Source organism: Taudactylus pleione, unplaced genomic scaffold (genome assembly GCF_031769625.1).
Source record: "Taudactylus pleione unplaced genomic scaffold, aTauple2 ptg000516l, whole genome shotgun sequence".
Taxonomy (NCBI): domain Eukaryota; kingdom Metazoa; phylum Chordata; class Amphibia; order Anura; family Myobatrachidae; genus Taudactylus; species Taudactylus pleione.
The window spans coordinates 69,565-357,922 of NW_028284918.1; the positions used below are offsets into that span (position 1 = coordinate 69,565).

At 49.0% G+C, this 288,358-nt stretch overlaps 3 protein-coding genes across 3 annotated transcripts; 1 reads left to right on the forward strand and 2 right to left on the reverse strand.

Annotated features, from left to right (window-relative positions):
* Positions 1-1,806: 1,806 nt before the first annotated feature.
* On the reverse strand, positions 1,807-137,600 carry NVL (nuclear VCP like). Its single transcript, XM_088450344.1, has 23 exons — positions 137,356-137,600; positions 132,511-132,584; positions 129,118-129,170; positions 117,069-117,156; positions 114,306-114,363; positions 113,443-113,712; positions 113,119-113,242; positions 111,507-111,583; positions 109,064-109,198; positions 63,196-63,297; positions 61,982-62,099; positions 59,505-59,649; positions 55,293-55,545; positions 54,371-54,589; positions 51,344-51,448; positions 42,321-42,383; positions 41,524-41,643; positions 32,340-32,439; positions 26,187-26,293; positions 25,796-25,872; positions 7,268-7,356; positions 6,733-6,803; positions 1,807-2,341 (listed from the first exon to the last, which is right to left on the reverse strand). The coding sequence occupies exons 1-23, from the start codon at positions 137,413-137,415 to the stop codon at positions 2,297-2,299; spliced, it is 2,553 nt and encodes an 850-aa protein (XP_088306470.1). The 5' UTR covers positions 137,416-137,600; the 3' UTR covers positions 1,807-2,296.
* Positions 137,601-143,420: 5,820 nt separating this feature from the next.
* CNIH4 (cornichon family member 4) lies at positions 143,421-154,816 on the forward strand. Its single transcript, XM_088450342.1, has 5 exons — positions 143,421-143,641; positions 145,888-145,956; positions 148,637-148,749; positions 149,727-149,867; positions 153,998-154,816. Exons 1-5 carry the CDS (start codon positions 143,573-143,575, stop codon positions 154,023-154,025), a joined length of 420 nt encoding a protein of 139 aa, XP_088306468.1. The 5' UTR covers positions 143,421-143,572; the 3' UTR covers positions 154,026-154,816.
* A 12,038-nt stretch (positions 154,817-166,854) lies between these two features.
* WDR26 (WD repeat domain 26) lies at positions 166,855-260,512 on the reverse strand. Its single transcript, XM_088450345.1, has 15 exons — positions 260,121-260,512; positions 249,824-249,923; positions 249,553-249,609; positions 229,620-229,691; positions 211,158-211,294; positions 205,558-205,655; positions 204,995-205,151; positions 204,256-204,394; positions 192,999-193,139; positions 191,605-191,724; positions 190,994-191,139; positions 189,588-189,666; positions 189,213-189,342; positions 182,061-182,246; positions 166,855-171,517 (listed from the first exon to the last, which is right to left on the reverse strand). Exons 1-15 carry the CDS (start codon positions 260,417-260,419, stop codon positions 171,492-171,494), a joined length of 1,887 nt encoding a protein of 628 aa, XP_088306471.1. The 5' UTR covers positions 260,420-260,512; the 3' UTR covers positions 166,855-171,491.
* Positions 260,513-288,358: the final 27,846 nt, after the last annotated feature.

Here is a 288,358-nt window from a genome sequence, read left to right on the forward strand (position 1 = left end):
CCGGGCGGTATAACAAGTTGCACAAAGACCATCCTGAATTAGGTCCTCTGTGGCTAATCCTGCTGAGCAGGACTTGCAAGACACCGGAGTGGGAGCAGCAGCAGTAGCCTGCTTGTTGATCTTTCCTCTGCCAGACATAGCCACAAGAATAATAAAATACACAATCTGACACAGTGCAGTGAGCAACACAGATGTGTGTGTAATATGGCACAGTGTAGTGCGCAACCGCGCTATATAGTATGTGATAGCCCTCACAAATATATGTGAGGTACAATGAATCTCCTATACCTTAGTATGCCAGGGTTATTATAGTAGAATACGGAAAATTAGTTTTATGGTAAAACTTACCTTTGTTAACTCTCTTTCTTAGAAGTCCATAGGGTCCACAGAGAACCTTGGGGTGAAGGTGGTGGTTGAGGACCCGGGCACCACGCAGTTAAAGCTTTCAGCTCCCAGGATGCATCGGTCCACTCCCCTATACCCCTCCCCCGAGCCACCTCAGTTCGTGACAAGCCAAAGGAAGGAGGAGAAGAGAGAAGGAAGACTGCTACACACTCTCACAGAGAAGGAGACGGGAAACCAGTGACCAGAAACAGATCCCATATGAAGCCAGAGGCGTCAGGGCGGGTTGCCCTGTGGACCCTATGGACTTCGAAGAAAGAGTTAAAAATGAAGATTTACCATAACTCATTTTCTTCTTCAGGGTCCATAGGGGTCCACAGGGACTGTCTCGTGCTGCTGCTCAGTAGTAAATACACTAGAAAATAAATCAAAAAAATAAGCTTGGGCTGCTTAAAGCAGCCCCACTGTTAAAAATGGTGACCCAGCTCCTGCCGGACACCAACGAAACGGAGTTGCCCTCAGACTGTGGGTGGGGTATAGGGGGAAGGACCAGAGCATCCTGGGATTGAAAAGCTTTGCTGTTTGTGTCCGGTCCTCCAGGTCCCACCTACACCCCAATATCTCCCCTGTGGAACCCTATGGACCTTGAAGAAAAGAAAAAAAATATTTATTTTTCTTTGTAAACTTTGTTACAATATGACCTCCAACAACTCCCCCCAGCATTGCTGAATGGCAGACACAAATCTCTCTCAACCTAGCAGAGTGGGATAGGTCGATCCTCGCTACCTATTTATCTAATCAACACTATTACATAAATCTTATCTGCACATTCACTACTGTATACATTCCTGGCATCCAAGAAACAACTTGGCTTCTCTCTGCAGATTGTTAGCTCCTATGACCAGAGTTCTCTGCTTTATATTTATATCTACTTTGTATCAGACATATACAGTTTGTACAGTGCTACAGACTGTTAATATAAAAAGCAAGAGACACAAATAGTACATCTCTAAATTATACTAGTGTATTTGTCCAGTGTAAATAGTAAGGGATTTTCAGTACTTAGGAGATATAGACGGTGTACTACCACTGTCAGAGGCCTCCTGTCAGTCTCACTGAGGGGTGAGAATCCTGTCAGTCTCACTGAGGGGTGAGAATCCTGTCAGTCTCACTGAGGGGTGAGAATCCTGTCAGTCTCACTGAGGTGCGAGAATCCTGTCAGTCTCACTGAGGTGCGAGAATCCTGTCAGTCTCACTGAGGTGCGAGAATCCTGTCAGTCTCACTGAGGTGCGAGAATCCTGTCAGTCTCACTGAGGTGCGAGAATCCTGTCAGTCTCACTGAGGTGCGAGAATCCTGTCAGTCTCACTGAGGTGCGAGAATCCTGTCAGTCTCACTGAGGTGCGAGAATCCTGTCCCACCTCAATATCTTGTTGGTGCCAAAAAGTATAACAGGGGACAGGGAAAGAGGTAGCAAAAACATTTTATTTTATATTTTTACTACAAAACAATGCATTTAGGACAGGGTGTGAGCTATAAGTGTCCCTCCAGCTGTTGTTGAACTCTCACATCCCAGCATGCCTTGCAACAGTTTTAGCATGGTCAAATAGCAAAACTGTGACAGGGCATGCTGGGATTTGTAGTTCTACAACAGCTGGGGGGGGGGGACGGCACTTATTGCCTACCCCTAATTTAGGAGAATGTTTTGCCCCTTCTTCACTTCCAGCTTGGACAATATCTATCAGTCTTATATACAGAATTCCGCACCTAGTGCTTCCACAACAGCCAGAAGCCAAACGATGGCGTTATTTCACAACGTCGCCACTTCACGGCGTCTAGCACCACACTCAACCCGAGTCCACTGGATGCCATTCATAGTAAAAGGATGACGGGTGCTTTGCGCAATCCACAAGCCGAGAATCGCCGGGCTGTTATCTCCCCACCTCCAGTACTGGTCAGCGGCTGAGAGACTGGCGCAGCTGCTCGTACATGATCTGATCCTGCAGAGGGGGAGAGGGGAACGTTATCATGTTATTTGGGCTGTTTCAAGTGCTCCTGAGTATTTCTATGGAGCAGTTACAGGAATGCAGTGTACTTGTACTTACGAAACACAGAGTAGCAAACACACAGTATATACTGATTAATCACTTTACAGAGCACTCAGCACAGAATTTGCACATTCTCTCTGTACATATTGCCAAAAAAATAAATAAAATGTTTGTAGTCCATTTAAATTCTAAGGGAAACTAAAGGTGAATGTAAACTATAAAAGATAAAAGTATAACACAATACTCTTATTTTAGGACTTGTATTAGCATATTAGAAACTAGGCAATCTGCATGCAGAGACCATTTTATATTCCCCAATGGTTTGCAACGCTCGTCACCGGTCGCTCTCTGAGGTGTGATAATCCGCTCTCACTATAATACCCAGTGGGTGTGGCCAAGAGGCAAGGGATGTGTGACATCAACGGATGGACATGTCATTGGCGGGGTGGCCATGATGTCACTAGTGGGAGTGGCCATGCCCAGAAAGTGTTGAAAGCCTGGCAGAGCGCTAACCGGCGGCAGATACGGTGCGATAAGTTTGCTCATAGAGATTCGCGAGTCCTTAGACGCCACCATCACTTGTACCAGACCATTGGCAGGTGCAGTCACGCCGTCTGACCGCAGCCTCCTATGCCTGCGGCTACGAGTCTGTGACCGCAGCCGCTCTGCCCTGACACGTCAGCGACACTCCCATAACACCCACTGAACGGACCATTTTTGTGTGCACTACCAGTCACCGCCCAGGAATGCCCATCACTTTTCCGCCACCCTTGTGATACAGTCTGTGCGCGCACACTGTGTAACGCATGCGGCAGGGGTTGTCAGAAATTTTTGCGCAGTCGCAAATAGTCGCTCAACTACGTGAACATCGAAACTGCGTGCGGCTCGGAATGTGGCGCTGTGGGCGGGGAGCTGTTAAATGTTTTTTTTTTTTTTTATATCAATAGTAAACAAATATTTGGCTGGATTTTTTTTTTTTTTTGTATACTATTGATCACAAACGTTACGTTCCCCCCGCTGCCCCCCACTCCGCTCTCCAAACATTCCTTCTCCTCCTGACTAGATCGGCTCTCCACAACATCACCAATTCATCCCATTACAGTAGGTACAGACAACCTCTATGCAACCATATTACTGCTTCTGTAACTTAGATATCACATCACAGTACTGCACGGAGATCTTGCAGGCAGCAGCCCTAACTAGCTCCCTCCTGACCGCTGGGGGAGAGGAGAACCCAGATTCCGCTCACTTGTTAATGCATATCGGTATAGTCTTATTACATCACAGCTGTTGTAGGAATACATGTCCCAGCATGGCCCTGCCAAGCACAACAAATGGCGAGGCTAGCTATAGGTTAGGCCCAGTGCCCTCAGCTTGCATAATTCTCTGTCAACGTGCAGAGGAGAAAACCACACCTGGGGATTTGGCGGGCGAGAAGACTGAGTAAGCCCTACGGACAAAAGCACAAAACTCTGATCTCCGCATAGGAGAAACACGTTCCGTCCTGTAATATTGACGACGTGCTGCATTATATTTACACGGTTACTTGATGGAAACAGAGGGCCTGATTCAGACTGCAGAGCGCTCGCAAACGGGTCGATGTTGGATCAGTGCGCATGCGCACGGACCCGGCTCCGTCGTGCGCATGCGCGAGACCCGGATAGCGACGGGCACACCGTCGCTATGGGTCTCGCTACAAAGGGGGCGTGCTGTCGATGGTGAGTGACAGCACGCCCCCTTTGGTGGGCGTGTCGGGGCGTGGCTGCCCAGACGGAGGCGTTCCCATGGGAACGACTACCGTCTGGGGCCGGCCCCACTGACATCACAAGTGATGTCAGTGGGAGCGCTTTCGGCTCTGATAGAGCACTCCTGGGCTTGCGGCAGACGAGACCCTGCCGTAAGGGTCTCGTCGCAAGCCCGATGGTCGCGATGGTCTTGACCATCGCGACCATCATCTTGGATGCTCGCTATAGCTGTGGGTGGTAAAAAACGCCCTGATTCAGAGCGGGCGCTCGTTCAGAGCGTCCGGCTCTGAATCAGGCCCAGAAGCCGATGGTCTATTTTGCCGTTCCCTTAACTACGACGCTCAGTTTTCTGTATCCGGAGGAAGTCAATCTGCCGGCTGTAAGACGTGGCGCTCACATGAGAAATACCGGCCCCCAAACAAGGGTCCTTCTGTGCTGCGATATCCGGCACTGACGGCGCAGATGCAGATTGGGGTCGCCTTAAAGAGACACACACCTTCTTCTCACATAGGAGTTATCTAATGGGACGTCCAGACAGAGCTGTGCATTATTTATCTGTGCTTAGCGCCTGCTACAGTGCAAACAGCAGCTGATACTTTGTAACCTGGTATATAAATAAGAGTTTAATGATAATAATAATCTGTATAGGCCGCTTCTTAGAACACAGGAGAGGAGGCACAAGGGTGGAAGCTCCTTATTCCAAGCCTTATGTATTATATTATAATATAACATTCTCCTCTAATAATGAGGATACGTAAAATAAGGGCATCGGAACCAGGAAACAGCGGCACGGGGAAAAGATACAACAGAACAAACCTCTACATTAACCAGTACATGGAAATACAGTTGTGTCCTCATACACCCGTCCTTTCTGCGCCATATGGTGCGAGACATTTGGCGCGGCTTAGATGCGACACTACGGGTAGCGATTCCCGGACTCCGTTATTCAGAGTCTGTGGGGCTGATTCAGAGATGTGCGCTGTTCTGTTTACATAGTTGAGCGATAATTGGAAATCTGCGCATTCGCCTGCGTCGAAAGTGGCTCCGGCGTCTCAGTTCCTGCGGCCATTTTCAGTAGCCATAGGGTTACTCAGAACTGCGATAATTGAATGATATGCGACCGATACTGTGTAATTGCGCACAGTTGCTTGGATTTGCCAAGCCGCGGGTGGGTATCTTCCTCACCATCTGCGGTGGTAATAGCGCACAACTCCGAATCAGGCGCTATGTCGCATTATAGCCACAGCTAACATTGCTTAGTGTCCTGGGCGCCCAGGATTAGTAATTTTGTTGCAATGTAGTTGGTATAAAGTCGCGGATTAAGAACACTTTGTGGCGGAACGCGTGGGGCAGCTCATCCGAATCAGTTCTCGTCCCTTTTGCCTTTTTCCCGGTTAGCGTCAGAAATGCTCACAGCAGCGCCGGCGTACCCGGCAGTATACATTTGTCACATTAGAGATGCGACTAAGGGGCGTATTCAATTAGAGGCGAAAAGTCCTTCTCCTGTTTCAGAGGCGAAAACTTATTGTGCGCGTCCCCGCTTTTCGCCCTATTCAATTCCAAACCACGCGAAAACAGGAAAGCGGCGAATGCGAAACAGGCGTAAAGTACTGTCAGAAGTGGGGAGGTCAGTCTGTACCCCAAAAAAAGAGAATGAATGCAGATGTGTACTAATACCCTAATAATAGAGTTTAGGGTACGTAAGTAGTTTAATTGCCTGCTATTAGCATATATGTAAAAGTGGCGAAGAATGGCATAAAGCTGTATTTTTTGGTGAAAATAAGGAATCCAGGCAAATTTGGGGTACTTGAAAATGGGCGCTAGCATATTTCTATGTCTCTAAGGTGAACTTTTAAAAAATTTCAAAAACGTACCATCTACAAGCACCTGCAATCCCAAAAACACCTGACCCATCCTTGCAGACCCCCAAGTCTATTTCGCTAGTTTTTAGGGCTGTCCCCCCACCTTTTTACTTTTTCACCCCATAAATGAAAATACTTATTTGGGGTGTTTAGTTTGTGGTTTTTTTTAAAGTTTTTTTTCCAAGATTTGGCCTTTGGGGGGCTGTGCTAAGGGTTCTGGGTGGTTTCCCCATGTTTGCACCCCAAAATAAAGATTCCGCACGTCTTTTCACCCGCTATTCATAGGCAAATCTTTTACGCCTATTACATTGCATCGAGTTTCCGCGTAGGCGAATTCCGGCTGGAATTGAATTTGGAGATAAGTTCTGACCAGGCGAAAAGCGGCAATAGGCGAAACTTTTTCGGCGATTACGGCTTTTCGCCTCTAATTGAATACGACCCTAAGACGCATATTCGCTATAAAGCTGTGCATTGGGATGCGTGGCGCGGCTTAGTCTCTAAATCTGCGGCGCACCGAACGGGGCTACTTGGCGCAATTAGAGGATGTATGAATGTATGTGTGTGTGTATGTATGTATGTATGTATGTATGTATGTGAATACATCTATATATGGAAATATGGAAGAGAAAGTAATAATAATACTCATGTCGCCAATGTAGATCATTAGTATCCTAGCGCCCGTTAGCACTGCAATAATGTAACCACTCCCACCCGCCGGCAGAGGGACACCTCTCACCTTTTTGGAGACGGAGGGCTTCACCTTCCTGAACGCCTCTTCAAAGTGTTTCTGGTAAACGAGGATGTTTTCTGAAAGACCGGGGAGACATGCGGCATTATTTAGCGCAGCTAATTGCATCGTCCTGAGTGTAAAACAGGCGGACGGGGTAATGAGGAGAGTCAGAAACCTAACTGCTCGGGAATTGCTGGCCCATAGGCCCGGCACTATGCGCAGGTGATGTCACTGGGTCCTAGGGAATTGATTGGTCAATTAAACATCGGTTCAGCCAACAAAATGGCTGCTGCCACCACTGTGACGCAGGGACACTAGTTTAGGTGATGAACAAGCTTAAGCTGAAGAATAGTTTAATTTAGAATTCCTGGAAACAGAAACTTCTCACCAAACGCGAGGTAGAACTTTCAGTGTAAAACTTTTAGGAAAGTTACTTTATTTTCGGTGGGAAGAGGTTAATCCGGATACTGTGCATCCGATGTGCTCAGCCGGGCAGCCAAGCGGGGACAACCTGCACCACTTCACGGCTATACGAACTCACCTACGCTGCCAGCAGGATCCGGCTGTGACATCCTGCTCCGCAGGAGACTGATGGAGGCCTCTCGTACAAGAGCAGACAGGTCGGCCCCCCTGTACAAGGGAAAAGGCAGTCATGAGACAAAGGTGCAATCAGTGGTATCAGCAGCAAGTCATTTACAGGCGGCCCGGGCACAGAATACACAAGGACACACAATGATTACAGGCAGCCCGGACACACAATGATTACAGACAGCCCGGGCACAGAACACACAAGGACACACAATGATTACAGACAGCCCGGGCACAGAACACACAAGGACACACGCTGATTACAGGCAGCCCGGGCACAGAACACACAAGGACACACGCTGATTACAGGCAGCCCGGGCACAGAACACACAAGGACACACGCTGATTACAGGCAGCCCAGGCACAGAACACACAAGGACACACGCTGATTACAGGCAGCCCGGGCACAGAATACACAAGGACACATGCTGATTACAGGCAGCCCGGGCACAGAACACACAAGGACACACGCTGATTACAGGCAGCCCGGGCACAGAATACACAAGGACACACGCTGATTACAGGCAGCCCGGGCACAGAACACACAAGGACACACGCTGATTACAGACAGCCCGGGCACAGAATACACAAGGACACACGCTGATTACAGACAGCCTGGGCACAGAACACACAAGGACACACGCTGATTACAGACAGCCCGGGCACAGAACACACAAGGACACACGCTGATTACAGGCAGCCCGGGCACAGAATACACAAGGACACACGCTGATTACAGGCAGCCCAGGCACAGAATACACAAGGACACACGCTGATTACAGGCAGCCCGGGCACAGAACACACAAGGACACACGCCGATTACAGACAGCCCGGGCACAGAATACACAAGGACACACGCCGATTACAGGCAGCCCGGGCACAGATAACACAAGGACACACGCCGATTACAGGCAGCCCGGGCACAGAACACACAAGGACACACGCCGATTACAGGCAGCCCGGGCACAGATAACACAAGGACACACGCCGATTACAGGCAGCCCGGGCACAGATAACACAAGGACACACGCCGATTACAGGCAGCCCGGGCACAGATAACACAAGGACACACGCCGATTACAGGCAGCCCGGGCACAGATAACACAAGGACACACGCCGATTACAGGCAGCCCGGGCACAGATAACACAAGGACACACGCCGATTACAGGCAGCCCGGGCACAGATAACACACGCTGATTACAGGCAGCCTCATAAAAATGTAATTTGTAGTAGATGAAAGATAAGCGGTCACATGTTTGTATCCGGAGAACCACAGCGACGCTCCTGTTAGCGTTTTGGTAACTTCACACCACTTTGATCAGGCTTGTAATGTGCAATTCAGTTCTTTCCCCCTAGAACTTTCATACTGGGATTACTGGTGGATTTTTGGCTGACATGACACCTACCGTGCTGAGCGTTCAGGGGCTGAATGTGAGTTAGTGTGTGTAGCGTTTCTTGTATGACTTGGCACTGAGCTCTCATAGTAAACGAGCATATACAAATACAGGGGTGCAGAGATACGCGCATTGTGATCATATCTACATTTACCCCGGGGAGGTGATACAGTACTACAGGGGTGCAGAGATCAGTAAGGGCGCGTCTACATTTACCCCCGGGGAGGTGATACAGTACTACAGGGGTGCAGAGATCAGTAAGGACGCGTCTACATTTACCCCCGGGGAGGTGATACAGTACTACAGGGGTGCAGAGATCAGTAAGGGCGCGTCTACATTTACCCCGGGGAGGTGATACAGTACTACAGGGGTGCAGAGATCAGTAAGGGCGCGTCTACATTTACCCCCGGGGAGGTGATACAGTACTACAGGGGTGCAGAGATCAGTAAGGGCGCGTCTACATTTACCCCCGGGGAGGTGATACAGTACTACAGGGGTGCAGAGATCAGTAAGGGCGCGTCTACATTTACCCCCGGGGAGGTGATACAGTACTATAGGAGTGCAGAGATCAGTAAGGGCGCGTCTACATTTACCCCGGGGAGGTGATACAGTACTACAGGGGTGCAGAGATCAGTAAGGGCGCGTCTACATTTACCCCCGGGGAGGTGATACAGTACTACAGGGGTGCAGAGATCAGTAAGGGCGCGTCTACATTTACCCCCGGGGAGGTGATACAGTACTATAGGGGTGCAGAGATCAGTAAGGGCGCGTCTACATTTACTCCCGGGGAGGTGATACAGTACTACAGGGGTGCAGAGATCAGTAAGGGCGCGTCTACATTTACCCCGGGGAGGTGATACAGTACTACAGGGGTGCAGAGATCAGTAAGGGCGCGTCTACATTTACCCCCGGGGAGGTGATACAGTACTACAGGGGTGCAGAGATCAGTAAGGGCGCGTCTACATTTACCCCCGGGGAGGTGATACAGTACTACAGGGGTGCAGAGATCAGTAAGGACGCGTCTACATTTACCCCCGGGGAGGTGATACAGTACTACAGGGGTGCAGAGATCAGTAAGGACGCGTCTACATTTACCCCCGGGGAGGTGATACAGTACTACAGGGGTGCAGAGATCAGTAAGGACGCGTCTACATTTACCCCCGGGGAGGTGATACAGTACTACAGGGGTGCAGAGATCAGTAAGGGCGCGTCTACATTTACCCCCGGGGAGGTGATACAGTACTACAGGGGTGCAGAGATCAGTAAGGGCGCGTCTACATTTACCCCCGGGGAGGTGATACAGTACTACAGGGGTGCAGAGATCAGTAAGGGCGCGTCTACATTTACCCCCGGGGAGGTGATACAGTACTACAGGGGTGCAGAGATCAGTAAGGGCGCGTCTACATTTACCCCCGGGGAGGTGATACAGTACTACAGGGGTGCAGAGATCAGTAAGGGCGCGTCTACATTTACCCCGGGGAGGTGATACAGTACTACAGGGGTGCAGAGATCAGTAAGGGCGCGTCTACATTTACCCCCGGGGAGGTGATACAGTACTACAGGGGTGCAGAGATCAGTAAGGGCGCGTCTACATTTACCCCGGGGAGGTGATACAGTACTACAGGGGTGCAGAGATCAGTAAGGGCGCGTCTACATTTACCCCCGGGGAGGTGATACAGTACTACAGGGGTGCAGAGATCAGTAAGGGCGCGTCTACATTTACCCCCGGGGAGGTGATACAGTACTACAGGGGTGCAGAGATCAGTAAGGGCGCGTCTACATTTACCCCGGGGAGGTGATACAGTACTACAGGGGTGCAGAGATCAGTAAGGGCGCGTCTACATTTACCCCCGGGGAGGTGATACAGTACTACAGGGGTGCAGAGATCAGTAAGGGCGCGTCTACATTTACCCCCGGGGAGGTGATACAGTACTATAGGGGTGCAGAGATCAGTAAGGGCGCGTCTACATTTACTCCCGGGGAGGTGATACAGTACTACAGGGGTGCAGAGATCAGTAAGGGCGCGTCTACATTTACCCCGGGGAGGTGATACAGTACTACAGGGGTGCAGAGATCAGTAAGGGCGCGTCTACATTTACCCCCGGGGAGGTGATACAGTACTACAGGGGTGCAGAGATCAGTAAGGACGCGTCTACATTTACCCCCGGGGAGGTGATACAGTACTACAGGGGTGCAGAGATCAGTAAGGACGCGTCTACATTTACCCCCGGGGAGGTGATACAGTACTACAGGGGTGCAGAGATCAGTAAGGACGCGTCTACATTTACCCCCGGGGAGGTGATACAGTACTACAGGGGTGCAGAGATCAGTAAGGGCGCGTCTACATTTACCCCCGGGGAGGTGATACAGTACTACAGGGGTGCAGAGATCAGTAAGGGCGCGTCTACATTTACCCCCGGGGAGGTGATACAGTACTACAGGGGTGCAGAGATCAGTAAGGGCGCGTCTACATTTACCCCCGGGGAGGTGATACAGTACTACAGGGGTGCAGAGATCAGTAAGGGCGCGTCTACATTTACCCCCGGGGAGGTGATACAGTACTACAGGGGTGCAGAGATCAGTAAGGGCGCGTCTACATTTACCCCCGGGGAGGTGATACAGTACTACAGGGGTGCAGAGATCAGTAAGGGCGCGTCTACATTTACCCCGGGGAGGTGATACAGTACTACAGGGGTGCAGAGATCAGTAAGGGCGCGTCTACATTTACCCCCGGGGAGGTGATACAGTACTACAGGGGTGCAGAGATCAGTAAGGGCGCGTCTACATTTACCCCCGGGGAGGTGATACAGTACTACAGGGGTGCAGAGATCAGTAAGGGCGCGTCTACATTTACCCCCGGGGAGGTGATACAGTACTACAGGGGTGCAGAGATCAGTAAGGGCGCGTCTACATTTACCCCCGGGGAGGTGATACAGTACTACAGGGGTGCAGAGATCAGTAAGGGCGCGTCTACATTTACCCCCGGGGAGGTGATACAGTACTACAGGGGTGCAGAGATCAGTAAGGGCGCGTCTACATTTACCCCCGGGGAGGTGATACAGTACTACAGGGGTGCAGAGATCAGTAAGGGCGCGTCTACATTTACCCCCGGGGAGGTGATACAGTACTACAGGGGTGCAGAGATCAGTAAGGGCGCGTCTACATTTACCCCCGGGGAGGTGATACAGTACTACAGGGGTGCAGAGATCAGTAAGGGCGCGTCTACATTTACCCCGGGGAGGTGATACAGTACTACAGGGGTGCAGAGATCAGTAAGGACGCGTCTACATTTACCCCCGGGGAGGTGATACAGTACTACAGGGGTGCAGAGATCAGTAAGGGCGCGTCTACATTTACCCCCGGGGAGGTGATACAGTACTACAGGGGTGCAGAGATCAGTAAGGGCGCGTCTACATTTACCCCCGGGGAGGTGATACAGTACTACAGGGGTGCAGAGATCAGTAAGGGCGCGTCTACATTTACCCCCGGGGAGGTGATACAGTACTACAGGGGTGCAGAGATCAGTAAGGGCGCGTCTACATTTACCCCCGGGGAGGTGATACAGTACTACAGGGGTGCAGAGATCAGTAAGGGCGCGTCTACATTTACCCCCGGGGAGGTGATACAGTACTACAGGGGTGCAGAGATCAGTAAGGGCGCGTCTACATTTACCCCCGGGGAGGTGATACAGTACTACAGGGGTGCAGAGATCAGTAAGGGCGCGTCTACATTTACCCCCGGGGAGGTGATACAGTACTACAGGGGTGCAGAGATCAGTAAGGGCGCGTCTACATTTACCCCCGGGGAGGTGATACAGTACTACAGGGGTGCAGAGATCAGTAAGGGCGCGTCTACATTTACCCCCGGGGAGGTGATACAGTACTACAGGGGTGCAGAGATCAGTAAGGGCGCGTCTACATTTACCCCCGGGGAGGTGATACAGTACTACAGGGGTGCAGAGATCAGTAAGGGCGCGTCTACATTTACCCCCGGGGAGGTGATACAGTACTACAGGGGTGCAGAGATCAGTAAGGGCGCGTCTACATTTACCCCCGGGGAGGTGATACAGTACTACAGGGGTGCAGAGATCAGTAAGGGCGCGTCTACATTTACCCCCGGGGAGGTGATACAGTACTACAGGGGTGCAGAGATCAGTAAGGGCGCGTCTACATTTACCCCCGGGGAGGTGATACAGTACTACAGGGGTGCAGAGATCAGTAAGGGCGCGTCTACATTTACCCCCGGGGAGGTGATACAGTACTACAGGGGTGCAGAGATCAGTAAGGGCGCGTCTACATTTACCCCCGGGGAGGTGATACAGTACTACAGGGGTGCAGAGATCAGTAAGGGCGCGTCTACATTTACCCCCGGGGAGGTGATACAGTACTACAGGGGTGCAGAGATCAGTAAGGGCGCGTCTACATTTACCCCCGGGGAGGTGATACAGTACTACAGGGGTGCAGAGATCAGTAAGGGCGCGTCTACATTTACCCCCGGGGAGGTGATACAGTACTACAGGGGTGCAGAGATCAGTAAGGGCGCGTCTACATTTACCCCCGGGGAGGTGATACAGTACTACAGGGGTGCAGAGATCAGTAAGGGCGCGTCTACATTTACCCCCGGGGAGGTGATACAGTACTACAGGGGTGCAGAGATCAGTAAGGGCGCGTCTACATTTACCCCCGGGGAGGTGATACAGTACTACAGGGGTGCAGAGATCAGTAAGGGCGCGTCTACATTTACCCCCGGGGAGGTGATACAGTACTACAGGGGTGCAGAGATCAGTAAGGGCGCGTCTACATTTACCCCCGGGGAGGTGATACAGTACTACAGGGGTGCAGAGATCAGTAAGGGCGCGTCTACATTTACCCCCGGGGAGGTGATACAGTACTACAGGGGTGCAGAGATCAGTAAGGGCGCGTCTACATTTACCCCCGGGGAGGTGATACAGTACTACAGGGGTGCAGAGATCAGTAAGGGCGCGTCTACATTTACCCCCGGGGAGGTGATACAGTACTACAGGGGTGCAGAGATCAGTAAGGGCGCGTCTACATTTACCCCCGGGGAGGTGATACAGTACTACAGGGGTGCAGAGATCAGTAAGGGCGCGTCTACATTTACCCCCGGGGAGGTGATACAGTACTACAGGGGTGCAGAGATCAGTAAGGGCGCGTCTACATTTACCCCCGGGGAGGTGATACAGTACTACAGGGGTGCAGAGATCAGTAAGGGCGCGTCTACATTTACCCCCGGGGAGGTGATACAGTACTACAGGGGTGCAGAGATCAGTAAGGGCGCGTCTACATTTACCCCCGGGGAGGTGATACAGTACTACAGGGGTGCAGAGATCAGTAAGGGCGCGTCTACATTTACCCCCGGGGAGGTGATACAGTACTACAGGGGTGCAGAGATCAGTAAGGGCGCGTCTACATTTACCCCCGGGGAGGTGATACAGTACTACAGGGGTGCAGAGATCAGTAAGGGCGCGTCTACATTTACCCCCGGGGAGGTGATACAGTACTACAGGGGTGCAGAGATCAGTAAGGGCGCGTCTACATTTACCCCCGGGGAGGTGATACAGTACTACAGGGGTGCAGAGATCAGTAAGGGCGCGTCTACATTTACCCCCGGGGAGGTGATACAGTACTACAGGGGTGCAGAGATCAGTAAGGGCGCGTCTACATTTACCCCCGGGGAGGTGATACAGTACTACAGGGGTGCAGAGATCAGTAAGGGCGCGTCTACATTTACCCCCGGGGAGGTGATACAGTACTACAGGGGTGCAGAGATCAGTAAGGGCGCGTCTACATTTACCCCCGGGGAGGTGATACAGTACTACAGGGGTGCAGAGATCAGTAAGGGCGCGTCTACATTTACCCCCGGGGAGGTGATACAGTACTACAGGGGTGCAGAGATCAGTAAGGGCGCGTCTACATTTACCCCCGGGGAGGTGATACAGTACTACAGGGGTGCAGAGATCAGTAAGGGCGCGTCTACATTTACCCCCGGGGAGGTGATACAGTACTACAGGGGTGCAGAGATCAGTAAGGGCGCGTCTACATTTACCCCCGGGGAGGTGATACAGTACTACAGGGGTGCAGAGATCAGTAAGGGCGCGTCTACATTTACCCCCGGGGAGGTGATACAGTACTACAGGGGTGCAGAGATCAGTAAGGGCGCGTCTACATTTACCCCCGGGGAGGTGATACAGTACTACAGGGGTGCAGAGATCAGTAAGGGCGCGTCTACATTTACCCCCGGGGAGGTGATACAGTACTACAGGGGTGCAGAGATCAGTAAGGGCGCGTCTACATTTACCCCCGGGGAGGTGATACAGTACTACAGGGGTGCAGAGATCAGTAAGGGCGCGTCTACATTTACCCCCGGGGAGGTGATACAGTACTACAGGGGTGCAGAGATCAGTAAGGGCGCGTCTACATTTACCCCCGGGGAGGTGATACAGTACTACAGGGGTGCAGAGATCAGTAAGGGCGCGTCTACATTTACCCCCGGGGAGGTGATACAGTACTACAGGGGTGCAGAGATCAGTAAGGGCGCGTCTACATTTACCCCCGGGGAGGTGATACAGTACTACAGGGGTGCAGAGATCAGTAAGGGCGCGTCTACATTTACCCCCGGGGAGGTGATACAGTACTACAGGGGTGCAGAGATCAGTAAGGGCGCGTCTACATTTACCCCCGGGGAGGTGATACAGTACTACAGGGGTGCAGAGATCAGTAAGGGCGCGTCTACATTTACCCCCGGGGAGGTGATACAGTACTACAGGGGTGCAGAGATCAGTAAGGGCGCGTCTACATTTACCCCCGGGGAGGTGATACAGTACTACAGGGGTGCAGAGATCAGTAAGGGCGCGTCTACATTTACCCCGGGGAGGTGATACAGTACTACAGGTGTGCAGAGATCAGTAAGGGCGCGTCTACATTTACCCCCGGGGAGGTGATACAGTACTACAGGGGTGCAGAGATCAGTAAGGGCGCGTCTACATTTACCCCCGGGGAGGTGATACAGTACTACAGGGGTGCAGAGATCAGTAAGGGCGCGTCTACATTTACCCCCGGGGAGGTGATACAGTACTACAGGGGTGCAGAGATCAGTAAGGGCGCGTCTACATTTACCCCCGGGGAGGTGATACAGTACTACAGGGGTGCAGAGATCAGTAAGGGCGCGTCTACATTTACCCCCGGGGAGGTGATACAGTACTACAGGGGTGCAGAGATCAGTAAGGGCGCGTCTACATTTACCCCCGGGGAGGTGATACAGTACTACAGGGGTGCAGAGATCAGTAAGGGCGCGTCTACATTTACCCCCGGGGAGGTGATACAGTACTACAGGGGTGCAGAGATCAGTAAGGGCGCGTCTACATTTACCCCCGGGGAGGTGATACAGTACTACAGGGGTGCAGAGATCAGTAAGGACGCGTCTACATTTACCCCCGGGGAGGTGATACAGTACTACAGGGGTGCAGAGATCAGTAAGGGCGCGTCTACATTTACCCCCGGGGAGGTGATACAGTACTATAGGAGTGCAGAGATCAGTAAGGGCGCGTCTACATTTACCCCCGGGGAGGTGATACAGTACTACAGGGGTGCAGAGATCAGTAAGGGCGCGTCTACATTTACCCCGGGGAGGTGATACAGTACTACAGGGGTGCAGAGATCAGTAAGGGCGCGTCTACATTTACCCCCGGGGAGGTGATACAGTACTACAGGGGTGCAGAGATCAGTAAGGGCGCGTCTACATTTACCCCCGGGGAGGTGATACAGTACTACAGGGGTGCAGAGATCAGTAAGGACGCGTCTACATTTACCCCCGGGGAGGTGATACAGTACTACAGGGGTGCAGAGATCAGTAAGGGCGCGTCTACATTTACCCCCGGGGAGGTGATACAGTACTATAGGAGTGCAGAGATCAGTAAGGGCGCGTCTACATTTACCCCCGGGGAGGTGATACAGTACTACAGGGGTGCAGAGATCAGTAAGGGCGCGTCTACATTTACCCCCGGGGAGGTGATACAGTACTACAGGGGTGCAGAGATCAGTAAGGGCGCGTCTACATTTACCCCCGGGGAGGTGATACAGTACTACAGGGGTGCAGAGATCAGTAAGGGCGCGTCTACATTTACCCCCGGGGAGGTGATACAGTACTACAGGGGTGCAGAGATCAGTAAGGGCGCGTCTACATTTACCCCCGGGGAGGTGATACAGTACTACAGGGGTGCAGAGATCAGTAAGGGCGCGTCTACATTTACCCCCGGGGAGGTGATACAGTACTATAGGGGTGCAGAGATCAGTAAGGGCGCGTCTACATTTACCCCCGGGGAGGTGATACAGTACTACAGGGGTGCAGAGATCAGTAAGGGCGCGTCTACATTTACCCCCGGGGAGGTGATACAGTACTATAGGAGTGCAGAGATCAGTAAGGGCGCGTCTACATTTACCCCCGGAGAGGTGATACAGTACTACAGGGGTGCAGAGATCAGTAAGGACGCATATACACTTACCCCCGGGGAGGCGATACAGTACTACAGGGGTGCAGAGATCAGTAAGGGCGCGTCTACACTTACCCCCGGGGAGGTGATACAGTACTACAGGGGTGCAGAGATCAGTAAGGGCGCGTCTACATTTACCCCCGGGGAGGCGATACAGTACTACAGGGGTGCAGAGATCAGTAAGGGCGCGTCTACATTTACCCCCGGGGAGGTGATACAGTACTATAGGGGTGCAGAGATCAGTAAGGGCGCGTCTACATTTACCCCCGGGGAGGTGATACAGTACTACAGGGGTGCAGAGATCAGTAAGGGCGCGTCTACATTTACCCCCGGGGAGGTGATACAGTACTATAGGAGTGCAGAGATCAGTAAGGGCGCGTCTACATTTACCCCCGGGGAGGTGATACAGTACTATAGGAGTGCAGAGATCAGTAAGGGCGCGTCTACATTTACCCCGGGGAGGTGATACAGTACTACAGGGGTGCAGAGATCAGTAAGGGCGCGTCTACATTTACCCCCGGGGAGGTGATACAGTACTACAGGGGTGCAGAGATCAGTAAGGGCGCGTCTACATTTACCCCCGGGGAGGTGATACAGTACTACAGGGGTGCAGAGATCAGTAAGGGCGCGTCTACATTTACCCCCGGGGAGGTGATACAGTACTATAGGAGTGCAGAGATCAGTAAGGGCGCGTCTACATTTACCCCCGGGGAGGCGATACAGTACTACAGGGGTGCAGAGATCAGTAAGGGCGCGTCTACATTTACCCCCGGGGAGGTGATACAGTACTATAGGGGTGCAGAGATCAGTAAGGGCGCGTCTACATTTACCCCCGGGGAGGTGATACAGTACTATAGGAGTGCAGAGATCAGTAAGGGCGCGTCTACATTTACCCCCGGGGAGGTGATACAGTACTATAGGAGTGCAGAGATCAGTAAGGGCGCGTCTACATTTACCCCGGGGAGGTGATACAGTACTACAGGGGTGCAGAGATCAGTAAGGGCGCGTCTACATTTACCCCCGGGGAGGTGATACAGTACTACAGGGGTGCAGAGATCAGTAAGGGCGCGTCTACATTTACCCCCGGGGAGGTGATACAGTACTATAGGAGTGCAGAGATCAGTAAGGGCGCGTCTACATTTACCCCCGGGGAGGCGATACAGTACTACAGGGGTGCAGAGATCAGTAAGGGCGCGTCTACATTTACCCCCGGGGAGGTGATACAGTACTACAGGGGTGCAGAGATCAGTAAGGGCGCGTCTACATTTACCCCCGGGGAGGTGATACAGTACTACAGGGGTGCAGAGATCAGTAAGGGCGCGTCTACATTTACCCCCGGGGAGGTGATACAGTACTACAGGGGTGCAGAGATCAGTAAGGACGCATATACACTTACCCCCGGGGAGGCGATACAGTACTACAGGGGTGCAGAGATCAGTAAGGGCGCGTCTACATTTACCCCCGGGGAGGTGATACAGTACTACAGGGGTGCAGAGATCAGTAAGGGCGCGTCTACATTTACCCCCGGGGAGGTGATACAGTACTACAGGGGTGCAGAGATCAGTAAGGGCGCGTCTACATTTACCCCCGAGGAGGTGATACAGTACTACAGGGGTGCAGAGATCAGTAAGGGCGCGTCTACACTTACCCCCGGGGAGGTGATACAGTACTACAGGGGTGCAGAGATCAGTAAGGGCGCGTCTACATTTACCCCCGGGGAGGTGATACAGTACTACAGGGGTGCAGAGATCAGTAAGGGCGCGTCTACATTTACCCCCGGGGAGGCGATACAGTACTACAGGGGTGCAGAGATCAGTAAGGGCGCGTCTACACTTACCCCCGGGGAGGTGATACAGTACTACAGGGGTGCAGAGATCAGTAAGGGCGCGTCTACATTTACCCCCGGGGAGGCGATACAGTACTACAGGGGTGCAGAGATCAGTAAGGGCGCGTCTACATTTACCCCCGGGGAGGTGATACAGTACTATAGGGGTGCAGAGATCAGTAAGGGCGCGTCTACATTTACCCCCGGGGAGGTGATACAGTACTACAGGGGTGCAGAGATCAGTAAGGGCGCGTCTACATTTACCCCCGGGGAGGTGATACAGTACTATAGGAGTGCAGAGATCAGTAAGGGCGCGTCTACATTTACCCCCGGGGAGGTGATACAGTACTATAGGAGTGCAGAGATCAGTAAGGGCGCGTCTACATTTACCCCGGGGAGGTGATACAGTACTACAGGGGTGCAGAGATCAGTAAGGGCGCGTCTACATTTACCCCCGGGGAGGTGATACAGTACTACAGGGGTGCAGAGATCAGTAAGGGCGCGTCTACATTTACCCCCGGGGAGGTGATACAGTACTACAGGGGTGCAGAGATCAGTAAGGGCGCGTCTACATTTACCCCCGGGGAGGTGATACAGTACTATAGGAGTGCAGAGATCAGTAAGGGCGCGTCTACATTTACCCCCGGGGAGGCGATACAGTACTACAGGGGTGCAGAGATCAGTAAGGGCGCGTCTACATTTACCCCCGGGGAGGTGATACAGTACTACAGGGGTGCAGAGATCAGTAAGGGCGCGTCTACATTTACCCCCGGGGAGGTGATACAGTACTACAGGGGTGCAGAGATCAGTAAGGGCGCGTCTACATTTACCCCCGGGGAGGTGATACAGTACTACAGGGGTGCAGAGATCAGTAAGGGCGCGTCTACATTTACCCCCGGGGAGGTGATACAGTACTACAGGGGTGCAGAGATCAGTAAGGGCGCGTCTACATTTACCCCCGGGGAGGTGATACAGTACTATAGGGGTGCAGAGATCAGTAAGGGCGCGTCTACATTTACCCCCGGGGAGGTGATACAGTACTACAGGGGTGCAGAGATCAGTAAGGGCGCGTCTACATTTACCCCCGGGGAGGTGATACAGTACTATAGGAGTGCAGAGATCAGTAAGGGCGCGTCTACATTTACCCCCGGAGAGGTGATACAGTACTACAGGGGTGCAGAGATCAGTAAGGACGCATATACACTTACCCCCGGGGAGGCGATACAGTACTACAGGGGTGCAGAGATCAGTAAGGGCGCGTCTACACTTACCCCCGGGGAGGTGATACAGTACTACAGGGGTGCAGAGATCAGTAAGGGCGCGTCTACATTTACCCCCGGGGAGGCGATACAGTACTACAGGGGTGCAGAGATCAGTAAGGGCGCGTCTACATTTACCCCCGGGGAGGTGATACAGTACTATAGGGGTGCAGAGATCAGTAAGGGCGCGTCTACATTTACCCCCGGGGAGGTGATACAGTACTACAGGGGTGCAGAGATCAGTAAGGGCGCGTCTACATTTACCCCCGGGGAGGTGATACAGTACTATAGGAGTGCAGAGATCAGTAAGGGCGCGTCTACATTTACCCCCGGGGAGGTGATACAGTACTATAGGAGTGCAGAGATCAGTAAGGGCGCGTCTACATTTACCCCGGGGAGGTGATACAGTACTACAGGGGTGCAGAGATCAGTAAGGGCGCGTCTACATTTACCCCCGGGGAGGTGATACAGTACTACAGGGGTGCAGAGATCAGTAAGGGCGCGTCTACATTTACCCCCGGGGAGGTGATACAGTACTACAGGGGTGCAGAGATCAGTAAGGGCGCGTCTACATTTACCCCCGGGGAGGTGATACAGTACTATAGGAGTGCAGAGATCAGTAAGGGCGCGTCTACATTTACCCCCGGGGAGGCGATACAGTACTACAGGGGTGCAGAGATCAGTAAGGGCGCGTCTACATTTACCCCCGGGGAGGTGATACAGTACTATAGGGGTGCAGAGATCAGTAAGGGCGCGTCTACATTTACCCCCGGGGAGGTGATACAGTACTATAGGAGTGCAGAGATCAGTAAGGGCGCGTCTACATTTACCCCCGGGGAGGTGATACAGTACTATAGGAGTGCAGAGATCAGTAAGGGCGCGTCTACATTTACCCCGGGGAGGTGATACAGTACTACAGGGGTGCAGAGATCAGTAAGGGCGCGTCTACATTTACCCCCGGGGAGGTGATACAGTACTACAGGGGTGCAGAGATCAGTAAGGGCGCGTCTACATTTACCCCCGGGGAGGTGATACAGTACTATAGGAGTGCAGAGATCAGTAAGGGCGCGTCTACATTTACCCCCGGGGAGGCGATACAGTACTACAGGGGTGCAGAGATCAGTAAGGGCGCGTCTACATTTACCCCCGGGGAGGTGATACAGTACTACAGGGGTGCAGAGATCAGTAAGGGCGCGTCTACATTTACCCCCGGGGAGGTGATACAGTACTACAGGGGTGAAGAGATCAGTAAGGGCGCGTCTACATTTACCCCCGGGGAGGTGATACAGTACTACAGGGGTGCAGAGATCAGTAAGGACGCATATACACTTACCCCCGGGGAGGCGATACAGTACTACAGGGGTGCAGAGATCAGTAAGGGCGCGTCTACATTTACCCCCGGGGAGGTGATACAGTACTACAGGGGTGCAGAGATCAGTAAGGGCGCGTCTACATTTACCCCCGGGGAGGTGATACAGTACTACAGGGGTGCAGAGATCAGTAAGGGCGCGTCTACATTTACCCCCGGGGAGGTGATACAGTACTACAGGGGTGCAGAGATCAGTAAGGGCGCGTCTACACTTACCCCCGGGGAGGTGATACAGTACTACAGGGGTGCAGAGATCAGTAAGGGCGCGTCTACATTTACCCCCGGGGAGGTGATACAGTACTACAGGGGTGCAGAGATCAGTAAGGGCGCGTCTACATTTACCCCCGGGGAGGCGATACAGTACTACAGGGGTGCAGAGATCAGTAAGGGCGCGTCTACACTTACCCCCGGGGAGGTGATACAGTACTACAGGGGTGCAGAGATCAGTAAGGGCGCGTCTACATTTACCCCCGGGGAGGCGATACAGTACTACAGGGGTGCAGAGATCAGTAAGGGCGCGTCTACATTTACCCCCGGGGAGGTGATACAGTACTATAGGGGTGCAGAGATCAGTAAGGGCGCGTCTACATTTACCCCCGGGGAGGTGATACAGTACTACAGGGGTGCAGAGATCAGTAAGGGCGCGTCTACATTTACCCCCGGGGAGGTGATACAGTACTATAGGAGTGCAGAGATCAGTAAGGGCGCGTCTACATTTACCCCCGGGGAGGTGATACAGTACTATAGGAGTGCAGAGATCAGTAAGGGCGCGTCTACATTTACCCCGGGGAGGTGATACAGTACTACAGGGGTGCAGAGATCAGTAAGGGCGCGTCTACATTTACCCCCGGGGAGGTGATACAGTACTACAGGGGTGCAGAGATCAGTAAGGGCGCGTCTACATTTACCCCCGGGGAGGTGATACAGTACTACAGGGGTGCAGAGATCAGTAAGGGCGCGTCTACATTTACCCCCGGGGAGGTGATACAGTACTATAGGAGTGCAGAGATCAGTAAGGGCGCGTCTACATTTACCCCCGGGGAGGCGATACAGTACTACAGGGGTGCAGAGATCAGTAAGGGCGCGTCTACATTTACCCCCGGAGAGGTGATACAGTACTACAGGGGTGCAGAGATCAGTAAGGGCGAGTCTACATTTACCCCCGGAGAGGTGATACAGTACTATAGGGGTGCAGAGATCAGTAAGGGCGCGTCTACATTTACCCCCGGGGAGGTGATACAGTACTATAGGAGTGCAGAGATCAGTAAGGGCGCGTCTACATTTACCCCCGGGGAGGTGATACAGTACTATAGGAGTGCAGAGATCAGTAAGGGCGCGTCTACATTTACCCCGGGGAGGTGATACAGTACTACAGGGGTGCAGAGATCAGTAAGGGCGCGTCTACATTTACCCCCGGGGAGGTGATACAGTACTACAGGGGTGCAGAGATCAGTAAGGGCGCGTCTACATTTACCCCCGGGGAGGTGATACAGTACTATAGGAGTGCAGAGATCAGTAAGGGCGCGTCTACATTTACCCCCGGGGAGGCGATACAGTACTACAGGGGTGCAGAGATCAGTAAGGGCGCGTCTACATTTACCCCCGGGGAGGTGATACAGTACTACAGGGGTGCAGAGATCAGTAAGGGCGCGTCTACATTTACCCCCGGGGAGGTGATACAGTACTACAGGGGTGCAGAGATCAGTAAGGGCGCGTCTACATTTACCCCCGGGGAGGTGATACAGTACTACAGGGGTGCAGAGATCAGTAAGGACGCATATACACTTACCCCCGGGGAGGCGATACAGTACTACAGGGGTGCAGAGATCAGTAAGGGCGCGTCTACATTTACCCCCGGGGAGGTGATACAGTACTACAGGGGTGCAGAGATCAGTAAGGGCGCGTCTACATTTACCCCCGGGGAGGTGATACAGTACTACAGGGGTGCAGAGATCAGTAAGGGCGCGTCTACATTTACCCCCGGGGAGGTGATACAGTACTACAGGGGTGCAGAGATCAGTAAGGACGCATATACACTTACCCCCGGGGAGGTGATACAGTACTACAGGGGTGCAGAGATCAGTAAGGGCGCGTCTACATTTACCCCCGGGGAGGTGATACAGTACTACAGGGGTGCAGAGATCAGTAAGGACGCGTCTACATTTACCCCCGGGGAGGTGATACAGTACTACAGGGGTGCAGAGATCAGTAAGGGCGCGTCTACATTTACCCCCGGAGAGGTGATACAGTACTATAGGGGTGCAGAGATCAGTAAGGGCGCGTCTACATTTACCCCCGGAGAGGTGATACAGTACTACAGGGGTGCAGAGATCAGTAAGGGCGAGTCTACATTTACCCCCGGAGAGGTGATACAGTACTATAGGGGTGCAGAGATCAGTAAGGGCGCGTCTACATTTACCCCCGGGGAGGTGATACAGTACTACAGGGGTGCAGAGATCAGTAAGGGCGCGTCTACATTTACCCCGGGGAGGTGATACAGTACTATAGGGGTGCAGAGATCAGTAAGGGCGCGTCTACATTTACCCCCGGAGAGGTGATACAGTACTATAGGGGTGCAGAGATCAGTAAGGGCGCGTCTACATTTACCCCCGGAGAGGTGATACAGTACTATAGGAGTGCAGAGATCAGTAAGGACGCCTCCACATTTACCCCCGGGGAGGTGATACAGTACTACAGGGGTGCAGAGATCAGTAAGGACGCCTCCACATTTACCCCCGGAGAGGTGATACAGTACTACAGGGGTGCAGAGATCAGTAAGGGCGCGTCTACATTTACCCCCGGAGAAGCGGTACAGTAAGGGAGCGTTCGTGAAAATGTGGCTCATGCAGACCAGCATGTCAGTAAGTATGCCGGCTAGGTAGCAGAGTGTATGTGGAACCAGGTATAGGGCAGGTGCAATTGTACGTGGATGAGGAGAACTTATACTAAATCAGGCTCATATTCTGCCGATGCAGGGGGTGCACTATTTTCCATGCACACATACATACATACTATATATATATATATATATATATATATATATATATATATATATATATATATATATATATAATTACATACACACACACACACACACACACACGTGTATCTGCTAAACTACAGCTGGAACGACAGTGACCTGAGCAAAGTTGGGCCTGCAGTTCCCGTTAATTTGACTGTTCAGGACATTTGTAGAAGGGCCACGAAACACACAAAGTCAGGGAACTAAAGCTGTGACCCTAGATATCGCTATTTGTGGCCGTCTGCATTCCCTACATGAGAGTGTAAGGGGCGGTACAGAAAGAACGGGGAAGGCGCAGGCAGTTTCCTGATAGGACAGCGCAGAAGGGGGTGGTGCCAGTATATAACGCTCCCTATCCATGACAACCAGCTCGTCACCTGAAGATGCGTTTACATGGTACCAGTCACTTAGCGGACGCGGGGGATCCGAGCTGCATGAGAAGGATTCTGAAACAGCAGGAATACCGGGGAGTCCGTGGTCAAGAAATTAGTTTTCCCATTGATATATTTCCAGTAGGAAAGCATGAGACGATGCTGGGATCCATAGTGTCCTCGGGCTACTTCCGCAAGGACCATATAACCGCGAATGGCTGGCATGTAATCATCTAGGTCTACGTGTAGATGACGGTCAGGCTTAGGGTGTCTGGCACAACAGGTAAGATGGCTGCAGGAACACCTCTACAATGCAAGAAGTCTTTATTGCTAAAGAACCATTTGTACGAGCCAAGCGACAGTCTCACAGCGTAGATCATGTGGGCGGGGACGCTGAGGTGGAGGGATAACTACCAGAGTGCATCAGTGGGAGGAGCGCCATGCTCCAAGACCGACCGCTGAACAATAACATTCGCCAGTTAATGTACATCCTGCAACTTCTGCGCAAGGCTTGCTCGGATGATGGGGTAACCAATCTCACATAGTGACGGGTAAGCAAGTTACCGGCACGTCCTGGGTCTTCACTAAAAGCGAATACTAATTGTTGCAGGATCTAGCGCAGGGGCACAGGACGCATTTGTCCGAGTGTGTCGGCTTATCTCACAACACAATATAAAAAAATCTACCACACACTTCAGCATGTACAACACATTCCCCCTCACACAACTCACGTAAAGCAGTCACATCGCTCATCACCAGCGATGGCTTCAAGATCAACATCTGAGCCCAGAGGCGGCCGGGTACCATCCTACGGAGAGGCCAGAATGAGAACAAGAAAATCAGTCTTTACAAATATTATCAGAATCTTCACATCTACGACCCCCAACCCCCATTTAGCAATAATGCAGAGTGCAAAATGCAATCTTCATCTATAGCCCCCCCCCCCGAGAAGCCCTGTACACACACGGCAGGGACCCCCAGCACCAGAGAGGAGGACCTGTCACCAGAGACAAGTGAGGTGCACTAAAGACAATCTATACAGATAAGTCATCTCTCTCACCCTTCACACTAATTATTTCCCTTTAATAAAAGAGTTTGTAAATACTTTTGTGGTGAAATTACTTTGGTGATGGTTTTCAGGATAGCCAGGCGGTCAGCAGGAGGCGGAAGTCCCACGTACAGAGTTTTGTCCAGTCGTCCTGGCCGAAGAATGGCCGGGTCAATGATATCTGCAGTACAGAGTGTGTAAAGGAAGATGGATGAGACAGCGGAGGTATACAGGACCTCATTCAGAGTCGGTCGTTGCGGCCGCACGGTCGTACGCCACCGATGTTCGCTATACTGCGCATGCGTAGAGTTCGCAATGCGCGTGCGCAAAATAGCCGCTACGATCAGAAATTTCCCTCTCCTTGAACACAGCCAGGTTGGTAGTTTGAGTGACAGATGGAGGCGTTTGTGGGTGGTAACAGGGGAAGGTGCTTGAAAACGGGGGAGTGGAGATCCGAACGCAGGCGTGCCTAATTATGCGAACGGCGTTTTATGGGAGTGCATACGGTTTATGGGAGTGCATAATTAACAAAGTAGCGTCATGGCACACGTGACATGGGAGGTTTTTACACTGACATGATCGTATAGCTTAAGAGAGGGTATGGTCAACCTTAAGCTCTACGACCAGTTCCGATGGTTCCCAATGGTCTGATTAATCCTTATATGCCCGGAGATGACGTGTAATGTGTACGAGAAGGGGGCGTATTATTTTGAATTCCGACCGCTTCCTCCCCTTGGTCGGCCAGCTACCGATCCGAACTTAGGGACGCAACTTCCGAGGGAATCATTTCAATATCCGCCCCCTTTTCCTGTACGACCATGCGGCCGCTTCAACCGACTCTGAATGAGGTCCACAGTACCTGCAGCTCACACTGCATCTATACATTTATATGAGGCGTCCGGTAACAATACAGACACAAATATCAGCAACACTCACAACCGCAGACGTAAACCATAAGTTGAAATCGGGCACCAACTGCGATACTTCACGTGTGGAGAACTTCTTGTGTGACAATACTGTACTATAATCTAAAGGTGGGTACACATTAGACGTTATGTTGCCCGATCCGGCCGACATATAGGTGAAATCGGCAAATGTGTACCCACTATGGACGACCATGCGAACTCCCGTAGGTCATCCATCGGGGTCGTTCCGTCGGCCTGTGTGTAGGGCCGACAGAAAGATCCGGCTGCTAACCCCAGTCAGGTGAGTGGACCGCCCGATAAGTCGCGCACTGGATCGTGTAACGTGTACTCCCCCGCCAGATATGTTGGGTATCACATAGCTGGGTACACACATGGGTAAGTGCATACCCAGCTTTAGTTTACAGATTCCACAGAATTGTAAGAGGTCACTATACTATGTAATATTAGTTATATAAATCAATGTTTCTTATGTAAATGTAAGACCATTCTCGCTTGCATGAGAAGCGCCCACATCTGTGTAAAACGCAATAAAATACTTAGGGGGAGATTTATCAAAGCTTGGAGAGAGATGAAGTGGTGGAGAAAGTACCAACCAATCAGTTCCTAACTTAAGGGGCATACACACTAGACGGTATGCTCCGTAAACGATATCGTTCGTGTTTGGCCTTGATCTCCCGGGCTCTCCCAGGCAAACCACTGCATACACACTGAACAATATCGCTAACGACACCCCCTGCACTTCTCCGAACACGCGGGTTCCTGACGATAGCGTCAGACTGACCTGCATGTTCGGATGACAACAGACATCGTGGACGACTTGCGGGAACACACATCGCTTTGAGCATACACACTGAACGATATCGTTATGGTCCACTTTTATAGGTCAGTGGTTCTCAAACTCAGTCCTCAGGACCCCCACACAGTTCATGTTTTCCAGGTCAGCCAGCAGGTGCACAGGTGTATTCATTACTCAATGACACATTTTAAAAGATCCACAGGTGGAGCTAATTATTTCACTGATTCTGTGCGGAGACCTGCAAAACATGCACTGTTTGGGGTCCTGAGGACAGAGTTTGAGAACCTGTGATCTAGTGTGTATGTCCCTTAATTTTTCAAACACAGCCTGTAAAGTGATCGCTAGGAACTGATTGGGTGGTACTTTAACTCCCTCCACTTTTCTCTCTCTCCCAGCTTTGCTAAATCTCTCCCTTAATTTATAGTTCAGGAGGCTCTGAATTTGTGCATTTATCAAACTCTCTCATAATATATATATATATATATATATATATATATATATAATACACATACATATACACACATGCACACACACATACTAGATACACACACACACACACACACACACACACACACATACTATACACAAAAATAATACAGGTAATTTAGATACCCACACGGAGTGTACTCAGAGCATTACAGGTCACTGTGAACAAGCCGATACCCGGAGCTATAAGCTCAGATAACATCGACAATTTCTCTAAGTAAACTACACTGGAAATGAGCAAACAATCAGCTAATGGAATTTGGCACGTAGGAAGTATGTATGAAGTATGTATGTATGTATGTATGTATGTATGCATGCATGCATGCATGCATGAAGTATGTATGTATGTATGTATGTATGTATGCATGCATGCATGAAGTATGTATGTATGTATGCATGCATGCATGTATGAAGTATGTATGTATGTTGATTTTTTTAAAATTTGCCTCTGTTCACTCCAAACATATATGAATGTTTTAAATAAATAAAGTGTTTTATTTATTTTTTTTTATTGCAAGACGAAGATAATATAAAATCGGAACAAGGCCGTAATACACGGAGACATCGTACCATGAAGATATAGCGTGACAAACATAATATAGACATACGTAGGACCTGAATGATAGATGTTTAAAAACAACAAAAATATACTCGAAGAACTAATTCCAGAGACGTTAAACATCAATGAGGAGTGTGGGGGGCGGAGGGGGGGTAACTACACATAAACAACAATAGTTCTGGAGCACGGCTAACAAGAATAAAGGCAGAAAAAGCAAGAAAGCAAAAAGATGAATAAAAGAGTTAACACAGGGAATCGGTATGAAATACCGGCATGGCCGGCGGTTCGATTCCCGGCAGCGCCTGGCCGACCAAAGCAGAGTTCCCCGCAGCAGAGGCCCGACAGCGCTGGAAATCCCGATCGTCGATAGGTAAGTACTGACTAACCTAAGCTAACCCCCTAACACTCCATAGGGGTGCCTAATCCTAATCCCCCCTCTAAGTGCCTAACCCTAACCCCACCCTTCCCCGCTGCCTAAACCAACCCTAGCCCTCCCTCCCCCTAGCCTAAACCTAACCCTCCCGGGGGGGTGCCTAACCCTAAGTCCCCCCCGGGTGCCCTAAACCTAACCCTCCCCCCCCACTGCTGTCCCCTCACGGCGCCCGGCATCCCTTCGGATGGGATGCCGGGCACCAATCTCCCGGCGTCGGGGAAATGCCCGGCATTTCACCCTCGCCGGGATATGACAGTCGGGAAGCCGGCTTCCCGATTGTATACCTAACACAGACCAGGAGGAGGTAGAGAATGAGATCTGAACCAGCCGGGGTTGTGTTTGGTTTGTCATTTCCTAGAATACCTGCAGCATGGGGTGTGCAGGCCTCCTATGCAATCGTATGGTGTAGGACAAACTCGGTCCTCAGGACCCCAAACACTGCATGTTTTCCAGGTCTCCTCACAGAATCACAAGTGAAATAATTTGCTCCACCTGTGGGTCTTTTAAAAATGTATCAGTGAGTAATGAGTACACCTGTGCACCTGCTGGGTGACCAGGAAAACGTGAACTGTTTGGGGTCCTGAGGACTGAGGGCCTGATTCAGAGCCAAAAGCTCTGACCAGAGCGCTCGCTCTGAATCAGGGCCCTCCTCCATGAAAATGGAGTGTCCTCCATTTGATGGTCGCGATGATGATGATGGTCGCGATGGTCAAGACCATCGCGACCATCGGGCTTGCGACAGAGACCCTGCGGTAGGGTCTCACTGCCGCAAGCCCTGGAGTGATTTTGGCTCCATCAGAGCCAAAATCACTCCCACTGACATCACTAGTGGGGCCGGCTTCAGACGGTAGGCGTTCCCATGGGAACGCCTCCGTCTGGCAGCCATGCCCACCAAAGGCATGTTGTCAATCAACATCGACAGCACGTCCCCTTTGGTGCGAGACCCGGAGCGACGGAGATTCCGTCGCTATCCAGGTCTCGCGCATGTGCACGACGGAGCTCCCTCCGTCGTGTGCATGCGCAGTGGGGCAACATCGACCCGCTTATGAGCGTCCTGCGCTCGCGAGCGGGTCTGAATGACACCCTGAGTTTGAGAATCACTGATATAGGACAATAGCCTGGGTAATGAGGTCTCTATTCTCTTTTTTTAGGCTTTATTTAGACGTCATTTACGGTATAGAGGGGGAGGAGCCTGTGCTGTTGTAACTTTAACTATTTAGTGCCCAGACTCCATCAGCGTCACCTAAAACCCAACGTCTCCAGCGTCCCCCATTGAAGAAAGAAATGGATTTGTTTTTAAAGGAGGACATCAGAGACATGAGGGGTTATGTAATAGGTTCAGAGTTCACAGAACCGTCCATTTTTATGCAAGATTGTTTCTTTACATTTAGCTGTAACCGGCTATAAGGCTGGTTCAGAGTGTATGACAGATAAACTCGCTTACAATGCTTAGAAAGGCTGACGAGCTGCGCAATTCTTTAGGATGTCCTACAGAGCGTTTGTGTGATCCTGCGCGATCCAGGCTGGGCTCCAACATTGTGTTGAAGTCTCCACATTATTATCACTGGTCCTTTGGCAAGCCGAGACAATATAACAATGGTTCCCAACTCCAGTCCTCAGGTACCATCAGCAGGTCATGCCTTGTGGATTTCTTTAATCACGCGCAGGTCAGTTAGTACATTTTGCTGGGTTAGCAATTACCCCACAGACTGAAGTACTCAGTACATGACATGTTGGGGATACTCGAGGACTGGAGCTGGGAACCTCTGCAATATCAGATATAACTACATGAATAAAGGCTCTCTGTCCCACAATGGGGGCATATGCAGATGAAACTGGGGCAGAACTGTGCTACAACAAAGCCTATTTCAGAGACTTGGGGGCAAATTTACTAAAGTGAGAGTTTTTAGAAGTGAGTTTTAAAAGTGATGTTGCCCACAGCAACCAAACAGATTCTATTTAACATTTAGCTAGCACGTTCTAGAAGATAATAGCTAGAATCTGATTGGTTGCTATGGGCAACATCACTTTTAAAACTCACTTCTAAAAACTCTCACTTTAGTAAATTTACCCCTTGCAGTCCGAATTCTGTACAGTGCCAATATGTGCTGTATGGGATTATCATTACCGACCTCACAGAATGATCTGCCAAAACCTCCAAAAATCCGCAGCCTTGTGCAAACACGACAGAAGGCAGCATCGGTGCCAAACTCGCAAAACGCGCTGTGTAACATTCATTAAACAGCAACAATACAAACAAAAGAGCAATCAACACCTTCCTATTAGTGTGGACCCAAAAATCATCAAAGCCAATGTTGGGTAACATACTAGATGCCATGTCGGATGTCAGAGATATAGGTGCAGGCCCAATATCTGCTGTGCTCTAAAATACAGAGCCAAAATCGGCTGACTAGTCTGATACACAGCGCCTTTCAACTCCAGACCTCGAGTACTCCGGACAGGTTCACGTTTTCTGGATTTCTTTAATCAGGCACGGGTGAGTTGATTCATTTTGCTGTGTCTGTAATTATCCCATCAGTTTCCACAGACAGAAATCCTGAAAACATGACCTGTTGGTGGTACTTGAGGACTGGAGTTGAGAACTAACGATCTAGAGGTATAGTAATTTCGGCAGTCGCCTACTCACAGAGCTGTAAACCTATTGGTTGATGCTGCAGGTTTCTTCCCCGCAATAAACTCCAGCAGCCAATCAGAGGTCACAGATTGACAGGAACCAGTACAGCAGTCAGTCACAGAGGACCCCATCGTCTCTCTCTCTCTCTCTCTCTCTCACGGTCCCTCTCAGTTAGGAAAGTCCTTATTACAAGATCAATATGGAAAATTTGGCACTTGGGGATCGAATTCACTTTCAATCCCCCCCCCCCCCCCCAGAACTTTAGACATTTTAGGTGACATGTTTGTGTTCCATAGTAAAATAAAATGAAATTACAACCGCGATGGGGAGTGTTATCTTAGGTTTAGCAGAACCTTTGGGTACAGCGGTAGGTTCAGAGAGATCGGTCTCACCTGGGCGGTTCGTCGCTGCCATGATAAAAACTTGACGTCGGCTTTCCAGGCCGTCCATCTCCGTCAGCAGCTGGTTGACAACTCTGATACTGGCTCCAGACTATGGAGAAAAAAAACCCATTTCTAACAGGAGATAGAATAAAACCTGTAACGAACGTATTGGTGGGAGAGCGAGCAATCCTGATCCGAGGACGGCGCGACACACGCAACGCAGCACGCTTCCCTATAACGTCTCATTGCTGCTGCTTAGTAACACGCTGAAAAAAATACAACAAACTATTAAAAAAAAAACCAAATAATAACTATACAGATTTCTTCACGTAAATAAGAGGAAAGACAAAAATCAAACAAAAAAGTTCATTACCCACCCAGACACCTGATTGTTAATCTAAAGCAGAGGTTCCCAAAGTCCGCCATTACAGTCCACGTTTTAGGGATATCCATGCTTGAGCACAGGTGACTTAATTAGTACATCAGTTTATTTGATTTAACCATCTGGACTCAAGCTTGGATAGCCCTAAGACTGTAATGGTAGACTTTGGGAACCTCTGATCTAAAGGTTAGGCTGGGTACGCACCTAAAGATTATCTGTCCAACCATCCAACTAGCTGATTGGTTGGAATGAAAACCTGGTGTAACGTATGAGTAACTGATGATCAGATGAAAATGGCGTCAGACAAGTTTGTTAAATGTTTGATCTAAACAATTTGTTCAAACAACAGTTTTTGTCCATTTTCCGGCGTTTGGGAGCAAATTGCTGATTGTCATTTGCTGTCATACGTTACCAGGTTTTCATTCCAACCAATCAGCTAGTTGGATGGTTGGACATATAATCTTTAGGTGTGTACCCAGCTCCTGCATTCGCCACACAAAGTTTTTAGTCTGTATAAGGTGACGATTAAAGTTCCTTATTTTGAGTCCAGGGTCTACTACTTACACACAGTTTGGAGAATTTTAGCATTAATCAACGTCCGCGTAAAGAAAATAAAAAATAATAATAGTCTGTATATTTTTGTAAAATGCTTAATTATTTTAATGGTTACTACGGGCACGGTTTATGAACCTTTATTAAATCTACCGTGTCCTCACACACCTTTACTAATTACATTTTATTGTATTTGGTTTTGGATAGGTTATAGATTGCTATTACTGCAGGAAAGATTAATAGCGCTCCCCTTGTGTAGTGTACACTTTGGGTTTTCCGGGGATTGCCGGTTCTCTATGTGCAATTCCCAACGTTTCCATCAGTCCAAGTCGCTACTGACGCGTTCCCCAGCGGGAGAGTCTGCCGTGCCTGGGGAGGTCTGGGGGAGGCTCCTGTCCACCGAGCTGCAGAGGAGCGATCACCTGGCCTTTCTCCAGCAATAGGAGCGCAGGCAGACCAGTAGGCGGCCACTACGGATGGGGTAAAAAGGTTTTGTTTTTTTTCCTAATTTTTTTATTTTCCCCTCTATTTCCAGTCCTGAGCGCCAGTACGTGAGCACAGAGCTACAACACCCACGGCTGGTGCAAAGCTCCTCACGAGGGGGGGCAGGCGCAGATTTAGGAGCACAGCAAAAAAAAAAAAAAAAAGAAGAAGCAAGTTTGCACCTAGTCCAAACCACGTTACACTGCAGCTGGGGCATAAATAAAGTGCGCAGAGAGATTTTGAATTGGGGGGGGGGGGGGGAGGGGGCGTATTCCCTGGTGAGGGCTTTATGGCTTGCATCACTCAGGCCATTGCTGGTACAGGAGATCGCCCTTTCCCTGTTATGTCCATGGTGTGTACACACGGGATATTGCCCTCAGACGTCCTTGATAAATACATTACCCAATATGTTGTTAATCTTTGCACTTTGGCAAAGGTGGTCATTGCTGGATCCTGGATGGCGAATCTCGGGCCTGATTTTATAGTTCTATTTACTGGAGTTTACATTTCTCACGGATTTCGCTATATACACGATATTTGCTATACTGTTTTATGTGCGTGTCAGTTGGTTATGTAATAACTCTGCAAACAGTTTATTTCTACAACAGGCTCCATAGGGTTCCACAGGATACCTTGGGGTATAGGTGATGACATCAGGCACGGACACCACAGAGTTAACTTTTCAACCTCCCAGGATGCACTGGGGTCCCTCTCCTATACCCCGCCCCTGAGCCCAGGCAACTCAGTTTCGTGGATGCCCGGCCAGGAGTCGGATCACATGCAATCAGAGGGGGGCTGTAATGGCCCCTGAAGTTTCTTCAAAGAGCAGCTGTGGCTGCACAAGATGAGCTGCACAGCATGGACAGCCAGTACTGACGTCCATGCTGTCGCTCCTACACCCCGCCGGACCAGAACGTCGGTACTGATCCGGGCATCCTGGTAGGTAGCTGGGGTCAGAGCTAGCGGTGACCCCGGATTACCTGGACTGTGGCCGGATTTACGGAGGACAAGGTAAGCGACGGGGTCCCGCGGAGGGTACCCGCTGGTAACACAGTCCTGTAGGTCTCCAGGCAGGGGGCTCCCTGGGTACAGGCTGCGCGTGGAGCCAGGTATTAACCTGCGCTTCCACTAGACCCCCAGGGACAGCGGGCCGCAGCATGTGCGGCACAGCGCACCGTCCCAGGGGTTAATAGCATGCCAGGGGAGTGTGCCTTCCCTGTCTAACAGCCGGCGCCTCCCCCGCTGCACAGTGCCTCTCCACAGCGGTCTGGTGGGCTGTGTCAGCGTTCCTCCCCCGGGCCCGCCTCCTCTCTGCTCCTCGGCAGCCATTTTCTAATGAGGTGTGCAAACGCTGTTGGAAGCTGATTACAGGTGGCATCGCGGTCCAGATCACCCCCACATACCTCTCCTGCAGAGTAAGGTCAGAGTATGCAGCGCTGTTTCCTACCTGGCTCTGGTCTGTGTAGTTGATCTCAGTGCTGATAGTGCAGAGATTTATTTCTGCATTGTATGTGACTATATGCTAGCACTGTTTGCCTGTATTTTCACTTCTGACTGTCAGACATTTTACTATCCCTGTTCTTCCTCTGCTAAAGCCCTTGCGGTGCGGTGTTGCAGGGTGTTCATTACCTCACAGTAAAAATATTGTCTGTGAGGGGAGTCACATACAGCTCTGTTACACTCATCATGTGGGGTTAACACAGCAGTCATTAGGGTCATCACCCATGCTGGGGTTCCCTAGACAGCTGATGGTACCCCAGTGTCTCCCACTTTCGTCCCCCCCAGGTCTCCCAGGAACCTGCGTGGGTAAACTCATTGTCCAATACGGTATAGCACCTGACGGACGTTTTACAGGGGGGAGTCATCATTGCGGCCTGCTAAGCGGCCTTTAGTGTCTCAGACAGCTTATTATGATGAGGATGACATAACATCTGATGATGGGGAGATTTTTGACCTCTCAGATCAGGAGCTCCCTTGTGCTAAGGAGGTGGAGTCCAAGTTTAAAATATATATACCAGGCCTTATACGGGCAGTCCGTGCGGCCTTGGTTATTACAGGTGACGATTCCCCCATGGCCAAATCTAAATATGCCTTCTTTAAGGATATTAAGGGAGATGCCACTGTATTCCCTCTGCCTGGTCAGTTAGTGGATCATTTAGAGGAGGCGTGGAAAAATCCAGGTAGGCGGTACCAGCCTCAAAAATGTTTGGCTTTGCGGATAATTATTTTTCCAAATAAGAAACACCTCCACAGGTGGATTCTCATGTCACACGCCTAGTGAAGGGTGCTACATTGCCCATACCCTCCTTAAAGGATGCTACAGATCGCAAGGCGGAAATATGCCTGAAATCCATTTATTCCCTCGCAGGGGGGGCATCCAGACCGGCAATGGCCGTGTGCTGGGTAGCCAGAGCCATGGAGCATTGGGCTGATAGCTTGGAGATGTCTCTAGATGCTGACTAGTCACCTGAGCAGGTGGAGTTAGTGGGTAACCTCAGAGACTTAGCTACGTGCATTAATGAGGCAGCCTTAGATATAGGGCTCCTCACTTCCAGAATCTCCTCAGCAGCAGTGGCTGCACGCCGCACCCTCTGGTTGTGTTCTTGGAAAGCAGACGCAGTTTCCAAAAAGGGATTGGAATGCTTGCCCTTTAAGGGACAGGTCCTGTTTGGCCCTGATCTGGACAAAATTGTGGCCACTCTGGCAGCAGCGAAGTCTGCGTGTCTGCCATCGGCGACAGTCCCATCAGGGTCTGGTACTTCGTCCTTTCTGCTCTATAGGGCCCAGGGTAAGTTCAAAGTGCAGTCCTTTCCTAGACAGACAGGGGCCCAAAAATCTGCCAAGCCAAAGAAGCAGGCTTGGAGTACAAGACGTCCAACTCCCAAGTCGGATGATAAGCCCTCAGCCTGACGGGAAGGGCCTCCCCTTGGTGGACCCCAAAGTGAGAGGCCGGCTTCTTCAGTTCACCCAGTGCTGGTGTCTCACAACCGTAGACACTTGGGTAAGAGAAGTGGTCTCTAACGGGTACGCCCTTTACCTTCCGGAGGAGGCCTCCCAGCCGGTTTTTCACTGCGGGCCTTCAGTCTGACCAAGACAAGGCCTGTGAATTCTGGAAGGTGATCCACTCTATGTTCCAGGCTGGAGTTATAGTGCCGGTCCCGTTGTCCCAGAGAGGATCGGGGTATTACTCCAATCTTTTTCTTGTACAGAAACCCAATGGGTCTTACCGGCCCATCCTCAACCTCAAATCACTCAACAAATTCTTGAGGCTTCCTCGGTTCAGGAGAGACCCTGCGTTCCATCATTTTGGCGATGGAGCCGGGGAATTTTATGGTATCGCTAGATATTCAGGATGCCTACCTGCATATCCCCATTGTCTCAGCACACCAGCGTTTCCTCAGGTTTGCAGTAGGAGACCAAACACTTCCAATTTCAGGCACTGCCCTTTGGTCTGGCCACAGTGCCTCGAGTGTTTACCAAGGTCATGGCAGTCATGGCAGCCCACCTGCGGATGCAGGGGGTCCGCTTGTTGCCCTATCTGGATGACCTTAGGAGGGTATAGGAGAGGGACTCCAGTGCATCCTGGGAGGATGAAAATTTAACTCTGTGGTGTCCGATGCTTGACGTCATCACCAATACCCCAAGGTATCCTGTGTAACCCTCTGGACTTCGTAGAAATAGAGATAACAAAGGTAAGTTCTTACCCTCTCTCTTATTTTTTCTCTTTTGCACAATGTAAAAATCCAATAAAAAAAGTACTCAATCAAAAAAACAAACAAAAAAGCAAATTGTAGGAGGCGTGTCCTAGCGCAACTTTAAACTGCAGTATAAACAAAAAGTTCTCAGTATGCACGCGCTACATGCAAATAAATGCATTCGGACCCCCTTACATGGATTGTAACATGGTTTGTCCAAGAGCCATGTTAACGTCGGCGGTAACGATGAGGAAATTCAGCCACAGGAAGGGGGAGGGGGGTAGTGTAACGTCTAACATCGCATGCCCCAATTGTCAGCTCACAAGGAGAGGATCCTTCACCCCAACTCTTAGAGCAGGGCACTAATGAACTGGGAGGGATGACGGGAACAGTGGCAGGATACATGAGGAGGAGGAGTGGTGACTTTACACCGTTGTCACTGTGTCCCTTTATGATGGAGAAAAAGATACACTACAGACCCCTGCACCTGTCACACAGTTGTGAAAAGCCCAGCACTTATGATATAGGCTGAGTTAAAGATTAAAACACAAAAACCACTGGTGAGAATCGTCCGCTATAAAATGGCATTGCCGCCTGTCTGTGCCATAAAAACTTCAGGCATTACTTATATCAGATGTTGCTTTGGGTATGTTCCCGTGACACAGAGATCATGTGATTCCTCAGAGCCAATGTGCTGAAAGCTGGCAACTTGATGTCACAGGAGGTTTCTCAGAACATACTCTGCCAGGAGCCTGCCCACTGCACCCATTCCCTCATTAATATGAATAGCTAACCCAGTAGATGGCATGACACCATGCAGAAATGTATAAAGGTATATAAAGAAATATAAATTAAATGATACAGAGGTCCCAGGCAATAATCGCTCAGGTACGTGCTTATAAGTTAGTGTGCGGCTTGCCGGTAGGTGTGAAGAGGAGGCGGGAAACCAATCGGCCAATCAAGACGGCACAAATAGCAATATTCTCCTTAGCAGAAAAAACGTATAGGATTTATAGGATGAACGGGTTTCGGTGTGACCCATAAGGCAGCAAAGGATGAAAGATGCGGCGTAATACGTTTGTAGTCAGGCGAACGCCTTCTGCTCTGTGGGCGCCAAATGCTTCCTCAGGGCAATACAGGGACGCTCTAAATTCACAAGTGATGTTGTGGCAGGGTTTGGGGTGTGAAGGTTCCCCCTGAATCACTGTAAGACGGTACGGTCCTCTGACCGCTGCGTTTTACTAGCATTCCAAAGCACCGCACAGCGAGAATACAGAAAGCTGCTGTATTTACTTTTTATATTAAAACAAGCAAAACTTAGGCTCTATTTGATCTTATACTCACTTCAAGCTACTACATTTACACACACACACAGCGTACACACACACACACACACACAGCGTACACATACAGACACACACACACACATACATACACACAGCGTACACATACAGACACACACACACACATACATACACACAGCGTACACATACAGACACACACACACACATACATACACACACCATACACATACAGACACACACAGCGTACACATACATACGCACAGGGTACACATACATGCGCACAGTGTACACATACACACACAACATACACATACACACACACCATACACATACACACACATACCATACACATACAATACACACACACAGCGTACACACACACACACACACACAGCGTACACATACTTACACATACACACAGCATACACACGCACACACACAGCGTACACACACACACACACAGCGTACACACACACACACAGCGTACACACACACACACAGCGTACACACACACACACACAGCGTACACATACATACACACACACAGCGTACACATACATACACACACACAGCGTACACACACACACACACAGCGTACACATACACACACACACAGCGTACACATACATACGTACAGCGTACACATACATACGTACAGCGTACACATACATACAGACACACACAGCGTACACATACATACACACAGCGTACACATACATACACACAGCGTACACATACATACACACAGCGTACACATACATACACACAGCGTACACATACATACACACACACAGCGTACACATACATACGCACAGAGTACACATACATGCGCACAGTGTACACATACACACACAACATACACATACACACACACCATACACATACACATCATACCCATACAATACACACACACACACACACACACACAGCGTACACATACATACATACACACAGCGTACACATACACACACTGTACCTAAAACGGAAACTATATCACTGTATTTGTGTACAGCTGCTAATCAGAACATTACTTTTTTGACAACCTCTGAGCAAATAGAGCCGTAGCGAGAACAGTAACCGCGCATTTCACGGCTAGGACTATGGTCGCAGAATAATTCCTCCTAAACAAAGAAAATCTGAAAACCATTTACAAAAAAGCCATTTATTGGATTGTGTTTCCATCAGCTCAGGTATACGACATTTATTCACACGTATTTACACAGCGGAAGTTTTACAATTGGGAACACAGGGATAAAAGACGACTGAAGGTAAGAGAGCTCGGCTTGCAAGCTTACACTCTATAGGACCATCAAGGAATATAGGACTTTGTACCCTACATAAAGGAACACAATGGCAACGTGTGCGGTCATGTACAGCTGCCTTGCTATGTATTCAGTCTTCCTATACAGGACAAGTAACGCAGGGTCTGCCAGCCTCATGTCCCAGCTGTATGTAAATCTGGCTGAACACTGACAGCTACAACACCCCTGACAGCTACAACACCACCCCAGACAGCTACAACACCACCCCAGACAGCTACAACACCACCCCAGACAGCTACAGCACCACCCCAGACAGCTACAGCACCACCCCTGACAGCTACAGCACCACCCCTGACAGCTACAGCACCACCCCTGACAGCTACAGCACCACCCCTGACAGCTACAGCACCACCCCTGACAGCTACAGCACCACCCCTGACAGCTACAGCACCACCCCTGACAGCTACAGCACCCCTGACAGCTACAACACCCCTGACAGCTACAACACCCCTGACAGCTACAACACCCCTGACAGCTACAACAATGAGATTTCCACAGAACTGGGAGTAACGTGAAGAAGACAAAGATGCTATATTACATGCTAGCTTCACACGGAGCTCGCCCCCTTCTCCAGCAACCCCCTCTACTCCCACTCCAGTGACCCCTCACCCACTATTAACAGCCACCCCTCTACTCCCACTCCAGGTCACCCCTCACCCACTATTCACAGCCACCCTTCTACTCCCACTCCAGTGACCCCTCACCCACTATTCACAGCCACCCCCTCTACTCCCACTCCAGTGACCCCTCACCCACTATTCACAGCCACCCCTCTACTCCCATTCCAGTGACCCCTCACCCACTATTCACAGCCACCCCTCTGCTCCCATTCCAGTGACCCCTCACCCACTATTCACAGCCACCCCTCTGCTCCCACTCCAGTGACCCCTCACCCACTATACACAGCCACCCCTCTGCTCCCACTCCAGTGACCCCTCACCCACTATTCACGGCCAGCCCGCTTGCCCCCACCTCCGGCCAGCCCGCTTGCCCCCACCTCCGGCCAGCCCGCTTGCCCCCAACTCAGGCCAGCCCGCTTGCCCCTAACTCAGGCCAGCTCTCTAACCCTTACCCCAGGCATTCAGCAGCATGGCAAAGCTCACGATATCCCCAGATTGGGCTGCACGTACAGCTGACTGGGATATCATTACCGACCCGGAGGAGCGCACATCATTGGCCGTTAGGTTCATACACACTAGACGATATGAACAATATATCGTTGAAAGATATCGCTATCGTTCAATTTTATCGTATGTATGCCCCTTAAGCCATCACTGTACAACCCTTTACGTGTCTTCTATAGTTTGGGGTCTGTGTTCCCCTCTCCCCTTTCATCACTTAATCTTTTAAATCTGACAGGAACAGGTCTCATCTGCAGCGAGGGGTAATTCTGACTGAGAAAACGTATATAGCGGTGACCATATCACAGCGAGTTTAGACAGCGCAGCAACTCACCTCATGACCAGACCTTCGTGGGCACAATGCGTCTACCTCATCAAAAAATATGACGCAAGGGGAGGAGTTTGAAGCCCTCTGGAACACCTGGCGAACGGCTCGCTCACTTTCACCAACATACTGAAATAAGAAGACACGTCAATGACTGCACCGCTGGAAATGCACAACGCACGCACTGCTGTACACGCTATCTATAACATTATATATTACATATACATTACATTATCTCTGTGCCCTCCTGCAAAGTTCCCAAAGACACATTTTTTATTTCTAGCTGCTGTCTGCGCTTTTTAGTCCCGAGATCGCGAGCAAGATAGAATTATTATGTGGTCACACTTCCATAGGATAACTCTGATCCCGGGAAACTACTGCACCAAACGCAGAGAGCACAGCAGAGAAATAAATAAATCTGCCTGGTGATGAGAATGCAAGGCTGAAGGGCAGAGAAGGAAAATGAAGTTTTACATTTAGTATTAGCTGCTGTCTGTGCTTTTTAGCCCCGAGATCGCGAGCAAGATAGAATTATTATGTGGTCACACTTCCATAGGACAACTCCGATCCCGGGAAACTACTGCATCAAACGCAGAGAGCACAGCAGAGATATAACAATACATCTGCCTGGTGATGAGAAGGCAAGGCTGAAGGGCAGAGAAGGAAACTGATAAAGAAATGCATAGTGAGCACATTTATAAGTTTTACATTTAATATTAGCTGCTGATCTGATATTGACACATACACTAATCTATGGTCCCCATAACCAAGGTGGTGCCAGGTCACCACCACCGTCCGCCACTCACCATGTTCAGCAGCTCGGGGCCTTTTACCGAGATAAAGTTGAGTCCAGATTCATTGGCAACTGCCTAGAATACACAATACACCAGACTGGTCTGCAGGATCATGGCATTACAAATTATACACGGCAAATTGTTTATTATTATTGTAATAATAATTGATGTTGAAATGTCTTTTTATACCAACAGCGCCAGAGATGCATTTTTTTACATACGCATTACGTAAATGAGTTGCGATCATCTACTTAGGATAACGGGTGTTGGCGAAGGAGACGCAATTTGTGGATGTATATTGTAAACGTGCCGCGACTTTGTTGACAATTAGTTTATGTAATCAAGTAATAATGGATATCGCCTTTCACGGGATGCATTTATGTATTGAATGGTACTCAAAAATGCACATATCTTAAATCTAAATGTAACTTTTTGTAGTGACCTTATTTTAAATGAGCGCACTGTACGCACCTGATGCTTATTGGTCAATTAAACAAATACTGATGTTTAAGTGATATCGGAGGTGCATTAACATATCTATGAGAGCATATATATACGGAGTTGTCATTAGGAGACGCGTTTCGTCCATTAGGGGTGTGGCCTCCCTCGCGTCAGGCCATCAGTGATTTGGTTGATCATGTCCAGAGTCCCAGCGTTCTGAGTGCACCACACTGCCAGGACCGGTGTAACCGGCTGAAGCATCCAGGAGCTGGTGGTAACGCTGTGCGTGAGATCAGCTTGTTCCTATTTTATTCAATGTGAGCGCTATTTCAGCTACTCCAAATAAATGGTTATATATGGTTTATGTTCTATATGGTTTATGTCCTATATGGTTTATGTCCTATATGGTTTAAGTTCTATACGGTTTATGTTTAGGACTGTTCTGCAGCACTGGAAAATCTTCCAGCAAACAGTCTGGAGAAACGATCACTTTGGGATAAGCACCTTATTTTCATATTTAAAGTACGGGTCCAACTGGCTTTTACTTATGTACACAGGATATCTGTAATTGCAGTAGTATACCCTTGTGTCTGCTATAATGACCCTAGCACGCCCGCCCGCCTTGTTATGTGCAGTGCTTAGTAGTAAGTCTAAAGTATAACTATTCATGGGAAATTACATTAAAAAAAAAAAGAAATAAAGTTGCAAAAACCGTGACATAAATCAATTAAAACGTAATGCCGCCTGCATCGGTCACCCGCTATTTAATAAAACGACAAACCAAATGTTTGCCGGACGTGGCCCTGTGCACGTGGGTATTATCGTGCCGACAAAGGAACGGGCCTTTCGAAAACAGGTTACAAAGTTGGACGCTCACAAGGCTCTAGAACGTCATTGTTTGCGGTAGCATTAAAGGTACCAGTTCTCTGTAGCTGAGGGCTCCAGGCCAAACCATGAGAACCGGCTACAGATAATTATTCCTCCTCCACCAAACTTTACAGTTACAACAAATATTAATCTGGGAACAGGACACTGGAGCCGCCTTTGCACAACCTAAACGTTTATTTGCAATATTTGTTCCCTAGATCTAAAGTAGCTTTTATTAAACATCGGTTTCAATAAACCACCCAGGGATTGCCCTCCTCTTCCTCTGATAGGACAGGTGACACACGCGTTACGCTCATTGTGTGCCGTTATATAGCGATAGTTTTAGTTGCAGACTTTATTTTTTTTATGTGAATAAAAAGTATGTTGTAGCGCTCAACCTTCTCGTTCCGTCCAGTAATATATATTTGCCTTTTACCCAGGAAGACAGCGCCACAGAAGTGTGGAAGCCGGAGCCGGCAGGGCTAGGAGCGGTGCCCTTCAGGGTAGAGAGGCGAGTCCCAGGTCGGCAAAAGGAGACACACGGCACATTACTCTGACGAGCGGTGTGACCGTGGTGTCCCGGCCCCCGACCTCAGCGCACGCTGTGGCGTTGTATGTCGGAGGTGGCGTGACATATCGGGCACCCTCCGACTTTGATGCCAAGTAGCTACACGCACTGTAGAGAACTAGCCTCTCCCCATCAAGGCCACACCGTACTCCCTGACCCCAGGAACATCATCCCGGGCACCGTAGTTCATCAACCATCACCATTTTTTCTGTATTAGCGGGACGCCGCAGATTGTTCCGTTTTGATTATACAGTGACATTGGACAGGAACTATTTAACCATTAGATTTCCGATTTACCACTTATCCTACATGATTGAAAGATACAGAGACCATCTTATATTTGTGCACCAGTTTTAACTATCCTTGGTTTAGTGAATAAATATTTTTGTGATACTTTGATACACACGCGTACTGGTTACCATTCTGTTACATTGTACATTCCTACCTAATGGGATTTTCATACTAATGAGATATCATTATCTTATCTTTTTCATTGACTATAACTTGGTACATGGTACTCAATTTACACCATCAGAATCTATTTGTTTCACTTTAATGATAATTAGTCATTCATTTGACAATTAGCCATTCATATATTACTGGACGGAACGAGAAGGTTGAGCGCTACAACATACTTTTTATTCATGTTTAATATATATAGGTGGGGATACCTATAAGTTGTTAGCAGCTTACCTCCTTTAAAGAGCTCAGTGCGCAGGATCATTTTGTTTCTTTATTTTTTTAATGAAGTCATTTGTGCCTCATGGTTAATATTCTGTGTCACTGGTTTAAAATACTGTTCCTGTACTATCCATGGCAGTTGCGTAATGGAATCTGTCCCTGACGGAATAACTAACAATACCCTCTTCATAAATGTCTACGATATAATGATCAATCTTCTATCTCACCTCACAGAGGGGATCTGATTACAGCTCTGAGAGCACGGACCTCTCCCATGTCTGTCTGTCTGTCTGTAATAAGACCAGACTGGGTAATCGCTGTTTTATCGCCAATTGTAAAGCGCAAAGTAATATACTGCCGCTACATAAGTGACTTCAATATATAAATACACAACAGTAAATATGCTTAAAACAATGACGGCACTGTGCTCCTATATTACTAAGCACTCTCCCTTATCCGCTGTGACAACCATACGGCAACCTCCCTCACGTACACTGCTCCTAGCTCATCATAAAGGCATACAAAAAATAAAATATAGCTGGATAGATATACAGGGAGGCCATAATGAAGCTTTCCCTAATCAGAGCCGTCTGTAGCTCGATCTCACAAGTAGAACGTCACCAGTATAGGGAGGGAAACTAATCAAGGCACGGGAAGCAGGATTCCGGGGTGGGGGGGGGTGGATTTAGTGCAAAAATACGCAGATGGGGGTAATTTGTTTCAGTGGAACCCCGATTCCCATGTCCTCATTACTCTCACTACCGTATCTACCGTATATACTCGAGTATAAGCCAAGTTTTTCAGCACATTTTTTGTGCTGAAAAAGTACCCCCTCGGCTTATACTCGAGTGAAGTGTAGCGCTGACCGGACGGTCAGGTATAGTTTCTACAGACTACTGGGGAAACTATACCAGGGGGCGATTACTACAGGGGGCACTACCAGGGGGCGATTACTACAGGGGGCACTAAAAGGGGGGATTACCACTGGGGGAACTACCGGGGGGGGATTACTACAGGGGACAGGGGGCACTAAAAGGGGTGATTACCACTGGGGGTATTACCAAGGGGGAATTACTACAGGGGGCACTAAAAGGGGGGATTACTACTGGGGACACTAAAAGGGGGGGGGATTACCACTGGGGGCACAACCAGCTGCTGCCATTTCCCATCCGAGTCAATAAGTTTTTCCAGTTTTTTGTGGTAAAAGTAGGTACCTCGGCTTATATTCGGGTCGACTTATACTCGGTACCTCTCTCTCTCTGGTAAGTGCCCGAGTGAGGAGTAGATGACAGTATAAGGAGAAGCACAAGAGGGTACAGGGCCCTGCTCGTAAGAGCTTACAGCCTAAAGGGGCAGGACGGACAAACAAGTGTGACACAGATGGGGCAGACAAGGAGGAAGGAGCAAGTAGCGGTAGGTTAGGATGAGAGCTGGAAGGCTGTGATGAAGTAGTGGGGTCTTGAGAGCCCGTTTGAAGATTTGTAGAGAGGTGGAGAGTCTGATAGGGAGAGGGAGAGAGTTCCAGAGGTGGGGAGTAGCACTGACAAAATCTTGGACGCAGGAGTGGGAGGAAGTAATCAGTTGGCATGAAAGGCGACATTTGTTGAGTGAAGAGGACGGGCGAGCAGTGTGACAGGAGATGAGGTCAGAGATGTTAATCGGAGGGGAAAGGGTGAGGGCTTTGTAGGTGGGTGTGAGAAGCTTGAAATGGGCTCTGAAAGGGAAGGGGAGCCAGTGTAGGGCTTGTAGGAGAGGGGAGCCAGTGTAGGGCTTGTAGGAGAGGGGAGCCAGTGTAGGGCTTGTAGGAGAGGGGAGCCAGTGTAGGGCTTGTAGGAGAGGGGAGCCAGTGTAGGGCTTGTAGGAGAGGGGAGCCAGTGTAGGGCTTGTAGGAGAGGGGAGCCAGCGTAGGGCTTGTAGGAGAGGGGAGCCAGCGTAGGGCTTGTAGGAGAGGGGAGCCAGCGTAGGGCTTGTAGGAGAGGGGAGCCAGCGTAGGGCTTGTAGGAGAGGGGAGCCAGCGTAGGGCTTGTAGGAGAGGGGAGCCAGCGTAGGGCTTGTAGGAGAGGGGAGCCAGCGTAGGGCTTGTAGGAGAGGGGAGCCAGCGTAGGGCTTGTAGGAGAGGGGAGCCAGCGTAGGGCTTGTAGGAGAGGGGAGCCAGCGTAGGGCTTGTAGGAGAGGGGAGCCAGTGTAGGGCTTGTAGGAGAGGGGAGCCAGTGTAGGGCTTGTAGGAGAGGGGAGCCAGTGTAGGGCTTGTAGGAGAGGGGAGCCAGTGTAGGGCTTGTAGGAGAGGGGAGCCAGTGTAGGGCTTGTAGGAGAGGGGAGCCAGTGTAGGGCTTGTAGGAGAGGGGAGCCAGTGTAGGGCTTGTAGGAGAGGGGAGCCAGTGTAGGGCTTGTAGGAGAGGGGAGCCAGTGTAGGGCTTGTAGGAGAGGGGAGCCAGTGTAGGGCTTGTAGGAGGGGGAGCCAGTGTAGGGCTTGTAGGAGGGGGAGCCAGTGTAGGGCTTGTAGGAGGGGGAGCCAGTGTAGGGCTTGTAGGAGGGGGAGCCAGTGTAGGGCTTGTAGGAGGGGGAGCCAGTGTAGAGCGTTTGGAGAGGAAGAGCCAGTGTAGAGCGTTTGGAGAGGAAGAGGAGCCGAGCGGCGGCATCGAGGACATATATTTAAATAATCAAGGTATTCGTTATATTTTAATATTTTAGTAATGATTATCAATTTTTTCACGTTCAACACTATATAATGAAATGCTGGCATTTTATGTTAATAAGTAATGGTGACAGGACACAGAAATGACGCAATGTGTGTGGATTAACAGACAGACCGTAAAAAGATCGACAGTGTCTAGATAGACACCAGATGTTAGACAGTCAATAGGTCGACAGGGACAAAAGGTCAACACACTAAAGGTCGACATATAAGAAGGTCGACAGGGTCAAAAGGTCGACATGAAAATGGTCGACACAAAAATGGTTGAAACACGCTTTATTTTTTTAGCCCTATTCTTCACCCTAACCCTCCCCTTGGTGCCTAACCTTGACCGTTGGGGTAGGTGCCTGACCCTTACCGTCCCTTCTAGTGCCTAACCCTAACCCTCCCTCCTGGTGCCTGACCCTGACAGTCCCTCCTGGCGCCTAATCCTAATCCTCCCTCCTGGCGCCTAATCCTAATCCTCCCTCCTGGTGCATAACCCTGACCGTAGGGGTAGGTGCCTGAACCTTACCGTCCCTCCTAGTGCCTGACCCTAACCCTCCCTCCTGGCACCTAACCCTAACCCTCCCCTCCTTGCGCCTAACCCTAATCCTCCCTCCTGCTGCCTAACCCTGACCCTCCCTCCTGGTGCATAACCCTGACCCTCCGGTAAGTGCCTAACCCTAACCCTCCGGTAAGTGCCTAACCATAACCCTCCCTAACCCTCCCTCCTGGTGCCTAACCCTGACCTTCCCTCCTGGTGCCTAACCCTGACCCTCCGGTAAGTGCCTAACCCTCCCTCCTGGTGCCTAACCCTCCCTCCTGGTGCCTAACCCTGACCCTCCCTCCTGGTGCCTAACCCTGACCCTCCCTCCTGGTGCCTAACCCTGACCCTCCCTCCTGGTGCCTAACCCTGACCCTCCCTCCTGGTGCCTAACCCTGACCCTCCGGTAAGTGCATAACCCTCCCTCCTGGTGCCTAACCCTCCCTCCTGGTGCCTAACCCTGACCCTCCCTCCTGGTGCCTAACCATGACCCTCCGGTAAGTGTATAACCCTCCCTCCTGGTGCCTAACCATGACCCTCCCTCCTGGTGCCTAACCCTGACCCTCCCTCCTGGTGCCTAACCCTGACCCTCCCTCCTGGTGCCTAACCCTGACCCTCCCTCCTGGTGCCTAACCCTGACCCTCCCTCCTGGTGCCTAACCCTGACCCTCCGGTAAGTGCCTAACCCTAACCCTTCCTCCTGGTGCCTAACCCTAACCCTCCCTCCTGGTGCCTAACCCTGACCCTCCCTCCTGGTGCCTAACCCTGACCCTCCGGTAAGTGCCTAACCCTAACCCTTCCTCCTGGTGCCTAACCCTGACCCTCCCTCCTGGTGCCTAACCCTGACCCTCCCTCCTGGTGCCTAACCATGACCCTCCGGTAAGTGCATAACCCTCCCTCCTGGTGCCTAACCCTCCCTCCTGGTGCCTAACCATGACCCTCCCTCCTGGTGCCTAACCCTGACCCTCCCTCCTGGTGCCTAACCCTGACCCTCCCTCCTGGTGCCTAACCCTGACCCTCCCTCCTGGTGCCTAACCCTGACCCTCCCTCCTGGTGCCTAACCCTGACCCTCCGGTAAGTGCCTAACCCTAACCCTTCCTCCTGGTGCCTAACCCTAACCCTCCCTCCTGGTGCCTAACCCTGACCCTCCCTCCTGGTGCCTAACCCTGACCCTCCGGTAAGTGCCTAACCCTAACCCTTCCTCCTGGTGCCTAACCCTAACCCTCCCTCCTGGTGCCTAACCCTGACCCTCCCTCCTGGTGCCTAACCATGACCCTCCGGTAAGGGCATAACCCTCCCTCCTGGTGCCTAACCCTCCCTCCTGGTGCCTAACCATGACCCTCCCTCCTGGTGCCTAACCATGACCCTCCCTCCTGGTGCCTAACCCTAACCCTTCCTCCTGGTGCCTAACCCTAACCCTCCCTCCTGGTGCCTAACCCTGACCCTCCCTCCTGGTGCCTAACCATGACCCTCCGGTAAGTGCATAACCCTCCCTCCTGGTGCCTAACCCTCCCTCCTGGTGCCTAACCATGACCCTCCCTCCTGGTGCCTAACCATGACCCTCCCTCCTGGTGCCTAACCCTGACCCTCCCTCCTGGTGCCTAACCCTGACCCTCCCTCCTGGTGCCTAACCCTGACCCTCCCTCCTGGTGCCTAACCCTGACCCTCCCTCCTGGTGCCTAACCCTGACCCTCCGGTAAGTGCCTAACCCTAACCCTTCCTCCTGGTGCCTAACCCTAACCCTCCCTCCTGGTGCCTAACCCTGACCCTCCCTCCTGGTGCCTAACCCTGACCCTCCCTCCTGGTGCCTAACCCTGACCCTCCGGTAAGTGCCTAACCCTAACCCTTCCTCCTGGTGCCTAACCCTAACCCTCCCTCCTGGTGCCTAACCCTGACCCTCCCTCCTGGTGCCTAACCATGACCCTCCGGTAAGTGCATAACCCTCCCTCCTGGTGCCTAACCCTCCCTCCTGGTGCCTAACCATGACCCTCCCTCCTGGTGCCTAACCATGACCCTCCCTCCTGGTGCCTAACCCTAACCCTTCCTCCTGGTGCCTAACCCTAACCCTCCCTCCTGGTGCCTAACCCTGACCCTCCCTCCTGGTGCCTAACCATGACCCTCCGGTAAGTGCATAACCCTCCCTCCTGGTGCCTAACCCTCCCTCCTGGTGCCTAACCATGACCCTCCCTCCTGGTGCCTAACCATGACCCTCCCTCCTGGTGCCTAACCCTGACCCTCCCTCCTGGTGCCTAACCCTGACCCTCCCTCCTGGTGCCTAACCCTGACCCTCCCTCCTGGTGCCTAACCCTGACCCTCCCTCCTGGTGCCTAACCCTGACCCTCCGGTAAGTGCCTAACCCTAACCCTTCCTCCTGGTGCCTAACCCTAACCCTCCCTCCTGGTGCCTAACCCTGACCCTCTGATAAGTGCCTAACCCTAACCAACAAAAAAAATAAAATAATAATCACCTGTTGACCATTTTTGTGTTTACCATTTTCATGTCGTCCGTTTGACCCTGTCAACCTATAGTGTGTCAACCTTTTGCTTGTCTAGCATCTGGTGTCATTCTAGACATTGTCAACTTTTTTTTACTGTCTATCTCCAGAACCCTGACGAAATATTTTATTAAAGACACTTTTTCTACACTGTAGTTTCACATGAATGATTGATTTATACATACTGAGTATTGCCCGTAACAAGTCACATGGTTGTATTAGAGTATGTAATATACAGCGAAGCCATATAATATAACGAACACCTCACAGGGTTCATCAGAGAGAAGGGGGAGGGGGTTATCTACTGGTTTCCATGGAGATATAAGATGGGGAGAAGCACAGAAACGTAATGTGTGTGTAAAGCGGATATAGTGAAATATTGTAGGGGGTCTTATAGTATCTGACATTTCTTTCTCTGCGCACAAAGCTCATCATCGTGCCACACCCAGAGGATTAACGGGAGGATCTCACTGGATGTGATCGCATCTGGGGAAAGTCTCCATGTTGTGAGATGGGGCCGAGCTCTGGACAAGTAACTGCATACTTCCCAAACTGTAACGGGACGAAAATAAGGCCCGCAAAGACGCCTCCCTGTTCCCCGCGAAGCCCGTCACTTCCTCCCAGGCGCCATCCTCATCTGCGCTGCAAATCAGGGCAGGAGGGTGGAATGGAGAGGTGACCTCCCTAAGCACGTTCCCATGGGAACACTTTACTGAAGGCTTTGGGCCTACTCCTAGAAGTACAGCACGGAACCATTCTCTTACCTTTGCAAGTAATGTTTTGCCACAGCCAGGAGGCCCAGCTAGTAACACACCAGCTGGAGCCATCAGACCGAGAGCCTTAAACTGCTGCGGGTTCCTCACTGGCGCCTGCAGGAAAATAAACCGCATTAGTGGCGATTGTAGATGCACGCAGACCACGCGGGGAGAAAATCCTCAATGACATTAATGGGTCTCCCTTATTTATTGCAACCTCTCCCCTGAGACGAGGGGGCGACAGGAGTAAGTTCCTGCTACAGAGGGAAAGCTTTTAGATTGACCGTTTAAACACACTTGTACCTAATGGGCTTAATGAAGGTCAATATTTGAGCTGTTTTCTTTGATATTTCTCTAGTTGAGCTCCGGTCGATTAATCTATATATTCTGCGCTCTCCATCATATCTCTCTTTGAATAATTTTTTCACTTTTTTTGTTTTTCATATTCTTTCGATTTGTTTTATTATTTGGGTATTGTTATATTGATGTGTGTTGTCTATTGTCATATTGATGTGTGTCGTCTATGTGTTGTATTGTGTTTGTTATGACTGTGCACTTGAACCATTAATGGCCACCCAAATACCGTATATACTCGAGTATAACCCGAGTTTTTCAGCACAAAAAATGTGCTGAAAAAGTCCCCCTCGGCTTATACTCAAGTCAAGTGTAGCGCTGACCGGACGGAGTTCGGTCAGCGCTACACACTGCCAAACACACAGCCGCTGGAGCCGGCAGCTGCGTGTTTTCTGTAATCAGCAGCCGCAGATGCCAGAAAACACGCAGCTGCCGGCTCCAGCGGCTGTGTGTTTGGCAGTGTGTAGCGCTGACCGAACTCCGTCCGGTCAGCGCTACACTTGACTTGAGTATAAGCCGAGGGGGACTTTTTCAGCACATTTTTTGTGCTGAAAAACTCGGGTTATACTCGAGTATATACGGTATTTGGGTGGCCATTAATGGTCAGACTCTCAGCGGCTGCTGCTGTTCCCACTGCGGGAGCCATCTTCCGGCTCCCGCAGTGGGTGATGGGAGACACGTCGTCATGACGACGTCTCTCCCATGCAAAGCGGCCGGAGGAGCGGACAGCGGCGGGACCAGGAGCGGGAGTTTAAGGTAAGTGTTTATTTTCTTTTTTCTTTTCGCGTCTCTCTCTACTAGGGGGGGGGGGGGGGATCTTACTACAGGGGGCACTACCAGGGGGCGATGACTACAGGGGGCACTACCAGGGGGCATTATCAGGGGCACTACCAGTGGGCGATTACTACATTGGGCACTACCAAGGGGCATTATCAGGGGGCGATTACTACAGGGGGCATTATCAGGGGGCGATTACTACAGGGGGCACTAAAAGGGGGGATTACCACTGGGGGAACTACAAGGGGGGGATTACTACAGGGGGCACTACCAGGGGGGGATTACCACTGGGGGAACTACCAGGGGAGGATTACTACAGGGGGCACTACCAGTGGGGGATTACTACAGGGGGCACTAAAAGGGGGGGATTACTACTGGAGGCACTGAAAGGAGGGATTACTACTGGAGGCACTGAAAGGAGGGATTACCACTGGGTGCACAACCAGGGGGAATTACTACTGGGGGCACTACCAGCTGCTGCCATTTCCCACACTAGGCTTATACTCGAGTCAGTAAGTTTTCCCAGTTATTTGAGGTAAAAGTAGGTATCTCGGCTTATATTTGGGTCGACTTATACTTGAGTATATACGGTAAGCGGATTAGTATGACTATGTTTATGTCATGATATTTCCCCTAGCATGCATAATTGGCTATATTTAGCTTTACCTGTATCTGGCTTTATTATCAATATGCGGCTTTGTGGTTACTATGGCTACCGTCTTTGTGCTGTCTAGGTTACCGCCACGTCATCTCCGATTACGTGATCGGGTTTGTCACGTGGATGGGCCACACGCCATTCTCCACGTGTGCGACTAGTCACTTCCGGAACGGCGTGTTCAGTGAAGGAGACGCGCGCAACCTGGGGGTGAGTTTGTTAACGTGTGTGGCTATTTATATGGCTCATTGTGCCTTAGTCTTTTCTGCTCTTGATAAAGGCGCATGCAGCGCCGAAACAGCTGTCGAGATTAGATTTACTGTCTTAGGGTCCGGTGAGATGCATACTGACACCCTGGTTTTGTTAAGTATACTACTATGATGTCATGCTTCACCCTTGTTGGACTCTACCAGTGACTGATATGATTCATGCTGCCGCTCTTTGCTGCCATTGTGTATTTTTATTAATACAGACTTTTTTTGCATTTACTAATTGGATGTGCTGGTTCTTTGAATTTACTGTCTACCATTATCTTATGTACTGTGCACTCCTTCGCTGCCACATCTAAGAGTGCTACTGGGACTTCAACTCATATATATATGTGCTGGTTCTTTGAATTTAATAAATATATATATATATATATATATATATATATATATATATATATATATATATATATATATATATACACACACACACACATACATATATACATATATATATATACACACATATATATATACACATACACCCCCTGGGGGTGGCGAACTGAAATGCGCAAAAAGTGATCCGTTTGGGCGCCCAAAAGGCACTTTTTGTGATCGTGCCCAGCACTTTGGTCGGGTTTAGTTTAGCAGTTTTACGCAGCTATACCAGGCCTCTTTGGGCACGATAATCAAAATCAATTGAATATCGGCCCGCAATCTCCTGTCACTTTAGACAGGAGATCGGGAGCGATAATACAATCGATTGCTGCCCTATATATCCAAATTTGACAGATTTGACCGCACACTGCGTTACGTGCTAACATGCGGTCTATTAGTGGGGCCAGTAGGTTAGGACACACAGAGCCTGATTCAGCATGGTGCTGCTTAAACGTGCATTCTTACCCCCCCCCTCCAGTTAACACCCACAAACGACACTTCCTGTCAATCACTCGGCGTAGCCGCTGCGATCGCATGTCTGGTTCACGCACTGCGATGCATACGCATCGACAATCCTATAAATATGTGGCTGACCCAAGTACTCACCAGTATAGCCATGGTAAGCTCCTCCCGAATTTCATCCAGTGCGCCTATGTCCGCCCACGTCACGTCTGGCACGGTAGCGAAGCCTTCTCGCTTGGCGGAGGGCTGCACGGCCGGCAGGGCGCTCAGAAAATCAGCCATCTCGATGCGCATACCACGCAGGTGCTCCTCTGGGAAGGGAGTCTGGTCCTTCAGGAGCCTCAGGAGCTGCTGCAGCTCATCCTAGAAACGGAGGACACATCCTCATTAGCCAATGGGCAGAGACCGGACAGGATAATATATATATATATATATATATATTATATATATATATATTATTTATTACCCGTCGCTGGGGGTAGTTAATTTTTCCAACTACAGCACAAACTGGATGAGCAGAAGGGAAAATATGTAATAAGCCTAAAGCTTTAGATTTGCGTCATCTTACCAACTTCTATCTATGCTTTTCAATAGTGTTTCTATATCATTATGCAGATGGCATTACTACCCTATGGCAACAGGATTAAACCAGGGTCATTTCCCTGGAAAAAAAACTGCTCATACTACAAGGGAGAACCGGACCTTGTATCAAAAATAAAGCAACTCAAACTTATGATATGAATACTTGGCTGAGAGGCATAAAATTAAGATAAAGTTGAAAAAAATATAGTAAAACACAGGAAGGTTTGTACAAGTCAATAAATTAAAGTCCATTTAAAGTTTCAGGGACTTCATATTTTATGGAGGTGGAGCCACATTTTCTTCTCTACGCTGTGAGATTACGTGAAATTTAGAGGCTCTAGTAATTAGTGTATAATTTATTATTTATAAGCTATTCAATCAGAAAATGTTTTGACATCTATCTTAAGTAAAATTCAGTGGCTGCGATCTAACCGTCTACAACGCAAAACAGCAAAATGAGACCTGTGGAAACGCTATTGTGTACCTGACTTGGTCGCAGATCCTGGACTAGTAACTGGGGTGTTACATCTCCTGGAAGAGAGGCCGGATCCTCTATACCAGCCTCCACGGGCCTCTGCTCCCGCAGCAGGATCAGCGCTCTATTGACTGCGCACATTGCTGCCTCCCGGCAAAGCGCCATAAGATCCGCGCCAACATACCCCGGCGTCAGATGAGCCAGATGTTTGAAATCGAAGGATTCTGGGAGTTTTAATTTGCGGCACAAAGTCTGCAGGATCCTGTGAGGGATTACATTGAGAAAGAAAAAAAAAAGCCAATGAATCAATGAGATGTCTTTCCCCGAGGTCTGATGCTTGGCCTTGAAGTACGGAATCACCTTGGTAAATTTCTTATCGGAAAGTCATAGCTATCAGTAACAAGTTTTTCCTCTTACAGCCTGACCTGCAAAGTTTAAGTGGCCAATAGATTTTTTTCCTTATGCAGAACTTAGATTAGCTCTGCTCCACTCAAGTGCTGCCCCCTAGCTGTGGAAAATAATATTGCATGATATATATATATATATATATATATATATATATATATATATATCTCTCTCTCTCTCTCTCTCTATTAGGAGGAGAAAGCAAAACAAATGAAAAATATACATCCATTAAAGAACTCCAAGTAAGGCATCTTCCCCTTCAGCCACCCGGAGACAGACACGTGTTTGTCCAATAGGGTTTATACGCAAAAAAAAGCAGGTTTCAATACAGATTTTACCGCAGTATGCACAATCTGTGCCGCAGGCAACGGACATTAAAGCGACTACAATGTAGACTTTATACTTGTTAAGTTTTATTTTTCTTGTAAGGAGTACCCCTGCATTCTGCGACCTGGGCAAGTCTCCGCTATGTATTTAACTTTAGTTATCACAGATGTCTTCCCCATCTGTATCATGCCTGTCCCTCCCCTTGAGAATGTAAGCTCTTGCGAGCAGGGCCCTCTACCCTCTTGTGCTTCTCCTTACTTTATTTTCATCTACTTCTTAGGGGGCCTATCCACTAGCAGATAAATATGAACAATGAACGATTTATATCGTTATCTGCTAACGGATAGGGCTGAACCGATAAAAACGCGCGGCCGACAAATTGGGTCTTTTGTCTCTCCAACATGTTGGTCAATTATCGTTTATCGCTGACAGATATCAGAAATATCTGTCGCGGTAAACGACTAACGATTTTTTTTAATGAAAATGAATAGAAATATAAAAAAAACTCCACTCCCAGAATGATGTCATGCAATATCGTTCGTCGTTCAAACAAATCTGTCATGTACATGACCGATATCATCTCTCACAGCAGCCCCAGGAATTTTCAAGGGATAAATCTTTTGTCTTTCAGAAAGATCTGCTAATGGATGGGCCCCTTTACTCACCACTAGGGCACCTAACACTTGGTTGCTGTTGTGTATTGTATTGTAAGTCACTTTTTTGGTTATGTACTTTGTAAGGTGCTGTGGAACACTTGTGGCGCCATATAAATAAACAATAATAATAATAATAATTAGAGTATTATACAAGTATGGAGACATAACAGTTACACAGAGCACAAGAAATGTTACAGCAATATGGTAATAATACAATCACAGAAGTGACAGGACAGGCGCCAGGTCATCGCTATAAACAGGTTTTAATCCAAAAAGGATTTTCTGGGTCTACAGCGAAGATCAATGAAGGGAACAAAGGAAATTAATATTATTTACTTTATAGATAATGGGTGTTTAGGAGGGACGGGGAGGAGAGTATAAGTGGGTGAGTTGGGGTTGGGGCACCAAATAGTCATAAAGTCTCAGTTCTGTAAAATGAGGTGCACAGACCCTCCGCTTCCAGACCCTAGTAGGAACACCTGCACACCTCCTACATCCTCCTGGCCATACACGGCCTGAGCAAGCCTGGACGCCACGGCGGAAATCTTGGCGTATTTGTGCAAACAGAGGCGCACACCGAGGCCAAACCTGTATTGGCGCTGCAGGGCGGCTGTTTTGCCCTTCGTGAATGACCTCCACTGACTAGGTGCAGTGCTTCAGTCTGCCGGTCTGATCTCAGGGGGCCCCGATAGCTAAAAAGGTGCTGTAGGAGAGGAAAATATCCAATTGGGCAAAACATTATACAATACCCCGGAGAGAGTTGTGGCCCAAGGACTATTTCAAGATCACATACAGTCAGGTGCATAAATATTGTGACATTGACAGAATTTTCATATTTTGGCCTCTATTCACCACCACAATGGCTTTGTAATGAAACAAACAAGATGTGCTTTAACTGCAGACTTTCAGATTTAATTTGAGGGTAATTACATCCAAATCGGGTGAACGGTGTAGGAATTATAACGGTTTCTATATGTGCCTCCCACTTTTTAAGGGGCCAAAAGTAATGGGACTATCAACTCAAAAGCTATTTCATGGACAGGTGTGGGCTATTCCCTCGTTATTTCATTATCAATTAAGCAGGTAAAAGGTCTGGAGTTGATTCTAGGTGTGACATTTGCATTTGGAATCAGTTGCTGTCGACTCTCAACATGAGATCCAAAGAGCTGTCACTATCAGTGAAGCAAGCCATCATTAGGCTGAAAAATCAAAGCAAACCCATCAGAGAGATAGCAAAAACATTAGGTGTGGCCAAATCAACTGTTTGGAACATTCTTAAAAAGAAACAATGCACCGGAGAGCTCAGCAACACCAAAAGACCCGGAAGACCACGGAAAACAACTGTGGTGGATGACAGAAGAATTATTTCCCTGGTGAAGAAAAACCCCTTCACAACTGTTGGCCAAATCAAGAACACTCTCCAGGAGGTAGGTGTATATGTGTCAAAGTCAACAATCAAGAGAAGACTTCACAAGAGTGAATATAGAGGGTTCACCACAAGATGTAAACCATTGGTGAGCCACAAAAACAGGAAGACCAGATTAGAGTTTGCCAAACAACATCTAAAAAAGCCATTACAGTTCTGGAACAACATCCTATGGACAGATGAGACAAATCAACTTGTACCAGAGTGATAGGAAGAGAAGAGTATGGAGAAGGAAAGGAACTGCTCATGATCTAAAACATACCACCTCATCAGTGAAGCATGGTGGTGGTAGTGTCATGGCGTGGGCATGTATGGCTGCCAATGGAACTGGTTCCCTTGTATTTATTAATGATGTGACTGCTGACAAAAGCAGCAGAATGAATTCTGAAGTGTTTCGGGCAATATTATATGCTCATATTCAGTCAAATGCTTCAGAACTCATTGGACAGCGCTTCACAGTGCAGGTGGACAATGACCCGAAGCATACTGCAAAAGCAACCAAAGAGTTTTTTAAGGCTAAAAAGTGGAATGTTATGCAATGGCCAAGTCAATCCCCTGACCTGAATCCGATTGAGCATGCATTTCACTTGATGAAGACAAAACTGAAGGGAAAATGCCCCAAGAACAAGCAGGAACTGAAGACATTTGCAGTAGAGGCCTGGCAGAGCATCACCAGGGATGAAACCCAGCGTCTGATGATGTCTATGCGTTCCAGACTTCAGGCTGTAATTGCCTGCAAAGGATTTGCAACAAAGTATTAAAAAGTGAAAGTTAGATTTAGGATTTTTTAGTTTGTCCCATTATTTTTGGCCCCTTAAAAAGTGGGAGGCACATATAGAAACCGTTGTAATTCCTACACCGTTCACCTGATTTGGATGTAATTACCCTCACATTAAATCTGAAAGTCTGCAGGTAAAGCACATCTTGTTTGGTTCATTTCAAAGCCATTGTGGTGGTGAATAGAGGCCAAAATCTGAAAATTCTGTCAATGTCCCAATATTTATGCACCTGACTGTATTTGCCTTTGTCAAAGTACATTGTACAAGTCTATCTTATTTCTTCTCACTGGTTTTCTGAAAGCAGGTTTGCCATTGAGCAGACCAGTCTCCACCGGAGTGCAAATACAAGCAGTAACAGCCCGTGCAGTAATCAGACAGCTCAGCCGGAGTCACCTCCGCTCAGGAGTCCGAAGGGCAAGTTCAGAGTGCTGGGCCGGACGCCTGACAAGGTTTACGTAAGATTTATGTAACTTAAAAGCAGCATTGTTTAGATTTAGGTCATTGTATTAAGAATAGAGGTTACGTCCTAAGCTCTTAAGACAAGGAGGGCGGTACCTGCACAGTTCTCACTCCATAGGACAAGAGGAGGACACAAATTGATTTAAATGGCGCGTTAAATCGGTATTACCTTTGTCTGGCTCCCTCGTCTGGGATCCCGAGGCAGATCTCCCGGTCAAACCTCCCAGCGCGTCTCAGTGCAGGGTCCAGCGAATCGGGGCGGTTTGTGGCCCCGATGACGAGAACCTGTGCGGTGATGGACAGATTGTTCAAGTCTGGTGGGAGAAAAAGCAAAGATGGTCGTTTTTCCCGGATAATCAGGAAAATGATTTCTTTCTAACAGGCCGTATAGGAGGAGAGGCTGGCCTCAGCTATGGAAAGTTACTAAAATCAGAATTATACCGTGCAAAAGTTCTCCATTGGGGCCCATACCATTTATGGTCTTCCTTAGGCCTCGGGGAGCCGGAACGCCTGTGTATTAAACTCAGTATCTACACTCTATTTGCCTGTCAGACCGTGCGGATGGCGAGCTGTCATTTTTATTTAAGTGAGTGGAATAGAGTTTTCCATTTTAATTAAAAAAACAAAAAACACTATTTATCAGTGTTGTACAAGTTTATATTATGTACACATTAAAGGACTACAATACAGATTTAAACACTGAAACAGAATTTGACATTGACAACTGGAAAGAGCCTCCAGATCCATTGAGTACAGTATGCCAAGTATTCCAATATAACTCCACTATGGAAATGACCAGCTCTGTTTATTTTTAATATAAAGTACTAGTAAGTAAATGGGTCACATCAGCCGCCCCGAGCAGCACCCACTGTAGCCCCCCTCATCCCTTTACACTTAGAACCACGTGAGAGACAATATTAGGCCATGCAATCGTTATCACAGCTGCTGTTACTACACGAGTCCAGGAGTTTGTGAAACGGTCACATACAGTGCATCCAGAAAGTATTCACAGCGCTTCACTTTTTCCACATTATTTTGTTATGTTACAGCCTTATTCCAAAATGGAATAAATTCATTTTTGTCCTCAAAATTCTACACACAACACCCCATAATGACAACGTGTAAAAAGGTTTTTTCGAGATTTTTGCAAATTTAATTAAAAAAAAAAATTGAAAAACATCTAAGAAATCACATGTACATAAGTATTCACAGCCTTTGCTCAATACTTTAGTTGATGCACCTTTGGCAGCAATTACAGCCTCAAGTCTTTTTGAATATGATGCCACAAGCCTGGCACACCTGTCTTTGGCCAGTTTCACCCATTCCTCTTTGCAGCACCTCTCAAGCTCCATCAGGTTGGATGGGAAGCGTCGGTGCACAGCCATTTTCAGATCTCTCCAGAGATGTTCAATCGGATTCAAGTCTGGGCTCTGGCTGGGCCACTCAAGGACACTCACAGAGTTGTCCTGAAGCCACTCCTTTCATATCTTGGCTGTGTGCTTAGGGTCGTTGTCCTGCTGAAAGATGAACCGTCGCCCCAGTCTGAGGTCAAGAGCGCTCTGGAGCAGGTTTTCATCCAGGATGTCTCTGTACATTGCGGCATTCATCTTTCCCTCTATCCTGACTAGTCTCCCAGTTCCTGCCGCTGAAAATGATGCTGCCACCACCATGCTTCACTGTAGGGATGGTCTTGGCCTGGTGATGAGCGGTGCCTGGTTTCCTCCAAACTTAACGCCTGGCATTCACGCCAAAGAGTTCAATCTTTGTCTCTCATGGTCCTTCAGGTGCATTTTGGCAAACTCCAGACGGGCTGCCATGTACTTTTTACTAAGGAGTGGCTTCCGTCTGGCCACTCTACCATACAGGCCTGATTGGTGGATTGCTGCAGAGATGTTTGTCCTTCTGGAAGGTTCTTCTCTCTCCACAGAGGAATGCTGTAGCTCTGACAAAGTGACCATCGGGTTCTTGGTCACCTCCCTGACTAGGGCCCTTCTCCCCCGATCGCTCGGTTTAGACGGCCGGCCAACTCTAGGAATAGTCCTGGTGGTTTCCGAACTCCTTCTGTTTACGGATGATGGAGGCCACTGTGCTCATTGGGACCTTCAAAGCAGCAGATATTTTCTGTGCCCTTCCCCAGATTTATGCCTCGAGACAATCCTGTCTCGGAGGTCTACAGACAATTCCTTGGACTTTATGCTTGGTTTGTGCTCTGACATGCACTGTCAAGTCTGGGACCTTATACAGACAGGTGTATGCCTTTTAAAATCATGTCCAATCAACTGAATTTACCACAGGTGGACTCCAATTAAGCTGTAAGAACATCTCAAGGATGATCAGTGGAAACAGGATGCACCTGAGCTCAATTTTGAGCTTCTTGGCAAAGGCTGTGAATACTTATGTACATGTGATTTCTTAGTGTTTTCTTTTTATTAAATTTGCAAAAACTCAAAAAAAATTTTTTACATTATGGGTTATTGTGTGTAGAATTTTGAGGACAAAAATGAATTTATTCCATTTTGGAATAAGGCTGTAACATAACAAAATGTGGAAGAGGTGAAGCGCTGTGAATACTTTCCGGATGCACTGTATTCGTGTGGCAGCGCAATGACCAACTGGTTTATAAAGGAAATGGAGACCATTACTAACCATCCATGCAGGTCAGCAATTGGGCCACAATCCTGCGCTCCATGTCCTTGGAAGCCACTTCTCGCTTTGGGGTAATGGCATCGATCTCATCGATGAAGAGGATGCAGGGGGCACTGCCCTGGAACACGAGGAATATGTCATCATACGGGAACAGTTGGTCATTTCTCTCTCCTAATGGGGGCTGCTCTGTAAAGGAGCCGCAATAGAGGCCGGTAACACTGACTGCGGCAATGAGATCCTGCACTCGGTGGGTCAGATCCCGGCGCGCTCAGGCACAACATTGGCAGCACAGTATAAATAGGATTACTGCTGTGTTGTGCCAGTCCCTCCTACACACATCAGAGGCAGACATTTTTTGGGTGTATCGTTAGCGCCTAACCTGAGGGGGGGCAACAGTGCACGTCAGAGCCTAACCCGGGGGGGGGGGGGGGGCAACAGGTCACGTCAGCGCCTAACCGGGGGGGGGCAACAGTGCACGTCAGCGCCTAACCCGGGAGGGGGGGCAACAGGTCACGTCAGCGCCTAGCACGGGTGGGCAACAGTGCACGTCAGCGCCTAACACGGGGGGCAACGTACATGTTAGCGCATAACATGGGGTAACACCGTACATGTCAGCGCATAACACGGGGGGAGCACAGTACATAGTGTACATTCTAGCACCCTGCACCTGTCACAGCCTGTGCAGTTACTCTATAATGCCTGGTGTGTCACTCTCTGCTCTGGTGCTTCTAGCACACAAACTGCTTAGTATCAGCAGTTTGTTGCACCAGCTAAGTGTGCTAGAAGCACCAGAGCAGAGAGCTACACCCCAGGCAGGAAAGAGCGTAGTACAGTGAGGGCCTCACCATGGCTTGCTCAATGCATAACACGGCATAATAGTACATGTCAACATATAACAAGGGGTAACAGTACGTCAGTGTATAACACATAATAACAGTACTAGTCAACATATAACATGGGGTAGCACAGTACATATATGTCAGCATATGGGTAACAGTACACGTCAGCGTAGAACACGGGGTAACAGTACACGTCAGCGTAGAACACGGGGTAACAGTACACGTCAGCGTAGAACACGGGGTAACAGTACACGTCAGCGTAGAACACGGGGTAACAGTACACGTCAGCGTAGAACACGGGGTAACAGTACACGTCAGCGTAGAACACGGGGTAACAGTACACGTCTGCATAGAGTGGTACAGTGAAGGTCTCACCACGGCTTGGTCAAAGAGTTCCCTCAGCTTCTGCTCAGACTCCCCCGATACGCCGGACACCATTTCTGTGGCTGCGACCTTCAGCATCGGTAACTCCAGTGACTGGAATAGAAAGGGACTTGGCGTCAGTGAGCGCTGGTAACGCTATTACTGGTGAGCTGCTACCTAGTCACTATATAAGCTGTGTATGGTCATACAGACAGGGACTTGGCGTCAGTGAGCGCTGGTAACACTATTACTGGTGAGCTGCTACCTAGTCACTATATAAGCTGTGTATGGTCATACAGACAGGGACTTGGCGTCAGTGAGCGCTGGTAACACTATTACTGGTGAGCTGCTACCTAGTCACTATATAAGCTGTGTATGGTCATACAGACAGGGACTTGGCGTCAGTGAGCGCTGGTAACGCTATTACTGGTGAGCTGCAACCTGGTCACTATATAAGCTGTGTATGGACATACAGACAGGGACTTGGCGTCAGTGAGCGCTGGTAACACTATTACTGGTGAGCTGCTACCTAGTCACTATATAAGCTGTGTATGGTCATACAGACAGGGACTTGGCGTCAGTGAGCGCTGGTAACGCTATTACTGGTGAGCTGCAACCTGGTCACTATATAAGCTGTGTATGGACATACAGACGGGGACTTGGCGTCAGTGAGCGCTGGTAACGCTATTACTGGTGAGCTGTTATAGTCACTATATAAGCTGTGTATGGTCATACAGACGGGGACTTGGCGTCAGTGAGCGCTGGTAACGCTATTACTGGTGAGGTGCTACCTAGTCACTATATAAGCTGTGTATGGACATACAGACAGGGACTTGGCGTCAGTGAGCGCTGGTAACGCTATTACTGGTGAGGTGCTACCTAGTCACTATATAAGCTGAGTATGGTCATACAGACAGGGACTTGGCGTCAGTGAGCGCTGGTAACGCTATTACTGGTGAGCTGCAACCTGGTCACTATATAAGCTGTGTATGGACATACAGACGGGGACTTGGCGTCAGTGAGCGCTGGTAACGCTATTACTGGTGAGCTGCTACCTAGTCACTATATAAGCTGTGTATGGACATACAGACAGGGACTTGGCGTCAGTGAGCGCTGGTAACGCTATTACTGGTGAGCTGCTACCTAGTCACTATATAAGCTGTGTATGGACATACAGACAGGGACTTGGCGTCAGTGAGCGCTGGTAACGCTATTACTGGTGAGCTGCTACCTAGTCACTATATAAGCTGTGTATGGACATACAGACGGGGACTTGGCGTCAGTGAGCGCTGGTAACGCTATTACTGGTGAGCTGCTACCTAGTCACTATATAAGCTGTGTATGGACATACAGACAGGGACTTGGCGTCAGTGAGCGCTGGTAACGCTATTACTGGTGAGCTGCTACCTAGTCACTATATAAGCTGTGTATGGACATACAGACAGGGACTTGGCGTCAGTGAGCGCTGGTAACACTATTACTGGTGAGCTGTTATAGTCACTATATAAGCTGTGTATGGAGATAACAGGAGATATGGTAAGAACTTACATTTGTTATCTCTGTTTCTACGAAGTCCATAGGGTCCACAGGGTTGACCTTGGGGTTATAGCTGGAACAGGATCCATGGGCACCACACAGTTAAGCTTTTAGCTCCCAGGATGCACTTGGGTCCTCCTCTATACCCCGCCCCCGAGCCACAGGCACCTCAGTTGGTAAGCAGCCTAGGCCGGAGGAGAATATGGAACAGAGAGAAGGAAGACTGGAACACACAAGAAACCATACTCACAGCAATAGGAGACGGAAAACTGGTGACCAGCCACACAGCCCATTTGAAGCCAGGTGCGTCAGGGCGGGCGCCCTGTGGACCCTATGGACTTCGTAGAAACAGAGATAACAAAGGTAAGTTCTTACCATATCTCCTGTTTTCTACTTCAGGGTCCATAAGGGGTCCACAGGGTTGACCTTGGGGATGTCCCAAAGCAGTTCAACTAAGGGCGGGGACGCTCCTGTGCTGAAAGGAGCACCCGGCGCCCAAAGGAAGCATCCTGAGAGGCGAAGGTGTCAAACGCATAGAACCTCAAAAACGTTTGAATAGAAGACCAAGTGGCCGCCTTACACAGTTGAACAGCAGAAGCGCCACTTCTAGCAGCCCAAGAGGGACCCACAGAACGAGTGGAATGAGCCTTAACAGAGGCTGGCACAGGTAAACCCTCTTGTGCATAAGCCTCACAAATAACGGAACGAAGCCAACGGGCTAACGTTTGTTTGTTGGCAGGCCAACCCCTCTTGTGAAAATCAAAGAGGATAAACAAGGAATCAGACCTCCTAACCGAAGCCGTCCGGTCTACATAAATTCTAAGCGCCCGGACCACATCTAAGGAAGTCTCACCAGCTGAAAGATCAGGGGACTGAAAAGCTGGCACAACAAGTTCCTGATTAATGTGGAACTTCGAGACCACTTTGGGCAAAAACTCAGGACGAGTGCGGAGTACCGCTCTGTCCTGGTGAAAAATCAGGAAAGGAGGGCGACAGGAAAGCGCCCCCAATTCAGACACCCTCCTGGCCGAAGCAATTGCCAGGAGAAAAACCGTCTTAAATGTCAGCCACTTGAGCTCCACCGCCTCAAGAGGCTCAAACGGAGGACCCTGCAGGACCCGCAGCACCACCGCCAAGTCCCAAGGAGCCACAGGAGGCACAAAGGGAGGCTGGATCCTGAGAACACCCTGGAAAAAGGTGTGAACGTCTGGTAGTATTGCAATCCGCCGTTGAAACCACACGGACAAGGCGGACACATGAACCTTCAGAGATGCAAGGCGTAAGCCGAGATCCAATCCTGACTGAAGAAATTCCAAGATCCTGGAAACTCTGAACACCTGAGGACCATAATGTCTGGACTCACACCACTGAAAGTAAGTGTGCCACACTCTGTGATAAATCCGTGCTGAAGCAGGCTTGCGTGCCCTGAGCATGGTACCAATAACCGAACTGGAGAAGCCCCGAGACCTCAAGACGGCTGTCTCAAGAGCCACGCCGTCAAAGACAGCCGACCCAGATCCGGGTAAAGGCAGGGCCCCTGAGACAACAGGTCCCGACGCTGAGGAAGAAGGTACGGAGCGTCGATGGAGAGGCTCCTGAGATCGGAGTACCAAGGACGTCTGGGCCACGCCGGAGCTACCAGCACGAGCATGCCGCCGTCCTGCTTGAATTTCCGCAGAGCCCGAGGAAGCAGGGATAGCGGAGGAAACAGATACGCCAGGTGAAACGTCCATTTCACCGACAGCGCGTCCACCAGACTTGCGCCTGCGTCTCCTGTCCTTGACCCGTAAACGGGCAACTTGTGATTGTGACGGGAGGCCATCAAGTCCAGCTCCGGCAGTCCCCACCTGTCCACGAGTAGCTGAAACACCTCTGGGTGAAGCGACCATTCCCCGGGATGCACGTCGTGATGGCTGAGGAAGTCCGCCTCCCAATTGAGGACTCCGGGGATGAAGACCGCCGAGATCGCCGGAATGTGACCCTCCGCCCAAGTCAGGATACGAGACACCTCCGACATCGCTGCCTGACTGCGAGTTCCGCCTTGGTGGTTGATATACGCCACCGTGGTGGCGTTGTCGGACTGCACCTGTACCGCCCTTCCGTGAAGAGCGGGGCCGGACGACTGCAGGGCCCTGTATACTGCCCGCAGTTCCAGGATGTTGATGGGGAGAAGTGCTTCTTCCGCTGACCAACGACCCTGAAGCGACAAAGAGCCGGTCACTGCCCCCCAACCCCGGAGACTGGCATCCGTCGTGAGCAGGACCCAGTCCGGGATCCAAAATGGGCGCCCCTCGACCAGATGAGCTGTCTGAAGCCACCAAGCCAAAGATTGCCGAACGTCCGGAGACAACACCAGCACCTGAGAGCGGATCCGGTGAGGTAACCCGTTCCATTCTGATAGAATCAGCCCCTGCAGGGGCCGGGAATGGAACTGGGCAAATTCCACCATGTCGAATGTCGACACCATGGACCCCAGAACTCTCATAGCCGAATGGACCGACAGACGGCAACGGCTCAGGCAACTGCGTATCCGCAGCTGTAGGGAGGCGACCTTCTCCGGAGTCAGGAAGATCCTTTGCTGACGCGAATCCAGCAGGGCTCCCAAATGAACCATCCGCTGTGATGGAATCAGGGAGGACTTTTTCCAATTTATCAACCACCCGTGTGCTTGCAGGCAAGCGATCGTCAGGTGGAGATGTTGAAGCAGTACCTCCGGGGAGCTCGCCAGCAACAGGAGGTCGTCCAGATACGGCAGCAGCCGTACATTCTGGTTCCGAAGATGTGCGGCCATGACCGCCATAATCTTCGTGAACACCCTTGGTGCCGTGGAGAGACCAAAGGGTAGCGCCCGGAACTGATAGTGGTGTTGAAGGATAGCGAACCTCAGATACCGCTGGTGTGAAAATGCTATCGGAACATGGAGGTAGGCGTCCTGGATGTCCAGGGACACCATGTAATCCCCCGGTTCCATCGCCAGAATGATGGAACGTAACGTTTCCATCCTGAACTTGGGAACTCTGAGGAATTTGTTCAGAGACTGCAAGTTGAGGATAGGGCGATGAGAACCATTGGGTTTCTGCACCAGAAACAGAGACGAATAAAACCCCGTCCCTCGTTGTGATAGAGGAACGGGAACAATGACCCCTGCTTTCAGCAAGGACTCTATAGCCTCCTGAACCTGTCCCACTCTGAGGTCCCCCAGAGGGAGGCCCGTCCCATCAGGCCGCAGGTTTATCTTCCTGCTTGGAAGAAGGGCGCCGAGCACTCCAGGCTTGCTTCTTGGGTTTAGAGGCAGTCTTACTCGCAGACTGTCTCGGGAAGGACTGACCTTTCGCCTTACCCTGAACCCGAAAAGAACGAAAAGCCGAACTCCGAACCTTAGCAGGCAGTGCCGCCGAAGGGAGGAAGGCCGACTTGGATTTAGCCAGGGTGTCCACTATTTTGTCCAAATCCGGACCAAATAGTAATTCCCCATTGAAAGGTAAGGCCTCCAGACCCTTCTTTGAATCAGAGTCCGCTCTCCAGGACCTCAACCACAAGGATCGGCGGCCAGACACCGCTGCAGCCGATACCCGCGAGGTCAGCAGACTAGCATCTAAAGAAGCTTCACCAATGTAAGAAGCAGCGTCCCTCATTTGTCCCAACAACGCCCGCTGGACATCCGGAGCGTCGTCTGGGAAGGTATCTTCCAATGCATTGGCCCACCCCTCAATGGCCTTGGCCACCCAGGAGATGGCCATGGACGGTTGGGCCACCGCCCCGGAGAGGGAGTAAATAGACTTTAAGCAAGTCTCAACTTTCCTGTCCGTGGGATCCTTCAGCGAGGATATCGACGGTAATGGTAAGGTGGCGCCCCGAGTTAAACGGGTGACATGGGAATCCACCGCCGGTGGAGTTTCCCATTTTTTACAATGTGCCTCAGGGAAGGGGTAATTAGAAGCCAACCGCTTCTGAGGAAGGAATCTCTTACTGGGCGCCTGCCAAGCTACCGCCATATGATCCGTCAACTGATCCGACAGGGGAAACACCGCAGAAGCCACCTTAGTTTTGTTTTGTTTTTTTGAAACTAGGAAACTTCGACTTAGGAACCGGTGCCTCATCCTCTATAAGAAGAATAGCTCGCACCGCCCTAACCAGTGCTCGCACATTAATGGACGACTTGGTATCCATTTCCTGGACCGAGGCGTCCGAGTCAGTGTCATCAGGGACCTCCCCATCATCTGAGGAACCCTCTGAGTCCGATACCTGAGCAGCCCGTGTCATGAGTGGGCGTTTTGAAATCCTAGAAGGCATGTCAGTCTGCAACATTGACTGAAAAGCCGAGGAAGCGGCCGCCAAATTTTGCACGGAGTTGGAGAGCACATCCACCCATGGTGGAGGAGTCGCCATAGGGGCCTGAAAAGGTACCACAGGCTGCTGCGGCACAGGGGAAGCCTGTATATACATAGGCAACCCCGCATAGGGACCTACTGATTGAGACCCAGGAGGACTCCGCAATAACTGCGGGACACCCGGGGAATGGGGGATGGTCGGCTGGGGCACCGCCCTAGTAGGGAGAGCAGTCGGGACCGACAGACGGTCCGCAATAGACACCAGCACTTGAGAAAACATCGCCCACGGTGGTTCCTGCGCCAGAGAAGGTCTGGATGGGCCAGGAGCCACCTGGCATCGACTACACAGGCCATCCTGTGACAAATCCTCCCTATCTACTCCTGCAGAACAGCGTCCGCAGGAGGCCAACACCGGAGCCACTGAGCGCTCAACCTCCTCGTCTGACATGACAGAATATATTATATATCTGGCACCAGGGTAGAAGTAAAACGCACTCACCGGTGTGCTGAACAACAGCCCACAATATGGCACTGAGTAGCACACAACTGTATGTGACGGACCTCACAAATACGTGATCTATATAAGTGAGGTCAGTAGAAACGCCCCTCCCCCACACACCTGTAGGGCTTGTAGGAGAAGTAAAGGGATAGGTATAAGCTGACAGTAAGTAGAAAATAAGCACAGACAGGCAGCACTAGCAAAAGTCACATACCATGCAGGAAGATATACTCACTGCACCTTTACACTACAATCAACCTGCCCAGATTCAGTGTCTGGGAGGGCTATAGTGCTGTGTACGCTGTCCTTAATCAGGGGAGAGGTACACAGGGGGACCGGTCCGCGTGCTCCCTGAGATCTGCACTGCCACTGGGAAAATGCCCGCTGGAGACCTCAGAGGAGGAGTGGCCGTGTAACTGCAGCTCAGCGACGCCAGACTCCGTGCTGAAAGGCGCGCTGAGCTGAGGGGAGGAGCCGCTGACAGGGAAGGCTTCCTCCCCTGGCTGGCCATAACCCCAGGGATGCTGGCTTCCCGCTTGCCCCTTTATCCCTGGTGGTCTAGTGGTCCCACGGGTTATGGGGGGGCCCGCCGCCACTGCCAGCAGCCTCCGGTCTGTCCCCAGGACCGGAGGCTAAAGGACTGCATTTAAGGCATTCCGCGCGCCGCCGCTAGCCAGCGACACGCGGCTTACCTGAATCCCCGGCGACTCCGGCAGCAGTCCTGGGAGGTAGACAGAGTCCGGCTAGTACGGACTCTGCCCTCCCGCCGCGATCCCAAGATCAGTACTGGCGTCGCGGCGCCAGTCGGGGATCAGAGCGGCAGCGTGGGCGTCTGTACAGACAGCCCTTCGCTGCCGTCTGTAGTAAAAAGATTAAAATAAATAAAATCTAACTTAAAATAAAAAAGCTTCTGGGGGCTGCTCCTGCAGCCCGCCTGCGCGGTGACCGACTCCGGCCGGGCACCAGCTTACACTGAGGTGCCTGTGGCTCGGGGGCGGGGTATAGAGGAGGACCCAAGTGCATCCTGGGAGCTAAAAGCTTAACTGTGTGGTGCCCATGGATCCTGTTCCAGCTATAACCCCAAGGTCAACCCTGTGGACCCCCTATGGACCCTGAAGTAGAAACAGACAGGGACTTGGCGTCAGTGAGCGCTGGTAACACTATTACTGGTGAGCTGTTACCTAGTCACTATATAAGCTGTGTATGGACATACAGACAGGGACTTGGCGTCAGTGAGCGCTGGTAACGCTATTACTGGTGAGCTGCTACCTAGTCACTATATAAGCTGTGTATGGACATACAGACAGGGACTTGGCGTCAGTGAGTGCTGGTAACGCTATTACTGGTGAGCTGTTATAGTCACTATATAAGCTGTGTATGGTCATACAGACAGGGACTTGGCGTCAGTGAGCGCTGGTAACGCTATTACTGGTGAGGTGCTACCTAGTCACTATATAAGCTGTGTATGGACATACAGACAGGGACTTGGCGTCAGTGAGTGCTGGTAACGCTATTACTGGTGAGCTGTTATAGTCACTATATAAGCTGTGTATGGTCATACAGACAGGGACTTGGCGTCACTGAGCGCTGGTAACGCTATTACTGGTGAGCTGTTATAGTCACTATATAAGCTGTGTATGGACATACAGACAGGGACTTGGCGTCAGTGAGTGCTGGTAACGCTATTACTGGTGAGGTGCTACCTAGTCACTATATAAGCTGTGTATGGTCATACAGACAGGGACTTGGCGTCAGTGAGCGCTGGTAACGCTATTACTGGTGAGCTGCTACCTAGTCACTATATAACCTGTGTATGGTCATACAGACAGGGACTTGGCGTCAGTGAGCGCTGGTAACGCTATTACTGGTGAGCTGCTACCTAGTCACTATATAACCTGTGTATGGTCATACAGACAGGGACTTGGCGTCAGTGAGCGCTGGTAACGCTATTACTGGTGAGCTGCTACCTAGTCACTATATAAGCTGTGTATGGTCATACAGACAGGGACTTGGCGTCAGTGAGCGCTGGTAACGCTATTACTGGTGAGCTGCTACCTAGTCACTATATAAGCTGTGTATGGACATACAGACAGGGACTTGGCGTCAGTGAGCGCTGGTAACGCTATTACTGGTGAGCTGCTACCTAGTCACTATATAAGCTGTGTATGGACATACAGACAGGGACTTTGCGTCAGTGAGTGCTGGTAACACTATTACTGGTGAGCTGTTATAGTCACTATATAAGCTGTGTATGGTCATACAGACAGGGACTTGGCGTCAGTGAGCGCTGGTAACGCTATTACTGGTGAGCTGCTACCTAGTCACTATATAAGCTGTGTATGGTCATACAGACAGGGACTTGGCGTCAGTGAGCGCTGGTAACGCTATTACTGGTGAGCTGCTACCTAGTCACTATATAAGCTGTGTATGGACATACAGACAGGGACTTGGCGTCAGTGAGCGCTGGTAACGCTATTACTGGTGAGCTGCTACCTAGTCACTATATAAGCTGTGTATGGACATACAGACAGGGACTTGGCGTCAGTGAGCGCTGGTAACACTATTACTGGTGAGCTGTTATAGTCACTATATAAGCTGTGTATGGAGATACAGACAGGGACTTGGCGTCAGTGAGCGCTGGTAACACTATTACTGGTGAGCTGCTACCTAGTCACTATATAAGCTGTGTATGGACATACAGACAGGGACTTGGCGTCAGTGAGCGCTGGTAACGCTATTACTGGTGAGCTGTTATAGTCACTATATAAGCTGTGTATGGTAATACACACAGGGACTTGGCGTCAGTGAGCGCTGGTAACGCTATTACTGGTGAGCTGTTATAGTCACTATATAAGCTGTGTATGGTCATACAGACAGGGACTTGGCGTCAGTGAGCGCTGGTAACGCTATTACTGGTGAGCTGCTACCTAGTCACTATATAAGCTGTGTATAGTCATACAGACAGGGACTTGGCGTCAGTGAGCGCTGGTAACGCTATTACTGGCGAGCTGCTACCTAGTCACTATATAAGCAGAGTATGGTCATACAGACAGGTACTTGGCATCAGTGAGCGCTGGTAACGCTATTACTGGTGAGCTGCTACCTAGTCACTATATAAGCTGTGTATGGTCATACAGACAGGGACTTGGCGTCAGTGAGCGCTGGTAACGCTATTACTGGCGAGCTGCTACCTAGTCACTATATAAGCAGAGTATGGTCATACAGACAGGTACTTGGCATCAGTGAGCGCTGGTAACGCTATTACTGGTGAGCTGCTACCTAGTCACTATATAAGCTGTGTATGGTCATACAGACAGGGACTTGGCGTCAGTGAGCGCTGGTAACGCTATTACTGGTGAGCTGTTATAGTCACTATATAAGCTGTGTATGGAGATACAGACAGGGACTTGGCGTTAGTGAGCGCTGGTAACACTATTACTGGTGAGCTGCTACCTAGTCACTATATAAGCTGTGTATGGACATACAGACAGGGACTTGGCGTCAGTGAGCGCTGGTAACGCTATTACTGGTGAGCTGTTATAGTCACTATATAAGCTGTGTATGGAGATACAGACAGGGACTTGGCGTTAGTGAGCGCTGGTAACACTATTACTGGTGAGCTGCTACCTAGTCACTATATAAGCTGTGTATGGACATACAGACAGGGACTTGGCGTCAGTGAGTGCTGGTAACGCTATTACTGGTGAGCTGTTATAGTCACTATATAAGCTGTGTATGGTCATACAGACAGGGACTTGGCGTCAGTGAGCGCTGGTAACGCTATTACTGGTGAGCTGCTACCTAGTCACTATATAAGCTGTGTATGGACATACAGACAGGGACTTGGCGTCAGTGAGCGCTGGTAACACTATTACTGGTGAGCTGCTACCTAGTCACTATATAAGCTGTGTATGGACATACAGACAGGGACTTGGCGTCAGTGAGCGCTGGTAACGCTATTACTGGTGAGCTGCAACCTGGTCACTATATAAGCTGTGTATGGTCATACAGACAGGGACTTGGCGTCAGTGAGCGCTGGTAACGCTATTACTGGTGAGCTGCTACCTAGTCACTATATAAGCTGTGTATGGACATACAGACAGGGACTTGGCGTCAGTGAGCGCTGGTAACGCTATTACTGGTGAGCTGCAACCTGGTCACTATATAAGCTGTGTATGGTCATACAGACAGGGACGTGGCGTCAGTGAGCGCTGGTAACGCTATTACTGGTGAGCTGCAACCTGGTCACTATATAAGCTGTGTATGGTCATACAGACAGGGACTTGGCGTCAGTGAGCGCTGGTAACGCTATTACTGGTGAGCTGCTACCTAGTCACTATATAAGCTGTGTATGGACATACAGACAGGGACTTGGCGTCAGTGAGCGCTGGTAACGCTATTACTGGTGAGCTGCTACCTAGTCACTATATAAGCTGTGTATGGTCATACAGACAGGGACTTGGCGTCAGTGAGCGCTGGTAACGCTATTACTGGTGAGCTGCTACCTAGTCACTATATAACCTGTGTATGGTCATACAGACAGGGACTTGGCGTCAGTGAGCGCTGGTAACGCTATTACTGGTGAGCTGTTATAGTCACTATATAAGCTGAGTATGGTCATACAGACAGGGACTTGGCGTCAGTGTGCGCTGGTAACGCTATTACTGGTGAGCTGTTATAGTCACTATATAAGCTGTGTATGGTCATACAGACAGGGACTTGGCGTCAGTGAGCGCTGGTAACACTATTACTGGTGAGCTGTTATAGTCACTATATAAGCTGTGTATGGTCATACAGACAGGGACTTGGCGTCAGTGAGCGCTGGTAACGCTATTACTGGTGAGCTGCTACCTAGTCACTATATAAGCTGTGTATGGTCATACAGACAGGGGACTTGGCGTCAGTGAGCGCTGGTAACGCTATTACTGGTGAGCTGCTACCTAGTCACTATATAAGCTGTGTATGGACATACAGACAGGGACTTGGCGTCAGTGAGCGCTGGTAACGCTATTACTGGTGAGCTGTTATAGTCACTATATAAGCTGTGTATGGTCATACAGACAGGGACTTGGCGTCAGTGAGCGCTGGTAACGCTATTACTGGTGAGCTGCTACCTAGTCACTATATAAGCTGTGTATGGACATACAGACAGGGACTTGGCGTCAGTGAGCGCTGGTAACACTATTACTGGTGAGCTGTTATAGTCACTATATAAGCTGTGTATGGAGATACAGACAGGGACTTGGCGTCAGTGAGCGCTGGTAACACTATTACTGGTGAGCTGCTACCTAGTCACTATATAAGCTGTGTATGGACATACAGACAGGGACTTGGCGTCAGTGAGCGCTGGTAACACTATTACTGGTGAGCTGCTACCTAGTCACTATATAAGCTGTGTATGGACATACAGACAGGGACTTGGCGTCAGTGAGCGCTGGTAACACTATTACTGGTGAGCTGTTATAGTCACTATATAAGCTGTGTATGGTCATACAGACAGGGACTTGGCGTCAGTGAGCGCTGGTAACGCTATTACTGGTGAGCTGCTACCTAGTCACTATATAAGCTGTGTATGGACATACAGGGACTTGGCGTCAGTGAGCGCTGGTAACACTATTACTGGTGAGCTGTTATAGTCACTATATAAGCTGTGTATGGTCATACAGACAGGGACTTGGCGTCAGTGAGCGCTGGTAACACTATTACTGGTGAGCTGCTACCTAGTCACTATATAAGCTGTGTATGGACATACAGACAGGGACTTGGCGTCAGTGAGCGCTGGTAACACTATTACTGGTGAGCTGTTATAGTCACTATATAAGCTGTGTATGGTCATACAGACAGGGACTTGGCGTCAGTGAGCGCTGGTAACGCTATTACTGGCGAGCTGCTACCTAGTCACTATATAAGCAGAGTATGGTCATACAGACAGGTACTTGGCATCAGTGAGCGCTGGTAACGCTATTACTGGTGAGCTGCTACCTAGTCACTATATAAGCTGTGTATGGTCATACAGACAGGGACTTGGCGTCAGTGAGCGCTGGTAACACTATTACTGGTGAGCTGTTATAGTCACTATATAAGCTGTGTATGGAGATACAGACAGGGACTTGGCGTTAGTGAGCGCTGGTAACACTATTACTGGTGAGCTGCTACCTAGTCACTATATAAGCTGTGTATGGACATACAGACAGGGACTTGGCGTCAGTGAGTGCTGGTAACGCTATTACTGGTGAGCTGCAACCTGGTCACTATATAAGCTGTGTATGGTCATACAGACAGGGACTTGGCGTCAGTGAGCGCTGGTAACACTATTACTGGTGAGCTGTTATAGTCACTATATAAGCTGTGTATGGTCATACAGACAGGGACTTGGCATCAGTGAGCGCTGGTAACGCTATTACTGGTGAGCTGTTATAGTCACTATATAAGCTGTGTATGGAGATACAGACAGGGACTTGGCGTCAGTGAGCGCTGGTAACACTATTACTGGTGAGCTGCTACCTAGTCACTATATAAGCTGTGTATGGACATACAGACAGGGACTTGGCGTCAGTGAGCGCTGGTAACACTATTACTGGTGAGCTGTTATAGTCACTATATAAGCTGTGTATGGTCATACAGACAGGGACTTGGCGTCAGTGAGCGCTGGTAACACTATTACTGGTGAGCTGCTACCTAGTCACTATATAAGCTGTGTATGGACATACAGACAGGGACTTGGCGTCAGTGAGTGCTGGTAACGCTATTACTGGTGAGCTGCAACCTGGTCACTATATAAGCTGTGTATGGACATACAGACAGGGACTTGGCGTCAGTGAGCGCTGGTAACACTATTACTGGTGAGCTGTTATAGTCACTATATAAGCTGTGTATGGTCATACAGACAGGGACTTGGCGTCAGTGAGCGCTGGTAACGCTATTACTGGTGAGCTGCTACCTAGTCACTATATAAGCTGTGTATGGTCATACAGACAGGGACTTGGCGTCAGTGAGCGCTGGTAACGCTATTACTGGTGAGCTGTTATAGTCACTATATAAGCTGTGTATGGAGATACAGACAGGGACTTGGCGTTAGTGAGCGCTGGTAACACTATTACTGGTGAGCTGCTACCTAGTCACTATATAAGCTGTGTATGGACATACAGACAGGGACTTGGCGTCAGTGAGCGCTGGTAACGCTATTACTGGTGAGCTGCTACCTAGTCACTATATAAGCTGTGTATGGACATACAGACAGGGACTTGGCGTCAGTGAGCGCTGGTAACGCTATTACTGGTGAGCTGCTGCCTAGTCACTATATAAGCTGTGTATGGTCATACAGACAGGGACTTGGCGTCAGTGAGCGCTGGTAACGCTATTACTGGTGAGCTGTTATAGTCACTATATAAGCTGTGTATGGAGATACAGACAGGGACTTGGCGTCAGTGAGCGCTGGTAACACTATTACTGGTGAGCTGCTACCTAGTCACTATATAAGCTGTGTATGGACATACAGACAGGGACTTGGCGTCAGTGAGTGCTGGTAACGCTATTACTGGTGAGCTGCAATCTGGTCACTATATAAACTGTGTATGGTCATACAGACAGGGACTTGGCGTCAGTGAGCGCTGGTAACACTATTACTGGTGAGCTGTTATAGTCACTATATAAGCTGTGTATGGTCATACAGACAGGGACTTGGCGTCAGTGAGCGCTGGTAACGCTATTACTGGTGAGCTGTTATAGTCACTATATAAGCTGTGTATGGTCATACAGACAGGGACTTGGCGTCAGTGAGCGCTGGTAACGCTATTACTGGTGAGCTGCTGCCTAGTCACTATATAAGCTGTGTATGGTCATACAGACAGGGACTTGGCGTCAGTGAGCGCTGGTAACGCTATTACTGGTGAGCTGTTATAGTCACTATATAAGCTGTGTATGGAGATACAGACAGGGACTTGGCGTCAGTGAGCGCTGGTAACACTATTACTGGTGAGCTGCTACCTAGTCACTATATAAGCTGTGTATGGACATACAGACAGGGACTTGGCGTCAGTGAGTGCTGGTAACGCTATTACTGGTGAGCTGCAATCTGGTCACTATATAAACTGTGTATGGTCATACAGACAGGGACTTGGCGTCAGTGAGCGCTGGTAACACTATTACTGGTGAGCTGTTATAGTCACTATATAAGCTGTGTATGGTCATACAGACAGGGACTTGGCGTCAGTGAGCGCTGGTAACGCTATTACTGGTGAGCTGTTATAGTCACTATATAAGCTGTGTATGGTCATACAGACAGGGACTTGGCGTCAGTGAGCGCTGGTAACGCTATTACTGGTGAGCTGCTACCTAGTCACTATATAAGCTGTGTATGGTCATACAGACAGGGACTTGGCGTCAGTGAGCGCTGGTAACACTATTACTGGTGAGCTGTTATAGTCACTATATAAGCTGTGTATGGAGATACAGACAGGGACTTGGCGTCAGTGAGCGCTGGTAACACTATTACTGGTGAGCTGCTACCTAGTCACTATATAAGCTGTGTATGGACATACAGACAGGGACTTGGCGTCAGTGAGCGCTGGTAACACTATTACTGGTGAGCTGCTACCTAGTCACTATATAAGCTGTGTATGGACATACAGACAGGGACTTGGCGTCAGTGAGCGCTGGTAACACTATTACTGGTGAGCTGTTATAGTCACTATATAAGCTGTGTATGGTCATACAGACAGGGACTTGGCGTCAGTGAGCGCTGGTAACGCTATTACTGGTGAGCTGCTACCTAGTCACTATATAAGCTGTGTATGGACATACAGGGACTTGGCGTCAGTGAGCGCTGGTAACACTATTACTGGTGAGCTGTTATAGTCACTATATAAGCTGTGTATGGTCATACAGACAGGGACTTGGCGTCAGTGAGCGCTGGTAACACTATTACTGGTGAGCTGCTACCTAGTCACTATATAAGCTGTGTATGGACATACAGACAGGGACTTGGCGTCAGTGAGCGCTGGTAACACTATTACTGGTGAGCTGTTATAGTCACTATATAAGCTGTGTATGGTCATACAGACAGGGACTTGGCGTCAGTGAGCGCTGGTAACGCTATTACTGGCGAGCTGCTACCTAGTCACTATATAAGCAGAGTATGGTCATACAGACAGGTACTTGGCATCAGTGAGCGCTGGTAACGCTATTACTGGTGAGCTGCTACCTAGTCACTATATAAGCTGTGTATGGTCATACAGACAGGGACTTGGCGTCAGTGAGCGCTGGTAACACTATTACTGGTGAGCTGTTATAGTCACTATATAAGCTGTGTATGGAGATACAGACAGGGACTTGGCGTTAGTGAGCGCTGGTAACACTATTACTGGTGAGCTGCTACCTAGTCACTATATAAGCTGTGTATGGACATACAGACAGGGACTTGGCGTCAGTGAGTGCTGGTAACGCTATTACTGGTGAGCTGCAACCTGGTCACTATATAAGCTGTGTATGGTCATACAGACAGGGACTTGGCGTCAGTGAGCGCTGGTAACACTATTACTGGTGAGCTGTTATAGTCACTATATAAGCTGTGTATGGTCATACAGACAGGGACTTGGCATCAGTGAGCGCTGGTAACGCTATTACTGGTGAGCTGTTATAGTCACTATATAAGCTGTGTATGGAGATACAGACAGGGACTTGGCGTCAGTGAGCGCTGGTAACACTATTACTGGTGAGCTGCTACCTAGTCACTATATAAGCTGTGTATGGACATACAGACAGGGACTTGGCGTCAGTGAGCGCTGGTAACACTATTACTGGTGAGCTGTTATAGTCACTATATAAGCTGTGTATGGTCATACAGACAGGGACTTGGCGTCAGTGAGCGCTGGTAACACTATTACTGGTGAGCTGCTACCTAGTCACTATATAAGCTGTGTATGGACATACAGACAGGGACTTGGCGTCAGTGAGTGCTGGTAACGCTATTACTGGTGAGCTGCAACCTGGTCACTATATAAGCTGTGTATGGACATACAGACAGGGACTTGGCGTCAGTGAGCGCTGGTAACACTATTACTGGTGAGCTGTTATAGTCACTATATAAGCTGTGTATGGTCATACAGACAGGGACTTGGCGTCAGTGAGCGCTGGTAACGCTATTACTGGTGAGCTGCTACCTAGTCACTATATAAGCTGTGTATGGTCATACAGACAGGGACTTGGCGTCAGTGAGCGCTGGTAACGCTATTACTGGTGAGCTGTTATAGTCACTATATAAGCTGTGTATGGAGATACAGACAGGGACTTGGCGTTAGTGAGCGCTGGTAACACTATTACTGGTGAGCTGCTACCTAGTCACTATATAAGCTGTGTATGGACATACAGACAGGGACTTGGCGTCAGTGAGCGCTGGTAACGCTATTACTGGTGAGCTGCTACCTAGTCACTATATAAGCTGTGTATGGACATACAGACAGGGACTTGGCGTCAGTGAGCGCTGGTAACGCTATTACTGGTGAGCTGCTGCCTAGTCACTATATAAGCTGTGTATGGTCATACAGACAGGGACTTGGCGTCAGTGAGCGCTGGTAACGCTATTACTGGTGAGCTGTTATAGTCACTATATAAGCTGTGTATGGAGATACAGACAGGGACTTGGCGTCAGTGAGCGCTGGTAACACTATTACTGGTGAGCTGCTACCTAGTCACTATATAAGCTGTGTATGGACATACAGACAGGGACTTGGCGTCAGTGAGTGCTGGTAACGCTATTACTGGTGAGCTGCAATCTGGTCACTATATAAACTGTGTATGGTCATACAGACAGGGACTTGGCGTCAGTGAGCGCTGGTAACACTATTACTGGTGAGCTGTTATAGTCACTATATAAGCTGTGTATGGTCATACAGACAGGGACTTGGCGTCAGTGAGCGCTGGTAACGCTATTACTGGTGAGCTGTTATAGTCACTATATAAGCTGTGTATGGTCATACAGACAGGGACTTGGCGTCAGTGAGCGCTGGTAACGCTATTACTGGTGAGCTGCTACCTAGTCACTATATAAGCTGTGTATGGTCATACAGACAGGGACTTGGCGTCAGTGAGCGCTGGTAACGCTATTACTGGTGAGCTGTTATAGTCACTATATAAGCTGTGTATGGAGATAACAGGATTTTGGTACTTACCGTTAAATCCATTTCTCCGATTCCACAGGGGACACTGGAGCTTCATGACAGTGGGGTATAGACGGTGGGTTGAGTTGAGCCTGGCACTTTAAAAATCTACAAGTGTGACTGGCTCCTCCCCCTCTATGCCCCATCAACCCCAGTTTTAAAGAACTGAGCCCGAGAGGAGACGGAGAACAGACTGAAGAACAGAGAAGGAGAACAGGAAAAGAAATATCCAACATACTGACACACTGCAAGAACACAGCAGGCTGCAGTGATAAACAGTCACACAATAAAACAGACAAAACTGCAACAGAACTGAAGCAGAACAAACAACTGAGAACAGGCAAGAAGCACTGGGTGGGCGTCCAGTGTCCCCTGTGGAATCGGAGAAATGGATTTAACGGTAAGTACCAAAATCCTGTTTTCTCCTTCATCCACTAGGGGACACTGGAGCTTCATGACAGTGGGGACGTCCCAAAGCTACCCTCCTGGGGGGGAGAGTGCTGAACGCCCTGCAAGACACTACGACCAAAATTTGAAGCAGAAGCCGCAAAAGTGTCAAATCTGTAGAAACGTACAAAAGTATGAACCGAAGACCACGTCGCTGCCCTACAAAGCTGTGAAGCCGAGACACCTCTACGTGCCGCCCAAGAAGTACCCACAGAGCGCGTAGAATGCGCAGAAATGGATACCGGCGGTGGTCGAGCAGAAGCAACATATGCCTGACGAATAGTCAGACGAATCCACCTGGCCAAAGTTTGTTTAGACGCCGGCCAGCCACGCCGATTAGCATCATAAAGGACGAATAGAGCCTCTGATTTACGTAGCCCCTCAGTACGGGACACATAAATGCGAAGTGCCCGAACCACATCCAAGGAGTGAGAATCCCCAGAAGAGTCCGACAACGCTGGCACTACAATCGGCTGATTCAGATGAAAACCCGAGACCACCTTGGGCAAAAAGGAAGGCCGGGTACGAAGTTCCAAAGGGGGGCTGAATTCTAAGAACCCCTTGAAAAAAGGTCTGAACCTCCGGAATCAGAGCTAGGCGACGCTGGAAAAAAATAGAAAGAGCAGAAATCTGCACTTTAAGCGATCCCAAGCGTAACCCCGCATCGAGGCCTTTTTGAAGAAAAAGAAGAAGACGTGGTAAATGAAAAGAGGAAGTGGAGGATCCACGACCTTCACACCAGGAGATATAAGCCCTCCAAATGCGATGATAATGCGCTGATGTTACCGGTTTTCTAGCCCTAAGCATGGTAGGAATGACCGACCTAGGAACTCCATGGCTTCTTAGGATGGCGGTCTCAATAGCCACGCCGTTAAACGAAGCCGCCGTAAATCCGGGTACACACATGGACCCTGTTGTAGAAGGTCCGATCGTAGCGGAAGATGCCAAGGTTCGTCTGCCAGAAGGAATAAAAGATCGGAGTACCAAACCCGACGAGGCCAATCCGGAGCCACTAGGATGACGGTGGACGACTCTCGTTTGATCCGCTTGAGAATCCGAGGGAGGAGCGGAAACGGTGGGAACAGGTACACAAGGCTGTACGGCCAAGGGATCAGTAAAGCATCCGCTCCCACCGCTGCCGGATCCATGGTCCTGGAGCAGTAAAGGGGTAGTTGATGATTTATCCGAGATGCCATCAGGTCTATCTGTGGCTTCCCCCATCTGCAAACCAGTTGATGAAAGACCTCGGGATGAAGGGACCACTCCCCGGGATGAAGATCCTGACGACTGAGGTAGTCCGCTTCCCAGTTGTCGACCCCCGGAATAAACACTGCTGAAATGACCTCTACGTGTCTTTCTGCCCACAGAAGGATGCGACTGGCTTCTCTCATTGCCATCCGACTGCGGGTTCCCCCTTGGCGATTTATGTATGCCACTGCCGTGGCGTTGTCTGATTGTATCCGAACCGGAAGTCCTCGTAACAGAGGAGCAGCCTGTATCAAAGCTCTGTAGACTGCCCGCAGTTCGAGAACATTGATTGGTAAGAGGGACTCCTGCTGCGACCAAAGCCCCTGGAAGTGATTGTCCAGAACCACCGCTCCCCATCCGCGGAGGCTGGCGTCCGTGGTGACCAAGGTCCAATTCCAAATTCCGAAGCGGCGACCCGCTAACAGATGCTCCGTCCGAAGCCACCAGAGCAAGGATATGCGGGTCCGGGGAGACAGACGCACCAGCCGATGCATCTGTAGGTGGGACCCGGACCACTGAGACAGAAGATCCAGTTGAAATATTCTGGAGTGAAATCTGCCGAATTGGATGGCCTCGAAGGAAGCCACCATTTTCCCCAGGAGACGTATGCAAAGATGCACAGATACTTTCCTGGGTCTGAGCACTAGACGAACCAGCTCCTGTATGGCTATGGCCTTGTCCCTTGGCAAGAATATACGAAGCAGAACAGTGTCTAGAATCATTCCTAGGAACTGAAGTCTCTGGGACGGCATCAACTGAGACTTCTGGAAGTTCACAATCCATCCATGTTGAATGAGAATCTGATGTGTAAGGGACACTTGGTGTAAAAGGACTTCTGCCGTCGGAGCCTTGATGAGTAAATCGTCTAGGTACGGAACTATCGTCACCCCCCGAGAGCGCAAGTGAGACACCATGACGGCCATCACTTTGGTGAATACCCTGGGAGCTGACGAGAGACCGAATGGCAGGGCCTGAAACTGGAAATGAGCTTCCCTGATGGCAAATCTGAGGAAAGCCTGGTGAGGAACCCAAATTGGGACATGCAGATAGGCGTCCTTGATATCTATCGACACCAGAAACTCTTCTGCCTCTAGTCCTGCAATGACAGAATGGAGAGATTCCATCTTGAACCTGTGAAATGAAAGATACTGGTTCAATGATTTCAGATTCAAAATGGGTCTGACTGACCCATCTGGTTTCGGAACCACAAAAAGGTTTGAGTAAAACCCTTGTTGCCTTTGTGCAGTGGGAACCGCCACAAGGACCTCGGCCAGCAAAAGTTTCTCGATCGCTTGACGCAAAATTAGTTGCTTCAAGGGATCGACGGGCAAACCTGTTGTAAAATAACGCCGAGGAGGAGTGAAAGCGAACTCGATCTTGTACCCCTGAGATACCAGATTTCGAACCCAAGTGTCTGGAGAAGTCCGTCTCCAAACCTCCGAGAAACGCTGGAGGCGTGCCCCCACCTTCGGATTTCCGAGATGGGATGGGAGCCTGTCATGCCACAGGCTTGTCTGCTGGCTTGGGATCTGGACGGCGGCCAATATTTGCTTGACGTCCTCTAGTACGGCCTCCTCGCCCCGCTGAAGACGAACCTCGCGATCGTCCCTGAAATCTTGCCGATGCTCGAAAGGAACGAAAGGAAGGTCCCCTAAACGAGCGACGCGGAGGAGGTGCTGATGAAGGTAGAAAAGTACTCTTACCTCCAGTGGCCAGCGAAATCCATTTGTCCAGCTCTGGACCAAATAAAATATCGCCTGTGAAAGGAAGAGCTTCCACTGCTCTTTTTGACTCCGCATCCGCTTGCCAGGCACGAAGCCAAAGTGCCCGGCGAGCAGAGACCGCCGAAGCAGAAATCCTAGCGCCTACCTGGCCGATATCTCTGGAGGCGTCTCCTAAGTATACAGCAGACTCCTGAATATGTTCTGCCAAGGTAATCAGATCTGCTCGCGGAGTGCTGGATCTAAGACCCTCAGTCAATTGTTCCGCCCACTTTTCCACAGCCTTGTTGACCCAAGATCCTACCAAGGCCGGGCGGAGAAGTGCACCTGCGGCCGTATAAATGGATTTCAAAGTGGTTTCTAATCTCCGCTCTGAGGTTTCCTTCAATGTAGTAGCTCCTGGAACAGGTAACGTGGTCTTCTTTGACAACCGAGAAACCGAAGAATCCACAGGTGGCGGGGTCTCCCACCTCTTCCTATTTTCCGCAGGAAATGGGTAAAGAGAGAAGAAACGCTTAGGAATCTGGAATTTACGGTCCGGATTCTGCCAGGCTGCCGTCATCTGTTCATCCAACTGGAGAGAAACAGGGAATGTGACGGCCATCTTCTGTGACCTGGCAAATAAGGAGTCTTCTAACGATTCTGGAGCTTCCTGGCCAGAAATCTTAAGAACTTCCCTTACCGCTAGAATGAGTGCGTCAATACCTTGCAATGCCTCAGGTTCTTGTGAGTAAGTCTCTACGTCTGATTCGTCCAGCATCTCCCCTTCCTCCTGAGACGAGTGATCCGCTGCCGAATCCTCATCCGACTGGAGAACCGCCGGAAGAGCCCTCTTTTTAGATGAGCGACTTACCGTAGCTTCAGGAGCTTTAGACGCAGAACCCATCGCTTGAGCAAGGCTATTCACCGAGCGGACTAAATTCTGAGCCCACGCTGGTTCTGCTAGAAAAGAAGGGTGAGATGTGCCAGGTAGATCTCTGGCAGACTCCCGTTCCCTACGGGAAGCGGCTAATTCAGAAGAAAGGTCCGCCATGACCCCGGCCAAACTATTTATGAAGGAGGGAGTGACAGACTGCGTGTTAGCACTGTCTGCTTCACATGTCTCGCACAGGGAAGACCCTTCGGAGCGAGCATGGGTAAACTTCTTCCTGCACTTAGTGCAGGCAAACAGCTTTTGTGATGCAGTTTTTTCTGTCCTGGATGTCATCATGTACTCACAGACAAGCACCACATACAATTCAGGAATGCAGAAGAAGTATAGGGAGAAGCAGAATTACAATAATAATGCTACTCAAGTATGGGAGCAGACAGAGCAATAAGGGAGGAGCAGAATTTCAATAATAATGCTACTCAAATTGCATGCAGAGCAGTATAAGAGGAGCAGAATTTCAAGAAAATGCAACTCAGTAACAGGGGCAGACAGGCATATAAGGGAGGAGCAATCAATAGGACCAGAAAGTAGTTAAAACCACCCTCTGTATTTACAGACCCCCTGTAGATGCTCTCATCTGCTCCTCTCCCCCTCCGCTCAGTGCCTGCAGTCTGAGGCGCCACTCCCGTTCAGAGCGCGCCAAACTAACCCAGGCAGTGAAGGAGGAAGAGGAGGAGGGACCCATAAGCTCCTCCCCTAATGGCCGCCGCTTTGTATGCGCGCGGCATACACTTATACAGTGGGACGTTCTGTCCCCGCACTAACAGCGGGGGCAAGCGGCACGACCGCCCCAGTGATAAACGTGCCGGTGCCTTTTACACAAGCACCGGCACGCAGAGGCAGGACCGCTGTGAGCGCGCCTACCTAACAGCCAGCGCCGGTGTTCTATCACAACACCAGCGTGGCAACTGACAGCGGGGCTGACAGCCGCGCGCTGTTTTCAGACCCAGCAGTTATTTTCACCTCTCCTGCTAGTCAGGAGAGGTGTGTTACTCACCGGGCTGCTGCGGCCAGAGCGCTGGGCAGTGAGGGGAGAGCGGGGACCCGGACACAAGCCAGTGGTAGCTGCGGCGGGCCCCGCTGAGTCTGATGACTCCTAACTGCCTAAAGCAGCCTCCCCTCCATAGGGTGACCGGACACAGGCTGCAGTAGCCGTGTGGTCCCCTCTCTGGCGGCTCCCACGATGCAGGCAGACTGTCACAGCTAACAGTCTGCCTGTCCTCTTGCTTGATTCTTTTACAAATCATATAAAAATTAATATAAGGGCTGGAGACAGCCCCTGTGCACCGGCTCTACTCGGGCACATTCTAAAAACTGGGGTTGATGGGGCATAGAGGGGGAGGAGCCAGTCACACTTGTAGATTTTTAAAGTGCCAGGCTCAACTCAACCCACCGTCTATACCCCACTGTCATGAAGCTCCAGTGTCCCCTAGTGGATGAAGGAGAAACAGACAGGGACTTGGCGTTAGTGAGCGCTGGTAACACTATTACTGGTGAGCTGCTACCTAGTCACTATATAAGCTGTGTATGGAGATACAGACAGGGACTTGGCGTCAGTGAGCGCTGGTAACACTATTACTGGTGAGCTGCTACCTAGTCACTATATAAGCTGTGTATGGTCATACACACAGGGACTTGGCGTCAGTGAGTGCTGGTAACACAATTACTGGTGAGCTGCTACCTAGTCACTATATAAGCTGTGTATGGTCATACAGACAGGGACTTGGCATCAGTGAGCGCTGGTAACGCTATTACTGGTGAGTTGCTACCTAGTCACTATATAAGCTGTGTATGGACATACAGACAGGGACTTGGCGTCAGTGTGCGCTGGTAACACTATTACTGGTGAGCTGCTACCTAGTCACTATATAAGCTGTGTATGGTCATACAGACAGGGACTTGGCGTCAGTGAGCGCTGGTAACGCTATTACTGGTGAGCTGTTATAGTCACTATATAAGCTGTGTATGGTCATACAGACAGGGACGTGGCGTCAGTGAGCGCTGGTAACGCTATTACAGGTGAGCTGCTACCTAGTCACTATATAAGCTGTGTATGGACATACAGACAGGGACTTGGCGTCAGAGAGCGCTGGTAATGCTATTACTGGTGAGATGCTACCTAGTCACTATATAAGCTGTGTATGGACATACAGACAGGGACGTGGCGTCAGTGAGCGCTGGTAACGCTATTACTGGTGAGCTGCTACCTAGTCACTATATAAGCTGTGTATGGACATACAGACAGGGACTTGGCGTCAGTGAGCGCTGGTAACACTATTACTGGTGAGCTGTTATAGTCACTATATAAGCTGTGTATGGTCATACAGACAGGGACTTGGCGTCAGTGAGCGCTGGTAACACTATTACTGGTGAGCTGCTACCTAGTCACTATATAAGCTGTGTATGGTCATACAGACAGGGACTTGGCGTCAGTGAGCGCTGGTAACGCTATTACTGGTGAGCTGTTACCTAGTTACTATATAAGCTGCGTATGGACATACAGACAGGGACTTGGCGTCAGTGAGTGCTGGTAACACTATTACTGGTGAGCTGCTACCTAGTCACTATATAAGCTGTGTATGGACATACAGACAGGGACGTGGCGTCAGTGAGCGCTGGTAACGCTATTACTGGTGAGCTGTTATAGTCACTATATAAGCTGTGTATGGGCAAACAGACAGGGACTTGGCATCAGTGAGCGCTGGTAACGCTATTACTGGTGAGCTGCTACCTAGTCACTATATAAGCTGTGTATGGACATACAGACGGGGACTTGGCGTCAGTGAGCGCTGGTAATGCTATTACTGGTGAGCTGCTACCTAGTCACTATATAAGCTGTGTATGGACATACAGACAGGGACGTGGCGTCAGTGAGCGCTGGTAACGCTTTTACTGGTGAGCTGCTACCTAGTCACTATATAAGCTGTGTATGGGCATATAGACAGGGACTTGGCATCAGTGAGCGCTGGTAACGCTATTACTGGTGAGCTGCTACCTAGTCACTATATAAGCTGTGTATGGACATACAGACGGGGACTTGGCGTCAGTGAGCGCTGGTAATGCAATTACTGGTGAGCTGCTACCTAGTCACTATATAAGCTGTGTATGGACATACAGACAGGGACTTGGCGTCAGTGAGCGCTGGTAACGCTATTACTGGTGAGCTGTTACCTAGTTACTATATAAGCTGCGTATGGACATACAGACAGGGACTTGGCGTCAGTGAGTGCTGGTAACACTATTACTGGTGAGCTGCTACCTAGTCACTAGATAAGCTGTGTATGGTCATACAGACAGGGACTTGGCGTCAGTGAGCGCTGGTAACGCTATTACTGGTGAGCTGCTACCTAGTCACTATATAAGCTGTGTATGGACATACAGACAGGGACTTGGCGTCAGTGAGCGCTGGTAACGCTATTACTGGTGAGCTGTTATAGTCACTATATAAGCTGTGTATGGACATACAGACAGGGACATGGCATCAGTGAGCGCTGGTAACGCTATTACTGGTGAGCTGCTACCTACTCACTATATAAGCTGTGTATGGTCATACAGACAGGGACGTGGCGTCAGTGAGCGCTGGTAACGCTATTACTGGTGTGCTGCTACCTAGTCACTATATAAGCTGTGTATGGACATACAGACAGGGACGTGGCGTCAGTGAGCGCTGGTAACGCTATTACTGGTGAGCTGTTATAGTCACTATATAAGCTGTGTATGGGCAAACAGACAGGGACTTGGCATCAGTGAGCGCTGGTAACGCTATTACTGGTGAGCTGCTACCTAGTCACTATATAAGCTGTGTATGGACATACAGACGGGGACTTGGCGTCAGTGAGCGCTGGTAATGCTATTACTGGTGAGCTGCTACCTAGTCACTATATAAGCTGTGTATGGACATACAGACAGGGACGTGGCGTCAGTGAGCGCTGGTAACGCTTTTACTGGTGAGCTGCTACCTAGTCACTATATAAGCTGTGTATGGGCATATAGACAGGGACTTGGCATCAGTGAGCGCTGGTAACGCTATTACTGGTGAGCTGCTACCTAGTCACTATATAAGCTGTGTATGGACATACAGACGGGGACTTGGCGTCAGTGAGCGCTGGTAATGCAATTACTGGTGAGCTGCTACCTAGTCACTATATAAGCTGTGTATGGACATACAGACAGGGACTTGGCGTCAGTGAGCGCTGGTAACGCTATTACTGGTGAGCTGTTACCTAGTTACTATATAAGCTGCGTATGGACATACAGACAGGGACTTGGCGTCAGTGAGTGCTGGTAACACTATTACTGGTGAGCTGCTACCTAGTCACTATATAAGCTGTGTATGGTCATACAGACAGGGACTTGGCGTCAGTGAGCGCTGGTAACGCTATTACTGGTGAGCTGCTACCTAGTCACTATATAAGCTGTGTATGGACATACAGACAGGGACTTGGCGTCAGTGAGCGCTGGTAACGCTATTACTGGTGAGCTGTTATAGTCACTATATAAGCTGTGTATGGACATACAGACAGGGACATGGCATCAGTGAGCGCTGGTAACGCTATTACTGGTGAGCTGCTACCTACTCACTATATAAGCTGTGTATGGTCATACAGACAGGGACGTGGCGTCAGTGAGCGCTGGTAACGCTATTACTGGTGTGCTGCTACCTAGTCACTATATAAGCTGTGTATGGACATACAGACGGGGACTTGGCGTCACTGAGCGCTGGTAACACTATTACTGGTGAGCTGCTACCTAGTCACTATATAAGCTGTGTATGGTCATACAGACAGGGACTTGGCGTCAGTGAGCGCTGGTAACGCTATTACTGGTGAGCTGCTACCTAGTCACTATATAAGCTGTGTATGGACATACAGACAGGGACTTGGCGTCAGTGAGCGCTGGTAACGCTATTACTGGTGAGCTGTTATAGTCACTATATAAGCTGTGTATGGACATACAGACAGGGACATGGCATCAGTGAGCGCTGGTAACGCTATTACTGGTGAGCTGCTACCTACTCACTATATAAGCTGTGTATGGTCATACAGACAGGGACGTGGCGTCAGTGAGCGCTGGTAACGCTATTACTGGTGTGCTGCTACCTAGTCACTATATAAGCTGTGTATGGACATACAGACGGGGACTTGGCGTCACTGAGCGCTGGTAACACTATTACTGGTGAGCTGCTACCGAGTCACTATATAAGCTGTGTATGGACATACAGACAGGGACTTGGCGTCAGTGAGCGCTGGTAACGCTATTACTGGTGAGCTGCTACCTAGTCACTATATAAGCTGTGTATGGACATACAGACAGGGACTTGGCGTCAGTGAGCGCTGGTAACGCTATTACTGGTGAGCTGCTACCTAGTCACTATATAAGCTGTGTATGGACATACAGACGGGGACTTGGCGTCAGTGAGCGCTGGTAATGCTATTACTGGTGAGCTGCTACCTAGTCACTATATAAGCTGTGTATGGACATACAGACAGGGACGTGGCGTCAGTGAGCGCTGGTAACGCTATTACTGGTGAGCTGTTATAGTCACTATATAAGCTGTGTATGGACATACAGACAGGGACTTGGCGTCAGTGAGCGCTGGTAACGCTATTACTGGTGAGCTGTTATAGTCACTATATAAGCTGTGTATGGGCATACAGACAGGGACTTGGCATCAGTGAGCGCTGGTAACGCTATTACTGGTGAGCTGCTACCTAGTCACTATATAAGCTGTGTATGGACATACAGACAGGGACTTGGCGTCAGTGAGCGCTGGTAATGCTATTACTGGTGAGCTGCTACCTAGTCACTATATAAGCTGTGTATGGACATACAGACAGGGACGTGGCGTCAGTGAGCGCTGGTAACGCTATTACTGGTGAGCTGCTACCTAGTCACTATATAAGCTGTGTATGGGCATATAGACAGGGACTTGGCATCAGTGAGCGCTGGTAACGCTATTACTGGTGAGCTGCTACCTAGTCACTATATAAGCTGTGTATGGACATACAGACGGGGACTTGGCGTCAGTGAGCGCTGGTAATGCAATTACTGGTGAGCTGCTACCTAGTCACTATATAAGCTGTGTATGGACATACAGACAGGGACGTGGCGTCAGTGAGCGCTGGTAACGCTATTACTGGTGAGCTGCTACCTAGTCACTATATAAGCTGTGTATGGTCATACAGACAGGGACTTGGCGTCAGTGAGCGCTGGTAACGCTATTACTGGTGAGCTGTTACCTAGTTACTATATAAGCTGCGTATGGACATACAGACAGGGACTTGGCGTCAGTGAGTGCTGGTAACACTATTACTGGTGAGCTGCTACCTAGTCACTATATAAGCTGTGTATGGTCATACAGACAGGGACTTGGCGTCAGTGAGCGCTGGTAACGCTATTACTGGTGAGCTGCTACCTAGTCACTATATAAGCTGTGTATGGACATACAGACAGGGACTTGGCGTCAGTGAGCGCTGGTAACGCTATTACTGGTGAGCTGTTATAGTCACTATATAAGCTGTGTATGGACATACAGACAGGGACATGGCATCAGTGAGCGCTGGTAACGCTATTACTGGTGAGCTGCTACCTACTCACTATATAAGCTGTGTATGGTCATACAGACAGGGACGTGGCGTCAGTGAGCGCTGGTAACGCTATTACTGGTGAGCTGCTAGTCACTATATAAGCTGTGTATGGACATACAGACGGGGAGTTGGCGTCACTGAGCGCTGGTAACACTATTACTGGTGAGCTGCTACCGAGTCACTATATAAGCTGTGTATGGACATACAGACAGGGACTTGGCGTCAGTGAGCGCTGGTAACGCTATTACTGGTGAGCTGCCACCTACTCACTATATAAGCTGTGTATGGTCATACAGACAGGGACTTGGCGTCAGTGAGCGCTGGTAACGCTATTACTGGTGAGCTGCTAGTCACTATATAAGCTGTGTATGGACATACAGACGGGGACTTGGCGTCACTGAGCGCTGGTAACACTATTACTGGTGAGCTGCTACCGAGTCACTATATAAGCTGTGTATGGACATACAGACAGGGACTTGGCGTCAGTGAGCGCTGGTAACGCTATTACTGGTGAGCTGCTACCTAGTCACTATATAAGCTGTGTATGGACATACAGACAGGGACTTGGCGTCAGTGAGCGCTGGTAACGCTATTACTGGTGAGCTGCTACCTAGTCACTATATAAGCTGTGTATGGACATACAGACAGGGACTTGGCGTCAGTGAGCGCTGGTAACGCTATTACTGGTGAGCTGCTACCTAGTCACTATATAAGCTGTGTATGGACATACAGACGGGGACTTGGCGTCAGTGAGCGCTGGTAATGCTATTACTGGTGAGCTGCTACCTAGTCACTATATAAGCTGTGTATGGACATACAGACAGGGACGTGGCGTCAGTGAGCGCTGGTAACGCTATTACTGGTGAGCTGCTACCTAGTCACTATATAAGCTGTGTATGGACATACAGACAGGGACGTGGCGTCAGTGAACGCTGGTAATGCTATTACTGGTGAGCTGTTATAGTCACTATATAAGCTGTGTATGGTCATACAGACAGGGACTTGGCGTCAGTGAGCGCTGGTAACGCTATTACTGGTGAGCTGCTACCTAGTCACTAGATAAGCTGTGTATGGACATACAGACAGGGACTTGGCGTCAGTGAGCGCTGGTAACACTATTACTGGTGAGCTGCTACCTAGTCACTATATAAGCTGTGTATGGTCATACAGACAGGGACTTGGCGTCAGTGAGCGCTGGTAACGCTATTACTGGTGAGCTGTTATAGTCACTATATAAGTTGTGTATGGTCATACAGACAGGGACGGCGTCAGTGAGTGCTGGTAACGCTATTACTGGTGAGCTGTTATAGTCACTATATAAGCTGTGTATGGTCATACAGACAGGGACTTGGCGTCAGTGAGCGCTGGTAACACTATTACTGGTGAGCTGCTACCTAGTCACTATATAAGCTGTGTATGGACATACAGACAGGGACTTGGCGTCAGTGAGCGCTGGTAACGCTATTACTGGTGAGCTGTTATAGTCACTATATAAGTTGTGTATTGTCATACAGACAGGGACGGCGTCAGTGAGTGCTGGTAACGCTATTACTGGTGAGCTGCTACCTAGTCACTATATAAGCTGTGTATGGAGATACAGACAGGGACTTGGCGTCAGTGAGTGCTGGTAACGCTATTACTGGTGAGCTGCTACCTAGTCACTATATAAGCTGTGTATGGACATACAGACAGGGACATGGCATCAGTGAGCGCTGGTAACGCTATTACTGGTGAGCTGCTACCTACTCACTATATAAGCTGTGTATGGTCATACAGACAGGGACTTGGCGTCAGTGAGCGCTGGTAACGCTATTACTGGTGAGCTGCTACCTAGTCACTAGATAAGCTGGGTACAGACAGGGACGTGGCGTCAGTGAGCGCTGGTAACGCTATTACTGGTGAGCTGTTATAGTCACTATATAAGCTGTGTATGGACATACAGACAGGGACGTGGCGTCAGTGAGCGCTGGTAACGCTATTACTGGTGAGCTGCTACCGAGTCACTATATAAGCTGTGTATGGACATACAGACAGGGACTTGGCGTCAGTGAGCGCTGGTAACGCTTTTACTGGTGAGCTGCTACCTAGTCACTATATAAGCTGTGTATGGACATACAGACGGGGACTTGGCGTCAGTGAGCGCTGGTAATGCTATTACTGGTGAGCTGCTACCTAGTCACTATATAAGCTGTGTATGGACATACAGACAGGGACGTGGCGTCAGTGAGCGCTGGTAACGCTATTACTGGTGAGCTGCTACCTAGTCACTATATAAGCTGTGTATGGACATACAGACAGGGACGTGGCGTCAGTGAGCGCTGGTAATGCTATTACTGGTGAGCTGTTATAGTCACTATATAAGCTGTGTATGGTCATACAGACAGGGACTTGGCGTCAGTGAGCGCTGGTAACGCTATTACTGGTGAGCTGCTACCTAGTCACTATATAAGCTGTGTATGGACATACAGACAGGGACGTGGCATCAGTGAGCGCTGGTAACGCTATTACTGGTGAGCTGCTACCTAGTCACTAGATAAGCTGTGTATGGACATACAGACAGGGACTTGGCGTCAGTGAGCGCTGGTAACACTATTACTGGTGAGCTGCTACCTAGTCACTATATAAGCTTTGTATGGTCATACAGACAGGGACTTGGCGTCAGTGAGCGCTGGTAACGCTATTACTGGTGAGCTGCTAGTCACTATATAAGCTGTGTATGGACATACAGACAGGGACTTCGCGTCAGTGAGCGCTGGTAACACTATTACTGGTGAGCTGCTACCTAGTCACTATATAAGCTGTGTATGGTCATACAGACAGGGACTTGGCGTCAGTGAGCGCTGGTAACACTATTACTGGTGAGCTGCTACCTAGTCACTATATAAGCTGTGTATGGACATACAGACAGGGACTTGGCGTCAGTGAGCGCTGGTAACGCTATTACTGGTGAGCTGTTATAGTCACTATATAAGTTGTGTATGGTCATACAGACAGGGACGGCGTCAGTGAGTGCTGGTAACGCTATTACTGGTGAGCTGCTACCTACTCACTATATAAGCTGTGTATGGTCATACAGACAGGGACTTGGCGTCAGTGAGCGCTGGTAACGCTATTACTGGTGAGCTGCTACCTAGTCACTATATAAGCTGTGTATGGACATACAGATAGGGACATGGCATCAGTGAGCGCTGGTAACGCTATTACTGGTGAGCTGCTACCTACTCACTATATAAGCTGTGTATGGTCATACAGACAGGGACTTGGCGTCAGTGAGCGCTGGTAACGCTATTACTGGTGAGCTGCTACCTAGTCACTATATAAGCTGTGTATGGACATACAGACAGGGACGTGGCGTCAGTGAGCGCTGGTAACGCTATTACTGGTGAGCTGCTACCTAGTCACTATATAAGCTGTGTATGGACATACAGACAGGGACTTGGCGTCAGTGAGCGCTGGTAACGCTATTACTGGTGAGCTGCTAGTCACTATATAAGCTGTGTATGGACATACAGACGGGGACTTGGCGTCACTGAGCGCTGGTAACACTATTACTGGTGAGCTGCTACCGAGTCACTATATAAGCTGTGTATGGACATACAGACGGGGACTTGGCGTCACTGAGCGCTGGTAACGCTATTACTGGTGAGCTGCTACCTAGTCACTATATAAGCTGTGTATGGTCATACAGACAGGGACTTGGCGTCAGTGAGCGCTGGTAACGCTATTACTGGTGAGCTGCTACCTAGTCACTATATAAGCTGTGTATGGACATACAGACAGGGACTTGGCGTCAGTGAGCGCTGGTAACGCTATTACTGGTGAGCTGCTACCTAGTCACTATATAAGCTGTGTATGGACATACAGACGGGGACTTGGCGTCAGTGAGCGCTGGTAATGCTATTACTGGTGAGCTGCTACCTAGTCACTATATAAGCTGTGTATGGACATACAGACAGGGACGTGGCGTCAGTGAGCGCTGGTAACGCTATTACTGGTGAGCTGCTACCTAGTCACTATATAAGCTGTGTATGGACATACAGACAGGGACGTGGCGTCAGTGAGCGCTGGTAATGCTATTACTGGTGAGCTGTTATAGTCACTATATAAGCTGTGTATGGTCATACAGACAGGGACTTGGCGTCAGTGAGCGCTGGTAACGCTATTACTGGTGAGCTGCTACCTAGTCACTATATAAGCTGTGTATGGACATACAGACAGGGACTTGGCGTCAGTGAGTGCTGGTAACGCTATTACTGGTGAGCTGCTACCGAGTCACTATATAAGCTGTGTATGGACATACAGACAGGGACGTGGCGTCAGTGAGCGCTGGTAATGCTATTACTGGTGAACTGCTACCTAGTCACTATATAAGCTGTGTATGGACATACAGACAGGGACGTGGCGTCAGTGAGCGCTGGTAATGCTATTACTGGTGAACTGCTACCTAGTCACTATATAAGCTGTGTATGGACATACAGACAGGGACTTGGCGTCAGTGAGCGCTGGTAACGCTATTACTGGTGAGCTGTTATAGTCACTATATAAGCTGTGTATGGTCATACAGACAGGGACGTGGCGTCAGTGAGCGCTGGTAACGCTATTACTGGTGAGCTGCTAGTCACTATATAAGCTGTGTATGGACATACAGACAGGGACTTCGCGTCAGTGAGCGCTGGTAACGCTATTACTGGTGAGCTGCTACCTAGTCACTATATAAGCTGTGTATGGTCATACAGACAGGGACGTGGCGTCAGTGAGCGCTGGTAACGCTATTACTGGTGAGCTGCTACCTAGTCACTATATAAGCTTTGTATGGTCATACAGACAGGGACTTGGCGTCAGTGAGCGCTGGTAACGCTATTACTGGTGAGCTGCTAGTCACTATATAAGCTGTGTATGGACATACAGACAGGGACTTCGCGTCAGTGAGCGCTGGTAACGCTATTACTGGTGAGCTGCTACCTAGTCACTATATAAGCTGTGTATGGTCATACAGACAGGGACGTGGCGTCAGTGAGCGCTGGTAACGCTATTACTGGTGAGCTGCTACCTAGTCACTATATAAGCTGTGTATGGACATACAGACAGGGACTTGGCGTCAGTGAGCGCTGGTAACGCTATTACTGGTGAGCTGTTATAGTCACTATATAAGCTGTGTATGGACATACAGACAGGGACTTGGCGTCAGTGAGCGCTGCTAACGCTATTACTGGTGAGCTGCTACCTAGTCACTATATAAGCTGTGTATGGAGATACAGACAGGGACTTGGCGTCAGTGAGTGCTGGTAACGCTATTACTGGTGAGCTGCTACCTAGTCACTATATAAGCTGTGTATGGACATACAGGGACTTGGCGTCAGTGAGTGCTGGTAACGCTATTACTGGTGAGCTGCTACCTAGTCACTATATAAGCTGTGTATGGACATACAGACAGGGACTTGGCGTCAGTGAGCGCTGGTAACACTATTACTGGTGAACTGCTACCTAGTCACTATATAAGCTGTGTATGGACATACAGACAGGGACTTGGCGTCAGTGAGCGCTGGTAACGCTATTACTGGTGAGCTGTTATAGTCACTATATAAGCTGTGTATGGACATACAGACAGGGACTTGGCGTCAGTGAGCGCTGGTAACACTATTACTGGTGAGCTGCTACCTAGTCCCTATATAAGCTGTGTATGGTCATACAGACAGGGACGTGGCGTCAGTGAGCGCTGCTAACGCTATTACTGGTGAGCTGTTATAGTCACTATATAAGCTGTGTATGGTCATACAGACAGGGACTTGGCATCAGTGAGCGCTGGTAACGCTATTACTGGTGAGGTGCTACCTAGTCACTATATAAGCTGTGTATGGAGATACAGACAGGGACTTGGCGTCAGTGAGCGCTGGTAACACTATTACTGGTGAGCTGCTACCTAGTCACTATATAAGCTGTGTATGGAGATACAGACAGGGACGTGGCGTCAGTGAGTGCTGGTAACGCTATTACTGGTGAGCTGTTATAGTCACTATATAAGCTGTGTATGGACATACAGACAGGGACGTGGCGTCAGTGAGTGCTGGTAACGCTATTACTGGTGAGCTGTTATAGTCACTATATAAGCTGTGTATGGACATACAGACAGGGACTTGGCGTCAGTGAGCGCTGGTAACACTATTACTGGTGAGCTGTTATAGTCACTATATAAGCTGTGTATGGGCATACAGACAGGGACTTGGCGTCAGTGAGCGCTGGTAACGCTATTACTGGTGAGCTGCTACCTAGTCACTATATAAGCTGTGTATGGACATACAGACAGGGACTTGGCGTCAGTGAGCGCTGGTAACGCTATTACTGGTGAGCTGTTATAGTCACTATATAAGCTGTGTATGGTCATACAGACAGGGACTTGGCGTCAGTGAGCGCTGGTAACGCTATTACTGGTGAGCTGCTACCTAGTCACTATATAAGCTGTGTATGGTCATACAGACAGGGACTTGGCGTCAGTGAGTGCTGGTAACGCTATTACTGGTGAGCTGCTACCTAGTCACTATATAAGCTGTGTATGGTCATACAGACAGGGACTTGGCGTCAGTGAGCGCTGGTAACGCTATTACTGGTGAGCTGTTACCTAGTCACTATATAAGCTGTGTATGGTCATACAGACAGGGACTTGGCGTCAGTGAGCGCTGGTAACGCTATTACTGGTGAGCTGCTACCTAGTCACTATATAAGCTGTGTATGGACATACAGACAGGGACTTGGCGTCAGTGAGTGCTGGTAACGCTATTACTGGTGAGCTGTCACTATATAAGCTGTGTATGGTCATACAGACAGGGACTTGGCGTCAGTGAGTGCTGGTAACACTATTACTGGTGAGCTGTTATAGTCACTATATAAGCTGTGTATGGAGATACAGACAGGGACTTGGCGTTAGTGAGCGCTGGTAACACTATTACTGGTGAGCTGCTACCTAGTCACTATATAAGCTGTGTATGGACATACAGACGGGGACTTGGCGTCAGTGAGCGCTGGTAATGCAATTACTGGTGAGCTGCTACCTAGTCACTATATAAGCTGTGTATGGACATACAGACAGGGACTTGGCGTCAGTGAGCGCTGGTAACGCTATTACTGGTGAGCTGCTACCTAGTCACTATATAAGCTGTGTATGGTCATACAGACAGGGACTTGGCGTCAGTGAGCGCTTGTAACGCTATTACTGGTGAGCTGTTACCTAGTTACTATATAAGCTGCGTATGGACATACAGACAGGGACTTGGCGTCAGTGAGTGCTGGTAACACTATTACTGGTGAGCTGCTACCTAGTCACTATATAAGCTGTGTATGGTCATACAGACAGGGACTTGGCGTCAGTGAGCGCTGGTAACGCTATCACTGGTGAGCTGCTACCTAGTCACTATATAAGCTGTGTATGGACATACAGACAGGGACTTGGCGTCAGTGAGCGCTGGTAACGCTATTACTGGTGAGCTGTTATAGTCACTATATAAGCTGTGTATGGAAATACAGACAGGGACATGGCATCAGTGAGCGCTGGTAACGCTATTACTGGTGAGCTGCTACCTACTCACTATATAAGCTGTGTATGGTCATACAGACAGGGACGTGGCGTCAGTGAGCGCTGGTAACGCTATTACTGGTGAGCTGCTAGTCACTATATAAGCTGTGTATGGACATACAGACGGGGAGTTGGCGTCACTGAGCGCTGGTAACACTATTACTGGTGAGCTGCTACCGAGTCACTATATAAGCTGTGTATGGACATACAGACAGGGACTTGGCGTCAGTGAGCGCTGGTAACGCTATTACTGGTGAGCTGCCACCTACTCACTATATAAGCTGTGTATGGTCATACAGACAGGGACTTGGCGTCAGTGAGCGCTGGTAACGCTATTACTGGTGAGCTGCTAGTCACTATATAAGCTGTGTATGGACATACAGACGGGGACTTGGCGTCACTGAGCGCTGGTAACACTATTACTGGTGAGCTGCTACCGAGTCACTATATAAGCTGTGTATGGACATACAGACAGGGACTTGGCGTCAGTGAGCGCTGGTAACGCTATTACTGGTGAGCTGCTACCTAGTCACTATATAAGCTGTGTATGGACATACAGACAGGGACTTGGCGTCAGTGAGCGCTGGTAACGCTATTACTGGTGAGCTGCTACCTAGTCACTATATAAGCTGTGTATGGACATACAGACGGGGACTTGGCGTCAGTGAGCGCTGGTAATGCTATTACTGGTGAGCTGCTACCTAGTCACTATATAAGCTGTGTATGGACATACAGACAGGGACGTGGCGTCAGTGAGCGCTGGTAACGCTATTACTGGTGAGCTGCTACCTAGTCACTATATAAGCTGTGTATGGACATACAGACAGGGACGTGGCATCAGTGAGCGCTGGTAACGCTATTACTGGTGAGCTGCTACCTAGTCACTAGATAAGCTGTGTATGGACATACAGACAGGGACTTGGCGTCAGTGAGCGCTGGTAACACTATTACTGGTGAGCTGCTACCTAGTCACTATATAAGCTGTGTATGGTCATACAGACAGGGACTTGGCGTCAGTGAGCGCTGGTAACACTATTACTGGTGAGCTGCTACCTAGTCACTATATAAGCTGTGTATGGACATACAGACAGGGACTTGGCGTCAGTGAGCGCTGGTAACGCTATTACTGGTGAGCTGTTATAGTCACTATATAAGTTGTGTATGGTCATACAGACAGGGACGGCGTCAGTGAGTGCTGGTAACGCTATTACTGGTGAGCTGCTACCTAGTCACTATATAAGCTGTGTATGGAGATACAGACAGGGACTTGGCGTCAGTGAGTGCTGGTAACGCTATTACTGGTGAGCTGCTACCTAGTCACTATATAAGCTGTGTATGGACATACAGACAGGGACATGGCATCAGTGAGCGCTGGTAACGCTATTACTGGTGAGCTGCTACCTACTCACTATATAAGCTGTGTATGGTCATACAGACAGGGACTTGGCGTCAGTGAGCGCTGGTAACGCTATTACTGGTGAGCTGCTACCTAGTCACTAGATAAGCTGGGTATGGACATACAGACAGGGACGTGGCGTCAGTGAGCGCTGGTAACGCTATTACTGGTGAGCTGCTACCTACTCACTATATAAGCTGTGTATGGTCATACAGACAGGGACTTGGCGTCAGTGAGTGCTGGTAACGCTATTACTGGTGAGCTGCTACCTAGTCACTATATAAGCTGTGTATGGACATACAGACAGGGACTTGGCGTCAGTGAGCGCTGGTAACGCTATTACTGGTGAGCTGCTACCTAGTCACTATATAAGCTGTGTATGGACATACAGACAGGGACGTGGCGTCAGTGAGCGCTGGTAACGCTATTACTGGTGAGCTGCTACCGAGTCACTATATAAGCTGTGTATGGACATACAGACAGGGACTTGGCGTCAGTGAGCGCTGGTAACGCTATTACTGGTGAGCTGCTACCTAGTCACTATATAAGCTGTGTATGGACATACAGACAGGGACTTGGCGTCAGTGAGCGCTGGTAACGCTATTACTGGTGAGCTGCTACCTAGTCACTATATAAGCTGTGTATGGACATACAGACGGGGACTTGGCGTCAGTGAGCGCTGGTAATGCTATTACTGGTGAGCTGCTACCTAGTCACTATATAAGCTGTGTATGGACATACAGACAGGGACGTGGCGTCAGTGAGCGCTGGTAACGCTATTACTGGTGAGCTGCTACCTAGTCACTATATAAGCTGTGTATGGACATACAGACAGGGACGTGGCGTCAGTGAGCGCTGGTAATGCTATTACTGGTGAGCTGTTATAGTCACTATATAAGCTGTGTATGGTCATACAGACAGGGACTTGGCGTCAGTGAGCACTGGTAACGCTATTACTGGTGAGCTGCTACCTAGTCACTATATAAGCTGTGTATGGACATACAGACAGGGACGTGGCATCAGTGAGCGCTGGTAACGCTATTACTGGTGAGCTGCTACCTAGTCACTAGATAAGCTGTGTATGGACATACAGACAGGGACTTGGCGTCAGTGAGCGCTGGTAACACTATTACTGGTGAGCTGCTACCTAGTCACTATATAAGCTGTGTATGGACATACAGACAGGGACTTGGCGTCAGTGAGCGCTGGTAACGCTATTACTGGTGAGCTGTTATAGTCACTATATAAGCTGTGTATGGACATACAGACAGGGACTTGGCGTCAGTGAGTGCTGGTAACGCTATTACTGGTGAGCTGCTACCTAGTCACTATATAAGCTGTGTATGGAGATACAGACAGGGACTTGGCGTCAGTGAGTGCTAGTAACGCTATTACTGGTGAGCTGCTACCTAGTCACTATATAAGCTGTGTATGGACATACAGATAGGGACATGGCATCAGTGAGCGCTGGTAACGCTATTACTGGTGAGCTGCTACCTACTCACTATATAAGCTGTGTATGGTCATACAGACAGGGACTTGGCGTCAGTGAGCGCTGGTAACGCTATTACTGGTGAGCTGCTACCTAGTCACTATATAAGCTGTGTATGGACATACAGACAGGGACGTGGCGTCAGTGAGCGCTGGTAACGCTATTACTGGTGAGCTGCTACCTAGTCACTATATAAGCTGTGTATGGACATACAGACAGGGACTTGGCGTCAGTGAGCGCTGGTAACGCTATTACTGGTGAGCTGCTAGTCACTATATAAGCTGTGTATGGACATACAGACGGGGACTTGGCGTCACTGAGCGCTGGTAACACTATTACTGGTGAGCTGCTACCGAGTCACTATATAAGCTGTGTATGGACATACAGACAGGGACTTGGCGTCAGTGAGCGCTGGTAACACTATTACTGGTGAGCTGCTACCTAGTCACTATATAAGCTGTGTATCGTCATACAGACAGGGACTTGGCGTCAGTGAGCGCTGGTAACACTATTACTGGTGAGCTGCTACCTAGTCACTATATAAGCTGTGTATGGACATACAGACAGGGACTTGGCGTCAGTGAGCGCTGGTAACGCTATTACTGGTGAGCTGCTACCTAGTCACTATATAAGCTGTGTATGGTCATACAGACAGGGACTTGGCGTCAGTGAGCGCTGGTAACGCTATTACTGGTGAGCTGTTATAGTCACTATATAAGTTGTGTATGGTCATACAGACAGGGACGACGTCAGTGAGTGCTGGTAACGCTATTACTGGTGAGCTGCTACCTAGTCACTATATAAGCTGTGTATGGACATACAGACAGGGACATGGCATCAGTGAGCGCTGGTAACGCTATTACTGGTGAGCTGCTACCTACTCACTATATAAGCTGTGTATGGTCATACAGACAGGGACTTGGCGTCAGTGAGCGCTGGTAACGCTATTACTGGTGAGCTGCTACCTAGTCACTAGATAAGCTGGGTATGGACATACAGACAGGGACGTGGCGTCAGTGAGCGCTGGTAACGCTATTACTGGTGAGCTGTTATAGTCACTATATAAGCTGTGTATGGACATACAGACAGGGACGTGGCGTCAGTGAGCGCTGGTAACGCTATTACTGGTGAGCTGCTACCGAGTCACTATATAAGCTGTGTATGGACATACAGACAGGGACTTGGCGTCAGTGAGCGCTGGTAACGCTATTACTGGTGAGCTGCTACCTAGTCACTATATAAGCTGTGTATGGACATACAGACAGGGACTTGGCGTCAGTGAGCGCTGGTAACGCTATTACTGGTGAGCTGCTACCTAGTCACTATATAAGCTGTGTATGGACATACAGACGGGGACTTGGCGTCAGTGAGCGCTGGTAATGCTATTACTGGTGAGCTGCTACCTAGTCACTATATAAGCTGTGTATGGACATACAGACAGGGACGTGGCGTCAGTGAGCGCTGGTAACGCTATTACTGGTGAGCTGCTACCTAGTCACTATATAAGCTGTGTATGGACATACAGACAGGGACGTGGCGTCAGTGAGCGCTGGTAATGCTATTACTGGTGAGCTGTTATAGTCACTATATAAGCTGTGTATGGTCATACAGACAGGGACTTGGCGTCAGTGAGCGCTGGTAACGCTATTACTGGTGAGCTGCTACCTAGTCACTATATAAGCTGTGTATGGACATACAGACAGGGACGTGGCATCAGTGAGCGCTGGTAACGCTATTACTGGTGAGCTGCTACCTAGTCACTAGATAAGCTGTGTATGGACATACAGACAGGGACTTGGCGTCAGTGAGCGCTGGTAACACTATTACTGGTGAGCTGCTACCTAGTCACTATATAAGCTGTGTATGGTCATACAGACAGGGACTTGGCGTCAGTGAGCGCTGGTAACACTATTACTGGTGAGCTGCTACCTAGTCACTATATAAGCTGTGTATGGACATACAGACAGGGACTTGGCGTCAGTGAGCGCTGGTAACGCTATTACTGGTGAGCTGTTATAGTCACTATATAAGCTGTGTATGGTCATACAGACAGGGACTTGGCGTCAGTGAGCGCTGGTAACGCTATTACTGGTGAGCTGCTACCTAGTCACTATATAAGCTGTGTATGGAGATACAGACAGGGACTTGGCGTCAGTGAGTGCTGGTAACGCTATTACTGGTGAGCTGCTACCTAGTCACTATATAAGCTGTGTATGGACATACAGATAGGGACATGGCATCAGTGAGCGCTGGTAACGCTATTACTGGTGAGCTGCTACCTACTCACTATATAAGCTGTGTATGGTCATACAGACAGGGACTTGGCGTCAGTGAGTGCTGGTAACACTATTACTGGTGAGCTGTTACCTAGTCACTATATAAGCTGTGTATGGTCATACAGACAGGGACTTGGCGTCACTGAGCGCTGGTAACGCTATTACTGGTGAGCTGTTACCTAGTCACTATATAAGCTGTGTATGGTCATACAGACAGGGACTTGGCGTCAGTGAGCGCTGGTAACGCTATTACTGGTGAGCTGCTACCTAGTCACTATATAAGCTGTGTATGGACATACAGACAGGGACTTGGCGTCAGTGAGCGCTGGTAACGCTATTACTGGTGAGCTGCTACCTAGTCACTATATAAGCTGTGTATGGACATACAGACAGGGACTTGGCGTCAGTGAGCGCTGGTAACGCTATTACTGGTGAGGTGCTACCTAGTCACTATTTAAGCTGTGTATGGTCATACAGACAGGGACTTGGCGTCAGTGTGCGCTGGTAACGCTATTACTGGTGAGCTGTTATAGTCACTATATAAGCTGTGTATGGTCATACAGACAGGGACTTGGCGTCAGTGAGTGCTGGTAACGCTATTACTGGTGAGCTGTTATAGTCACTATATAAGCTGTGTATGGACATACAGACAGGGACTTCGCGTCAGTGAGCGCTGGTAACGCTATTACTGGTGAGGTGCTACCTAGTCACTATTTAAGCTGTGTATGGTCATACAGACAGGGACTTGGCGTCAGTGTGCGCTGGTAACGCTATTACTGGTGAGCTGTTATAGTCACTATATAAGCTGTGTATGGTCATACAGACAGGGACTTGGCGTCAGTGAGTGCTGGTAACGCTATTACTGGTGAGCTGCTGCCTAGTCACTATATAAGCTGTGTATGGTCATACAGACAGGGACGTGGCGTCAGTGAGCGCTGGTAATGCTATTACTGGTGAGCTGTTATAGTCACTATATAAGCTGTGTATGGTCATACAGACAGAGACTTGGCGTCAGTGAGCGCTGGTAACGCTATTACTGGTGAGGTGCTACCTAGTCACTATATAAGCTGTGTATGGACATACAGACAGGGACTTGGCGTCAGTGAGCGCTGCTAACGCTATTACTGGTGAGCTGCTACCTAGTCACTATATAAGCTGTGTATGGAGATACAGACAGGGACTTGGCGTCAGTGAGTGCTGGTAACACTATTACTGGTGAGCTGCTACCTAGTCACTATATAAGCTGTGTATGGAGATACAGACAGGGACTTGGCGTCAGTGAGTGCTGGTAACGCTATTACTGGTGAGGTGCTACCTAGTCACTATATAAGCTGTGTATGGACATACAGACAGGGACTTGGCGTCAGTGAGCGCTGCTAACGCTATTACTGGTGAGCTGCTACCTAGTCACTATATAAGCTGTGTATGGAGATACAGACAGGGACTTGGCGTCAGTGAGCGCTGGTAACACTATTACTGGTGAACTGCTACCTAGTCACTATATAAGCTGTGTATGGACATACAGACAGGGACTTGGCGTCAGTGAGCGCTGGTAACACTATTACTGGTGAGCTGCTACCTAGTCCCTATATAAGCTGTGTATGGTCATACAGACAGGGACGTGGCGTCAGTGAGCGCTGCTAACGCTATTACTGGTGAGCTGTTATAGTCACTATATAAGCTGTGTATGGAGATACAGACAGGGACTTGGCATCAGTGAGCGCTGGTAACGCTATTACTGGTGAGGTGCTACCTAGTCACTATATAAGCTGTGTATGGAGATACAGACAGGGACGTGGCGTCAGTGAGTGCTGGTAACGCTATTACTGGTGAGCTGTTATAGTCACTATATAAGCTGTGTATGGACATACAGACAGGGACGTGGCGTCAGTGAGTGCTGGTAACGCTATTACTGGTGAGCTGTTATAGTCACTATATAAGCTGTGTATGGTCATACAGACAGGGACGTGGCGTCAGTGAGCGCTGCTAACGCTATTACTGGTGAGCTGTTATAGTCACTATATAAGCTGTGTATGGAGATACAGACAGGGACTTGGCATCAGTGAGCGCTGGTAACGCTATTACTGGTGAGGTGCTACCTAGTCACTATATAAGCTGTGTATGGAGATACAGACAGGGACGTGGCGTCAGTGAGCGCTGGTAACGCTATTACTGGTGAGCTGTTATAGTCACTATATAAGCTGTGTATGGAGATACAGACAGGGACTTGGCGTCAGTGAGCGCTGGTAACGCTATTACTGGTGAGCTGCTACCTAGTCACTATATAAGCTGTGTATGGTCATACAGACAGGGACTTGGCGTCAGTGAGCGCTGGTAACGCTATTACTGGTGAGCTGCTACCTAGTCACTATATAAGCTGTGTATGGTCATACAGACAGGGACTTGGCGTCAGTGAGCGCTGGTAACGCTATTACTGGTGAGCTGCTACCTAGTCACTATATAAGCTGTGTATGGTCATACAGACAGGGACTTGGCGTCAGTGAGTGCTGGTAACGCTATTACTGGTGAGCTGCAACCTGGTCACTATATAAGCTGTGTATGGACATACAGACAGGGACTTGGCGTCAGTGAGCGCTGGTAACACTATTACTGGTGAGCTGTTATAGTCACTATATAAGCTGTGTATGGTCATACAGACAGGGACTTGGCGTCAGTGAGCGCTGGTAACGCTATTACTGGTGAGCTGCTACCTAGTCACTATATAAGCTGTGTATGGTCATACAGACAGGGACTTGGCGTCAGTGAGCGCTGGTAACGCTATTACTGGTGAGCTGTTACCTAGTCACTATATAAGCTGTGTATGGTCATACAGACAGGGACTTGGCGTCAGTGAGCGCTGGTAACGCTATTACTGGTGAGCTGCTACCTAGTCACTATATAAGCTGTGTATGGTCATACAGACAGGGACTTGGCGTCAGTGAGCGCTGGTAACGCTATTACTGGTGAGCTGCTACCTAGTCACTATATAAGCTGTGTATGGTCATACAGACAGGGACTTGGCGTCAGTGAGCGCTGGTAACGCTATTACTGGTGAGCTGTTATAGTCACTATATAAGCTGTGTATGGTCATACAGACAGGGACTTGGCGTCAGTGAGTGCTGGTAACGCTATTACTGGTGAGGTGCTACCTAGTCACTATATAAGCTGTGTATGGTCATACAGACAGGGACTTGGCGTCAGTGAGCGCTGGTAACGCTATTACTGGTGAGCTGTTATAGTCACTATATAAGCTGTGTATGGACATACAGACAGGGACGTGGCGTCAGTGAGTGCTGGTAACGCTATTACTGGTGAGCTGTTATAGTCACTATATAAGCTGTGTATGGACATACAGACAGGGACTTGGCGTCAGTGAGCGCTGGTAACGCTATTACTGGTGAGCTGCTACCTAGTCACTATATAAGCTGTGTATGGTCATACAGACAGGGACTTGGCGTCAGTGAGCGCTGGTAACGCTATTACTGGTGATCTGCTACCTAGTCACTATATAAGCTGTGTATGGTCATACAGACAGGGACTTGGCGTCAGTGAGCGCTGGTAACGCTATTACTGGTGAGCTGTTACCTAGTCACTATATAAGCTGTGTATGGTCATACAGACAGGGACTTGGCGTCAGTGAGCGCTGGTAACGCTATTACTGGTGAGCTGCTACCTAGTCACTATATAAGCTGTGTATGGTCATACAGACAGGGACTTGGCGTCAGTGAGCGCTGGTAACGCTATTACTGGTGAGGTGCTACCTAGTCACTATATAAGCTGTGTATGGTCATACAGACAGGGACTTGGCGTCAGTGAGTGCTGGTAACGCTATTACTGGTGAGCTGCTACCTAGTCACTATATAAGCTGTGTATGGTCATACAGACAGGGACTTGGCGTCAGTGAGCGCTGGTAACGCTATTACTGGTGATCTGCTACCTAGTCACTATATAAGCTGTGTATGGACATACAGACTAGACTGGACAGTGCAGATAACGTTACACATCGAGGCAGACAGTAAGGAAAGTTTCAGCAACATTCAAGGAGGTTCTGCAAAGGCTTAAAGCAGGGGTTCCCAACCACGGTCCTCAAGGCACAACAACAGTCCAGGTTTTAAGGATAGCCATACTTGAGCACAAGTGTCTTAATTAGTACTGCAGTTATTTTGATTTGACCATCTGTGTTCAAGCATGGATATCACCAAAACCTGGACTGTTAGTGTGCCTTGAGGACCGAGGTTGGGAAACACTGGCTTAAAGTATACGTGTAATGGTGTTTGATACAATTCCTTTCAGTTTGAATCCAACAACTCTCATGCAGGGAATCATTCTTCAGGGGACCCGCGTGCCTTCCTCTGCGCCAGATCCCTGCTGTGTGTCATATACAGCGCATCCGCAAAGTATTCATATGGGGTCTTGTGTGTAGAATTTTGAGGACAAAAATGAATCTATTCCATTTTGGAATAAGGCTGTAACATAACAAGATGTGGAAAAAGTGAAGCGCTGTGAATACTTTCCGGATGCACTGTATTCCTGCATTAGACACAATGGGGTGGACATATGAAGAGGAAGCCCGATGATGGAACCCCTTCTGGAGAGTGAAGTGTTAGATACTCTCCTTACCAGAGTGTATCTAACAAACCACAGGATATAGGACAGAAGACATGAACACTGTGCCACAGAACGAGACACTTACCCCAGCAATGGCCTGAGCTAGTAACGTCTTCCCACACCCCGGGGGGCCGTGCAGCAGGAACCCACGAGGCGGCACCACCCCCAGGTGCTGGTAAACCTCTGGGTGACGCATGTGAATCAGCAGTTTGCAAACTTCCTGCATAATAGCCATAGAATTCATGGTCAGTTCTCAGCTAGAAGATCCTCCTAGTAATAATTACTCTAGGTCAGGGGTATTCAACATACAGACCGCCAGCTGCTGTGGAACTACACATCCCAGCATGCCCTGCCACAGTTTTGCGATTAGGAAATGCTAAACCTGTGTCAGGGCATGCTGGGTTGTGTAGTTCCACAGCAGCTGGAGACTGCATGTTGTACACCCCTGTAATAGCCAGCATATTATATAAATAAGGGGGAGACTACAATAGTCAGCTGCTAGCGCTGGAGGTGGTTTTATTTCTCCCCAAAGGCTGAACGGGTGGAACGCAGAGCAGGCAGTGTAAGGCTGAACGGGTGGAACGCAGAGCAGGCGGTGTAAGGCTCAACAGATGTAATGCGGAGCAGGCGGTGTAATGCTGAACGGATGGAATGCGGAGCAGGCGGTGTAAGACTGAAAGGATGGAATGCAGAGCAGGCGGTGTAAGGCTGAACGGATGGAATGCAGAGCAGGCGGTGTAAGGCTGAACGGATGGAATGCAGAGCAGGCGGTGTAAGGCTGAACGGATGGAATGCAGAGCAGGCGGTGTAAGGCTGAACGGATGGAATGCAGAGCAGGCGGTGTAAGGCTGAACGGATGGAATGCAGAGCAAGCGGTGTAAGGCTGAACGGATGGAATGCAGAGCAGGCGGTGTAAGGCTGAACGGATGGAATGCAGAGCAGGCGGTGTAAGGCTGAACGGATGGAATGCAGAGCAGGCGGTGTAAGGCTGAACGGATGGAATGCAGAGCAGGCGGTGTAAGGCTGAACGGATGGAATGCAGAGCAGGCGGTGTAAGGCTGAACGGATGGAATGCAGAGCAGGCGGTGTAAGGCTGAACGGATGGAATGCAGAGCAGGCGGTGTAAGGCTGAACGGATGGAATGCAGAGCAGGCGGTGTAAGGCTGAACGGATGGAATGCAGAGCAGGTGGTGTAATACTGAACGGATGGAATGCAGAGCAGGTGGTGTAATGCTGAACGGATGGAGTGCGGAGAAGGCGGTGTAATGCTGAACGGATGGAGTGCGGAGAAGGCGGTGTAATGCTGAACAGATGGAGTACGGAGCAGGCGGTGTAATGCTGAACGGATGGAGTGCGGAGCAGGCGTTACTTGGGTCAGTTGAACGTTTGAAGAATAACATCAGGTACAGACTATTTCCTTATAGGGACATATTCTACAGATGCAAAGTAATCTGCAAATGGTCTATAAAACGTCTTGTGGATCAACAAACCAACAGTACAGTATAACAGTACAGTACAACAGCACAGTACAGTACAACAATACAGTACAGTATAACAGTATAACAGTAGTACAGTACAACAGTAGTACAGTACAACAGTAGTACAGTACAGTACAACAGTACAGTACAACAGTACAACAGTATAACAGTAACACTACAGTATAACAGTATAACAGGACAATACAGTATAACAGTAAAACACTACAGTACAGTATAACACTACAGTACAGTATAACAGTACAGTACAGTATAACAGTACAGTATAACAGTACACTATGAAGAAGGATTTTTTTTTTTTTTTAAAGTGTTTCTAATAGAAAAATAAGAGACATTCCCAGCAAACAATTATTCATCGGCTAATCGGGGTAACGGCAAACTATTGTTACCGAATATGGAGAACAAAGGTGGATTCTGAATCGGACGCATCAACGCATGGACGCAAATGGCAAGTTTTTACATACAGTGCACACGCTGGCGCAAACTTACGCATTATTTTATATTTCCGTCCTACCGAGTCGGACGGAAGTTAGATCTGTCTTTCTGTGAACCTGGGCGTTTCATGGCAGGAACTTGGAGGCAACAATGCGATTGCTTGTAACCGCCCTGACTTGTGGGAATCCATTTAATGCTTTGTGCATACGGGGAAGGGAAGACCGTTTCTGACAGAACTATTGCATCTATCCTGGGCCTGGTGCACGTGCCGACACTACGGACGGCAGTCGCAGTGGTGGCCGGCACAGCGCCTCGCATTCACTGAATGGAATCTCACATATTGTTATAAAGCTGGCTTTCCACAACTACAACCACTTTGCGTTGGATTCAGAATGAGCCCCAAAATGTCCATTTTTGTAGAGCAGCACCCATTGTAATCAATTTATCAGACTTGGCCAAGACATAATAATCTCCCGGTGAATTAAGCAGGAGGATATAAAAGTGTATGTACTAAAGAAAGGGTTCGGCAGTGACACATCATAAAAGGATTACAAGGATTGGGGGCAGGGGGGGGGGGGACACAAAACGAGAACTTACCGCAAGTGTGGCGTCATTTCCACCGACGTCCTCGAAAGTGACAGTCGACCTCTGCAAATCAATGGCTTTCCCTTTCGCTAGGAGTAAGAGGCAGGAGACACTGACTTAAGGCACTTCTCATCGCCTATACACGCAAGCAGCAGCCATTTTGTGGATGACGATAGCGCGGCTGAGCCATTCACTGGCTACTAGGTGACGGCTGCGCTTTATAAACCGTGACCTAAGCACCAGATCTCACCTAAACAGATGTCTACTTAAACCTCTACTCTCACAGTCTGAGCACATATAGGAGGTCAACAAAGCTTCCGAAGAAACCACGGCTAGCCTGCTGCACAGGGTCACTAGAGGCAGCACATGGGTCCCTAGAGTCAGCACATGGGTCCCTAGAGTCAGCACATGGGTCCCTAGAGTCAGCACATGGGTCCCTAGAGTCAGCACATGGGTCCCTAGAGTCAGCACATGGGTCCCTAGAGTCAGCACATGGGTCCCTAGAGTCAGCACATGGGTCCCTAGAGTCAGCACATGGGTCCCTAGAGTCAGCACATGGGTCCCTAGAGTCAGCACATGGGTCCCTAGAGTCAGCACATGGGTCCCTAGAGTCAGCACATGGGTCCCTAGAGTCAGCACATGGGTCCCTAGAGTCAGCACATGGGTCCCTAGAGTCAGCACATGGGTCCCTAGAGTCAGCACATGGGTCCCTAGAGTCAGCACATGGGTCCCTAGAGTCAGCACATGGGTCCCTAGAGTCAGCACATGGGTCCCTAGAGTCAGCACATGGGTCCCTAGAGTCAGCACATGGGTCCCTAGAGTCAGCACATGGGTCCCTAGAGTCAGCACATGGGTCCCTAGAGTCAGCACATGGGTCCCTAGAGTCAGCACATGGGTCCCTAGAGTCAGCACATGGGTCCCTAGAGTCAGCACATGGGTCCCTAGAGTCAGCACATGGGTCCCTAGAGTCAGCACATGGGTCCCTAGAGTCAGCACATGGGTCCCTAGAGTCAGCACATGGGTCCCTAGAGTCAGCACATGGGTCCCTAGAGTCAGCACATGGGTCCCTAGAGTCAGCACATGGGTCCCTAGAGTCAGCACATGGGTCCCTAGAGTCAGCACATGGGTCCCTAGAGTCAGCACATGGGTCCCTAGAGTCAGGATTTTCTTTTGAAACGTCCATTTATCTTTGTATGTATGACTTTCACTATCTCAAATTCTCTTGTGAATCAATAGGGAGATGCACGGAGCCTTGGAGAGTGATAAAGTACCAAACAATCAGCTCCTGACTGTCACTTTACAGGCGGTGTTTGAAAAATGACAGTTAGGAGCCGATTGGTTGGTAACTTCTCTCTCTCCACTTTCTCTCTCTCCAAGGCTTTAGTGCATCTGCCCCATTATCGGGGACTAGCCAGACTGCGCACAAGACATTCACAACACAAATATATACAAGCGAAAGATCGCTGTCCGATTTAACTAACGCAAATGCGTGCAAACAGCATAAACTGCAATATTTCATTAGATTCAATACAAACTTCAAGGCAGGGAGAAGAGAGGGGCGCGCAGGAGAGATGTGAGTGACAGCAGCGAGTGTGCCCAGGGCGCTCAGACAGACTCCTAATACCTTTGTTACTCATCAGAATGGATTTTATCTCCTCGTCCACCTCCCGGGTCTCCACCTTCCCCTTCCGGCTTTTTTTCAACTTGGGCTTCTTCTCACTCTCCAAGAGAGAGGTGTCCGCGGAGTTCTGCAAAGGAGACCAGACCATCCCACAGAATGAGGAGAGAGGTGCAGGGTAAAAAGCAAGTTACATTGTAATATTACCATGAGGACCCCGATACATGGCTCCAATGTTTCTGATTTGCAGACAGGAGACCAGAACCACTATCTACTGGTTTTCGGCGATTTAGCCGATGACCGAGAGCGACGGATCAGACCGGTAAGTACCTCTCTGGCTTTCTGCTGTCCCTCTCCATCATCGCACAGGTCTATGAAGAGACTCTTCTCTACGGCCCTGTTAGGGGTTTTGTCTATGAACCATCCGGCTTCTGAGGTTCTCGTGTGCCGGGAGCTCCCGGTTGTGTCGGCATGTGCCGGTTTGGATGGTGCTGGTGTGCTGGTGTCTGGAGCCTCGTTTTTGGAAGGGGTCGCTGAAGCGGAGTCGGGATTTCCTTGCCGGTACAAGGACATTAGGGAGTTGTTCAGTTGATTTGAGGACTACAAATAAAAAAAAAAAAGACCTCTATTAAACCCGCTTCAGATCATGTAGCTTTTCCCCCCTTCATTAGCGGATATTTTTGTAAAGTTTTGGTAATTCTGGTAACAGAATGCAACCCCGAACATTCCACCCAAATACAGCCGTACAAAGCAACAGTCCTTTATTCAAGGTCTGACGGCAACCGCCCGTTGATTTCATGAGTGTCATTGCCGACCAGTCAGACGACTGCTGTCATACTCACCGTGTGTCAGATCACAGGACTTTCAGACAGAACACCCTAACCCACCTTATTCTGCCCTCGATGGCTAATTACAGACAGTCATCTTCTACCGCTTCCATACGCGGTGTAGTAACGGCTGTAATATGCTGGTAGCAGCTGCAGTTGCAATGGCATTTGATGGAAAATAAACAGCTACTCTCATAACATAGGAGCGACACTCACGAACACTGGTGAGCGGGAAAGGCTGTTAAAAATAAGCAGCCAATCAGAATGGTACTTTCATTTTGTAAACCGCTTTAGAAGATGGACTATAAGAATCTGATTAGTTGCTCCAAGTTTCTGCCCCCCTCTGTTTAAAGCCCCTGAACTTACCGGCTGCTCCATATAGTCATCTGTGTCTGTGGAGTCTTCGGAAGGACATTGCAGACTTCTGCATAACAAACAAAAATCAATATATACTAAATTCATAATACATCCAGTACAAGTCAAGGTGCGTATCCACTACACGAGAGTGGAACGACTGTACGATTAGAACATTGTAATCGTTCATCACCCTGTGCAGTGGATAATGCCGTTCAGTGCAGATACCCTCATCCATCCCCGAACATGCACAACCGGACAATCTCGTCACGTTGGCCTGCATGTTCAGGCGATGGCAAATGCCGACAACGATCAGCGGGAACACGCATTGCTGGTCGTTGCCGGCATTTTACTGCGCGATTAATGAACGATTGAATGATAACGCTAACGTAATCGTTCATTTTTCTCATATAGTGGATCCACGCCTTTAGACTTTGATCTTTACCTTATACTAACCAGGCACTGCTGCACTTATTTATCTTTGCTGGGTACACACAATAGTACATTTACATATTTTTATTTCAATTAATTTTTTATACATAAATGGATGAAAAAATATTAGTCACTTAGTTTCCTTTTTTCTAAACGGGCTTTCACAAAACCCATTCATTGGGTGGAGTAGAAAGTTGGGGTCCCCCCTAACATAAATCAGCCTTTGGTTTATTTTTGGCTGTGATAACAGGCGCTGCGATCTTCAGGAGGAAGGGACCATGTTGCACCTGACACGAACTACATAAATAGTTGCTAAAATGGATTTTAAAGCCGGTTAGTCCTAATTAAATCTTTACAAGGTTCCTGTAAAATTAGGGACTTTGAAATTCGAAAGTACAAATGCAACAATTCCATACAGTTTTGAAAACTAATTAAAACAAATTAAAAAACTATAAAAAAAACAGGTCACGTCCTGCACGCAACAAAACGTGCATCTCTATCACAGGAACAGTATCAGCTTCGAAGGAGGACCCTCACTTCCCCCAGATCATAGACGGAGGTCACCTGAGCTGGCGCTGCTATTTGGAAAGCTGCCGCGTCTTCAGCGGTTTGGGACGCTAGATTAAAAGGACTATTATTTATACACAACCAGGAGTGTTTTATATAGAATAGCCCCCTCAAATCTAGCGGCTGAAACTGGAGAAGATTCGGTGGCTTTGAAAATGTAACCCTTCAAATTTAACAGGTGAAACAGAAGATAGTCTGTTTCCTGTACGAGTTTGATGGAAATATTTTACTAGACAGGGGGCTTTATGTAATAGCCTGCAAGATGCAGGGGCTAGGGATATTCCAGCAAGTATAGGCATCAGTATACATCAGCAACTGATTATGTCAATTCCACGATCAACATGTCGAAGCTGGATAATTGGCTGAGACAAGATCAGCTTAAAATAAGATCGAAACGACGCCATCTTGCGAATGGCCGCAAGACACCATTTTGGAAATGAGATCGGCAAGACGCCATTTTGCGAATGGCCGCTCAGCGCCATTTTAGCTAAACTCACACTTAAGTACATATGGCGATGCTACTATTAGCATTAGGCGATCGCATCTTTTATCATACCTCATACACACATTAATACACACAATTGCGCTGTTAACATGTCGCATATTAGCGAATGCATAAGGCTCAGTAAGAAAACGCTGTTTATTAGCTTAATGCGCACACATCTGCCCGAAGTTAACTAGCGTCTTTTCCCAAATCCCTAATACTTACATAAAGCACACTTACATAAAAGGTTCCATAGTTTTAAAGTATAAGATCCAAGTTTTATTCATTTATTATTTATTACAAATGCTGTAAAATAAAGACTATTTTGGTATCTAAGGTTTTATACGTGATAAGTAAGCCGTGTTTGAGATTATACTGATCTGCACTTTCTCAACAGCTTCCCCGATTAGCTGATCACGATCAAACTATGATGGCGATCAGCCAATCAGGGATTTATAGCATGAAGAATTTAATCGATTTCCGCAGATCAGCATTTCCGGCCAAATAGGGAAGTCGCCATAATGGCCGCCTGATGTATGGGGACCTTATGCAGTAGAGATGCCGATGGTCTAAATGCCAACCGTCGGCATCCCAACTGTCTAATCCCGGCAAGTGTCTAATGACAGACGTCGAAATCCCGACGCCTGTCATTAGACCTACGCCAGGAGCCCGACACCCGGCTTACCGATCAAAGGTAAGGGAGGGAGGGTTAGGGGCTCCCGGGAGGTACTTAGGGTTGGGCACCCCTCCAGGAGGTTAGGGTTAGGCAAGGGAAAGGGAGGGGTTAGGGTTAGCCACCCCTGGGGGGGGGTTAGCTCTAGGCACTTGGGGGGGGGGGGGGTTTGAGGGTGTGTGGTAAGGGTTAGGCACCCCTAAGGGAGGGTCGGGGGGGCGGGGGGTTAGGTTAGTAAATAGATAAAGTACTAGTCGGGATCTTCACTGCCGGGCTTCCGCTGTCGGGATTTGAACGGTAAATCATACTGATTCCCCTTATAACGTTTGTATTTTTTAAAGCAGCAATACTGTAAAAGGGTGAAAACAACCTGGTTTTGCCTTTTAAATTATTAGAGCTTTAAAAACACGGGCAGGCTCGCCGCTATCTCACCCGTCCCTGCATCTCGCAGGCTGTTACATAAGGCTCAGACTCTGGATCACTGTATAGGATTCTGCATTCATATATAACATTGAATGTCTGGGCCCTCAGACGCACAATAGCTGTATGGACAGGTGATCTATTCATTTATTACCGGCTCATCTAGATACACAGAGACAAAAGACAACCGTGCACTTACCCATCGGCTCCTTTCCTCGCCCGCTTCGCCATATGCGCATTCTCCAGATCCCCCAGGCGCTCATTCTCATCGCAGATCACCTTAAACACTAAAGCGGAGATCCTCAGGTCAAAGTGCAAACGTCTCATAATAAAGGGTCCAAGAGACAGACAAAATAATGACCACGTGTGTAATAGAGGGTGAGAATAAGGATGCCGTTATATCACCCAGGAAATGATTTGCCGATTTTCTTCTTTAAAAAGGGGAATTGTTAAATATCCTGCATCATTACGGATGACAAATGCTGCAGCGGCACCACCACGAAACAACGCTACTCCCCATGACTGGAGTTACTAATAGTAGAAAGCTATAAGACACTGGAAAAGAGCGACGCTGAGTGTGCGACACCGAGGGCTCAATTCAATGACAGGCAGTGTTCCGCCCAACACGGCCATGATGTGCGGCTGCTCACATGTACAGCAGTCATATACAATAGCCGCAACATTGCCGACTTTAACGAAAATCGGCGATGTTGATGGGTTGTGATGTCCGGCACATAGGACCTGATTCAGACCTGCTCGCTAGGTTGCGCTCGCTGGTAGCTGGCCGATTTTTGCTCTTCTGCGCATGCATCACATTGCGCGTACGCGAACCACTGCGACAGACCGGGAAGCACTCGCTCGCTCAGCAAAGACAGCCCAGCTGAATGAGTGACAAGAGAGGCCGTTTGTGGGGGGTAACAGGGGCAAGCCACTAGAAACGTGGGAGTGGAGGTGTGAACGCAGGCGTGCCCGAGTGTTTCAACGCCGTTTCATAGGCGTGTATAATTAACAGGCAGCGTCATTGTACACGTCACCTGGTTGTATTTCACACTGAAGCGATCGCAGTGCTTGCGGGCAGGGTATAGTCAACCTCAAGCGCTGCGGTCGCTTCCGATGGTGCTCGATGTACCAATGTTTTCATGCACTTCCTGGAGATGACGTGCGCAAGTGGGCGTGTTATGAATGGCTGGTGGGCGTCTGCATACACAGAGTGGGCGTGCTAATGCCATGCCGAGCGATCGCCTGCCTTGCTGGGCTTGCGCTGGATTTGCATACGCTGGGAGCGAGCCATCGCATCTAGCGAACGGCTCTGAATCAGGCCCATAGTCTTTAACTGGATCATCCCCCAAAGCGTGCGCACGTCATGAACAAACCGGGAGTTTAAATATTATGGATAGGAGGTTGATCTATATATCAAGAGATATGGTAAGAACTTACCTTTGTTATCTCTGTTTCTACGAAGTCCATAGGGTCCACAGGGTGACCTTGGGGTATAGCTGGATCCTGGATCCTCGGGCACCACGGAGTTAAAGCTTTTAGCGGCTCCCAGGATGCACTTGGGTCCATCCTCCTCTATACCCCACCCCCGAGCCACAGGCACCACAGTTGGTAAGCAGCCAAGGCCGGAGGAGGAGACTAAACAGAGAGAAGGAAAACTGAAACACACAAGAACCAAACTCACAGAAATGGAAGATGGAAAACCGGTGACCAGTCACAGAGCCCATATGAAGCCAGGTGCGTCAGGGCGGGTGCCCTGTGGACCCTATGGACTTCGTAGAAACAGAGATAACAAAAGGTAAGTTCTTACCATATCTCTTGTTTTCTACTTCAGGGTCCATAGGGGTCCACAGGGTGACCATGGGGATGTCCCAAAGCAGTCCAACTAAGGGCGGGGACGCTCCTGTGCTGATAGGAGAACCTGGCGCCCAAAGGATGCATCCTGAGAAGCAAAAGTGTCAAACCCATAGAACCTCAAAAAGGTCTGAAAGGAAGACCAGGTGGCCGCCTTACACAGCTGAACAGCAGAGGCGCCACGGCTAGCAGCCCAAGAAGGGCCCACAGACCGAGTGGAATGAGCCTTAACAGAGGCTGGAACAGGTAAACCCTCCTGCATATAAGCCTCAATAATAACAGAACGAAGCCAACGGGCTAGAGTCTGTTTGTTGGCAGGCCAACCCCTCTTGTGAAAACCAAAGAGGATAAACAAAGAATCCGACTTCCTCACAGAACTAGTCCGATCCACATAAACCTGGAGTGCACGGACAACGTCTAAGGAAGTCTCCCCAGCCGAAAGATCAGGCGACTGAAAGGCTGGTACAACAATTTCCTGATTAATGTGGAACCTGGAAACCACCTTAGGCAGGAAATCAGGACGAGTGCGAAGCACCGCTCTGTCCTGATGAAAAATCAGAATAGGGGGACGACAGGAAAGCGCCCCCAAATCCGAAACCCTCCTGGCAGAAGCATTTGCCAAGAGAAAAACCGTCTTAAAAGTTAGCCACTTGAGCTCCACTGACTCCAAGGGCTCAAAAGGTGGACCCTGTAAGGCCCAAAGAACCACCGCCAAATCCCACGGGGCCACAGGTGGCACAAAGGGAGTCTGGATTCTTAAAACACCCTGGAAAAAGGTGTGTTCATCCGGCATAGCAGCAATCCTGCGCTGGAACCACACCGACAGAGCAGACACGTGCACCTTCGGTGAGGAAAGACGTAATCCTAAATCCAAACCCGACTGAAGGAAAGCCAGAATATGCGAAACCCGGAACACCTGGGGATCATAGTTTCTGTCCTCGCACCACTGAAAGTAAGTGTGCCACACTCTGTGGTAGATCCTCGCGGAAGCAGGCTTGCGCACCCTCAGCATGGTGGTAATAACGGAGCTAGAAAAGCCCCGAGACCTCAGGACGGCTGTCTCAAGAGCCACGCCGTCAAAGATAGTCGACCCAGATCCGGGTGAAGACAGGGCCCCTGAGACAACAGGTCCCGCCGTTGAGGTAGGAGGTACGGAGCGTCGATGGACAGGCTCCGCAGATCGGAGTACCACGGCCTTCTGGGCCACGCTGGGGCCACCAGGATCAGTGTGCCTCTGTCTTGCTTGAACTTGCGCAGGACCCGAGGCAGCAGAGATATCGGAGGGAACAAGTAAGCCAGGTGAAACAGCCATTTCACCGACAGCGCGTCTATCAGACTTGCGCCTGCGTCCCTTGTCCTTGACCCGTACACGGGCAGCTTGTGATTGTGACGGGACACCATCAGGTCCAGCTCTGGCAGCCCCCACTTGTCCACGAGTAGTTGGAATACCTCTGGATGAAGCGACCATTCCCCGGGATGCACGTCGTAACGGCTGAGGAAGTCCGCCTCCCAATTGAGGACACCCGGGATGAAGACTGCCGAGAGAGCTGGAAGATAGCGCTCTGCCCAAGCCAGGACGCGGGACACCTCCGACATCGCAGCTCGACTGCGAGTCCCTCCCTGGTGATTGATGTACGCCACCGTGGTGGCGTTGTCTGACTGCACCTGAACGGCCCTTCCGTGAAGAGCGGTGCCGGACGACTGCAGGGCTCTGTACACTGCCCGCAGTTCCAGGATGTTGATGGGAAGAATCGCTTCCTCCGCCGACCAACGACCCTGAAGTGACAAGGAGCCTGTCACCGCCCCCCAACCCCGGAGACTGGCATCTGTCGTGAGCAGAACCCATTCCAGGATCCAAAAGGGGCGCCCCTCGAGGAGATGAGCCGTCTGTAGCCACCAGGCCAGGGACAGACGCACCTCCGAGGACAACACCAGCATCTGAGAGCGGATCCTGTGTGGCAATCCGTTCCATTCCGAAAGAATCAGCCTCTGCAGGGGCCTGGAATGGAACTGGGCAAACTCCACCATGTCGAATGCCGACACCATGGACCCCAAAACTCTCATCGCTGAGTGCACCGACACTCTGCCACTGCTCAGACAACTGTGAATCCGCAGCTGTAAGGAGGAGACCTTCTCTGGAGTCAGAAAAATCCTTTAATGACGAGAGTCCAGCAGGGCCCCCAAATGAACCATCCGCTGTGATGGGATGAGGGAAGACTTCTTCCAGTTGATCAACCACCCGTGCGCCTGTAGACAAGCGACCGTCAGGTGGAGATGCTGGATCAGTACCTCCGGGGAGCTTGCCAGCAAGAGGAGGTAGTCTAGATACGGTAGCAACCGTATCCCCTGGCTCCGAAGGTGAGCCGCCATGACCGCCATCACCTTGGTAAATACCCTTGGTGCCGTGGAGAGGCCAAAGGGTAGAGCCCTGAATTGGTAGTGGAGAATAGCAAACCGCAGAAACCGTTGGTGCGATGTTGCTATAGGCCCATGGAGGTAGGTGTCCTGGATATCCAGGGAGACCATATAATCCCCCGGTTCCATCGCCAGAATGATGGAACGCAAAGTTTCCATCCTGAATTTGGGAACCCTGAGAAACCTGTTCAGGGACTTCAAATTGAGGATGGGGCGATGAGAGCCATTGGGTTTCTGCACCAGAAACAGCATAGAGTAATACCCCATCCCACATTGAGATTGTGGTACGGGTATAATGACCCCCGCCGTCAGCAAGGCCTCTATGGCTTCCTGAACCTGCAAGGCCTTGGTTTTGTCCTGAGAAGGACTCGTGCAAAAAAACTGGCGAGGCGGCCTGTGCCGAAAAGACAGGGCGTACCCCTGGGAGACCACTTCTCGCACCCAGGCATCCGTGGTGGTATTGTGCCAGCACTGGGCGAATTGAAGAAGTCGGCCTCCCACTCTGGGGTCCCCCAGAGGGAGGCCCGCCCCATCATGCAGAAGGCTTATCTTCTTGCTTGGAAGAAGGGCGCCTAGCACTCCAGGCTTGCTTCTTTGGCTTTGAGGCGGTCTTGGTTGGGGACTGCCTCGGGAAGGACTGACCCTTTGCCTTGCCCTGAACCCGAAAGGAACGAAAGGCCGAGCTCCGGACCTTAGCAGGTGTCGTAGCTGAAGGAAGGAAGGCTGACTTGGATTTTGCCAGGGTATCTACTATTTTGTCCAGGTCCGGACCAAATAGTAACTCTCCATTAAAAGGTAAGGCCTCCAAGCCTTTCTTTGAATCCGCATCTGCTCTCCAAGACCTCAACCACAAGGATCTGCGAGCAGACACTGCTGCCGCCGAAACCCTAGAGGTCAGCAGGCTAGCATCCAAAGACGCTTCTAAAAAAGGTAGGAAGCGGCATCTCTCATCTGTCCTAACAACGCCCTCTGGACATCCGGAGCTTCATCCGTAAACGTGTCCTCTAAGGCGTTGGCCCAACCCTCAATGGCCTTGGCCACCCAGGAGATGGCCATGGACGGCCGGGCTACAGCCCCTGAGAGAGAGTAAATAGACTTTAGACAAGTCTCCACCTTCCTGTCCGTAGGATCCTTCAGCGAGGATATAGACGGCAATGGCAAAGTAGCACTCCTGATGAGGCGTGTTACGTGGGAAGCGACCGCAGGTGGAGTTTCCCGTTTCTTACAATGCGCCTTCAGAAACGGATAATTGGACGCCAACCACTGGGAGGAATCGCTTACGGGGCGTCTGCCAGGCCACCGCCATGTGGTCCGTCAACTGATCAGACAAGGGGAACGCTGCAGAAGTAACCTTAGCTTTTTTAAAACTAGGATACCTCGACTTGGGAGTGGATGCCTCATCCTCAATCAGAAGAATGGCCCGCACTGCCCTAACCAGAGCCCGTTCATTGATGGAAGACTTAGGCCCTCATTCAGAGCCGTACGCTCTGAGCAGAGGGCACGCTCTGAATGAGGGCCGCCCTCCATAATTATGGAGCGTCCTCCTGGACGCTCATATAGCTGTGGGTCACCACCCACAGCCTATACGAGCGTGCAGTTTGATGGCCGCGATGGTCTTGGGAGGTCTTGGGAGGCCTCCGGCATGCCCACCAAAGGGGGCGTGCTGTCAATCAACATCGACAGCACGCCCCCTTTGATCAGACACAACGAGCGAAGGAAAGTCCTTCGCTCGTCGCGTCTGGCGCATGCGCACGACGGAGCTCCCGCCGTCGTGCGCATGCGCAGTGCACAACATCGACCCACTTGCAAGCAGACAGCCGCTCGTGAGTGGGTCTGAATCAGGCCCTTAGTGTCTACCTACTGGACTGAGGCATCTGAGGCAGAGTCATCCTGCACCTCACCATCATCTGAGGACCCCATAGAGTCCGAAAAATGCGCAGTCTGCGCCATAACTGTGCGTTTAGAAGCCCTGGAGGGCACATCACTGCGCAACATCGACTGAAAAGCCGAAGATGCTGCCGCCAAATCTTGGACAGTGTGGGTAAGCGAATCCACCCAGGGTGGAAGAGCTGCCACAGGAGCCTGAAACGGCACCACAGCCTGCTGCGCCACCGGGGTGGACTGTATATACATTGGCAACCCCGCATAGGGACCAACAGGCTGAGACCCCGGGGGAGTCTGCAATAATTGTGGGACACCCGGGGAATGGGAGATGGTAGGCTGTGGCAACGCCCTAGTAGGGACGGCAGTCGGGACCGACAGACGGTCCGCGATGGACCCCAGCACCTGGGAAAACATCGCCCATGGTGGCTCCTGCGACATAGGAGGTTTAGACGTACCAGGGACCGCCTGGCACCGTCCACACAGGCCGTCCTGTGACAAATCCTCCCTATCCATTCCTGCAGAACAGCGCCTGCAGGAGAACAATACCGGAGCCACGGAGTGCTCAATCTCCTCCTCAGACATGACTTCGGAAGAAAACGTGCGCTCTCACCAGTGTGCTGGACAACAGCCCACAATATGGTACTGTGTAGCACACAACTGTATGTGACGGACCTCACAAATACGTGATCTATACAAGTGAGGTCAGTAGAAACACCCTTCCCCCGCACACCTGTAGGGCTTGTAGGAGAAGGAAAGGGATAGGTATAGGCTGACAGTAAGTAGAAATAAGCACAGACAGGCAGCACTAGCAAAATTCACATACCATGCAGGAAGATATACTCACTGCACCTTTCCACTACAATCAACCTCCCAGATTCAGTGTCTGGGAGGGCTATAGTGCTGTGTACACTGTCCTTTTGCAGGGGAGAGGCACACAGGGGGACCGGTCCGCGTGCTCCCTGAGAGTATCTGCGCTGCCACTGGAGAAAAATGGCTGCTGGAGACCTCAGAGGAGGAGTGGCCGAGTAGCTGCAGCTCAGCGACGCCAGACTACTAGCTGAAAGGCGCGCTGAGCTGAGGGGAGGAGCCGCTAGACAGGGAAGGCTTCCTCCCCTGGCTAGCATATTAACCCCCGGGTTGCCGGCATCCCGCTTGCCGCGTTATACACCCTGGTGGTCTAGTGGTCTGGCGGGGTATGCCTCCGATGGAGGGGGGGCTCTCCGCCACTGCTAGCGCCCCCGGTCTGTCCCCTAGACCGGGGGCATGGGACTGCATTTAAAAGGAACCCGCGCACCGCCGCTAATCAGCGGTGCGCGGCTTACCTTGATCTCCCTGGCATCTCCGGCAGCAGTCCCGGGGGAAACCAGAGTCCGACTAGTACAGACTCTGGCTTCCCCCGCCGCGATCCGCAGTTCAGTGCTGGCGTCGCGGCGCCAGAAGGGAGGAGCGGCAGTGTGGGCGTCTGTACAGACAGCCCATCGCTGTCGCTCTGGAGAAAAATACATTTAACTAAGTTAAAAAAAATAAAAAGCTTTAGGGGGCTGCTCCTGCTGCTCCCCGCAGGGTGACCCGACTCCGGCCAGGCACCATCTTAAACTGGGGTGCCTGTGGCTCGGGGGCGGGGTATAGAGGAGGATGGACCCAAGTGCATCCTGGGAGCAGCTAAAAGCTTTAACTCCGAGGATCCAGCTATACCCCAAGGTCACCCTGTGGACCCTGAAGTTGAAATAAATAAATATATATATATATAAGCAGTGTTCTCCCCCAGAAAGGTTTTCCAGCCGTTTGGCATCAAGAAATAGCCATGTGGGGCCTTCGCAATAATACAATGTTTTAAACCCTGACTTTGTAATGATTTAAACTTGAAATAATATTTTATACATTAATTCTCTTCTTTTTAGAAGCCCGGTTGTCTGCAGCTTTTTCATAATCAAGTGAAATCAGCATCAGGTTATTTAGTGCTGGCTCCACAGAGTTTATTTTTCATACAACTCCCAGATACAGTGTCCCCACTTGCTGGCACCGCAGATACAGTGTCCCCCCACTTGCTGGCACCGCAGATACAGTGTCCCCCCACTTGCTGGCACCGCAGATACAGTCCCCACTTGCTGGCTCCACAGATACAGTGTCTCCACTTGCAGGCTCCACAGATACAGTGTCTCCACTTGCAGGTTCCACAGATACAGTGTCTCCACTTGCAGGTTCCACAGATACAGTCCCCACTTGCAGGCTACCCAGATACAGGGGGTCATTCAGACCCAGGCGTTAGCGCCGATGCGCTCGGACCGGGTCGATGGCCCCCCACAGAGCATGCGCACGACGGCGCCGGCTGGTCGTAGCGGGTCTCGATCCAAAGGGGGCGAGCTGTCGATGTTGATTGACAGCTCGCCCCGTTTGGAAGGCGGGCCGGGGGGGTGGCAGCCCAAACGGAGGCGTTCCCATGGGAACGCCTACCCTTTGGGGGAGGCCCCACTGACATCACTAGTGATGTCAGTGGAGAGCTTCCGGCTCTGACAGAGACAGAAGCACTCCGGGGCTTACAACAAGGGAGACCCTACCCTAGGGTCTCATCGTAAGCCCCGATGGTCGCGATGGTCTCTGACCATCGCGACCATCACCGGAGCGGTCGTTAGAGCTGTGGGTGTCAACCCACAGCCTAACGACCGCAACAGAGGCGGGCGGACAGGATGCAAGTGGCCGCCCAGTTTCTGAGCGACCGCTTGCATCCTCCGACCGCCTCTGAATGAGGCCCACAGTCCCCACTTGCAGGCTCCCCAGATACAGTCCCCACTTGCGGCCTCCACGTATACAGTCCCCAGTTGCAGGCTCCCCAGATACTGTCCCTACAGATACACTCCCCACTTGCAGGCTCCCCAGATACAGTCCCCACTTGCTGGCTCCCCAGATACAGTGTCCCCACTTGCAGGCTCCCCAGATACAGTGTCCCCAGATACAGTGTCCCCACTTGCAGGCTCCCCAGATACAGTGTCCCCACTTGCAGGCTCCCCAGATACAGTGTCCCCACTTGCGGCCTCCCCAGATACAGTGTCCCCACTTGCAGGCTCCCCAGATACAGTGTCCCCACTTGCAGGCTCCCCAGATACAGTGTCCCCACTTGCAGGCTCCCCAGATACAGTGTCCCCACTTGCAGGCTCCCCAGATACAGTGTCCCCACTTGCAGGCTCCCCAGATACAGTGTCCCCACTTGCAGGCTCCCCAGATACAGTGTCCCCACTTGCAGGCTCCCCAGATACAGTGTCCCCACTTGCAGGCTCCCCAGATACAGTGTCCCCACTTGCAGGCTCCCCAGATACAGTGCCCCCACTTGCAGGCTCCCCAGATACAGTGCCCCCACTTGCAGGCTCCCCAGATACAGTGCCCCCACTTGCAGGCTCCCCAGATACAGTGCCCCCACTTGCAGGCTCCCCAGATACAGTGCCCCCACTTGCAGGCTCCCCAGATACAGTGCCCCCACTTGCAGGCTCCCCAGATACAGAGACAGAAGCACTCCGGGGCTTACAACAAGGGAGACCCTACCCTAGGGTCTCATCGTAAGCCCCGATGGTCGCGATGGTCTCTGACCATCGCGACCATCACCGGAGCGGTCGTTAGAGCTGTGGGTGTCAACCCACAGCCTAACGACCGCAACAGAGGCGGGCGGACAGGATGCAAGTGGCCGCCCAGTTTCTGAGCGACCGCTTGCATCCTCCGACCGCCTCTGAATGAGGCCCACAGTCCCCACTTGCAGGCTCCCCAGATACAGTCCCCACTTGCGGCCTCCACGTATACAGTCCCCAGTTGCAGGCTCCCCAGATACTGTCCCTACAGATACACTCCCCACTTGCAGGCTCCCCAGATACAGTCCCCACTTGCTGGCTCCCCAGATACAGTGTCCCCACTTGCAGGCTCCCCAGATACAGTGTCCCCAGATACAGTGTCCCCACTTGCAGGCTCCCCAGATACAGTGTCCCCACTTGCAGGCTCCCCAGATACAGTGTCCCCACTTGCGGCCTCCCCAGATACAGTGTCCCCACTTGCAGGCTCCCCAGATACAGTGTCCCCACTTGCAGGCTCCCCAGATACAGTGTCCCCACTTGCAGGCTCCCCAGATACAGTGTCCCCACTTGCAGGCTCCCCAGATACAGTGTCCCCACTTGCAGGCTCCCCAGATACAGTGTCCCCACTTGCAGGCTCCCCAGATACAGTGTCCCCACTTGCAGGCTCCCCAGATACAGTGTCCCCACTTGCAGGCTCCCCAGATACAGTGCCCCCACTTGCAGGCTCCCCAGATACAGTGCCCCCACTTGCAGGCTCCCCAGATACAGTGCCCCCACTTGCAGGCTCCCCAGATACAGTGCCCCCACTTGCAGGCTCCCCAGATACAGTGCCCCCACTTGCAGGCTCCCCAGATACAGTGCCCCCACTTGCAGGCTCCCCAGATACAGTGCCCCCACTTGCAGGCTCCCCAGATACAGTGTCCCCAGATACAGTGTCCCCACTTGCAGGCTCCCCAGATACAGTGTCCCCACTTGCAGGCTCCCCAGATACAGTGTCCCCACTTGCAGGCTCCCCAGATACAGTGTCCCCACTTGCAGGCTCCCCAGATACAGTGTCCCCACTTGCAGGCTCCCCAGATACAGTGTCCCCACTTGCAGGCTCCCCAGATACAGTGTCCCCACTTGCAGGCTCCCCAGATACAGTGTCCCCACTTGCAGGCTCCCCAGATACTGTCCCCACTTGCAGGCTCCCCAGATACAGTCCCCACTTGCAGGCTCCCCAGATACAGTGTCCCCACTTGCAGGCTCCCCAGATACAGTGTCCCCACTTGCAGGCTCCCCAGATACAGTGTCCCCAGATACAGTGTCCCCAGATACAGTGTCCCCAGATACAGTGTCCCCAGATACAGTGTCCCCACTTGCAGGCTCCCCAGATACAGTGTCCCCACTTGCAGGCTCCCCAGATACAGTGTCCCCACTTGCAGGCTCCCCAGATACAGTGTCCCCACTTGCAGGCTCCCCAGATACAGTGTCCCCACTTGCAGGCTCCCCAGATACAGTGCCCCCACTTGCAGGCTCCCCAGATACAGTGTCCCCACTTGCAGGCTCCCCAGATACAGTGTCCCCACTTGCAGGCTCCCCAGATACAGTGTCCCCAGATACAGTGTCCCCACTTGCAGGCTCCCCAGATACAGTGTCCCCACTTGCAGGCTCCCCAGATACAGTGTCCCCACTTGCAGGCTCCCCAGATACAGTGTCCCCACTTGCAGGCTCCCCAGATACAGTGTCCCCACTTGCAGGCTCCCCAGATACAGTGTCCCCACTTGCAGGCTCCCCAGATACTGTCCCCACTTGCAGGCTCCACAGATACAGTCCCCACTTGCAGGCTCCACAGATACAGTCCCCACTTGCAGGCTCCACAGATACAGTCCCCACTTGCAGGCTACACAGTATTTTTTTTTTTATACAGCTCCCAGATAGTGGACGCAGGCGACTGTTCCCGCCCGAACAGCCCACCCTTGCTTTTATGCAGGGAGAGGGATCTCTGTCGTCCAGCCTGACACCACCGTGTACTGTGAGGGGCCCGAGCTGCACCACCCGGCACTCTCCCCTGCCGCATCCCTGTACAACCTACTGCCCGGCACTCCGCCCCAATCCGCAACGTCCTGTCGCCCAGAACCCTCACTAACATGTCCTTATTGCCGGTGGACACAACTGCCACAACTGACGGGCTGGGAGCCTTTGAGGGGAAGAACATGTGACGTTACCGTAGCTCGGCGTCCCATCCAGTGTCCGTGGCAACAAGGACACATTCAGGTTGACCAGGCAACAGGGGACACGGCGCATTGGGGTGGGGGGAGTTTGAGTGCTGGGTGGTAGCTATATCTTGCCGGGTGGTGCACCTGGATAAAAGAAGCCTGGGGAGAACACTGGGTTTAGGCTGCGGGGGTAGGGGTTAGATTTAGGGGACACTTGGCAAAAGGTGTCGGTATCCTAACCCTGCCGGGATGCCCGGTGTCAGTAATCTGACCGCTGGCATCCTGTACCCAACCCCCTGATTTATATGTGAAAATGTCAATCATGGACGAAGCGACGACTCACCTTTCTCTACCTGGATCCGGAAGGCGTTTCGTTTTCTCCGCCCATACTCTGCACTGAAGATAAAACCCAGAGTAAGTGCCATGGTCTCATTAATAAAGAGCCCGTTATTTCCCTTTAACCAAAGATAAAACTGTTGTTCAGACAGAATTGAGTTGATGAAATATAATGCCATTGTCCGTGCTGTAATGCAGTATATAACGTGAGCAACATTCCTCCAATCTACATGGAAAAATCAATTAGCTGCGAGTTTCTGACAGGTTAATGGCGTTAATGGCGGTTATCTGGGAATGAAACCTCGCACCCCACAGAGGTGCAAAAACGATTCTCCTGTAATTACCTGCAATGTGCGTAGACGGAACCTCGCATATAACTGAATCTCTGCCTGTATATTCATAGCGCCTGAGGTTATGGGGTCTATGTACTAAGCCGTGTAGAGTGATAAAATAGAGAGTGAGAGATCCAACAAATCAGCTCCTGACGTTTTTCAAAAAACAGGATTTTGGTACTTACCGATAAATCCCTTTCTCCGATTCCACAGGGGACACTGGAGGACTTCAAGACAGTGGGGTATAGACGGTGCTGAGTGGAGCTGGCACTTTAAATTTGAAGTGTGACTAGCTCCTCCCCTCTATACCCCCCTATAGGCCAGTATTAGAACCGTGCCCGAGGGGAGCAGAGAAAAAAGATTGACAGAAGAGGAGGAGGCGAAAGTACACATAATAACTGAAAGGTGAAAAGAAAGTAACATAGAATGAAACAAGAGACGACAAACATGTCTCTAACATTCATAACATCACCCTAAACAAACATGTCGCCAACAGGCATAACAGGTGTGGCAGGAAGAACAGCGCAGGGTGGGCATTCAGGATCAGACTACAGAGGCTCTTTAGGCGAATCTGGGGCATATTCACCCTCTTCTAATTCGGGCATATCCTCCTCCTCCTCCTCTGGGTCATCCCAATGGAGGACTGAGGGTAACAATCTCTTTTTAGAGACCTGCAGAGCGGACGCCATTGTCATGGCTTTGGAAATCCCCTCCATAGAAACAGCTAGGGATCTCGCCCATGCTGGTTCCTCTGTAGCAGCTGACCTGTAAGCCTCTCTTTCTCTGCGAGAAGCCTCCAGTTCAGCCAAGAGAGAGGACATAACGGATGTAACCTGCGTCCAAGACGGTGGTTCTGACATCTCTGCAGATTGCTGATCCGTATAACAACCGTCACACAATCTGGAGGTCGATGACTGTCCCTGTGTAAATTTTGCTCCACACTTTTTGCAGGTAAATAACTTTTGCGAAGCCTTAGACCTGCCAGTCATGCTACATACAAACCCCACACAAAACACAAGAGGTTAAGTGACAGGGTAAGAAAAACAGAATATTCTGGGTTACAGAGAGATTGGAGACAGTCACACTTGCCCACAACGGCGCTCCTAGCAGTGCCAGAGCGCCAGGCAAAGATTAATTATTATTATGCTCTCTGTCTACATCAGCCTAAACCCCTGCTGTGATACATACAGGTCCGTAGGCTCTCCAGCGCTACCGCTCCCTGTAATGGCCGCCAGCAAGCTGCATGCAGTGACACGCTGGGGCTGATGGGAGGCAGGAGGAGGAAGTCGGAGCTAAGCTCCGCCCCCCGCATTCTAGTGCCGTTAATATAAACTGGCGCGTGTACCCAGTATAACTGTTATATATTTATATATATATATATACTGCCTTTGTGCAGTATTGCTGAGCCGCCTAATGCCGGGAAAACACCGGCTACTCTGTATCGCTAAGCCGGCTTCCCTGCTAATCAGGGAGCCAGCTGTAATGATAGAGACGCGCTGAGGCTGTACCGCCGTCAGCGCGCTCTGTGGGGGGTCTGTGAGGCCGCCTCTGATAGCGCTAAGCCGGCTTCCCTGCTAATCAGGGAGCCAGCTGTACTGACACAGAGACGCGCTGGTGGCTGCGCTGCCATCGGCGCGTCTCTGTGGAATGTGAAGCCGCCTCTGATCCCGCCAAGCTGGTTTCCCTGCTAATCAGGGAGCCAGCTGTACTAACATCTGCTGCTGCCGGCGGCTGGCTCTGACTGAGGGGTCCGCAATGCGCGCTGCATGCAGCGGCATGTGGCCCCCCCCTGAAGACTGAGGTCTCAGGTGTCAGGGACACCAGGCGAAGTGCTAGCACTTGCGAGTGGGTCCCCTCCGGCAGCGCCCCGTGTAGCAGACAGGCAGTTACAGTTACTGCCCGTCTGTCCTCAGATTAGGAATTCTTCTTTTTTTAAAATAAAAAAAAAAAACCTATCCTAGCCCTAAGAGCAGGAGAGATCCTTTTTTTGTGACCTGCTCCCACTCGGGCACAAACTAATACTGGCCTATAGGGGGGTATAGAGGGGAGGAGCTAGTCACACTTCATTTAACTTTAAAGTGCCAGCTCCACTCAGCACCGTCTATACCCCACTGTCTTGAAGTCCTCCAGTGTCCCCTAGTGGATGAAGGAGAAACACTGCCTGTAAAGTGACAGTTAGGAGCTGAGTGGTTGGTACTTTGGCCCTGATTCAGAGCCGGACGCTCTGACACAGCGCTCTCTCTGAATCAGGGCCGTCCTTCTTAAGTTTTAGGGCGGCCTCCTGGCCGCTCATATAGCTGTGGGTGACCACCCACAGCTATAGCAAGCGGCCAGGAAGATGGTTGCGATGGTCAAGACCATCGCGACCATCGGGCTTGCGACGAGACCCTTGTGGTAGGGTCTCGTTGTCGCAAGCCCTGGAGTGCTTTTGGCTCTATCAGAGCCGAAAGCACTCCCACTGACATCACTTGTGATGTCAGTGGGGCCGGCCCCAGACAGTAGGCAATCCCATGGGAACGCCTCCGTCTGGGCAGCCACGCCCCCGGCCCACCCACCAAAGGGGGTGTGCTGTCACTCAACATCGACAGCACGCCCCCTTTGGTACGAGACCCGGAGCGACGGCTTGCCCGTCGCTATCCAGGTCTCGCGCATGCGCACTGGGCCAACATCGACCAGCTTGCGAGCGGGTCTGCATCAGGCCCTTTGTCTCCTAGGCTTAGTACATAGACACCTAAATCTACTATCCATCAGCTATACAAAGCCGACGATGACCGGCGTGCTTCAAATCCATCCAATCGGAATCCACCGGTAAAAGCTGACGATCATCAGAGACTTTGTATACCTAACTGATAATAATCTATCCCCTAAGGTAGATTATACGTAACGATGTATTATATGTACTAAGCCTTGCAGAGAGATAAAGTACCAACCAATCATCTCCTGTCATTTCTCAGACAAGGCAGTAGCCGATTGGTTGGTACTTCATCTCTTTCCACGGCTTAGTACATAGACTCCTATATTGCTGTTTGTAGGTCTACTGTTAAGAAACCAAATTCATAAGCACATACCTGTATGCTTTCTGCAGATCAGAAGCTACAACAGCAATATCCACATAACCACCGCACCGGTTACTACTCAAATACTGTAAGGAGATAAAACACATAGGAGAGGTCAGGTCTGTATGTCACCCCTGGTCTGGCTGAGCAAGTACAGTGCAAAGATCTGTCCAACTCTCTATAAATGCTTCAGTCTCACTACAAATAAACTCACAATAGGTCATCAATAATTATATACACACACATACACACACATAATTATATACACACACATAATAATTATACACACACACACAATAATTATATACACACACACACACACAATAATTATATACACACACAATAATTATATACACACACAATAATTATATACACACACATATAATAATATACACACACACATATAATAATATACACACACACACATAATAATATACACACACACATATAATAATATACACACACAATAATATATACACACACACAATAATTATATACACACACACATAATTATATACACACACACACATAATTATATACACACACATATAATAATTATATACACACACATATAATAATATACACACACACACACAATAATTATATACACACACACATAATTATATACACACACACAATAATTATATACACACACATACACACACAATAATTATATACACACATCACACATACACAATAATTATATACACACATCACACATAATTATATACACACACACACAATAATTATATACACACACACACATAATAATTATATACACACACACACACATAATAATTATATACACACACACAATAATTATATATACACACACACATAATAATTATATACACACATAATAATTATATACACACATACACACACACACATAATAATTATATATATATATATACACACACACACACACACATCATAATTCCACAGTATAACGAATATTGGGCTGATGCTGCCACGCAGAGGGCATTCATTTCTGTTCAGTGTGGTTAAACTATACTTGTCACCTAAATTATTATTTATTTATTATTAAATTCAACGCTGGTTCCTAAAGAGAAAATGTGCGTTGGCGGTTGGTGCGTCCAAAGAGAAAAATACAAACCGGAATCACTTTCCGCAATGCTCTGTGCAGTACGTCCAAGGCTCGCCGCCAGTATTTATTTATATGAGGCCACAGACTCCATAGAGCCTGACATATATAAGAGAGGGACACCTGACCTAGGGTCACACCACCTCCTGCATCTCCAGATTTACCAACCCACTGCTCTGCTCCCTGCACCCAACCCACTGCTCTGCTCCCTGCACCCAGTCCTCACACCGCCCTGTTAGATTGTAAGCTCTTGTGAGCAGGCCCCCCCCCTTTCTTCATGTCATGTTATGGAACTATACATTCTGCGGGAGGCAATGGCGGATCTACTAGTAATATGGAATCTGCACACGCTGAGCCCCCAGTAATTCTTACCTGTGCCGGCGCAGGGCTCTCCTTTGCTGGACTGTCACGGCAGCGAGAGCCTTTGGCGGGCAGGGGCACCGCCAGCTCCAATTGCAAACGTCTCCATTATTAGTATATATAGGGCCATATTCAGTTAGAGGCGAAAAGCTTTTTTTCGCCTGTTTTTTTGAGAAAATTTTGCCTACAAAATTTTTTTTGCCAAATTAAATTCCAGGACAATTTCTCCTAAGCGGAAACAGGATGCATTGGATTCTCCAACCAATAGCGGGTGAAAAGAAGTGCAAAATCTTTATTTTGGGGTGCAAACGTGGGGAAATGACTCAGAACCCTTGGGACAGCCCCCAAAAGAGAAATCTGCAAAAAAAAAAAACTCAAAAACCTAAGAACACCCCAAGAAAGACATGCCAGTTTTGAGGTAAAGATTTTAAAAGTGGGGGGACAAGCATAAAAACTAGCAAAATAGACTTCTTGGGGTCCCCGTGTATGGGTCAGGTGTATTTGGGATTGCAGGTGCATGCAGCAGGTGGATTTTTCAAGTTTATTTTAAAAGTTCACTTTAGAGACAAAAAAGGGTGCTAGCATTTTTTTGAGTACCCCAAATTTGCCTGGAGTACTTATTTTCACCAAAAAAATACAGCTTTATGCCATTCTTCCCCACTTTTACAAAGACGCTAATAGCAAGCAATTTACACAACTTAAGTACGCAAAATAGTCTTATTAGGGCTATTAGTACACAGCTATATAGTGATTCCCTATGTTATTAGGGCTATTAGTACACATGTATAGTGATTCCCTATGTTATTAGGGCTATTAGTACACAGCTATATAGTGATTCCCTATGTTATTAGGACTATTAGTACACAGCTATATAGTGATTCCCTATGTTATTAGGGCTATTAGTACACAGCTATATAGTGATTCCCTATGTTATTAGGGCTATTAGTACACATGTATAGTGATTCCCTATGTTATTAGGGCTATTAGTACACAGCTATATAGTGATTCCCTATGTTATTAGGACTATTAGTACACAGCTATATAATGATTCCCTATGTTATTAGGGCTATTAGTACACAGCTATATAGTGATTCCCTATGTTATTAGGGCTATTAGTACACATCTATAGTGATTCCCTATGTTATTAGGGCTATTAGCACACATCTATATAGTGATTCCCTATGTTATTAGGGCTATTATTAGTACACAGCTATATAGTGATTCCCTATGTTATTAGGGCTATTAGTACACAGCTATATAGTGATTCCCTATGTTATTAGGGCTATTAGTACACATGTATATAGTGATTCCCTATGTTATTAGGGCTATTAGTACACATGTATATAGTGATTCCCTATGTTATTAGGGCTATTAGTACACATGTATATAGTGATTCCCTATGTTATTAGGGCTATTAGTACACATGTATATAGTGATTCCCTATGTTATTAGGGCTATTAGTACACATGTATATAGTGATTCCCTATGTTATTAGGGCTATTAGTACACATGTATATAGTGATTCCCTATGTTATTAGGGCTATTAGTACACATGTATATAGTGATTCCCTATGTTATTAGGGCTATTAGTACACATGTATATAGTGATTCCCTATGTTATTAGGGCTATTAGTACACAGCTATATAGTGATTCCCTATGTTATTAGGGCTATTAGTACACAGCTATATAGTGATTCCCTATGTTATTAGGGCTATTAGTACACATCTATCGTGATTCCCTATGTTATTAGGGCTATTAGTACACATCTATCGTGATTCCCTATGTTATTATGGCTATTAGTACACATCTATATAGTGATTCCCTATGTTATTAGGGCTATTAGTACACATGTATATAGTGATTCCCTATGTTATTAGGGCTATTAGTACACAGCTATATAGTGATTCCCTATGTTATATGGGCTATTAGTACACAGCTATATAGTGATTCCCTATATTTTAGGGCTATTAGTACACAGCTATATAGTGATTCCCTATGTTATTAGGGCTATTAGTACACATGTATATAGTGATTCCCTATGTTATTAGGGCTATTAGTACACATGTATATAGTGATTCCCTATGTTATTAGGGCTATTAGTACACATGTATATAGTGATTCCCTATGTTATTAGGGCTATTAGTACACAGCTATATAGTGATTCCCTATGTTATTAGGGCTATTAGTACACAGCGATATAGTGATTCCCTATGTTATTAGGGCTATTAGTACACAGCTATATAGTGATTCCCTATGTTATTAGGGCTATTAGTACACATCTATCGTGATTCCCTATGTTATTAGGGCTATTAGTACACATCTATCGTGATTCCCTATGTTATTAGGGCTATTAGTACACATCTATCGTGATTCCCTATGTTATTATGGCTATTAGTACACATCTATATAGTGATTCCCTATGTTATTAGGGCTATTAGTACACAGCGATATAGTGATTCCCTATGTTATTAGGGCTATTAGTACACAGCTATATAGTGATTCCCTATGTTATTAGGGCTATTAGTACACATCTATCGTGATTCCCTATGTTATTAGGGCTATTAGTACACATCTATCGTGATTCCCTATGTTATTAGGGCTATTAGTACACATGTATATAGTGATTCCCTATGTTATTAGGGTTATTAGTACACATGTATATAGTGATTCCCTATGTTATTAGGGCTATTAGTACACATGTATATAGTGATTCCCTATGTTATTAGGGCTATTAGTACACAGCTATATAGTGATTCCCTATGTTATTAGGGCTATTAGTACACATGTATATAGTGATTCCCTATGTTATTAGGGCTATTAGTACACAGCTATATAGTGATTCCCTATATTTTAGGGCTATTAGTACACAGCTATATATTGATTCCCTATGTAAGTGCGTCTTTTTCTGGGGTACAGACTGATTTCCCCAATTCTTTCAGTACTTTCCGTCTGTTCCGCATTAGCCCAATTCCATTTTCGCCTGTTTTACAATTGAATAAGTCGAAAAGTGGGGACGCGCAGGGAATTATTTCGCCTTTGAAAACAGGCGAATGAGGAGAAAAGTCAGACAGGCGAAAATGTTCCGACTTTTCGTACCGCTCATAGATGTCATTTTGCTTAATGTCTGTATCTGTCTGTATTGTTCACTGTACACCCCTATAGCTCTGTATGTTGTTACCTGTCTGCCGCGCTACGTACCCCTTCGGGCGCCTTAAAATTAAAAGATAATAAGATTAAAAAAAAATAAAAGATAGGTAGCCCGGGGGGAAGGGGTAACTGTCTTATTCCAATGGGAGGAGAAGGGTTAATTATGAACTTTAGCGCTGAGCATCTGTACAATAGAACTTATAGAGCTGTATAGCTGCCCAGTGCCCTGCCTGTGCCCCAGTACCTGTGCCAGCCGGTGTTTCAGCCTCCTGTCTATCCCCGGGGATGTCAGTGAAACCTTCATCTTACTGCAGGAAGCTGCTGCTCTGCCCTCACATGTGAGCCAGGGGCCTGAAACCTAGCTGTCCGTAGCACTGCCTGAACACAGGCACATAGCTGCCCCGGCATTGCCAGTCCAGTGGGGTCCTCGCACGCAGCTATGCCGCATTCCTGAGCAGTACTTCCGCCAGCTGACCGGGGTCCTCGCACAGACAGACAGCTGTCTACTTAGCTGCCCCGTGCGGTGCCTGTATGGAGCACATTTGTGTGCTTTTATTTTTAGGGGAGATGTATCAAGTCAACCCTTATAAAGTGGAGAATGTCCCATATCAACCAATCAGCGTCTAACGGTCATTTCAAAGGCTTGTGCCAGATCACTGACAGAGGCTGATTGGTTGTTTTGGGCAATATCTCCACTTCACCTCTCTCCAAGGCTTGATACGTCTCCCCCTGTGTGAGGTGCCCACATGTTCTATCTTGTATGGAATGGATTATTACAGTTTGTCAGTCTTTAGAATTATTTCCCTAGACTGGGTAAATTCTCCTACTTATCCAATAGTTTTTTTTATTTTGCAAGTTTGTTTTTTCTTTATTTGCGAAAGGGTCAAGATTTCCCAAAGTCTACATTTTCTAAGGTATTCCGCACTTGTCAGGGCAAAGATCAATAACTGAGGTTTCCCGATAACTCTGCATATAAAGGAGAATGGGGAAATAACCTCTATTTCAGTATAATTAACCACTACAAGTTTAATTGTTCATAAGTATTGTTTACACCACTTAGATTGTGTAATATGATTTATATCAACTACCACAGGTAACAATCAGTTCCAAAAGAAAATAGAGAGAAAAATTAGATATAGTGTAGTGCTGTACTTTAAAAACCCATAAATACTATTAATACTTCAGATCTGTGATAACGTCAGGACCGTGTGACGAAACGCGTCAGCTGCAGTGGAGAAGAGCCGCTGTGCTGAAGCCGGTCCTGGAGCGGACGATAGCTAAGGGACTATTTTGGCGTCGTTGTTTTCTGTGTTCCTACATCAGTGCTGTACGGTGATCTGGTGTATCAGCCGCTGTTACCCACATCTGTAATATACACAGGTCTCTCTCTGCATCCACACCGCTATAAGACAGAATGTATTTCAGGTGTATCCATTCTTCCATTGTCCTTGTATGGAGCACTAACTATTCCCTTTGATTAAACATTTTTGATGGTGTAATTTCTACACTGCCTGAATTTAATAAATTATTATATTGTATTGATGTTGATTTTTGTATTTTTATTGTTTTGGTTAAAGATGCTTTTGAATCAATAAAATACATGTTTAAAAAAAAAAACACGCTAATATCACGAGGCTAATGGTCCGATTCTGTGTGGGGCCATGTGCTGCTGCTGATGCATGGCCGGCAGTTCAAATCCCGACGCGAGAAGCCAGGCAGGGGTGAAGATCCCAACAGGGGTTTTTGGTAAGTACTACTAACCCTGCCCCCCCCAACCCTCCCTTAGGGGTGCCTAACCCTAACCCCCCCATCCCCGCAGCCTACACCTAAGTCTCCGGGGGGCCTAACACTAGCCCCCCCTTCCCCTAGCCTAATCCTAACCCTCCAGGGGAGGTGCCTAACCCTAATTCCCCCCAGGAGCCCTGATACCTAACCCATCCCCTGCGGCTGTCCGCCCGCCGCCTGGCTTACCTTCGTTCGGTATGCCGGGCGTCAGGCTCCCGGCGTAGGTCTAATGACCGGCGTCGGGATTGCTTTTCAGGGGGCAGCGACAGGGGCGGTTCCACAAAACGGGGCCATGACTCCCCCTTTTTGCAGGCGTGGCCAGGGTCAGATTTCCTGGCCCATTCTGAGTAAGCTCAGACTTACTCAGATGGGCGATGACTGCGAGCATCGTAACTGACAAAGGCGATGGATCTGCGATGCCAGCAGGAGGCATCTGTTTGCTTCAAACGCCACCTGCAGGCATTCGCATAATGCGACAACCATCGCGGTGACAGTCTGAATCACGCCCCTCATCGGATGTAATGTACAGTGCTCCATCTTTACATAACCAGTTTAAAACGCAGTCCTGAACTCGCATTATAGTGAGGGTTGTGGCATAAAAGGAGTGACCTATCACGGCATAAGTACATTTTAATGTACTATAGGTTATAGTTGGTGGTAAGTGTGGGGCTTTATAAAGGAGGAGCACTGTAATGGGAAACTGCTGGGTCCCTGCCCATGGCCATAAGCAATAGTTACAGGTCAGCTGAAATATAAAAGCTGACAACCAATAGGCTGATCAGGGTGCAGCTTCAGACTTGGGTGGTGCCACTGAGACGTCAGACCGGCAGTGAAATAAAGACTTTAATACATCCCATGCCAAATGCGGCACAGAATTTAATAAGCCACCGGGCCCGACACAGTATGTGAGTAATTTAGCCAACTAGATTATGTCATCTAGTAGTACAGAATGCCCACAGAATGCACACTCTATAGTGTCCTGCCGCCCAGTCTGGGCCCACCCAGACAGCATAGCCCCTACCAGGGCATCACCACCTACACATGCCACCTGTGTGACTGCACAGCCCCTACCAGGCCGTCCTCACTTACACCCACCACCTGTGTAACATCGAAGCCTCTACCAGTGCACCTATACCCACCATCTGTGTGACAGCGCAGACCACTTTCAGGGCGCCCCACCTACACCCAAAGCCTGTGTGACAGCGCAGCTCCATACCAGTGTATCCAACCTACACCTACTGCCTGTGTGACAGCGCAGCTCCATACCAGTGTATCCCACCTACACCTACTGCCTGTGTGACAGTGCAACCCCCTACCAGTTTCTACATACACATCACCATTGTGACAGGAAAGCCTCCTACCAGTGTGCCCAACCTACACCCATCGGCTGTGTGACAGCGCAGCTCCATACCAGTGTATCCCACCTACACCCACTGCCTGTGTGACAGCACAGCTCCATACCAGTGTATCCCAACTACACCCACTGCCTGTGTGACAGCGCAGCTCCATACCAGTGTATCCCACCTACACCCACTGCCTGTGTGACAGCGCAACCCCCTACCAGTCTCTACATACACACACCATTGTGACAGGAAAGCCTCCTACCAGTGTGCCCCACCTACACCCACTGTCTGTGTGACAGCGCAGCTCCATACCAGTGTATCCCACCTACACCCACTGCCTGTGTGACAGCGCGGCTCCACACCAGTGTATCCCACCTACACCCACTGCCTGTGTGACAGCGCAACCCCCTACCAGTCTCCACATACACACCACCATTGTGACAGGAAAGCCTCCTACCAGTGTGCCCCACCTACACCCACCGCCTGTGTGAAAGCACAGCACCCAACAAGCATCCCAACCTACACCCACCATTGTGCCTATTTAAAATTTAATGTTGGAAGTTTGATTTTAGATGCTCCCCCTCGGTCGGTAAAGGGATTTAGATTCTGGATGTTCCCCTTCCTCAGGTTGTGGCTAGAGGGTGGCCAGGTGAAAAGCTTTCGGATTCGGTGTGGTTACCTCCCAATCTACGTCATCCAGAGTTTGAAGGTGATGAGGCGTTTTGGCATGGTGGTGAGTGAAGTCAAAAACTTCTCTAGAAGGGAGTTGGAGAGAAGAATTTTGCAGACTCACTTCCATGACCAGCTGTCCCTGAGGGACTGTCCGAGTGATGTCGCTTCGGCCGTGTTAGCTCTGTTAGATTCACAGAGGATACCTCAGAAGTTTAGAGACATTGCTTGGTTCTCTTTTTACGGAAGACTTTATGTTGGGGAGAATCTAAGTTGGAAGAGTGTCAATGATCGTGGTTGCCCACGGGAGGAGTGTCCAGGGGTGGTGGAGACGATGGACCACTTTCTGCTTGAGTGTCCCTTTAATGTAAAGGTTTATGAGGAGGTGTCAAAAGCCATTGGTATTCTGTGCCTTTCGGGGCTTAGTTACCCTGTGGGTTTATGGGGTAGTCAGAAGATACGGTGGATTTAATTTAGTCACGATTTATTTAGTTAGTTTAGCAGTTAGATTTCACACGTGGAGCGCACGGTGTCCATAAGGAAAAAGGTCCTCCCCTATAGGGATGTGGTGGGTTTGATTCTTCAAGAGGTGAGAAGGATGATGGATCTGGATAGGGAGGGGTTGGATGCTGTCAGCTGGTCTCGTTGGTGGGGCCAGTTGAAACCCCCTTGAGTGGGTGGCAAACAGTCTCTCTCAATTTCTGGCTTTGGGTTTTCTTTTCTCTTTTTTCACTCCCTTGTAGATGTTTTTTTGAAGTATTTTGTTTTATTTATGGAAAGGTTTGTAATTTGTATACATCTGCCTGTAGGTGTTGGGTAATATAGTTTAGGGTTTGATATATGATTTAGATAGTTTCCTTATACTTGAGGTGGTTTCTAAATCCTTGCTTAGTTTTCCCTTGCAGGTGGTGGATTGTATATAGGTAGTAGGGTAGATAAGTGTTTGTATTAGGTTAGGAAAAGTATAATATGAAGTAATACTATGTTTTGTTTTGTTTTTGCCTTTTTTTATTGTTTTTGATTTTATGTAATTATTTATTTACATTTTATGTATTTATTATTATTATACTTGTTGCAAGTTTTAATAAAATGAAGCATGACCCACCATTGTGTGACAGCACAGCTCCATAACAGTGTATCCCACCTACACCTACTGCCTGTGTGACAGCGCAACCCCCTACCAGTCTCTACATACACACCATTGTGACAGAAAAGCCTCCTACCAGTGTGCCCCACCTACACCCATCGGCTGTGTGACAGCGCAGCTCCATACCAGTGTATCCCACCTACACCCACTGCCTGTGTGACAGCACAGCTCCATACCAGTGTATCCCACCTACACCCACTGCCTATGCGACAGCACAGCTCCATACCAGTGTATCCCACCTACACCCACTGCCTGTGTGACAGCACAGCTCCATACCAGTGTATCCCACCTACACCCACGGCCTGTGTGACAGCGCAACCCCCTACCAGTCTCTACATACACACCACCATTGTTACAGGAAAGCCTCCTACCAGTGTGCCCCCACCTACACCCACCGCCTGTGTGAAAGCACAGCACCCAACAAGCATCCCAACCTACACCCACTGTTGTATGACAGCAGTGTGTCCCCACCTTCACCCACAATGTGTGACTGCACAGTCTGCTATCAGGGTGTCCCCACCTACATCCAGTGACTGTGTGACTGTGCAGCCCCTTACCTGGGCATCCCTACCTACACCCACTGCCTATATGACAGTACAGCTCCAAACCAGGGCATCCCCACTTATACCCACGGTCTAAATGACAGTACAGCAGGGCATCCCTACCTAGACCCACCGCCTATACAGTACAATCCCTTACCAGGCATCCCCACCTACACCCACCGTTGTGGGACAGCACAATCCCCTACCAGGGCGTCCCCACCTTTACTCACCACCTGTGTGACTGCACAGCCCCTACCAGGCCATCCCCACTTACACCCACCACCTGTGTAACATCAAAGCCTCTACCAGTGCACCTATACCCACCATCTGTGTGGCTGTGTGACTGCGCAGCCCCTTACCTGGGCATCCCCACCTACACCCACCGCCTGCATGACAGCGCAGCCCTTTACCGAGGTATCCCCACCTACACCCACGGTCTATATGACAGTACGGCCCCTTACCAGGGCATCCCTATCTATATCCACCGCCTATGACAGTACAGCCCCTTACCAGGCATCCCCACCTACACCCACCTTTGTGTGACTGCACAGCCCCCTACCAGGTCATCCCCACCAACATCCACTGCCTGTGTGATAGCACAGTCCCTGCCAGGTCATCCCCACCTGCACCCACCACCTGTGTTATAGCACAGCCCGTTACGAGGGCGTCCCTGCCTGACCTCACCCACCCAGTAACAGTGGTACATATACATTCCTATCCTAACCACAACACTATCGCCCCGCCCCATTGTTGTCATCCTAAGCATGTCCATCACGTGACTTGTACTTTCATTCAAGGACTACATATCCCGGCGTTCAGCGCGGCAGCCTGAGGTGAGGAGACTACATGTTCCGGGGTGCAGGGCGGCGGGCGAGTCACGTGCGCGGTAAGGGAGCGGTGGATTGGCGGGAGTAGTCACGTGTGCGGTGAGGGAGCGGTGGATTGGCGGACGGTGTGCACCGGGCTGGCGGCGGGATGGAGGCCGCGCTCTTCATCTTCTCCCTCATAGATTGCTGTGCCCTCATCTTCCTCTCCGTCTACTTCGTATCCTTTCTCCGTGTGACCTCTCCCGGGTCTCTAACCCGTACACCGCCCGCTTACCTCACTACAGGGCGGCTGCTGGCGCAGAGCGGTCCCTATGCTCCCTCCACACCCTCTGATGTGTCAGTCTCCGTGTGTGTGTGTGTCACCTTCTGTGTGTGTGTGTGTGTGTCACCTTCTGTGTGTGTATCCCCTCCTGTGTGTGTATCCCCTCCTGTGTGTGTGTGTATATCCCCTCCTGTGTGTGTGTGTATCCCCTCCTGTGTGTGTGTGTGTGGTGTATCCCCTCCTGTGTGTGTGTGTGTGTGTGTGTGTGTAACCCCTCCTGTGTGTGTGTATCCCCTCCTGTGTATGTGTGTATCCCCTCCTGTGTGTGTGTGTATCCCCTCCTGTGTGTGTGTGTGTATCCCCTCCTGTGTGTGTGTGTGTATCCCCTCCTGTGTGTGTGTGTGTATCCCCTCCTGTGTGTGTGTGTGTATCCCCTCCTGTGTGTGTGTGTGTATCCCCTCCTGTGTGTGTGTGTGTATCCCCTCCTGTGTGTGTGTGTGTATCCCCTCCTGTGTGTGTGTGTATCCCCTCCTGTGTGTGTGTGTATCCCCTCCTGTGTGTGTGTGTATCCCCTCCTGTGTGTGTGTATCCCCTCCTGTGTGTGTGTATCCCCTCCTGTGTGTGTGTATCCCCTCCTGTGTGTGTGTATCCCCTCCTGTGTGTGTGTATCCCCTCCTGTGTGTGTGTGTATCCCCTCCTGTGTGTGTGTGTATCCCCTCCTGTGTGTGTGTGTATCCCCTCCTGTGTGTGTGTGTATCCCCTCCTGTGTGTGTGTGTATCCCCTCCTGTGTGTGTGTATCCCCTCCTGTGTGTGTGTGTGTATCCCCTCCTGTGTGTGTGTGTATCCCCTCGTGTGTGTGTGTGTGTATCCCCTCGTGTGTGTGTGTGTATCCCCTCGTGTGTGTGTGTGTGTATCCCCTCGTGTGTGTGTGTGTGTATCCCCTCGTGTGTGTGTGTGTGTATCCCCTCGTGTGTGTGTGTGTGTATCCCCTCGTGTGTGTGTGTGTATCCCCTCGTGTGTGTGTGTGTATCCCCTCGTGTGTGTGTGTGTGTATCCCCTCGTGTGTGTGTGTATCCCCTCGTGTGTGTGTGTATCCCCTCCTGTGTGTGTGTATCCCCTCCTGTGTGTGTGTATCCCCTCCTGTGTGTGTGTATCCCCTCCTGTGTGTGTGTATCCCCTCCTGTGTGTGTGTATCCCCTCCTGTGTGTGTGTGTGTGTATCCCCTCCTGTGTGTGTGTATCCCCTCCTGTGTGTGTGTGTGTGTGTATCCCCTCCTGTGTGTGTGTGTGTATCCCCTCCTGTGTGTGTGTGTGTATCCCCTCCTGTGTGTGTGTGTGTATCCCCTCCTGTGTGTGTGTGTGTGTGTGTGTGTATCCCCTCGTGTGTGTGTGTGTGTGTGTGTGTATCCCCTCGTGTGTGTGTGTGTGTGTATCCCCTCACAGCCTGCGGGTGCCGTTCTCACCCGCGGGACGCAGTGTCCCGCGGGTGGACAAATATGCGGTGACCCGATCACCGCCGGAGAATAGACACCGGGCGCATGCGCCCGGCATCTATTCTCCCTTTCTGCAGCGCTTGGGGGCTGCCCGGCATTTCCGTAAGCGCCGGGCACGCCCCCAAGTATGACGAAAAGGGGACGCGTCTTATAGACACGCCCCCTTTTTGGGCGCACAAGGTTGCCCTCTCTAGCTCCGGCGCCCTGCCTGCCGCCGGAGCTAGAGCGAACACTAATTAATCTGCACATTTTGGTCACATTTATACATAATTGAATTTGAGAGGTGTGTGAGGAGGCACTGGTATAATGAATCTGGGTATCCTGCTAAAAAGTGTTGGCATCAAATGGTATATGGGGGAGGTACTGATATAAGGATTTCGGCACTGAATACGGACTAATTCTGGGCACCACCGGTCTGTTAAACTTTGCATTTAATTACTAATTGCTTTTATTTACCCATATCATAGTGTCTTTCGGTAATAGAAACACATGCCGGGAGTTTTCCTGTGTAAATGCTCTTGAAGATTGAGGTTGGGTCCTCCAGCAGAAGGGGATTAATGCCTAACACACAGCACTTTGTGTCTTAGCTGTGAGCCTTGCACAATTACTGCCTGTACTTTGCACATTCTGAGATTTTATTGCTTTATGCCAATTAGCAGATTTTCTGCCAGAGATAAAAAGAATATTGTCCTTATCTTTGGGTCCTAGATAATTACTCTATCAGACTTAGAATGTGACTACATCAATGCACGTTCCTGCTGCTCCAAGTTAAATAAGGTACGTTGTGTCTGTTATAATGCTGAATAGTACTAGCCAATGCATCATGGGAAATGCGCTCGTATCGGCTACGGTCTTCTAACGAGGGCGGCGATCAATACACGCATTCGCCCAAAACACTAAGGGGCTTAGGTATGGGATGCCGGTGGTCAGAATCCCGACAGGGTTAGGATACCGACACCTGCCGATAAGTACCCTAAACCTAACCCACCCTCCCCACAACGTAAACCTAACCCTTCCCCTAGTGCCTAATCTTAACCTTCCCCCTAACCTCAGTAGTTCCCATCGTGGTGCTGGTACCGGGATTCTCTCTTGTGTTGGATTTCCAGCACCTTGATCTCAACTACATCCCCCATTAAGGGTACCTTGGCCGTACATGCAGCTGTATAGTCACCATACCTGACGGGCAGATAACTTTCAGGCATGGCCAATAATATAATAATGTGTACGTAGTCATCTTCCGGACGCACTGACTGTCCCCTGTGATCCCTCCGCCTGATATAAGCGCAGGTCTGAGACACCTGTCAAGATTGGCCATTTATTCTGTAGCTTCTTTGTTCTTAATAAGAAGTGGGAGACTGACACTTTAACCATTCTTGGCTTCCAAAATGAGCCATTTCAGTTGGCTATATGTGTATGTGACCGTGGCTGTGTAATATTGCACATAAACGCCATTTCGGCAGCCTGGTTTCTGCTCGCAGCTCCATAGGCTGCCCCAGAAGTCTGCTGGAAGAGACATCCTGCTAAGAGGCTGGAAGATTATAGTTCACTGAATCAGCCCCTCACCATATAGACTGTCTGTGATCATATCCAGTTGTCATCAAAATTGTTCCTTTTAGATTTTGGAAAGGTTTTAGTTACGTAGCGCCACATTCGGCCGTTTCCAAGGCCAATATAGGCTTCTCCATCCTTTTACATGTGATAGACGCCAAATCTAGGATCAGTTGTGATCTGAAGAATACTGAAATGAAATGCAGGTAAAACGGCAATTGGTACGGTTGGTATTAGAAGTGGTTCCTAGTGCCAGGCCTAGTTTATTTTTTTTTTATGAAAAAGGCAAAGTGCATTCGAAATCCATAGCTCCTGTTAAGCTGGGCAACACTAAACGATGTGTGTACCCAGTGATCCGAAGGGCACCCAGTCCCCACCCCCCTGCGCACGGGCCAACACATTAGACCATCCGGTGCCCGATATGTCGCCTGTTGCCACATCCCACAGAATGGGATCGTAAGTCGCATTGTCTGGTTGAGCTGCATGTAGGGCCGACCTGACGATGCAGCTGACTACCCCACGGGAGCGTGCACCGCCCAACATGATGGGTACACACACAACGATTTGTTGTTCCGATCCATCGGAATCGGTCAAATCGTTCAATGAATTGCTAAGTGTGTACCCAGCTTTAGATACGGATCACTCGTCCTGTCTATCACCTGTGTTGTTGCTGGGGCAGGTGAGCAGACAGTCGGGTAGGAACATAAAGGGACGGAACCAGTCGGGTAGGAACATAAAGGGACGGAACCATGGCAGGAGCTCGTGTACTGTTGACTGTCTATATAACTTGCACACCAGCCTCTGAGATCCCTTAAGTCCCTTTGTAGCACTTAGTCCAGTGGTCTCCAACCCGTAGCTCACTGTCTTAATTTTGGTAGCTCACCTAGCTGCAATACTGCCGAGTTAACTAGGAATAAGTGACGTCTGATGCGCGCTCCCCCGTGGCGTCGACGCCATGGGTGGAGCCACAGGGAAGCGCGTCAGGTGATTTTCCGCAGCCTCTACGGCAATTACCTGTTGTGTTTCCCCGTGGTTCCACCCACAGCGTCTACGTCACGGCAGAGCGAGTGACTGCCGTCCGGCCCTGCCGACAAATCACACGGCAGCCCTGCCTATATCTTTTGCTCCTATACTACACTTATCTCCTGCAAGCCGGTAATTAATACCCCTTTTCCACCTAAATTCCGGGTCTGACCCGGAGTTGGAACAAAGTTCCTATCCGGATCAGACCCGGAATTTTGCCGGCGCTGACTCGGGATATTCCCGAGTCAGCGCTGCTCACACCGCAGTCGGGTCTGCATAGACCCGGCTTTTGCGGAGTGAAAGTGGACGCTTGGAGATGATGTAATCTCCAAGCGCCACTGAAGCCGGACCAATCAGCCGGCTAGCAGCGCATTCCAGGTCTTCGTGACCCGGAGTGCGCTGTTCCCATAGCAGGGTTTCACGGGCTACGCCCGTGTTAAACCCTGCTAGTTACCTGGGTTGGATTGCCGGGTCACTCGACCCGGCGATCCAACCCTCTGCCCTTTTACATCAGGGAGCTGCCCGAGTTAACCCTTCAAAAACCCGGGTTTTAGCTCCGGTGTAAAAGGGGTATAACAGTGAAATGTGCCTGTGCTTAAACTTTAATTACAAATTACAACGATATCACAATAATTAAATGCATTGATGCTTTCTATTAAACATTTTTTTCATTAAATGACCTTCAATTGTTTGGTTATTAGCCAGATTTTTTCTTTTTACAATTTTAATAGCTCTTCAGGAGGTTTAATTTTTCTCAAGTAGCTCACATCTCATTTAAGGTTGGCGACCACTGACCTAGTCCATGCCAATTTGCACCCTAAGCTGATGATGTGGCAGCTGTACTGTGGGTTTCATGTCTGTATTTATATGATTTCTTTCCTGGCAGTGGGTGGTTCCGGAGCTAATTGGTCACACCCTGGTGTCTGTGTTGATGCTGGTGTCGCTGCACTGGTTCATCTTCCTCCTAAATTTACCTGTAGCAGCATGGAACATATATAGGTGAGTAAACACCACCTCTCCTGTGCGAATATATTAATCCGTCAATGAGCTGCAAGTAGTTTGACATTAATTGCAAAGGCTTGGTTTTAATGATGGAAATTTGTAGAGGCCCTCGGAAGGCCTAGCTTTTGCACACACAAGCTAATCTACAATACCTTGTAGAGCTGCCAGAGCATGCTGATACTTTTAGTTCTGCCCTAAGTTACCTTAAGATGGGTACACACTTGTCGATATTTTGTTTGTATGGACAACGACCGATATATCGCTAGTGCATCAGCGTGTGTATACACCCAATATGTCTATAGTTTACCAAATTGGCCGCTGGGTCGCTCAAGTGTGTACCCAGCTGTAATTTTATACGAGATCAGAAGTATTCTGTTTATGGTTGACCACTAGGTGGCACTGTACCATTGACCATAGATGAAGTGTATGGTAGTGTTATTCTTTTATTCCGCTAAGTTTTTTTTTTCTTGTTGAATAACTTGTATATCACTATAAAACTCTGCTTACATTAGCACATACATCAACACAGTTAGTGTTCCCGCTAGGCTAAAACAGCCTGCCCTGAGCCTCCCACACACTCGGGCTGCAGTGTCCCGCGGGTGGGAAAAGTTGTGGTGACTGATCACCGCCAGTTGGATAGACGGCGTGCGCATGCACACGGAATCTATTCACCATGAGGGGAGAGCTTGGGGGGAGCCCAGCACTTACAGTGTGAAGAATTGGAGGCTTGTCATGAGGGCACACCCTCTCCCTGGCTGGTCACATCCCATTTCGGGAGCGCGCACGCCTTTGGTGCATGCAGAGACTCCCTGCTGGCACCCCACCCTGCCCGCAATCTAGCTGGAACACTAGACACAGTTCTTGGGCAAATTACATAAATGATTGGGGTGAGTTGGGAGAAGTTACCCTGCCATTGTCTCCATTTAATAAATGTGTATTCTGACTATATTCTACCTATTATTGGTTTCTATTAGGTTTATCATGGTGCCAAGTGGAAATTTGGGAGTATTTGATCCAACAGAAATTCACAACCGCGGGCAGCTAAAGTCTCACATGAAGGAGGCCATGATTAAACTAGGATTCCACCTGTTGTGCTTCTTCATTTACTTGTACAGGTCAGTTACCATCCAGTCTCTGAATCTGCTCTTTCCACAACTCAGCCAGATCTGTTGTGGCCCCTGACATCCATGGGACCCCACTGTGTGTGTATGTATATATTCATTCATTCATTTTTTTCTCTCCCCTCTCTCTCTCTCTCTCCCCCCTCTCTCTCTCCCCCCTCTCTCTCTCCCCCCTCTCTCTCTCTCCCCCCTCTCTCTCTCTCCCCCCTCTCTCTCTCTCCCCCCTCTCTCTCTCTCCCCCCTCTCTCTCTCTCCCCCCTCTCTCTCTCTCCCCCCTCTCTCTCTCTCCCCCCTCTCTCTCTCCCCCTCTCTCTCCCCCCCCTCCTCCCTGACATCCATGGGGGTCTCTTTCTGTCTCTCCTCTTTCTCTCATTATGTAGGGTGTACCTGTGTACTTCCCAGCACTGATCCAAATGTGCTTCATAGAGGGGAGGGGGGGGGGGGGGGGCAGTTGATAGAGGCCTGTACTGAGTCTGGTGCCCGCACTGCCTCCCTCCTATAACCCAGCTGTAGCGGATTCTCGCTATAGCAGGAGACCCATGACTGTGGTATATAACACACTTTGGAAGAATGTCTGCGAAGAAAAAGCTATATTATGAGTGCCAGTTTTCTAGCTGAAAATCATGAATACATTTTTTGGGAAGTGGCTCTAAAGGTGCCTACACACTAGACGACTCTCCAATGATGTGGTCAACAATTTCCCTTGAACTGCCCGGCAACTCCCTCCCACTCCCAGACATAACATATCGTGCATGAAACTGTGCCATCTGACCAACGACCTTAATCTCGTTAACGAGATTGCCAGATTTTACTGCAGGTAGGTAATATCTGAGGAATACGACCCGTGGGGCCGCGCATCGGCATCATTACTGTTCGTGGACACAGCACGATTTGTCATTCCGATGCGTCGGAATCTGCCAAATCCTGCAATAAATCGTCTAGTGCTGTGGTTCTCAAACTCTGCCCCCAGGACCCCAAACAGGTCACGTTTTCCAGGTCACCCAGCAGGTGCACAGGTGTACTTATTACTCACTGACACATTTTAAAAGATCCACAGATGGAGCTAATTATTTCACTTGCGAATCTGTGAGGAGATCTGGAAAACATGCACTGTTTGGGGTTCTGAGGACTGAGTTTGAGAACCTGTGGTCTGGTGTGTTGGCACCTTTTTAAGACTTTGCTCTGGTTGCAGGGTATAAAAGCGGATATCGGGTGTCTATGTTCTGATTTCCTTTGGTATGGTGGCTATTATCCCAGCATTCAAGAGTGTAAAATAAAAAAAAAAACATTAATAGAACTTTTTATAAAATAATTATAACAAAAATCTGAATTCCATCATACTCGGAGCAAGCGAGTGACGCTGGGAACCCTAATAACAGATCCGGGGCTGCTAAAATCAGAACAATAAATGTCAACTGCTAAACAAATCCAGGTGGCATGGAGTAAAACTAATATAAAGACCCTGGTGGTAGATTTACTAAAGCTTCTGAAACAGACACGTGGTGATGTTACCCATAGCAACCTGTCAGCTTCTGTCTGTCATTTTCAAGAATGCAATAGAGAAATTATGGCTACTATGTGAGTGGTTGCTATGGGTAACACCACCACTTGTCTGTTCTAGGAGCTTTAGTAAATCTAGCCGCTCCTTCCTTGGTGGGAACATAACCTAAGTGAGGAGGGGGCTGGCCAATGCAAGGGTGCACCTTTTTTTTTTTTTTTTTTTTTTTACCAGGACTCGCCTCGAAAAGCAGAATGCAAATAACTCCTATGTCCGTTTTTATTCTCACGCATTTATTTGAGTGAACATGGTACCAGATATACCCCTACAGACAGACCCTTGGGTCACACTTGTGCTTTTTCCTAAAATATGAAGGGAGACTGGTTAGTAGCCTTTCCCATGTCCTATACATGTTACATATTCTCTCTCTACGTCTACCTTCCCGGGAACACTGTACCATATAGATAAGAGATACAGACAGTGGGACGTCTTCTGTCTGACACTGGAAATCCAGTTTTCTGTTCTGGTGTATCAGGTTATTCCTACAGCTGCCAGACTCCTGGGATATGGGCGGCAGCTTCCCTAAGTCGCCGCGGCCAGAGTACATCATTCCGTCTTACCGATTTTAATCTTCTTGAACTCTAGGCCATCTACCTGACCCTGAGCGTCTGGACTTCACTCTTTAAGGGCCAGGCAGCCAGGATACAGGCAGATATTGGGGGGGTGGGTTCTCACAGTCCCCAGGCCGTAATTGAAGCATCTCGCAGTATGTGGGCCGGGATGAAGTTAGAAGACGGGCGGACGAGATGCAGGGGGGGGGGGGAGGTTAGGCACTAAGGGGGGAGGGTTAGGTTTAGGCACGAAGTGGAGGCACTAACGGGGAGGGTTAGTGTTAAGGAGCCTATCCATTAGGCGACTAGCGTTTAGTCCTTCAGGTCGCCTAGGTGCGATGTCCGATGTCCGCACTGAGCTGCGTTCACCGAACATCATTCAGTGCAGGATCCCGACCTCCTATCTGAGAACATGTGGAGGCTGACGATCATCGTCCGGTTGACCGGCATGTTCCATAGATAGTCAGGGTCGGAAAGGTCCTTGCCGGCTATCCATTAGACTACTTTCTGAACATTCCGAAAAAACTTTCGTTTTTGGTCGCATCGCTCAGAAAGTCGTCTAATGGATAGGTCCCTTTAGACTACAAGAAGGGGGGTTAGGATTAGGGGGAGAAGGGGGGAGGGGTTAGTATACTTACCCGCCCATCGGGATGCCGCTGTGTGTATTTTGACAAGAGGCGTCTCCCGAAAGCCGGTATTACATAACCCATTCCATGTGGGCCATGCCTGGTGTAGTGATCTCCTGACAATATAATGTAATATCATATTAATTTAAATAACTAGATCTATCTGTGGTGAATATTGCTTTACTTTGTATCATCCCAATATACAATGTTCTATTCTGTCTCTCTGCTGCCACTAGGGGGCATCTGTACCCATATTTATGTAACCGGCTCAGTTTATGTAGACAGTGTTCCCTAATGAAAGGCTCCTGTCTTGGAAGGATATGATTGTAGGATTAATGTTTGTACGTCTGGCACAGTGTAATGCCTAAACGCATTAGGGGTGTAAGTTTATATGTCCTATATTATATTAAATTAAATATTACATGAAACTATTTCTATACTGTTTGATGCAAGACCTGTCTTCCCAGTCTTTGGGACAGCTCTATAATGTAGCTTGTGTAGGTGAACAGCAGCCTATTAACATTGTAATAGAAAGATGGTCACCTAGTTACTGTGGGTTTGAGAAGTAACAACTGTTACGCCGGGTACACACTAGACGATATGTCGTCTGATCCGATACTATGTTGCTGACAGTGCGCGCTCCCACGTGTCGTCGGCGACATCGCCCATCGAACCTGCATGTAGGTCCCATGGGCGATATAGTCAGCGGGGGCAGCATGGCTGCCGGCATCGGCAAGTGTGTATGTACTTGCCGGGTCCCGCCGCACGAGACATCGGTGCTGGGTACACATCGCTAAGCGTGTACCCAGCTTTAGTTATTAAGGGAATTTGATGAGGGCCTGGTTTCCTGGCGAACTACCAACCTGCATCTGCTTCTATCTTTGGAGCTGGGCTGCCGAGGAATTGTTCGATTCACTCTTTGACACACTTCCGCATTCAGAGGCGGGGTTTACAGGGTAAACTGATGTCATGATGATGTCACCAGGAACATGTCTGATGGGGACCCTAATAAATGTCATGGGTAGGTCCAGATCCAATCTTCCCTGCTGCAAGAACAGATAGATCCAGTGTTACCAGGTTCCGGCAGCGTCTTGCATAGGAGCCGCTGTTAAGACTCTAATAACACTGAACCTAGTACTATTACTGTGCAGTGGAGATCAATTGCAGGGGTTTTCTACATGCGGCCCTCCAACTGCTGTGGAACTACACATCCCAGCATGCCCTGCTACAGCTTTGCTATTAGGGCATGATAAAACTGATTGCAGGGCATGCTGGGATGTGTAGTCCCACAGCAGCTATCCCTGCATTAGAGCCTCCTACAAGAAACTGAAAAAAAACCAGAATGTTGGACATACATGTATTTACACTGTAATGTGCATTTGTTTGCAGTATGATTTTGGCCTTGATAAACAACTGAGACCCCCACGGAGAGCGCCAGATGACAGCGTAGCACCTACGAACCCGATCTGCCGTCAGATGAAAGCCGCAAAGAACAAGGACGATCCGCGTATCACACAAAACTACATGCAGAGTATTTTTTTTCCCTAATCGAACTCCGTATTTTTTTTTAACATATAATATTTAAAAGACGGGGAAAAGAAAAATCCCCCTCGTTGAAATTTCCCGAAAAAGAAAAAAAAAAAAAAAAGGTTTTCTAAAAGAACATTTAGTTTATGCTCTGCAAAGAGTTAAGGGTGAGAAAGCGCCCATTGTAGGAGACATCTCGCAGCGACAACCATGAGATGAGCCGGCGTGCCGACCGGCAGCACTGAAACGATGCAACTCGCAAGCACCCACCGGGGTAAATGTCCGGCGCTGTGAAGTGGCCGATTTTGTCCATTGTAATGAAAGTTTGAAAATGTTTACATTGAGTTTAACCTGGAGCAGTAATGACGAGGCGTGGAGGTTGTGGTCTGCTAAAGCAATATGATAATGATACTGCACTTAATAAATCCTTATTTCTTTGTTGAGGAGGAACTTTTTTTTTTTATTTTGTCTGGTGGTAGGTGGGCAGAATATTTGTGATATGTAGGGGAATTTGTACAACGGTTATTCGTGTCCATGTCTTTAAGTTCTTACATGTCATTGTTAAGTTCATTTTTAAACCCTTCTCTGTCCGTGGGGCAGACGCAGCCTTTCGAGCTCTTGTCTCGTGATCACTGTCTGATACCATGAACTGTTTTTTTCACCATTAAATCATTCACTTGATGCAGTTTTTAGTTGTGTTTTGTAGAAGAAAAAAAGACTGATGTGTGTGTGTGTAGTCGGGAACCATACCAAACCCATTCGTAGCATGAGATCACTCTTTCAAAGTGTTCCATACAGTAATGATTGATGGGTACAAGTCACTGCTGTGAGATTGTCCGAAGAATGTGGCCTACTGATTCACTAGGCACAGATGGCCGCGTGGAGTTCGGCAGCTGTTTTGGGGGTCCAGCGAACATTCATTATTAGAGTCTCTTCTACAGGAACTAGTGAAGAACTGAGGCATGGGGCACAAGATGGTTGCTGCCACCGTGTGTGGGTGACAGCACGGGAACTGCTGTCGAATGAGGACCACTAGTGGTCACGCATTAATCTCTTACAAGGTGCTTACTTCACTATTCTACACGCATAGTAATAATAAAAAATTGAACGAAGCACCAGACCGCTTCCTTTAAGACGACCACACTTGGCGATCCTGGCAGGTGCCCTGAGAGCTGATCTATAGGGATACCTGATGAGGATTGCTTATAATTTAGTAACGAGATGGACTTTTAGAGATCTATAGCAGCTTCCAGTCAGCAACTCCTTTTTACAAATACTCCTTTTCATCTCTAGAACTCCATTTCATCCAAGGTGATTAGCATGGTGTAGAACCCGTTTCGTGTTGAAAATCTAACTTGAGCAATGTTTGAGCTCAGCCGGTTGTGGTGCTCCTGGAACTTCTTTCTCAGCCTGGAAGTTTGGTATTTTTTGCATGTATTTTTCTTCCTCTTCAGGGTCCAAAGGGCTCCACATGGGAGACAATGGGGTATAGGTGGTGGTTAGGAGGACAGGACACCAACAGTTAAAACTATTTTGTCACAGGATGCTCCAGTCTTAAACTCCCAACCCCCTACGGGAGAGTGGTCCCCGTAGTGGCTCCCACTGTGGGATGGCCACAGCAGGTACTCCCTGCAAATCCTTTGCCTCCCCCATGGGTAGTCATGCTGTCTACCTTACAACAGAGTTTGGATACTACCTCTACAGCTTTGCAGCAAATGCTACAAAGGGAAAAGCCTTTACCTACTAAACCCTCTAAACGTGCTTTGTTATCCTCCCAGTCCACTCAGTTATCTGATTCTGACATATCATCTGGGGAGGCAGCCAGACCTCTTTGACTCCATCTCCGGAGAAGAGGAGCCATCCTCTAAACTAGATATACCTGCTCTTGTCAGAGCTGTAAAATCCATTTTACAAATAGAAGAGGATGAACCCTCTCCTAAGAAAAAGAATGCACTTTTTAAACAACAAAAAATTGTTTTACCAGAGTTCCCTCAACCAGACCAGCTATCTGATCATCACGAGTGAAGCATGGATTATGCCTGGTAAAAGGTTTCAAATTCCAAAACAGTTCAGTTCCTTTTACAGTCTTCCGGCTATTGATTGCACTAAATGAGAAGGTTCCCCCGGCGGTGGATTCTCGTGAAACTCGTTTAGTTAAAAATGCCACGTTACCCATTCATACTGCTACCTCCTTGAATGAATTACAGATGTATAGAAGTTTGTCATAAATCTGTTTACTCTCTTACAGGAGCTATTACTCGTCCTGCTAGGGCTATGGCCTCTGTGGCGAAAGCCTTTGAAAGTTGGGCAGAGGCCATAGAAGAAACATTTCCCCCAGTTAGGGTTGCATAAAAAGCGGTTTCTTTTTTTAAAAATCAAAAACTGATTTATTTATTTTTTATATTTAAAAATGTAAAACATTTACTAAAAAATCCTTTTTTAAAAAAATGTTTTATTAAGAAATCCTATTTTTTTTTTTTTTTTTCTTTAAATCCGATTTTATGCAACCTCAAGGGAGCAACTCTCCTATGTGTCTCACATTAGGGATGCAGCCTCCTATTTAGCTATGGATATAGCTCTCCTGGCCTCCAGGATATCTGACACTTCAGTAGTTGCCCGCCGTATCGTTTGGCTTAGTTCCTGGAAAGCAGATTCACACTCAAAACGGGCTCAGGAGTCTCTCCCTTATTCGGGTGACCTCCTATTTGGTCCAGAGCTATATAAAATTGTGACTACTTTGGCAGCGTCCAAGACCACGTTCCTGCCAACTACCTATAATACAAAACCTAGGACGTCATCCTTTCTTTCCTTTTGCACTCAAGCCAAGGGTCAGTCCTTTCCACGGCAACAGATGTCAGCCAAGGCCTCCAAGCCTAGGGCTAAACAGGCCTGAGCTACTAGACGTCCCGCTGCCAAGTCTGTGGACAAGCCTGCAGTCTGACAGGGCGGGCCTCTCCCTGGAGGCTCGCCCAGGGTGGGAGGCCGACTAATTAAATTCACCCAGGTTTGGTATTAAACCACATCAGATACCTGGGCAAGAGAAGTTGGCTCCGATGGATACTCCCTCTCCTTCCTGAGGTGACACCCCAAAGCCCCCCCCCCCCCCCCAATAGTTCTTTTGCACAGGACTTCCATCGGATCAACCATGGCCCTACTGCTCCACAAAGCCATTTAGTTCTTACTGAGTTCAGGAGTAATAATTCGGGTCCCCTCCTCACAACGGGGTAAGGGCTAATATTCTACCCTTTTCTTAGTTCAGAAGCCCAATGGGTCTCACTAGGCTATCCTCAATCTCAGTTCTATGGAGCATGGAGATTTTATGGTATCCCTGGACATTCAGGATGCTTACCTACATGTACCTATAGCGCCTTCTCATCAACAATATCTCCAGTTTGCTATACTACAGCAACATTACCAATTTCAGGCGCTGCCATTTGGCCTCTCAACGGCCACTCTGGTCTTTACCAAGATCATGGCAGTTATGGTGGCTTCTCTTCATCATCAAGAGATCAGACTGCTCCCATACTTGGAAGATCTTTTGCTGTTGGCAAGCTCCCCAGAGACTCTTCAACGTCATCTGCAGGTAACCATTACCTTTCTACAAATGCATGGTTGGCTGATCAACTGGAAAGTCTTCCTGGACTCTCGAGTTCAGAGAATTTTCCTGATGGCAGACAAGATTTCAGTACTATAGTACAGACTATGCAGACTGCTTCACAATCGCAGAGTGTCGATTCACTCTGCAATGCAGGCCTTGGAATCAATGGTGTCCACCTTTGACATGGTGCTGTTCGCCCCCAGTTTCACTCCAACACCTGATCTCCAGGTGGAGCGGGCTACACCATCTGCTCAAATCCCAGACGATGAGCCTTCCCCCAGAGGTTTGCCTGTCTCTAGCCTAGTGGCTTCAGACTCCCCATTTGAACCAAGGTCATCCCCATTGTCTACCCTGTGGAGCCCTATGGACCATGAAGAAGAAAAGGAGCGTTATGGTAGACTTAACTTTGTTAACTCTCTTCTAAGTCCATAGGGTCAACAGGGCGCCCGCCCTGACACTCCTGGCTTCTATGGGGTTCTTCTCTTGGTCACGGGTTTTCTTCTATGTGTGATTCTTCTGTGTACCAGTCTTCCTTCTCTCCTATCCTGCTCCTGCCTTGGACTTGTTGACAAAACTGAGTTGCCCTCAGGCTGTGGGCTGGGTATAGGGGGAAGGACCAGAGCATCCTGGGACAGAAAAGCTTGAATTGCTGGTGTCCAGTACTCCTAACCACCACACATATCCCATTGTCTCCCCTGTGGACCCTATGGACTTCGAAGAGTTAACAAAAGGTAAATCTACCATACCTTTTTTTTTTTTTTTTTAGGAAGTGGGGGAGGCTTTTTTTCCCTCTGTTCCTTTGACGTTGATCAGAGACGGTAGTGTGCAGGAGTACTCCCAAAGAGCTGCAGATGGCAAAATCCAATGCGTTTCATCAGAAGTATGCTTGATTGGGGCAGGGAGTGTGCGCCTTGGATGGACTCCAGAGATAATACGGGAACTCTGTGAAAACTTGACCTTGCCCCTGAATGCTTGCTTGATAGACAGCTGACAAACATTTGCCTCTTATCAAATTCTGATCTAAGATATATTGGGCTTGATTCATTACGTATCGAAATTGCAACATCGTACGCAGATCAGCCGATGCTGCGTACTATGTATGCACTGCAGTGTGCGAGTTAGCATTGCGAGCGCACTGCGATTACTTCCATAGATGATAAGCCATCACAGAGCGAGTTTTGAGACGTCAGCATTTGGGGGGTGGTGTCGGGAGTGGCTGGAAAAATGCAGGCGTGTCTTGAGCATGTATAAATTAGCCACTGCAACGGCATACGCAACTTGAATACTTAATGCATTCAACGACAGTTGTAATTTCTGAGACAGGTCACGTAACATAACCTATGTTACCAGCAGAATTACCAAGGCAGTATCAATATAACAAATCCAAGCACATTCATGTGCATTCTCTCATCATGCTTTGAAATAACACATGCACAAGACACAAAGAAGAGTGGGTCCAGCTTTGTGGTTTTGGTTATGCAGAGCCAGAAGACTAAAGGTTCTCTAAGCCTGTTAGGTGCACTTTAAGGATCCGCTATTCATCTGTCATCTACACAGGTTACGGAGGATGTGGTTTGTTAGTAGAATTGGACACACATAAGCTTGATGCTGGATAATAGTTAGAAAGTGATATACAGAATGTTGCCTAGGTGCAGGTCGCCATTTTCCAGGCAATTTCCTCACAGCGCATGCGCAAAACACCGGAAAAGTGGCCACGGCCATTTTACAGCATTTTGTGCAGGGCTGAGACACCCGATGCAGGACCTCGGAGAGGTAAATATTAGATAATACCCCCATCGGCGTTAAGGAGATGTCGGCGTTATAGGCAGCCAGTTACAGATGGGGGTAAGGAGGAGATGTCTTGGTATAGGGAGCCAGTTACAGATGGGGGTAAGGAGAAGATGTCGGCGATATAGGCAGCCAGTTACAGATGGGGGTAAGGAGGAGATGTCGGCGATATAGGCAGCCAGTTACAGATGGGGGTATGGAGGAGATGTCGGCGATATAGGCAGCCAGTTACAGATGGGGGTAAGGAGATGTCGGCGGTATAGGCAGCCAGTTACAGATGGGGGTAAGGAGGAGATATTGGCGATATAGGCAGCCAGTTACTAAAAGACTGAGACACATGCCCCTAGTTTGTTCCCACACATTGAGTAATCTACAACCTAAAAATGATCTTCCCTGGTGGAGTTTACTTGAGGCGAAAGCATCCTGGCATCCTGAGCATACACCCATGGGCCACTAGTTTAAGTAGATGGTTATGTCGAAGGTGGACAGAAGTACAGGTACTGTATTTGATAGGGCTTACAGGAGATCTAGCAATTTAGGGAAGTGGATTTTGCAGGGTTACTGGTAGTCTATGTAAGATGTTACATAGGTGTGTTTGGTTTAGGTTGACAGTTACACAGTATGGCACAGAGGCGTTAGTGAAACCCAGTTACAGATGGGGGTAAGGAGGAGATGTTGGCGGTATGATCAGCCAGTTACAGATGGGGATAAGGAGGAGATGTTGGCGATATAGGCAGCCAGTTACACATAGGGGTAAGGAGGAGATGTCTTGGTATAGGCAGCCAGTTACAGATGGGGGTATGGAGGCGATATAGGCAGCCAGGTACAGATGGGGATATGGAGGCGATATAGGCAGCCAGTTACAGATGGGGGTAAGGAGGAGATGTCGGTGATATAGGCAGCCAGTTACAGATGGGGGTAAGGAGGAGATGTTGGCGGTATAGTCAGCCAGTTAGAGTTGGGAGGTAAGGAGGAGATGTCGGTGGTATAGGCAGCCAGTTAGAGATGGGGGTAAGGAGGTGATATAGGCAGCAAGTTAAGAGATGGGGGTAGGGAGGTGAAGTTGGCGATATAGGCAGCCAGTTACACATAGGGATAAGGAGGAGATGTCTTGGTAGAGGCAGCCAGTTACAGATGGGGGTAAGGAGGCGATATAGGCAGCCAGGTACAGATGGAGGTAAGGAGATGTCGGCATTATAAGCAGCCAGTTACAGATGGGGGTAAGGTGGAGATGTTGGCGATATAGGCAGCCAGTTACAGACGGGGATAAGGAGATGTCGGCGATATAGGCAGCCAGTTACAGATGGGGGTAAGGAGATGTCGGCGATATAGGCAGTCAGTTACAGATGGGGGTAAGGTGGAGATGTCGGCGATATAGGCAGCCAGTTAAAGATGGGGGTAAGGTGGAGATGTCGGCGATATAGGCAGCCAGTTACAGATCGGGATAAGGAGATGTCGGCGATATAGGCAGCCAGTTACAGATGGGATAAGGAGATGTCGGCGATATAGGCAGCCAGTTACAGATGGGGTAAGAAGGAGATGTCGGTGATATAGGCAGTCAGTTACAGATGGGGGTAAGGTGGAGATGTCGGCGATATAGGCAGCCAGTTACAGATGGGGAAAAGGAGGAGATGTCGGCCATATAGGCAGCCAGTTACAGATGGGGATAAGGAGATGTTGGCGATATAGGCAGCCAGTTACAGATGGGGATAAGGAGATGTCGGCGATTTAGGCAGCCAGTTACAGAAGGGGGTAAGGAGTAGATGTTGGCGATATAGGCAGCCAGTTACAGATGGGGATAAGGAGATGTCGGCGAAATAGGCAGCCAGTTACAGAAGGGGATGAGATGTCGGCGATTTAGGCAGCCAGTTACAGATGGGGGTAAGGAGTAGATGTCGGCGATATAGGCAGCCAGTTACAGATGGGGATAAAGAGATGTCGGCGAAATAGACAGCCAGTTACAGAGAGTTGTACAGGGCTGAAGGCCGTAGATACAGATGCTTGGAGAGAGTGAGGTTTCCTGTCATATCCTTATTATAGAATGCTAAATATAGCATGGTTTTATTAGTTTGTCTGGTTGAATGAGAGAGACCAAGGGAATGTGTGACATAATTCAAGTACATAATAAAACAGAAATAATCCTTGTCTAGCACGCTACACCAGGATTGTTTTGAGGTTTTTTAGCATACGGCATTGATACGTAACAGAATCTAGATCATCGCCGTTTAGAACAGCCCTCTATTATACGTGACAGGTGCAGTTTGAAGTCGCTATGGAAGAATCAATAGAATAATTACAATAATGAACCTTTGTGTAATTAAAGGAGTTCTCAAATTATATTTTCTTATTCAGGGTCCATAGGGCTCCACAGGGAGACAATGGGGTGTAGGAGGTACTTGAAGGATCGGGCACCAACAGCAAAGCTTTTATTGTATCCCAGGATGCTCCGGTCCTTCCCTCTATTCTCAGTTCTCTGGACTTCTGCACTGCTGCTCCATCTGGGGGACCAGCTAGAAGGGCTCCTCGGACCCGAGACTGCGGCCGAGACTCAAGGGGACAGGTAAGGCGGGAGACGGTCCAGAGGCGCTGATGAGGACACCAGTTCATCCGGGACTCCAATAGACCACCAGGGTATAACCTATACGGGCGCAGGGGACAGCTCAGGCCAGGGAACCGGTGGTTGATGTCAGCATAGGGGAGAAGGCCCACCCCCAGCTCAGGGCACCTTTCCACTGCGGTCTTGCCACTCCTGAGCTGCTCCTCCCTCACCCTCCGCCCCCTCAGAGACTCGACGGAGGCCATTTTCTGCATTAGGTCTCCGGGAACGCTGGGTCCGGTCTCCCTGTATACCTCTCCCAGGAGCCAGGTTATACAGCGCTATTTCCTACCAGCCACTGCGGTCTGTGTAGTTGAATTTAGTGCCCACTGCAGTTATATTGTCTACTCTCCATTGTATATGACTTGTGCTAGCGCTACTGTCTGTTTCTTTTCTCAACTGTCAGCTTATACCTTTCCCTTTCTTCATTATAACCTGGGCATACTGAGGGCTATCACATACTGTATATCTGTTTCACACTACACTGTGCCATATTGTACATATATCTGGGTTGCCTACTGCACTGTGTCAGATTGTGTGCTACATTATCCTTGTGGCTATGCCTAGCAAAGGGAAGAATAACAAGCAGCCTGCTGCTCCCACGCTGGTGTCCTGTAAGTCCTGTTTTTCAGGATTGGCTTCAGAGGATCTCCTTCAAGACGGTCTATGTGTATCTTGTTATACGGCTCCTGGCCCATCAGCCCCTGCATCCTCTCCTCAGGACCCCCCCTCTGGGATTACTTTTCACAGGTGTTGGTAAAAATTGCGGACGACCCAGTGGTAGCTCCCCCTATGGGATGGCCACAACAGGTACTCCCTGCGAATCCTTTGCCTCCCCCATGGGTAGACGTACTTTCTACCTCAGTGCAGGGTCTGGCGGATCCCTCTACAGTCTTTCATCAAATGCTGCAAAAGGAGAGACCCTTACCTAGTAACCCTACTAAGCGTGCTGTGTTATCTTCCCAGTCCACCCAGCTATCAGATTCTGAGTTATCATCTGGAGAGGCAGAAGATGCAGACCTCTCTCACTGACTCCCCCTCGGGAGAGGAGGAACCCCCCTCTAAACTGAATACACCTGCACTTGTGAGAGTTATAAAAACTATTCTTCAAATCGAAGAGGCAGAACCCACTTCTAAGGGAAAAGAGCCACTAAGTGACAGAAGGTAGTTTTACCAGTTTCCTCACTCTGACCAGCTATCTGATCACATGAGCGAGGCATGGAATATGCCAAGTAAAAGGTGTCAGCTGCCTAAATGCTTAATTTCCTTTTACCCTCTTCCAGCTACTGAATGCACTAAATGGAAAGTTCCCCCAGCAGTGGATTCCCACGTGAAACGCCTAGTTAAGACCGCTACCTTACCTATCCATACTGCAACCTCCTTAAAGGAGACTATGGATAGAAGGGCAGAGCTTGCCTGAAATCTATATACTCTTGCAGGCGCTATTTCTCATCCTGCCAGGGCTACGGCCTGGGTGGCAAAAGCCATTGAGAGTTGGGCAGAGACTCTAGAAGAGACATTTCCCCCTGATGCTTCGAGGGAACAGCAGTCCTACATATATCACATTAGGGATGCAGCCTCCTATTTAGGTGAAGCAGCTATGGATACGGCTCTCCTAGCCCAGAATTGGACAAGATTGTGACTACGTTGGCAGTTTCCAAGACAGCGTTCTTGCCCTCTGCATCTACTATGAAGCCTCGAATGTCATCCTTTCATCCCCAAGGAAAAGCTAAAGATCAGTCCTTTCCACTGCAGTCGGCATCCACAAAGGCCTCCAAGACTAGGACCAAACAGACCTGGGCTACTAGACGTCCACCTACCAAATCTGAGGACAAGCTTTCAGCCTGATGAGGCGGGCCTCTCCCTGGGGGCTCCCAGGGTGGGATGCCGACTTCTTCAGTTCGCCCTGTTCTGGCATCAGACCACCTCAGACGGCTGGGTAAAAAAAAAAAAAAGCAGTCTCCCACAGATACACCCTCTCATTCCTGAGCCGGCCCACTCCAGCAGTTCTTTTGCACAGGACCTCCATCGGATCCAAGCAAAGCCCTGCTCCTCCAGAAGGCCATTCAGTCCTTACTGCTCTCGGGGATAATAATTCCGGTCCCCTCATCACAGCGAGGGAAGGGCTATTATTCTACCATTTTCTTGATTTAGAAGCGCAACGGATCTCATCGGCCTATCCTCAACCTCAAGTCTCTGCACAAGTTTAGCAATGTGCCCAGGTTTTCTATGGAAACCCTATGCCCTATTGTCCTGGCTATGGAGCCTGGGGACTTTATGGTGTCTCTGACATTCAGGATGCTTACATACATGTATCTATAGTGCATCAGCAGTATCTCCCGTTTGCTGCCCTAGAGCAACATTACCAATTTCAGTCACTGCCTTTTGGGCTTTCTACAGCTCCTCGGGTCTTTACCAAGATCATGGCAGCGTATCTTCATCGTCAGGGGATCAGACTGCTCCCATACTTGGACGATCTCTTGCTCTTAGCAAGCTCCCAGAAATTCTTCACCACCATCTACAAGTAACCATTGCCTTTCTACAAACGCAGTTGGCTGATCAAATGGAAAGTCTTCCCAGACCCCTTCTCAAAGAATGGTACATCTGAGAGCCTTCCTGGACTCTCAGGGTCAGAGAATCTTCCTGACAGCAGACAAAATCTCTGTATTACCACACCGAGTGCGCAGATTACTCCAGTCGCACAGTGTCAATTCTCTCTGCAATGCAGACCTTGGGATCCATGGTGTCCACCTTCGACATGTTGGTGTTCGCTCAGTTTCACCCCTACAACACCTGATCCTCCAGGTGGAACAGGCTGCCCCATCTGCTCAGATCCCAGACAATGGGCTTCGCTCCCGAAGTGCTCCTTATCCCTATCCTGGTGGCTTACAGACGTCCCACCTAAACAAGGGTCGTCCCTTTTGGATCCCGGACTGGGCATTGCTTAGCATCAATGCAAGCCGCTGCGGGTGGAGCGCAGTGACCGGCCAGCACTCCTTCCAAGGACGCTGGACTCCAGCCGAGACGATCTTACCAATCAACATCCTGGAACTCCTAGCCATTTACAAAGCCCTCACTCTGGCTCAGGATATTCTTCAGGGCACACCAGTACAAGTACAGTCTGACAACGCCACGACAGTGGCCTACCTCAAGCACCAAGGAGGCACTCAAAGTCAGTCAGCAATGGCATAAGTGTCCCGCAGTGTTCATCCTGGGGATTCTCAATTGGGAGGCAAATTTCCATCATGACGTGCATGCAAGGGGAGTGGTCTCTCAATCCAGAAGTCTTTCAGCTCCTGATGGACAAATGGGGTCTACCAGATGTGAACCTCATGGCTCACGACACAACCACAAGCTTCCAGTGTAAGGGGCCAGGACGAGGGACCCCGCCGCAGCCTTCGTGGACACATTATCTGTGAGGTGGACCTTCCATTTGGCATACCTCTTTCCTCCAGTCTCCCTTCTGCCTCGGGTTCTTTGGAAGTTCAAGCAAAATGGGGGCACAGTCCTGTTGATAGCTCAGTTTTGGCCCAGACGCCATTGGTACTCCGATCTTCAAAGTCTCTCCCTAAATGTTCCTATCCAACTAGACCTGTTGCCTCAGGGTCCCTGTCTCCATCCGGACCTGGCCCATCTGTCTTTAATAGCTTGGCTCTTGAGACATCCCTCCTAAGGTCTAAACGGTTTTCTAGCTCTGCGGTCCAGACCAGCCGCTGCCAGGATTTATCACCGGGTGTGGCATACATATTTCCAGTTGTGTGCTACTGCAAACCTCAGGTTTTTAGGGTCTCTAGAATCCTTGCCTTTCTTCAAAGCTGGATCTCGGACTCCGCCTAACCTCCCTGAAAGTGCACGTCTCTGCTCTGTCCATCTGGTTCCAGCACACAATTTATTCTGGATATTGTGTTGGAATTTCTATAATAGATATATAATTTATAAATCCATCTTTTTTCTAATCACTAGGCAAATCCTTCTAACATGCTCCACAAATACAATTATGGATCCTGCTTGTCCTCTTGCCATCCACAGGCCCCGAAGGGAACTTAAAGTAAACAATTGTAAATAGCCAAAACAAACATTGGCCCCAAGCTAGGGCTTACCAAGAAACAGGTGTTCTTTGGCTTTTTGGTGAGGGCACTGTATCAATGCAACCTACATTAGCGTTCCCTGTTCGTGGTCTAAGCAGTGACCATAAAAAGTAGGCAGCAGCTTGAGGCACATTGAATTACAACAAACATGCTTAATAACATGCTCCATCATCAAGCCCACAATTTTGAAAGTCATTAATAGGCCAAAAAGCCATCTATAGCACAGTGGGCATGGCCTCCAAACATAGCTGAAGAACACCCGAGGAGAGAAAAAGGTTCAAAATATAAATAAAATACAACTGCACTTTCTGCTGGCTTGCTCAGCTATGAAAAGACAGGGAAGAACATAAGACAATAAAAGAAGGGGAGAATGTTTCACTATATACCTTCTGGGGTGTCAAATAAAAAAAACAAAAAAAATAAATAAACCTTAACTGTCTCTACTCAATTAAGGATGGTTTCATTCATTAGGGTCACCATGGAGACTTAATAAATTGTTTAGCAGATAGCAACAGAAAATTAAAAGAGGATCTTTATGTTCCATAAAGCAGTAATTCAGTGCTTGAACAATTAAGTTACTCAAAGTAAAATGACAAAAATAAAAATACATTTTGTTTAGAACACAAAAAAACAAACAAAACAGTGTAAAGACAGTTTCAATCCAGTTATTCATTCTGTTTATTGACTTGAAAGAAAGGGAATACAAATGATTTTTGCTGAGTGCAGTGCACTGACATGGAAGGAAAAAAGTAAAAGTGTAATAAAAAAAAAAGTTCTTAAAATAAAATAGGTATGTGAACCTGGGATGGGGGGAGTGGGATAAAAACAAAAATAAAAAAAAGGTTAATATACTACACATTTGTTAAACAAGGATAAAAAGGGTGTTCCCTAAATAATTAGTAAAACAGTGAAAATAAATATTGGAGACAGTTATATTTTAATGTGGTAATAATAATAATAATACAAAGAAACTGCGTAATATAGTTCAAAAGAACAAAGTCCCAAAAAAAAGTAAGAACGCAATTTTTTTTAAACATTTAATATCAGTCCATAGCAAATAGTCATTACATACCAAAAAGCTCTAAGTGTTAACTAGATCCACCACAACTCCATACAAATCTTGACAATTTTAAAATCTTTTGAGATCAATTAAAAAGGTATTATTGATCCCTACAGCTTGGTTCTTAATGCTTTATGGTCTTTCTAACCTTCCCTAAAACCTTCTGTCATTTTTTTTCCTTTTTTTTGTTAATTTTTTTTTATTTTTATTATTTTTATATATTTTTATTTTTGAAGATGCCATTTTTCTGCATCTGACCTCAATACTAAACATATGAAATTCAGAATATTTATCCTGACCCAAAGGGAGAGAACGAAAAAAAAACAAAAACAAAAAAACGGAGATAAAAAGATGGGTGTATGTAAATTGAGGTTTATAAAAATATAGTGGAGCCACCGTGAACACATGAAACGTGGCACTAAATGCACCAAGAGCATTTGTGGTTCCATGATTGCTTCTTTTTTTTTTTTATTGCACAGTAGTGTTACTGACTGGCAGGTCAGCGAATCCACATTACTTGGGATATAAACAGGGCTTTTGTTTGGCAAGTTACAATGGCAGCTTTGTACCCAAAGTGACCGGAGAGATTGGGCTATAAAAATTACATTGTGGCAATTTTCCCCAGATAGACTATTTATAAAGTAGTGCAAATTAAGCATCAAAACTACGCTTTTTTTTCTGTCTGATAATAGTTTGCCACATTAAAATTATCAGATTTGATGGCCATTACAAAAGGGAGGATGCATTATAGGAACATCACCATTTTAAAGTAGGAATTATTAGTTGGCTTTTCTCTAATAGAAGTGTTGTTCGCTCGTCCGTAGAGTATATTTTCACGACAATATTGATTTATTTTTTGCAGTAGAGTTGCAATGTTAAAAATAGATGTCAGCTACTGCTCAAGTGGGCAGTCTACGCTACTCACCGTCACACGTTCAAAAAGGTCAGTCATGCCCCAGACAAACTGTGTTTGCATTAAATAAACACAGGAACAACCTCCAAGGGGTGGTGTACCGGAGTATAGCCTGCAGATTTCACAACTTTCTGGGTAAGTTATTAACCTACAATGCAGTATAAAATATAAACCTTTGTCACCAATTGGTAATCAAGTGCAAGCGGATGAATTATTGTAGACCAGCTCAAAGATCCCCAATTATTGAAGAGGTTGAATTAAGAATTGTGACCATGAGGCTGGAGGCGGCTGACCCATAGCCCTATATCCATGGGTATGCTTTATATAGACACACAATTGGGTGTGGCTAGTTGTAAAGCTGATTAGTTGAACTTTTAAAAATAGTTATGGGATGATTTAAAGACAAATTCAGAAAAAGTACTTCTGAATCATAGTATGGAGAAGAGAGCCGACGATAATTGGTTTTCCACAATTCAACAGCTTATAAAGATGGGCAACAACAAAGCAACAGTATTACAAATCTAGTAGTTTAACATTTAAGGCCAAGTCTTCCCCCCCCCCCCCCAACGACACATTAAATTGATCTTTACACCAGTGGCCTCGTCTTTCAAACCTTTGGGTTTGGGTATTGTCTCTGGCTGGAGGCCGAGGACTGGGAGGAACATAAAGCTGCCTCTCATATTGCATAGATTGGATACAATGTTCAGTACAAACTGCGTGTCACTTGACAGACCACCCAGGTACATACTTTACCTCCACAACAAAAACTATAAGGGCTTTGGTTAAAAAAAAACAAAAAACACAGTATTTCTAAATTAGTAGATAAACACCCAGAACGGTCTAAAAAATGTAATTTGTGCTAAATGTATCCAAACAACAAATGCATTATTGGCTTTAGTATTTCTTCCCTTTAGCTGGTCTAGTACTGGATTTTTTTTTTTTAGTATTGCAAATGACATTATGCAAGGCGAATAAAAAAAATTACTGGGTATTATGCAGCATTTTCTGGCCTGTGCTATTAAGATCTCAATCTTGAATAGACTATCAAAGCATATTTTTTGGCCTACAGCCACCCCTTCAATAAATTCACCAAGGCTTAACTGATGTCAGATTATCATCTTACATGTTGATATAGGATCGATATGCTTTAATCTAATTATTAGTAATAACCCTTCAAGGAACCTTCTGAAAGTTGGAAGAGGAAATGGGAGAGGAAGGGTATTAAAAAATAAAATAAAACAAAAGTATAAAGAGTCTTTAATGATATAATTGTAATAAATAAAAAAAAAATCCCAAAACACTTTCAAAATGTTCTTTTTTTTTTCTCCTTTAGAAACCAGACTCGCATCAGGTGCTCCAATCTTAAAATATCTGTGCTAATCTTTTTGGAGAGAGCAACAGCAAACCTAAAAGGTTCTTTTATAATATAGTACAGTGGATCCATTACCTATACCTAACGGAAGCAGTCATTTTGTTGGCCAAGCGTTGATTCAGCCAATGGATTTAGAAGAATCTGGCTCTATGTGCCTCAGTGTATTCATTGGTTGATAATAAACCACCAGGCTTAGTGCTGGCTCTCCCCACAAAATGGCTGCCTACACGGTGTACAGGTGCCAGACCTACATAATTCTAAAATCAAATTTATACACTGCTTTATTATGATGGAGATTTTTTTCAGTGTTCTCAATGTTGAGCGTAAACATGAACGGATGGTGGTAGCAGCCACAATGAGATTGTAGGGTAAAGGAACGGCATTTATGGCAATAGCTAAAACTAGTTCTGTTATTCCCCAGTCAAATAATATGTATTGATGCTATGATACAATGTGGATGTAAGAGGGAGGGAGAAGAAATAAAATGTACCCTTCCCCTGCAACATCAACAAAAAAAAACAAAAAACCATGTAGATATAAACTAGAACAAAACCGAATATTCAGAAAGCATAGTCTATCTGGCCAAAGTAGACCTTCGGTTTTTCCCTGTTTGAAAACCATGAACATGTGAGAGTGTACACTAAATGGCCTCTCAGTTTATAGACTGAGACAGGGAATGTAACAGGTCTGTTTAAAAAAAATAAAATAAAGGGCGCTCACTCCATATACCAGCTAGACCAGGCATGGACAACCCGATTATTTCAAGCTGGGGGAGCCACAATTGCCAACGTATTCGTTTCATGCCCAAAATAAAAACCCATGACAACACAATGGTCGAAATATCAATTGTGACCCAATAGTGTATAACATCAAAAACATCAGCAATTCCTGCATTTCAAACAATGAGGTTTGTGCCCCAAATTTCTTAAGAAACCTTATTTCTACTCCGTTCTCAGCAGCAAAATAAATGGATATCTAGGACAGCAATACAATATGACAGACTGGGAAGAAAATTTCCTGTCACCCCCCTCAGCGTGTACTCAGCGTCTGTGCATTGCGAGTCGTAGAGACGACAGTGACCTCTCTGCGGCGTGCCTAAATAGTAGATACGATAGCTGGTTTAAATTTTAAACTTGTACAAATGAATTCAATATAGTCCTATAAATAATTTATTTGTTAAAAAAAAAATTGTGCTGTTAACCCATTACAGGGTTGTAACACACGTGTATGCTTTATCTTGAGAAGTACAAAACCTATATAGAATTTGTTTAAATTATTGTCAGATGTGAGGTTTTTCAATTGACTTTTCACATCGTACACTGTTTTGGAACCCGATCTGCTGTTTTCTCTGTGGGTAAAGAAACAAAAAAAAAAAATGTACAAATAAAAATGAAAATAAAAAATGTAAGGCTACTATCCATGAACCAAGCTGGAAAGATCTCAAGCTAAATAAGGCGGAGAGAATTTATGAAACGAGGAGAAAATACTTTCCTATTAAATGGATACTCACACTAAAGCAATCTATCAAGCCTCCTAAACTGTTAAATAATTTTTTTTTTTTTTTCCAAACAAGCATTTAAACTTCATTACACAGAAGAGCAACAAGGATGGTAAGCTGCCAGACAAAAAGGCAGAAGGGAAAATATATTGAGTTCGATGGAGAGAGAGTTCTTCACAACCGATGGGGGGAGGGGGAGGGGAATAACACGGTGTCCAATAACAATCTAACGACGTGCTTCATCGGAGCTGGGTACTATGAAGCAGGGTGGTAAATGATCGCCCCCCCCTGTAGTGGGGCACCAGACTTGTAGGTTTGTTTTTTTAAACTTCTCGTGACAAGCGTCTGTCCCGCTATCAATCTCTTTTGTTTGCACCAATCCCAAGCCATTTAAAAATACGACTAATTTTAAGTTAGAGAAGTCGTCTTCAGCACATTCGCCATCAACTGTCCATGCTACTGCATTCCTCTAGAACAGAAGTATGGGGACATTTTGAGGGGTGGGGGGGGGAGAGGAGAGAGAAAAAAAAAAAAAAGAAAAGAAAATTATGAACATTTATTAAATTTCAAAACAAAAGCATGATTTACATACTGTGTGTGCGCTGCAGAGGCATGCCATCAGCCCTGGTTCCCAAGTACCTCCCAACAGACCATGTATTAAGAATTGTTCTATTTAAAAAAAAAAAATATACCACAGCCATTATCCCAGCTGTTATATTTTATATGCCAACATGCATACTGTCAAAATAGCATTTCTCCAATGTCAGAACCTGTGGCTAATAACATCGACAAATAAATGGGCATAAAAAGTATTCACTTGAAATCAAAGCACAATCCAGATGCCTCAATCCCTCACTTTCATATGCATTAATGTAAGACCGGTGGCATTTACCTGGTCTATTCTATTGACACCACACGTGAAATCTGTACGATCTATCCTAGAATGGATTTATTGCTGATCACTACTATAATCCTGTCATGTGAGAGGTCATATTGTTGTTTTGCAGGGCATCTTGGAATATTTTACAATTGAAAATTCTAAAAAAAAAAAAAAAGAAAAAAAAAAAAAAAGAAGAATACCCGCCCCACCATATCAGGCATTTCACATTTTAATTTTCTAACAGTGGAATAAGGGGATTTTTGGTTACTTACCGTTGAATCCTTTTCTCTGAATCAGGCTGGAGAACATTGGACCATGGGATTGTAGGTTGGGGCTTGAGCTGGCACTTAATAAAAGTCGTTTTAAATCCTATGCTCCTCCCCCCTGCAATCCCACAATTCCAATACTTAGGTAAAAGAGCCTAGAGAGGAGTAGCAGGAACCCCATGAAACGGTTTAGAATCAACAAGCATCAGTAGGGAAAAGACCGATTAAGAACCAAATACCTCGTACGACTGAGCGTGAAGGAGGGAATGCAGTGTCCCCCAGCCTGATTCGGAGAAAAGGATTCAGCCGTAAGTAACCAAAAATCCCATTTTCTTCATCAAGGCTGAGGGAGACCTTACCATGGGACGTTCAAAAGCCGCAGGAACGCTCATGCTGCCTGACTGGAGCACTGTATGCCCAAAGTGGGTGCTGCCGGAGGCAAAAACACCTGAAACGTAAATAAGAGCAAACGTGCGGACAGGGGTCCAGGATGGCAACACAGTGGACTTGTGCTTCTGAAGTCGCGCTGTCCAAATGGTCGCTGCCGCCCTAGCAGAAGGCGCTCACACCCGGTCTGGTGGCGGTCAACCCGTACCAGAATAAGCTTGAATAATGACCGAGCTGGACCAAAGTGCAAGGTCTGCCGAGTAGCCGGCTTACCATGTTCCAACGCGTCATAAGGAACCTGCAGAGAACAGTGCGGTGTACCAAAGAAGACGCGTCAAAGGCAATCTGCAGAGCTCAACCTGACTAGCAGAGCCAGATCATCCCAGTCCTGGGAATTCGCTAAAGGAGGAAGAACCGGAAGGACAACATCCGAAACCAGTGTCGACTGGAATCGTAAAACTAGTACAGAGAAGCGCTCAATCTACATGTAAGGCAAGCCAGAACGGAACTATGCCGAGGGAATGCAACAGCCATAAGTAAGAACAGCTTCCAAGCAACTGACTGACGATCCACTAAACACAACGACTCCAATGGAGCCTGTGTGAGAGCCCAAGTGACTAGATTAAGAATCCACGGCTCCACCTGCGGTTGAAACCGTTGGAAAATACGTAGTACACCATGCAAAAACCAGTTTGGATCCTTGGAAGAAGTCAAACGCAGTTGTAAAGAAAATACAGTCACAAGACAACGTCGGCAGCCGGCCTTCCAACCCTTAAGAATGAAGACCAAGAAATGAGAGTCGAAAACTTGTAACGGTTACACCAGAAGCGATAGAGTTTCCAAAACCGGAAGTAAACGTGAGATGAAAATGGAGTTCGGGTTTGCAGCCTAGTACAGACCACGAGAGAGAAATACCTGCAGCTTTATCACTCCCAGGCACCGAAGGCCAGGTTCAAAATCCAACCGAAAAAGTCCCCCGGTAGAAAGAGACCTCGGGCGAACATCCGTGTACCATGACCCACGCAGCCAGCCTGGACACACCAGGATTACCCTCACTTGTGAAGCCTTAATGCCCCTGGAGACGTGAAGGAACCGTGTGGACAGCAGAAACAGATGCTCTGGATAAAAATTCCACGGAACAGTCAGGGCAGCCATTTGCTGCAGCCAGCAGATATCAGGATCCCATCCAAAACTGTGGAGCTTTGCAAACGTGCAGAGAGGCCTTGAAATCCCCACGGGAAAGGCCTCACCCCCGAACAGTAGGAAGACCTCTGCCCTGGGAGAAACGCAATTCTGCTATGGAAGTACACTGTCCAATGTCCCACTACCGGCAAGACCACCACAGAGACAAGGACCAAAAGGTTTCCACCCTGGAAAGACAACGGTATAGCTGCCGTGCACTTTTACCTACCGGACGACGTACCTATGTCATCCCCTGGTCGTTGTTCGATCGACAGCGACCGGCCAGTGAGGTCGGACAGGGCCCTTTAGAATGATGGCTTGGAGCCCAAGCCCATCAAACAGCTGAGCCGTTGTGGACGGTAACCCAAGGCCACAGAGCCAAAAAACACAATTTCACAGCACCGCAGTCCAGGAGACTCGCGGCCATGGCCACAATGAGCCCACCCAGAAGGACCAAGGTGTGAACCTGGAGGAGAACGGAAACCCTCCGTTCCTCTCCTCCAGTGATGAGTGCTGTACGGAATGGGAACGGAGACGAGGGATGACCGAGTGAGCTTGGAGAATCAAATCCTGGGACTCCCGTAAGTAGAATTCAACACGGTCCATGGACGAGGCACCGACTGAACAGATGAGACGAAGGTCGGTAGGGTCCCTGCACTGTCCGCCGCAAGAAAACACTCATGGAGAGAGGTGTCGAAGGCCACCCCCAGAACTGAAGGTGCAGACACGGAAGCACGGAAGACCTTGCAAAAGTTGGGATCCAGCCCTGATCCGAATGTACTTGAAACAAGCAACCCAAGCAGGTCTGTAACTCTGAAGCAGATGTATCCTACACAAGCAGAACCTCCGAAGAGAGCAACTTGTGATACCCTGCGCAGCAGCACCTATCGAATTGCGGTTCAAACACACGGAGCCAGGGCTCCACCGAATGGTATGGCCCGGAATAGACAAGGAACCGAGTCAATTACCCATGGAGGAATTAGGATGAGCAGCCTCAAACTGAATCCGAAGACATGCGTTCCAGACGTGTTGCGTAGAGCTGTTGTGGTTCCCGGATCGGAGCAAGTTCAGCAAACTGAACCAACCCACCCCCTGGTGCGCAAAGCACAAAGAGACCAGAGCATCAGGAATGATCCGGTCAGCCTGTGAACAAGGAAGGAGATAGAATGCCAGTTTCCGTGTTTACGGCGGAACTGGAGCAAACATGCCAGCTGAGAGGAGTGGGATAAGAGCCTGGCCCATTTTGTGAAAAAAAAAAAAAAACATAAGTAGCACCATGGTGGCGGACCTCCGAGGTTCCAGATGGGACCCTAGCGAAAGAGGCCACGCACCCAGCTGGCTGAAGAAGTCACCAAAACAGTCGCTGACCTCAAGCAACTGCCCTACCACGTGTAAACGAACTGTGTAGAGAGAGGAACCCTGTTAGACCACAGGCTTCTTTGGAGCATGGTCTGCAGAACAGAGATCGTTGCTAGAAATTCTACCCCTGGAAAATACTTGCTGGGGAAGAAGCGGCTTGTGTCAAAACTGACCTTCCAAGGACGCACCCTACCTCCAAGGAGGAACAAAAACTTGGCAATGTGGACCCCACACCACTAGGGACGGCCATCGACAAAGAAAGTATTTACCAAACCAAAGATAAGGAACAATCCAGAAATGAATGCGTATGCGAGGCCCTTCAAACCAAACCAGCCGTAGACGACAACCCGGAAGCCAACTGTGCCCAGTCTAACCTGGCCTCCCACACAGAGCTTACCGCACATGACCTACCAATGCAAAAGGGAATCCCAGGGCGAATCACTGTGAAGCCCTATGATGAAGAAGGTAGCACTAGTGACCCTAGTTCACGCCACCAGTCAGGGCACGCCAAGGCCGGATAACGACCCCAGAACCTAGCAAACCAGACCGGAGACAATCCTCCGAAGTCTAGCTAGTGGACCCCACAGGATATTGAGGTGTGCCCAGGAAGGGGCGTGCGGTGATTTAAACTGCTACCGCAGTGACTACCGTGTGAGGTTCTTCCCTGTGGATACTCAAGCAGCTGGAAGCAACTGCATAGGAACAGAGCCCTCTGAATCCGGCGTCTTTTAAGCCTCCCTGATGAGACTGGAGAGTTGCGCAGAAGGGAAAGTAATGACTTACCCTTGCCAACGCTAGGATTGACCCAGAGCCATGGGACTCCAGAACTAATCTAAACTTACGGAGAGGTGGAAAAAACAGCAGGTCCAATTCCTTCGGAACAGCGCAAAGTCTTTCCTTTGTGAAAATGCCAAAGGGGCCCTGGGAGGAAGAACACGCCTCCACCTGCGCCACACACAAAAGAGGAGGCCTGCAAAAAAAAAAAAAAAAAAAAAGCCTGGAGCCAGAGCGTTACATACCTAGGCTAGGAACTTAACCCTATAGAGGGAACAAAGCCCGAACCAGAGATAAGGGAACACCCAAGCCTGAAGCCTCACCAGCTGCCCTAATGCATACCCCGACATGCCGAGAACCCCAGCCCACTCAGGTCCCACCCTGCTGGACGCAGCTACCCGGCTGCCTACGCGTCACTAGGTCCTATACCAACAAGGCCCCCGAGGGCAACTGCTCGTTACCCCACGCATAGGCCCAAAAAACAGCAAAATCCCTGCATACAAACTCCCCACAGTTAGGGCTGTAGCGAAAATCTAACCCACGACCGCATTGCGTCGAGGAAACAAGGCTAACCATTCTGCCGTCATAGGGTAGTGGATCGATCCACTTCCGTAGATGTACCCAGATTCATCTATTACAGTGCAATGGCAGAGGTCACTAGTGACATGGACATATAGGGGGTATAGAAACCTGTGACGATTTAGATAGGGGACATATCTGATAGTAAACTTGAGACCAGATATTACACTTGATCTTAGCCAAAACGCTGAGCAGCGATGCGTGTTGTCAGAGCCCCTCACTTTTGTAACACCTGATAGCAGGTAGAAATCATAACAGGTATATGAAAACAATGTTACATAGGCAGCTAATACAGGAACAAGGGTACTTCGTCTTCCAGGAGACCAACACAGCAGCTGCCTGGGAAAGGGATGTGTAGAGCAGGCGAATGTTCCATGCATTCCTTGCTGTTCCCGCTGCCGGAATGGGAGAGCAGCTCTGGAAGCTCCGCCTCCTCAAATCTCCACTCTCCCGGGACACAGAGTACTTCCCCTTGTGAGGGGAAAACGCTGGTTAAGCCCGACACGCTACTCCTGCCTCTGTGTGAGGGGAGCCGCTGCCAAAGCAAGCCCGGCAAGATGGAACGTGCGAGGGAGGCCGGCAGCTACAGGCTCTGCCCCCCGATCCGTGGCTGCACACAAGTGCTACTCCCCTGCCTGGGGAAAGCACTTGTTTAGCTCCGACGAGCTGCCTGTGAGGTGCGCGCTCCCGTAATGTAGCCGCCCTCATCAGATCCGGCAAGATGGTGCCGCCATCTGGGACAGCACTGCCGCCCTGCACCCTCTAAAAGAGTGTGAGCGTGCACTGTCCCAGGGTCCAGGCGGTCTCTCTGTGATGGTACCCGCTGGCGCGCACCCCCAGGCCGCACTAGCATATTGGCAAGCTGTGTCAGAGCTCCCGCAGCCACCCGCACAGCTTTCTGCAAATAAAACACAAATTGTAAAAGAACAGTAAAATAACTACACTACAGAAGGGCCATAAAAATGGTGCCCAGCTCCTCAGGCACTGAACGAAGACTGAAATTGTGGAATTGCAGGGGGGGGGCGTTAGGATTTAAAACTACACAGTTTTTATTAAGTGCCAGCTCCAGCCCCAACCTACAATCCCATGGTCCAGTGTCCCCCAGCCTTGATGAAGGAGAAAAACATGGATTTGAAAATATTTAATACTGAACACACAAATGGAGTCACCTGAATAAAACTCTGGCGCAATCAGTAACACCTATGTATGATCAAAGGGTTTTGATTTCATAAATATGATTGAGGTGGGTACATGCGATATCGTGGATGACCACACAATGTGTTGTACAGCCTCTCCTTTGAAGACATCTGAGCTAATTGGTTAAGATCCGGTGGCCACGATATATTGTGCGATTTGGAATAATAATTGCAGGATTGTGTAGGCTCAAAATGACATCCTCTGGGATCGTTATTGTTCGTGAAATTGAAACGACTTGTTGCATAGTTTGTAAAAACGTTTTAGATATGCGACGATTGGCAACAAGAGATTGATTAGGGGTCTTAAAGATGATGGCTTCTACAGACATGCTTTATACCCAGACATGGTAAATTCTGGTGATTAAACCAGACTTCTAAAAATCCTGTCTGAGGCATGCAGCAAGCTGGGCTTCCTGCCATGCCTAGAATGTCTGAGATCTCCTGGCAGTGTGGAGTTACTAGAAACCACCAGAACATCCTCTATCTCTATGAGTACCTGCAGCAGTATCCCTACTAAAGGGGAATATGTGGTTCAGAGAAGCTCCAATGAAATAACGGGACTTCTGCTAGAGACACCTGTCAATCCCTCATCCTGGAGCCGAAACACCTCAACTTGTGGTACAACAGAGACTTGTCAAATATGTTGTCAACTGGTTGAAAAACCTAAAGGATGCCCAATTTCCAATTTTCCACCCCAGGAATCAACATCAAAAGCAATAGCTGAAACGTTGTGCTCCACCAAACACAGGATCCAGGAGGTTTCTCTTCGTGCAAGCCAAACCCGTGGTAAAAATCCAGCATCAGGGGGATCAGCACACTGAAAATTACTCTGAAGGAGTCGAAGCTCTAATTCAACGTGCTAGAACTCACCATGGAGCCTGTAACCTTATCTAAACCGTAATGGTCCCCACTAGCTGTGAAGTCTGGCATCTGCATTTGCTACAATCCAGTCCCAGATGAAGAATGGGTGATCTCTTGAGATAGTCGCCACAAAGCCACTTGCAGAGCAAGACCTGCACCCATGGAGACAGACATAAGAGCTGACTGGTTAAGCTACAGAGAGACTTGTTCCATTTTAAAACTAATATAATCTGGAAGAGAGGTGAAGGAAACTGCACTGCACTAAAGAAGTGACCACCACCTTTCCCAGGACATTCATTCAAAGGTGAACAGACACCTGTCTGTGCCATTTACAGTGGCATCACCAGACCCTGCAGAGAGTGGATGTTGCCATCTGGTAAATACACCCACTGTACATTTGTGACATACAGAAGGCAGAGGAAGATCTAACGCTGGGAAAGAATCAGGTTGGTCTTCTTGAAATTGAGAATCCAACAATGTCCCTTCAAGGTCTGGCCATCTTCTTGATTTGCTTGATCAGCAGATGTTCTAGATAAAAAGACAGTCATCCCTCCAAGATCTGAGGGCAGCCGTAATCTACAGGATCATGGCGGACATTCACTTGGCTGTGGCACAGAGAAGGGTACAGCTCAAAACTGAGAAAGGGACAAGACTGAACAGCAAACCTAAGGAGACACTGGTGTCCATCCCAGAACATGTACACCATGATCTCGTCTTGACCCAAGTTACTGATAATAGTAAGCAAGGACTATATGAACCTGCCCACCACCTTGGAGCCTTGAGGGACATCAGGTTCAGAATTTGCCGAATGGAACCGGCCATTTCCTGACTAGAAAAAGATTTGAGTATAAACCCAAACATTTGTCCAGCTTGGGGATTGGAGAGATCACTCCTGTAGAAACAGCCGTCCACAGGGCAAAACATTTTATTTTGACGACGTGATGCGAAATGAAAAAGCACATGGCTATGGACATCAAGAGATCGATCATGTTTTTCCAAAGGCAACGCCTCTCACCCAGGCATCTGTAGCTGAACTGAACCAATGATCCTAGAAGAGCAGCACCCATGACACCGCCACGTGAGAACCCAGATGGGCCATCGGTACATCACAGAGAATGCCCGCAGGCTTGGAAGCTTCCATCTCTCTGCAAGCCCTCCCTGGGTAACAGAATTGTCTCCTCGTCTTCCCATAGTCCCTTGGATTTCAGAGCACTGGACCGAAGAAAGGAACTCTTTCCCCAGTGTCGGCAATAACTTCTTTCAACATGGGATAAAAAAAGGACTTATGGCATGTGTCTTCTTCCGTAAACAGACACCCACCAGATCCGCTGCATCTGAAGAAGAAGCAAACATTGCGACCATCGGACAGAGTAAACCTAAGGTTACTCAGAATGTCTACCATAACTAACCCCAAAACGCCAGTGATACACATGCGTTTTAAACGACCCTCCCAGTCACAGTCCCGAAATGGCTGCAGACTGGCACGGCGACCGATGACGCAGGACCAGATCCACACATGCAGTGTGGCTCATGTCCACATCAAAAACCATTGGTCAATTATGACCAACTCGAAATAGCATCTACCTCCGAATTTGGCTCTATATACCATCTTCAGAGAAGCCTCGTCTATCCTATCCACTGAAAAGCATTCAGAATGGCGGTGGAGAGGCGAGCTATAGGATCTACAACTTCAGCCAGGACAAAAAGGTACTGTAACCTACAGAATACCTGAATATTCTGATCAGGATTGGACCATGCTTCAGCCAGCAGGCCCTTCAACTGAGCAAAACATGGGAGAGCAGGGGTTTATTCTGACATTTTAATGCCAAATTATCTGAAATCTCCAATTCCTCGCAGTCAGTAGGCATTACATCTTCCTTCCAGAATGATCCTCCACATTTCACAAGGAGATCTATGGATCCTTCTGGAGAAGTCATCAGAAGGTTACTCTTGTCTATGCGGAGCTGCTGCTTCCAATACTTAGAAGAGATGGCAGCAGACACAATCACCTCAAAAAGGAAAAGACATTTGCAGGAGACAATGCACTGAACAATCCATGTCCCGAGACCCCCTTATAGAGTTGTCAGGGTCTTATGAAGGGAAAGCAGGTCAGAGGCACCATGAGGAGCAACGTCGATGTCCATGGGTCCCACAGCTACCCTTAGATTCCCAAGAATTAAGAATCCAAGCTGGGCACCCAATAGCGTTTGACTATTTGTGCAAGCTCTGCAATAGTCTGGGCCATAGAAGTCTTCCAGACTGGTGCTGTTACCTCCTCAGGGGATGTACTTGCGAGTTTGGCAGCTGGTGATCTGCACAAAAGTCAACTGTACGCCCACTGTCATACTCCCCATACTTAGTGGTGCTATCCCTTGAAGGTGAGCCCCCAGCTGACCATCTTCAAGCCACGACCGCCACCTGTGAACCCTCTGCCCCATACAGAACTTGCGCAAAAGGATAGACTGCAACTAAGACTAGCATCCCAATCCAGAAATAGCAAGGAAAAACTTGCCTTGATCCAGACCTGATGACTGGAGATGGGACGTCCCTGCCACTACCTTTGTCTGTAGTGGGGGGCTGCAGGAGACAAAATCTAAGCTGAAACTGAGCACGCAGCTCCAGAGTCAGCTTGCTGAAAGTGGAACGGATTATGAATCTCATCCCTCTTGAGAAAATGAAGGAACTTTAGGCTAGGTATAGAAATAAAATGATTACCTGAAGAGTCCCATGGAACGATCATGGCATCCCCTAGAGACGTCACATGGTATCTGTGCCTGGAGCAGAATGCCAATAGCCCACCATCCAAACCCAACTTTGCATACTATGATACCTCTGGATGTAGAGACCACTCTCCCTGAAAATAAATTATCCACACAGATAATCCACCTCCAATTCTCCACCTGGAATGTATACAGCAGGAAGTGCTGGAACAAAGGACTCTCCTTTTGGTCTCCAACGTGGCGCGCTCTGTGATAACTAGGGAACTCCTTGTGCATCCCGTGTGATTTATACACACACACGGCACCGTCTGACTACATGGATTGACCTGTCATCAGACTGTACTTCCCGCAGTGCACTCAATACTGCTTAAAGCTGCAGCAGGCTAACTGTGCAATGCAAAATGGGGTGAATGTTACGTTCTCAGCGACAGCGGCTAGAGAAAGGAACACCTATTTTTGGTTTATGCCATGTACAGGTTACTGTTCTTTTATCATCCACTCTAGACAGATCGGGGCTGCCTAGTGCCCTTCCATGAGCGGAAGTAGCTCTCCACCCCATAAGCATCTCAAATTACTCCTCTGTGATAAAGTCCTGAAACTAAAAACACATATTTAAAGCTATAAGCTATTATAGGAGCCAACTTGCAATTTAGATTCAGTGGTAAAGGAAAAGAGCAGGACCTATCGTAAATACCATGAAAATCCAGATTTAGGTACTTTTTTTTTTTTTTTTTTTTTTACAAAATTCCAAAATCACTTTCAGGCAAAGTTTCATAGTTCATGCCTGTCTAACATGCATCTGATTTACCTTCAAACTCCTGGTTTTCTATGTAAGGTGCTGGTCCCCATATTCTAACAGTACCGTCGTCAGAAGCACTGGCCATCAGTGAGGGAATCTGCGGGTTCCAACTCACACAGTTCACTGTGCGCGTGTGTCCGGTCAGCTCCGCAATGGGCAGCTCACTGCGTTTGTGCCAGACGTATACTTTATGATCTGCATACAGAAAAAAAACAAACCCACAAAAAAATTAAACAAAATGGATAAAAAAGGAGACCACGCATAGATCTAGGTTCTCTGTTAAAAACAAAAATAGGAGGCTGATTAAAAGCTAGTACACCCTGTAAAATGTTTTTATTTTAAATAATTTCAAGACTTGGGAGCAGAGTGTGTGTGTGTGTGTGTGTGTGTGTGTGTGTGTGTACACACATATATATGTATGCATTTACACATCTATATCATACTCCCAGTAGAAAAGTTGGCCACACTTGCTGCCAGAATATAGATCTTTTATAGAACTAGGGAGTGTGATCTAAAAGTGACCAATATTACTCCAATCGAAATGAATCAGGTTACAGGGTAGGATAGGCCAGGTGGTAGGAAGATGATACCTCTTTCGCCTGGTATGGTGGTAGTCTTACCAGCAACAGGCCACATTGACTCAAAGCTTCCCGATGGGTCAGCCTGTGACTCACTGATCCAAGTTTTACTACCTATGTGCTGTCAGGTGGTACACCAATCCCCTCTCTTGCCACTCAGCCCAAGCAGTCAGTTCAGCCAGTGTGGCAAATTACACACCAACGAGAGTTATGGCAAAACTTACCTTTGTTAACTCTTTCTTCGAAGTCCAGGGAGACGTTGGGGTGTAGGTGGTGGTGGAAGACCGGGCACCACGCAGTTAAAGCTTTCAGCTCCCAGGATGCACTGGTCCAACCCCCTATACCCCGCCCCCGAGCCAGAGGCACCTCAGCTCGTGACAAGCCAAAGGCCGGAGGAGGAAAGCGAGAAGGAAGACTGGTACACACAAGAATCACACTCACAAAGAAGGAGACGGAAAACCGTTGACCAGAAACATAGCCCATATGAAGCCAGGTGTGTCAGGGCGGGTGCCCTGTGGAGCCAATGGACTTTGAAGAAAGAGATAACAAAAGGTAAGTTTTACCATAACTCATTTTCTTCTTCAGGGTCAAATCTAGTGGTTCAAATGGAGGACCATGGATGGCCCGAAGAACTACCGCCAAATCCCAAAGAGCCACATGGGGGACAAAGGGAGTTTGAATCCAGAGAACACCATGGAAAAATTTGTGAATAACCGGGTGTGGAGCCATCCTACATTGGAACCACACTGACGGTGCAGAGACATGTACCTTCAATGAGGCAGAGGTCCAATCCAGCTAGAAGGAAAGCCAATAGTCTGGAAATACGAAACACCTGAGGGTGTTTCGTAATCCCGAGAGCGAAACCACTGTAAATAATAATTCCACACTCTGTGGTTGATCCTGGCTGAGACAGGTCTACGCGCTCGAAACATTGTTCTGATGAATGAGCTAGAGAATCCCCTGGACCTTACGATGGATGTCCAAAGACAGACTAACCACGTCCGGGTAAAGGCAAGGAACCTGAGATAACAGGTCGGGCGCTGAGGTAGCAGGAACGGAGTGTTGATGAGAGACTCCGAAGATCTGAGTACCAATGACATTTGGGCCAAGCTGGAGCCACCAGCAGGACCGTGCCTCCGACCTGAATGAACCTCCGAAGAATTCGAGGAAGCAGGGATACAGGAGGAAATAGGTACGCAAACTGGAAGGTCTACTTCACTGACAGAGAATCCACCCAGCTTGCTTCGGCATCTCTTGTTCTGGACCCGTACATTGGTATGATTGTGACGGAAGGCCATGAGGTTCACTTCTGGGAGGCCCCATCTCTCCACTAGGAGTTGAAACACCTCTTGGTGAAGATTCCCCTGGATACACATCGTGACGGCAGAGGAAGTCAGCCTTATAAATTGAGAACTCCCGGAATGAACACTGCCGAAATGGCCGGGAGGTGACACTCCACCCATGTCAGAATGCGGGACACTTCTGCCATTGCTGCCCGACTTAGAGTGCCTCCTTGATGGTTGATGTAAGCCACTGTGGTGGAGTTGTCGGACTGAATATGCACGGGTTTTCCGAGAAGAATGTGTTCTGCCATCATGAGGACCTTGTATACAGCCTGAAATTCCAATCTGTTGATTGGAGGAATAGCTTTGACTGCTGTCCAACGGCCCTGAAAGGAGTGAGGGCCGGTAACTGCGCCCCAGCGACTGGCGTCCGTTGTTAGGATTACCCAGTCCGGGTTCCAAAAGGGGGCAACCCTTGATTAGATGAGGCATCTGTAGCCACCAAGATAGAGACAGATGCATCTCTGACTAGAGCACCACCGTCTGAGCTTTGATCCGATGGGGTAACCCGTTCCACCTGGAGAGGATCAGCCTTTGCAAAGGCCTAGAATGGAACTGAGGATATTCCACTATGTCGAAGGAGGACACCATGGATCCCAGAACCTGCATTGCTGAGTGGATTGACACACGGCAACTGTAGACATCTGCGCACTCCTAGTTGAAGTGTGGAGATCTTGTCTGATGTCAAAAAGATTCACTGATCCTGAGAATCCAGCAGGGCTCCCAGATGAATTACTCTGCGAGGGATTCAGGGAGGACATTTTCCAGTTCATCAACCATCCGTGCTTGTGCAGGAAAGCAATGGTTAACTGCAGATGGCAGTGAAGCACTTTGGGGGATCCTGCTAGGAGCAGGAGGTCGTCCAGATATGGAAACAGTCGGACACCCTGACCACGTAGGTGGACCACCACGATATCCATAATTGTAGTAAACAGCTGGATAGTCCAAAGGACAGAGCCTGAAATTGTAAGTGTTGCTGTATAGCAAACTGGAGATATCGCTGATGTGAGGATGCTATAGGTACCTGTAGGTAGGTGTCCCAAATATCCAGAGATACCATGAAGACCCCAGGCTCCATAGCTAGGATCATGGTGTATAGGGTTTCCATCCTGAACCAGAGTACCCTGAAGTTGTTCAAGGATTTGAGGTTGAGGATCGGCCGATGAGACCCATTCGGCTTCTGAACCAGAAAGATTAGAACAACCACCAGTCCCGAACTGAGATAGTGGGACTGGCACCATTCCCCCTGCTTGCAGCAAGGACTGTATTGTAAGGCCTTGTTCAGGTCTGAAGGAGGGCCTGTGTAGAAAAACTGGTGGGGAGGCTGTCTGGGAAATGAGATGGCGTACCCATGAGAAACTACTTCTTACCCAAGCATCCGTAGTGGTTTGACACCAGAACTGGGCGAACTGAAGAAGTCGGCCTCCCGCTCTGAAATATCCGTACCGTCAGGCTGAGGATTTATTCTTTGGTTTTGAAGCAGGGTGTCGGGTGTGGTCCTGGGTTTGGCAGCTCTAGTGGCCTTTCTTGGAATCCGCATCTGCCTTCCATGAGCATAGCCACAAGGTACGGTGGGGAGACACAGCCACGGCCGAGACTCTGGAGGTTAGGAGACTGGCATCCACTGTCGCTTCTCCAATATAGGAAGCTGCATCTCGAATGTGAGCAACAAGAGACATCTGATCCCTAGAAGCATCTGAGGGAAAAGAGTCTTCAAGTGCGTCAGCCCAGCCCTCTCTATAGCTTTAGCCACCCATGCAATAGCCATGGTTGGACAGGCATCAACCCCTGAAAGATTATATTGATTTCAGGAAAGCTTTCAGCTTCCTATCCGTAGGATCCTTCAAGGAAGTAACCGTAGGAATGGGCAAGTTAGCGCTTTTAATTAAACGTGTAACATGTGAATCCACCGCAGGGGGTGTTTCCCATTTTGCACAATGAGCCACAAGAAGAGAGTAACGGGAGGTCAGTATGAAACCTCTTACCAGGCAATTGCCAAGCTACAGCCATGAATTCAGCCAGAGGGAATTCTACTGAAGCTACTTTCTGTAATTTAAACAGAAGATGACGAGCCAGCCCTTAAATCCAAGCACCCTCTATTAATAAGATGGTTCTGACAGCCCGCACCAAGGCAGGAATAATTTCTGACCGACTCTCATCCTCCTCCGGAGGGGAGTCAGGGTTAGAGAGATCAGCATCTGTGACGATAACACAGGACGTGTAAGGATTTACTGGGTAGTGGTTTCCCACCTTACAACATCGTTTGAAAGGTATTAGATGTAGCCATCAGACTGTTAGAGAGTAAGTCTACCCATGGTGGGGGTACTGGAGGTACATGTATCTCCTGAAACTGATGTGACAACCCCAAAGGGGGCATTACGTCCTGCTGTGATAACCCCCTCGGGGGAATTACAGCCGGATACGCTAGGCGGTCCGAAATAGTGGCCAGTACCTGAACAAAGGAGCCCAGGTTATTATATATAGCCCCTATCAAATCCTCCTCACTTAAGCCTGCAGCCCATAACCTGCCCGATGGCTGTATGGGGGCAGATGCCTGTTAGTACTCCTGCCTTTGCTAGACATAGCTGCAGAGTAAATGGCACACAATATGTTCACTGGGTATAATGCAACCACCGTGCATGTAGGATACTAGTAGGAAGCAATATACTGGTCCTGTCTTATGTCTGGGTAAGCTGCAGGAGCACACAGCCCAAATATGGCACAGTCCAACGAATGTATGTGACAAAACCTCACAAATACTTAGTTCTATAAATGTGAGGGACATGGAAAACCCTGAATACACCTGTATGTTAAGGTAATAGTCCGAGGGAAAAAAAAAAAACCCACTGGTCCTGACTGATGCTTGGATAAGCTGCTGGAGCCCACTGTCTAAGTATGCTACACACTGGTCCGGTCTAAAGGGGCACATCCACTAGACGATCTACTCCCTGTCCAATCTCTAAACGACTTTCCCTTGATTTTTTCCCTTGAAATGTTATCTTTCAGTCTGAACGATTTGCAAACTAATCTTTAATAGATCAAGTGAAATTGACCTGCATGTTCAGTCGACTGACGAGACGATCAAACGACCAGCGGAAGCGCGCATCGTTGATCGTTAACGACCAAACACTGCACGATTTATAAACGATTTTTAAACGATTGAACGATAACGACGTCGTTATCATTCAATCGCCTGCTAAAATCGTGTAGTGGATGCCCCCTTTACACTTAGGTAAGCTGCAGGAGCCCCATTGCCTAAATATGGCACAGTGCAGCACCCAACAGTATGTGTCAGACCGAACAAATACTATCTTTTAGTGCAAATTGTTTTTTTATTAATATGCTTATAGTAAAACAAACATAGAAAACTCAATCACCAATAACATACAAATAAAATAGATAAAAAAAAAAATATATATATATATATATATATATAAAAAAAACAAAAAAACCCACAAAATTAAATAAATGAAATAAAATACAGCTCTGGGTTCAACAAAAGCAAACAAGGAGAAGCAACTCCACCCTATTAAGTCTAGGGGCCAGACAAGTTATAGACCCCGAGGGTATCACAAATATCAAACACCATCAAGAGGCTTAGAAGGGATGTGCGGCAATAATATTTTTAAAGGTGTTCGAATCCTTGAAATCCAGCCAACGAAACAGTGTATCCCTAAAAGCTGCGTAGAGGTCTTCAGTAGAAGACAAAATATCTTCCATCTCCATGTAAAGGTCAATCCTATCGACCCAGTCTCTAACCGTTGGAGGAGAGGAGGATCGCCACTTTACCGGGATAACTGACATCAGCGTTATTTAAATGGCACAACAGGGACTTTTTATATCTCGAGATTGGGGCGGGGGATAGGTGAAACAGCCAAAACAGCTGATCAGATTGAACCAGTTCCCCGATTATAAATTGCAGAGAGTTTAAGGACTTCAGACCAAAACGGACGGAGGTGAGAGCACTGCCACCATGTGTGGAACGGGTTTGCCAGGGGATTTAAGCACCGCCAGCATGTATTCGGCACGCCTAATCCCATTTTTGAGAGGACCTGTACCAGCGGGATATCAACTTGTATTGGGTCTCCCGAACACCAACACTAGGAGAGCAAGCATGTGCCAAACTAATTTTTTTAACCCAATTAGCCTCCCCCACCTCCGCGCCCAACTCCAAATCCCATATTTTAGCAAAGTGTGTAAGACGGATACTCGCATCATCCGAGAGAAAACGGTATACCAGGGAAATAGTATGAGTAGGGGGCAAGGGGCCAGCACAAAGGAGTTCAAAAGGTGTTAAAGCTGTATGGAGGGAGACGGAGGGGCCAAGAGCATAAAGGAAGTGGCGAATTTGAAGGTATCGCCAGAATTCCCCTTAGAGTAAGTTCCAATTGCCTTGTATGTCAGCAAAGGATGCCAACTTTGTCCCCACTCCTCAGAGGGGGCGCGGCCATAGGGAGGAGCAGCTCAGCAAAGCCAGACCGCAATGGAAAGGCGCGCTGACAAGCCGCTACAACAGGGAAGGCTGTCTCCCCTGGCTGCATATTAACCCCTGGGACGCCGCTTTCCGCACCAATACTGTCCCTGGTGGTCTAGTGGAAGCGCAGGGTATGGGGGGCCTGCGTCCACCTCAGCACCTCCGGTCTGTCCCCTGAGACCGGAGGAAATGACTGCTCACAGGCGGGTCACCGTGAGCGGTGACCCGCCTTACCTTGTCCCCTTGTAAATCTGTCCGCAATCTGGGAATTCCACGGGGCCAGTCTAGCACGGACCCCGGGGTCCCGCCGAGATCCCCAGATTGGTACTGGCGTTGCGGCGCCAGCGGGGTAACGGAGCAGCAGCACAGACGTCCAATGGACCGTCTGTTGCTGCGCGCTCTGGAGAGATAGTTTTTACACTACCATAATCATAAAAATAAAATAAAACAGCTTTAGGGGCCAGGCACCAACTCAAACTGAGGTGCCTCTGGCTCGGGGGCGGGGTTATAGGGAGAGTGGACCCAATGGATCCTGGGAGCTGAAAGCTTTAACTGCGTGGTGTCCAGATTTGGTTCCCAACCTATACCCCAAGGACTCCCTTTGGACCCTGAAGAAAGATTATATACATACACTCACGTACACACACCTATATATACATACACACTGCCATTTAAGGCCCATCCCTTTTTCCCGTTGTCTTCCCCAATCCTGCAGAAGGAGTAAATATGCTGCTGGACAGCGATAAAGTGGCAGAGGGGACATTACCTTCACTGCCGCTAGCGATGAAGTCCTCGTTGTGACCACCAAAGCACGAGTGTATTGTGTAGAAGCCCTGTGTCACACCTTGATATTTTCTCACTAAAACTCTGTCTTGCAAGTCCCATAAATGAACACCCTGAAGGTCAAAAGAAAGAGCGATAAAATGATACATTACTAAAGTCAAATGTCACTGCATACAGTGCACGTCTGCGGGCAAATAATGTACTCTGCAAACTGGCACCACAGGGAAACCAATGACAGGCCGTAGTCACGTCACTATGGCGACTGAAGGCAATGGCGTACAATCCGACACACGCCCCCCCCCCCCCTATATAAAAGGAGGCCCAGTCACCTGGAGAAAGCCAGGTGAGCAGTACTTACCTGAGTAGCTACGTTTAACAATGCTAGTCTTCCGTTTTTTGATATTGTGAATGACATGATAGGATGGTCTTCTTGCACTCTGAAACAGACAGACACCAAAGTCAGGGATCGCAGGCGATACTCTGTACTACATAAAGATGGCTTCTTATACGGACATGCTCGATTGTTTTCGTGTGTGTGTGTGATAGATCTAGTAAGTAGTAGAGTTTTAGCTTAAGATGTTGCTTGCAGAGAGGTCCATTCAGTTCCATTGCTTGCCTTCCCCACCAGCCAGCATCCTACAGGTTCCCACAATTTAACCCTTCATTTGAGATACAGACAGCGCTGTTACACTGGAAATGCTTGATGCAATCCAGCCACCGTTCAGTGCGAGTGCCAGACGGCGGGATGATATCTAGCCCGAGCGCCACATACCATCCAGCACGTGTGGTAACAGTCCACTCCCAGACTCATCACAATAGGATCCAACGGAATTGCCTAAATATATGAGGGGCGATTCAGTTGTTTGCTTGACCAGATCGGTTATCATAGATTACTGCATGCACCCTCTGGGAGGTGCGAGTCAAAAATCTGCGTTAAGTAGGGCTCCAGGACCAGCCGCACAGTAACTGGCAGCGCACCCAGCAATTAGCACGGGAAAAGCTGCTAAAACCGGCTAATCCCACGCATTAGGGCATGAGAAAGGCGCTGTTATGGGAATTGAGGGGGGCAATTCTATTGGTCGTGTAAAACATTTGAATAGCTCACGGGCTTATATACGGGCGCTACAAACAATTGAATCATCCTCATAGAGCTCAATTCAATTGAATGCGAATTATATAACGCTGGGAAGGAGCTCCCGAAGATATTCAATTCAGAACGCTGTTAAGGATTTCTGCCCTTAGCGCCGCGGAAACAGCATCGTGCTGGGCAGTTTAGTCTGTGAATGCCCGTTCTCGCGACGAAACACCCTGTTTAAGGCGCGAGGGGCACGAGAGTGGGCATTCTCCGACCTAACAGCGTGCTGAATTGAATAGCTCCGGGAGCTCCTTCCCGGCGCTATTTAATACGCGTTCAATTGAATCGAGCCCATAGTCTGCAAAAGGAAATCCTGGAAGGCCGACATGCTCAAAATGAGTCAACGATCACTTCTAAAGTCAGAACCACATTTTAAACACTATCAAAACAAAATATGAAAAAGAAGAAAGAAAACGAACATCTTGGGACAGGTAATGGGTGAGGACTGGACATGACATATTGAGACTGGGCGACCAAGGAGGAGAGGTCTTTCCTGAGCAAAGGTCTTTCTAAAAGTACCTTCCTGCCTCACCTTCCGAATGCTCTGCACACACATGAAATGTGCAGCGTTCCCATATTACTCTGTGCTGGCAATACACCCAGATACAGAATAATAAGACATCTCTCACATGTTTCTGTCCGTTAGGTCCTCGAAGTTATAGCCCCGGATCCGCTGGTGGGTGTCCGAGGCGAGGACAGTCTTGCCGTCACCGAGGCACCACAGACACTGCACTCTCACACCCTCCCAGGAGTCCAGCAGGTTGCCATCTAGATCCTGCAGAGAAGGAGACAGACGTGAGCAGGGAGACGTGATTGGATGTGTACTGTCCCCAATGTGCTGGTGACTACTGGTGGTGACTACTGGATCGCAGATGAGAACCCAACTCATCGGCTAACTGGGTTACGCCAACAATTTGCTCACGCTGACCACCAGGGGCTGTGTCAGCTTGAGCAAATTCTATTGGGAGGTTTACACTTGAACCATAGATCGGTGTCACTATGTGGTGATTGTACACACAAGCTATCACCCTCTGTTTTTCCTAAGGAGGGTGGGTGCATATTTGGCAAATATGATCTCTATAGTATCCCATCTGTAATCCTTTGCAAAATACACTAATTGTTGGCGTAAGCCCCGTTAGCCGATGAGTTGGGTTCTCGTCTGCGATCCAGTCTCCCCAAAGCTGCAGGAGAGGTAAAAGCTAGATATTCTGCATTTATTGGGGAATAAAGCACATCATACGCATTGGTAGAACTGTCCCCGCTGGCCACCGGTCACAAAGCGCTTCCCGTCGGGGTTCCAGGCCACGCTCGTCAAGCTGTCTTCATGAGATTGGCTCATTTTTGTCCTCAGCTCACCAGACTGGAAACACAAGAAAACAAATTCATCTCTACACTACAGTAATAGGGCGTTCACACATTATACTATGCGTATCGCTCAGCTACTGCGCCCATTGTTTCTGGGAGGAACAGACCAGCTGTTACAGATGTGTCCCCACACACAAATCCCTTTTGCGTGGGACGCTGACGCGATTCCCATGCTGCACTGTAGTTTATAGTGTACTGGGTACTTAGGATTACTTTTTGTGGTCACAGAGGAATTGGTACAAAGTGGCAGATTTAGTGTAACGTATCAGACCGGTCTTTTGCCAGTTTAACCTGGATTGTGTACTTTTTCCTTCATTGCACTAGGTACTCAGGATTAGTGTTTTGGCGCGGATAAGTAGCAAAGTTTGTGGCGCACTAAACGGGGTGATTTGGCACAATTGGAGGATGGTGTATGTGGACACATCTGTAGGTGGAACTACATGAAAGAGCCCTATGAAGCAAAAAATACTCCAAATCAGCAGCCATGATTCTCTGAGACACTAGAATGCCAGGATGATGGATAAACATTTCTGAATGAAACAGCTAGTCCGATACTTGCCATGCCATAACAAAACATTTCTGCCCCACCCCCCCCTATATCTCACAAGAAATCTTACCGGAATCAGTATGATTTACCGCCGGCCGCATGGCCGGTGTTTCTAATCCCGACAGCAGAAGCCCGGCAGGGGTGAAGATCCCGATCGTTCATTCTGGCAAGTATAGCTAACCAAATTCCCTACCCTAACCCTCCTTTGGGGTGTCTAACCCTAAACTCCCCCCCCCCCCCCCAGTGCGCCTAAGCCCCCCCGTCCCCTAACTCTAACCCTCCCGGGGGGGGGGGGGGGTATTGCCTAATCCTAAATCCCCCCGGGATCCCCTAACATTCCCCCCGGCGACTGTCCGCGCCTGGCTTACCATCAATCGGTACGCCGGGTGTCGGGCTCCTGGCGTAGGTCTAATGACAGGCGTCGGGATCTCGACGCCTGTCATTAGTACCTTGCCGGGAATAGACAGTCGGGAAGCCGGCGGTCGGGATTTTGTCCGTTGGCTTCCCGGCTGCTTCCCCATTTACCATATTAAACATTTGGACGGAGGGGAAACCCTCCTCCTGGCTAGCTTTTAGGATACCCAATTTCTTCTACAGAAATGTACACAAGGATATAGAAAGCTAGTATAAGAGAACTGTAATGCAGACTCAGCCATTAGCAGCACACCTGACTACACTAATGTGACAGCCAGTCGTGAAGAATTACTGTGAGTGGACCTGACCTGTACATTCCACAGCCAGAGCTCTGAGCAGTCATCTGGACCACAAGCAACGAGATAGTTGTCGTCGGGGCTCCATGCTAGGTAGGAGACACCATAAGCGTGGCCTTCCAACGTCTTCAGTAACTTCAGCTGGTGTGTGTCCTGGGGAAAGAAAACAATCGCTTAATCTGCTGAGCAGACAAAGTACCCAGCCGGAAGGTAGAGTAGTGAGTACCCCAGTCACAGAGGTGTCATCACTATTTCCTGCTGACCCATTTGTCCTATACATCCCAATACCATGCCTGAGGGTCAGGTCAATTTATGGCACAGACTACCAGACCGGTGCCTATAGAGATGCCTGCGCAGAACCTAACCCATGACGCAGCCACCGGCTTATTGACAATTATTTTTTCATTGCTTGAAGCATTTTACAGTATCGCTGGAGAAGGGGGGGGGCGCCGAAAAGTTAAGTGTAGGCCAGTTATCAGGAACGGTTTTTGAGCTGCAATATACAACCATCCGCCCAGGTGGGCTCAGCGGGTTTCCCGGTCTGGCCCCGTTACCACAGTCATGTACTGCATATACATACAGTACAGCCCACCTACAGTACATGGAGATCACCGCTAAACAGCAGCATTTGGCTTTCCAAAGGTTCCTTCCAGCCACGGATCTCTGCTAATCACTGTGAAAGCTGTTTCTTGTCCTGGGTGAATTGGGGAACCCCCAGGGGACTATAGGAATGTAATACCTATTGAATAATAGAAGTATCAGCACTTTGATGTACCCAAGAGCCTCTTTCAGTTGTATGGGAGAAGGGGGAAATACACTGACTACATATGAACAAAACAGCAACAAACCTGGATATGTTCTGACCTCTACATCATCCATGAAATATGATCGAGAAATCTGAGACTAAAAATTTGCACCCACTTCTGACAGTGAAGAGGTTCATTTTATTTATAGTTAACATTGCAAAGTACACTTCTACTAGTGTTCACACTAGGCATTATTGTCAGGATGCCCTGCCAGTTTTGGAAGTGAAGATTTGCACCACGCACGTCTCCAGAACACGGCGCTGCCACAAAACGACACAAAACTGAGCCTGGGAGCCACCACTGAGCAACAGAAGCTAAGCAAAAGGCACCAGCCCTGAGGAGGTGTACACTGAATTGGAGGCCCTACTGTGCGGCGTACACTGTGAATTGGAGGCCCTACTGTGCGGCGTACACTGTGAATTGGAGGCCCTACTGTGCGGCGTACACTGTGAATTGGAGGCCCTACTGTGCGGCGTACACTGTGAATTGGAGGCCCTACTGTGCGGCGTACACTGTGAATTGGAGGCCCTACTGTGCGGCGTACACTGTGAATTGGAGGCCCTACTGTGCGGCGTACACTGTGAATTGGAGGCCCTACTGTGCGGCGTACACTGTGAATTGGAGGCCCTACTGTGCGGCGTACACTGAATTGGAGGCCCTACTGTGCGGCGTACACTGAATTGGAGGCCCTACTGTGCGGCGTACACTGAATTGGAGGCCCCACTGTGCGGCGTACACTGAATTGGAGGCCCCACTGTGCGGCGTACACTGAATTGGAGGCCTTATAAATACATATAATGTAACACTGATTATAAGTTAATGTTAAATTACTGCATAAATCAGCTTTTACCATGCTTCCAAAAGAGCGAACACTACTTATAGGGTCTATTTTGCAAATACAACCACTCTCCTAACTAATCATTTGTGAGATCTATTATATGGAATCAAACCAGTAGTTTGAAAAGCCATTTAATCTAGGCTATAATCAAGCTAATGACATCAGGTATGTGACACACAGTCATGGCGGGTGGACAAACAACCACAAACAACTCCCCCACAACAATAGGTTTTAACACACCCACACACTAACAAAGCACATTGTTCCATATTCAGCCTGCTCATAGCATAACCACACAGAACCAGATACAGAAGAGGTGAAGATGACAAACTTGCAATAACCGCCTAAGCGTCATAGGCAGACGTGATCAGTGTGTACAGCTATGTTCATTTATGGGCCCCTCCTAGAACACAATCCATTCCTATAAGACTGAGCACAATTAGCATTCCTATCCTGTTACAGGTCCTATGGTAAGGAACACTGACCTCTTTCATAATGCTGTAATTAACCCACTTCAGGCATCTTACACAACTGGAAGCGGGAGAGAAGTACACAAATAGGCAACAATACTGGGAGCGGGAGAGAAGTACACAAACAGGCAACAATACTGGGAGCGGGAGAGAAGTACACAAACAGGCAACAATACTGGGAGCGGGAGAGAAGTACACAAACAGGCAACAATACTGGGAGCGGGAGAGAAGTACACAAACAGGCAACAATACTGGGAGCGGGAGAGACGTACACAAACAGGCAACAATACTGGGAGCGGGAGAGACGTACACAAACAGGCAACAATACTGGGAGCGGGAGAGACGTACACAAACAGGCAACAATACTGGGAGCGGGAGAGACGTACACAAACAGGCAACAATACTGGGAGCGGGAGAGACGTACACAAACAGGCAACAATACTGGGAGCGGGAGAGAAGTACACAAACAGGCAACAATACTGGGAGCGGGAGAGAAGTACACAAACAGGCAACAATACTGGGAGCGGGAGAGAAGTACACAAACAGGCAACAATACTGGGAGCGGGAGAGAAGTACACAAACAGGCAACAATACTGGGAGCGGGAGAGAAGTACACAAACAGGCAACAATACTGGGAGCGGGAGAGAAGTACACAAACAGGCAACAATACTGGGAGCGGGAGAGAAGTACACAAACAGGCAACAATACTGGGAGCGGGAGAGAAGTACACAAACAGGCAACAATACTGGGAGCGGGAGAGACGTACACAAACAGGCAACAATACTGGGAGCGGGAGAGACGTACACAAACAGGCAACAATACTGGGAGCGGGAGAGACGTACACAAACAGGCAACAATACTGGGAGCGGGAGAGAAGTACACAAACAGGCAACAATACTGGGAGCGGGAGAGAAGTACACAAACAGGCAACAATACTGGGAGCGGGAGAGACGTACACAAACAGGCAACAATACTGGGAGCGGGAGAGACGTACACAAACAGGCAACAATACTGGGAGCGGGAGAGACGTACACAAACAGGCAACAATACTGGGAGCAAGAGAGAAGTACACAAACAGGCAACAATACTGGGAGCAGGAGAGAAGTACATGCGAAGCAGCTTGCGCTACCCAACCAAATACTGCAATACAGGGGAATGGGCTTAGCTTAATGCCTGTAAGTTTTATATTTTGCTGCGCACGTATTAAAAATGGCAGAGTAGCGACTGCGTAAGCCAGCAGGCAGAAAGCTGCGCCATTACTCACCGGGAGGACCCTGAGTGTATAAGGTGTTATTATATATTCAAAAAATAAATAAAAAATATAAGCCACAAGAGAAACCCGGTGGCAGAACTCTAGGATTACTGAGATTTTTTATTACATTTGTGCATTGTTTAACAGTGTGCACACAGCAATTCAGATTAACTTAAAGGCAAAATATTTTGAGAATGGGGACAGCGGTTTCGGGATACTTAAAACTGTCCTCTCGCAACACAAAATAAAGTAGCGTATGACATTTACGAGTGTGAATATCTCTCTCTTTCTATATCTCTCTCTCTATAATATCTCTCTCTCATATATATATCTATCTATCTATCTAATGTTCTCCCCAGAATATTTTTTTCCAGCCAGGTGGCATCCAAAAGTAGCCGAGTGGGGGCCTTCGCAATTATGCGTGCACCGGGAAAAGGGGTATGTCCCTTACCAATCCAGCGCGACAGGTCTCAGGCTGATCCCCCACTGGCTCGCAATCAAAAGTGCCCATTATACAGTGCCCCCTGTAGTTTTCCCCTTTATGCATTGCCCCCTGTAGTTTAACTTTGCCCTTATGCATTGCCCCCTGGCTGAAGTAGCGCCCCTATGTAGTGCCCCCAAACTGGTCCCTTATGCAGTGCCCCTAGGCTTAAATGGTGTCCCTTATGCAGTGCCCCCAGGCTGGCCCCTTATGCAGTGCCCCCAGTTTTAATAGTGTCCCTTATGCAGTGCCCCCAGGTTTAATAGTGTCCCTTATGCAGTGCCCCCAGTTTGAATAGTGTCCCTTATGCAGTGCCGCCAAGGTTTAATAGTGTCCCTTATGCAGTGCCCCCAGGTTTAATAGTGTCCCTTATGCAGTGCCCCCAGGTTTAATAGTGTCCCTTATGCAGTGCCCCCAGGTTTAATAGTGTCCCTTATGCAGTGCCCCCAGTTTTAATAGTGTCCCTTATGCAGTGCCGCCAAGGTTTAATAGTGTCCCTTATGCAGTGCCCCCAAGTTTAATAGTGTCCCTTATGCAGTGCCGCCAAGGTTTAATAACAAGAGATATGGTAAGAACTTACCTTTGTTATCTCTGTTTCTACGAAGTCCATAGGGTCCACAGGGTTGACCTTGGGGTATAGGTTGGGAACCAAATCCGGGCACCACGCAGTTAAAGCTTTTAGCTCCCAGGATGCACTTGGGTCCACTCTCCCTATAACCCCGCCCCCCAGCCAGAGGCACCTCAGATTGTAAGTAGCCAAAGGCCGGAGGAGGAGAGAAAAAGAGAGAGAAAACTGGAACACTCTAGAACCATACTCACAGAAAAGGAGACGGGAAGCCGGTGACCAGTAACACAGCCCATATGAAGCCAGGTGCGTCAGGGCGGGCGCCCTGTGGACCCTATGGACTTCGTAGAAACAGAGATAACAAAGGTAAGTTCTTACCATATCTCTTGTTTTCTACTTCAGGGTCCATAGGGGGTCCACAGGGTTGACCTTGGGGATGTCCCAAAGCAGTTCAACCAAGGGTGGGGACGCTCCTGTGCTGAGAGGAGAATCCGTCGCCAAAAAGGAAGCATCCTGAGAGGCAAAGGAAACCAATGCCTAGAACCTTAAAAAGGTATGGACAGAAGACCACGTGGACACCTAGTAAGGCAAAACAGCCGAGGCGCCACGACGAGCGGCCCACGAGGGTTACACGGCCCGAGAAAAAAACAAGCCTCAACGACAGAAATGCCCACCCATGGGTAGGCCCCTGAGGAAGACATACGAGGCCATCCAGTCAACATTCATTATAGGCCGGCCATCGTTTCCTGTTAAAACCAGAAACCGCAGACCACCAATAAGGAGTCCGCTTACCATAAGGAACTTGAACGGATCACATAAAGCCAAAGAGGCCGGACCACAGTCCATGAGGCCACAACAGCCGAGAGGACTGGGAACTGAATGGCCATACCATAAGTTCCAGAATAATATGGAACCTAAAAACCACTTTAAGAAGAAACACAGGGCGAGAGCAACTCACACCCTGACATGATGCCCTCCAGAAGAGGGAGCCACATGAGAACGCTCCCCATTCAGACACTCTCCTGGTTGATTTAAACACCCAGAGAGAGAGAGCTTAAACAATAGACCATGTAATGGCTATCACAACCAGCGGTTCCATTGACTGTCCCCGGAGGGAACAGAGAACCACTACTAACTCCCCAGGAGTCCCTAGGGAGGACAAGTGGAGACATAATCCAGAAAACACTCCAAAGGATGAACTGGATACCAGAGCGGAGCAATTCCATATCTTAACCATACCGACAGTGTAGAGATCCGCACTGTCAGGAAGGCCAGGCCAAGGGTGAAACCCAAGCCAGCTGGAAGGAATGCCAGAATATCTGGAAATCCTGGACACCGGAGGATCGTATCGACAGGTACGATACCATAAGAATTATGTACGCCACAGTCCGTGGCCGATCCCAGCAAAGTCTGGCCTATCTGCTCTAAACATCTCAATGAAGACAGAGCCAGGGAAGCCCGAGGACCACAGTAGGGGCGCAGTTAAAGACAAGCGATCCAGAGAAAAACAAGGACCCTGAGACAACAGGTCCAGATAGTGAAGCAGTAGGAACGGAGCATCGAGGAGGCGACTCCGAAAATCTTAGTACCAGTGATGTCTGGGACGACCTGGAGCCCCCAGAAGGAAAGCCCCTCCGTCTCGAATTAAACTTCCGAAGACCTCGAGGAAGAAGGGAGACCGGAGGACACAGGTACACAAAGTGGAAGGACCACTTCACTGACAAAGAGTCACTGAAGGTAGCTTCAGTACTCCTAGAGCTGGACTGTAACACCGGTAATGTGTGATCGAGTCAGAAGGCCATGGGGATCAATCCCCTCAGGGAGGCCCCCTCTGCTCACCAGGAGTTGAAACCTCTCTTGGAGAAGAGACTAGTCCCCGGGATGCACGCCGTGACGGCTGAGGAAGCCCGCTTCCCAATGGAGAGCTCCGGGAATAAACACCGCAGAGTTGGCCAGGAGAAGACCCTTGGACTATGTCAGAATGGGTGACATTCCTAACATTGCCACCCAACTACCAGTGTTGCCTAGATGGAAGCCACTGTTGTGACACTGTCGGACTGAACCTATTCAGGTTTACCGTGACAAATGGGTTAGGCCAGAGTGAAAGTCCAAGACAGCTTAAAGTATCAACAAGTTAAGTGGCAGGGCAGAAGCGACAGACGTCCAACTGCCCCGAAATGAATGCGGACCAGACACTGTCTTTAGCAAAGAACACCCTGGACGAGATGGCCATAGCCACCCGGACAGAGACCAACTCGCCTCCGGAGAAAGTATCATCGTTCGAACAGCGATCCGATGGAAAAAACTCGATCCATCTGGAGGGGAGTCAATTATGGCAAGGCCTGGAATGGAACTGAGCACATTCCACCCTACCAAAAGGTAGACACTCTGGTAGACCGCGCATCACAAAGAGTAATGACATATGTCGACTGCGTAGATATCCGCACACTCGAAGTTGAAGAGTGGAGATCTTGTCTTACGCCAGAAAAATTCTCAGATTCTGAGAATCCAGCAGTGCTCCCAGATGAAGAAAACCCTGTGAGGGATGCAGGGAGGACTTTTCCTCCGTTGACTAATTATCTGTGCCGAGAAGAAGCCCCGGTTATCCTGACCTGGCGGTAAAGTACCTTGGTGATCCTGCTAAAAGCAGGAGACCGTCCAGAGAAAGGAGCATTCGGATACACTGAACAGGTGAACTGTCAGAAAATCCATAAAGCTGGTAAACCCCGGTGGAGTTGAGGACAGCCCCAAAAGGCAGAGCCCGAAACTTACAAGTGTTGCTGTGGCACAGCAAACCTGAACCCATGCTGATGAGAGGGCTCTGTATGTACCCGTAGGTACGTATCCTGAATACTCGGATATACCATAAAATCCCCAGGTTCCAAACATCGGATGATGGAGCATGGACGATTCCACCTGAGTCAAGGCACCGTTGGAATCTGATTCAGGGATTTGAGACAGAGTATAGGCAAAGGAGGACCAGTCGGTCACCGCCCCAAAAAGAAAGTAGAACAACCAGTCCCTCACTGAGATAGTGAGGTTGGCCGAAATAGCTCTGCTTACCACAAAGACTGTATAGCTTTCTGGGATTGTAAGGCCCTGATCAGTTCTGAAGAAGGGCCCATGTAACAATGCCTGTGAGGAGGCTGCATGAGCAATGAGAGGCCGTTGAGAATCAGTACCTCACTCTGGAAATTCCCCAGATGTAGACCTGTCCCGTCAGGCTGAGGGTATATCCTCAGGTGTAGAAACAGGGTCGTCCGGAAGTCCAGGACTGCTCGGTACTGGATATGGTGGCCCCTGTGGAGGCCGACAGCCTAGGAAAAAACAGGCCTTTAGGCTGACCCTGAGGACAAAAAGACTTAACAGAGTTAGTCCGAATGTAGTGGGAGTAGCTAAAGACGGTATCTCCCCATTAGTGATACTGCCAATGATGCAACGATCTTGTCAAGGACAGGACCAAACAAGAACTTCCCCCTGGAAGGAGTGTGCACCTCTGCTTTCCCATAACGCAGCCATAGGGTACTGCGGCGGATACAGCCGCCGCCGAAACCCTGAAAGTTAGAAGACCGGCATCCCATGAGGTAATCCCACATATGACCACTGCATATTTTGTGAGCGGCAAAAAGATATTTGAACCTCAGACGTGTTGGAGGGGAAAAACGTCACAAAAGCATCACCATGCGATGGCCATGGTAGGACGGGCAACAGGCCCTGAAAACGAGTACATTGATTTCAGGCAAAGTTACCACCTACGGATCCGTAAAATTCGTCCAGGCCGGGATGGGAGGCGTATTAATGCCTGTAACCCGATGATTAACATACAAATCCATCCCAGAAGGGGATTTCCATTACTTGTGAGGACCCTCAGGGAATGGGAAACAGGAGGCCTTTGTGACTCCTCGTATCTGGGGACAGCCAGACTCCCGCTATGAGATCCACCCGCTGGGCAGAAAACGGGAGATGTATGATACAGGTGCAGGATCGACATTCTCTATATCCAGAATGAGCCTGGCTACCAGCCCCAAAGCAGGGATAATAATACTTGAAATCGGCTCCCCCCATGTGAGAGGGAAAGAGCCGAATATACCATCCAGTTCACGGCAGAGCCACTGGTCAGTAACCACAGGGCGTATATCACGCCAATTAGTATTCCGTATAAAACGACATCCACCAGGGTGGCCGTTGTGGTAATCCCTGCAAGGGGAATGACAGACCGATGTGGTATCGGAGGTAATTCATGTACTGTGAAAAACCCCGGCAGGGAGCGATAGTCTGTGACACAGGGGTAAATTGCAAGAAATTGCGAGATACCCCGAGTTCCAAAGGGCAGTATGGTGAAGTAACTCCAAGCGAGTGACGACAATGGGGCCCGCCCGGCGATCCTCAAAGGAGAGGATCCTGAGAAACAACGCCCTTTAAGGGGGTCGTGCAAGGGGCCCGGCACCAGATGGTGCCGCATACGTAAACCTTTCTGAGTTAAAATCCTCCGCACTAATTCCTGCAGGCTATGACTTGCAGGATAGCAATAATGGGTGCAGTATCGTGTGCAATCTCCTGGTCAGATATATCTGACTATCTTGACGGAAATATTAAGCAGCGCCATACCGGTCCTGACTGACGCTAAGATTAGCTGCAGGAACCCATTATCAGCGTACGCAACTCACAGTTCCATCTAAAATATGGCAACGTGCAGCACGCAACAGTATGTGACAAACCTCACAGATATTAACAAATATATATATGTGAGGTCTCAGAACCACCCCAGGTACACCTGTATTAGGGCAGATAAAGAAAAGGGATAGATATACACTGACAGGTGAGAGAAAAAGCAGACAGTCAGCACTAGCAAAAGTCACATACAATGCAGAAAAATATATATACATACATAAGCATGACATATAATATACTGCACAATGTCGCTACATTCAACTGCCCAGATTCAGTGTCTGGGAAGGCTATAGCGCTGTGTACACTCACCCAAAATGGCCAGGTACGCAGGGGGACTGGGCTCACTGACATCCTAAGAGTTCTGCAGCACCACAGAGAGAAAATGGCCGCTGGAGACCTCAGAAGAAGCGTGGCCCGCGGAGGAAGCAGCTCAGCGACGCCAGACTGTAGTATTGAAAGGCGCGCTGAGCTGAGGGGAGGAGCCGCTAGACAGGGAAGGCTTCCTCCCCTGGCTAGCAATTAACCCCCCGGGATGCCGGCTCCCGCTGCCGCTATAATCCCTGGTGGGCTGTGGACACGCGGGGTATGCCTCCATGGAGGGGGAGCCCGCCGCCACCGCTAGCGCCTCCGGTCTGTCCCCAGAGACCGGAGGCATAAGGCTGCATATTCACACGTGGATCACCGCAAGCGGTGACCACGCGACTTACCTGTCCCCGTCGATCCGGCAGCAGCCCAGGGATTCCTCCAGAGCCCGGCTAGTACAGACCCTGGGGTCCCGCTGCGATCCCCAGATCTGTACTGGCGTCGCAGCGCCAGCGGGGTGTAGGAGCGGCAGCTCAGACGTCCATTGGACAGTCTGATGCTGCCGCTCTGAAGAGTAGTAAAAAAATAATAAAACAAAACTCTTTTAAGCTTAGAGGCTGCTAAGCAGCCCCCCTGCAGTAACGGTGACCCGACTCCGGCCGGGCACCAACTTAAACTGAGGTGCCTCTGGCTGGGGGGCGGGGTTATAGGGAGAGTGGACCCAAGTGCATCCTGGGAGCTAAAAGCTTTAACTGCGTGGTGCCCGGATTTGGTTCCCAACCTATACCCCAAGGTCAACCCTGTGGACCCCCTATGGACCCTGAAGTAGAAAGTGTCCCTTATGCAGTGCCCCCAGGTTTAATAGTGTCCCTTATGCAGTGCCCCCAGGTTTAATAGTGTCCCTTATGCAGTGCCGCCAAGGTTTAATAGTGTCCCTTATGCAGTGCCCCCAGGTTTAATAGTGTCCCTTATGCAGTGCCCCCAGGTTTAATAGTGTCCCTTATGCAGTGCCCCCAGGTTTAATAGTGTCCCTTATGCAGTGCCCCCAGGTTTAATAGTGTCCCTTATGCAGTGCCCCCAGGTTTAATAGTGTCCCTTATGCAGTGCCGCCAAGGTTTAATAGTGTCCCTTATGCAGTGCCCCCAGGTTTAATAGTGTCCCTTATGCAGTGCCGCCAAGGTTTAATAGTGTCCCTTATGCAGTGCCCCCAGGTTTAATAGTGTCCCTTATGCAGTGCCCCCAGGTTTAATAGTGTCCCTTATGCAGTGCCCCCAGGTTTAATAGTGTCCCTTATGCAGTGCCCCCAGGTTTAATAGTGTCCCTTATGCAGTGCCCCCAGGTTTAATAGTGTCCCTTATGCAGTGCCCCCAGGTTTAATAGTGTCCCTTATGCAGTGCCCCCAGACTGGTCCTGGCCCCAGCCCAGCACTCACCTTTACTTGCTAGCCGCTCCCGCTGCCACGCGCTGACTGGATCTAACTAGATCCAGCAGGCGCACGGGGCAGGCTCCTCACGTCGCGGGTGACGTCACCCGCGCAGAGCATCACTGGGAACGCTGGCCTCTTAAGCGATCGGAGGCTTCTTTAGCCTCCGGTCACTTCAGAGGCCAGCGCTCCACAGCGGTGAAAAGTTCCGAGCGGCAGGCTGTTTCTGCCGGGCGATAACAATGCAGAGACTTAAAAGCAGCAGAAATGGTTAAACAGAAGTGAAGATCCCTCATAAGCCTGATGTGAAACAGACGGCTGTGTCCAAGCCCCAACACTCCTCACGTTGAGCAAGCATCGGCCCAATTACTGTACAAATTGCAGGCTCCGGTTACATGGACTGAGCCAGCGGAGGTGTCTGGGGCTGTGGTAAAAGCTACAACAACATAGTAATACTTACTGGATCGACCTGCCAAATAATAACAGTTGTGTCTTTTGATCCTGTCGCTAGTTTAGTGCCGTCATTGGAGAACTTGCAGAACCAGACTTCATTGCAGTGCTCTGTGAGGACTTGCTGAGTGAAGCATGGAAATTGCTTCCTTAAAAAGAAAAAGAGAAAAAGACGGTTGAAGAGGGTTAAGATTGCTATTGTCGCGTGATTTAATTTCACCAAGATATAGTCTTCTGGTTTGTATAATCTTTGTCCTCTGCTCTCCTCCCAATGACATTAGTTTATGATCCAGGCCGCTGTAAAGCGCAGGACAGATGCAGACGGCGAATACGGTAAATGCTTCCATACTTCAATTGTGTTAGGTAAAAACTGCACAGACTTGTGTTCCGGGTTCTCTTTCCAGTAATGGATTAATACCAAATGCTAAATAAAAATTGAAATGCCCGCCCAGTGGAGCGGCCACTTATCGGCAGGTTTTTGCATCATGTGTACGGGCGATTGGTGGGTCACTCGTACACGCCAGCAGATGACCGACCTATCTTACAGATGCAATCGGCCATTTGCTGTGCTGCAGGCTGATCCAATAGGTATGAACGATAATGTTCACAGACATATTGGGTATACACACCCGCCGATGTACTATAGATTAAGCTGGGTACCCAGCTTAACACCAAAAGGTACCCACCCCTCCAAAAAAAAAACAAAAAAAAAAACACACCGAGCTCCTAGGAAACAGGACCTCATTTACCTGCTACAGACATGATCGATAAGCAGGGAGACAGAGTCCAAGTTATTGTCTAGTTTTGTATTGTGGTAGAGGCACCGATCTCGCTGTAGCTCAACCGCTTGCCGGAGCAGTGTTTGGAGACGCCTGGGGGGCAGCATTACGGATGGCGGCAGGTAGGCTGGGGAGAAAAGAATAGAAGTAATGTGGACAATGGAAAACAACACATAACCAGCAAATACAATTACACACAGCTGCTTGAACCAACTGTGTGACTACAGCGTACTTCTATAAAGTAACTGGCTGGTTCGCCAAGTCAGCACCCGGCTATGCCCCATTTAGTTTGCATAAAAACATCAATGAAGACATAGGGGAGGGTTAATGACACCAAGGAAGAAGGATCCAGGGAAGACACGGAAATAAGCAGTTCAGACAGTGTGATACGTGGGTACTATTACACCATTAAACCACGTTTATGGCGGATGCACTAAAACAAAGGTAAAATGTACACACTATAAAGTAAAAAAGTGACAATAAGAGAAAAGAAAGTGCTTGTATAATAGTGGTAACAGACCAGAGGCACTTACTCTGGAGCTTATCGAGCAGCTTTGAGCGCGACATCGTCCCTTTACCTTCCCACTCTGCCTTGGCGCGCAGATCTTCGGCATGGCTACACATTAAATACCTGCCGTAACAACAACACCAATTACTATACAGCAAACTGGCTCATCAATGTGGACTAAGCAAGCACAGTACTACTCTCCAAAGTGTTTTACCCCCATAATGGACCATTTCAGTCTGAATACATATAAAGAGGTTCTGGCCATTTCATTGCAGTGCTACATAATGTAGGAGCGCGGTGAGGTATAGGGAAAAGTCAGTCCAAGAGCTAGTCCTCTACAGTGACTGTATCCCAAATCACCTTTAGACACAATACACAATTCCTCCATATTTGCACTATAACTTTGTGCAGGTTTGTCAGTGGTCTCATCAGAGCTCAGGAGGATAAAGTAATAAAGTATGTGAACAAAGACCAGAAACTACCCCTAACCCTGTACCTGCTCCACACACACACTACCCCTAACCCTGTACCTGCTCCACACACACACACTACCCCTAACCCTGTACCTGCTCCACACACACACTACCCCTAACCCTGCACCTGCTCCACACACACACACACTACCCCTAACCCTGTACCTGCTCCACACACACACACACACTACCCCTAACCCTGTACCTGCTCCCCACACACACACTACCCCTAACCCTGTACCTGCTCCCCACACACACACTACCCCTAACCCTGTACCTGCTCCCCACACACACACTACCCCTAACCCTGTACCTGCTCCACACACACACACTACCCCTAACCCTGTACCTGCTCCCCACACACACTACCCCTAACCCTGTACCTGCTCCCCACACTACCCCTAACCCTGTACCTGCTCCACACACACACACACTACCCCTAACCCTGTACCTGCTCCACACACACACTACCCCTAACCCTGCACCTGCTACACACACACACACACACTACCCCTAACCCTGTACCTGCTCCACACACACACACACTACCCCTAACCCTGTACCTGCTCCACACACACTACCCCTAACCCTGTACCTGCTCCACACACACACACACACTACCCCTAACCCTGTACCTGCTCCACACACACACACACTACCCCTAACCCTGTACCTGCTCCACACACACACACACTACCCCTAACCCTGTACCTGCTCCACACACACACACACTACCCCTAACCCTGTACCTGCTCCACACACACACACAACCCCTAACCCTGTACCTGCTCCCCACACACACACTACCCCTAACCCTGTACCTGCTCCACACACACACACAACCCCTAACCCTGTACCTGCTCCCCACACACACACTACCCCTAACCCTGTACCTGCTCCACACACACACACACTACCCCTAACCCTGTACCTGCTCCCCACACACACACTACCCCTAACCCTGAACCTGCTCCCCACACACACACACTACCCCTAACCCTGTACCTGCTCCACACACACACACTACCCCTAACCCTGTACCTGCTCCACACACACACACACTACCCCTAACCCTGTACCTGCTCCCCACACACACACTACCCCTAACCCTGTACCTGCTCCACACACACACACTACCCCTAACCCTGTACCTGCTCCACACACACACACACACACCCCCTAACCCTGTACCTGCTCCCCACACACACACACACACAACCCCTAACCCTGTACCTGCTCCACACACACACACAGTACCCCTAACCCTGTACCTGCTCCCCACACACACAACCCCTAACCCTGTACCTGCTCCCCACACACACTACCCCTAACCCTGTACCTGCTCCACACACACACTACCCCTAACCCTGTACCTGCTCCACACACACACAACCCCTAACCCTGTACCTGCTCCCCACACACACACTACCCCTAACCCTGTACCTGCTCCACACACACACACACACCACAACTAACCCTGTACCTGCTCCACACACACACACACACACACACCCTAACCCTGTACCTGCTCCCCACACACACACACACACAACCCCTAACCCTGTACCTGCTCCACACACACACACACAGTACCCCTAACCCTGTACCTGCTCCACACACACACAACCCCTAACCCTGTACCTGCTCCCCACACACACACACACAACCCCTAACCCTGTACCTGCTCCCCACACACACACACTACTCCTAACCCTGTACCTGCTCCACACACACAACCCCTAACCCTGTACCTGCTCCACACACACACACACACTACCCCTAACCCTGTACCTGCTCCACACACACACACACTACCCCCTAACAGTGTACCTGCTCCACACACACACTACCCCTAACCCTGTACCTGCTCCACACACACACACACACACAACCCCTAACCCTGTACCTGCTCCCCACACACACACACAACCCCTAACCCTGTAGCTGCTCCACACACACACACACTACCCCTAACCCTGTACCTGCTCCTCACACACACTACCCCTAACCCTGTACCTGCTCCACCCACACACACACACTACCCCTAACCGTGTACCTGCTCCACCCACACACACACTACCCCTAACCGTGTACCTGCTCCACACACACACTACCCCTAACCCTGTACCTGCTCCACACACACACTACCCCTAACCCTGTACCTGCTCCCCACACACACACAACCCCTAACCCTGTACCTGCTCCCCACACACACACACTACCCCTAACCCTGTACCTGCTCCACACACACACACACACACACAATACCCCTAACCCTGTACCTGCTCCCCACACACACACTACCCCTAACCATGTACCTGCTCCACACACACACACTACCCCTAACCATGTACCTGCTCCACACACACACACAACCCCTAACCCTGTACCTGCTCCACACACACAACCCCTAACCCTGTACCTGCTCCACACACACACACAACCCCTAACCCTGTACCTGCTCCACACACACACACTACCCCTAACCCTGTACCTGCTCCACACACACACACACACACTACCCCTAACCCTGTACCTGCTCTACACACACACACAACCCCTAACCCTGTACCTGCTCCCACACACACACACCACCCCTAACCCTGTACCTGCTCCCCACACACACACACCACTACCCCTAACCCTGTACCTGCTCCCCACACACACAACCCCTAACCCTGTACCTGCTCCCCACACACACAACCCCTAACCCTGTACCTGCTCCACACACACACTACCCCTAACCCTGTACCTGCTCCACACACACACACACACACAACCCCTAACCCTGTACCTGCTCCCCACACACACACACTACTCCTAACCCTGTACCTGCTCCACACACACAACCCCTAACCCTGTACCTGCTCCACACACACACACACTACCCCTAACCCTGTACCTGCTCCACACACACACACTACCCCTAACCGTGTACCTGCTCCACACACACACTACCCCTAACCCTGTACCTGCTCCACACACACACACTACCCCTAACCCTGTACCTGCTCCACACACACAACCCCTAACCCTGTAGCTGCTCCCCACACACTACCCCTAACCCTGTACCTGCTCCCCACACACACACACACACAACCCCTAACCCTGTACCTGCTCCCCACACACACACACTACTCCTAACCCTGTACCTGCTCCACACACACAACCCCTAACCCTGTACCTGCTCCACACACACACACACTACCCCTAACCCTGTACCTGCTCCACACACACACACACTACCCCTAACCGTGTACCTGCTCCACACACACACACACACACACAACCCCTAACCCTGTACCTGCTCCCCACACACACACACTACTCCTAACCCTGTACCTGCTCCACACACACAACCCCTAACCCTGTACCTGCTCCACACACACACACTACCCCTAACCCTGTACCTGCTCCTCACACACACTACCCCTAACCCTGTACCTGCTCCCCACACACACTACCCCTAACCCTGTACCTGCTCCCCACACACACACACTACCCCTAACCCTGTACCTGCTCCACACACACACTACCCCTAACCCTGTACCTGTCCACACACACACACACTACCCCTAACCCTGTACCTGCTCCTCACACACACTACCCCTAACCCTGTACCTGCTCCCCACACACACTACCCCTAACCCTGTACCTGCTCCCCACACACACTACCCCTAACCCTGTACCTGCTCCCCACACACACTACCCCTAACCCTGTACCTGCTCCCCACACACACACACACACTACCCCTAACCCTGTACCTGCTCCACACACACACTACCCCTAACCCTGTACCTGCTCCCCACACACACACACACTACCCCTAACCCTGTACCTGCTCCACACACACACTACCCCTAACCCTGTACCTGCTCCCCACACACACACACACTACCCCTAACCCTGTACCTGCTCCACACACACACTACCCCTAACCCTGTACCTGCTCCTCACACACACTACCCCTAACCCTGTACCTGCTCCTCACACACACACTACCCCTAACCCTGTACCTGCTCCTCACACACACTACCCCTAACCTTGTACCTGCTCCTCACACACACACACACTACCCCTAACCCTGTACCTGCGCCTCACACACACACTACCCCTAACCCTGTACCTGCTCCTCACACACACACACTACCCCTAACCCTGTACCTGCTCCCCACACACACACACATTACCCCTAACCCTGTACCTGCTCTCCACACACACTACCCCTAACCCTGTACCTGCTCCTCACACACACTACCCCTAACCCTGTACCTGCTCCTCACACACACACACACACACACACACACACACACTACCCCTAACCCTGTACCTGCTCCTCACACACACTACCCCTAACCCTGTACCTGCTCCCCACACACACACACACACACTACCCCTAACCCTGTACCTGCTCCCCACACACACACTACCCCTAACCCTGTACCTGCTCCCCACACACACACACTACCCCTAACCCTGTACCTGCTCCCCACACACACTACCCCTAACCCTGTACCTGCTCCACACACACACACACACCCCCTAACCCTGTACCTGCTCCCCACACACACACTACCCCTAACCCTGCACCCGCTTTCCGCACACACTACACCAGCTCCCACACTATACTCTGTCTTTGCACACACTACACCCCGCTCACAGCCTCAGCAGACGTCCGCATGCTGAAGTGAAATAAAGAAATTAATACCCTGTTATTTTGCCCACAAAAAAAACTGCAACCAATTATTTTTTTTAATTGGATACCACGGGGGATCGGGAGTGGGGGTGTCATAGCCATGTGTACGGGGGAGGGAATCCTGCGTCTGACAGATCTGCTGCACCCAGCATTGGGGCTGGCGCACATGCTGATGCTAGACCCCCATACTATAGGTTCTCGCATCAGCACAAGGTAGTAAATCAGTCTTCTGCGGCTGCCCGCTACCACAGGCACTCAGAAGCGGCTCTAAACGGTTAGAATGTCCTGAAAATGCCGGCAAAGAAAAAAACCCCAAAAACAAAACACTTTACATACAAAACTGTTTTTTTTTTTTTTGTCTGTATTTTAAAACAAAATGATAGAAGAGTCCTGACCGGGAACTACAGACAATGTCTAGCGCAGGACCCAGAGGCAGACAGACAACGGCCTCTTACCCACTGAGAACGTGAATTCTCTCTGTGTTGTATTTCAGCGGTGTCAGCTCACAGCGTAAGACCTGCAGCGCTTCCAAGACCTTCCCATCTTCCAAGTACTCCAGGTACTTCTGCTGCAACAGCAAGAACTTCATCCTCTGGAAGAGTCACAACATGAAAGGGTCATATGCGTGAACTGCCCAGTATGCGGATCATAATTACATTCTACTCATCCTTAGGAATGCTCTAGGAACCAGGGACACAAAGTGGTCTGTAGCCCACAAGTCAGCGCCCTCTGCTGTGTGGAGGTCTTCTGCACACTTGCAAAACATACACAAGGTTTCCGATTAACCTCAGAACTTACCTGCACAGAGGATAGTGTTCCCGCTAGGTGCTGATCTGTGAGGGCGGCATATTTACAGGACAGAAACTTTAGATTTGATGTAGCTCTACAGCTGCAGTAGCCATACATTACGGATAAAATTTTGCCCTTTAAAATTTAAACCTGCCCTCACAGATCAGCACCTAGAGGGAACGCTAGAGGATACGCCAATATAGTCTTATTGCCATGTATAACTAGAAGGCCAACATTTTTTTTATTTTTATTTTTTTAAACAGACGCTCTTACATACATGATAATTTCTGCCATTTAATAATGGGCCTGTATTGGCTACAACCATTCATTATAAAAATATGAGATATGGTAAGAACTTACCCTTGTTATCTCTATTTCTACGAAGTCCATAGGGTTCCACAGGATACCTTGGGGTATAGGCAATGGCGGCAGACATCCAGGCACCACAGAGTTAAATTTTCAGCCTCCCAGGATGCACTGGGGTCCCTCTCCTATACCCCGCCCCCGAGCCTCAGGCCACTCAGTTTCGTAACAAGCCATAGGCCGGAGCAGGAGCAAAAAAGAGAGAGAAGACAGTCTGGAACACACAAGAATCACATTCTCACTAGAAGGAGACGGAGAAACCGGTGACCAGATCAAAGCCCATCTGCAGTACAGGTGCGACAGGGCGGGAGTCCTGTGGAACCCTATGGACTTCGTAGAAATAGAGATAACAAGGGTAAGTTCTTACCATATCTCATATTTTCTACTTCAGGGTCCATAGGGTATCCACAGGATACCTTGGGGATGTCCCAAAGCAGTATCCTTTAAGGGTGGGGACGCTCCTGTGCTGTAAGGAGAATCCGCCGCCGAAAGGAAGCATCCTGAGAGGCGAAGGTATCAAAAGCATAATACCTTACAAAAATATGGACAGATGACCACGTGGCTGCCAATCACCGCTGAGGCGCCACGTCGAGCTGCCCACGAAGGACCCACAGACCTAGTGGAAGAGCTTTAATAGAGGATGGAACAGGAAGACCTGTGAATCCATCCTGCCAAAGTTAGCGTAGTGGCAGGCCAACCCTTTTTATGGAAATCAGAAAGGACAAAACCGAGAGTCTGATTTCCTAAATGGACTGGTACGGTCAACTTAAATTCTTAGCGCCCGTACCACAGCCAAACAGGCCTCACCAGCTGGCAGGACTGGGGAAGTAAAGGCAAGCACTGCCCTGTTCCTAGGAAAGATGAGAAAAAGGGAGGTCTACATGACAGAGCCTCCCATTCTGAGATCCTACTGGCCAAATTAAGAGCCAGAAGGAATACAGTCCTAGCCGTAAGCCATTTGAAATCCACTGAGCCCAGTGGATCAAATGGCGGTCCTCAGAGAGCCCTAAGGACCACAGCCAAATCCCAAGGAGCCACAGGTGGAACAAAGGGATGCTGAATATAACGTACACCCTGCACAAAGGTGCGGACATCAGGAAGAGTAGCAATCCTACACTGAAACCATACTAACAGGGCAGAAACCTGCACCTTCAGGTAAGCAAGGTGAAGACCGTTATCTAAGCCCACCTGTAGGAAAGCCAACCTGTGGATATCCGAATACCCGAGGAGCCTAGCCTCTAGGGCGACACCTGAAAGAAAGTATACCATAATTAATGGTAAATTCTTGCAGATAAAAACTTCCTAGCTCTTAGCATGGACAGAGCCCCTGTTAACTATAGAGCTGGAAAAACTCCTAGACCCTTAAGAGGGCAGTCTCCACCGCCACACCGTCAAGGACAGACAACCCAGGTCTGGGTGCCAGCCAGGATCCTGAGACAACAGGTCCGGGCGTAGAGGCAACAGCTTCGGAGTGTTAACTGAGAGGCTCCGAAGATCTGAGTAATAGTGCCATCTGGCCTACGCTGGAGCTATCAGCAGGAGCGTGCCTCCTTCTTGCTATTACTGGAGGAAGAAGGGATAACGGAGGGACGAGGTACACAACTTGGAAGGTCCACTGGACCTACCTACGTCTATCAGAAGAGTCTCATCTCTGAAAGGCTCCACTTGTTCACCAGAAGATTGAACACCTCCTGATAAAGAGGACATTTCCCTGAATGCACGTCTTGACGGCTGAGAAAGCCTGCTTTCCATCTGAGGATTCCTGAATGAACACTGCCGATGACGGCAGGGATATAGCCTTCCACCCAAGCCAGAATTCGGGAACCTCCTAGGTGGCTTACATAAGCCATCATGATGGCGTTGTCAGACTGTACCTGCACGGTATTTCCGTGGAGGACCTGTCCTGCATGCTGGAGAACCTTGAATACTGCTCAGAGTTCTCAGATGTTTATGGGAAGCGCAAAAACTACTGGTGTCCACCTGCCCTGGAACAAGTGTGGACCCGTCACTGCTTCCCAGCCACGGATACTGGCGTCAGTCGTCAGAAGGACCCTGTCCGCAATCCCAAAGGGGGTGCCCCTTGTTTAGGTGAGCTTTCTGCAGCCACCAGGCCAGAGAGAGACAAACCTCCGAGGAAAGCCTATTGACTTTATCCTATGGGGCAACCCATCCCATCCGGAGAGGATCAAGTTCTTTAGAGTGAAGCTGGGTACTCCACCATGTCGAACAGCGACATCCTGGAACCCAGGAACCACATTGCCAAGTGAATAGACACTCGGCGACTCTGCATTACAGGCAAAGGTACGCAGTTGCCTGCAGAGATCTTTTCTTCAATCACAAAGATCCTCAGATGTTGGGATATGGAGCATCCTCTGTGAAGAATCAGAGAGGACCATTTCCAGTTTATCAGTCAGCCCTAACGTAGCAACACAGATATTGTCCGTTGCATATGGCACTGAAGTATCTCTGGAGACCGTGGTAACAACAGGAGGTCACTCGGATAGGGTAACAAGCGGACCCCCTGCATCCGCAGGTGGGCTGCCATAACTACCATGACCCTGGTAAACCGTGAGGTGCGGAGGCCAGACCAAGGGGCAATACCAGAAACTGGAAACGCTTATCGACCACTGCAATCCTGAGGAAAACACTGGTGTGCTAAGATAAGAGGGATATTCAGGTAGTCACCCTGAATATATCCAACGACACCACAAAATTCCCAGGCTCCATTGAATGATGGAATGCAGGGTCCCTCTCCCGAACCGAGGAACCCTTAAGAATTTGTTGAAGGATTCGAGGTTGAGAATGTCCTGGTAAGCCCCATTGGGTGTCTGTACCAGAAAGAGGATGGAGTAATACCTCGTTCCCCTTTGGGGCAACGGAATAGGTACTATAACTCCTGCCTGGAGCATAGAGTGTAACACCCTCAAAAATTACAGGGCCTTGTCCTGAATTGACAGAAGACCTGTAACGAAAAGCCGTCTGGGAGGCTTTTACCGGGAAGAGAGGACATACCTTCAAGAAAATACTTCTCTTACCCCAGTGTCCGTGGTGGTCAGACACCAGCACTGGGCGAACTGGAGAAGCCGGCCTCCAACTCTGGGGGCTCCCGAGAGGAGGCCCGTCCCGTGAGGCTGAAGGCTTATAGTCCAACTTGGGAGTAGGACGTCTTGTACTCTAAGCCTGTTCTTATGGCTGAGCAGATTTCCTGGCTACTGACCGTCTTGGAAAGCTGTATTTTAGACTTACCCTGGCCTCACAGGGCCGAAAAGACAAAGCCCCAGACCCTGATGGGACTGTAGCCGATGGCAGACACGCAGACGTAGGTGCTGCCTGCAGGGCCACAATTGCGTCCAGACGAGGGCCAAACAGGACTTGTCCCGTAAAAGGCAAAGCATTCCAAATGGAATCTGCGTCCGCTTTCCAAGAGCGCAACCACAGGGAGCGGCAAGCCGCTACTGCTGCCGAGGAGATTCTGGAAAGGAGTAGGCTATATGTAAGACCGTCTCATTATGAACGTGGCAAAGTCTCTGAGAATTTGCCACTATCCACCTGCTCTGCTGGAGAGTCAGTGTGCAGAGATCCAGTTACCTACTCAGTGTTCCATGGCTCTGGCCCCCCAGCACACGGCCATAGCCGGCCTGGAAGCCCCTCCAGCAAGGGAATATTGGATTTTAGATATATTTGCACCTTGCAATCTGGAACCTCTTTCAAAGAGGACCTGGAGGGCATGGGCAACGTAGCACTCCTCACTAGGCGTGTAACATGAGAATCTACCCGTAAAGGTAACTCCCATTCGGAAATGTAATTATCCGCAAAAAGGGTATGCAAAAGGTCAACCGTTTTTGAGGCCGGAACCGCTTACCCGGAATTTCCACGCCTCCTCTAAATGATCCACCTGACCAGATAGAGGAATTACAGTGGCAACACCCTTATCCTTAAAGAAGGCATATTTGGATTTAGCCACGGGGGATATGTAATAACCAAAGCCGCACGGACTGCCCGTAGAAGGCCAGGTATATAGACTTTAGACCCAGACTACGCCTCCTTTGCACTAAGGTGCTCGTGTCTGAAAAAGTCAATAATGTCACCGTCAGACGTCATGTCTTTACCCGTCTGAGACCCGAAAGGCCGTTTAGAAGGCCGAAAAGGTGACTCCCCCTGTAAAACGTCCATCAGGTGCTATACCATTTGGACAATAAATTCACCCACACAGGCTCCTGCGAGACCTGGGGGGGCGAAAAGCAGGATACACTGGGGTACCATCAACTGTCCAGGGACCCCTGCATGTGATGAGACCACCACAGGCTGCGATAACCCCTATGGGGAAACGCAGGGGGCGTTGCCCACAAAGGCTGTAAGCATCTTAGCCAGCCGAGGGCGGTCCCCTTTTTTTGTGCAGGCACAGTGGCAGAAATGGGGCGTGATACATAATACAACATGCCCTCCATAAACCCTCAGCGTCTACATATCCCTCCGCTAACTGCACATGATATCAGTACATTATAGCTGGAAGAGGATATCCTCGTTCACTTTCCGACATGAGGAGTGTGAACGGAGCGTATGTGACCTCCCACACAGAAAAACCACATTTACTATGAGGTAATAAACACCCTGCGACACCGCACCGCAAGGGCTGTAGCAGAAGAACAGGGATAGGAAAAGGCTGACAGTCAGAAATGAAAGTACAGGCAAACAGAGCTAGCATTTAAGTCACGTACACTGCAAAGATAACATCCTGCATTACAAGCACTGCGATCAACTACACAGACCAGAGCCTGGTAGGAAACAGTGCTGCATACACTGACCTTAATTGAAGGAGGGGTATGCGGGGGACCCGGACCGCAATGGCATCTGTATCAGCTTCCAGCAGCGTTTGCCATCCCCAGCACATGTAGTGAGAAAATGGCCACCGAGGAGCAGAGAGAAGGCAGGGCCCGGGGGAGGAGCGCTGACACAGCCCGCTCACACCGCTGTGGAATGGCACTGTGCAGCGGGGGAGACGCCGGCTGTGAGACAGGGAAGGCGTTCTCCCCTGGCGTGCTATTAACCCCTGGGACGCCGCGCTGTACCGCACATGCTGCGGCCCGCTGTCCCTGGTGGTCTAGTGGAAGGCGCAGGATCAGTACCTGGCCCCACGAGCAGCCGGTCCCCAGGGAGCCCCCTGCCTGGGGACCAAACAGGTCTGTGTTACCGGCGGGTGCCCATCGCGGGACCCCGCCGCTTACCTTGTTCCCCGTGCATCCGGCCACAGTCCAGGTAGCCGGGGATCACCGCTAGCTGTGACCCCAGCTACCTACCAGCATCCCCGGATAGGTACCGGCGGGGTGTAGGAGTGACAGCATGGACGTCAATACTGACTGTCCTATGCTGGAGCACTCTAGTTGTGCAGCCACAGCTGCGAAGAAATATTCAGGGGCCTTAAAAAGACCCCCCTCTGTACGGTGCGACTGGTCCGGCCAGGCACCTACGAAAACTGAGTGGCCTGAGGCTCGGGGGCGGGGTATAGGAGAGGGACCCCAGTGCATCCTGGGAGGCTGAAAATGTAACTCTGTGGTGCCTGGATGTCTGCCATCGCCTTTACCCCAAGGTATCCTGTGGATACCCTACGGACCCTGAAGTAGAAAAGGAAAGCGCCAAATGATTTGCCGATAACATCCTCACAGGACTAGTGAGGGCCATTACTGTGCTCCGCCTCAGGTGGAGCGCAGTAGTGTAAAGCTTCCAGCCTTTTTATAGACAAGATCATAGCCAGAGGGTACGTTGTGCATCCACTGCGGAAGCACGTGCGTCAAGTAGGCAGGCATCAATGGCAGCCATTCACTAATGTGTTCCAGAAGGGAGGACAATTCTGAACAAAAAGGGTTACTGAACACAGACAGTCCTCTAGTTGATCGCTACATCTTTCAATCACCTTGTTGACCCATGATGAATTCTGGATGGGTCAAAGCCACGTTAGATGCTGAATAAAGTCTTCAATGTAGTGTCCAGCTTGCCTTTCCATACCAATGAGACAGAAACTGGGAATGGAATGGTAGTCATCATCGCAAGACAAGTAATAGGAGGATCCACTAAAAAGGAGGATGCTCCCAGGGAGACCTATCCGTTCCCGGAAAAGGATAGGACAAAAATCTGCGGGAGATTTGAATCCTGCAGTCCGGCCAAGACCGGGACTCAGCCTAGGAGATCTTCTAATTGAGGGGTAGGAGGAAAGGTCACGACCTGCCTTAGTTTACGTCAAAATAAAAAAGGATTCCGATTCCACTGCATCGTGTCTATGTAGGACTTGGTGGATAGTGACAATAAGGACTTCTACCCCCATGAGTTGTTCTAGAATCCTCCCATCTGGGCGGACGTGTCCGGATTTGAATCTTGCAGATTCCCATGCCCAGCAGAAGACACTTATGGAGCATACACACGGTCAGATTTTTCTTCAGATCTGAACGACAACTATTTAAAAAATCGTTCATATCTGAAGGAAAATCTGACATGCCTGAACGATGGACGATGCGCGTTCCCGATGGTCAGATAATGATATCTGACGTCTGATGGGTTTGCAGTCACAATTGGACAATTCCATTCATTATAATGCAGTCAAAAATCGTTCAAATCTTTGGTAAAATCGTTCATCTGACAAATCTGACCGTGTGTATGCTCCATTAGTCTGACTGAAGTCTGGGACCCAGATGAAGGGTGCACCATGTCCTTTAGGGAGAAAGACACCTGAACTAGACCCCTAAAAGACCTAGCCAAATCCTGCGCCCATGCCGCTTCTGTAGATTAGGCTGCAGAAGTGCTGGAGAGGGGCGATGCAGAAGCCTGAACACGGGTCCTATGTCCCACCAGAACCCGAACTGATGAAGAGGACTGACCTGTGGCGGACTGTTCCATAGTGGCAGCTAGCTGTTTGGACGGAATTGGTATGAAATACCGTCGGCCGCATGGTTCGATTCCCGTCAGCGGCAGCCCGACAGAAGCAGAGTGCGACGCAGCGGAAGCCCGACAGCGCTGGAAATCCCGATCGTGGATAGCTAAGTATCCACTAACCTAACCCCCCTAACCCTCCTTAGGGGTGCCTAACCCTAACTTTCCCCCCCCCAAGTGCCTAACCCTAACCACCCCCTTCCCCGCTGCCTAAACCTAAGTCCCCCGGGGGGGTGCCTAACCCTAACCCTCCCTCCCCCTAGCCTAACCCTAACCCTCCCGGGGGGGTGCCTAACCCTAAGTCCCCCCCGGGAGCCCTAAACCTAACCCTCCCCCCCCCCCTGCGGCTGTCCGCTCGCGGCGCCCGGCATCACTACGATCGTGATGCCGGGCGCCGGTCTCCCGGCGTCGGGGAAATGCGGGCGTCTACATCTAGACGCCCGGCATTTCACCCTTGCCAGGATAAGACAGTCGGGAAGCCGGCTGCCGGTATTTAGGCAGTAAGCTTCCAGATTGCCTCCCGTTTGGACAAATCCGTCAATGCTTTAGCAAGAACCCCCTCCCCTGCTGAAGGGGCCTTTACACAGCGCGTCCCCGTCCTACTGTGGATGAGAAACTGTAGCTTTACATTTTGTGCATGCAAACACCTTAGCGACATTTGTCAATCACCTTTCCAGACATAGCAATACAGTAAAGAGAGTGCTAAATATATAGACCAAGTAGTGTATAGCACAGCAGGATACAAGTATACTCCAAAACCGTAATAGACGCTAAATATATATACCCAAAAGGAAAACCCACATAGAGGATTTATCTGATGCAGTGTCGTGGCAGCTGACGCGGGAATGGCAGGAAGGCACGCACAGCATGGAGTAGCCCAGAGACAGCGAGGTCAGAGAGCCTGACCTAAAGACCCAGCTCCTTTGGGCACTTAGAAAAAACTGAATCCTAGGATAGGTTGCCGTGGTATGGAGGGGGAGGAGCCAGGAAGCTGTACAGTTTTTTTTCTTAAAAGTGCAGAGGCTCCTCCCACCACTCACTCGCACCCCCGTGTGTTCTTCAGCATCCCCCAGAAACTGTAATCAAGATAAAACATCTGGAAAGTGGAAACACCATTATCTGATCATGGGCAGATTTTTATAGGGAAATCACACGGCCTTTAACACCGGAAGTGACAGACAGAACGGATGTGGGGTCTGCATCTGCAGCGTCCAATGTAGGACGTCAACAATTTGAAGGTGAAAAGTAAAAGGTGGTTGTAGGATCACTCTTCTACTTCCCTGTAGCCTACACATAATAGCTACTCCTAAAAAAAGGCTGTTAATGAACAGTGGTCCAGCCACCTGATTATTTATATCAGGGGTGGGGGAACGTTCGGCCCACGGGTTGTATAATGCCCGCAAAACAATTTGGTCTGGCCCTGCCAAGGCAACTGCAGACAGGACTCCAAGCTCAATAAATCCAGGAGCTTTTTTCTGCCTGCCTCATCTGGCTAGCAGTGTGCCTAGAATGTTACCCAGCAGACAGAATCTATGCAGCAGTGCCGGCCTGGAGCGTCCTTAAGACGCTTCAGATGGTCACACCGCTGCCCTTACAGCTCCACGTAGAATCCTCAGAATGCTCCAGGCATTGCTGTAATTAGTGGCTATTGTGACCCCGCCCCTCCTTGTGATGTCACGTCAGGGGGTGTGGCCTGCACCGGGTCAGTGAATTATGTTCTAAATATCCAAATGGCCCTCGGCAGAAAAAGAAAAAAGAAAAAGATTTCCCACCCCTGATTTATATACTGCTACACTTTACAACTCAGAAACCAGTAACAAAACAAGGATTTTGATACACAAGTTAAGTAACTTTGGTCTGGAATCAGAGGTTGTGTGAGTATGAAAAGAACACATGTACATTTTGTTTGAACTGTGTAGAGTTAATTAGAGCAGCCTAGGAAGTGGTGGTCCTCTTTGATGTTGCTGGCTGCATCCATAAGCCAATGGTTATCAGTAAAGGGCACAAAGTATCTGCCTGTGCAATAAGTTTCCCTGATATCAACCTTGAGAGACTTCTAAAGGTTCTATGTATTATTGAATCAAAATGGTGGGACTAACACTGGGCATACAAGGCCAGATAAAATGCCTGTCAGACATTTTATCGGGCCGGCTGCCAGCCGCAGATGTCGCCGGCATACACTGAGATTTCTCTCACAGTGTATTCGGCAGACATCTGCGCTCCGCCCCCGGGGGAGGAGATATTTCCCTGTTCCTTCCGAAGGAACACGAAATGTCTGTCGGCCGCGGCTGGGCATACACTGCCCGATGCGGCCGACAGTTTAACGGGAAATATCGCATCAGACGGGCATCCTGGACAATCCGGCACGCCCGACCAATATTTAACCCTCGGTCGCCCCCACACACGCGCTACAATTATCGGGGTGATCCGCCGATATCAGGCGGATCGCCTCGATAATTGTAGCGTGTATGGCCAGCATAAGCTAAGCAGAGCCGAGTAACAAGGGTCCTTAAAAAGTTTGTAATACAGAGGTGTCCTCATACACTGTGGCTTCAGTAGCGCCAAATGGCCCCTTTTAACGCGCCAGGTGCACGCAAAGCGTCCTATTCACTCTAAAGGGTAAGTTTACTAAAGTGAGAGATTTTAGAAGTGGAGAAGTTGCCCATAGCAACCAGATTCTAGCTATTATCTTCTAGAAGGTGCTAGTTAAATGATTTGCTGCATCTGCAATATGTATAAGACGCAAGATTTAAAGAACAAGACCGTACGCTACACCTTTTGGATCGGCTCATTCTCGCTGTGCGCGTTGTGGTTAAGTGTACGAGGACACATCAGTATGTGACCGACGTCAAAAGAAAAAGCATCACATGACATTCAAATATGTACAGACATGTTTTTACTTTCCCGAAAACTAAGGTGCTTGATATCCTGCAGGTGCTATTTTAACTATGGCTCCACAGTTACTATGTACAAAGGCCCCGATTCAGACCCGCTCGCAGATCTGAAGGGCGTTTTTTTTTTTATTATTATTATTATTATTATTATTTTCACTCCGGCCTCCTGGCCGCTCGCTGAGCTGTGGGTGGACCACCCAGAGCTTTTTGCGAGCGGCCAGGTGATGGTCGCGACCATCGGGGCTTGCGACGAGACCCTTGTGGTAGCATCTCATCTGCCACAAGCCCCAGTGAGCTTCCGGATCTAATAAAGCCGGAAGCTCACCACTGACATCACTGGTGATGTCAGTGGGGCCGCCCCCAAACGGCAGGTGTTCCTTCGGGAACGCCTCTCTTTGGCCAGCTGTCGATATCGACAGTCGCCCCTTTTGGATGAGAGTGCCGGAGCGAGTGATTTCTCGCGCGCGCGAACTGCCCGCCCATCGACCCGCTTACGAGCGTGTCTGAATCAGGCCCAAAGTTCCCTATTCAGTAGTCCTACAACCACTTCAAAGATCCCTCTCCAGTCAGGGTTATTCATAACAGATAATCCTCTTACAGTTTGTGACCTCATAGTAGGGGAACGAGTGACATCACTGGGGCAAGAGCTTTACAACCTGCCCGTCAGTTACACACTTTGCAGACCATATAGAAACTTTTACATGTGGATTCATACAGTATATGTACCTGCATTCAGGTCAGTTCTTCTCTCAATTTAATTTATCTTTTACATATTGCGCAGGTCAGAAAGCAAACCAATGTTTTAGACCTCAGAGGACAATTCCTCCAGAGGGTGAAAGTCAGCCCCTGGCTGGCTCTATTGCACACGCGTAAACATCGCAGGATCATGAACCCGCCCGGACCCCCGGGGATGCTGCCGCAGGTTAGTAACCCTGCAGATACGTGAAACAAGGATAAGCCACAAAAGTGCGCTTGTCTTCTAACAACTGAATACTATTGTATGGAGATAGGGAATCGTGTTAGACGTTTGCAGAAAACAGAAAAATGAGAGATATGGTAAGAATTTACCTTTGTTATCTCTCTTTCTTCGAAGTCCATAGGGTCCACAGGGTTGACCTTGGGGGTATAGCTGGATCTGGATCCACGGGCACCACGCAGTTAAAGCTTTAGCTCCCAGGATGCACTGGGTCCATCCTCTATACCCCGCCCCCGAGCCATAGGCACCTCAGTTGGTAAGCAGCCCAGGCCGGAGGAGGAGACGAAACAGAGAGAAGGAAGACTGGAACACACAAGAACCATACTCACAGAAAGGGAGACTGAAAACCGGTGACTAGCCACACAGCCCATATGAAGCCAGGTGCGTCAGGGCGGGTGCCCTGTGGACTTCGAAGAAAGAAAACAAAGGTAAGTTCTTTCTATATCTCTCATTTTCTTCACCAGGGTCCACAGGGTTGACCTTGGGGGATGTCCCAAAGCAGTCCAATTAAGGGTGGGGACGCTCCTGTGCTGAAAGGAGAATCCGGCACCCAAAGGAAGCATCCTGACAGGCAAAAGGTGTCAAAAGCATAGAACCTCAGAAAAGTCTGGATGGAAGACCACGTGGCCGCCTTACACAACTGAACAGCCAAGGCGCCGCGGCTAGCTGCCCACAAGGGACCCGCATAGAGTGGAATGAGCCTTAATAGAGGCTGGAACAGGCAAACCTCCTGTGCATAAGCCTCACAAATAACCAAACGAAGCCAACGGCCCAGAGTGTGTTTGCTGGCAGGCCAACCCCTCCTGTGAAAACCAAAGAGGACAAACAAAGAATCAGACTTCCTAACAGAAGTAGTCCGGTCCACATAAACTTTGAGAGCACGGACCATAGCCAAGGAAGCCTCACCAGCCGAAAGATCAGGTGACTGGAAGGCTGGCACAACAATTTCCTGATTAATGTGGAACTTAGAAACCAATTTAGGTAGAAAATCTGGACGAGTACGAAGCACCGCCCTTTCCTGGTGAAATATCAGAAACGGAGAACGACAGGAAAGCGCCCCCAATTCTGACACCTTCCTGGCCGAAGCAATCGCCAGGAGAAAAAGTCTTAACAGTCAACCACCTGATTTCCACCGACTCAAGCGGTTCGAATGGAGGGCCCTGGAGAGCACGAAGCACAACCGCCAAGTCCCAATGAGCCACAGGGGGAACAAAGGGAGGCTGAATCCTGAGAACACCCTGGAAAAAAGTGCAGACATCTGGTAGTGGAGCCATCCTTCGCTGGAACCACACAGACCGTGCAGACACATGAACTTTCAAAGAAGCTAGGCGTAAGCCTAGGTCCAAACCAGACTGAAGGAACGCCAAAATCCTAGAAACACGAAACACTTGAGGATCGTAGTTTTTCGTCTCACACCACTGAAAATAAGTATGACACACTGTTGTAAATCCTGGAGGAGGCAGGTTTGCACGCCTGTAGCATCGTGCTGATGACTGAGCTAGAAAAACCCCGGGACCTTAAGATGTCTCAAAAGCCATGCAGTCAAAGACAGATGACCCAGATCCAGGTAAAGGTAGGGACCCTGAGACAACATGTTCTGCACCCGTACACGGGCAGCTTGTGACGGGATGCCTCCGGCAGTCCCCACTTGTTCACGAGTAGTTGAAACACCTCTTGGTGAAGCGACCATTCCCCAGGATGCACGGCGTGACGGCTGAGGAAGTCCGCCTCCAAATTGAGGACTCCTGGAATGAACAGTGCCGAGATGGCTGGAAGGTGGCACTCAGCCCAAGACAGGATGCATTACACCTCTGTCATTGCTGCTAGACTGTGAGTGCCCCCTTGATGGTTGATGTACGCCACCATGGTGGCATTGTCAAACTGATCCTGCACGGCTTTTCCTTGAAGAACGTGAGCTGACAACTGGAAGGCCCTGTACACAGCCCGAAGTTCCAGAATGTTGATCGGGAGAATTGCTTCTTCCACTGACCAATGGCCCTGAAGTGAAAGTGGACCTGTCACTGCACCCCAACCCCAGAGACTGGCATCTGTTGTGAGAAGAACCCAGTCCAGGATCCAAAAGGGACGACCCCTGGTGAGTTGAAATGTCTGAAGACACCAAGCTAGAGATAGGCGCACCTCTGGAGACAACACCAGCATCTGACTCCTGATCCTGTGTGGTAACCCGATCCATTTAGATAGAATCAGCCCCTTGCAGGGCCTGGAATGGAATTGGGCATACGCCACCATGTCGAACGGCGATACCATGGACCCTAGAACCCTCATTGCCGAGTGAACAGACACCCGGTAACTCTACAGGCAACTGCGCACCCGCAGTTGTAGGGAGGAAATCTTTTCTGGGGTCAGAAAGATCCTTTGCTTATGAGAATCCAGAAGGGCTCCCAAATGAACCATCCTTTGTGACGGAATCAGGGAGGACTTCATCCAATTTATCAGCCACCCGTGCGCTTGCAGACAAGCGATCTTCAGATGTAGATGTTGTAGAAGTACCTCCGGAGAGCTTGCCAGCAATAGGAGATCGTCGAGATACGGTAGAATCCTTACACCCTGGCTCCGTAGATGAGCAGCCATGACAGCCATAATTTTGAAATTGGAAGTGGTGCTGTCGTATAGCAAACTGCAGATACTGCTGGTGTGAAGGCGCTATAGCAACATGGGAGAGAGGCATCCTGGATGTCCAGGGAGACCATGTAATCCCCAGGCTCCATAGCCAGAGTGATGGAACGCAAAGTTTCCATCCTGAATTTGGGCACTCTGAGGAACTTGTTCAGCGACTGTAGATTGAGGATAGGCCAATGAGACGCATAGTGTTTCTGAATCAGTAACAGAGTAGAGTAGTAACCCGTCCCGCATTGAGAAAGCGGAACGGGAGCAATGACCCCTGCTTTCAGCAAGGACTATGGCTCCCTGAATCTGCAAGGCCTTGATCTCGTCCGGAGGAGGACTTGTGCAGAAGAACTGGTGGGGAGGTCTGTGACGAAAGGAGAGGGTGTGTACCCCTGATAGACCCCTTCTCGTACCCAAGCATCCGTGGTGGTGTTGCACCAGCACTGGGCGAATTGAAGAAGTCGGCCTTCCCACTCTGGGATCCCACAGAGGGAGGCCCGTCCCATCAGGCGGGAGGTTTATCCTCCGGCTTGGAAGTAGGGCATCTAACGCTCCAAGCTTGCTTTTTCGGTTTAGGGGTGGCCTTGGTTGCTGACTGCCTCGGGAAGGACTGACCCTTGGACTTTCCTTCAGAATGAAAGGACCGAAATGCAGTCTTAGCCTTAGAAGGCACAGCTGCCGATGGTAGAAAAGCTGGCACAAGACTTTGCCATGGTATGCACAATTCTGTCCAGGTCTGGGCCAAACAATATCTCCCCATCGAAGGGTAAGGCCTCCAGGCCCTTCTTGGAATCAGCATCCGCTCTCCAAGAACGCAGCCACAAAGACCGGCAAGCAGACACCGCTGCAGCCGATACTCTGGAAGTCAGAAAGCCGGCATCCATAGCCGCCTCACCAATAAAAGGAAGCAGCATCTCTCAACTGTCCCACTAAAGCTCTCTGAACCTCCGAAGCTTCCTCAGGAAAGGTATCTTCCAGCACATTGGTGCAGCTCTCAATGGCTTTAGCCACCCAGGAGATAGCCATGGACGGACGGGCCACAGGTCCGGAGAGAGAATAGATTGATTTCAAACAAGTCTCCACTTTCCAGTCCGTGGGGTCCTTTAGGGATGAAATGGACAGCATAGGCAAGGTAGCACTCTTTATTAAGCAAGTAACATGAAAATCCACCGCAGGAGAAGCTTCCCACTTTTTGCAATGACCTGCAGGAAACTGATAACTAGACGCTAAACGTTTCTGCGGCTTGAACCTCTTACTAGGCGACTGCCAGGCCTCCGCCATATGACCAGTCAGCTGGTCAGAGATTGGCAAAACAGCCGGTCACTTTTGCCTGTTTGAAATTCAGGTATTTGGATTTAGGGGCCGATGCGTCATCCTCTATAATCAAGAATGGATCACACCGCGTTTACCAATGCCGGTACATTAATAGAAGATAAAGTTTCTACTTCCCGGACAGGGGAATCAGAGTCGGGAATCCTCAGGCAATTCCCCCTCATCCGAGGATGCATCAGAGTGTGACAGTTGCGTAGACTGGGATGAAGTAACGTGGTGTTTAGACGCCTTCTAAGGCTTGTCATTCCGTAGCGCGCTCTCTCTCTCTCTCACACACACACACACGTCCACAGATACGGTACCGGGTAGCACGCAACTCTTTGTGACCGACCTCACAGATACAAGAATTTATGTAAGAGAACAGAGAAAAGCCCTTCCCACACACACCTGCCAGGGCCATAGGAGAAGGAAAAGGATAGGTATAGACTGACAGTATTTAGAAATAAAGCACAGACAGTTAGCGCAAGCAAAAGTCACATACAATGCAGAAGTTAATACTCACTGTACCTTGTCACTACAATCAACTTGTCCAGATTCAGTGTCTGGGAGGGCTATAGTGCTGTGTACGCTGTCCTAGCAGGGGACAGGTACACAGGGGGACCAGTCAGCACGCTGCCCGAGAGATCTGTGCTGCCCTTGTAAAGATGGCCACCGGAGACCTCAGAGGAGGAGTGGCCGAAGGAGGAAGCAGCTCAGCCACACCAGACCAGAGCGGAAAGGCGCGCTGAGCTGTGGGGAGGAGCCACTGAACAGGGAAGGCTGCCTCCCCTGGCCGGCTATTAACCCCCGGGATGCCGGCTCCCGCTTGCCGCATGTATTACCTGGTGGTCAAGTGGACGCGCGGAGTATGCCTCCGGAGAGGGGGAGCCCGCTACCACTACCAGCGCCTTCAATCGGTCCCTAGAGACAAGAAACTGCATATACCCGCGGATTCTTACCTGCTTCCCGTCGATCCGGCAGCAGTCTAGGGATCCCCCAGAGCCCGGCTAGCACAGACTCTGGGGTCCCGCAGTGATCCCCAGATCTGTACTGGCATCGCGGCGCCAGCATGGTGCAAGAGCGGCAGCTTGGACGTCCAATGGACATTCCAACGCTGCCGCTCTGAAGAATCTTTAAAATTAAAAAAAAAACAACTTAAAAATAAGCTTAGGGGCTGCTAACCTGCCGCCCTGCGCGAACGGTGACCCGACTTCAGCCGGACACCAACTTAAACTGAGGTGCCTGTGGCTCAGGGTATAGAAGAGGATGGAACCAGTGCATCCTGGGAGCTAAAAATGTAACTGCATGGTGCCCGTAGAACCAGATCCAGCTATACCCCAAGGTCAACCCTGTGGACCCTGAAGAAATTGTCAATAAATGTAATGCCAAGTATACTAGCAGCATAGTTGACAACACTTCACAACACTGGGTTTGATACCCACTATCTGTGATCCCAGTGTTTGCGTGGGTTTCCTCAAGGTACTTCAGTTTCCACCTACACTCCAAAACTGGTAGGTTACTTGGCTTCTGGCAAAAACAATAAAAAAAAAATAAAAAAATTGACTAGTTAATGTCTCCAGTGTCTCCATACGATAGGGAATATAGATTGTAAGTTCAACTAAAGCAGAGTACACACTGGCAGACATATTGGTCAACCAATTGAACAGCCAATATATCGGTTGCCCACCGGCCAGTGTGTACCAGTGATATGTCTGAACGACGTCGTTCATAGACATATCGCGTCGGCTGTACTGCACAGCCGATGCAAAATACATCTGCATATATATTGGGGCATTGTGCTGTGTACGGGCGGTCAGCCGACTACCCGCACACTTACAGCGGAAGCCGCGGGGAGGGGGGAGTGACACGCCCACGGGCCACCGGGACCTGCCCCCCCCCCCCTCCAACACACAGATGATGGATATATCTGTTCAGTGTGTACCAAGCACAAAGCAGGGCCCTGAGATACGCTCTATACAGCACAGCAGAATATGTACCCTATAATACTGATAAATACTTTGTGGAGGTGACCGTTGATTTATCTTGGTCCTCTATTGTGTTAAACAGCTTTGAAGTCTGCTCTAGTGATCAGGGACAGGAGCAGACCTACAGTAACCAGAGGAAGTGACAGAGCAGGGCCCAAGGGGAGGAACACAGGAGCCAAACAGAAGTGCTTACAGCCTGTACAGAGCACTAAAGCTGGGTAACACACTAAACAGATACATCTGCAGATGATGGTTGTTCATACACACTGACCAACCATCGTCTTTGTTCTGTGTGTTGGAGGGGAGGTGTGTCCTGCTGGCCAGGGGCGTGTTGCGGCCCCCTCCCCACGGCTGCCGCTGCAAGTGTACGGATGGTCGGCTGAGCAGCACAGTCGACGCGATATGCCTTTGAACCAAGTCGATCAGACATATCGCTGGTACACTGGACAACGGGCACCCGATATATTGGGCCGAACAATTGATCGGCCAATATATCTGTCAGCGTGTACCCAGCATAAGGGCCAGATTCAATTAGCCACAATTAATTACCGTGAGTTAACTGATCTGCTGGGCTCATGGACAATAGCCCGCGATCAACCCTTCAGGCTGCAGTTAACACGGATTTTGGTTTGAGCCTAAGGAGGCTGGGACAGAAATCCATGTTTAATGTCCTGACCGTGGGTTCTGTTCAAGGCATTCGTTATCCCAAATTGTATGAGTTAACGCGCAAGGAAACGGAGCTGTAATGGAATAGCCTCAGGTGTTAAAGCCGAGGCTATCACCCTTTATCCAGCACAGTAAATTACCGCATCTAATGAATCCAGCCCTAAGTGCAGCAGATTTCCCTCCATACAAGAGTTTGGGTCTTCATGAAACATGTCGTGCACAAAGTCATCCGCATCCTATGGACAGTTATATCATGCTTCATAGAAATGGTTGGAGCAAACTTATTCCCTATATGGAGTTTAGAGAATCATTAAAAAGGGAAAAGGTTTCACAAAAAGTACCTTATATGCTAAGATAAAATAGTGTATAATACACAGTACTCACCCGAATGACATCTCCAGTGGGGCAGGACGAAGAATGCTCACTCCCAGAGCCCCCAGCGGCTGGACGACATGACTGCAAATAGAGTAAGTAGTCTAAGTTTAGAATAAGTAGGCTGTAGTTTCATGAATATGGCTTAGGCCCACAATCTGGTGCTTCCCCTTTCATTCAGTATCACTTAAAGAATGTAAAAAAGTATTTGGTAAATGTAACTGTCTCACAGAGGGGCCATTAGAGAAATACAAAGCTTTAGATTTTAGGCCTAATTTTAGATGCTACTTAGTAAAACACAAATGTCATATACCAACATGAAACGGAGATGAAAAATCACGTCCCCTATACACGCCACTCCAGAGACCGACCAGCCAATCTAATGGTGCATACACACGGTACGATTAAAATGCACGATAAATCGATTATATAGTTAGTGTTCATTTTTCGGTGCCTCCAACCTACCAATGACCTGCGGTGCGCAGGCATGTATGGACGATAACTATATCGTCCATCACCCGTGCATGCAGACCAACTTGGTCGATATCGACCAGGTTACTATTGGCACCCACGATAGTTGATCGTGGGTCGGTGGTGTGCTGGATGATCGATATCGATCATCCAGCATACCCAGGAGATCGTTCAACGATATAGTTAACGATCGTATGCACCATAACACGCAGCTCCAGAGAACGCCAGCCAGTATGCAGAATCAGAGTACTGCGTATGTCACAGTAACACATCCATCAGTCCTAACATTCAAACCAGCTGCCTAATATTGTGTAGGTCCCCGTCGTGTCACCAAAACAGCTCTGACCCTTTGAGGCATGGACTACACAAGACCTCTGAAGGCATCCTGTGGTATCTGGCACCAAGACATTATCATTTAAGTCTTGTAAGCTGTGAGTTGGGTCCTCCATGGCTCGGACTGTTTACCAGCACATCCCACAGATGCTCGATCGGATTGAGATCTGGGTCATTTGGAGCCAAGTCGTGGGGACTCTGTCTCTGTCATGTTCATCAAACCATTCCTGAACAGTTATTGCAGTGAGGCAGGGGGCACATTATCCTGCTGAAAGATGCAACTGCCATCAGGGAATACCGTTGCCAAGCAGTGGTGTAATTGGTCTGTAGCAATGTTTAGGCAAGTGGTACTAGCGTTCCCGCTAGGCTGTTTTAGCAGGGTGCCGCACCCTGCCCTATTTCTATATGACTAAAAGCACCCTGCCCTCCGGCATGGCAGCCCGCTGAAACAGCCTGTGGGTGACGTCCCCGTCCCCACCTGCTGGTTGCAGTGTCCCGCGGGTGGGGAAAACTGCAGTGTAGCAGTCGCCGCCGGTGAATGGATGCCATACGCATGCGCCCAGCATCCATTCACACTGATAGCGCTAGGGGCAGCCCGGCAGGTGCCGGGCACGCCCACAAGAGTGACAAGGGGGACGCCTCTTAAAGAGACAACCCTTTTTCTTGATCACGCTCCTTATCAGGCGCGCGCTCAGATGTACCCTTTCTCCAGGTACAGCGCCCTGCCCGGCGCCGGACCTAGAGTGAACACTAGGTACGTGTCATCGTAACATCCATATGAATGCAAAGACCCAAAGTTTCCCAGCATCACACAGCCTCCGTTGGCTTGCCTTCATCCCATAATGCATCCTGGTGCCATCTTGTCCCCAGGTTAACGGCACGCACGCAGCCGACCGTCCACATGATGTAAAAGAAAATAGAGTTTCCGCTAGGCTGCTTTAGCAGGGCACCACGCCCTTCTGAAACATCCTGCCGGGGGAGCCAGGGGCCGCCCACACCCACGGGCCGCAATGTCCTGCGGGTGGGGAAACAAATTGCAATGCAGCATTCACCGCTGATGAATAGATGCGCTGCCTTTTTTGGGCATACAAGCGTGCCCTTTTTATAGTCCCGCATCTTGCTCCGCACACTAGAGAACATGATTCATCAAGACCGGGCCACCGTCTTCCATTGCTCCATGGTCCAGTTCCGACGCCAACGTGTCCATTTTAGGTTCTTTCGGCGGTGGGCAAGGGTCAGCATGAGCTCTCGCAGCCCCATATACGCAGCAAGCTGTGATGCTCTGTGTTTTCTATCAACTACTTATCATAGACAGCATTAACTTTCTCGGTAATCAGTGCTACAGTAGCTCTACTAAAGGGATTGGACCAGACGAGTTAGACTTCGCTCACCACATGCATCAATGAGCCTAGGATGTCCATGAACCGTTCGTCCTTTCTTGGACCCTTTCTGGTAGGCAATAACCACTGTATACCGAGAATGCCCCAAAAGACCTGCCGTTTTGCAGATGCTCTGACCCAGTCCCCTAGCCTTACTCTTGCCCACACATATACAGTGATCGCGCCGAGCGGGAAAAAAAATGTGGGTCCCACGGACCCCCCCCCACTTTCAAAAATTGGGGTCCTACCCCCACTGTTTCTGGGTCCCATCACACATTATGGGGGTAGGCAGCAGTTGAGAGAGTGCTCGGGGCAGGTAGCCGTTGGGGTAGAGGGGGCAAGCAGCAGTCGGGATAGAGCTGGAGGGAGAGGCAGGGAGAAGTTGGGGTAGGGCTAGAGGGGAGTAAGGTCAGGCAGAGCTGGGAGAAAGGAGGGGTAAGTGCAGACAGCAGTTGCTACAGTGCTGGGGGGGGGCAAGGAAGGGTCTAGAGGCAGGTAGTACTGGGGTAAGGGAGGGGGGCAAGGGTAGATGGCAGGAGAAAGCAGGTAACCACTGCCCCATCTGCTGGGAGCCCTATGGCGGGGTCACTGTTGTCTGCGCGCTGCTCCCTCCTGTCTCACGCAGTGTCCGTCTCAGGGGCGGCTCCAGGTATATTAGCAAACAGCCTCACTGAAGGTTCTGGGTAGAACAAGTGACAAAGAAAAGGGTAAAACTAAAGAGAAAACAGGGGGACAACGCAGTGGGGAACTGTAGGAAAAATAAATAAATCAGAACAGTGGAGACTGCAGAGGCATTTCACAAACCATGAGCTGAGGAGGGAGCAGTCCAATAATGCCAGATACTACAGAAGCTGATAATTAAGAGGGGGTACGTCCACCACCCCACGGCGGATGTAGCAAAGGGGAGTAGCAATCAGACTTACCATCCAGCATCCCAGCAAAAGGCACAAGGAGAGAACAGGAGCAAGCTCCGGAGCGCACTTCCACGGAGAGAATCGAGCCCAGTGGTCATGGAGACAGGTCCAGGGCAGGGGAAAGCCATCACTGGTGGGGACTGTATCAATAGCTAAGGCCACGAGCAGATGGGACAAAAAGAATCAGGTAAGTAAAGAGACCGTTAAGCCACTCAGCATTAGTGCCTCCCGGTACCAGCACGGGAAACTTACACAGCCCCTGCAGTCAGGCAATCCTCGATATCCAGAGTACTGTACCGAGCAGGAGACTACTAGTGTCAGTCAGGGCAGGGGCAGTCCGGACAGGATCGAGACTGCAGCGTGTCTCTAAAGACTGAGCACGCTGACGGGCATGGAGGTGGTGTCAGGCAGCATTTGGAAAAGACGCTGCCGGCAGCCATTGGTTGAGAAGATGCTGCCAGCAGCTATTGGTTAAGTAGACTCTGCCAATTGGTAGAAAAGAAGCTGGTGATTGGCTGCTGCAGTGCGCACACCCTGCGGTACCTGATCAATTTTTAAAACCGGGTCCCCAATTTCCTGCGCCACGTAAAAATGCGCTATAGCGCGTATTTTGCAATCACTGAATATATTCAAGTGCTATTGTAACCAGATAATCAGTGATATTCACCTTACCTGTCAGTGGTTTTAATGTATGGCTGATCAGTATATCATAAGATAAAGCACAGATAGTTATATATGCAGGTCAAAATACACCGGAATCAGTATAGTGTGAGGCCGGCGGTTGAAATCCTGACGCCGGCAGCCCAATGGGTGAAGATCCCGACAGCGGAGGCAAGTAGGCTATCCCTACCCGTTTCCCCACCCAACCCTCCCTTAGGGGTACCCTAATCCTAACCTCCCCGCACCCTAAACCTAACCCTCCCAGGGGGAGGCATAACCTCCCCTTCCCCTAGCCTAACCCCAAGTCCCCCCAGGGAGTCCCTAAATCTAACCGCCCCTACCGCGGCTAAGAGGTCCCGATGCCCGGCTTACCTGTGTTCGGTATACCGGGCATCAGGCTTTCGGCGGTCGGATAATGATAGGCGTCCTGATTGCAATGCTCATCATTAGTCCCATGCTGGGCTTTAACAGTCGGCATTTCGACCGCCTGCTTCCTGACTACATATCAAATACAGCACCCCTAACGTGGTGTAACTGCTCCCCTTTGCACAAGGACAATGTTGGGAGGCATGGCTTTGTTAATGAGAGAAAAGGGGGACACAGTAACAAGTGTGGCTGTACATAAATCACGCACTACCAGGCCATGCTGAGAGTTGTCCTCTTACAGAGAGAATAAACATGAACAGTCCAATCCTGACTGAGGAGTATTTGTCATAGTCTCCGATTACACAGCATGTGCTAAGTACAAAAGCTGTGAGGAGGAGGCAGAGTTCATCATACAGCCACCGGACCACATCATCTAGCTGCACTTGTGTCTTGTGGCGACTGTCCCTTTAAACTCCAGGGTTGACAAACATCTGTATTGTTACCTCACTTCCCGTGTTGGCCTCCCCTCCCCCCTACAGCACAGGAAGCCGGTCATGTACCAAACATATCAACCCGAAAAACACAGCCAAGGCAGGAGTCAGCTGATAGCCAGATTCACAATAACAAACGTCATAGGAAAGTATTGGTTTGTGAGGCCAGAAATCCACACAGCAAACCAAGATGATTTATCCGCCAGCACCGGAGCCCTGTCCGATTATTATTAGTAACAGAAAGCAAAGGTTTTACTTCTGTCATCTGTACCCATCCCGCATACAAAATAGGTCACCAGGAACCTGGGAGTAGAGGGCAACAGGCCGTCGTGGGGAGAGGGGTTTATTTTTTTTTTTTCAGGGTGATGGATATAGGCGTGATATGTAAACAAAGGGATCATTGATCCCTACAAACACACGCTGCACAAAGGCTTTAGCTATACATCTTTCCTTCCTCCTGTAATAGGCTGCCTGCCCCTCCACCTCCTTCACAAAGGTAGTTTATATGTCCATCAAACTAGCCCCCTCAGGCCCACAGACCTCTCCACATTGCCACGTACATATGTCCTCATACATTGTTGCCGGCAGTCAGTCCAAACAGCCCTTCTCAGCCGCCAGGTCCTGTTATTAGACTCTGATTGTGACAAGTGTCCTTCTTGTTTCTTTTTAGTCCGAAAACGCATCTTAGACGCAATGCGATGAGACTAGGACGTACCTGGAGACTGCACTAATATGATATAGTATTTCCGGCAGGATTTGGAGCAAACGTCACCAGTGGGGGGGGGGGTTAAGACTGTTTTGTGTCCCCCAGGTCATCTATATTGGGGGACGTGCCCACCCGTCTGCGTCACTAATCGGGGTGTGCCCAGCACCTACGGAGGTGCTGGGCTTCCTCCAAGCTCTCCCTTAAACGTGAATAGATGCGCACGCCATCTATTTACGCGGTGGCAGAACAGTAGCGGCCAGGCTGTTTAGCAGGGTGCATTTTGTACTTTAAAAAGCGGGCAGGGCGCGGTTCCCTCCTAAAACAGCCTAGCGTGAGCACTACGATATGCATCACTTGTATATCTGTACGCGGCTTTTCTCTACGCCAAGTTCCATTGTTCGTCATTTACAGACTCGGTCGCATACAGATATACAAATTGTCACCTATCAAAATAATTAGTGCAGTTTCCAGGTACATCGTATTGTGACCAAGATGCATTTTTTGGGCAAAAAATTAGACCCTCGTCACTAGCATAGGCCCATGGGGCCTGGCAGCTCACTCACGCCACATGGTGTATTGAGGCTAGATGTATGAGAACACACTTGTACATGCCCATCACATCCCCCACATGCTCCTAAACCTCCTCCATGTAACCAATAGACCATGGCTCGACAAATCCCGGTCCCATGGTGACCACGATTTTATGAACACTACAAATAAAGCTAACTGTATATATATATATATATAAAAAAAAAAAAAAAAAAAGCTCCTCCGACAGGTGCTAGCAGTAGTTGACGGGGCGTGCACGTCACAGGAGGAGGAGTGTGTACCCGCCACACTCAGTGTGGCTCCACCTCATGTGTGTGTGTGGTGAAGGAGAAGATGCCCCAGTCTCCCAACAGCGTCAACAATGTGTAAGGGGGGGGATGGACAGAGTAACTGACTGACGGGCCAAGCCACCGTGCTGCCCGCCAGCGGCTACTGAGCCTGCCCGGCCTGACGGGAGTTACTGCAGGTCAGCTTGATAGATGTCTTCTGCAAGAGGCCTCAGGACCTGAAGGACTTGGCTGGCTGCAGGGTGGTGCTGGGGCTGCCGCGGCTCCTCAGACTCACACCTGAGGGATCAACTTTACAGGGAGCCTATGCAGACCGTGTCCAATGGGGAGGAGGACCCTGGCTTTAAAAGCAAGTGGCCGATACCCCTCCCACAGGGTGAGGTAGATAAGCCGGCAATCCGGTACTGGGGCTCTTACAGTACCTGCGGGTACTTGAAGTTCCCCTACAAATTTTCTCAGCCTGATGCATTGACTTAACGGTCTGGGGAAAGTCTCTATGGTGGTATATGGGGTAGCCTTCCATCAGCTCCACCGCAGGTGCTGCTTTGGAGGGGGGGTTGGGGAAGCATTGCTTTATTAGAGGTACCCCATGTAGTGTGTTTTGCCATCAGTGCGGGGTTCTGTATGTGTGCCACCCCTCTTGCCAATAACTGCCCTTCCAAATGTATGTGCCGGCCACCAGTACCTGCCCCTAGCGGACAATGGTCTGGCTCCTAATCTTTTAAGCTGGCTCCTGGATTTTTACAAAGATTTGTCAAGCCCTGCATTAGACCCCCTCAAAAGAAGCCTGGGGAGCAAAAAGGGGGAAGGGGGGGTGTTGAGAGTAGACTTTGTCCACCCTTCTGATCCAGTGAGCCTCTGTGTGACCTCTGTGCACAGGGGTAGTCATGTGACAGTGGCGCTGATCAACTCCTACCATAGTCCTCGCCCACCAAGCCACCAGCGCACGGAGCAGAGCGTCCTGTTAAAAGTTAGTGTTGATTCACGTATCGTCGCCATGGGATCGGAAACGCCGACCATGGATGTTCGGCAATCCGACGCAGGATCGATGAAATTTAACATTTAGGATTTCACCGATCCTGCGATGTCAGGTTGCAGGATCGCTACATCGCGACGATCCGTACAGGTTAACGATGTTAACGTTTAATAAAGACATGAACCTCAATGCACATTGTGGTCACACCAAGCCTAGGACCGTGCCCCCTCCAACACGGAATGAAAGCATTCGGAAATACTGTGTGCCGGTTTGACAAAAGTGAAGAGTGGTTTGCCCCCCACACCGAACTATGCCAGAGTCTCCCTGTTGGCGAAGGGCCACCAAGACAGGGTTACACTCCACTATCGGCAGATTGCTGCCTGCCTGAGGATTCCCACAAGGCTGAGATGAAGAGAAACATGAGGGAGAAGAAAGGGGAGGGGAATCTGGACCGCGAGGACAGGGGAGCCATTACAGAAAACCTAGCTCAATATGCGTGCGAATGAGAGAATGCCGCCAAGGTGTACCCACTGCTCTCATGGCACAGAATATGAACACGCAGCTTTCTTAGCAGGGGCAGAAAGATACGGAAGTCTAGAATATAATGGAAAGCCATTGTACCAAGAATAACTCTGCACTGACTGAGAAGAGAACCAAAGCCACACAAGACCCTGATAGACACACCCCATCCAATTAAATATTAGTACGGCCTTATAGAAAAATGACAATAAGTTTATTTCATGCTCACAAGCATTCCAAGCTTACTACTGCACCAAATTGTTTGTTAGCATCACAATTATTGTTTCAAAATCCTTAACCGACTGCAAACATCAGTGTGGACAACAGGCTGACAACACTGGACTGAATCTGGCTGGCCGATGACTATTTCACTTGTCAGTCACCAGAGCCCAGAAAATATATAAACTGAAAGCTAGATTCGGCAGGAAGGTCTCCATGGCTGGGGTTGGACACCTTTGGCGTCTTCAGATGTCGCCTGTAGCTGCCCTCGTTAAGTGAAGCACTATGTAACATAACATTAATCAACAGGGCACCAATTTATATAAGCCATTAACTGTAGGTAGATACAAGAATTTAAGTGGCACATTTTATGCAAAATAAATATAAATAAAAAGATGTGGGGGGTGGGAATATTTCACAGCAAATCATTTCAATGCTTCAGCTTTGTTGCAGAGACATCACAGGAAAGATGGATTTCTAGAAGGTTAAATGCCCATTGTTCTTAGGGTTTTGTGATGGATAAATCACCTCTACACATTTGCATTGTACAATGAACGAGAGTGTGCTAGTCTGCACGACACGGACATTCGCTGCCTGGCACAGAATGACCCGTCAGCCATTACATATCAGGTTTTTAACAAACTCTTTGCTTCTATTTTTAACAAAGCAAGCACACACACACACACACACACACACTCATAACATGTGGGCATACAGTCAGGTGCATAGATATTGGGACATTGACAGAATTTTCATAATTTGGCCTCTATTCACTACCACAATGGCTTTGAAATGAAACAAACAAGATGTGCTTTAGCTGCAGACTTTCAGATTTAATTTGAGGATAATTACATCCAAATCAGGTGAACGGTGTAGGAATTACAACAGTTTCTATATGTGCCTCCCACTTTTTAAGGGGCCAAAAGTAATGGGACAAACTAAACAATCCTAAATCTAACTTTCACTTTTTAATACTTTGTTGCAAATCCTTTGCAGGCAATTACAGCCTGAAGTCTGGAACGCATAGACACTGGGTTTCATCCCTGGTGATGCTCTGCCAGGCCTCTACTGCAAATGTCTTCAGTTCCTGCTTGTTCTTGGGGCATTTTCCCTTCAGTTTTGTCTTCATTTAAGTGAAATGCATGCTCAATCGGATTCAGGTCAGGGGATTGACTTGGCCATTGCATAACATTCCACTTTTTAGCCTTAAAAAACTCTTTGGTTGCTTTTGCAGTATGCTTCGGGTCATTGTCCATCTGCATTGTGAAGCGCCGTCCAATGAGTTCTGAAGAATTTGACTGAATATGAGCATATAATATTGCCCGAAACACTTCTGAATTCATTCTGCTGCATTTGTCAGCAGTCACATCATCAATAAATACAAGGGAACCAGTTCCATTGGCAGCCATACATGCCCACGCCATAACACTACCACCACCATGCTTCACTGATGAGGTGGTATGTTTTGGATCATGAGCAGTTCCTTTCCTTCTCCATACTCTTCTCTTCCCATCACTCTGGTACAAGTTGATCTTTGTCTCATCTGTCCATAGGATGTTGTTCCAGAACTGTAATGGCTTTTTTAGATGTTGTTTGGCAAACTCTAATCTGGTCTTCCTGTTTTTGTGGCTCACCAATGGTTTACATCTTGTGGTGAACCCTATATATTAACTCTTGTGAAGTCTTCTCTTGATTGTTGACTTTGACACATATACACCTACCTCCTGGAGAGTGTTCTTGATTTGGCCAACTGTTGTGAAGGGGCTTTTCTTCACCAGGGAAATAATTCTTCTGTCATCCACCACAGTTGTTTCTGTGGTCTTCCGGGTCTTTTGGTGTTGCTGATTTGGATACACCTAATGTTTTTGCTATCTCTCTGATGGGTTTGTTTTGATTTTTCAGCCTAATGATGGCTTGCTTCATTGATAGTGACAGCTCTTTGGATCTCATATTGAGAGTCGACAGCAACTGATTCCAAATGCTAATGGCACACCTAGAATCAACTCCAGACCTTTTACCTGCTTAATTGATAATGAAATAACGAGGGAATAGCCCACACCTGTCCATGAAATAGCTTTTGAGTTGATAGTCCCATTACTTTTGGCCCCTTAAAAAGTGGGAGGCACATATAGAAACCGTTGCAATTCCTACACCGTTCACCTGATTTGGATGTAATTACCCTCAAATTAAATCTGAAAGTCTGCAGTTAAAGCACATCTTGTTTGTTTCATTCAAAGCCATTGTGGTGGTGAATTCTGTGGTGGTGAATGAAAATTCTGACAATGTCCCAATATTTATGCACATGACTGTAGGTTTATCTGGGGTGTGGATTAATAGAGCGCCAGTGTCTAGACAGACAATAAATGGGTCGACCACGCTAGTTAGACAGGGAGTGTAGATAAACTTACCATAGATAGACAGTAACATTAGACTGTAATATAGTCGAACGTGACAATAGCTCGATATGTAATATATTGAATATCTAAGAGACAGGTATATAAGGGCAACGGTACTTAGATCGACAACTAATAGACAATGTAAAGTCTGACAGTAACAATAGATAAATGCTTCCTAGGTCGACATATAAATAGGTTGACAGTTAATATATCAACATATAAAAACAAGAGATATGGTAAGAACTTACCTTTGTTATCTCTGTTTCTACGAAGTCCATAGGGTCCACAGGGTGACCTTGGGGTATAGCTGGATCCTGGATCCTCGGGCACCACGGAGTTAAAGCTTTCAGCTGCTCCCAGGATGCACTTGGGTCCATCCTCCCCTATACCCCGCCCCCGAGCCACAGGCACCTCAGTTGGTAAGCAGCCCAGGCCGGAGGAGGAGACGAAACAGAGAGAAGGAAGACTGGAACACACAAGAACCATACTCACAGAAATGGGAGACGGAAAACCGGTGACCAGTCACAGAGCCCATATGAAGCCAGGTGCGTCAGGGCGGGTGCCCTGTGGACCCTATGGACTTCGTAGAAACAGAGATAACAAAAGGTAAGTTCTTACCATATCTCTTGTTTTCTACTTCAGGGTCCATAGGGGTCCACAGGGTGACCTTGGGGATGTCCCAAAGCAGTCCAACTAAGGGCGGGGACGCTCCTGTGCTGATAGGAGAACCCGGCGCCCAAAGGATGCATCCTGAGAGGCAAAGGTGTCAAACGCATAGAACCTCAAAAAGGTCTGAATGGAAGACCAGGTGAATGGAAGACCTTACACAGCTGAACAGCAGAGGCGCCACGGCTAGCAGCCCAAGAAGGGCCCACAGACCGAGTGGAATGAGCCTTAACAGAGGCTGGAACAGGTAAACCCTCCTGCATATAAGCCTCAATAATAACAGAACGAAGCCAACGGGACAGAGTCGGTTTGTTGGCAGGCCAACCCCTCTTGTGAAAACCAAAGAGGATAAACAAAGAATCCGACTTCCTCACCGAACTAGTCCGGTCCACATAAACCTGGAGTGCACGGACAACGTCTAAGGAAGCCTCCCCAGCTGAAAGATCAGGCGACTGAAAGGCTGGTACAACAATTTCCTGATTAATGTGGAACCTGGAAACCACCTTAGGCAGAAAATCAGGACGAGTGCGAAGCACCGCTCTGTCCTGATGAAAAACCAGAAAAGGGGGACGACAGGAAAGCGCCCCCAAATCCGAAACCCTCCTGGCAGAAGCAATTGCCAAGAGAAAAACAGTCTTAAAAGTTAGTCACTTGAGCTCTACTGACTCCAAGGGCTCAAAAGGAGGACCCAGTAAGGCCCGAAGAACCACCGCCAAATCCCACGGGGCCACAGGTGGCACAAAGGGAGGCTGGATTCTTAAAATACCCTGGAAAAAGGTGTGTACATCCGGCATAGCAGCAATCCTGCGCTGGAACCACACCGACAGAGCAGACAAGTGCACCTTCAGCGAGGAAAGACGTAATCCTAATTCCAAACCCGACTGAAGGAAAGCCAGAATACGCAAAACCCGGAACACCTGGGGATCATATCTTCTGGCCTCGCACCACTGAAATTAAGTGTGCCACACTCTGTGGTAGATCCTCGCGGAAGCAGGCTTGCACGCCCTCAGCATGGTAGTAATAACGGAGCTAGAAAAGCCCCGAGACCTCAGGACGGCTGTCTCAAGAGCCACGCCGTCAAAGATAGTCGACCCAGATCCGGGTGAAGACAGGGCTCCTGAGACAACAGGTCCCGTCGTTGAGGTACGGAGCGTCGATGGACAGGCTCCGCAGATCGGAGTACCACGGCCTTCTGGGCCACGCTGGGGCCATCAGGATCAGTGTGCCTCCGTCCTGCTTGAACTTGCGCAGGACCCGAGGCAACAGAGATATCGGAGGGAACAAGTAAGCCAGGCGAAACAACCATTTCACCGACAGCGCGTCTATCAGACTTGCGCCTGTGTCCCTTGTCCTTGATCCGTATACGGGCAGCTTGTGATTGTGACGGGACGCCATCAGGTCCAGTTCCGGCAGCCCCCACTTGTCCACGAGTAGTTGGAATACCTCTGGATGAAGCGACCATTCCCCGGGATGCACGTCGTAACGGCTGAGGAAGTCCGCCTCCCAATTGAGGACTCCCGGGATGAAGACTGCCGAGAGAGCTGGAAGATAGCGCTCCGCCCAAGCCAGGACACGGGAAACCTCCGACATCGCAGCTCGACTGCGAGTCCCTCCCTGGTGATTGATGTATGCCACCGTGGTGGCGTTGTCCGACTGCATCTGAACGGCCCTTCCGTGAAGAGCGGTGCCGGACGACTGCAGGGCTCTGTACACTGCCCGCAGTTCCAGGATGTTGATGGGAAGAATCGCTTCCTCCGCCGACCAACGACCCTGAAGTGACAAGGAGCCTGTCACCGCCCCCCAACCCCGGAGACTGGCATCTGTCGTGAGCAGAACCCACTCCGGGATCCAAAAGGGGCGCCCCTCGAGGAGATGAGCCGTCTGTAGCCACCAGGCCAGGGACAGACGCACCTCCGAGGACAACACCAGCAACTGAGAGCGGATCCTGTGTGGCAATCCGTTCCATTCCGAAAGAATCAGCCTCTGCAGGGGCCTGGAATGGAACTGGCCAAACTCCACCATGTCGAATGCCGACACCATGGACCACAAAACTCTCATCGCTGAGTGCACAGACACTCTGCCCCTGCTCAGACAACTGTGATTCCGCAGCTGTAAGGAGGAGACCTTCTCTGGAGTCAGAAAAATCCGTTGAGAGTCCAGAAGGGCCCCCAAATGAACCATCCACTGAGATGGGATGAGGGAGGACTTCTTCCAGTTGATCTACCACCCGTGCGCCTGTAGACAAGCGACCGTCAGGTGGAGATGCTGGATCAGTACCTCCGGGGAGCTTGCCAGCAAGAGGAGGTCGTCTAGATACGGTAGCAACCGTATCCCCTGGCTCCGAAGGTGAGCCGCCATGACCGCCATCACCTTGGTAAATACCCTTGGTGCCGTGGAGAGGCCAAAGGGTAGAGCCCTGAATTGGTAGTGGAGAATAGCAAACCGCAGAAACCGTTGGTGCGATGTTGCTATAGGCCCATGAAGGTAGGTGTCCTGGATATCCAGGGAGACCATATAATCCCCCGGTTCCATCGCCAGAATGATGGAACGCAAAGTTTCCATCCTGAATTTGGGAACCCTGAGAAATCTGTTCAGGGACTTCAAATTGAGGATGGGGCGATGAGAGCCATTGGGTTTCTGCACCAGAAACAGCGTAGAGTAATACCCCATCCCACGTTGAGATTGTGGCACGTGTATAATGACCCCCGCCGTCAGCAAGGCCTCTATGGCTTCCTGAACCTGCAAGGCCTTGGTTTTGTCCTGAGAAGGACTCGTGCAAAAAAACTGGCGAGGCGGCCTGTGCCGAAAATACAGGGCGTACCCCTGGGAGACCACTTCTCGCACCCAGGCATCCGTGGTGGTATTGTGCCAGCACTAGGCGAATTGAAGAAGTCGGCCTCCCACTCGGAGGTCCCCCAGAGGGAGGCCCACCCCATCATGCCGAAGGCTTATCTTCTTGCTTGGAAGAAGGGTGCCTAGCACTCCAGGCTTGCTTGTTTGGCTTTGAGGCGGTCTTGGTTGCGGACTGCCTCGGGAAGGACTGACCTTTTGCCTTGCCCTGAACCCGAAAGGAGCGAAAGGCCGAGCTCCGGACCTTAGCAGGTGTAGCAGCTGAAGGGAGGAAGGCTGACTTGGATTTTGCCAGGGTATCTACTATTTTGTCCAGGTCCGGACCAAATAGTAACTCTCCATTAAAAGGTAAAGCCTCAAAGCCTTTCTTTGAATCCACGTCTGCTCTCCAAGACCTCAACCACAAGGATCTGCGAGCAGACACTGCTGCCGCCGAAACCCTAGGGGTCAGCAGGCTAGCATCCAAAGATGCTTCTCCAATGTAGGAGGCGGCATCTCTCATCTGTCCTAACAACGCCCTCTGGACATCCGGAGCTTCATCCGTAAACGTGTCCTCCAAGGCGTTGGCCCACCCCTCAATGGCCTTGGCCACCCAGGAGATGGCCATGGACGGCCGGGCCACAGCCCCTGAGAGAGAATAAATAGACTTTAGACAAGTCTCCACCTTCCTGTCCGTAGGATCCTTCAGCGAGGATATAGACGGCAATGGCAAAGTAGCACTCCTGATGAGGCGTGTTACATGGCAATCAACCGCAGGCGGAGTTCCCATTTCTTACAATGCGCCTCCGGAAACGGATAGTTGGACGCCAACCGCTTCTGTGGCAAGAATCGCTTACTGGGCGTCTGCCAGGCCACCACCATGTGATCCGTCAACTGATCAGACAAAGGGAACACTGCAGAAGTAACCTTAGCTTTTTTAAAACTAGGATACCTCGACTTGGGAGCGGGAGCCTCATCCACAATAAGAAGAATGGTCCGCACCGCCCTAACCAGAGCCCGCACATTGATGGAAGACTTAGTGTCTACCTCCTGGACTGAGGCATCTGAGTCATCCTGCACCTCGCCATCATCCGAGGACCCCTCAGAGTCCGAAAAATGCGCAGCCTGCGCCATAACTGTGCGTTTAGACACCCTGTAGGGCACGTCACTGCGCAACATCGACTGAAAAGCCGAAGATGCTGCCGCCAAATCTTGGACAGTGTGGGAAAGCGCATCCACCCAGGGTGGAGGAGCTGCCACAGGAGCCTGAAACGGCACCACAGCCTGCTGCGCCACCGGGGTGGACTGTATATACATTGGCAACCCCGCATAGGGACCAACAGGCTGAGACCCCGGGGGAGTCTGCAATAATTGTGGGACACCCGGGGAATGGGGGATGGTAGGCTGGGGCAACGCCCTAGTAGGGACGGCAGTCGGGACCGACAGACGGTCCGCGATGGACACCAGCACCTGGGAAAACATAGCCCATGGTGGCTCCTGCGACATAGGAGGTTTAGACGTACCAGGGATCGCCTGGCACCGTCCGCACAGGCCGTCCTGCGACAAATCCTCCCTATCCACTCCTGCAGAACAGCGCCTGCAGAAGAACAATACCGGAGCCCCGGAGTGCTCAATCTCCTCCTCAGACATGACAGACTATATAATTAAATATACAGTTATGACACAGGAAGAAAACGTGCGCTCTCACCAGTGTGCTGGACAACAGCCCACAATATGGTACTGTGTAGCACACAACTGTATGTGACGGACCTCACAAATACGTGATCTATATAAGTGAGGTCAGTAGAAACACCCTTCCCCCGCACACCTGTAGGGCTTGTAGGAGAAGGAAAGGGATAGGAATAAGCTGACAGTAAGCAGAAATTAGCACAGACAGGCAGCACTAGCAAAAGTCACATACCATGCAGAGAAGTTATACTCACTGCACCTTTCCACTACAATCAACCTGCCAGATTCAGTGTCCGGGAGGGCTATAGTGCTGTGTACACTGTCCTTGTCAGGGGAGAGGTACACAGGGGGACCGGTCCGCGTGCTCCCTGAGAGTATCTGCGCTGCCACAGAGAAAATGGCCGCTGGAGACCTCAGAGGAGGAGTGGCCGTGTAACTGCAGCTCAGCGACGCCAGACTACGTGTTGAAAGGCGCGCTGAGCTGAGGGGAGGAGCCGCTAGACAGGGAAGGCTTCCTCCCCTGGCTAGCATATTAACCCCCAAGGTTGCCGGCATCCCGCTTGCCTTATTTACCCTGGTGGTCTAGTGGTCTGGCGGGGTATGCCTCCGCTGGAGGGGGGGCCCGCCGCCACCGCTTGTGCCCCCGGTCTGTCCCCTAGAACCGGGGGCATGGGACTGCATTTTTAAAAGGAACCCGCGCACCGCCGCTAATCAGCGGTGCGCGGCTTACCTTGGATCTCCCCGGCAGCAGTCCCGGGGGAAACCAGAGTCCGGCTAGTACAGACTGGCTTCCCCCGCCGCGATCCCCAGTTCAGTGCTGGCGTCGTGGCGCCAGCAGGGAGAAGGAGCGACAGCGTGGGCTGCCGCTCTGTAGAAAAACTTATTAAAAATTTAGAAAAAAATAAAAAGCTTTAGGGGGCTGCTCCTGCAGCCCCCCCGCAGGGTGACCCGACTCCGGCTGGGCACCATCTTAAACTGAGGTGCCTGTGGTTCGGGGGCGGGGTATAGGGGAGGATGGACCCAAGTGCATCCTGGGAGCAGCTGAAAGCTTTAACTCCGTGGTGCCCGAGGATCCAGGATCCAGCTATACCCCAAGGTCACCCTGTGGACCCCTATGGACCCTGAAGGAGAAAGATCGACGAGTCCAAGTTCGAAACCAAGATCGAAATTAAATAGGTTCGACAGTTAATAGATCGACAATACAAAAAGGTACACATCCTAGATGCTATACCGCTAATAGCACATCCTCCGCCGCTACTTTCAACCGTGGCACTGCAGGTCCCAGCCAGCCCTTACATCCCTGCAAGCGCTCCTGGCAATGCAAGCCCCAACATCCACCCTGCAGCCCTTGTCCCTAATTGCTGTGCACCCCTTCATCAACCCCCCCTCCCAGTGCTGCCCACTATGCCTGGACTTGGGGGCATTTTCTCCCCGGCAATAACAAGCCATCTAGCTTAAGACGCTGCCCCACTATTAGCGGGCAGCGTCTTAAGCCAGACGGTAGCCTGGGCCTGGGGGCATCTGCACAGTTTCAATAACAAGCCGCCTAGCTTAAGGCGCTGCACCGCTACTAGCGGGCAGCTTCTTAAGCTAGACGGCTTGTTATTGCCAGGGTGAAGATGCGCCCAGGTTATGGCGCTCAGGAATAGCGGGGAGCACAGGGAGGGTGGGGGTTGATGAAGGGGAGCACTGCAGAGCATGAAGGTGCCCAGCAATTAGGGACAAGGGCTGCAGGGTGGATGTTGGGGCTTGCATTGCCAGGAGCGCTTGCAGGGATGTAAGGGCTGGCTGGGACCTGCAGTGCCACGGTTGAAAGTAGCGGCGGGGGATGTGCTGTAAGCAGTGCAGCATCTAGGATGTATAACTTTTTGTATTGTCGATCAATTATTTGTCGATGTATTAACTGTCGACCTATTTGGTGTCGAACTTGGACTCGTCGATCTTTTATATGTCGATCTATTACCTGACTACCGATTTAGTTTCAATCTTTTATTATGTCTATCATGTGTGTTGTCAATCTTCATATTGTCAGTATGCTTTGGTCGATCATATGTAGTGTCGATCGTGTCCTTGTCCTGCACTGTATTGTATTGTACTGTAAGTTACTTGTTTACCTATTAGTTCTATGTACTATGTAAGGCGCTGCGGAACACTTGTGGCGCCATATAAATAGATAATAATCTAATGTCCGTGTCGATCTCGTGTTTGTCGATATAGAGGTGCGGTCGATCTATAGTTTGTCGACCTCGAAGGAGTCGATGTACGGTGGCTGATGTATGTATTGTCGATCTAACTGAGGTCGATCAGGCAACCGGATACCGGTTATCCGCACATGCCTCTATTTCACTGTAGGTAGAAATTAACTTGCAAGACAGGCGTCAACTGAAAGCAGCTAGTTTAATAAAAAACGCTCCAAGACCACAGCGCAGGAGACCAGTCCGGCTGCATCACCACATTGCAATACGCACTTGTGGGTTTGGTCATGCAAAGAGCAGAGACAATGGACTACGAAGCAGTGGATGGGTGTATATATTGTCAGATGTATTATCCTTCAATACATTCTTGACAGAGTGCCCCGCGTGCCAACTCTATAGCCCACATGCAGACCCACTCGAGTGCAGAAGGTTTTATTAAGGCTTATTATGGAGGACAGTATTTATTGTTATCCCATCTTTACATATCATTAACAGCTCTTGCCAGAAAAACACTTCGAAAAAGATTGCTGCGGGCTGCCATATTTCTGTGAATGCTGGATTCACATTCTAAGTCACTATGAAAAAGTTGACTGGACCATCGGCTACAACATAAGCTTCAGCACACCTCCATTATGTACAAGTAGAGGATCAATGAATGAACACCTCCTACATAGGAAGGATTTTTATTATGTTAGTTTTTTACAGTACTAAAATCAAACCAATAAGCCCCAGCTGCTTATGATAAACCTTTCCATAGACAATACTGCAACAAAGTCTCATCCCGATGCCATAATCAAGAGGTGTAATAGTTCATCACGAGCGGGTATATTTACTACAAATAAGAGTTTGGTCGAGTAAGCATTCTCTGGAGAGTTTTTACAACTCGGAAATTTACTAGCGTCAAACTCGGGAGAGAATTCTCCTTTGCTCCAGGAAAAGTCAGGAAAGTTCGCAAACACGCTTCAATTCACTATCGGCCAAACTCGAGTAACTTTTCACTAGTATCGATCAGATTCGGGAATTTAGCAATAATAGAGTTTCAAAACACTCACGAGAACAGACAAATTTGGGTCCAAATTCGGGAAATCAATTCACCTTCCTGTGAGCTGCAAGTTCATCAGAAACAAGCACAGATCAGTGTGATCTGTGTATGTTTCTGCCCTTAAATAGCAAAATAAAGGGTTCTAAAAACACGAGGGACAAAATGTGTAGGGTTCCCCCGTATTTTATGAACCAACACTGGGCTCTGTCAGCCAGTCCTGGTTTTAAAAATACCAGGGAAAAAAAACGGCGTGAGGGTCTCCGTATTTTTTTAAAGCTAGCACCAGGGGTACCATTACCAGCCGCTTTCTAGCACTTGTAGTTCCACAATTGCCAAAGGGCAGGCACGCTAGGAACACTTTAAATAACAATAGTACACATCTATTATTTACACTAATATCCCAGCACTCACCAGCCAGGGGTGCAGGGAAGAGCCCCGGACTTCAGCCTGGGGTGATCGGGAGGGGGGGTGAGGATCCCTTCTTGCAGGGGGATCCCACCTCCCCTGAGATCTCCGGCCTATGGCGACTAGCTTGGGGTGTTAGTGCTTTGGCCGGGGTGACCCGGTGAAAGGGTCCCCTGACTGTGGCATTACACCCCGGCTAGTTTGAGTCCGGTTGCTGGTCTTAAAAAATACGGGGACACCCCACGCCATATTTTCCCCCATATTGTTAATACCAGGACTGGCTCACCGAGCCCAGTGCTGGTTCATAAAGTATGGGGGAACCCTGCACATTTTGTCCTCCGTATTTTAAGAACCAGGACTGGCTCAGGAGTCTGGGGCTGGTTATGCTTTGCGGGGGCTCTCATTTTTTTTTTTTTTTTAACAATATACACACACACATGCAGCCTTCATACATCTCAAACCTCATCTTTAACCTTCACAGGTCTATCTACCCACCCAAAAAGGCTCTCCCACAACCGTAATTCTTTCATAGCCATCTGAAAAGCCATCTTATTACTTTAGTCTAACCCAGGGGTAGGCAACGTGTGACACTCTAGCTGTTGTGAAACTAGACATCCCAGCATGCTCTGCCACAGTTTTGCCGTTAGGACATGCGCAACCGTGACAGGGCATACTGGGATGCGTAGTTCCACCGCAGCTAGAGTGCCACACACTGATCTGTCTGTGCCCATGAAAAAATAGACTATAAGCTTATTTGTCTGCATTAAGATCCGACTCACACAACATAACATTTTGTTTTTAAAGGGATAAATGTGATCATAATCAGTGTAATAAAACATGAAAGGTTTCTTACCATAACAGCATGAGGGGAGTGCACTAAAGACTTTAGTTCATTAAGATCATTCTCCGCCTGCAAAGATCAAATCGAAAAATATTAGAATGTAAATATAATAAACTCTCTGCAGTAAAAAAAACAAAAAACAATGTCATTAATTCTGCACAGAGCGCAAGAGAATAGAAGACCTGCCAAAGAGTCTATGACATCAGATCTATGGAGACACTGTACACCCTATAACTAAGGCCCTACCGCGAAAGGCTTAATGGAGTGGAAGTACCAGTATTACCTTATCCCACTCGCCTTCCATGACATGATTGCGGAATTTGGTAGCAGAGGAATGCTCTAAGCGACATCCTGATTCTTGCATGAGGAGATCAACTGTCTGGCTGCAAGAGAGATACAGTGTCAGAATCCTGGTCAACTTACCATGACCCTGTCGTCCATTACGTCACGCAAAACAGGTTTAACACTTCTACCAGTTTAGTGGGCTACAATGCATGGCACACTCCATCTGTAAACACACACAAGCGGTATGCACTTGGGCAGGTCTTCCTCAAAAAGATGTTTATTAATATAGCGTAATTAATTATGTGTTTGCATGCTTATTTAATGTAGACAGGCCAGAGAACTGTTGCCAAACCAATCAATGCTGAACAATTACTGTATAATGTGCCAGGGGTTTTGCATTTCATTCATAGACCAGCATGCAGTCACCAGTGTCTTCTGCCAATGGCAAGTCATACCCAGGTGAGAATCACAGGTTAAAACCATGGGTTTGACTCAATTATTTGCGAGTCTGCTTGCCCTGTATCGCTCACATGTGGCACTTACACCAGCCCTGAACTCGCAGATTTTTCTACACAGTGCCTCAGGGCTGCGTACAAAACGTCTGCGTTGAGAGCGGTCGATTCGGTTGTCTAAAGAGGCCTATCCATTAAGCGACCTGAAAGACTGAACGTCATTCGGTGCAAGAGCCCGACCTCCTATCTCTGAACACGCTGCTGACGAGCGTCGTCAGGTTGACTGGCATGTTCAGTAGATAGTCGGGGTCGGCAAGGACCCAGCGCGCACGCGCATTGCTGGTCCTTGCCGGCTATCCATTACACGACTTTGTGAACAATGCGATCAAAACCTTCTGGTTTTGGTTGGATTGTTCAAAGTCGTGTAATGGATAGGCCCCTTAAGAAGAAGGTGAATGCAAATCTATGGGCTTGATTCTATTCAGCGCGATGTAAATAGCTTCGGGAGTTAGCTCCCGGAGCTATTCAATACACCGCGCTGACAAGTCCGACTAATGATTTCAGCTCTCATCCCTACGGGGATGAGAGAAGAAATCCGACAAAAGTCCCGGCGCGAGGCTGTTTTCTGCCCTTAGCGCCGGGAAAACAGCCTCGCGCCGGGAAGTTAGGTCGGGGAATGCCCGTTATCGCGCCTAAACACCCTGTTTAAGGCGCGATAACGAGCCTTCCCCGACCTAACAGCGCGATGAATTGAATAGCTCCGGGAGTTATCTCCCGGCGCTATTTACCTCGCGCTGAATTGAATCGGAAGTTGGTTCGAGAGCTATTCAATTCAGCGCTCTGTTAGGTCAACTAAATGATTTATTCTCGCACTTTCATAGGGGTGCGAGGAGAAATCCGACTAAAGTGACAGCCGCGAGGCCGTTTTCCGGCTGTGCGTGGCGCTAACAGCCTTGCAGTCGACACTTTAGTCACGAGAACCGGCATTCTACGACTAAACTCCTGTTAAGCTGCGAGAACCAACATTCTCTGACTTATCTTGTAATAGTCGGACTAAACAGCGTGCTGAATTGAATAGCTCCAGGACCAAATTCCCGGCTTATGCGCCAAATTGAAATCGACCCCCCCATGAGGCCAGTGCAAGTTTCCACGCCATTGCAACGGAAAACATCGTCCTGCTCGTGCATAATCGTATCATTGCCAAAGGTAAGCTGTGTAGGTAATTACAACAATGTAGCACTAGATTGCCAGCAATGTCACCCTAGATTACCCCTAAATTAGGCATTTAATTTGCAGCTACAATGGGGTGTACATTAAAATCCGCAAGTTAGAGGTTACCGCAATGGCGGCTGATCTACGCACGCTGCGAATTGAATCGACCCCCATTAGTGAAAAGGGAGCACCATCCTGTTTGTTACACAGAGCAAGGCAAGTCGTGTTCTGTGACTATGAATCCACAGCGCCTGGTTATGTTATAACATAATCCTATACTCATTTAGTCTGTTAGAAACCCCCCCCCAGGCCCTAAGGATTCCTCCAATTCTGCACATCCCCCCACATCCAACAGTAACAACCAGCTCCCTCCCTCGCTTGTGTCACTAGAGCAGTAAGCCCTCCTCTTCCTCAGCCCCTGCTGGGTGTAAACATCACCCCCCCTTAACCACCCTTACAGGGCTGGCCAACATTAACCTCTTCTCTGCCTAAAGACACTAAAATGCACCTTCCCATCTACTGCACAAGATGGAAGACAAAGGCCAGACGTAACAAAACACACAATGCATAAATATATACAGTATATATGCAGCAAGTTGTGTCTGAGGAGAGCAGCATTTCTGAACGTTGTGGCAGAGGCTAAGCGTAGCTTTGAGCAGCTTCCCCTGCAGCACCAGCGTTATGGCAGTGATAGCACCAATCGCTCACCATTACAGATGCAGGCAGCCTATAGTGCAGAGTGGCTACAGCTGGAAACATTGGCTTATAATGCAATCAGGGTACAAATTGTGCTGATCAACGACCAGAACGCAGGAACCAAGGCAGTCACGTAAAAAGCTCAGCAACAAAGTACCCCAATGTAATACGCATGTACGTGAATACATCAAGAGCTAACGGAGCGCTCACGATTAAGTCCGAGCAATATAAAAACATACATCCAGCCTATATAATCCTTAATACTATGCTCAATATTTTTTTTTTTACTGATCTAAGCGCCACTTTAAAGAACTATCAAGCCACGCAACTCTTTGGGCTTGATTCAATTCAACGCAAATTGAATAGTGTCGAGAAGGAGCTCCCGCAGCTATTCAATTCTGCGCACTGTTCGGGGAATGCCCGTTCTCCCGCCCCTCACGTCTTAAACAGGATGTTTGGTCGCGGGAACGGGCATTTTCCGACTAAATTTCCCGCAGGAAACAGCATCGACGCCTGTACTTTTGTCGGATTTCTGCTCGCACCCCAGAAGGGATGCGAGAAGAAATCTTTAGTTGGGGTTAACAGCGGGCTTAAAAGAAAAGCTCCGGGGGCTCATTCCCAGCGCTATTCAATTCGCGTTGAATTGAATCGAGCCCTTTGGTTAATGCAACTATGGCTTATATAGGATATAATAATGAAATATTGTATAAATACTGAAGGAGCAAGAAATGGTGTCAACCAGGCATTACAGGCATCTTGTTTCCCATTTTTAGTAAGCATCATAGGAGCTCCTTAATATAGACAGAGCGTTGCAAATGAGCCCCCGATTTGGTAGAAAGCTGGAATACACCCGAAGGACACTGTATTCTTTCTGTAAATAGGCTTATTCACTAAAGGCACTGTACAGATGGTTATCAGATCATTCTTATCCTTAAAAATAAGCAATTCAAAAATGAGAAGCCTGTGCTCTCCCCTGGGTACAACTCTATTACATACAGACCAGGTGAGATGTATGCTATAAGCATTGGCTAATCATTAATACAAATATATCTGACACTTGAGAGCTAGGCCCAGAAACACAGGCCTGGTTGCACAAAGATAAGCCCCATCTATAAACAGACACTGACTTGAGGCCAAGGCCGTGCATGTATTTTCAGGCCTGGTGAACAGGCTGCATGCCATGTACAGTGCCAGCTGTATATACAGTGAACGCTGAATTACATACAGGCTATACAGCAGAGGATAACTTTCAGCCCAAATGGCTAAACCCCAACAATTACTGCTGCTTACTCCATATACGGAATTGGGATGAAAAGCCGGCTGTCGGCATGCCTCCTGTCAGAATACCGACAGCAGCATCCCGACCATATACATAAGTATACTTACCTCCCCCCCCCCCCCCCCAACCCTCCCATCTTGTAGCCTAACCCGAACCCTCCCAGTTAGTGCCTAAACCTAAGTATCCCCCCTTCGTACCTAATCCTCCCCCCTAGGGGTGCCTAACCCTAACCCCCCCCCCCCCCCGAAACCCAACGCCCTGCTATGCTATCTAAACCCATCAGCGTCAGCTGTAGGTAGAGGTGCAGATCAACTGTGTACAGATCCAGTTATCTGTATACAATGACAGGTCGTACTCACCTATAGATACCAAGTGCCCTCTCACTCTATAGGAGGCCGGCAGTACAAATCCCTGTGCATACAGGGGATGGGCGCTATAGATAACTGTGTAAATACGTCCAGCAATCTGGATTTAGCACAAGTGGAATTAGTAAGCAGACATATCTACAGAATGACAGCGGGCCTGATGTCTGTAAATAGGCCTACTGGCAGGAAGTGGTCCAGAATTCTCTGTATGTGTGTCTATAGGGGGTGAGCAGCCAAGACGTCCAATCTGTAAGGTCACTGATCCAGACACCCAAGTGTCAGTCACACAGCTCTCGGCCAATTGGGGTCAGGGACTTAGATTAGCGACAGACAGTGCAGCAATTGAAATCGTTTTATATACACACACACACACACAAAAGAGGTCAGTGACTAAGATCTCGGTATATCTATGTATACACAAAGGTCTCTTCATTTAGATGTCAGTGACTCATCACAGTGTATACAGTAATATCCAACACGACAGGTATCTGTACAGATACAGTATGCACACCAATGGCAGATCTCAGTATATACCGGTACACACAAAGGACAGCGAGACCGACTCCAATCACAATATATATGATGTACACACAAAGCACAGTGGCAGCTTACACCACCGATTTTAGTATATACTATACACAAAGCACAGTGGGAGTGATTCAATAGTTTTAGCAGCGGCTATTTCTTTCGGGTACCCGAAGGAGCAATTCAATTGCTGCTCCGTTCGGGGGTGAATATCCGCGGCTGCACAAATTTCAGCTCGCAGACTCCCGGGGAGGAGAGCACAAAATGTGCGATAAGTCAGAAGTTTGGGCGCCCAAAGCAGGACTTTACCCGGGGTCAGCTGCTATACACAGCTAAACCCTGGGCTTTTGGGCACGCGCAAGTGACACTTGCGCCCAAATGGAGCAACAAATGAATTTCTCCGTTGGGGCGCCCAAAAAACATTTGCATTGTCCCCAGTAAGTCAAGGTTACGGGTCTCGGTATGCATGTGTGCAGTCCAAAGAGAGCAAGCCAATGACCTCGGTATGTACCGGACACACAAAGCTCAGAGAGTCGATCGCTCAGATTTCAGCACATAGCGGGTACACACCAAACAGCGCCAGCCTGACGCAGATTATAGTATATACAGGAAGTCGTGAGCAGATCTCAGGATCTACAGGTACAAAGCATAGTGACAAAGTGCAGTATAAATGGGTGCACAGTGACAGCCACGAGACTGCTCAGTATTGACGGGTAGATAGTTATACTACATAACTGATTCAGTAAATACAGATATAAACAGAACCGTGAAACCAGTGGGCAGTTTTGAACATTTTCGGACAAGGTAGCGAGCACGGTGCCACACTTCTTAGTATATATTGTACACAGTGATAGCCAGTGACTTCGCTCTTGATATAGGAGTGTGACAGGTCTCTGTATATACTTTGAATATAGAAACACAGCGTCCCTAATCTATGTATATATTGGTACATAGTGGTCTCAATGAACGATACAAATTATATACGGGCAGTGAAAGATCTTGGCATATACTGTATATCATGAAAGCCAGGGATAGATCTTGATGTATTAGGACACAGTGCTTCTAAACTCGGGATATATGGAATGTGACAGATCTCGGTATATAATACGTCATGACAGCCAGTGACACAGATCTCAGTATATACTGCATATCACGACAGATAGTAACAGATCTCTGTATACATTATGAGGCTCTCCTTTATATACAGGGATCTGTCACTATTCCCCCTACATATACTGAGATCTGTCAGTGTGTACAGCAGACAGATTAATTGCCTTCATATACCAGTATATACTGTACAATCTGTCAGGGGAACAGTGACAGATCTCAGTATGTCTACAATGTACACACAATGACAGCTCGGTATATGTATAGGGGATCTCAGTATGAACACAGAACACTCACAGATCTCAGAAAATGTAGAGGTGATTACAGATTCCGGTATATGTACAGAAGATATCGATACATGTATATATACGGAGAGCTGTCATTACCGGTACAGGGGGATCCCTGTATAGGTACAGGGGGATCCCTGTATAGGTACAGGGGGATCCCTGTATAGGTACAGGGGGATCCCTGTATAGGTACAGGGGGATCCCTGTATAGGTACAGGGGGATCCCTGTATAGGTACAGGGGGTGACAGCTCTCAGTATAGGCACAGGGGATCTCTGTAAAGGTACAGGGGGTGACAGCTCTCAGTACAGGGGATCTCAGTATAGGTACAGAGGGTGACAGCTCTCGGTATAGGTATGGGGTATCTCTATAGGTACAGGGGGTGACAGCTCTCAGTACAGGGGATCTCAGTTTAGTTACAGGGAGTGACAGCTCTCAGTACACGTACAGGGGTTCTCTGTATACCGTAGGTACATGGGGTCTCAGTATAGGTACAGGGGGTGACAGCTTTCAGTATAGGTACAGGTGATCTCTGTATATGTACAGGGGATGACAGCTCTCAGTATAGGTACAGGGGGTGACAGCTCTCATTATAGGTACAGGGGGTGACAGCTCTCATTATAGTATAGGTACAGAGGGTCAGTATAGGTACAGGGGATGACAGCTCTCAGTATAGGTACAGGGATCTCTGTATAGGTACAGGGGGTGACAGCTCTCAGTATAGGTACAGGTGATCTCTGTATAGGTACAGGGGGTGACAGCTCTCAGTATAGGTACAGGTGATCTCTGTATAGGTACAGGGGGTGACAGCTCTTAGCATAGGTACAGGGGGTGACAGCTCTCAGCATAGGTACAGGGGTGACAGCTCTCAGCATAGGTACAGGTAATCTCTGTATAGGGGGTGACAGCTCTCAGCATAGGTACAGGGGGTGACAGCTCTCAGTATAGGTACAGGTGATCTCTGTATAGGGGTGACAGCGCTCAGTATAGTAAAGGTACAGGGGGTCTCAGTATAGGTACAGGGGGTCTCTGTATAGGGGTGACAGCGCTCAGTATAGTAAAGGTACAGGGGGTCTCAGTATAGGTACAGGGGGTCTCTGTATAGGGGTGACAGCGCTCAGTATAGTAAAGGTACAGGGGGTCTCAGTATAGGTACAGGGGGTCTCAGCTCTCAGTATAGGTAGAGGGGATCTCTGTATAGGTACAGGGGGATCCCTGTATAGGTACAGGGGGTGACAGCTCTCAGTATAGGCACAGGGGATCTCTGTAAAGGTACAGGGGGTGACAGCTCTCAGTACAGGGGATCTCAGTATAGGTACAGAGGGTGACAGCTCTCGGTATAGGTATGGGGTATCTCTATAGGTACAGGGGGTGACAGCTCTCAGTACAGGGGATCTCAGTTTAGTTACAGGGAGTGACAGCTCTCAGTACACGTACAGGGGTTCTCTGTATACCGTAGGTACATGGGGTCTCAGTATAGGTACAGGGGGTGACAGCTTTCAGTATAGGTACAGGTGATCTCTGTATATGTACAGGGGATGACAGCTCTCAGTATAGGTACAGGGGGTGACAGCTCTCATTATAGGTACAGGGGGTGACAGCTCTCATTATAGTATAGGTACAGAGGGTCAGTATAGGTACAGGGGATGACAGCTCTCAGTATAGGTACAGGGATCTCTGTATAGGTACAGGGGGGTGACAGCTCTCAGTATAGGTACAGGTGATCTCTGTATAGGTACAGGGGGTGACAGCTCTCAGTATAGGTACAGGTGATCTCTGTATAGGTACAGGGGGTGACAGCTCTTAGCATAGGTACAGGGGGTGACAGCTCTCAGCATAGGTACAGGGGTGACAGCTCTCAGCATAGGTACAGGTAATCTCTGTATAGGGGGTGACAGCTCTCAGCATAGGTACAGGGGGTGACAGCTCTCAGTATAGGTACAGGTGATCTCTGTATAGGGGTGACAGCGCTCAGTATAGTAAAGGTACAGGGGGTCTCAGTATAGGTACAGGGGGTCTCTGTATAGGGGTGACAGCGCTCAGTATAGTAAAGGTACAGGGGGTCTCAGTATAGGTACAGGGGGTCTCTGTATAGGGGTGACAGCGCTCAGTATAGTAAAGGTACAGGGGGTCTCAGTATAGGTACAGGGGGTCTCAGCTCTCAGTATAGGTAGAGGGGATCTCTGTATAGGTACAGGGGGTGACAGCTCTCAGTATAGGTAGAGGGGATCTCTGTATAGGTACAGGGGGGTGACAGCTCTCAGTATAGGTAGAGGGGATCTCTGTATAGGTACAGGGGGGTGACAGCTCTCAGTATAGGTAGAGGGGATCTCTGTATAGGTACAGGGGGGTGACAGCTCTCAGTATAGGTAGAGGGGATCTCTGTATAGGTACAGGGGGGTGACAGCTCTCAGTATAGGTAGAGGGGATCTCTGTATAGGTACAGGGGGGTGACAGCTCTCAGTATAGGTAGAGGGGATCTCTGTATAGGTACAGGGGGGTGACAGCTCTCAGTATAGGTAGAGGGGATCTCTGTATAGGTACAGGGGGGTGACAGCTCTCAGTATAGGTAGAGGGGATCTCTGTATAGGTACAGGGGGGTGACAGCTCTCAGTATAGGTAGATGGGATCTCTGTATAGGTACAGGGGGGTGACAGCTCTCAGTATAGGTAGAGGGGATCTCTGTATAGGTACAGGGGGGTGACAGCTCTCAGTATAGGTAGAGGGGATCTCTGTATAGGTACAGGGGGGTGACAGCTCTCAGTATAGGTAGAGGGGATCTCTGTATAGGTACAGGGGGGTGACAGCTCTCAGTATAGGTAGAGGGGATCTCTGTATAGGTACAGGGGGGTGACAGCTCTCAGTATAGGTAGAGGGGATCTCTGTATAGGTACAGGGGGGTGACAGCTCTCAGTATAGGTAGAGGGGATCTCTGTATAGGTACAGGGGGGTGACAGCTCTCAGTATAGGTAGAGGGGATCTCTGTATAGGTACAGGGGGGTGACAGCTCTCAGTATAGGCAGAGGGGATCTCTGTATAGGTACAGGGGGGTGACAGCTCTCAGTATAGGCAGAGGGGATCTCTGTATAGGTACAGGGGGTGACAGCTCTCAGTATAGGCAGAGGGGATCTCTGTATAGGTACAGGGGGTGACAGCTCTCAGTATAGGCAGAGGGGATCTCTGTATAGGTACAGGGGGTGACAGCTCTCAGTATAGGTACAGGGGATCTCTGTATAGGTACAGGGGGTGACAGCTCTCAGTATAGGTACAGGGGATCTCTGTATAGGTACAGGGGGTGACAGCTCTCAGTATAGGTACAGGGGGTGACAGCTCTCAGTATAGGTACAGGGGGTGACAGCTCTCAGTATAGGTACAGGGGGTGACAGCTCTCAGTATAGGTACAGGGGATCTCTGTATAGGTACAGGGGGATCTCAGTATAGTTACAGGGGGTGACAGCTCTCAGTATAAGTACAGGGGGTCTCAGTATAGATACAGGGGGTGACAGCTCTCGGTATAGGTACAGGGGGGTCTCAGTATAGATACAGGGGGTGACAGCTCTTGGTATAGGTACAGGGGGTCTCAGTATAGGTACAGGGGGTGACAGCTCTCAGTATAAGTACAGGGGGGTCTCAGTATACAGGGGGTGACAGCTCTCGGTATAGGTACAGGGGGTCTCAGTATAAGTACAGGGGGTGACAGCTCTCGGTATATGTACAGGGGGTCTCAGTATAGGTACAGGGGGTGACAGCTCTCGGTATATGTACAGGGGGTCTCAGTATAGGTACAGGGGGTGACAGCTCTCGGTATAGGTACAGGGGGTCTCAGTATAGGTACAGGGGGTGACAGCTCTCGGTATAGGTACAGGGGGTCTCAGTATAGGTACAGGGGGTGACAGCTCTCGGTATAAGTACAGGGGGGTCTCAGTATACAGGGGGTGACAGCTCTCGGTATAGGTACAGGGGGTCTCAGTATAAGTACAGGGTGTGACAGCTCTCGGTATAGGTACAGGGGGTCTCAGTATAAGTACAGGGGGTGACAGCTCTCGGTATAGGTACAGGGGTCTCAGTATAGGTACAGGGGGTCTCAGTATAGGTACAGGGGGTGACAGCTCTCGGTATAGGTACAGGGGGTCTCAGTATAAGTACAGGGGGTGACAGCTCTCGGTATAGGTACAGGGGTCTCAGTATAGGTACAGGGGGTCTCAGTATAGGTACAGGGGGTCTCAGTATAGGTACAGGGGGTGACAGCTCTCGGTATAGGTACAGGGGTCTCAGTATAGGTACAGGGGGTCTCAGTATAGGTACAGGGGGTGACAGCTCTCGGTATAGGTACAGGGGGTCTGGGTAGACACAGACATACACAGGCCACTTACTTGAGGCCCAGGCCGTGCAGGTGCTGCCCTATCAGGCGGATGACGTCCTCGTCGGCCTGGCTCAGCCGCTTCTTCTTCTTCAGGCCCGGCTGCTCCGTGTGCTCGGTGCTGGCGGCGGCCCCGTTGTTGCTGCTGCTGCTACTGCTGGCGGCGGCGGCCGGGCCGGTGCTGGGCAGCCCGTTGGAGTGAGCCGGCTCCCCGCCGGAGGACTCCCCGTTCTGGGCGGCCGGGGAGGGGGGGCACCCGCTCCCCGGCTCCGGCCCGCCCGAGCCCCCCGCTGCCGCCCCGTTGGCCTGCATGTTCCCGCCGCTGAAGCCCCTGCTGCCGAGTACCAGGAGAGCCGCCTCCTCCGAGGCTCGGAGCTTCTTCCGCGGGGGAGGGGACGCTCGGCCGGTGTCCGAGTCGGAGGAGGAGGAGGCGGAAGCGGAGGCCAGAGTTTCCTCTCCGGGAGCGGCCGTGGCTGGAGGCTGAGGAGACGGCGCCGGGGGGGGGAGGAGGTGGGGGGGAGGGGGGAGAGTCCGCCGCGGCCGCTGCTCGGTGCTGTCACGGGTCCGGGCTTCCCCTCAGCTGCGGCTCTAATGGCGGCCGGCCCTGACGTCACCGGAAATGCCTATACTAGTGGCACCGCGCTCACTTCCGGCCCCCATCACAACATCTAGGCCCCTCCCTCCCACTCTCACACAGCCGGGGCATGCTGGGACCTGTAGTCCCACACCGGGACTCGCAGCCAGCTGCTGTGACAGCTCTCACAGCCTGACAGGGCATGCTGGGACTTCTAGTCCCACACCATGCTCCCTCCCCCCGTAGCTCTCACTCTCTCAGCCGCTGTGGGACTACAAGTCTCAGTAGTCTCTATTAGTCAGCTCCCAGCTTCAGGGGGGTCTGCCGGGTCAACCTTGGCCCTCCAGCTGCTGTGGAACTACACATCCCAGCATGCACTGCCATAGCTTTAGCATGCTGTTATATCAAAACAGGTGGCAGTGCATGCTGGGTTGTGTAGTTCAACAGCAGCTGGAGGGCCCCTGTCTCAGAGCCTATATACTAATGGTGCATACACACGATCAGATTTTTCCTTCAGATATGAACGATAACGATTTAAAAATCGTTCAGTCGTTCATATCTGAAGGAAAATCGTTCATATCTGACATGCCTGAACGATGGACGATCAACGATGCGCGTTCCCGTTTGTCAGATAACGATATCTGACATCTGATGGGTTTGCAGTCAGACTTGGACGATTCCATTCATTTTAATGCAGTCAAAAATCGTTCAATCGTTCAAATCGTTCAAAACTTTGGTAAAATCGTTCAAATCGTTCAATCGTTCAGTCGTTCATCTGACAAATCTGACAAGTCTGACAAATCTGACCGTGTGTATGCTCCATAAAGATGGGATTGCGCTTATTTCATAAAACCAAGTTGTGAGATGGTAGAAAAAAATGAAATAGCAGTCAGGTTCCCCAATAATGAGAATATTTTAATCACCAATTAAAACTAAAATGACAGTATACATATATAACAATAACAATACATTGCAATAAATATAATTAGGAATAACTATAATGCTGGGATCACATGGATAAAACGATTTATATGATTTCAACATTCAGTATACAATTTATAAGGGCTTAATCACTCTTAGATAAAGCCCTTATAAATTAGGGCGAAACGCGTCAGTGGACCCCCCCATTTACAGCACTTTGATTTGGGCATACGACACTGGAGTGTCGTGCCGAATACTAACCGTACGGAGGAAGCGCGGCAAGCGCATAAGATTACATCGTGGTGTTTCAACAGACCCCGGTGGACGCTAAGTGGCTAAACTGAGCTGAAATACACGGGAGCCAAACAAGACTGCTTGAGCAGAGCTGCCCGAATCAGGCTATCTCCCTGAGCAACCCCGCGGTTAAGGTACACCAAGGGCCTGATTCAGACCCGCTCGCAAGCGGGTCGATGTTTGGCCCCTGCGCATGCGCGAGCGACGGCAGCTCCAGGGCTCACTACAAGACGGGGCAGCTGTCGATGTTGATTGACAGCTCGCCCCATTTTGTAGGCGGGGGGGGTGCACAAACGCAGGCTTTCCCTTAGGAACACCTGCCGTTTGTGGGCGGCCCTACTGACATCACTCGTGATGTCAGTAGTGGAATTCCTGCAGAATTCCTATTAGAGCAGGAAGTCCACTCGGGCTTGCGGGTCTTGCCGCAAGCCCGATGGTCGCAATAATCGCGACCATCACCAGGCCACTCCCACAAGCTGTGGATGGTCACCCACAGCTGTGCGAGCGTCCTGGAGGCCGGAAAATAAAAAAGGAACGCCCTGATTCAGAGCGAGCGCACGCAAACATTGTGCGCCTCTGAATCAGGCCCCAAGTGCGGTCGAAGCTTGTGACATCTAATAAGCTTCACAAACATTATCTTATGGTTTCTGCCTATTTAGAACTGTCTACTCATAAGTGATCCCACAGAGCATTCTGCTTGGAATATTTATACATACACATGCACGTGGAATACCATTTTATCATCAGTGAACATTAGATAAAACTCTTTTTTGTTCCTTCAACAGGTGCTTTTTTTGGGACTATTTTATTCAGTATACTGAATGTTGAAATCATATAGATCGTTTTATCCATGTGATCCCAGCATTATAGTTATTCCTAATTATATTTATTGCAATGTATTGTTATGTATGTATACTGTCATTTTAGTTTTAATTGGTGATTAAAATATTCTCATTATTGGGAAACCTGACTGCTATTTCATTTTTTCTGCCATCTCACAACTCTGTTCTATTAGATAAGCGCAGTCCCATCTTTAGTATATAGTTTATCGTTCTTTGGGTGTACACACACCCTTTAATTGTAGACTAGCAGCTTCTATAGCAATTATAACAATATTATTGTAGATTTGGTATATATAGAATTTGCATAAATAAGATTAGCGCCAAAGTCATTTGTTATTGTTTTTCTCAGAGCCTGGCAGAACATGCTGGGACTTGTAGTTCTACAGCTTGCCCTGCATCTCTGCAGATGCTGTGAAACAAGTCTCAGCAAGCCCTTCAGACACCTCCCAGCTTCGGGCGTCAGGGGTACCTTGCTAAAGGATAAGGCCTAGCTCAGAGCCTGACAAATGGAACTGGGACCTGTTGTACTACATCATTGCCCTGGAGCTGGGGTACCCTGCTGATGCTACTGGGGAAAACTATTCCTCACAGCTTGATGGCATTCTGGGGCTTGTAGTTCCACACTTTGTCGCTGTGGAACAGCAAGTCACAGCAAGCCCTTTCAGACAGCTCCCGTGTTCGGGCATCTGCTACTGTTCTTGGGATAATGATTGTAGGGACATGTTTTTCTCGTGGCTTGGCAGGGTGGTGGTGTGGCTAATACGCAATTAGCACACACAAACATTTTTTTTATTTTCTCACTGATGGTGTGGGTAACACGCACACACCAAAAAATAGTTTTTATTTTCACACTGGTAGTGTGGCAGGCTAACACGCACAAACAAAAAATTGTTTTTATTTTCACACTGGTAGTGTGGCAGGCTAACACGCACACACAAAAAAATTGATTTAATTTTTTTCTCACTGGGGGTGAAGAGCACCCCTGAACGAGGAAGCAGCCCCTTGATAAATGAGACACAGGCAGCACAGCACCCCTGCGCACCTACGTTGCTGATAAGTGTGGCTAACAGGCGCGTACACACACAGAAATAAATATAAAATACTTTATTTCTTTCACACTGGGGGTTAATAGCACCCCTGATGGACAAAGGACCCCCTGGACAACACTGCAGCACAGCCAGCCCCTATAGACAACAGCCAGCTAGCCCCTATGGAGTAGACAGGACAAAAGCCATCCAGCCCCAGTATAAATAACTATTATGGACAACAGCCAGCTAGCCCCTATGGAGTGGAGAGGACAACAGCAAGCCAGCCCCACTATATGGACAACAGCCAGCCCCGCCCCCTATGGACATAAGCAGCCAGCCCCTGACACAACAGTAGCCTAGCCAGCCCCTATGCACATATGGACATAAGCAGCCAGCCCCTGACACAACAGTAGCCTAGCCAGCCCCTATGCACATATGGACATAAGCAGCCAGCCCCTGACACAACAGTAGCCAGCCCCTGACACAACAGTAGCCAGCCCCTATGCACATATGGACATAAGCAGCCAGCCCCTGACACAACAGTAGCCTAGCCAGCCCCTATGCACATATGGACATAAGCAGCCAGCCCCTGACACAACAGTAGCCTAGCCAGCCCCTATGCACATATGGACATAAGCAGCCAGCCCCTGACACAACAGTAGCCTAGCCAGCCCCTATGCACATACGGACATAAGCAGCCAGCCCGACAGCCAGCCCCTTTGCACCGCAGAACAGCTCAGCACAGTTCCCAGCTCGCTCCCTCTTCATCTCCACAGCCGGAATGAAAAATGGCGCCGATCGCGGGACCTTTATAGAATCCAAAACACGTGAGATTCCGACAACGGGATGACTAAGTTTTGCCTTGTTTTCAGATCCGAGTCAGGCGGGAAAACCCGAACTGACTCGGATCTGACTCGGATCCTCTAAGTTCGGGTGGGTTCGGTTCTCAGAGAGGCATAATGTGAACTGGGGGCACTGCATGGCATAAATTCAAATATGCGATTTCACTGATAGCCGCATTGATGGTTGCTTTAGCACTTTATTGACAGATAGGCTACCATCCTTCCTGGTCCAGAGGGTGTGAGGGGTGGGTGCGGTGCAATGCCTGCTGCCGTGCAGGTGTACGTCTGTTACTTACCTTGCGTCGCACCGTCTCACCTTCAGGCCGTGTGTTGAGCAGACGGTCCTGGAACCTCCGAATAAAACACGGACACGATGACCTAGGGGGAAGGAGACGAGGCGAGTACCGTCCTTCCTCACGTCGACCGACGCGCCCTACCGAACCGGGGGATAAATTCAGGTTTTAAGTGAAGATCATCATTGGCACTTTTGGCCTCAGATCCTGAATTTTCACCTATCGGTACTCACGCACCAGGTGAAGATCCGTCCTTGCACCGGGTTGCAAGGTTCACCGTCCGCCCAGAAGGAAGGAGAGATAGATAGTGACAAACAGGGAGAGACAGTACACACAGATATTCCTCACCGTGTCCACTCTTGCTCTTCGTCTGCTCACTCGCCTACAGGTCCCTGTAAGGAGATACACAACACAGCCGTGCAGGGCCTAAACCTATGTCAAGCAACTACACATACTAAAACGGCATCACCCTCAACCTACAGTGTGTGTAGTGTGACAGATATAACAACAACTAAACTTTTGCCCTGCACGGAACACCAATCACAGACCAAATATACAAGAGCAAAACACGGTACTGTCTCTTTAAATGTCTGCTACCTACCTAGAACTGGCCAGCTCCTCTTCTCGGTGACTGGGGAAACCACTACCTCATGGGTGGAAGCCGTCCAGCTCTCCACCACTGCTCACACCTCTAATCATCTATGCGGGGGCTACCTAATGGGCTCAGGGCCCTGGACCTAACGCCCAGGGTCTTACCAGCGGCTCAGGGCTTATGCCTGCCTACTGCAGGGTACTCAAGGGACTTGGGCGTACTGCCCAGAGTCCCGCTCTATTTTGCAGCTCAGGCCTAGTGGCCTGCCTAACGGTGGGCTCTGGTAGTGGCCTGGGCCTAATGTCCAGACCACTTTTATTGGGGCTCAGATATAGGGCCTAGTGCCCTCCTGTATGGGTACAGGCCTACGCCTGATTTATGGCCACGGGCCTGGTGCCCGAATACTCGATCATTTAGTGGCCTGGGCCTAGTACCCAGGCCACTCACACCTTATAACGGGCCAATCCTTTTATGGGGCCTAATGCCCGCTACTGTCCCCCGGGCCTTGTGCCCGACTAATTGCCCACGGGCCTAGTGCCCGACAATGCTCCACGGGCCTAGCGCCCGACAATCCTGGCGGTCTAGGGAGGGGGGTCTATGGTGGGCCTCACGGAGGGCCTACCTGCTACGTTGGAAGAGGCTGCGGGGGGGAACTTTGTGACGCTCTTTTACTTTCCTCCCCCGCAGTCCTCTCCGGTCCTCAGCCGCATTCTTGGGCCGCTGGCCCGTCCTGGCCAGCGGCACCGCCTCTTCTTCCTTTCTTCCAGCCGGCGCCGCTTGTCTTCTTCTTCTTTCTTGACAGCGGCGTCTTCTGGCCTCTTCCGCGGCCGCCGACCCTGTTGCCGCGCCGATCTTCCGCTCTTCGGGAGGTCTTCTCTCCTCCCTCTCCGCCGCCGAACTGACTTTTCCCGCTCGGCGCCGTCTAATACAAGACGGCGCGAGTGGGCGGGGCTATGACGCGGCGAGCCACGATTGACTCGTCGCGTCCGCCTCTGACTGGCTGCTGGCCCGCGAGCCAGGTTTGGCTCGCGGCCAGAGCCAAACGCCCGCCGCACAGTACACCGCGCTCAACGCCTGACCGGCGCTGGGAGCAGGTACTCTCTCCCAGCGCCGTCTACCCGCCGCTTCTTGGCAGCCGGGCGCCAAGCTCCGCTGAGCTTGCGCCCGGAGCCAAGCTTCTCCCGGCGCCACAGTACCGCCGGCACTGGTGAAAGGGACCAGGCGGTCCCTTCACCAGGTGCCCGCGGTGTCTGCACCGACGCTAGGGACATTACTGTCCCAGCGCCGGCAACGGATGTGTCCCGCAGAGGACACATCCCTTCTGCCTGCCCCTGCACCTCGGCTGATGCTGGGATCAAACACGTGATCCCAGTACAGCCTTCCACACAGTGGGATTCTCAGGTCTTGGTTCAGGGATCCTACAAAGCCAGTGGTACAGAAAAACATCCTGAATACGAAAATTCTAAACAAGAAGAAGTAGTGTTCGAAAATGGCAGCAGCAGCGCAGTTCCAGGTCTAATTTACTGTCTGGAACAGATTTGCATTAAGGTGTATGATGGAGCTAGGCCCCTTAATTAATTGTAGCAAAGTTCAGCAACATATAACTGTAATGAGCTGGACTTCTGAGCAGGGAAGTAAAGCTCTGATGATTTGTCTGTTACTCCTTTCTGCTTTTAGTTTTTTTTTCTTACATCTGGACAAAATTATGCCTGACAAATTCCTTCATTCGTAATAGACAACAAGCGTGAATACAAAACAAAACAGTGCTTGTCAGGAAAACTATTGTTCGTCACATCACTAATCAAAAGTTGTTTACTAAACGCCGCCAAGTGCTGGCATATTTTTGTGAATGTTCTCCTATCGCTTCGACTTTAATCAATGTTATCTGTTCACTGTGTTGTATGCAGGAGCAGACACAATTATTATTATTATTTTTGTTTATTCTCTTTTTTACTTAACTTGCTTGGTGAAACTCATAGGACCTCATTCAGAGCTGCTCGCAAGCGGGCCGTGAACTACTCTGTGCGATCGCAGCCTGCTCGCTCGCCCAGCAAAGACAGCCCAGTGAAATGAGTGACAGGAGAGGCCGTTTGTGGCTGGTAACAGGGGCAGGACACTAATAATGGGGGAGTGGAGGTGCGAAAGCAGGCGTGCCTGAGTGTTTCAACGCCGTTTTTAAGGCATGCATAATTAACAGGCAGCGTCATAGTACACATCACATGCCCCTTTTTTACACTGAAGTCCTCGCAGTGCTTGCGGCAGGGTAAGGCAACCACAAGCGCTGCGTTAGCTTCCGCTGGTCCTTGATGGACCAATGTTTTAATACACTCCTTGGAGGTGACGTGCGCTAGTGGGCGTCTCTACATACGTTAATGGGTGTCTGCATACACAGAGCGATCGCTCGCACAGGCAAAGTGCTTCCCATGCCGTCACTTTGACAAATTTGCATACGTTGGATGCGAGCGATCGCATCTAGCGAGCGGGTCTGAATGAGGTCCATAGTTTTACTCACTAGGCAAAATGTTACATTTATTATAAGAGATGCATGCAGGAACCCTGCTCACAGTTTTGGGCGCATGCGCAGTCTACAGAAAGTTACCAGATGTGATACACAGTCTACAGAAAGTTACCAGATGTGATACACAGTCTACAGAAAGTTACCAGATGTGATACACAGTCTACAGAAAGTTACCAGATATAATACATAGTCTACAGGAAGTTACCAGATGTGATGCACAGTCTACAGGAAGTTACCAGATGTGATACACGGTCTACAGGAAGTTACCAGATGTGATACACGGTCTACAGAAAGTTACCAGATGTGATACACGGTCTACAGAAAGTTACCAGATGTGATACACGGTCTACAGGAAGTTATAAGATGTGATACACGGTCTACAGGAAATTACCAGATGTGATACACAGTCTACAGGAAGTTACCAGATGTGATACACAGTCTACAGGAAATTACCAGATGTGAAAAACAGTCTACAGAAAGTTACCAGATGTGATACACGGTCTACAGGAAGTTATAAGATGTGATACACAGTCTACAGGAAATTACCAGATGTGATACACAGTCTACAGGAAATTACCAGATGTGATACACAGTCTACAGGAAGTTACCAGATGTGAAAAACAGTCTACAGAAAGTTACCAGATGTGATACACAGTCTACAGTAAGTTACCAGATGTGATACACAGTCTACAGGAAGTTACCAGATGTGATACACAGTCTACGGGAAATTACCAGATGTGATACACAGTCTACGGGAAGTTACCAGATGTCATACACAGTCTACGGGAAGTTACCAGATGTGATACACAGTCTACAGAAAGTTACGAGATGTGATACACAGTCTACGGGAAGTTACGAGATGTGATACACAGTCTACAGAAAGTTACCAGATGTGATACACAGTCTACAGAAAGTTACCAGATGTGATACACAGTCTACAGGAAGTTACCAGATGTGATACACAGTCTACAGGAAGTTACCAGATGTGATACACAGTCTACAGAAAGTTACCAGATGTGATACACAGTCTACAGAAAGTTACCAGATGTGATACACAGTCTACAGGAAGTTACCAGATGTGATACACAGTCTACAGGAAGTTACCAGATGTGATACACAGTGTACAGAAAGTTACCAGATGTGATACACAGTCTACAGAAAGTTACCAGATGTGATACACAGTCTACAGGGAGTTACCAGATGTGATACACAGTCTACAGGAAGTTATCAGATGTGATACACAGTCTACAGAAAGTTACCAGATGTGATACACAGTCTACAGGAAGTTACCAGATGTGATACACAGTCTACAGGAAGTTACCAGATGTGATACACAGTCTACGGGAAGTAACCAGATGTGATACACAGTCTACGGGAAGTTACCAGATGTGATACACAGTCTACGGGAAGTTCCAAGATGTGATACACAGTCTACGGGAAGTTACCAGATGTGATACAGTCTAGAGAAAGTTACCAGATGTGATACAGTCTACAGGAAGTTACCAGATGTGATACACAGTCTACAGGAAGTTACCAGATGTGATACACAGTCTACAGAAAGTTACCAGATGTGATACACAGTCTACAGAAAGTCACCAGATGTGATACACAGTCTACAGGAAGTTACCAGATGTGATACACAGTCTACAGGAAGTTACCAGATGTGATACACAGTGTATAGAAAGTTACCAGATGTGATACACAGTCTACAGGAAGTTACCAGATGTGATACACAGTCTACAGAAAGTTACCAGATGTGATACACAGTCTACAGGAAGTTACCAGATGTGATACACAGTCTACAGAAAGTTACCAGATGTGATACACAGTATACAGAAAGTTACCAGATGTGATACACAGTCTACAGGAAGTTACCAGATGTGATACACAGTCTACAGGAAGTTCCAAGATGTGATACACAGTCTACAGGAAGTTACATGATGTGATACAGTCTAGAGAAAGTTACCAGATGTGATACAGTCTACAGGAAGTTACCAGATGTGATACACAGTCTACAGGAAGTTACCAGATGTGATACACAGTGTACAGAAAGTTACCAGATGTGATACACAGTCTACAGGAAGTTACAGCAGAGGACACACCTCTGACAAAATCGCCAGGTGTGAAGAAACGCGTTAGTGGTCCCATCATACCCATCAGCTCTTTACTTCAGTGATCTAACTACGAACTACAGCCTTCCACTTGACGGATCAATTACAACTTCCTACATCCATTATCCCCGTCAGCTCCTGTGTACAATATTTGAAGCCGAATAGAGACACCTGAAGACGCTGGGACAGAAAGAATTCTCCCAGATACTTACGGGACACCTTTACCTGCAGCTGTCACAACCGGCCGGTGTGGTCCATCTGCAGACGTGAGAAGGCATTGCGCCAAGTAACCAGACTGTCTCCCCTTTTTTACGTACCCGTCTACAAATATACAGGTGCCGGCACGAAAGAGAGTGTCTCAGGATTAGACTAGCGGGTAAGTGTTTACCGCAGTCACACAGCAATATGTTATTGAATATTTAAAGTTCTAATCAAATTATCATTACCATCTATTGTTGGAATTTAACTGTGAAGGAGCTGGAATCGGTTCGATTCCTGGCAGCGCCTGGCCGACCAAAGCAGAGTTACCGGCAGCTGAAGCCCGACAGTATTGGAAATCCCGATCGTCGATAGGTAAGTATTGACTAACCTAACCCCCTAACCCTCCTTAGGGGTGCCTAACCCTAAGTCCCCCCCTGGGGGTGCCTAACCCTAACCCTCCCTCCCCCTAGCCTAACCCTAATCCTCCCGGGGGGGTGCCTAACCCTAAGTCCCCCCTGGGTGCCCTAAACCTAACCCTCCCCCCCGCGGCTGTCCGCTCGCGGCGCCCGCCATCCCTTCCATCGAGATGCCGGGCGCCGGTCTCTCTGTGTCGGGGAAATGTCAGGCGTCTACATCTAGACGCCCGGCATTTTACCTCGCCGGGATATGACAGTCGGGAAGCCGGCTGCCGGTATTAAAGCAGCCGGCTTCCCGATTGTATACCAAGGAGCTGTGTTCTTAGACATTTACCAACGAGAACCTACCGTTACCGCGGTCATACAGAAATACATATTGAACGGTTTAATCAAACCATTACTATCACCTCATTGTCGGAATTGAATTATGGAGAAGTTGTATTCTTTTCCTCTGCTCTCGAATAACAAGAGCTTTCTTTGATTAGTACTAATCATTGAGGGGAGATATTCCAGAAGTTCACTGTATCATAACAAAGAGAAAGGATACTATAAGCAACAACCAATATTAGACTGTGTTGCTAAACAGATTTTTTACAAAGGTTCTCTTTTCTTTTTCTATGTGGTTGTCTGTCTATGAAATGTTTTGTAATTATTGGGTATGATTTAAGTAATTAATTATCCATATATATTTTTATGTTTTTATTTTTGTGGTCATAATTGATTAAGTTATTTATTGTTGTCTTTATTAAATTTATATATATATTTTATACATTTATATACTTCCTTTTTTGGTCTCATATATAAATTTTCTCAATTAAATCAACAATGCACATAGACTTGAAAGATTAGGACTAAGCGCTGCTGCAACTATTTATTTTGGATTTCTTTGATGCTAAGGTGGTAGCAGCCACTAGTCAGCAGCTGTTGGTCTCTTTTTCTAATTGTGCTCAGCACTTGGGATAACTATTCAATACAGGAAGTTACAAGATGTGTTACACAGTTTATAGGAAGTTACAAGATGTGCTACACAGTCTACAGGAACTTACATGATGTGCTACACAGTCTATAGGAAGTTACCAGATGTGATACACAGTCTACAGAAAGTTACAAGATGTGATACACAGTCTACAGGAAGTTACAAGATGTGTTACACAGTCTACAGGAAGTTACAATATGTGATACACAATCTACAGGAAGTTACAAGATGTGATACACAGTCTACAGGAAGTTACAAGAAGTGTTACACAGTCTATAGGAAGTTACATGATGTGCTACACAGTCTACAGGAAGTTACAATATGTGCTACACAGTCTACAGGAAGTTACCAGATGTGCTACACAGTCTACAGGAAGTTACCAGATGTGCTACACAGTCTACAGGAAGTTACAAGATGTGTTACACAGTCTACAGGAAGTTACAAGATGTGCTACACAGTCTACAGGAAGTTACAAGATGTGCTACACAGTCTACAGGAAGTTACAAGATGTGATACACAGTCTACAGAAAGCTACCAGATGTGATACACAGTCTACAGGAAGTTACAAGATGTGTTACACAGTCTACAGGAAGTTACAAGATGTGTTACACAGTCTATAGGAAGTTACATGATGTGTTACACAGTCTACAGGAAGTTACAATATGTGATATACAATCTACAGGAAGTTACAAGATGTGATACACAGTCTACAGGAAGTTACAAGAAGTGTTACAAAGTCTATAGGAAGTTACATGATGTGTTACACAGTCTACAGGAAGTTACAATATGTGATACACAGTCTACAGGAAGTTACCAGATGTGCTACACAGTCTACAGGAAGTTACCAGATGTGCTACACAGTCTACAGGAAGTTACAAGATGTGTTACACAGTCTACAGGAAGTTACAAGATGTGTTACACAGTCTACAGGAAGTTACCAGATGTGCTACACAGTCTACAGGAAGTTACAAGATGTGTTACACAGTCTACAGGAAGTTACAAGATGTGTTACACAGTCTACAGGAAGTTACAAGATGTGCTACACAGTCTACAGGAAGTTACAAGATGTGTTACACAGTCTACAGGAAGTTACAAGATGTGCTACACAGTCTACAGGAAGTTACAAGATGTGATACACAGTCTACAGGAAGCTACCAGATGTGATACACAGTCTACAGGAAGTTACAAGATGTGTTACACAGTCTACAGGAAGTTACAAGATGTGTTACACAGTCTACAGGAAGTTACAAGATGTGTTACACAGTCTACTGGAAGTTACAAGATGTGCTACACAGTCTATAGGAAGTTACAAGATGTGATACACAGTCTACAGGAAGCTACCAGATGTGATACACAGTCTACAGGAAGTTACAAGATGTGTTACACAGTCTACAGGAAGTTACAAGATGTGTTACACAGTCTACAGGAAGTTACAAGATGTGTTACACAGTCTACAGGAAGTTACAAGATGTGCTACACAGTCTACAAGAAGTTACCAGATGTGCTACACAGTCTACAGGAAGTTACAAGATGTGCTACACAGTCTACAGGAAGTTACAAGATGTGATACACAGTCTATAGGAAGTTACAAGATGTGTTACACAGTCTACAGGAAGTTACATGATGTGATACACTGTCTACAGGAAGTTACAAGATGTGATACACAGTCTACAGAAAGTTACAAGATGTGTTACACAGTCTACAGGAAGTTACAAGATGTGATACACTGTCTACAGGAAGTTACATGATGTGATACACTGTCTACAGGAAGTTACAAGATGTGATACACTGTCTACAGGAAGTTACATGATGTGATACACTGTCTACAGGAAGTTACAAGATGTGTTACACAGTCTACAGGAAGTTACAAGATGTGTTACACAGTCTACAGGAAGTTACAAGATGTGATACAGTCTACAGGAAGTTACCAGATGTGATACACAGTCTACAGGAAGTTACCAGATGTGATACACAGTCTACAGGAAGTTACCAGATGTCATACACAGTCTACAGGAAGTTACCAGATGTGATACACAGTCTACAGAAAGTTACCAGATGTGATACACAGTCTACAGGAAGTTACCAGATGTGATACACAGTCTACAGGAAGTTACCAGATGTCATACACAGTCTACAGGAAGTTACCAGATATGAGACACAGTTTACAGAAAGTTACAAGATGTGATACACCGTCTACAGGAAGTTACCAGATATGAGACACAATATCTGCAGGAAGGTACAAAATGTGATACAGTCTACAGGAAGTTACATGATGTTATACACTGTCTACAGGAAGTTACAAGATGTGATACACAATCTACAGGAAGTTACAAGATGTGATACACAGTCTACAGGAAGTTACCAGATATCAGACACAAAATCTGCAGGAAGGTACAGAATGTGATACAGTCTACAGGAAGTTACAAGATGTGATACACAGTCTACAGGAAGATACAAGATGTGATACACTGTCTACAGGAAGTTACAAGATGTGCTACACAGTCTACAGGAAGTTACCAGATGTGCTACACAGTCTACAGGAAGTTACCAGATGTGCTACACAGTCTACAGGAAGTTACCAGATGTGATACACAGTCTACAGGAAGTTACCAGATGTGCTACACAGTCTACTGGAAATTACCAGATGTGATGCACAGCCTACAGGAAGTTACCAGATGTGATGCACAGTCTACAGGAAGTTACCAGATGTGATACGCAGTCTACAGGAAGTTACAAGATGTGTTACGCAGTCTATAGGAAGTTACAAGATGTGATACACAGTCTATAGGAAGTTACAAGATGTGATACACTGTCTACAGGAAGTTACAAGATGTGTTACACAGTCTACAGGAAGTTACAAGATGTGATACAGTCTACAGGAAGTTACAAGATGTGTTACACAGTCTACAGGAAGGTACAAGATGTGTTACACAGTCTACAGGAAGTTACCAGATGTGATACACAGTCTACAGGAAGTTACCAGATGTGATACACAGTCTACAGGAAGTTACCAGATGTGATACACAGTTTACAGGAAGTTACCAGATATGAGACACAGTCTACAGAAAGTTACAAGATGTGATACACCGTCTACAGGAAGTTACCAGATATGAGACACAATATCTGCAGGAAGGTACAAAATGTGATACAGTCTACAGGAAGTTACAAGATGTGATACACAGTCTACAGGAAGATACAAGATGTGATACACTGTCTACAGGAAGTTACAAGATGTGATACACAGTCTACAGGAAGTTACCAGATGTGCTACACAGTCTACAGGAAGTTACCAGATGTGCTACACAGTCTACAGGAAGTTACCAGATGTGATACACAGTCTACAGGAAGTTACAAGATGTGCTACACAGCCTACAGGAAGTTACCAGATGTGATGCACAGTCTACAGGAAGTTACCAGATGTGATACGCAGTTTACAGGAAGTTACACGATGTGATACGCAGCCTACAGGAAGTTACACGATGTGATACGCAGTCTACAGGAAGTTACATGATGTGATACGCAGTCTACAGGAAGTTACACGATGTGATACGCAGTCTACAGGAAGTTACAAGATGTGCTACGCAGTCTACAGGAGTTACAAGATGTGCTACGCAGTCTACAGGAAGTTACCAGATGTGATGCACAGCCTACAGGAAGTTACCAGATGTGATACGCAGTCTACAGGAAGTTACAAGATGTGATACGCAGTCTACAGGAAGTTACACGGTGTGATACGCAGTCTACAGGAAGTTACACGGTGTGCTACGCAGTCTACAGAAAGTTACACGATGTGATACGCAGTCTAAAGGAAGTTACACGATGTGTTACGCAGTCTACAGGAAGTTACACGATGTGATACGCAGTCTACAGGAAGTTACCAGATGTAATACGCAGTCTACAGGAAGTTACACAATGTGATACGCAGTCTACAGGAAGTTACACGATGCATCTGCAGACGCGTCCGACTTAAAGACAGGACCTCGATGCCCCCATTTATTATGATCGCTCTTGCAATGCAATCAGGGCATGACAATACCACCCATGATCGCATTGCAAAATGCGATCATAGCACCCGGATGTATCATCCAGGACATGCAGGGACACGGTCTGCGAAAAGAGCCCATCCCACCGATGTGCCCGGAGAGCTGCCGGGCAGTGCCACCATCGCCGGAGATGGTCCCGGTAGGATCTCTCTGCCGGCTAATTATGCGCGTTATAGCCCAAAGGCTACAGCGGCTAACGCCATCTGAGGGGGCCAATATCGGATATGCATCGCATTGCGGATTTGAGCAATATTGATTAAGGAAGGCGAATTTGTATGCTCCAATCTCAATTGTTAGAAAACGAGAGATATTATGCGGATGTTGACAAAGAATTAGCAATACTATGTACAGAAAATAATGAATTCAACGATAAAGCAGCATCCAATGAAGCTTTAATTGCAGAGTTAAAAAATAATTTAAGCAACAAAACCCAAATGGTAACGAATAGGCGCAAAACTATAAATGCTTTATCTAACATGGTGTCTAGGAAACAAGTCCATGTAACTGAAAATAGAGGCAGTGAGATGGGAAGCATGGGATATACTATGCCCATACTTACCCCTGAGGGTGTAACACCCCCAGTGAGTGACCCCAGGTACCCTGTAGCATGTACATTAAATTATTCCCTATCACCCATTCTAAGTGGATCTGATGTTCCTGCACATGTTGATGACCCTGTTTTTGCACTCAGCAATGGATGGCAAATGGTACAGTCTGCTCCTATTCTCCAAACAGGCCAGAGTAACGGAACTGGATTGCACACTCCCTATAGATATTATAGCATGGAGAAGACGCAATTCCTGTTAAAAATTCGTAAGGAAATGCCAGGCTTGCCTACCCAGCCGATTGGGTCGAATATCGGGCGCCGCTCCCGACCCCCTGGAAAGGCAGTCAAGCCTCCCGGCTGTTGCCTGACTCCCCCCAACTACTACAAGAAACCCCCGCAGTGGGGGGCCGGATGACGCGATTTGCGCTGAATCGTGTCATTGTGGCTCCGCCCCCTGCTTTACAATGCCAATATTTTCGGCACTGTGAAGAGGGGGCGGAGCCACGATGATGCTATTGCATGGCTCCGCCCCTAAAATGGCGCCATTACCCGGCCACGCCCCCCACTGTGCACAGACATTCAGCTCCCTCCTGGAAGGAGGGAACTGAATGTCGGCATGTATGCTTTAAACTAGGGGTGAGCGGATTCGGTTCTACTCGGTTCCGTTCGGTTTTTTTAACCGAATCTTATTGGCTATCCGCAGTCACAAGTTTTGGATAGCCAATAAGATTCGGTTAAAAAAAATGAATGGAACCGAGTAGAACCGAATCCGCTCACCCCTACTTTAAACCCACCATACATGATGAGCCTTTGTCTCTATGAGGTAGATTTGAAGCCATGTATAGAAGGGTGACAAAAGATCACAATGTGGAAGCCCCACAAGGCATGATACGCATCTTTGTGGAAAGTTTTACGTACATTGATACAGCAATTCACTTAAGTGCAGCAAAAGAATCAATGCTTACAGATGCAGCGATGGGTATAGAAGATTACAGGCAAGATTTATTGAAAAACAAAAGATCACTGAAAATCAGGGACCATGTTGTGGTAAATGGCAGACCACAAGATGGCCGATACACAACTTATGGTAACACATACAGGCAAACAGATCTTACTCCTACAGCTCCACCTCAGGAGAAATGGGATAAGGTTTGTTGCCATGCATGTTTAAAGTATGGACATATACAACGTAATTGTCCACAAGGGGCACACAGAGAGTATGTAAACTACCTGGGTAATAGTAATGGATTCAAAAAGAAGCCTTATTATAACAGACAGGTAGAAGACCCAACTTATGTTAACCCACATACTCAAAGACAGATGCAGCCCATAGACCAGATGCAAAAATGCATTGCACTGGTGGGTATGCACACAGGACAAGTAGAAGAACCGAACCATGTGCAGCCACATACATCGGGACCTCTACAAAAACAAACACAGAAATGCCTAGAGCATGTGAATAACTGCAAAGTACAAAAGACAGCGATAGCAGTTCGCACAACAGATGTCCCTACTGGAAGTCTGGTTTCACTAGATTGACGGTTAGGGGTCCCTAAGGATCTGACTCCAATATGTGATCTCATATTGGATTCCTCAGGAAGACCCCATATAATGACCAGAATAAAAAAACTAATTATTGAAATTTATGCTTGACACTGGAGCAGAAATTTCAATCACCAATGTTGAACATGATTTACATCCAGACAGCCTTCAGTGTGTGGTGATTGGATTTGATCACCAACATGGGGGGGTGAGAACCCATAGAATTAAAGAAGTCACTTAGAAATCAGCAGTGACCTCACATTAAAATTCCCAATGTGGTATTACTCTGGTTCTGATAACATCATTAGAACTGATGTAATGACACAGAATGGGTGGATCTTAGATTTAGTGAATTGCATGTTATGGAGAGGCCCGAGAAACTCAAGGGTCTGTGTGATAAGGCAACATCACCTAGCACCACCCATAAATGCAATTGATGACACTGCTAATATGGTAGTACACAAATGGCCAGAGATCTCTCACAATAGAGACCTTGAACCAATTGTGTACCAAGACCCAGAACTATGGGCCCAAGGAAAAAATGACTGTGGAAAGATGGTTGGTGTCCAAGTGGACATACAAGGTCCAGATCCACCACCTCAACGTCAATATCGTTTTCCCCCTGAAGCTATGGAAACAGTCATAGAAGCTGTGACTGGTTTAGAGTCAAGGGGGGTGGTCATAAAGGGGAATTCCAAGTGCAATAATCCTTTATGGCCTGTTAAAAAGAAAGAGACAAATACCTGGAGACTTACCATTGATCTCAGAGTTTTGAATAAGTACACCCAATGTCAGCACAAGTGGTTGCAGAAACACCACACATAATGGCAAGAATATAAGGTATAATGGCTGCCCATATTGAAGCAATGGTCAAGTTTCCCAGGCCTGGCACTCTACAAGACTTACGCAAGTTCTTGGAGGTTGCAAGCTTCATGAGGGAGTTCATAGAGGATTTTGCAACAAAAGCAAAGCCCCTTTATAAACTGCTAAGAGGTGAGGAATGTTCATTAAAAGAGTGGGCAGAAACACAGGAAATGGCATTTTTTACCCTGAAAAGAGATCTTTCCTCTGCCCCAGTGCTAGCCACTCCACACCCAGAAGGTGAAATGGCCATTCAGGCCCATGCTGGCCCAGAGTCTACAGTATATCAGCGGTCCTGCTACAACAAGTAGGATCTGGTAGTAGACCACTAGGGTATTTCTCAAGGCTCTTTCTATGCACTCGCAAGCGGGTCGATGGTGGCACAGTGCGCATGCTCACGACGTACCAAAGGGAACGTGCTGTCGATGTTGAGTGACAGCGTGCCCCCTTTGGTGGGCGGGCCAGGGGTGTGGCTGCCCAGACGGAGGAGGCACATGGGAGCGCCTACCGTCTGGGGCCAGCCCCACTGACATCACAAGTGATGTCAGTGGGAGTGCTTTCGGCTCTGTTAAAGCCGAAAGCACTCTAGGGCTTGCGGCAACGAGACCCTACCACAAGGGTCTCATCGCAAGCCCGATGGTCACGATGGGCTTGACCATCACGACCATCTTCCTGGCCGCTCACTATAGCTGTGGGTGGTCACCCACAGCTATGTGAGCGGCCAGGAGGCCACTCTAAAAAAACAGAAGGCCGGCCCTGATTGAGAGCAAGCACTCTGTCAGAGCATCCGGCTCTGAATCAGGCCCTCATTCCTTTACAACACCATTCTTTAGACAGGTAGTGCACCCTGATGACAGAATCAGCTTTGTTGATGGGTCACGTTTCATCTGGATGGGTCATATGTGACAGGATATGCGGTCTTGGATGAGACCACAGGAACTCAGAGTCTGGTTAGACTCCTAGGTCACCTGTCAGCCCAACGTGCTGAATTGGAGGCAGCGAAGGAAGCACTCTTCCTCCATCACCCAGGGAGACGTACTATATATAGTGACAGCTCATATGTAGTGCGGTCTCTCACATTACATCTTGAGACTTGGCAAAAACGTGGATTCGTGGACAGCCAGAATAAACCTCTGGCGCATGTTTCAGTTTTAAAGGAACTTTGGGAATGGGGTAAGACCCATCCTGATGATGCAGCTATCATCAAAGTGCCTGCACACCAAAAAGGGAGTGATCCCCTAATCTTGGGTAACAATGTAGCAGATGAAGTGGCAAAAATGGCAGCAATATCTGGGATCTTTTGGAATCTGGATGCTGAAACTTTGCCTTCAGTCCAGGTGGCAGTATGTAGAAGAGTCCTTGAAGAAGGACCGGTGTCATTTGAAGAGGAACAGGCAAAAGACTCTTGTTGCCGTGGATTCAGGGTGATGTGAATGTGACGCAATTACACAGTTTTGCAGTGCAAAGCAGAACCTTAAAGAAGGTTCATTCTGAGAGTCTTGTGAAGAATAATACTCAGGTGTGTGAAACAATGCCTTCATGCAAGCAGGATGGAACTTGCAATTCTGCTGGATTTGTCTATGAGGAGGTAGGGCACTATGGGAAAATGTGCCTGAAATCCTTAAAGCTTGACATGCTTAAGAATGAATCTCAGGTGCTTCATATAGAAAGCAAGAAGTACCACAAAGTGAGGAAAAAGGTTAGGAGGAACATAAATTCTGGAATCTGGAGGATGAGACCCCCAGAGATCGCAAGAGTCTGGATGATCGTGAATGCAGTGGATTTCCCTCATGAGGAGAGTGAAAAGGGACATTGTCATGAGAATGCCTCGTCCCATGTACCTGAACCCAGGGGTTTCAAGCTGGGGAGGGGGATATGTGGCAGTATCACCAGAGGTGGCACTGGTGAGCAGCAGATTCTGTGTGGGGCAGGGCAGATCCACCCACACAGAGTAGAAAAGCATTCTGGGAAGAGGTATAATGGGTGCTGTATGACCAGAGCCCAGGTGAGGCTGCTGGTGGACACAGCCAGACAGTCTGTGTGCTCGCGGCTCCCGCTGGGTACTCTGCATCGGACCCGCCGGCGGTTAGCGCCGCCGGTCACGTGGGGGTAATAGGCTACAGTCCCCGGGGAGCGGGTTTTCCCGGTGGCCTGGTCGGCATGACGGGCCCGGCGGCCATCTTAACCCCAGCGGCCATTTTAGGGAATTCCCCTGCAGTAAATAGGCAGTCCCACAGCCCCACAGTAAAGCAGAATTCCCCTTCACAGTAGTTGCCAGGACAAACAGTCTCTGGGGCCATGGGTGCTCTACACCCTAACACCTATCAGTCCCATTGGTTCCCCACTGTCAGGGCCCCCCTTCCATTTATAATGCACCCCCCTTGTCAATGGCCAGCCCTTCCTGGGGTCAGGCTTCATGGAGCTCTGGGGTGGCGCCCCCCGTTTATCCCTCCACCTCAGTTGTTTCTTCTTCCCCTTTTTATCCCACCTATACTGCGCCCACTTTTGGATCTTACCCTTACCCAGGGTTTTATCTGCAACTTTATTACCCTTATTTGCCAACTTCACAGCAGAATTCAGCAATAGCCTCCATGCCTCTGCTCCCTTCCGCACCGCCTGTCATGTATAGTCAAACCTCCACCAGTGTGCCCTCGACATCCGGCCTTGGGCTGGTTCCACCGGCTCATCTGTTAACCGCGCCAGGCTCCTTCAAGTGACCCGTTAAATGGTGTGTCTGCTGACCCAGTGCGTGTGGAGATGGGACCGGAAGGCAAAACTTCAGCTGTGATGAAAGATCAAGTCGAGGAAGCTGTTCCGGGTCCTTCTGGTGCTGGTGAGCATGTTTCGTCTTGTTCATCAATTTCTGACTCTTCCTCTTCTTCTCATTCTTCTGGTTTCCCTGCGCGCCCGCGTAAAATAGCCAGAATGGTTGCTAGGCGTTTAGCCAAGAAGTCAGTGAGTACAGCTACACAAGGCGTTAGTGCTGAACTAGTAACAATAGCGACAGGGGCTGATTCAGTGCATTGTGCAAACACCGCTGTTCTTCGCGGTTTGCGCAAAAGTGTGAGGGGGAGAATTCGCAAAGGTCAATTTGTCGACTTCTTTACACTCACCGATGATATGAAGAAGGCTTTTAGTCAAGCTAAGAAGGCGGGGGGTATTGGCGAAGAAGCTTTCTGTAGTTTCACCAGTTGGTTGAAGGGCATGCTGATATTTGTGGTGTGCTATTTGGAGGCGCGGGTGGATGAACATGTTAACATAGAAAAGTAAATTTTTTTAATCCTGGACATGTTTGTTCATTCGTGGGCCTTGGCATGGCGTGAATATGACGTGCAATTTAGAAGAAAGCATGACGGTGAACGTGGCAGTGTCTAAGCATGTCGTGTCTATAGGTGGCCTGGTCGTGAGTCATGGCTTTTTTGAGGGTGATCTTGTACGTTTCTTTCGTCATGATGGCGTGCATTTGAATGGTCTGGATATGAATCTTTTTGTGCAGGATATGTTTTCTTCTCTTGGTTAGTTTTGTTTGGGTGGCGGGCCAGTCTCTGTTAGGGCCTGGCTTAGGCGGGAGTACGCTGCAGCTCAGTGGCTTTATGGGGCACAAGATAACTGTGGGGGTACTTGCCCTCAATGTACATGGCGAATTTGTCCTGTTCCGCACGGGGGGACCCGGGCGTTTTTGCATGAAGCGCCTTGGATTGGCCCAGGAGGGAAGTGAGACCCTCACAGCTTAAGTGCATCTAAAAGGGGGAACGGGTTAGTCGTTCCCTGAGTATTTTGGAGTAAGTTAAAAAGCTAGAACTGAGTCTGCAGAGTCTCTTTGCCACCCTGGTTAGGTTGATTGATTCAATTATAAATAAGAGCTGTGACCTTTTTAGCCAAGCTATGGTGTCTGTGTCTTTATTTGTAGTTAAGTAAGCTAATCAAGGTTGATAAGGTTTGGAGGTAATAAACATATGTAATTCTTATGGTTGACGAAATATGAATAGGATTGAGGAGGGTTAAGATTACTGTTTTTTTACTGACGGTGTGTTTGAATGACAGCCTTGTTGCTGGGTAAATTGATTTTAGCTTGGATGTGATCAGCTGCTACCAAGGGCCAGTCATATAGTTTGGGGGAGTGTTTATAGCAGCCTATATAGGAGACTGTGGTCCTTGGCATCAGCCTCTTTGCAGGATTCTTGGAACCCACCATCCCCCCATTATATTTTGTTGTGCATTAACCTTGTTTCCCAATTCAGGTGAGGCACAGCAGGACGGGACTAGGCTGCAGCTCAGTGGCTTTATGGGGGGCAAGATAACTGTGGGGGCACTTGCCCTCGATGTACATGGTGAATTTGTCCTGCTCCGCACGGGGGGACCCGGGCGTTTTTTCACAAAGCGCCTCGGATTGGTCCAGGAGGGAAGTGAGACCCTCACGGTTTAAGTGCGTCTAGAAGGGGGAACGTGTTAGTCGTCCCCTGAGTATTTTGGAGTAAGTTAAAAGCTAGAACTGAGGGGGTCATTCAGACCCGCTCATGAGCGCAGGACGCTCGCAAGCGGGTCGATGTTGCCCTACTGCGCATGCGCACGATGGAGGGAGCTCCGTCGTGCGCATGCGCGAGACCCGGCGAGCGACGGGCTCTCCGTCGCTCCGGGTCTCGCACCAAAGGGGGCGTGCTGTCGATGTTAAGTGACAGCACGCCTCCTTTGGTGGGCATGCCGGGGGAGTGGCTGCCAGACGGAGGTGCTCTACCGTCTGAAGCCAGCCCCACTGACATCACTAGTGATGTCAGTGGGAGTGATTTTGGCTCTGATAGAGCCAAAATCACTCCAGGGCTTGCGGCAGCGAGACCCTACCGCAGGGTCTCCGTCGCAAGCCCAATGGCCGCGATGGTCTTGACCATCGCGACCATCATCATGGACGCTCGCTATATCTGTGGGTGGTAACCCACAGCTATGTGAGCGTCCATAAGGCCGCTCCATTTTCATGTAGGAGGGCCCTGATTCAGAGCGAGCGCTCTGGTCAGAGCGTCCGGCTCTGAATCAGGCCCTGAGTCTGCAGAGTCTCTTTGCCACCCTGGTTAGGTTGATTGATTCAATTATAAATAAAAGCTGTGACCTTTTTTAGCCAAGCTCTGGTGTCTGTGTCTTTATTTGTAGTTAAGTAAGCTAATCAAGGTTGATAAGGTTTGGAGGTAATAAACATATGTAATTCTTATGGTCAGGAGAAAAGGGGGGGTGTTATATGGGTATTTGAAGGATGAAAATTTAGGATTTCCCAGATTAGGGATATTTTTGTAGATTTTTTTATTGGAAATTAGAAAAGCAAAGGCATTGTAATAACTTGAATGCCACCTTGTGGAGATAACAATGTAAAGTTCAGTCTGTAACACTCGCAATGTTAATGATATGTGATTTTTGAAAATTTTGACAAAATTCTAAATTATCATAGAGGGTTGGGAGGAAGACAAGATGTCAGATTTGGTAGGAAAGGTGGAGACATTCAAAGTACTAATATCTCTTTCTTGTTCAGATGCTGATGAGGACCAGCTGTAGACAGACGATATTTCTGGCAGATGACTGCATGGACCGGGAAACAGATGACCCAAACCAGATGTCCAAAGATGACTACACTCCAGAAGTGCCCCTCACCTCATGTGGCGAAGAAGATGACATCAAAGAAACTAGAGACTTTTAGTTTGAAATGTCGATGGACGTTAGGAAAGGGCCTGTTGCTTACATAGGAAGATTTTTTTGTCCTTGCATAAATACGAAAATCAACAAGTTTGCTTTTTCCATCTACCTATGTCGTAGGAGAGAAATGCTGCTACTCAACTCATTCATTACTTCTTACTCTGAACTGTAAAAAGTACATTGTCATAATACACCTTCTTTCATCAGATGTTTATATAAACACTAAAATGGTGACATAATACACATGTCAGTTTATCTGTTGAGAACAGGCAACTGCCATCAGGGGGACTTGTTATAGGAGAAATATATTATTCACCATTTAGGACTGGTCATTTCATGAATAGAAACCAGTTTTACTTGTTTCCATTAAGACTAGCCAATCTCACACACTATCAGCTTTTGAATAGAGATTGCTTCCCCCACTTCCTGGGTCAAGTTACATCCAGACTCTTATAAGTGAATGAAGAAAGACTCTGAGGACACACATGTGCTCAGACTGCTGAATGAGAAGGTCCTAAGCCAGGCCTGTGATCTCCAGGAACCTAAGTATCATTTCCTTATATTATATTGTTTTTATGTGTGTAATTGAATATATTGTTTTGTAGTTAATTGCAACAGGGATATGTATGTACTGTGTAATCCTACTTTGATAAACTAATATTATACAGATAACTCTATGGTTGTTTTATGTTATTTCATGTGATGATAGGACTTATATAGTGGGGACTAAGATTTATAATCTCAAGAAACAGTATAAGGAATTAAAGCAAAGAAAAGTATCCCTTAACAGTATCGGAGGGATACTTACTATTTGATAAATTGGCCCCCTAATGATTTACATGAATATCCTCATTATGTACTAAACGTAACTCGCAGGGACAGCGGTAGCGCTAACCACTGTCGGTAACCTGCGAGATACATTCCCGTGGTTATCGGTAGAGACTTTCAGACATGCAGTTGGCCTGATTCAGAGATTTACGCAAAGCTGATAGCTTCGCAGATCGTAAAATTGATTGCAAAAGCACTTGCGCTAATGCCGCACTGTGCACTATTGTTTTGTGACTACATTTGTATAGAGGAACCATGCACAAAGCAAGTGACAGGTAGTTAGCATTTGGGGGTGGCTAGCAAAACGCAGGCGCATAAATTAGTTATTGCAATCTCCTGTGCAGCATGAGAGTTCAATGCGTGTCAGCAGAGCTGCAGTGTTTGCGACTGGTCAGAATTGCCGCATATGCCTCCTGGCTGTCCGATGTGTGACGATGGTACAGTGTATACGCTGTTGCACATTGTCAGATGGATATGATAAGGTAGCACCAAAGGGACCAAACTATGAAAATCTTTGCTTTCCGAGGTCAGACTGCTGTCCCCATTGACATTAATACATACCAACTCTCCCGGAAGTTGCGCGTGGATCACAAATATTAGGGTAGCCCCTGGCCCCACCCCCTCCTCGCAATCCCATGATAGGGGTGGGGCCTAATCGCATACAAACCCGGACCCCACCCCCCTGAAGTGGCCAATTGCTTGTCCTCTCCGGGCTACTCCAAGAGAGGATATAGAAAAAGTCGGCAGTTATGGGTAGTTAGACTTTTGCAGGAGATCTCTGCATTAGATCTGCATTAGGCTGTTGTTACATTGTCGGAATATACCAGATGATGAAGAAACTGTTTCATAAGTTCCCACAGAGCTGGAACCCTCCTTGCTGATGCGACAGGCACCTGTATATTACTGCTGCTGGCTTTAGGGTGTTTGGTGAAGGCATTTCTACCTTTCTACTGTCATCTGCTTAACAGCAATTCTGTGCAGCTCTACAAACATTACCAGTGATAAAGCAGAGCCTTGTGACTCTAAGTAAAGCATTGAATCCAAGTGTATATCATTATGTCAGCCTACAGCTAAGCTAGATACTGTAGGTAATGCCAATGCATGGCCACCCTTACAGTAACCCGTCTTCTCCTACCATGGTGGTGGTAATACCTCCAGTTGTAGTTACTGATACAGCCTATTGGTGGGTGGTGACAATAGGTGTCAGGCAGAATGTGAAAGTGACCGTTAGGCCACACAGAGGGGTTTGCTATGGGATCCCGGCAGTCGGGACAGGAGGAGAAGCAGAGGGAGAACAGAGCATATCAGACGCAGGAGCAAGGAGGGAACAGGGGCCTGATTCTGCACGGATCGCTATTGAAATCACGGCTGCGATTACGCATGCAGTTCTGCTGCGACAATATGCTAATGTTTGCAACCTCTCAGCCAGCACAAGGACGTCCATTACCGCTTTCTCACATCCATAAGACCTCGCAGTCCTGTGTACACATCGGTAATATCAGTAACATCGGAGCCCCATGCAGAATTACAGAAGCACTGACCTGTCTCAGAAAATGCCAAAAGTCTCGTTGCACGCAGTAAGTACTCAAGGTGCACATACCATCGCAGTGGCTAATTTATGCAAGCCTATGCAACGGTGTTCAAATGGACAGGCAAGCCTGCGTTTTTCTGACCCAGTAGCACATGCAGGGGGGGTTTCTGAGTACCTAGAAACCCCCCCTGCCAGGCCAATCCATCCCCGCAGCGCACAAGTATTTATTTGTTTTTTTTTAAGTGAGACAGAGAGCTTTGACTCTGTCTCATCAGGCCGTTCTGTGAGCTCCGAGCGGGCAGCTTCCGCGTAGCTATGGGGATGGCTGAGAGCAGTACAGGGGAGCTGCTGTGGCTGCAGCTCCTCCCTGACAGCTCCCATGTGCCGGTGATGTCACTCACTGCTCTCCTCCTCATCTGCACTCCGGGCAGCATGTAATTAGCACAGCCACAAACATCATCACAGGTACTGCACCTCCCACCTCTATTTATACCATGGGTGTGGGGGGAGATGGTCTGTAGCCCGAGTGTGTGTAATGTGCAGTGCATGGTGTCTGTGTGTAATGTGCAGTGTGTGTCAGTGTGTAATCTGCTGAGTTTCTGTGTGTAATGTGCAGTGTAAGTGTATGTGTGTAATGTGCAGTGTGTGTATGTGCATAATGTGCAGTGTAAGTGTCTGTGTGTAATGTGCAGTGTGTGTCAGTGTGCAATGTGCAGTGTGTGTATGTGTATAATGTGCAGTGTAAGTGTCTGTGTGTAATGTGCAGTGTTAAGTGTATGTGTGTAATGTGCTCTGAGTGTCTGTGTGTAATGTGCAGTGTGTGTCAGTGTGAAATATGCAGTGTGTGTATGTGTATAATGTGCAGTGTAAGTGTCTGTGTGTAATGTGCAGTGTTAAGTGTCTGTGTGTAATGTGCAGTGTGTGTCAGTGTACAATGTGCAGTGTAAGTGTGTAATCTGCAATGTAAATGTCTGCATGTAATGTGCAGTGTGTGTCAGTGTGCAATGTGCAGTGTAAGTGTGTGTAATCTGCAATGTAAATGTCTGCATGTAATGTGCAGTGTAAGTGTCTGTAATCTGCTCTGAGTGTATGTGTGAGGGAGGGGAGGAGGGGGGCAGTCTAAATTGGGAATACAACTATACTTACACAATACATTGCAAAAATTTAACTATGCATGTGTGACGGGCATGTGGGTGGTATATATATATATATATATATACACACACAGAAACCCCCCGTTACAAATCCTGCGTTTGCCCCTGTGACCACTCCCCCGTAACCACCCCTAAACGCTGACATCCTGTCTCTCACTCTGCAATGGCTTTCTATCTGCGTGTGTGATCACAGGGCCTGATTCATAGCGCTCGCAAGCGGGTCGATGGTGGGGCACGGCACGCGTCATGCACATGCGCAAGCCCCGGTGCAAGAGAGAAATTCTCTCGTTCCGGGACTCGCTACAAAAGGGGCGGCTGTCGATGTTGATCGACAGCTTGCCCCGTTTTGTAGGCGGGGCGGGGGGGTGGCGACACAAACTGAGGCACCACTGATATGACCAGTCCGTTAGAGCAGGAAGCTCTCTGGGGCTTGCGACGAACAAGACCCTACCACAAGGGTC

Coding starts and splice junctions, on each gene's coding strand:
- NVL (XM_088450344.1), bottom strand. CDS start 137,415: ATGAAGGTTTCACTGACATCCCCGGGGATAGACAGGAGGCTGAAACAC. Junction 113,243..113,442: donor GACAGCAGAAAGCCAGAGAG/GTACTTACCGGT, acceptor TCTCCTTTGCAG/AACTCCGCGGACACCTCTCT. Junction 7,357..25,795: donor GAGCGATGTGACTGCTTTAC/GTGAGTTGTGTG, acceptor TCCCTTGTACAG/GGGGGCCGACCTGTCTGCTC.
- CNIH4 (XM_088450342.1), top strand. CDS start 143,573: ATGGAGGCCGCGCTCTTCATCTTCTCCCTCATAGATTGCTGTGCCCTC. Junction 143,642..145,887: donor TCTTCCTCTCCGTCTACTTC/GTATCCTTTCTC, acceptor TTTGGGTCCTAG/ATAATTACTCTATCAGACTT. Junction 145,957..148,636: donor GCTGCTCCAAGTTAAATAAG/GTACGTTGTGTC, acceptor CTTTCCTGGCAG/TGGGTGGTTCCGGAGCTAAT.
- WDR26 (XM_088450345.1), bottom strand. CDS start 260,419: ATGCAGGCCAACGGGGCGGCAGCGGGGGGCTCGGGCGGGCCGGAGCCG. Junction 211,295..229,619: donor CCACTGGAGATGTCATTCGG/GTGAGTACTGTG, acceptor TGACTCTTCCAG/AGGATGAAGTTCTTGCTGTT. Junction 205,656..211,157: donor AGAATTCACGTTCTCAGTGG/GTAAGAGGCCGT, acceptor TTGTTACGGCAG/GTATTTAATGTGTAGCCATG.